Genomic DNA, 240288 nt, shown 5'->3' on the forward strand with positions numbered 1-240288 from the left:
TAGTATGCAAACAAGGACGAGTATTAATTATACCTCAAATATAATTTCCTTATTTTAAAAGGGGTAGAAAATAATTGTATTAAACCGATTTGAATAAAGTTTATCGGATCGATACTTTGGCGGCTCCCGTATAGTCTTGACTTGCCAGAAATAAATAAATGTTTATAAATAAATGTTTATAAAAATGTTTAAAAAAAAAATTGTGGAAATTTAAAAACTAAAAAACAACGAAAAATGCGTGGTCACAGAAATAGCACAATTTCAAAATATCTTTAATTAATCATAAAAAATAAGTTTAAAAGTAATTAATGTAAAGCAAATTTAATATTTGGTTGAGTATCCATGATTTTCGATGACTGCGTTACATCTTCAACCCATACTCTCCACAAGCTTCTGACATCTATCCTTTGGAATGGAGTTCCAGGCTTCTTGGACACCTTTCCACAAATCGTCAAGATTCGAAAATTTTTTTTTGGATATCATAACCTTGACATCATTCCATAGATTTTCTATGGGATTTATGTCAGGGCTTTGAGCCGGCCATTCCAGAACTTGGATGGATTCGTCCTTCAACCACTTTTTAACGACACGAGATGTGTGCTTTGGGTCGTTGTCGTGCTGGAATGTCCATTTCAGAGGCATGTTCTCAAACGTAAATGGTTCCATTTGATTTTTGAGAATGTCCACATACATAAAGCGATCCATTACGCCATTGATCCGGTAAAGCGGAACCACACCACGCCAGGAAAATGCACCCCAGCACATAATGGAACCGGTACCGTGCTTAACAGTCTTGATGGTGTACCTGGGGTTAAGAGCTTGGCCTTTTGGACGACGAACAAATGTTTTCCCATCGTGTCCTATTTTATTGATTTTTGTTTCATCGCTCCAAAGGATGTTTTTCCAAAAACTCAGGTCCTTATCCCGGTGGGCCCGTGCGAAACTTAATCGTTGCGATATGTTGCGTTTGGACAGGAGCGGTTTTTTTCTGCTGATGCGTCCAAAGAGGGAAGCTTCATTTAGTCTTCTTGCCACTAATTTCCTCGATGCATTTGTGCCACATTCTTTATTTATTTCCTCCATAATTTCGCGGGAGGACTTGAAAGGATCCGCCTTGCTCTTCCGTACTATGAGCATATCTGTACGCGGATCAGTTTTTCGTGGCTTTGGTTTGCGTTTTTTTTGATTGGTCAAATATGCTGTGCTTTCCTTCACTACCTTTAGTGCATTATATACCATTTTCCTCGAACATTTCATTATTTCGGCAATTTCAGCAGGTGTATTGCCAGATTTAGTTAGGTTGAATATCATCCTCCTTTCTTCAACTGAACAATGCTTTCCTCGACCCATTTTTTTAACTTTTGTATTAAATTACATAAATTTGTTGACGAAATTTTTTAAATCACGATAAAAAACTAAGGAAAACCACTTTTTACACGGAATTTGCTGTAAGTTCTTTAAAGTGTGCTATTTCTGTGACCACGCTAAATAATCACTCGCGAACGAAAATTAAGCATAAAGCAGAAGAATAAAATGATAATGGTAAATTTTTGGGTTGTACGTCATCTAGAAGAGAGCAATAATCAATTCACATCAAAATTTTTGGAATCGAAAGCCAAATACTTCTGAATTAATCGATCTAAAGTTACTGTTCTGATGTGTGCTATTTATACGTCCACGGCTGTAAGTGTTACTGGAAACTGCTAGTGTAAAGTGTGAACGAGAAATTTTAACATTTTTCTGGCATATCGACCGAAATTGGAATAAAAAAAAATTAACTAAATCGAAATAAAATTTTTAATGGCTGTGTGTGGATGTTAGAGTGGGCGTGGCCAAAATGTTTCCGGCATATCAATATAAATTGGAAAGACAAATGATAAAATGGCAACACATTTTTTTTGTTTGGCTAATTGTTTTGAAAAAGTAATTATATTGTTTTACTTGTATATTTATAACTTAATAATCCAAAGAAATTGTAACAGGCTACTTTCAAAGTCAGTGCTTGGTCATACAATTGTTAGATTTGCAGAATAAAATTTGAAAAGAGAAACAAGCCTAACAAATAATATCAAAGCTACATTTTAAAGTATTTATAATAGCTTTAGTGGAGCTTCTGTATTTGATGTATTGCTATTCAAAAATTAGGGAGTAAATTAAAAGTACGTACAAAATAGGCTTTTTACAAACTAATATCAAAGTTTAGTTATCAACAGTTCAATTCGTGGCCAACGCAAGCTGCATGCGCGTTTCTTTCTCTTTCTCTCAAAATACATAGTTCTTATACACATTTTTTAGGCTTAATGAATTTGAGTTGTTATTATTGTTGTGGTGGCTGGTTGTTTTAAGTTTCATTTGTTTAATTGTTAAATAGATTATTACAAAGCTTTTATGAGTGGATTTATTTCTATTGATCTTCTGCTAACTTACATGCTTTAAATGACTTTGTATGCATTACGCGGTTATCACAATTCAATTTTCTTTTCAATTCTTGCTGTGAGGTTTACTTCACGGTAATTACAATTATCCTAATGTACATTGCATTAGTTTTATTGCTTACAATAAATTGCTTACAATCGCTCTGTCAACTGTTTTAAAATAAATTATGAATTGTAATCAGGCGTTTCAGGTTTTTAGGTAGAAAAATTTAAAATTGGTCTACAATTGTGCAATGATAGTGGTTGAATGCTTGTAACATACTTCAATTTAACAAAAAAAAGTTAAAAATACGATATTAAGCAGGTTTCTGCCAAGATGTCATATCTGGCTGTGCCCCTGTGGTACAGAATCTATATCTGATGGTGCATCAAGCGTAGATTTAGCTACTGGTGACTTGCCAGCGTTTAACTTTGCTTTTACCTTAAGTAACAAAGCTTCGAAAGAGTCTTCGGCTACTTTCGGTGCTGGTGTTTCCTTGAGAAACACATATGAGTTGTAATTATTAATGCCGGCATTATCTATAAGACAAATTAGATAAAAACGTATGTAAAAATGATGCTAAAAGTATTACAACTCACCCAAGTCAGCGTAAGATGCACGACAGAAAGCACGTCTCCCTCCAAAACTAATGTCGTACATGTTTATTTGCGAGTCCCTATGACTCGTGTCAATGGCCGTGAATGCGTCCTGCGCTCTATCGTACGTAACGAACCCGTACTTCATTCTAAAATAAAATGTTTTAAAAGCTAATTTTAAATAATATTGGAAGCTTTCTTTTCCTACCCATTTTCCTTGTAGTGTATTGTTATTTGTTTAATGCTTCCATAGGGTAGAAATTTTCGACGCAGCAATTCCTTTGTGGTTTCTTGCTCAATGCGCCCGACGTAGACGATTCGCCGCTCCTCAACAGCCGGTTGCGACACGTTACGATCTACAAATCCACGCTTATTGTTGTTATAGGGGGAGTTGTTTTTAGGGCAGCGTGTATTAGACTTTGAGCGTGAACGGCACCGCGAGTGGTGCAATTTTCTGTGCGGGCTACGGCTGCGGCTGCGTTCGCGATCGCTTTTCTCGGAGCCCGAGCATGACGAACAAATACTGCCCCGCTTTTGGTTTTTGGATCTACGCTTGTTGTAACTGGTGCGGCGCTGTTTACGCTTGTACTTGCCATTCTCTGAGTAAGATGAAGAGCTTACCGAGCTGCGATGACGTTGAGTGCTACGAGAAGAATAACCGCCGATTCCAATACTGCTTCCCCCACACGTTGCTGCTACATCTAAGTGACGCATCTGTTCAATCGAATCGCATCGTGACCGAGATCTGTATGACATCAAGCTGCTGCAGTCGGAGGAAGAGTCACTCGAAGAAGACGACATATTTGAACCCGAGCCATGCGTCCGTTGCTTGCGGTATTTCCGTCGCGTACGCTCTCGAGACTGTCGCTTTTGGGGCAGTGTCAATAGGGGAAATTCAGGTTGCAGATCAGTTTGTATTGCAATGCTCACAAGAGTTTTGCGCAACCGATCCTTGGGTAAGTGCATGATGACCATGTCCTCGCCATGCTGAACATTTTTATCAGCTGAAGACATATCTTGAGTTGCGTTGGACTGTATCGTTGAGAGAGTAGTGTTACTTGTTTGCCTGACAACCTCGCTTTGAATGCTGGCTATTAGGGAGTTGCTTAGGTCCTTATTGGCATCTTGACCGTTTGAGATGTTGTATAGCAAAACTGATGACTTTAAGAGAGAGCGAGGGGAGGCCTTGCTTAATTGATTGGGCGGTATCGTTATGTCTGTATTACAACTAACTGAAACTATTATAATCTCCTCATATTCCGGGTGAAGTTTGTTGCTGAGTGGCGCTATCTCTGTGCCGGTATCCACAGTTTCCATGCAATAGGTGTCCTTTACAATATCCTTAAGTGGCGGCAGCTTGGTTACGCGTGGCACCTTGGTTGATACTCGGGAATCAATTATTTTTAGCTGTTGGGCACGTTTCATCTCTAACATACGCAGCACCTTGTTCTTGGCCACGGTAATGGGATCCATGGGCAAAGAAGATTGCTTTGCGGTGGGGCATTTAAGGCTGTTTACAATGTTGACTATTTCCGTTTTTTTAGGCGATGGTGTTGGTTTTAAAGGGGAAGGAGCAATGCGTTTGCTAGCAACTTCTACTTTCGCCTGCTTGGGCGGAGTCGGTTTAGGATTTACAGCGCCAACACCGCCACAACGACGCTGTTTGTACTCTTCTAGATTTAGCTTTCGCTTTGCTGGTGGTAGGATTGTGGTCGGAGGGGTTGAGTGTGTTAGAGGTTTTTCCGCGCATTTCGATACTGCGGCGTCCCTCTCCTGCTTTAGAAGCGAAAGGTTTTTTCCACCCAAACCGATACCCGTACATTGAGTATTTTTAACTGGCGGCTGCTTGTTGCTCATAGCCTCGTTCACTTTTTTTGTTGTCGCCTTAGCTGGCTTGAACGAGGAGGAAGTTCCAACCTTACGTTTAAGAAAATCGCACTGCTTTTTATTAGGCACCAGGCAAATATTTGTATGCTTCGGTTTGCTTAACGCTGGGACCGCAGGTTGATATGTTTCCAGTTGTTCGGTTTTATCCTATATTGAGTTACTGTTATAAAAAATTTTAAAACTAGTATTGGTCTTAGGACTCACCTCTTTGATACTAGATGTGACCTTTTTTGTGGACCTCGGACTCCATGAGGGATCGTCTATTACATTGTCTACAAAGCATAAATCATCGGAAGTTTGAGGCACTTTTGCTGGCTTATCTTTTTCCCAGATAGCTTTATTCGTATCGATTACATCTACAGTTTCAACGTCAATAATCGAGTCAGAGTCATAATCGGAATCGCGAGGATTAGAAGAAATGGTCATGCGTTTTGCCATTATTGTGGCAACGGGTGAGGTAAAAACTAGGGGAACTTCTGCTGAAGTCTTAGATTTAGTATATCCCTGTGCTTGCAGAGATTCTTTTATGCGACAGGCGTTTAAATTCTCAGCAAAATCGTCTTTGGTAATGAAGTCAGCCAGGTCAAAGTTATTAACATCAATATTTAGCCCCAAAGCGTCTACTTCGGATATGATAGTGTTAGTACTGAGCGTACGTCCCTTGTTTTCACAAGAGCTCTGCAAGTTGACAATGTTGTTATGGACAGCAAGCAACCTTGGTTTTTTTTCTTCGTTAACAATGTCATATTCATCTTCGTAATCGCTGGAGTGCGATTCATAATCACCAATCGAAGAGCTGTCTGTGCGAGTTCGAAATGTGGACTGGCTTTGGTTGTCCTCCTCCTCTGTAAGCCCGTCGATTTCAATATCTTCTTTGTCAAACTCCATAATAGCGCTGATCTGGCCCTGCTTCTCATAGGACACCTCGACCTCGCTTTCGGCGATGGCCCGATAGACCTGGGCATTGAGCACATTTGCATCATGGTCGCTGAGCTCCTGTTCCACGAAGTCATTGTAGATCAGCTATTCAAAGAATTAATTGAAATAATACTGATCGAGTCTGTGTGTTCACTTTAATGAAACTCGAGCCAACACCTACCAGATTCTTCCTGTTTTGCTGATCCTCCTCCCGGTTATGGTTGAGCAGTGACTCGTCTGTGGGCGCGATGGGTAGGATGCCGCTAAGTGTATCTGTCAGTTGCAGTCTGAAAGGTTTTGCATTAGTTTTTAGTACATTTTTGTAATGACAATCACTTACTCATCATTAGATGACCAGAAATTCGGTTCAGACTCGTATTTGGTATAGTTTCCCTCAAAGGGATCTTCCTGGAATACATTTAGCATTCGTGAATCCATTTTGCGTCAATTGTAAATTAACTGCAAATAAATAAACTCGGATAATAAGGGTGCTCCTAAAAACAAAAGCAAACAACGTTGTCTTTTCGTTATCAATCCACATATGTATGCTTTTAATAGCAAAACGTCAGGTACAATCAAATTTACACCATATAATAAAAAAAAAAAAAGAAATGCCAAAAAAAGTGATCACAAGGCGCCAACGCAAAGCTGCAGAGTTCAGACTAAAGGCCAATGAAAAAGCAAATGAGAATAATGCGCCCAGGATCAAAGGAGACGCTCCGATTTCCTTAATCCCACGTTCGACTGATTCACCTAACATAAAAGTGGCATACCCAAAGAAAAAAGATAAAAGTATCTCCTTGACGACTTTAGATGAAAAGGATGAGAAGCCCAAAACTCCGTCTTCAGAACAACCGTTCGGCGAATCTAAAGAGAGCATTCAGCGCTGCGATGCTCTGCAAAAAATTCGGTTAACTAGTCACAAGACAACTTTTTTGTCGGAGGTAAAAAATAAGGCTTTGAACTCGGAACAATTCCGAAATAGTTCATCCGGATTTACTACACTGCTTCCAAGGATAAACAATAAAGCGACCCATAAAACTCCAAACTCCAGAGTACCGTTGATGTCCAAAATTTGCGAACAAATTAAGACGCATTTGCACTCTGTCTTGCCATTACGAAACCTCGGTTCAAAATCTCGAATTCCGGCGGAAAATGTAGCAGAGCACAGTCCAGATTTGCAGTTTACACGAAAAGTTTTTAATAGCTCGGAGGACATATTTAAAACTGATGGAGACTACGACCGCAAAGTACCATGCTTCAAGTCAACTGAGCCTCCTAGGGATCCAGGACCGCCTATGAAGGTTTTCGAAAACGCAGGCTTCATCGTCCTTACTGGCACCAATGCTCAGTTGGCTTTTCAGCTGGGCGAACTTGCGACCAGAGGCCTTGGTGTACAATCATGTATACATCTGCCGAACGAAGTGATGGACAAGGTGGAGCAACAGCTCGGTAAACTGGAAAAGGACCGCGAAAAAATCCTCAATAAAATGCATAACAAGCATGCAACACTTGCACAACGACTAGCTCAGCGAGAGAAAAAGCAGAGCGATACTATAAAAATGTAAATAAAACATATTACTTAATACTAAAATCTTAATAAAGGGACGATAGAACCAAAGCCTAAAACACGTTTTATCAGTAATTTAAATGTAGCACTTAAACATGATTTCTCCAATACTATTTCATACAATTTTATATTAACGTAATATAAAGACTCATCGATTCACACGCTGCACAATAAGTACCCTTTAATTTACCTATGTACGTGTAAGTCAAATTGTTCTACTCTTATGCACATATTTAAATTTCTTATAAATCAATTAAACCAACACAAAAAACGCTATAGAAAAAGATTATGGTTGGGAAAGGTTGGTATATATTCAGAAGTTGTTTATTTATATTTTTCTGGCTGTTGGTGCTTTACTGAAGTGACGGCATAGTGACAAGCACCGAGAATGTTGTGCGAAAGGGGACTTTATGGGGACGCAAAAAATCTGCTAGGGAAATAGGCGAATTAACGTTTAGAAAATTTGAGCTTCTGGGACGTCTCAAACTGATTAACACTATTGTATCCTAGCTAGATATACTCGTCGAACGACACATTTTTCCGATTAATAGGATCAATTTTTTTTTAAATCTGTAGTTACAACGGTCGTTTTTTTTGCATCTCAGTACATTTTTGGTAACATATTTTTGTCACAAAGTTTGAGCCCAGTATTTTCTTTGTTTAAAAGCCATATTACTCTTATATTACCGTGTTATGAGAATAAAAAGAAAACTCGAAAACCACTTTAATGGGTGCATGCCTAGATTGACAAATTAACAACACACTCTTTACTGTACGAGGTACGGATATAAAAATATGAAATTTTTGCGCCTTGCTGAAAACCTGATTTAGAGCAGTCTTCAGGACTTGACCTGAACTCAAAACAAAATAGTTTCAGCCAAAGACTTCGACAGCCAACAATAACAAACATGCTCACACACCGATGACGCTTGAAAAAAGCAGTAGCAGCACATGTTTGCCCCAACCACGTGTATGTGTATGTGAGCCCGCGATGGGCGAGTGTGCGTGCAAATGCCGCCACGCCATGTGCTTTTGATTTTGCTTCTGGGCGAACAGCAATCGAATTGAATACTTTTCGCAGGTTTTGCATATCACTTTTCACGACTTGGCACTTTTGTTTGGAAAGCCTTTTTTCCCAAAGCTCAGCGGATTCGCTATCAAATTAGCAATGGGCAAACTGTGGAGCGCGCCGAGCAATGCTACCTTTTTAACTTCCTTCGTGGTTCCGGATCTTATTCTCGTAAAGGGCTTTTCCAGCCGAACGCTTGTTCCTATTGTTGCCGTCGTCTGTTTGTCCGCCTGCTTTAACCTCACATGTTGAGCGCCGCGTCTGCGGCACTAACACATGCACAAGTCTGGGCCACAAAAGGACTTTTTAGGCCGGCAGTCCAACTGTGTCTTTCTGTTCCGCCCGAGGTTCACGATCACCCGCCGTTCAAGGTGAGCCAACGTAACTGCACTCCAAAGCACCTCGCAATAACTTTATCTCATGAGCTCGGAATAGCACATTGCCCAAAATTTGTTCACGTGGACCGAGATTCGCGGCAGCGGCGCAGATAGTGTGACCAGGTGCTCGCTCGGCGAAGATCCCACGAGGCAATGGCATTAATGCCAATTTCGAAAGAAAATACTAGTTAAGTGTGTAATTGAAAACGCGTAATCAATTTATATATTTATTTATACAAAAATGTATATATAAATTAAATGAATAAAACAATGTTAAGCCACAATAAAACTTAAAAATAGTTTTTTATTAATATTCTGTTATATGTATAGAAAATTGGTATACCCGTTACTCGTGGAGTAACATAGACAAAGCCGCCCACATTTTTTAAAAATGTTTTGATATCTTTGCACATTTTTGTTAGTCTTGTAAATTTTTTCTCGATTTGCCAAAAATCGTTTTGCCACGCCCACTCTAACGTCCTTCGCACTTCCACTACCTGAGTAACGGATATTTGATAGTCGACTATCTTGTTGTTTTTATAAATTTATAAAAATAATTATAATAAAAAATTATATACAAATAAAATTTAAATATTTTATATTGATACATTTTTGAACAAAAAAATTTTAGTTCACAAAATTTATACATTTTTGCTTAAAGTTTACGACACTCCAATTGTTAAGTTGCACTAGTAAAATTATACTGTCTTGGTTCCTATATTGAATTGCAATAATTAATTAGAAACTTATTTCAAAATAAAATCAAACATTCCATTTAATTTATAGCAAAAACGCATATTTTTGAAGAAGTTGAAAGAATTTCTCAATTTACTCGAATTTATACCCTCTGCAAATATTTATTTCATCTAACGATGAGATTTTTTTTACCCATTTTACAATCATTTCTTAACTTTTTTTTTATTTGTGGGTTGCCTGTTAATGTACAATAATAAATTGTGTTGGTAAAAAGTCGAGGTTCCAAGAAAGAACTAATTATGAAATAACCCGAATTTGTTTAGTTTTCAATCTACATTTTAATGTTTTCTCTGTCGAAATATAACTTAAAAAGGACTCTAAAAAGCAGCTGTTCTTTAATCTATACTAAAAATGTATTGATTTTTGAATTGAACCAATAAGAACCACCGAGATAATTTGTTTTTGATTCTCCAGGTTCTAATTTGAAAAATGTCACGAAGAAAACACAATATAAATTCAATCACACTGCTAGTTTGCCCTATAGGACAAAAACAAATTTTGTGTAATAAAAATTTTCTTTAAAAAATGTATAATTTCAGTATAGTCTTTTTAAAGAAATGGAATTGAGGTTGATATACGTCAATTGGATAGTACACTGGTAAACTAAACCTAAACTGTTCGGAAAAAGAAGTTTGAATTGTTAGAACATTATTTTATTCAAAAGTACTTTAATAAGTATCGGTCCTACAGCCAAGTGAATTCTAACCATCTGGCACAAGCTTTGGATAGACATAATATACCGGACGACTAAGCTCTATACCAATAAAGTACAAGTCGGATAAAATAAAAACTTAGTGGGAATATTATGTTGGGTATATACGACATTGTTGATAATTATTAACGACGCTTTACGCTGGTCCACTCGCCATCATCGGCAGCTTTGTTTTCTGAAAGATATAACGCATTAATAAGAACGTTAATTTGGTTTGAAGTTGATATTACTCACCCTTTTCCTGTGGTTGATCGCGCTTAGCTGCGGGCTTCTCCTCGCGGGTCGCAGGAGTCGTACGCCAATTGCCGCCTGCACCGCTACTGGCTGCTTCTTTAGGAGCAGAGCCGCGCTGATCGCCACGAGTCTCGCGCACATCTCGGTCGCGTCTGTCACCAGCTGTGCGACGGTTTTCCCGATCAGCGTGGCGTGGAGCGTCTCGCCAGTTTCCTCCAGTTTCGCGCTGAGGCTCTTCGGTACGACGTTGACCGTCGTTGCGGCGGAATCCACTACGCTCATCGTCACGATCCCGGCGAGGACCATCGTCACGGTCACGGCGAGGTCCATCATCCCTACCGCGACGAGCCCCATCATTACGGAAGTCGCGGTCACGTTCACCGCCACGCCGCCACTTGTCATCGCGCGATTGTGGAGCGCCACCGTCTTTGGGAGCAGCAGCACGCTGTGAATCTGGCTCTCGTCGCACACGCCATGAGGAGTCCGCTCCCTCGTTGTCCTTGCGGTCACGTTCACCGCCTCGTTCAATGCGTTCTCCACCACGCTCGATTCGGTCTCCTCCGCGCTCAATACGGTCTCCCCCGCGCTCGACGCCACGCTCGTTGCTGGCCGTAGGCGCACCACGTCGCCACTCTCCGGATCCTCCAGAAGGTGCGCTGGGACGGTCACCGCCACGTGGACGCCATGTGTCACGCTCCTTTTCAGTGCGCTCACGTTCTGAAGCTAACTCCCTGGCCAGACGTTCTCGATCTTCTTTAATTTTACGCTCGGCTTCCTCCTCCTTCGCACGCTGCTTTTCGGATTGAGCGCGACGCTTTTCGTCCTCAGCTTCACGTTCCAAACGGCGGGCTTCTGCTGCGGCGCGCTCTTCGGCAGCCTGTGCCAAACGAATTTCCTCCTCCTTGCGAAGACGCTCCTCCTCTTTTTCGCGAAGGAAGGCCTGACGGCGCTCCTCGCGGCGTCGAATAATGCGATCGGCCAAGCGCTTTTTGCGCTCTGCCTCTAGAGCAGCCTCGAACTTTTTGAGCTTTTCGACATAGAGGGAGGCACGTTCTTTTTTAAGGGCGTCAAGAAATTCATCCCGGTCCGGATACATGCGCTTAAGACGCTCCTGCTGGCCGACGGCATCCTTCCGTTCGGCAATGGCATTTTCGATGCGCGTCTTCTCGGTTGCTTCCCAAAACTCCTTGTCCTTAACCTGCTTTTCGGCCAAGTATTTTTCGAAAAGCGGAATCTCCTCCAGGCGCTTGGCGCGCTCAAAGTAGTCGATTTTCTTCTCCTGCGACTTGAGTTTTGATTGCAGTTCCTTGGCCTCGCGCTGAAGTTCCTCGCTTTCTCTCTTGGCGATCTGCTCTGCGTCCAACTTCTTAATGCCTTCCTCATCCAGCTTGGAAAGCATCTTTTTGCCATGAGCAGTCTGCGAGATTTGCTGAACCTTCTCCTTGAGACTCTTCTCCCGGATAGCTTGGATTTCGTTCTGATGGCGCTTGCGTTCCCGTTCTTCTTGCTCCTGCTCGAGGCGCTTCTGTTCGGCCAGTTTGGCCTTGCGCGATTCCTCCTCCTGACGCCGGGCCTCTTCCTCTTCACGGGCATTATTCTGCTTCTCGATGTACTCCTTCCTGTCCTCGATGATTTTTTGACGCTGAAGAATACGCTGGTGCTCGCGATCCTTGATCTCATGGTAGTGGTTCACCATCTGGGCGCGGAGCTTGGCCCGCTGGTCACGTTCACGGTTCGGATAGACGATTGAAACTGCCCGTGTCAGAACAGTAGACATATTCACCAATTGAGAGCGAATTTGTTCCGAGGGCATCGATTGCAAAGCGGGCCCGTCGGGGCGGTATTCACGTTGACTCTCGGTCAAATCAGTGCCAAAATAGATACTGTTTTTCTGGTGGTCGATGCGAATCTGCATGTCATTGTGACGTACGGACTCCACCAGCAGTTTTTCCAATTCAAAAATGTTGCAAAAGCTGGCCAGCTGCATAAGACGCTGGAACTCAATGCTCTCATAAACTTGAGAGATCTGCCGAATCAGACGCATGATAGTCACGTCCTTAAGCGACTGGATGTAAGGAGTGAGCAAGGCGTTTTCGGAGCCGTTCTCAATGAAGTCCACGATAGACTGAATGCGCTTGCACAAATTCAGTGGGTTGAAATCCACCTCCAACCAGTTGTATAGGTTACGAAAGTCCTCAGATACGAGTTGAGGAACATTCAAGCGCACCTGTTTTAATGTTTAAGGATTACTCGTAAGACATTACTATATTGTGTGATTCTTACCACTTCACGAATAAGTGAGACCCGGGTTGGCGGTTGGGGCAGGCCCAGGAGCACGGCCAACTTCTGTGCCTTTTCCAGGGGGCTCTTATCAGCCTCGATGAACCTGTCGAACTCTGGATGGGCCGAAGGCAACGGAATAGAAAGAGTGGCCAGGAGAACGTGTGCAGCCATACGCTGCAAGTCGTCTTTTGTCAGGTTCTTCTTCAGCTCGCGCGTCAGTTGGAAGAGCTTTAGCAGGGCTGCAGCGTGGAACAACTGGTTGCCAGCCTTGCTGAAGACCATAGCTAATTTTTGGTAATAGTTGGCCATAGTTTTCGGTACGGGTGTCTTTTTGGAAAGAGCCATCAGGCCATGGATATCCTCGATTGCCCTGTAGGCCTCTTGCCACAGCTCCATCTGAATGGCCGAGTCAAGAAGGTGCAACCTGGTGTCCAAGCATAGCTGCTGTGTTTCCACCTTGTTGATCGAGACACCGGTGGTCTGGTTGCTGCTCTTGCAGATGTCCTCCAAGTGTTTGCGCAACTTGTCGCACAAGCGGCGAAACTCGCTTTTGCGGTTGTACTTGAGGCAGAAATGGAAGGCCATGCGGGCGATGTCGTGGTACAGCGCCTCGCAATGTGTGTTTACACGCAGCAGCTCTAGACACTGGCAGTAGGACTCCCACAGGAACTTGACCCACGGGAGCAGGATAGTACGGTCGGAGCGGTCCTGAGCGTCCTCGCCGCACACTGCGCTCATCAGAATGCTCTCGGGCGTGGCAATGTTGTCCAGGTCATCCAGCTCCAAGACAGCAACGGCCGCCGAGGACTGGGCTTGGGCGGCCTCCGTGTGCTCTTCAGCCATCTTCAGATAGCCGCGGATCACATTTTCCAGAGAGTTCACGTTCACCAGCTGGAACATGTTCCGGTACTGGAAGAGACCCTCCTTGGCAATGTGCGACTTTTTGAGTTCCACGCAAAGGTACAGGTACTTGAACATGAGTGGTTCGATGACCGTCTCCGAGTAGGCGTAGTTCCATCGCTTGTTCCGGAAAACTTCCTGCAGCGTGTCCAGTGCCCTTAGCGGCTTTCCAACCTCGATGAATTCTGCGACGAAGAGAGTGGCGTTGAGTAAAGAGAACACACGATTCGAGAAGCCAAAAGTTTCTCTTCAGACACCGCATGGAAAAATTTCAGCACACTCACCATTAGCCCTTTTAAGGGCGTTTTCCGGGCGTTGCGTGTAACGGGCCATTTCCGATGACTTTACTTACTTGCGGCAGCACTTCAAGTGGATTTTGGTAGCAGGTCTAGACCTTTCTAAAACCTGGGGTTGCTAAATATTGTAAAAATCTTCGGCTCGCCTACGTGTAGCTGCGAAACTCATGCAAAATGGCCGATTTAACGGCACGCAGGGCTGCACCTGGCTGCGTTATCGATAGTGCAGGTCGATAGTTGCCGATGGTCAGCCCAATACAGTGCAACTCTGCTAGATGAAAGCAATAACACGAGGAGTAATAAAGTCATCCTAAAATATAAATAAAGAATTTTTAAATTAAAATCGCGACATGGCAAACTGGAGGAAGTTTATCTTGTGGTTCGCCCAAGAGCATGTTGACTTTCGAGTGCAGGAATTTGAGTCGCTGGTCAAAATGTTTGGACTTCAAGTCCAGGTTCTCACTGAACAGACCATGGTAAAGTGTTGAACCTTTTAAGATTATAACAATTTTGTATACAACTCCACCAATTGAAAAATAGTTTCAATGTACCTACATATGTCATATGCATGTACATCCAAACTGTGATTTTTACTGATAATTTTGTTTAATATTTTGAACGTAAAAATACTTTTCAACGAAAATAGTATACCTTTTTACTCTACGAGTAACGGGTATAAAAAAAGAGTGTATACTAGATTCCTAAAAGGGTATATAACAGGTAAAAGTTAGCGGTTCTTCATCATGATAAGCCAAGTCCGTCTGTCTGTCCATACTTCCATATGGTCTGCCCATATGATCTTCGAGCTCTCACGATTTGACAGTTTTTAAAAAGAGTGTATCTGAAAGTTTTGGGCGGTTAGTGGGTCTTAGAAGAGGCGTGGCCAACATGTTTTTAGATTACTGAAATGAAATAAGATATTTGCGAAATTTTTTTTTATTTAAAAGGTCCATCGACCTGCAATATGATATGACAACATTCAAATGACGGCTTCGGTTGGTGGCGCGAACAAAAAAGGTAAAATTTTCGATTCTTCTGGCGCACAAATCGGGTTGAATTTGATCGATGGCGTGGCGTATGTTGACTTTGAGGGCATCGGTGGTTTGCGGCTTGTTGGCATAGACCTGCGACTTAAAAAACCCCAAAAGAAAAAGTCCAGCGGGGTCAAATCGCACGTGAGGTGGCCACTTTGAACCTCGTGTGGATTGGTCTCGTCCCAAATACGGCAATTTTGCTTGTTGACATAGCCATTCATGCAAAAACGCGCCTCGTCGCTGGAGATGATTCCTTTGCCAAAATCGGCGTCAACTTCCAACTGCTGTAATGCCCAGTCAGCGAACACACGGCGCTGCCTTTGGTCATTATCCTTAAGGTCCTGCGTCAGCTGGATCTTGTACGGGTGCAGGTCCAAGTCCAGACTGCAAAAAAGGCCGAGTTCTTGTGCGCGACGCGGAATTGACTGCCGCGGGTTTTCGAGGACACTGTCGCGCACAGCGGCGATATTCTCGGCAGATCTCGCGTTACGTTGATGCACAGGCACTGGCTTATTGTTTACTAACCCGGTCGACTAGAATTTGTCCACCAATCGACGAATAGTCGACATAAGACAGGCGAAGTGCGCGCGCGGAACTTAGCTCGAACTGAAGACCCATTTTCATAAAACAATTTTATGATTTGCCATGGTGGTTTGGGAGGACGGAATGAGAATAGCACACTGCATTTGACATCTGTCACTCAAACAACAAGGCCAATGAGCTTTCAAAGTTCGAGCGCCCCTATTGGATACCCCTTTATAATCCCTACTTTATAGTACCGCCATATACTACCATGAATTATAATCTTTACTGTACTAATAACTTCGTTATTACAGAAACCTTTTTGGGTGGTTGAATTTCGGGACACGGATACTGCGTTGCAATACGCATCTAGGTCCATTTCGTTGCGCGCCATGTTTGAGCTTTATGCCCACTCCAACAAATTACCAGAGTTTCACCAGAGGCTCCGGAATCATGTTACCGCGAACTGGAACACGCTTGCGGAATACTTTCGGCTGGAGTCTAGTTTTAAAATCGTTGTGGAGACCTACAACAAGCACTTCAGTCAAAGGGAAAAGGTCGAGAAAATTGAGTCCATGGATTACTTGCCAATAGAGGGTTCGGTCAATCTGAGGAATCCCCAGGTGGAGTGGTGGTACATCGAGTTTTGGGGCCTTAATCCTACGGCTGTGCCAGCTGAGCCTGAGGATATTATGTTTGGTCGTCTGGTGGCCTATGGCCAGCGGCATTTGATCAAGGAGCTCTCGCTGAAGCATCGAAAGTTTATCGGCAACACCAGCATGGACGCCCAGCTGAGCCTGCTAATGGCCAACCAGGCGATGGTACGTAAAGGGGACCTGGTATTTGACCCGTTTGTGGGGACGGGCTCGCTTTTGGTAAGCGCCGCCAAGTGGGGCGGGTATGTCCTGGGAGCTGACATAGACTACATGATGGTGCATGCCCGCTGCCGGCCGAGCCGCATAACGCAAAAAGTGCGTGAGAAGGACGAGAGCATTCGGGCCAACTTGAAGCAGTATGGTTGCGCTGATCGCTACATGGATGTGGTGGTGGCCGACTTTTCCAACCCGGTGTGGGATCCTCGTATCTCGTTTGATAGCATAATTACTGATCGTAGGTTTATTGATTTTTACCCCCTTCTTTATGTTTTCATCTGACCAATTCCTTTGGTTATTTAAGCTCCATACGGAATAAGAGAGGCCACGGAAAAGGTGGAGAAGAAGATTAGCTTAAAGGCCAACACTAGAAGTGACAACATGGTTCATTACCCATCAACGTCGCACTATTCCTTGCAGAGTCTCTATGGGGACCTACTTGTGTTCGCTGCGAAGCACCTAAAACTGGCAGGACGTCTTGTCTGTTGGCTGCCATTTCACAGCGAGGACTACGACCCCAAGATGCTGCCACAGCATCAGAATCTTAACCTGATAGCCAACTCAGAGCAGCAATTGACTGGAAAAACTGCTAGACGGCTACTCACCTATGAAAAGTTTTCCGAGTATAGTCCGACTGAACCCTTATTGGGCAGCACAACACAATTGCCAACGCTCTCGCAGGACTTCAGGGATCGCTACTTTAACAACGCTCTGGAGTCACGGAAGGAGCGTCGTGTGCGAAAGGCAGAGCTGCGGGAACAGGCTCGAGTAGAGATGAATGCACGGGGAAAGATTCCCACGGATGGGCGCTCCAAAAAGTGTGATTTGAATAAGGCTCGATTTGTCTGATCTCCGTAAAAAATCAATTTAGGGCAACTTTATTTGTTGGTTTTGTTTCGCTGAGTTTTCTTTTATAGCATAAAATTTCGAAGATTTTGATTCAGATTTGGATAAAAAAGGATATAGATAATTACGATTGACACTAGTACCTAGGATGTACATATATAGTTCTAAGAATAGTTTATTCAATTTATTTTAAAGATTCCCATTTCTTTAACGTTGTATGGTATAATAGTTAAAATACATAAGGTTAAATAAAATATGTATTGAGGCGTTCCTAATTTATTCGGCGGTGTTTATAATACAATACAATATGTATCAAAAAAATCGTATTAACCGATTTTATCAGGACTAGCTGGATGTGTGGCCTGCTCCTGAAGACGGCATTCGAACACTTTGGCGAAACTTGTGAGGAGTGCGCCACTAGCCTCCTGGACAGGAAAATGTCTGCCCAGCTCCTTGCTGAGCGAGGTGACCCCTTTGCCCTGGATTCCGCAGGGCACAATGTGCTCGAACCACCGCAGATCCGTGCAGCAATTGAGGCCGATTCCATGAGTGGTGACGTAACGCGAGCCGTGGATACCGATGGCACAGATCTTGTTGTCACCCACCCAAATACCGGTGTCTTTGGTCGCCTTGGCACCGCGAATGCCCATCTGGTGGCAGGCCTCGACAACCATTCGCTCTAACGTCGCCACGTACCAGCGGATGCTCGGCATGAACTGTCCCAGGTGCAGAATGGGATAGGCCACTAACTGGCCGGGGCCATGAAAAGTAATCATGCCACCGCGATCTGTACGATGGAAGTCCGCTCCTATCCGGCGCAGTCGGTCCTCATCCTTCACGGTATAGGTCTTTGTTCTCAGTCCGACTGTATACACCGGTTCGTGCTCCTGAAGCACCAGATAGTTTCTGAATTCCGCTGGCGGATTCAGGATCTGGTTGGACTTAGCCAGACGTTGCTGTAGCTGTAGTCCTGCTGAATAGCTATGTCGCCCGGCCCGCACCACGGTTACCAGCGGTCGGACAGAAGACATTTTTTATTGTTTAAAAATCATTTGGCTGCAACGTTCAACACAACAAATATTAACCAGGGCTGCATGATCAGCGGGTTGATCGATACACATATCTGCATAAAGGGCTGATTGGTGGCAATGAAAATGCCATGAAAAAAACGAAAAATGTTTTTTGATTTCTGAAATCTGTGATTAATAATCCAACAGCGATTAGCTTTGCTTAGCTGTATAGTTTACTTTCAGGGTTGGTCGAGTGCACTTGGGAAAATGGAATTCCACCTATCTGGCAACACTACATTTGACGTTTACAATAAAAAGATATAAAACACTTACACACAGACGCTCCGCGAATTATTAGGAGTTTCGAGTGAAAAAGTGGACTAGAACCACAGAAAAGCGACACCCTCTTAGCTGCGATTGCAGCAATTCGGGACAGACTCGCTGGCGGTGAACACATGGATCACGCTTGAAATTCCAATAGAAGAGCGGAACTGGTGCGCATAAAGCATAGACACCATCGCAGGACATGGCGACTCGTCAGGACGACGAGATTGGAGGGGGCGGCTCTGATTCTGCACCCTTTCGCGTCCTGCCGCACACTGACGAAATTGACAACTACCTGGCCCACCAACAGCAACATCAGCATCAAGGCCAAAACTATCTGATCCACCAGCAGCAGCATGGACAAGCACCTGTCCCGCTGATGTGGCCCCCTCCGCCGCACCTAGCCGCCCCTCAATTTGCGCCCCATCTTCAACAACAGCAGCCACAACCGCACATGTACAATGAGTATTTGTTTAATCTGTCCTACTCGGGCCAGTCTGGCCAACCAGAGACCTATTCGGTTCTGCCTGTGGGACACGGAAACTTTCTTAAAGTGTACCATTGCCCGGACAACCAGGTCAGCGAAACCGGCACTCCACTCTTTACGCATATCAACATGGCCTCGATTAATCACCATCAGCTGCAGCACCAACACCAAGCCGCACCGCCGACACCTCCGCAGCCGCCTCCACTGTATGAATTGTTCGCCACGAATCCTTTGACTTTTCCAAAGGCACAGCAGCCAGACGCCCATCATCGACAGCCCCAACAGACACAGACTCAGGTCCCAACAGTGCCCCAAGTCAATCACTCGTCGAGCAGTGCTAACCTGCTCATTAACAACCTGGTAAACAACTGGTCGCCCAATTTGACTGGGGGAAGCTACATTCAATTTGGTGGTGAGGCCAACGAGAACGACATCCAGCATGGCGAGCCATCGGCAGCCCAACAACCGCAGGCTCCTAATCATATCCTGCACCAGCCTGAGCCACTGTCACAATCCGTCAATACACTACCAGCGGCTTCCAAGCAAGCCAAGCCTCTGAAAATGCCTTTGGCCACTGCCACCGTTTCACCTAGTGCCATCAACAAATCAAGCGTCGCCGTGCCTGGCCAATTCGAGGGCAAGAAGCGAATCGTTGCCGAGGTGAAGCCCATGCCAATGTCTTACTCCGATGTGCTCAGCAAAGGCACAAAACCGAGCGCTGCAGGTAACGAAGGGGAGTACAGTACACAACCGCAGAGGCGTCATGAAAAGGAGGATGGATATGGAATTCGCGAGATGCGCACGTCAAAACGTTCGCCGCTGCATGATGCCAAGGAGACGGGTTCGTTTATGGCCGGTGTTGGTCATGCGCATGCCAGCCGAGGCAAGAAGCGAGGTCAAATCAACCAGACTGCGCCGCTCAAGGTGCAACAGTCCCAGTATCTACCACAGTCAACTCTACAGTCGCAAATTAAGTTAAACAAACTGACTAATCACGAAAAGAAGCGGCCACTGCAACCGAAGAACGTGAATACCAACGCCCCCAAGGCTTTGGAGCAAAAGACTACCTCGGCATCGGTACCCGCCAACAGCAGCTTGCAGAACCACAACAATGGTATCAATTTTACTCCGACGACCAATTCTAGCACTTCACGTAAATCAGGCAGTAATAAAATCAACTCAAACGCGATTCACTCGAATCACACTGGCCCAAACACAAATGCAGGAACCAGCAATAACAGTAGCAGCGTTAATTACTCCAGCAACAACAATGTTAGTTCCTCTTCATCCAAGCGGTATTCCTCATCGAATCTTAACCCGAATAACAGTTCCGGCTACTCCTACTCATCGAAGCGCAATCGAAGCAATGCCTACTCGTCGACAAACTCGCCTACCCATGCCAATAGCTTTTCCAGTAACCGCAACTACGAGTTGGCCAAACGTATTCTGCACACCTGGTGGATTTACACCCTGAAACTTTTAACGTGGCTGTTTTATTTGGTATACGATATCGTTGTTCTGGGCTTCAGCATGGGATACGAGCGAATGACGTTGGCCTACATGGCTGTATTGGTTTATGCGCGGCAGCTCCAAAAGGAACTGAAGCAAAACTCTGGCAAGCCAAGCATATGGTGGCGAAGTTATTGGCGCCGATTCGACTCCCGCTTTGCCAAGAACTCGCGCCTGGCCATATGGCGACGTTTCTACAAACGCAAACCGCCAGAACCCACTTTCGAGCAAATTAAAACTGGTCGCCTGCCACAAACGGGAGAAGAAGCAATGTTTTCTCTGCTTAACTGCAAGGGAAAGGATGCATACAGGTGAGCCCTGCTAAACAGCTCAAAGAAGCTGGGTCCGCAAAAATCGAATTTTTGAAAGGTGGAATCGTTTGACCATCGCTTGACCATGTTTGACCACCAATTATTTTTTTTTGACCACGTCCAGTTTTCAAGATATGAAATTTCAAACATTTTCGAACTTCAAAAAGTTGACTTTTTTTTTTTAATCGAAATAACATCGTTTGACCACGTTTGACCACCCTTTAGAATTTTGAAAAAACTTTTAGTTTAGAAAATATAAGCACTTAAGGAATTCAGCATTTTCCATACCTCAAAACTGAATATTTTGAAACAAAATCGTTTGACCATCCTTTAAAAATGCTTTTTATCGTTTGACCACCCTTTAAAAATTGATTTTTTCGTTTGCCCACCCTTAAAAAAAATATTTTCGTTTGCCCACCTCTTAAAACTAAATATTTTCAAAAAAAAAGGTTTGACCATCCTTCAAAAATGCTTTTTATCGTTTGACCACCCTTTAAAAATTGTTTTTTTCGTTTGCCCACCCTTAAAAAAAAATATTTTCGTTTGCCCACCTCTTAAAACTAAATATTTTCAAACAAAATCGTTTGACCACCCTTAAAAAAAAATAATATATTTATATATATAAATAATATAATATATAATATGTACATATGTGTGTTTTATTTATATGCATATGTTGGTTATAGGCAAAGACACCTCCGGTCTTTGATCGTTTCTTGGGAGTAAGAAAGAGAAAGAGAGATTTCCAAAATTAATTATTTTTAAGAAACAATTAATAAATAGAACAATTTTTAGAGGTGGGGAAAAAACAATGTTTAAAGTGTGGTCAAACGATAAAAAGCATTTTTAAAGGATGGTCAAACGATTTTGTTTGAAAATATTTAGTTTTAAGAGGTGGGCAAACGAAAATATTTTTTTTTAAGGGTGGGCAAACGAAAAAATCAATTTTTAAAGGGTGGTCAAACGATAAAAAGCATTTTTGAAGGATGGTCAAACCTTTTTTTTTGAAAATATTTAGTTTTAAGAGGTGGGCAAACGAAAATATTTTTTTTAAGGGTGGGCAAACGAAAAAATCAATTTTTAAAGGGTGGTCAAACGATAAAAAGCATTTTTAAAGGATGGTCAAACGATTTTGTTTCAAAATATTCAGTTTTGAGGTATGGAAAATGCTGAATTCCTTAAGTGCTTATATTTTCTAAACTAAAAGTTTTTTCAAAATTCTAAAGGGTGGTCAAACGTGGTCAAACGATGTTATTTCGATTAAAAAAAAAAAGTTTGAAAATATTTAGTTTTGAGGTATGGAAAATGCCTAATTCCTTAAGTGCTTATATTTTCTAAACTAAAAGTTTTTTCAAAATTCTAAAGGGTGGTCAAACGTGGTCAAACAAAGTTATTGCGATTTAAAAAAAAAAAAAGTCAACTTATTGAAGTTCGAAAATTTTCGAAATTTCATATCTTGAAAACTGGACGTGGTCAAAAAAAAGTAATTGGTGGTCAAACATGGTCAAACGATGGTCAAACGATTTCACCTTTCAAATTTCAAAAATTCGATTTTTGCGGACCCAGCTTCTCTGAGCTCTGCTAAACTATTATTAAACTTGTGCAACAAATTTTTCCGTTATTGTTTTAGCATACTTGGTGTCCCGCCAGATAGCTCACAGGAGCAGATCCGTAAGCACTACAAGAAGATTGCCGTGCTCGTACATCCCGACAAAAACAAACAAGCCGGTGCTGAGGAGGCTTTTAAGGTGCTGCAGCGCGCCTTTGAGTTAATCGGAGAACCGGTAAAGCATTGCCAGTAAAAATCATTATTAGCTATTTTTTTAATGTTTTTTTTTGCAGGAAAATCGTCTCATGTACGACCAAAGCATTGCCGAGACTCTGCACACCGAAAAAGCGTGGACGGAGTTGCACGACCTGCTTTCCCAACTGCAAACTAAAATGGCTGAAGCAGCCAATACCATAAGGTGCGTATGTACCAAATGAGACTCCAAAGAAGGGAATCTCTAAATGTTCTCTTTGGCGTTTGTTTTAAAAAGGTGTAGCACGTGTGCCCAGCGTCATCCTCGCAAGCTTACCGAACGCCCTCACTATGCGGCACGGGAGTGCGCCTCCTGTAAAATACGGCACTCCGCCAAAGATGTAAGGGTGCAGAGATCCACAGTTGAACCTATGTATGTAAAATGTTTTTGTTATCGTGATAGGGTGACATTTGGGCCGAGACAAGCATAATGGGCTTGCGGTGGAAATATTTGGCGCTAATGGACGGCAAGGTCTATGACATAACTGAGTGGGCCAACTGCCAAAAAGGAGCTCTGTCACATTTGGAACCAAACTCGCACATGGTGCAGTACCGCATTGTGCGCGGTGCTCAGCAACAACAACACCAGCAACAACAACACCCCCAGCACCCGCAGCAGCAACATCACGAACGGGGTATGCATCATCCTGGTGGGGGAGTAAGCGGCGTTAGGTAAGGCTTAACTTCCTTGAGCAATATGCAAAACTTCAAATGAAATAATTTTTCAGCGAGGCAACATTGCATGAGTTCTTAGACAATTTGTACAGCGGTCAGCATCCGGGGACGCACAACGTCTTTGCAGGAAATGCCCGTCGGCGAACGCGACGTAACTAAGCATAGCAGGCATAATCTTAAGTGTTTTAAAATACAGTTATAATCTACCCAATGTGTCGCAGTCGACTGATTGGCCTTTACTCACTTCCAAATAAAGCGCGACTGCTGCACCTGGTCACCTACAATTCCTACCATAACGGCAAGGACTCGCAACGCGCCCGAGGGGTAATGCTGCTAAGTTGAAAAGATTCGAAGCTGGTTTGATTACATTTTGATTTTAGGAAGATTTGGACGTTGTTCGACTTGACTGACATATTGAATTGTAAAATTGCCTCCCAATATACTACATATATGTTTTAATATTTTGTTTTTGGCCCTTTTCGACGGTGTGCTTATCACACGTAGTTCTTAGCAAAAGCTGTAATTCTAAGTTCTAAGTTTACTATTTCCGTCAATTTATAAGCAAATGCGACGGCACACATGTATAATTCAAATTAAACCAACAATAATGTTAATAAAATAATATTTAACGCAGCATACGACCTTAGTTAAAACTATTTTTCTGATCTGAAAATGCAGTTTCTGAGAAATCGAAATGGCTTGCTGGATAGATAAATTAAGAATGTAATAACTAATTTTAGTGATTTTATTGAAAAAATGCTCCTCTCCATTTTTACTTAGTTTTCTACATATTTTTGTTTTCTATTTGTATAATATTAATTACATAGGTAATGTTTGCACAAAAATGGCTATTACGCATACAAAACGTATTGCATTTGCAAACCTAGAGTGTGGGACTTAGTCTATTTTGTTTTTTGATTCCAACAATTTAATAATTTTAATGCTCGCTTTGAAGTGGATCGTCCTTATGGTTAGTTCCTTATGGTTAGTTCCTTTTGTGTTTAATCTGTTTTGATATTGTTGCTGTGTGTTTGTTGGGTATACACCGTTGTTATCTCGCGTTTTCGTTTTTAGCTTAGCTGCATAATTTATTCGTAATAAATTAATGAAACTTTTTATGGGTAATTAGATAGGCTGTGATTTCTTAATGGATTCGTACATTATTTTTTATACTGTTAGTTTCACAAAATTGTCGAATATTTGAGTTTGTAGTTCTCTGATTAACGTAAATAGTCTGCTACTTCTGAATGACTTCTTTTAAACAATTATTGTGCCTAATTTTAAATTGCACTTGTTTTTTGCTTTAAACATTTACAAAACTTGCCGTAGACTGCTGCTGTTTTTATTTACTTTAATAATATATGTATATGTATATATACATATATATATATATAAATTAAATTCTATGCTTAAATAGTTGAATTTCTTGCCAATACACAATCTAAGTGCATTTGCATTAGTTTCAGTTTTAAATTGATTTTGCTGGGTTTCTGTTATCGTTTTCGATTAGTTGAAATCTTGATTTGCGATAGTAGATTTTATATTATACAATACGCCAGGATACTTATGATAAATAAGTTTTATACAACTAAAAAAGAAAAAGAAGCAACAAAACGTATTAAAAAAAGTAGGCTAGAGAACGGGTGCATATGCATTCGCAATGCCTATACATCTGCATATGCCTCAATGGGCATACCCATTGGGGAATGCTAGCCACCATTCGCATATTTCTATGTTCAAGTGTATGGATTTGGGTCAGCGGGTCACTAATAGTGTTTTTACGCGCTTACTTAGCATATTTTCCGAGCTGCCCAAGAACGTGAGTCCTGACTTGGAATTGTGTAAGTGGATGGTCTGCGATGAGGAGTAGTGAGCGGAAATGAAGTTGTGTGTGCCTTTGGAAATGACTCTTGGAGCTCCGGCCCTTTCCAGGAAGCTCCTGGCGCTACTGGCTCTTGCCGCGTTCTAAGCTCTGTGCTGCCGCCGCCCCTCCTTGCCCCGATATTATTTTGGCGTCTTTCGCTGTTTCAGCTCCTGAGAAGCGTCGTCCAGCAGCTTAGTGGCATAACCGTTGGTCAGTCCTCCGTTGGCACCCTTGTGCGCGCTGCCGTTCGCCATTTGCTTGTAGACGTTATCCACCCCATTAGAATGCCCATTACTCAGTGAGGTGCTGCTCCCGGTGGCCTTAGATACGGGCGTCGCTGTCGCCTCTGTGGTCTTCGGCATGGCCAGATCGTCATGGGCGTTGATGCTCTTGCAGTAGCCGTTGGGCTTGGCGTGTCCGTTGGCCAGGGCTCCGTTTCTCTTCTGAAAGAAGAACAAATATAGCACATCGATTCGATTACCTATAAATGTATTAAAAAATGTATAAGTAAAATGCAGCTTGATTGCCAAGAACCGCATTTGAACCGCATTCGTTGAATCAATATTTTGGCAATGTTATTACAAGACTCCGACATTACATTATCTTAAAAAGCTTTAGTTCAATTCGCATTGGTTAAATCGTTTGGTCGTATGTAGATTTTCTCTGCTGATGGTTTCAAATCGTCAACGAAGACAAGTGCAGCTGGAGTTCCCCAAGGCCCACACAGTATTTGGCTCGGACATGCCTACTTACACACCAGTGACAGAAGTAGAGGAGAAAATGTGCTCGTAGCCACCTACGCGGACGATACAGCTGTGCTAACGAAAAGCAAAAGTATTTTGGCTGCTTCTTTTGGTCTACACGAATAATTGGATGCAATCCAGCAATGTGTTAGGAACACGAACGTGCGAGTTTACGCTGAGAAGTGTGCCAATGTGACGTTCAGCAACCTGGTTGCTGTTGTGTTGTGTTGTGTTGTGTTGTCCTGGTATCAGTCCCAATGGAAGAACGATCAACCACCATCAGGCCTATTAATAGCTTGGTATAACCCCCCGATAGAAAGCTTTCCATCAGCATACAGATTACAAATATTCAACCAGAGTTCAGGACCAAGATAGCTAAAATGTCACATTGCACCACGCAACAAACTATCGCTTGACTGCAATGTGAATTTTTTCAAGTCCATATTGGCCCCCAGCCTGTTCTACGGTCTGCAGTTATACGACGTTGCTGCAAAGAGTCACCTAAATAAGATCCGAGATCTACAGGCGAAAACCCTAAGAAAGATTTTTGGGGCTCCTTGGTACAAGAGAACCAGGAACCAGCTCAAATACATAGCTGAAAAATACATGGAACTGTTCAATGCACACCCAAACAGCCTGCCTGGCCAGAAAGCTAGCTTCAGCCAATGCTGACCCTCGGGCTACATTCATAAGAATATTTAAACGACTGCACTGCTTGACCTCCCCGATCGGGTTTGACATAGGAGGACTTACTATATATCTATAATAATTCTCCCTAGTTCTACTAAAAAAACTTCGCACTTCCATCAGATAGTCGGGGAACTCAACTATAGCGTTCTCTCCTGTTTTAATAATTTGTTTGATAAAATTTTATCTGTATAACTGATTGCGAGGGCTCTTCTTGATACATGTTTTTGTTATTATATTATATATGCGCCTATAAAGTATATACATATACTCTTGATCAGAATAAGTGAGTGGATCTGGCCATGTCTGTCTGCCCGAATGAATGACGGGATGTAGGGAGCTGTAACAGCAAGAAAACTAAGATTATTTGCCTTGCCGATTTAAATCGATGTGCCGAAAGTATTCTAGTCACGGACTGAAAGCCCCAAAATTAGAAGAACACTAAACACCAAAAATTGTCAGACATACTCCATTACTCTTTCTCCCTTTGGGTAATTCGACTATATCATTCTCTATAGTTTTTCGAGCCCTCAAGCTTAAAACCACTTTAATGACGGCAACGACACACGTATCATTTGAAGGCGTAGGTCTGTAAGTCTGGCATTGTCTTCCTTTCGCTGTCGCTGACTCCGAAGCAGTGGGTATTGCCTTTCCGTTAAACTTTCACTCGTGCGGCGCGTCGCTCAGCAAATGCTGGGTGCCGAAACGATAGCCGGTTAACGATATTTACCAACGCCCAGTGCTGGAGTTGCCAGAGACCTACTTGACGAAATCTCGTTAATGAATTTGGACCACATCATCTTGCGCATTTGTAAACGGCAGGCCGCAAGGTGCAGTGCAGGCATGATGATATAACCACGTTTGCCTCACAGCTACGAATCGCGTCGTTTCTGTTAGGTATTCGTTTTCATTTTCATTAACACAGGCCGGAATCTGGAAACCTCCTCGGCAACGTGGGAATTTCAGATTGATAATAATCGAGCGGCCACTTCGCCGCTACTTGCTGATTTCGGTCAGCGACTAAAGCCTATTTCCGGGGCGAACTTACCATCATGCGGTTCCTGTAGGCTGCCTTGTAGAACTCGTTGAACAGAAAGAAGAACATGACGGCGTGCATGCCTATCCACCAGACGAACGCCTTCGGGTAGTTGCAGTCGATGAAGAGCAGCTGGAAGGCGTGCACCATGATCAAGATGAACTGAACCTGTGGTAGCAGCGGATTAGCCTAGGCACAAAGTAAAGTTCCATGCAGCTTACCATCTGCAGGGTGGTCAGGTACTTCTTCCACCAGAGGTATTTTTGGTACTGCGGACCCATGGCGGAGAACATGTAGTAGGTGTACATCACGATGTGGACGAAAGTGTTGAGCAGCCCGAAGAAGGTGCTGTGACCACCTAGAGAGGTGCAGAGAATTCGGTGGGTCAGAGGAGATGGACTTCATCTTATACTCTCACAGCAACTCACCCGGGGTGAATTTAACGCCGAACCAGACCGACATGGGCATGCAGCCGTGATGGATGACGTGCAGTGTGGTAACCTGACTCGACTTCTTGCGCAACACGAAAAAAATCTGAGGCAAGACGCAACAGGTTGATAAATGAAACAATTACCGAGCGTGGACTCTTTGATCTGTCACTCACCGTATCCATGAATTCTGTGAACTTTGAGAAGTAGTACCACCAGCAGGCATGAACCATCTGATTTAGGGACAAGGGAAAGAGAGGTGTTCATATTAGATCTGTTTTATGTAGCTGTGAGACGTGTTTTTAACACTCGTTTGGACTGAGATTTGCGCATCCCTTTTCAATGCTGTGAATGAGAACAACTGGGTGACAGTTAAATGCAAGAGTTCGAGTATCTCATTCATTACAGATGGAATAGGGAGTGCAGTCATCATTGACTCTTTTATGAGTACTGTTGAAAAATAATAAATTTTTTAAACACATATGCACACTCATTTGAGTTTAAGTTGCGTTAATATGACTTTCCAAGAAGGGTCAACATTCAATTAAAACTAATGTAATTTAGGTGAATTCGGATAGATTTGATTGTTAGGAAACAGATAGTTTTTTATTGAAGTTGGAACTGTGAATTTTAAGTTTAGTGATTGTGAAAAAGAAGACAGTTTTGTGAGCATCCAATATGTTTAGGTGCTTGCAGGACGCAAACAATGACCCCCAACCCACAACATCGTAAATTAGAGTTCGTGTTTTAATGGTCCATCTCCATAGGTACTTTAATGTGTACTGTAATGTGTACTTTAATGTGTATATCTATGAGTAAATGTGCGTATACGGTTATCTATAACTATTCGTGCACTCACACCAAAAGAGAAATAAAACGAAACCAAAATGCTTATCGTTATTCGTTATCTAGATTGTTATCTTACTGCCTGTGGCGGTTAACACATACCCTTAACGTTCTAGGATTATTACTATAGTCGACTGGCTGACATCGGAAGCTATAATGTCCAGTTAGCCAACCGGAAATTCCTATCTGGAAATGTAGAGCACAAAAGGTAACTTATATATCTTTGCTTGGCTCTCAATTTCTCGGATGATTTGTGATAAATATATTGGTACTGGTACTGGTTTGGCATCGTCACCGGATCTTGGCTGAAAGACGTCTCTTTCAGGTCACTTACTCAGCTGTCGGCTATTCTTAGATGTGCATTTTTGGCGGTGTGGGGGTTAGTGTAAGTATACAGCACTTAGATGGTATCAGCATAGGCTTAAACGCGATAATTTCATTAATTGAAGCAAATTATCCACCGGTTTTATCTGAAGCATTGGTGTTTTACTAGCGTTTATATACAAAACAGAGCAGCAGCTGGTCAGAACAGGACAAATGGGTCTTGCACATGAGGTGCGTTAGGGTACTTGGTCGGTATTAGTCAAAGCCGGGCGCACAAAGCTGGCGCAGGTGTCTCTGGTAGTCGGCGTTTTTTTGAGTACAATATGCAGTTAATACAATGAAAATACTACAAGGCGACGCGTGGCTGGTCAGCACTCCAAAAAGCGTTGGCTAGTTCAGTGGCCAGATCAATAACAATGTGCTAGGATTAGATTAAGCAGAAGCCGCGATAGATTTCCTGGACTGCATATACAGAATGTTATGCAAATAAATTCGGTATTAGCTATTTCTCTGAACTGGTTGGGGTTATTTTGGATCAGAACACACTTATAGGTACTCTAGCGCGGGGCCGTTTAGCCAGGGACACTTACTCTCCGGGATGTGGGACTATCTGTGTAGTCCACCGGCTGGCACCGGAAGCTGTACGAGCCCCACCAGCCGCCCATCAAGCACTAGAACAGAGACATTAGCAGCAAGAATAGGTTAAATTTGATTGGAAAACATCCTCCACGGTCCACAGAAGCGTGGACTGGTCCAGCGACGATGCCACGCGATCATAAGTTGCTGGGATGATAGGAAAAGGGCGGTATCTGATGAATGGGACGGGAATACCTACCTCATAAAACAGCCATGCGCTGAAAACAACCTGTATGGCATTGTACATGACTAGAGTATTTTGCAGATTCAGAGGCTTTCGGTTCTCCATTAATCGGGGTCCCAGCACCTGTGGATGGAAGGTGGTATTAACTTTATATAATAGCCGGCAGACGTAAAGGTATTTAACTGTATCCCGTTTTATTATCACGAAGTTGATAAGTTTATTGTGGGAAACACTACAGTCATAAACCGACCTACAATCGATCTAGTCAGACCACCTTCTTATCTTTAAACTACTACTAAGAATCCCAAATTAGGCAACCAATAACTTTCAATTGGATACTCGGTACTCACCTTGACCAGATAGACATATGTGAGGCAAACGGCTAGTGTGGGGAATGGGGACGACATCATGGGCCAGCCCTTTGTCCTCGAGTCTGTACGAAAGGAAACCACATAATTATAGGAGTCGTTGATTCGCGGGTGCTTTTGACCACAGCCATAAACAACTTTCAAAAGATCCACACATTGTCAACATCTTCTAGATGTGTTCCTATCTCCTTCGTACACTGTTATTGACCATGATGCCCACCCCTATACTAAACTTAATTTCGCATTCGAAGTTTTTTCATCAAATTTATATGTTTATTTATATTTATACATAAGATTATACACTGGGTAAAATAAACAAACACGATTGATCAAACCTGACCATATAGGACCGTATACATACATATATAGACAAATAAACAGTGTCGAAACATCATTTTAGCTTGTTAGCATTTTTAAAAACAGTATGTTTGCAGGCGGTGTTACATATAATAAATATAAAAATGAAAAGTATACACTATACATATATATATGTAATTGCTTGGAGATATGCAGGGAATGGCGTTTGTACTCGGTCTCAGCATGTAAATAAAAAATAACAGTTCTCGAACGGAATTAAAGCGAAGAGCTTGGCGATTGGAAAAGCCATTTTACCAATTCTACCAACTTCTCTTGCCAATTAGTGAACTAGTGTCAAAAACTATTTATCCCCGATGTTTCGGAGAGAAACGTGCGGAAGGGCAGCGACATTGAGTTGTTCCCTGTGGTGCGATAGCTGGTTGCAGTCCACCAAAATCAAGGTTAGCCAAATTAGCGAATAATCCGACACCCTAGAAGTCTGGTACTTACCACTATGTGAGTCCACGTATCTGCTTATGCTGTCAATGTATTTCATAATTAAGGCCATTGTGTTCTTGAGTAGTGGTTGGTGTTTGTCGCTGACTGCGGAGTCCTTCTATCCGTTTTTGCTTGTAATTCTTGTTGTTGATTGTACAATTGGTTGGTGGTTTAAGTCTTAGTTTTGAAGAATAACGGTCTGCTTCTGATCTGGTTAATTATAGTGCTTAGGACTCAGTGCATTTAATGCGGTGCTAAGCGGGTTTTGGAACTGCAAGGAAATATAGTTAAACTCAATCTAAAAATTTACTAATATGCATATCTCCGCGTCCACAAGACACACAAATAATAGCAATAGTCTTCCCATATTAGTAGACCCCTAACAGCATCATTCAATACCCTTTCCCTTGATATATGACCCATATGCCCACTTAAAAAAACGGCAGTAGAAATCAGGTCAATAAACTAAATCCAAAAACAACTCGATCAGCAATCATTCGGCACATTTACATCTCGTTTATAATTGAACGTTCTCGTTTTGAGCCCCATCTTCTGTTTTTTTTTATTTTTATTTTATGCACAGCGCGGAATTTGTATAAACACCTTATCTTTTCGGCCAGTTATCGCAAATCGATAAATTAAGCGAGAGCGATAGCCAAAACAGGAATACGTGGCGGAGTACTGTTCGTGGAAATGTTTTGCACAATAAGCTCAATAAAATCTTCCAAAAAGTTCTCCTCTATATTTATGCCAGTAACTGGCAGTGCAAATGGGTTTCAGACATATATTCCGACCGTGAAATGGTTAAAATTTCGGAAACAATGAAAGCTAGTGCAGGTTTTAGTGACGCGGAATGAGTAGTCGAGGAATTGGACTTTTTCTCGTATTCTGTTGACAAATATTTCGCAAATACCTCAAAGAATAAGTTCTCAAAGGTTAATTGTTTAAGCTTAAGATTTGCTGAAAGGGGCTCTTTCTTCAAGCACGCGCACTCACTCCTTTAAAACCAGACAAAGAGTGTTTAGCTTGATGTGCGCATTACTTATATACCGCATAGTACGTTACAAAAGAGTGTCGTAATTGTTTAATAATAACCTTGTTGCATTCGATTTTCGGGAAAACGGGACATTTTCAAGCTTAAAATTTGCCAATTGTTTTTTTTTTAAATTTGTGAGAGCCACTGCATAAGGGTAGTGAAATATGTTGAGAACAACAATTATATTTAACTTGTGACACATGAAATTGAATTCGAAGTCAGAAACTGTTTTATTTTTGGTTATGTACATATATCTGACGTCCGTCTATGAACTTCTAACTTCTATAGGGTGGGATCATCCAAGCAACAAGAGAACCAACCGAAGCAAGCAAACACCTTTGCCAAAAAAAGGCAATAACGGCGAGAAAGTAAAATAAACCACTGTCACCGAAAAGAGACTAAAATTTATACTTATTCAAAATCAAAACAAGGCAATACAACGAGCACACGGTTACCGGTGAAACGCGCTGTCAGCGCAGAAAACAAAAGAAACTGAAACGAGCTAAGTGGGTGGGGTGTGGTGGTAATCCGGTGTGCAAGGCCTACCTTCGCCTAATGTAAAAGGGTTGAGAGTGGTCGCCCTCTGGAAACCTGCTGAAGAAGCGGCAACTGAAAAGCGATGCCGGCAGCAGCAGTGCCGACTTAAAACCATGCCAAATATTGCTGTTTCATTGACCTGGTTTTGTTGTTTCCAGCTACGTCTGCTTGACACAAGCAACACTGCACACATGGGCATTCAAGGCGACACCTAATGCCCACTCCACCCGCCTGAGCTGGCCTATTCAGTAACACACCGCTAAACCGGCGTCAGCCAAGGCGCCACGTTGTTCCAATACCATCACGTGATGCGGCTAGGGTTTCTCTTTTCTCTGGCTTTGCCCTTCGGTCGTGCGCAAAGGTTCGCACCACGTTTCTTGAATGAAAAAGGGGCCACGAGAGCAGGCCACCCGATGACTGGTGGGAGGTTGAAATATTGTCTGGTGTAGTGAGTCACAACTCAACTTCTTGGCCTGGCCAAGATAACCTGTACGCTGGGGCACAAATAAGTTGCCGAAAAAAAGGCGCCTAATGCCCGCAAAGTAAGCAGGTGGTGGGTGGTGCCTACTGGTTGCCACAGTTGTGGACACAATACGTACTTGGAGGGTGGAAGGGATATGTGCGTCACCATATCTACTCTACGAGAGCTGTGAAGGTGTCGCGACGTTCTGAACATCCTCTTTTCCACTCCCATTTATTGAGTATTGATTTTCGAATTTCGGGCACAGTCTCTTGACTTGGCTGAAGAGCTGAAAGGTTTTGTAAATAATAAGCACATAAGTAATTGACCCCAAGCTCTTGACAACAAAATCAAGCATTGACATTTGTTTATCGTACTTTATCAGGCATGTGTGGGGCTGCATTAATGCATAAAGGTCTAGAATGCCCATTTGAATGGCATGGCACTTCGTCAAATCTTCCAAAGACTCATTTGCAGACGTCAGTAACAGCCGCCAAAATTTCTATCGCGTTTAAGATTCAATCACTTAAACGCAAACGAAACAAAATGCTTCGCATAGGTGCATATAATTAAAAACAAATATTATTTATTTGATATATACCTAACTTGTAATTTAAGTGGGCCGTTCAATTCAATCCATTCTATTACAGGCTAATGTATCATTCTAAATAGACAGACCATTATGGGGAATCGATTCGAGAATTTACCTTTTTTTTGCACAGATGGGGAAAATCTCTTTTACCAAGAAGTCTGGGCGAAAACTATAGCGATAGTCGGATAGTTCGGTTTTCTAAATAGGCTGTATAGGCTGGCGCTCAACAATTATTGATCTAATTGTTGTAGACTCGCGCCCACTATTCCACTTATTGGGATTGGCATGCCGTGCCTGAATCACTTGTTAAAAGGAGTCCTTGGAAACACAGTCGTAGATCGGTTTGGACTGGTTTTTGAGACTCCGGTAGTCGAGACTTCGATTAGCGGCGAGAGAGGCGGGAACAGGCGGCGAGCAACACAGAAAACAGCGAACCGTCGACATCGACTAGCGGAGCACGACTAACTGGTTGCCACAGGGACTGACAAACTAAGGCCGCTCTGCAGCGGCCTCAGCCGCAGTCGCAGTCGCTGCCTCAGTCGGAGTTGGAGTTTAAGCCGTAGTCCATTTCCAAGTCGCAGACACCACTCGGCGACCGAAGCTTCCAAGCGGGCAGAGGCGTTGGCGTTGACGATGGTGGGCCATTACGAATTAATTCATATCTCTTAGCATTGATTGCCTTTGTGAACTGGACAGAGGGATGACTCTTGATTATGCTATGTATATATAGACCGTCACTTTATGGGCTGCAGGTGGAATTCGCAGTGCGTTGGAGGCAAACTCCGACTCCCAGTCCAACTCCCAGCGGCACCGTTTCCTTGCAATTGGTTGTGGAATTGGGATTGGGAAAGTCAGCCTTCCCATCGTAAAACAGCCAACAACAGGTGCGCTGTCGCAAGAACGGAGCGGATTTCGATGAGGCAAGGGCCACCGCTTGATCATGATCGATTTCAGTGGCAGGTGATGGCTTGCATACCAAATCAAAGCTCCGCACTTGTCGATCAATTAATTATTACGGCATTTCACACATATTCGCAGCGGGACGGACTGGGTTTTTTATGGCTTTCGGGTTTTCATTTCACGTTTAGCTTTTAGGTTTTAGCTTTTTGTTTTTGGGACTTTTGCGCTCAAAATCGAATTCATGGTCAAACTGTTTATGAATGTGTGTCGCCAAAAAGAAGACACAGCAGCAAGCGGTGGGTAACGAAAGGCGGCGAACAACAACAGGTTGACCTGTTGAAATGGAAATTTAAACTCGTTTTGCGTCTTGACGCAATAATCTATTTCGGCTTTTGTTATTTATTAGGTCATCCAACGGAGAAAAATGTCATTTCGTAATCGAAACCCTCTGCTTTCTAAGGGCAGCCCACACAGCACCCGAAAATATTCAAACAGACAGTGAAACCTCAATAACTAAAAATTTTCCTATTTTCCACCTCCAACAAAAGAAGGTTACCACAGTTATTCCAGCCGTCAGACAAAATACTTATCGTATTCGAAAATTTTTAAACACTCTCGTAAACAATATACAGATGAATGCAATCTATTATGATTAATTGGATTCGACGAGTGAATGTATTATAAAACAAGATAGAACGTTATAGTCGGGTTCCCCGACTATCTGATACCCGTTACTCAGCTGGTAAAAGTGGGAATGGAAATTACAACACTGACCGTTTTTGGCGGTTTGTGGGCGTTAGAGTGGGCGTGGCAAAAACATTTTTGGTATATAGAGTTATATTTACAAGACAAACAACAATGTGAAAAAATTTCACAACATTTTTCAAAAGTATGGGCGTGGCAGTTTTGGGCGGTTTGTGGGCGTTAGGGTGGGCGTGGCAAAAAGTTTTTCTGCAGATCGATAGAAATTTACAATACTAATAAGAAAATGAAAAAATATCAACACATTTTTCAAAAGTGTGGGCGTGGCAGTTTTGGGCGGTTTGTGGGCGTTAGAGTGGGCGTGGCAACATGAATCGAAAAACTTGCGCTGCGTCTATGTCTCTGGAGTCTGTATGCTTATTCTCAACTTTCTAGCTTTTATAGTTCCTGAGATCTCGACGTTCATACGGACGGACAGACAGACGGACAGACAGACGGACGGACAGACGGACATGGTCAGATCGACTCGGCTATTGATCCTGATCAAGAATATATATACTTTATATGGTCGGAAACGCTTCCTTCTGCCTGTTACATACTTTTCAACGAATCTAGTATACCCTTTTACTCTACGAGTAACGGGTATAAAAAACAACTTAGGTAAACACATATGTTATTACATACATACAACACATATATGTTATGTTACATATATTATTATTCCCGTTACTCGTAGAGTAGAAGGGTATACTAGATTCGTTGAAAGTACAGGCAGAAGGAATCGTTTCTGGCCATATCAAATATATATATATTCTTGATCAGGATCAATAGCCGAGTCGATATGGACATGTTTGTGTTTCCGTTCGTCTGTCCGTCCGTATGAACGTCGAGATCTCAGGAATTAGAAAAGCTAGAAAGTTGAGATTTAGCATGGAGACTCGAGAGACATGGACGCAGCGCAAGTTGGTTGCATGTTGCACCGCCCACAAACCTTCCAAATCTGCCACGCCCACACTTTTGAAAAATGTTTTGATAGCTTTTCATTTTTTATTGCCACTGCTGCAACTCCCAAACTTTTTAAAAATATTTTGATATTTTTAAAATTTTTGTATTAGTCTTGAAAATTTCTAACGATTTGCCAAACATTTTTTTTCAACGCCCACAAGCCGCCCAAAACGGACACTTTTGAAAAATATTTTTATATAATTTTTCACATTTGTCTCGATTTGCCAAAAATTTGTTTGCCACTCCCACTCTAACGCCCACAAACCTCCAAATACTTGTCTTCGCACTTCCACAAGCTAAGTAACGGGTATCAGATAGTCGGGCATTCTCTCTTGTTTTTGTAATAATTTTGTCGGACAACAGCAAGGGCAAAAAACTAGCAAAACAAACAATACAAAATATTGCCATAAACATATGTACATATGTATATGTACATACATACATATATAAAATATAAAAAATAATAATTTAGTTCCCGTAAAACCGTGATATCTATGATCCAAAATATTTTTTTTTTACATTCCATTATTTTCTTATAACTATCAATTTTAAAATGATTCGAATCCAGTGGGCGGGTTTAGCTATGTCGGTTGCAACATAGATTGCTGGCACTGCATATGCTCGAGGGCCGCGCTTTTCGTGTGGGAGGTGGGCGGCGATAGCAGTGGGCGGGACGAGTGTTTAACTAATGAATTCGAAGGCGGTTGAACGCCGCGGCGGTGACTTGTTGAGGGGTAACTTTCTCTGCTCCTCTGTGCACTTTTGCAACCGCTCTTTTCCGATTTCTATTCGACTAAGAGAGAGAGGAGTGGGAGAGATTTCTCTTGGATGCGAGTGCGAGCGGAACGTCTCGAAATTATGTCATATCTTTACACACATGCGTTACAACAACGTGACGAACTCAGCGGCTCGGACTTCTCTATGTGGTATCTAATAGTTTTTTCGGTTCTGTCCGGGTGCTTCCTAATCTGGAATGGTCTCTTATCGCGCTTGATTAGTTGATTAGATGGCCGTAACCGCGGAAAATGCAGACTGGTTTGCAGGTAAAGGTAACTGATAACAGGGAGAAGGGACAGCACGTTGGTTTTTTACTCGGCACAGTCTATAACATTCGAAAACCCGGGCGGCGGGGCCTATAGAGAGCATGGAAAGCTGAGTGAGAGGCTTTAACTGATCCGCCACGGCTGATTTATCAAGGCGGATGGAAATAGGCACAGCCTTTCAAGGTGGAAGACGATACTCGGTAACGTTACGTAGTTCCCAAAACGCGAAACCGACGCGACAGGCAAGGACACAGGGAACTAGTCAAACCAAAGATCACTTCACTAAAAAACCAAAGACGGCACTCCAATTCAAATCAGTTCGAATCGCAACTATATCGGAATAACACTTTACTTTTAGTTCGTTTTGCAGTGGTAGTATCTCGGCAGTAGACTAGGAATTTTGTGTGGAAATCGCTCTGGCCTGACCCAAAAAGCGAACCAGACGAGGAGGCACAACCCAAAGCGAAATGCGAACTGAGGCCCGCTGCTCAGGCGAAGAGCGAGAGAACCCCGAAACGACATGGCAGCCGTGTGAAGAGAGCCAATGGGAGGCACTGAGCGATGTGTATCTGTATCTAGTGGATGCGGTGTGGCTGGCAAGCGGCAAGAAGCAGACCGACGGGGAAATGGCAAGACGGGCAAGAAGAAGCATCAGCTGTTTCAGCGGTACTCACGTTCGATGTTGCGTCACGGTCTGTTCGCCATAAGCAAAAAGCACTGTTATTCCGCAACCACTCTCTTTTGGTATGCTGCAGATACATTGAATTTAATTGCTTGGAGTAAAATACCGGCTGGCGCAAGTACACTTTTCTCTTAAACCACTGATAACCGAGGCGCGAGCCTCTCTTCGGCTTTGGCCAGGGTTGCCAGGGCTAGCACCCAAGAGAGTCAGCTGCCACCAAATAAGCAATTGCCGCGAGGAAGGCTCGGCTTCAAAAGAACAACACACGCTGTTTATGTGTGTGGGTGATGGCATTATGTCATCGCGAGCGGGAGAGCTCAACCATCACCCCCCTCGTCAAAAACAACTTTGTTGTCATTGCCTCGGGCTCGTATTTTCTTTTAGTTTTCGAGTTTCACTCGGTCTCGATTTGATTCGAGCCACCCCATAACTACGAAACACATACACAGATAAAGAGAAGCACCAAAACACCTAGAAAACGACGCAAAGGGAACACGAGTCAAGGTGTTCAGTTCTTTTTTCTTTTATGCAAGGAAATGAACCGGAAATGATGTTTTCAGTTCAGTACCACAATCCGTCGAAGAACATGTCCACTGAGTGGTCGACCCAAACTAGTTTTTTGAACTTGACACATCGAGCGACCATATATTATATTATATTTGGGGCGACTTATTACTTGTAGAGGAAAAGCGTATACTAGTTTCGTGAAAATATGAAATGATATTGCCTCATCGCCCACAAACCGCCCAAAGCTGCCACGCCCACACTTTTATAAAATGTTTTAAAGTTTTTTATTATACCCGTTACTCGTAGAGTAAAAGGGTATTCTAGATTCGTTGAAAAGTATGTAACAGGCAGAAGGAAGCGTTTCCGACCATATAAAGTATATATATTCTTGATCAGGATCAATATCGGAGTCGATCTGGCCATGTCCGTCTGTCCGTCCGTATGTCCGTCTGTCCGTCCGTCTGTCTGTCTGTATGAACGTCGAGATCACAGGAACTACAAAGTGTAGAAAGTTGAGATTAAACATACTGACTCCAGAGACATAGACGCAGCGCAAGTTTGTCGATTCATGGCCTACACCCTTGAAACATTTTTATTTTGTCTTCAATTAATTCATTTTGTTTCCTATTTCTATTAGTATGCTGAATAAGGGGTATCTAGTAGTCGGGGAACTCGACTATAGCGTTCTCTCTTGTTCATTTTCTGATCAGTCTTGTAAATTTCTAACGACCCAATACAATAATATTTTTTCATATTCTAGTCCAAAAAGCTTCTCTACGTGATTGGGCTGCTCAAAACGCACGATGGCCATTGAGACCTGCGCCCTTGACTCACTTGTGCTGGCCTGGCCAAAACCATGAGCGGAATACATATGGCTGGTGAGCAGCCAGTGGCCATTAACACTGCGCTTCGGGTTGCATCTCATTGGAGAATTACTCCTCCGTCCACAGATCGCTATTTCAAATCAGCATCTAAAGTGTCATAATCTAGTTTTAAAAGCCGTCTTTGTGCCCCGGATGATGATGATGGTGATGACGATGCTGGAGCAACCGATGGAGTTGTGCAGGTGGCAGAGCAATATCTGGCTTATATTTCGCTGTAGTCTTTACAGTTTCTTGGTTTTGGCAAAGCAGTAGCCACTGCTGGCATTTTATTTACGAAACTTATTAATCTAAGTTTACAAACTAACGGACTCGCCTTAGCGGATCTAAATGTGGAGGATACCTAAACACTCTTATATGACCAATCGATTCGGAGAGGGAACTGGCTGGAAGTCAAATCAAAACCAGATAGAACGCTATAGTCGGGTTCCCCGACTATCTGATACCCGTTACTCAGCTGGTGAAAGCGCGAAGAGAAATTACAACACTGACCGTTTTTGGCGGTTTGTGGGCGTTAGAGTGGGCGTGGCAAAAAGATTTTTGGTATATAGAGTTGAATTTACAAGACGAACCAAAATGTGAAAAAATGTCACAACATTTTTCAAAAGTGTGGGCGTGGCCGTTTTGGGCGGTTTGTGGGCGTTAGAGTGGGCGTGGCAACATGAATTGACAAACTTGCGCTGCGTCTATGCCTCTGGAGTCTGTATGTTTATTCTCAACTTTCTCGCTTTTATAGTTCCTGAGATCTCGGCGTTCATACGGACGAACAGACAGACGGACGGACAGACGGACATGGTCAGATCGACCCGGCTATTGATCCTGATCAAGAATATATATACTTTGTATGGTCGGAAACGCTTCCTTCTGCTTTTACATACTTTTCAACGAATCTAGTATACCCTTTTACTCTACGAGTAACGGGTATAATGAATTTCCACATCCTAACCAAAATTATACACTGCTTAAACTCTTCAGAAAAGCGTTCTTTATACAATGTTTTATATCAGGGAATACTTTGGATAGTTTAGATTGGTATCCCTTCCGTCTAATCCATCCGGTTCTGTTTGATTTTGAAAAAGATAATTGATGTTGTATTCGTTTTCGTATGCAGTCAAACTACAATTAAAGCTGTGAACTGTGAATGCAGGGCAGAGTTTGTTGGAGTGATCATGACACATTTAGTTTTGACATAGCCAAAGCGAAGCCCAAATAATTGTAGCCACTGGTCTGCGATCAAATGAAGTCCATTTAAACGTGGGCGTCATCGGAAACGCTTTTGCGTATGCTTATAGATTCGCCGGTCGGCTGCTTACGAACCTACGATTTTTGAAGCTTTTCTTCTCTGCCATAGGTTGTTTGCTTCCACAAAAGTCGGTTATGGCTTCTTTGTTTATCTACTGGCTATTTTAATAGCGCAATAATGGAATATAAATTGGGGTTGATTTGTTTGGTATGTAGAAGTAGTGTATAACTAGATTCAATGTCGTAATGATAGGTAAATAGTAATGACGGGGGTAAAAGATGTAAATGATGTTACTCGTAGAGTAAAAGGGTATACTAGATTCGTTGAAAAGTATGTAACAGGCAGAAGGAAGCGTTTCCGACCATATAAAGTATATATATTCTTGATCAGGATCAATAGCCGAGTCGATCTGGCCATGTCCGTCCGTCTGTCTGTCCGCATGAACGTCGAGATCTCAGGAACTACTAAAGGTAGAAAGTTGAGACTAAGCATACAGACTCCAGAGACATAGACGCAGCGCAAGTTTGTCGATTCATGTTGCCACGCCCACTCTAACGCCCACAAACCGCCCAAAACTGCCACGCCCACACTTTTAAAAAATGTTTTGATATTTTTCATTTTTGTATCAGCCTTGTTAATTTCTATCGATTTGCCAAAAAACTTTTTGCCACGCCCACTCTAACGCCCACAAACCGCCCAAATCTGCCACGCCCACACGTTTGAAAAATGTTTTGATATTTTTTCATTTTTGTATTAGTCTTCTAAATTTCTATCGATTTGCTAAAAAACTTTTTGCCACGCTCACTCTAACGCCCACAAACCGCCAAAAACTGTCAGTGCTGAAGACTTCGCACTTCCACTAGCTGAGTAACGGGTATCGGATAGTCGGGGAACTCGACTATAGCGTTCTCTCTTGTTTAAATTACACTAATGCTACCCAACGAATTGGCTTGATTACGAAGCCAGGAGACGTCCAATTTAACCGCCAATATAAGGCAAATTATTCATAAGCTTTTCCAAATGATAGTAAAATGTAGAAGTAAAACGTTAGTTTTCCGATCTAACTGAAATCCACTCAGCACTTGAGCTTAATGGCTTATTATAATATGGTGTGCGTGCGAGTTTTCAGTCAAAACAATAATACGTTGCAGTATTAAATAATTAAAAAAGGAGCAGAGTTAATAAAATTAAAAGCTGTGACAAAGTCGAAGACAATGCCAGTGCCAGCTAAAGAAAAATCAAAATCTATTTAAATTGGACTTCAGTTTGGACCGCATTTTTGGGGAATGTTGGCAAGGGGAAGCGTTGGGCACTTTACCCATTTCACAATGGCCACGTCACCGCAATACTCAAAGCACAAAGCCACCTTTCAAATTGAAGGCTTAGTTAGCTAATGTGTGGTAATGATAATGACTATGGTTGGCAAATAACCCAAACGCCAAATATGAATAGCCAACGGCCTCGTCGGATCCCAGACCGAAACGCAGACTCTTGCCTTTGTCATCGCCACCGAAAGTGACAGTTGGAGACGGAGATGACCCAATGAAAACGCATTACAGTGACTTTCTCGACGTTCCACGTCGGTGACAATTCTACGGGCAATAAAATATGCGGGTGCAATAAAAGGTGAGCCATTTATATCATTGCGAGCATTTTGGACCCTGAGAATCCCATGAAATCGAGCTAAAATAGCGTCTACTTAAAATAACCAGCTCATAAAGCTTCTACCGACACCTGTGACCACGCCCACCAAATTGGGGATCGGTAGAGCTGTTTGGTTAATGGCGGATGAGTATAGGCCACTGAGGCAGCTATAATCTGGCTGGAAATAAAACTTAGTCAAGCGTTGCGCTTTCGCAATCGGCGTGCAAACACAAAAGGTGTATGGAAATTGTCCAAATAGTACTGGGAAGACACAGCCAAGTCGGAGGTGGCTTCTTGGCCCTTTTCTCATGTCCATTGCTGCACACACCCAGATAGAAGAATCGTGTGCCTCAACTTGGCTGTTATGATTTTAAGCTATTTGCCCAGATCGGGAGCTGTATATCTGTGCTATCAGAGCTCCCAAGCCCCATTATTTGCCTCGAACACACCCAGCAAAGCCAATAAACAGCGTTTTAAGAGGGAATTCACCACCCGATGTAGATGAAATATTTCTACTTTTGGCCTCTAACTCTGGGGGAGTGTAAGAATGTAATCAAAAGTTGTTTTCGCCTCTGGAAGCCCATAGCGAGCAAGCAAAGTTTATCTTGGGTCGAAGTACTCCAGCTTTCTAAAGAAAATATTGGATCAGGGTCCAACATCCGACTTCGACCGCAAGCCTCCGAAATTCAAATATTCGATGCTCAACGTGGAGGCGGGGCAAAGGGTCTTGCTGAAGTGCACTTTGGCCCCACTGCGATTACGGAAGCGGGGGCTGAACTGTAGATAATCAGCAGTTAAACCTGGGGGCGGGGGCATTAATTATTCGAGTAGCCGTTAAATGCAGTTTCATGATGACACTCACCAGGCAATTAACCGATGATGGGCGTGAATTAGGAAGGAAACGTCTGACACCTGCACTCTGTAGGTATATCATCAACATTCACCAAACGACTTTGTCGGCTACAGAGCTGAGAAGGCTTGCACAGAATGCACTGCTAAGCTACTACTTTAGTGGCAATAAAACGGTTTCACATTCGCAACCTCAAGGTCCCCTCTTGGGATCACATCTAACTTCGTAATTCCAAAGTAGTATTCCGTAGATAATTACCAAGTGCTATTATCGGCAATACTAGGCGGCAATTACCTCATGTCACCTGTAAGACCAAAAACTTCGTCAGCCATAGAACCCCAACAGGTTACCGAAATACATAATACCATCTTTCGATGCTAATCAAAACGCGACTAAACAGTCGCGATCTCAAGGCCTCTTCTTGGGCACATTTCCCAGCTTGTCCACCCCAAGGTAACTCTGCCACAAATCTCTGAACAAACCCACACTAATTGCGGCCTTTATAGCAACTACAACATGTGCTCATCTCGCAGTGCATAAACCGCAAATGAGCGATTACAGGCTCTCTAGATGGGCTGGAATGGAGCAGTCCCTTGACCAAGAAAATGGTCGTTAATAGAAGTAGCGGGATGGTGGTTGGGAGGGGAAATAATTTTGAAACTGCTCGACAGCTTAATCAGTGCTGCTTCGCGGGGTCTTCAACGCCATCGGCGTCTTCATCTTTAATGTCAGAATCCCCAAGTAAAAAGTAAGTGCTTTGTTGACAGATTTATTTCGAGTAAAGTAGCCGCGCCGGCGAGCAAAATGTTCATTAAAAAGAAGCGGCGCAAATGCGTCGTATCTAAGTACAAATGTCTTTTGTTTTAGTCACTTATTTGGGCAGGTCTGATCACTCATATATTCGCCATGTCAATGCAAAGCACGATCTCAATGCTACCCGCTGGATTGGATTTTTCCACCCTATTGGCTTTTTGCTTCCGGGACAACTTGAATTTTGCCTAATTAATGCATTCTAAATTATTAGCATGCAATGCAACTGCAAATCCACGCGGAAAAATTAACATGTAAAGAGCTGTTGACTCTACTAAGGTAGCCACGGAAAAACAGAATTCAATCTAACACTTCTAGCATTAAATGCCTTACCTGTTTGGTAAGTTTAAAAAGGTGTCAGCATTTTCTAAACAAGCACTTGGCTAGTGATCTTGATTAAATTCCTTTACACGAGGTGTATTAACTAACAAAGGTTTTTGTATTAAACCATATTGGCGGAACTTAATTATACGCGTTACTCGTAGAGTAAAAGGGTATACTAGATTCGTTGAAAAGTATGTAACAGGCAGAAGGAAGCGTTTCCGACCATATAAAGTATATATATTCTTGATCAGGATCAATAGCCGAGTCGATCTGGCCATGTCCGTCTGTCCGTCCGTCTGTCTGTCCGTATGAACGTCGAGATCTCAGGAACTACAAAAGGTAGAAAGTTGAGACTTAGCATACAGACTCCAGAGACATAGACGCAGCGCAAGTTTGTCGATTCATGTTGCCACGCCCACTCTAACGCCCACAAACCGACCAAAGCTGCCACGCCCACACTTTTGAAAAATTTTCTGATATTTTTTCATTTTTGTATAAGTCTTGTAAATTTCTATCGATTTTCCAAAAAACTTTTTGCCACGCCCACTCTAATGCCCACAGCCCGCCAAAAACTGTCAGTGCTCAAGACTCTCCTTCGCACTTCCACTAGCGGAGTAACGGGTATCAGATAGTTAGGGAACTCGACTATAGCGTTCTCTCTTGTTTTAATTTATTTCGGTAAACAAACAATGCAAAGCATTTAATATACACAAGAGAAATCACTTTCATCGAGTTCCTACCAGCTACCAGTCACCCAGCATAAGGGAGTACAGACGGACATGACTAGATCAGCTAGGCTAGTAATGCTGGTACGAATATATATACTAAATATACTACAATTTTAAAACGGTTTTACAAACAAAAATGTAAACAATGTTTACAGTATTGGGTGGTTTGTGGACGTTTTATACATAGTTCCAAAAATAACTAAGCTACGAAAAATTTTTGTAACGATTAATTTGTTACATTTTCGAAATATTTTTCTTATTGGGCGTTGCAGCTGCATTCCGTATTGCTGTTCGCGCTTTGGGTTACTAATTACGGCAATTTACTCCAAAGCTTTTAAGTTAATTTTCCGTAAATTCAAATACTGCTACTGTTTCTAAATTAATGTGTACTGAATGTGTAGCATACAGTATTTGATACTCCAGTTACTACCAGTTGATCGAATCACATCGAGAAAGTTGAATCTCAAAACAGAACTAAGATAATGCAGACCGAAATGCAAGTTGGCTGATTTTTCAACCAGTTTCAGTGGCGTGAACAAGTTGTATCTTCGGTCTAAAGTGCGAAGATGCGGCTGATAGTGTTGTTGCTTCTGGAATATTTTTAATGCCGTACACGTCGCAGACATAGGCGGACGAAATTCTGTTAATTGTTTTCATTAATCACTGCAAAACGCTACCTTCCAATTGACATTATAAGAAAGTACGTGTTGTTATCCCAGTCCACGTAGTGACGATGAGCACCGAGAGAGTGGTGCGCTAGAAGATTACTATATTAAGCCGATCTCAGAACCATTTATTCCTTGATCTCAATGCTTTATAAAACCTCTTTCTTGTTTTAAATGATGATTAGTTCATGAGAAAAGGCTGTGAAAGTGTAAAATTATCCATTTTCCAATTTTGATCTATTATGGCGTAGTGCTTAAACTCTCTAACGCTGTTGTATTCTAGCCTAAAGTACGATTCGAAAGCTACCTCGATTGTTTTAATTCGATTCTACGTTCAAAAGACATTAGGAAAAGGTTATAATAACCTTTTCAAAGGAAACTGTGTTACATTTGTTTTTTTGTCTGTCTGCAAAATTTGATACAAAAAAGTGTAACTAACTTTGATTTTAGGAGTTGAAGGTGCCGTCAGTGTAACTAACTTTAATTTTTGCAGTTGAAGGTGCCGTCATCATTTTAATCCCATCTATTTTAGAGGTGTTTTTATTATACATTGTAAAAGTGTTTATTTTTGGAATACGTACTGTACTGTAAGTTTGAAAGAAGTTGTATGTTGGCGATTAGCTGTAACGTTGTCATTGTATCAAAATGTTTATACCTGCGCCAGATATTTTAGTATTTAGGCGGTGACCCATCGATTGGTTAGTTGCTTTTATGTCCGGTAGAATATGACTTTTCATCTTTTCATCTATCGGTAATGGGAGTCAGACAAAACTGTTTGTGATCTATTCAACAGCATCTTTATAAGAAAAAAGCTTCACGTGAATTAATACTATTACGGTTTTTTTTTCCTAACCCTCGGCTTCCGCAAATCACAGTTGTTACGCTATAGCCAATCGAAGAGGAAACGAGATACTGTTCTAGACAAACAGACTGTTGTGTGTAAAATATTTATATAGAGTAAGCGGTGTGAGCCAAGTCCGCGACCAAACCGGCGAGGGTTAAGCGAAATAATGTTTGGGTAAGATTTAGCTGGCAACTTGAGAGGATTCTTAAGAATCGGGCCTCAGATCTCGGATCTGCGATCTAAGGGGACTGGCGTGTAGCCTGTAAATTCGCTTGAAAGACGGATACGTGCGTGGCATTCGAAAAACGGCGTGCACGAAGAAACTAAGATGGTTTGCATATGTAAGTGCGGAAAGCTAAAATCCCAGCTTACGGTTTGAAAGTATTTGTCACCTTAGTGGCATCTGCCGAGAAGCGAGTGAGTGGCTCCAGTCCGTGTCAGAACAATGAGCAAGCCCTTCTCGCATTCCCAGCCCAATTACCGTCAATGCGGAAGCGATCGTCGATCTAAACGCATTCACCATCATTATTCCATTATCAACCAGTCAGTCATGAGACCTCGTAAGTCGGTCCCTGAAGCAGTTTTCGACCACCTCGGTTAACGGGAAAAATATTCAAGGAAACTTTTTGCACCGATCAGGATTCACTGCGACAAGTCCAAGGCCAAAATCCGGTTTTGTGCGAATTGTTTCCGCACTTGTTTCGAATTACTTGTTTTGGATTAATATTAATATTTTTAGCGCAAGAAACACTCTGCTAATTATTCGACAAGAGCGCGCTAATTGCACTTCTGCTACTTTGGACCCAATGTCAACGGTTCACTGGTGAAAAAATTATACGATTCTGGCAAATTCTTATGCATTATTTCGAGGAGTCAGCACGTCAAACAAAACCTATCCTTATATTGGGAACCAACACTCCAGAATCCACAAACAGCTGCTGAAACGGTAGGCAAGTCCCCAGCTGCCCAGGCGTGACTGGGCTGAATTGCCGGAATTACGTCTGGGACCGCATTTGGAGGATTCTACATAGATCATCAGGATCGGATCCTCACTGCGAAACAAATGCCCCCAAACTGAGGTTGTGCAAGCGTCGGCAGGGTTGCCACACTATTGGATTAAACAAATCGATTAACTTGGACGGTCTGTGCCATAAAGCCTGGCATAGCGGGGGGAGGTGTTTCGGCGTGGAGAGCGCCGTCCAGTCCAAAATGGTTATTGTGAACGGACCAAGCGCGCAGTTGCAAAAGAGCGAAAAATTAAAATCACATGTGCGAACAAACTTACAACTTGCCAACAGCTCGAAGTCCGCAACCGAAGGCGGAAAGCAACAGCTTGGTTGGTAAATCGCTGGCAACCGAAATCTGAAATCTAAAAACTGCAAAAACCACAACACACAAATTGCGCGGCCCGAACTATTTCACAAAGTGTTGCCAAAGAACTTTGTAAAATGATTACTTTCGCAATTGCTTTTGGCTCTTGGCTTTCGGCGCTCGCACACGAGTAGCGACTGCGATTAGCGCGCGTTTGACTTCTGAATGAAAACTGAGCCCCGATCGCGCCGCGCGGCTGATTAAACGCGGTTCGCGCGACGCAGAACGGCGACGGCGACACAGCGCAGGCGCAACCACGAGCGCCAGCGCAGGGAAGCACGCATCGGCTGTGGAAACTTTACGGTCAGCGGCAACCAAGTGCAGTGCGAAAACTTTCCGCCGACCGTCAAGTGAAACAAGCAAATAGCCCGATTGACCCACACACCGGGAATGCGACTCGATTCTGATCCGGACCCCAAGAACCAAAATCTGAACCCGAACCTGGTTTTTTTCTGATGTCAGCGGCGTAGGCAAAGTTCAAGTGCAGCAACCCTCGTATATGCAATCGCACTAAGCAAGCGAACAAATATTATATGAAGTAAACTTCCGAAAAGCCCCGGTACCTGGCCTTTTACAACTTTTAATCATCCATGTTAATTACGCCTACGATTCCTGATCGTGTAGATGATCTTGCTTATAAACGTCCATACAGAAATATCGGATATATTCAAAATTCTCTGGTCTAGGGAACTTTTTACAAATAACACTATGACCAACAATTACAAATTCTTACGACCCAGTCGGAAGTGGAATTATTCCCGAACACGTTCCGTCATACTTATTTTTCGAGTGGAGGGTGTTCCATAAGGCTTCTGTAAGCATTACTTCTGGACGCATTCTTTGAAAGGCTTCTGAATAATTTCCAAAACTAGTATTCCAGGATATTTATATTACAATACTTTCGTAAACGTTACTGAGGATTGTTTCTAGATAATTTTTCGAATGAATTATTAGGAAAATGTCTATTGAGTGTATTCTAACTAAAAATAAAGACAGTGTTCCCAAAGAATATAAAATAAAATGAAATGAAACGAAAAGAAAATTTAACGCAACATTGTGTGATACTTGCAAAATACAAGCTTAAATCTGAAAGCCGTCGCTAAATTTCTAAAAAAAAAAACACTGACGATCTTGACGATTCAAAATTGAAAGCGCAACTAAACAGAAACGCAATAAACCAACTAAAATGCGACGCGCTTCTTTGTGCGCTTCTATCGTTTTCGTCATTTGCTTTTCGTAAGTACTGTTCCTTCTGTGTGCCTACTGTCCCTACTGTGCCTTCCCCTCTTACAATGGCGATCATCAGACAATGTGAGAAAACATACAAACGTGGAAAAAAGTATTTTGACAACGCAATGCATGATCAACCACCACTTTTAACTTTTAAATGAGAGGAGTAACGGTAACCAAATTCATTTTGGGAGAGAGACAACAACAAAGGCATTCAGAGAGCGAAAGCTTGTATTGATAACGAAACATATTTATTTTCTATTATTATTTGTACGCCAGCCTTTGATTTTTTGGGTAGACAAAAGTATTTTGACTATTCAAAATTTCTTTAAAAAAATTGTAGAAAAAGTATAAATTTGTGATGTTTACAAACTAATTAATAAACAAGAGAGAACGCTATAGTCGAGTTCCCCGACTATCTGATACCCGTTACTCAGCTATTCGAAGAGCGAAAGAGAGTCTTCAGCACATACAGTTTTTGGCGGTTTTGTGGGCGTTAGAGTGGGCGTGGCAAAAAGTTTTTTGGCAAATCGTTAGAAATTTACAAGACTAATACAAAACTGAAAAAATATCGAAACATTTTTTAAAAGTGTGGACCTGGCAATTTTCGGCGGTTTGTGGGCGTTAGAGTGGCAACATGAATCGACAAACTTGCGCTGCGTCTATGCCCCTGAAGTCTGTATGCTTAATCTTTCTAGCTCTTGTAGTTCCTGAGATCTCGACGTTCATACGGACGGACAGACGGACGGACAGACGGCTACTCGGCTACTGATCCTGATCAAGAATATATATACTTTATATGGTCGGAAACGCTTCCTTCTGCCTGTTACATACTTTTCAACGAATCTAGTATACCCTATTACTCTACGAGTAACGGGTATAAAAACAAACCCTCCTTTGACATCAATGACCTTCTGCAAGCGCCCAGGAATAGATTTGACCAAATTTTGTAATGTTTCCAACGAGATATCCTACCAAAGTCCTTGAACCTCAGTAATCGTCTCTTCTCGCGTTCTTGATAGATCTGGGCTTCGTTTTTTTTTATATAAGCCCACACGTTCTCCATAATATTGAGATTGGGGCTTTCATTGTTGCATCAATTGGTATCAAATCGCCCAAGCCATTGAAGCAAACGCAACCCCAGAACATTACTAATCCCCCACCATGTGGTACGGCTGGCGTTTGCCAAGTCCTATTTAAACAAGCCGCAATCGTTTTGGGAACAAGTGTTATGGACAGATAAAAGCTCTTTCGAATACCACGGATCTAAGAAAAAGATTTACTGCAGGTTGCCAAAGACTGCTCGTAAAAAAATTAGGCCGGTGTGCGAACGGGTACCACATGGTGGTCAGTAATGTTCTGGGGTTGCGTATGCTTCAATGGCTTGGGCGATTTGATACCAATTGATGGAACAATGAATAAGGACAAATATTTACGTGTCTTAAATAACCACGCATTTAGTTCTGGTGACCGGCTCATTGGACAATCATTTGTACTGCAGCAGGACGACGCTCCATGCCACAAGGCCCATATGATTTCTGCATTTTTGAGAAATGTCGAGGTTAATGTGTTAGATTGGCCGCCTCAAAGCCCCGATCTCAATATTATGGAGAACGTGTGGGCTTATATAAAAAAAACGAAGCCCAGATCTATCAAGAACGCGAGAAGAGATGATTACTGAGGTTCAAGGACTTTGGCAGGATATCTCGTTGGAAACATTACAAAATTTGGTAAAATCTATTCCTGGGCGCATGCAGAAGGTCATTGATGTCAAAGGAGGGTTTGCTTTTTATTAGCAAAACTTGTTGAACTTGTCAGCTTAATTAGTTTGTAAACATCACAAATTTATACTTTTTCTAAAATTTTTTTAAGAAACTTTGAATTGTCAAAATACTTTTGTCCACCCAAAAAATTAAAGGCTGGCGTACAAATAATAATAGAAAATAAATATGTTTCGTTATCAATACAAGCTTTCGCTCTCTGAATGCCTTTGTTGTTGTCTCTCTCCCAAAATTAATTTGGTTACCGTTACATTTAAAAGTTTAAAGCGTTGGTTGATCTTGCATTGCGTTGTCAAAATACTTTTGTCCACGTTTGTAAACGTACATACTATTTCTTCTATTCAATAAATGTACATTTATGGTTTTGATTTTTTTTACATATATGTACGATGTATGTGTGGAAATATGTATGTTATATTAATATTATTTATATATTTTTATATAATTTTAAATATAATATAATATAATTGTTAATTTTCATATTAATAATAAGAGGACATTCTAAATAAATATACATATACATAATTGAAGAATAATACAGAAGAATAGAATACATATACATATTAATAATAAGAGGACATTCTAAATAAATATACATATACATAATTGAAGAAGATGCTTGTGATTCAGCAGAAACTGTGTGTAGATAATAATACTTATACTATACTAATACTAGTCTGGAAATTGCTCGTGCTGAACATCCGTCTACTGTGTGGCACGTAGCGCCGTCCTGTTGAAACCACATGTTGTCCAGGACCAAATTCTTGATTTCAGGCCAAAAGAAGTTGGTCATCATCGACCGGTATCGCTCACCATTGGAATTGGCTGTCGCGGGTTTCCGAGGACACTGTCCCGCACAGCAGCGATATTCTCGGCAGATCTCGAGTTACGTTGACACAAGGGAACCGGCCTATTGTTTACTGACCAGGTTGACTCCAATCGACGGATAGTCGACTCGGCAGGACGATCTTCGCGACCGTTACTATTGGATAACGCTTTATTTGTTAGCTTCAAGACTCATTTGCCTGAATTAATAGCTTATTTTGTGTACACATGACTAAATTCGGATAATTGAAAGTAATAATAAAATTGTTCAGTGCTTAAACAAATCAATAGCGCTCGTTTATAGTACAGTCTCCGTCGCATCCCCAAATACGCCGGTTAATTACGATGCATTAAGTTATGTCAACTTGGCGAGCATCGCGCCCTCTCCGACTAATGCGTCAAGGGTCGAGAGCCGACAAGGTCAAAAGGCTTTTAAATATTAGTCTGTACAACAAAGCTGTCGCTAGCGGATTTGTTTGTCTAAAAATAGTATGTTAAGTAATGGCCCATTTCTATGTTAAGTCGGTAGCAACTGCAATGCTATTAGCTTATTTCGATTGTTTGGTTCGCTCCTGCACTTTTGCACAGCCGAGCGGTTAACCAAAAAAATATTACACTATACCTTTTGGGTTTAAAGGTTTTTCTCCGGAGTCCAGTATAAAATAAGGCTTTTTGTACTCGTTACTCGTATAGTAAAAGGGTATACTAGATTCGAATATTTTGTAACAGTATGAATAGTATGTAACAGGCAGAAGGAAGCGTTTCCGCCCATATAAAGTATATATATTCTTAATAAGGATCAATCCGTCAATCAGTCCGTCTGTTCGTCAAATTGACGCATATCAGATAGACGGGCAACTCGACTATAGCGTTCTCTCTTGTTATGTCATAATAAAGTGCAGTTATTGGTGCTTGAATTTCATTCTTAACCAATAAATATCTTAAGAGAAATCAAAAATGCACGTCCGGATTAGGTAAAAAAAATTCTTTCGTAACCTTCACATACAAAAATCGTATATCAGCTATTGTGATGGAAGTTCCACTTACTGTATAAATACCCTATATTAAATTAAATTATACGCTTTATAAAAAAGGTTTCAAATACCCGTTACTTAGCTGGTGGGAGCGCGAATTTTCTATTAAAAAATAATAAAAATGAAAAATAAAAAAAATTAAAAGTGTGGTCATGACTGTTTGTGCGGTTTTTAGGCGTTAGAGTCAGATTGGCAAAATTTTTTGTTGAAAATCGATAGAAATTTACATTCAAAAATTAAAAATATATCAAAAAATTTACATTATTTTTTTCAACATCTTGATGTTTGCGCTACTTTTTGATTATTGTATCACTAGCTAAGATCGGACAAAAGCAGCCGATTTAAATTTCTTCATGTACATATAATAGTCGCTTGCGCACACTCTCCTGATGCGCTTCGTCTCACAGGGATACTCTGAAACTTAATACTTATTTGACTCAAGAATCTGCATGCTTAATACTATTTACGGCTCCCAAAATAACAGCGTTTAAATAGACTTTTTTCCAAAACTACCTTCTTTTCTTGTAGCGTTTTAAGTAATCCGATTATTTCCAGTTGTTTTTAATATAAAGTTTAAAAGGGCTAACAGTTCTTAGATCAACAGCCTTGGTGTATGCCATATACATTAATCGCAATAATTTTTTAATTATTATTGTAAATTGAATATTACAAACGAAATTCTATAACAGTTTGATCATTTTCAGAAACCTGTTAACTAAGATACAGGTATCTGATAGTGAAGACATCACATTCAAGCCTTTATTATATTTTGTAAATCTTCAAGTTACTAAGTTTATCAATTTTCGTGGCTGGCACATCCAGAGGCTCTAAGGCCTCTACGTATGAGTTATAAATGGGACTAAATTAAATGTGATCATTTATTAACAATAAAATTGATAATAAAGTTAAATATGGATTGAGAATTTTTACGACTATGGCCCCAGGGATTGAATACCTGCCATGTAGGTTATACAAACAAAATATGCGTTAATATAATTGAAATATTTTCTTGAACAGTTTAAATATAAATTAAAAAGCTTTATTTCGGTTTACTATAGTTTTTGAACTTGTCAGCTTTAGCAAGATAACCTAAAAATGAAACCATTCGCATGGGTAAACAAGCAGAATTACACTTACAAATAATTTGTCACCAATACTTCTCACTCTTCTGAAATTAACCCGTTTAACTTTAAACCAAAAATGGGAACAAGCGGATATAGAATAGGTAGTTATAAAGTAATATATACGAGCCACACCAAAAAGAGGTTTAATGAAATGTGAATAGTTGAAAACCACCGAATAAACTGATTGTCTCCCCCTCAAGACCTTTTACACTTACAGTATAAATGCGTTATCTCTATGTTCTGTGTCACCCTTTTTTGTCTGACTATTCTGTGTTCTTCAATCCGGTGGTCCGTTTAATAGTCATATTGCCTAGAAAGGCGAAGGGGAGGTCTGGGTCGTGTTGCATTTTGCAATTGGCTAGCTAGCTACAATGTATAAATAAGTTTTACAAAGAATTTTAACGCAGTTTGTTCTCTCCATGTACATAGTAAGCTACAATAGTATAACAGGTTATTTGAGTTTAGGTCATGTATAGCTTTCATATATCATAAGGTCGCAACATCTCAATTCGTTATCAAAAATGTTCATAAAAAATGTGAGTATGTACGTCTTTGTAGGTGTTTCTATGCAGTAAGCTACACTAATATTGGTAATTGGAATATCCAGGTGATTTAAGCAGGCTTTATGGCTCTATAAATATTCTTCAAAAAATAACTTTCCTCTGCGCATCGGATTTACGTTTCAACGGGACGTTCATAGTGGTTCAAAATGGTTTGATTATCTCTCAGTTGGTTTGTGCTTCCGCTTCTCTTCTACTTAGCTTTAGTTGACGGTTCGCGGGGGTCGGCATAGGTGGTGTTTGATTCGTAAGATTCGGCTCATCTGAATGACTTTTGATATAACAGATTTGATGTATTCTACGTATTTAAAATATAAATTATCAAAATCAATCCATAAACCGAGCTCTCATAATTTTGCTTTGCCTTCGTCTCAATCTTCTTCAGCTACTTCTGCCAAGTTTTTTGTTTGTTTTGTTCTTCAATCTGGTTCAGTTACACGCTAATCACTTAACATAAACATAATGAATATCATCGTAGTACACATTATCAGCAGTTATTTGACTTTGCGCTGATGCAGACTAGAACTACTGCTGTCCGGGTTAAAGATGGCATCGTTGTTGGATAACACACCCTCCTTGAAAAAGCCGTCCTTGTAGACACCATTAGATTGCCCGTTGCTTTTTACGTACTCATCCTCCATCACCGGCTGAAAAGAAAACAAAAAATTCTCAATGAGTTCAATGGGTTTAGAGCACTAGACAGTGGCACGTGTGTGCCTGAGCGAATGCTCAATTGTGTGTTTTTCTAATGGGCGGCAGATTGGGACTGGGCTTGGACCATCGCATCCGGCTTCACATGCTAGCGCTAATTGAAACATCCCCCGCTGAGAGTTCGCAAGTGCTGTTTGCTTAACTTAGCTAGTTAGAATTTTAAGTTGATAAACAAAATTATGATGATATAACTGCCCACGCCGGCTCGTCTCTCCAGAACCAGTCCCTCACCTTGGTGAGGTCGGGGCGTTAGGGCCTTGGGTATGTAAAGAAAATATATGTGCTCTATCCCCACTTGTATCACTCAGGCGATGACCTTGTATCCCCCTAATGGGCCACTGATTGGTGGCGGTAAGACCTACCATGCAAGCCCCAGTATTACTGCCGTTTGCAACCAGGGCGTCACCCTCTCCGAGATGCTTGCTGTGTCCATTCGAAGGCAAGGCGTTAGCATAGCCGTTGGCCTTGACCGCCTGCCGGCGACGTCGAGCTGCGTTGAGATATTTCGCTTTGTAAAAGTCGGAGAACAGGAACAGAAACATAACGCCATGCAAACCGATCCAGACCATGAAGCCCTTGGGATAATCGCATTCGCGGAACAGAAGCTGGAACTGGTGGGTGAAAATAGCCACGAATTGAACCTGCAAGTCCGAGGAAAACATATAAAAATCTCGAAAAGAAAGGGAACTTTTTTCACTACCATTTGGAAGGTGGTCAGGTACTTCTTCCACCATATATACTTCTGGTACTTCGGACCCATGGCGGCGATCATGTAGTAGAAATACATTACAATGTGCACGAACGAGTTGAGAAGGGCAAAGAAGGTGCTATGACCGCCTGTGAATGAGAAAATAAATGGGCTGTACATTTTCTATCTATATAAATGCGATTCCTATACGTACCTGGTGCAAACTTGAGACCCATCCAGACGGAGAAAGGCATGCAGCCGTGATGGATGACGTGGAGTGTGGAGACGTGCTCGTTCTTTTTTCGCAGAATGAAGAAGAGTGTATCGAAGAACTCGGTGAACTTGGATATGTAGTACCACCAACAAATGTTGACCATCTAGACGGTGGAATAGAGTTTAAATATACTTTTGCAGGGCTATCCCTAGACGAATTTACCCGCATGGCCAAGCCAGTGGTGCTATAGTCAACTGGCTGACACTTGAAGCTGTAGTGGCCCCACCATCCGCTCATTAAGTACTGCAATGAAGGGAAATACGTATTAGGCTGTGGGCCGGATAAGGGGGCCATGAATGACTTACCTCATAGAAGATCCACGCACTAAATATTGTTTGTATCGCGTTATATACAACTAAAACCGTTCGCAGTTCCATCGGTTTTCGTTTGGCCATCAGCCTGGGTCCCAGGGATTTACTGAAGTAGGCATAGAATATGCACATGCAAAGTGTGGGCAGTGGCGAGGATAGCAGAAAGAAGTCGTTAACGCGGGGATCTGAAATGCAAAGACGCTATCTAAAAATTACCAAAGCATAAGTCCTGCTTCGGACATACCGCTCTTATTGTCCATTAGGTCCCGATACCACTCCTGGGCTTCTTGCAGTATGATTGCCATTTTGTTGTCACTTATGTTTGTGGATCCTGTGATGCTAGTAATGAGATCGGTTCTGTAAATGGTTTAAAAACCGAGCTGCAATGGAGCGGAATAATGTGGTTAACTATAGGGTGTACATATTTTTATAGAATGTAGTGAAATATCAGCCAGAGAAGTATTTAAATCATAGCCAACTTTTAACCTCGCCCGTAACTTTTTAAAGGTTAATAACATTTATATTAACGTAAATCGCCAACGGCAGACTCTGCAAATCGGTTTCCATGTAATTGACAATGCGTTAGAGGCAAAACACATTTAAAAGCAAGATTCATGCAATTAACAATTCTCCCGTGTATCAACACTTTGGATCAGGAAATTATAGTCCCAGTTGAAGCGGTAATGAGGGGCGTGACTTGGCTACTTGCACAATGCGAGCTGCTAACTGGACAAAGACTGCACTTTGTACCCGCCTGGCGTATTCAGGTTCCAGATTCCATCACAGTGGGCTCAGGCCATTCCAATTTTGATCTGATCGCGGGTTAAGAGAGTTCAAGCGATACACCGGAGGGGTTAGTACAGGTTCCCGTCAAACTGTCTTATGAATATCAATTGATTGCTCACGGGACATCGAACGAAATCCAGCGACAGCATATACACTCGCCGTTTCGCTTTTTTCATTCTGAGTCAATCTCATTAATAGGATAAGGATAAGGTTTGTCTTGAAATATGTTCAGTTATTGTTTAGAAATGTGGTAAAAATAAGTAAACACCACACTGGTTGGTAATCAGGAAAAAAAAAACCTAAAATTAAGTATCTTAAATTGTAATTTAAAGGATCATGATTGGTTAAAGAAGTAAGAGAAGCGAATGGTTTTGGGGGCAATGTTGCACATTCCTAAATGTAGGCATTTGACCAATGAGCCCCGATTACCTTAACCCGTGTAGCACTATTAAGTCTTAGCTATGTGACAGGCATCGATTACAGAGACTACTTTCCAGATACTTCCCAGCACTAACCAAAGCCATATGAACAAGTGAGTTACGGCAGTTTAGGTGGCTTTTTGAATGTCATGGGCAATAAACTAGCCATGGCTATGGTGATGGCGGTGACGATGGCGATGCCGATGGACACGTAAGACTTGGCGAAGCTGGCTCAATAAGCGTTGACAAAAATGTGCCGCTGCCATTGCCTCAGCCAGCGTGAAATTCGCTGCTGTCGCAACCGGTGAGTGGCGTTTGTAGTTCGCTGTGTGGGTCAGTGGCACGCTTTCCGCGTTGGCCTCGCCCGGAGGCATAGCATCCGCGAGGTGTGGCGGCGGCGCCGGGCGTTTGACTTGCGATTTCGCTGTTTAATTTGCATAATATATAAAAACACTTGAGACCACGCTTCTGCAGGGGGATGGCCATCAGCCACAACCACTTAGCTCGGAAGAGGAGACGGATCCCACTTATGTAAGCGGCTCGACGGAGCAGAGTGCAGAGAAGAAGATGGAAGATACGGAAAACAAGAAAACGAGGCGGCAACTCGTACTGGAACTCGTGCACATGCTTTGCGGGAGCCATCAGTGGGCCATCAAGAGCCATCTTACGGTCGCAGTATGGACCCAACCACGGTCCTGCTATCAGATTGGGTTCTTAATCGCCTTCGAACCCCTCCGACATGTGGTTTTGGGGGCTAGGTGCCTGCACGCTATTGTTTACACGGTTGAGTTCTGCAGCAGGTTGCATTTTTGAAATCAATTAGAGCGGCTACACCCGCAAGCCAGGGCACATGCACTCCAGCCAGAGCAATACCGAATAGCAAAAACGGCGTAAATAGTTTGATGAGCTTGCTGATTTTATCGCAATCACCCCAGGGGCGGGTGAGTATGTAGATTACACGGCGGTGACCGGATTTTTCGTGGCAATCACTCGCTTAGAAGACCTAATTAAGTGGAAAATCGATGGCAGCGGACCAAGAGCTGCACGGCGGAATCGCGGATGACGCATTCTTGGATGATAAGCGTGTGCTCATGATGATCCATATATTAAGACCGACAAGTGAGTCACGGACTATGAATTTAATCTACAGCAATATGGGCCCCAATTTTTTTTAAATAGGCCCCTTGTGATAGCCAGCAATCAGAGGACTGAGTTGGCCAGCTGTCCCCTCATCAGCGAACCCCATTGGCCGATGGGGCATCAGCTAATTGGATTTGATAAGCCGGCTATCAACCTCTGTCTTTAAACCAGTGGAAGTCCCGTCACGTTTCGGGCGATTATACAATGCGGTTGGCCAAGATCTATGTGCGTTAGGTTGCAGCACGTAACTGCCTATTTTTTGTTCAATATTTAACCGTCTGCTCATATATCTACGTATTTTGATTTTTTATTCAGGTTTTGCCTTTGGGACAGTACTAGCTGTTTGGGTTTCTAATTAGGAGGGGGTTTGTTATCTAATCACAGTCACTCGGCAAGGCCACGCACACACTCGGACACTCACTTGGTCAATCAGCGCGGGTCCCGCCTTCTTAGCCCGTCGGATCGGAATTGAAGTCGAATTTGTAGTCGGCTAATCGGTCATTTGGCAACTAAGGCGGACGATCGGTTGTTCCGTTTTCGCGATGCTCCACCTCGCACGCTTTTAAGCCAACTGACGACTGGTCGGATGTGCGTCTGAACCATATCAGGCAGCGGCGACGAAAACCGTCAACATCGAAACCTCAACCTCGGCGACCCGACGAAGTTGAATTGATCAATGCGCTCACGAGTACAACGATTATACGGCTTAACTGTGAATCACGCCAAGTACCTACTGGGCGGTTATGGTATCTGGTATCGGGTATTGGGTATCGGGTATCCACCATTCACAGGGCTTTTCACAGGCAAAAGTCAAAAGCGGCGCGAGAGTGGTCGAGAGCCCAGAGGCAGACACAAGCCGCTACGTGAACCGTTGTCCAGCGAGTCAGAAATACAACTGACGCAGCGCTCCACTCCGGCGATCAAAGATGGTCAGTCTTCGTACATCGCAAATTATGTATTTATTCACAGCGGCGGTGGAGAAACTAGAGCCACGCTACATCGACTTTTAAAGGCAGAGGGTCTTGATGAAGGAGAATAACGGGTATGGAGACACAGTATGGCTCAATAAAGTAATTGCGAAATAGCTCTGAAGTCTTAAGCCCCTAACTATGACAAAGTCGAAAGTCGGGTCATCGAGGGTTCTTAAACCTTGTATAATCCGAAATCAAAACAAGAGAATGCTATAGTCGTGTTATCAGTATGAGTATCAGATACCCGTTACTCAGGTAGTGGGAGTGCGAACGAAAAATTGTAACAATGTCTGCAGTATCGGTAAAAATTGGGCAAAATTGGTCAGACATGACCAGATTGACTCTGCCATTGATCCTGATCAAGAATATATACCTTATATATGGTCGGAAACGCCTCCTTCTGCCTGTTATATACATTACCCTTTTACTCTACGAGTGACGGGCATAAAAACTATTAAAAGCCCCGAAACAAACTAAACTCGAGTACTACTTCAGAGTACAAATGTATATAAATCGGCATCGTCATGTTTAAATCATGTTGTAATCAAATAATTCAAGCTAAAAAAAATCAGCACGAATTTAAGAAGAAAAACTTACTTGGTTGTTGAAAGCCCCATTATTTTAATTTTCTTAAAGTCTTATAAAACCATAATATTTTAAAGGAATGTTAATGTTAAAGGAATAAAGGAATGCCATAACCTGATTGTAAACATGATAATTTCATTACTATACTGACTGGGAGGATCCAATTATTTTTTATTCCAGTTCACTATAATAGATTATATTTAAGATTCAACAAAACAACCCTATTTGGTATGGCCTGGTTTTTTTGACCGCTGGTGTATGCCAGGGGAGCGAAGTGAGAGATAATCACGCAGGGAGATTAAAGCGGCGCTTTCTGTGTCTGCGTTTCTGCTCTCTGTGGCAAGTCGTCATCTTTTGCGGCACAGTTTCTTTCTGATGTAACAGCGGTTGACGAGACTGCTTGTTGACCAGTTGGCAATTTCCATTTTCATTCATGGCTGCGATTTGGCTAGCTGGGCCACTAGAGCAACGTCGAAATCACTTTCGCTTTCGGAGCCTCTCTATTTTAGCGGTTGCGTCGATGGCTTCGCTAGCCGTGATGGTCACCCTTGTTTACGGGGTGGCAGACGCCTGGCAGACGGATGGTGGCAGACATCTTGCCAACGGGTGCACTTGCCGCTTGCGATAGGGGACCGCATGCAACAAGTGCGCGGAAGCCTCCGGGCAACCGAACGGAAAACAGGAAAAACCCCGATCGATGCAGAGAGACAACGGTTCGGAGTCGATAAACCGTTACCTGTATGCCTAAGGCCTAATTTCTGGACTGACCAGTCGGCTGGTTGCCCCAAAACTTGGCCAACTGGAAATACGATGTTATGTTCTCCGCGTCCGCTACTTTCTTTTCGAATCGATTTTTTCGATATCTGTTCTACACAGCCAGATGCAAATCGACCCTTGTCGGGCATAGTTCCTCATCAGCCCACTTTAAGAGCGTGGTTAAGACGGCGCTGTCAGGTTTTCGCGATACTAGATTTTCGATGGGTTTAATGTACGGTACGTGTAGGGTGAGTGAAGTGTATGAACAGAGCAATGAATAACAAAGTTCGTTAAAAGGGTTATATTTGCATCTCAGTTTGAATCTTTTAAAACTTAAAACAAGAGAGAACGCTATAGTCGAGTTCCCCGACTATCTGATACCCGTTACTCAGCTAGTGGAAGTGCGAAGGAGAGTCTTCAGCACTGACAGTTTTTGGCGATTTGTGGTCGTTAGAGTGGGCGTGGCAAAAAGTTTTTTGGCAAATCGATAGAAATTTAAAGGACTAATACAAAAACGAAAAAATATCAAAACATTTTTGAAAAGTGTGAGCGTGGCAGATTTGGGCGGTTTGTGGGCGTTAGAGTGGGCGTGGCAAAAAGTTATTTGGCAAATCGATAGAAATTTTCAAGACTAATACAAAAATGAAAAAATATCAAAACATTTTTTTAAAAGTGTGGGCGTGGCAGTTTTGGGCGTTAGAGTGGGCGTAGCAACATGAATCGACAAACTTGCGCTGCGTCTATGTCTCTGGAGTCTGTATGCTTAGTCTCAACTTTCTACCTTTTGTAGTTCCTGAGATCTCGACGTTCGTACGGACAGACAGACGGACGGACAGACGGACGGACAGACGGACGGACATGGCCAGATGGACATGGCCAGATCGACTCGGCTATTGATCCTGATCAAGAATATATATACTTTATATGGTCGGAAACGCTTCCTTCTGCCTGTTACATACTTTTCAACGAATCTAGTATACCCTTTTACTCTACGAGTAACGGGTATAATTATATGTTGAAAATACCATAGACATGCTGTATAAACAGCTCCTTTCTTGTAAATAGATTCCTCGAAAGTATGTTTCAGAGAGATGAAAGGGATTACCATCTCTGCCGATCTGGCCATGGCCGACTTTCTGTCTGTGACTATTTTTTTGACAGCGCGAGTTTGGTTCTAACAGCTGTCACCCCTACTACGTGCTTACAAAAATTGTCCGTGGTTAATAAAAGTTTAATATCAGACTTTAAGAAACCCTTTGAAACTTAAATAAATTATCAATAAAAAAAAGAGCGATTTACTTACTACATGCTGCTTGAGCTGTTTAACTCGTGTCAAATAATTGCGGCACTGGACTTATAGCAATCTTTCTTTTAAATTTCTATCCTAGCTGTTTCTTTGTTTAAAGTGCCTCATCGGATCTTTACGAGTGATCGAACTCTCTAGAATGCACAAACATGTAAGCTTAAGCCTGAATATTTCGGCGCGAAAGCTCATATGCAAACATATTACCTACTAATCGGGTCAAAGTCAGATACTGGTATCGAGGGTCTTGAGATTACTTGTATTTGTTACAGCAATCAAAGACAACGCAAATAAACGCGCTTACAAAACTAAAATAGCAACACGTAATCCGAAACGGATTTCATGGTCAAGTTGCGCAGTACCGAAGACCCTCGCTGTGGGTAAATCGGAAGATGCAGTGCAGCTCTATAACGCTGATCTTATAACGATAATCCATGCCCAGAAATACCTTTCACAAGCCTAGTAGGTGGCACGGATGCCTTAAATTCATTCTATATTATAAATTTATGAATAAGTGTTCACACGTCTGTATACTTTCGTATAAGTATATGCATATGAACACACTTGTGCTCTTATATTTTGGCGATATAGTAACGCTTCATGAATTACCCGTGTCACATAACTACTACAAATGTACGTATATGTGTGTTATTACCGAGAAGCGACTAGGACTGCATAATTAATGTAAAAAGAAAGTAGAAATTAATTATTTAACAATTGTAAGCCGTTGCCTTTATTTTAAGTGAATTATGAATATGTAATTGCAATTTGAAATTTGAAATTACACTATTTAAATTCCCTGCAAATACGTGACGATGAAGCGCAGCAGTAGGGTGTTCAGAAAAAATTACAGGACACATTTTTTGGTGTTCGAACAGTTAAATTAAAAGGACAATGACTTATTATTAAAATGGGTTTGAAGAAAAAACGGCAAATGTTTAAAGAAAAATTTAAATAATTCCATATAAAAAATTTTAGATCTACAACTCTTGTGAAGCCCCCTATTTTACATTTGTGAATAGATAAATATCCTCCACTTACATATTTTGAGGCTAGGGACTAGTGCTATGTTTCTCCTTTTGGTTGATTTTTTGAAAACATTTTTTCTTTGTGAAAAATGTATGGCACTTGAAATTCTCTTACATTAAAAAATTAACAAATTTCCGGGAGCAAGCACACACAAGGGTTACTCTATTTGAGCTGAATCGCTGATGCTATGTATTATGACGTTAAAAAGGTATTTCGAAATTCTATTCACTTTTTCTAAATTATTTTTATCAACAATAGGTTTTTTAAACATTTTTAAGGCGCGCATTTGCTCGTTGCAATTCGCAACTGTAGTACTTCTTGTTATAATATTGAAGTACGCCAACATCTTTTTAAAATATACAAGTTTGTCGATTCATGTTGTCACGCCCACAAACCGCCCAAAACTGCCACGCCCACACTTTTGGAAAATGTTTTAATATTTTGTCACATTTTTGTTAGTCTTGTAAATTTTTTCTCGATTTGCCAAACAACGCCCACTCTTACGCCCACAAACCACCAAATACGATCAGTGTTGAAATTTTTCTTCGCATTTCCACTAGCTGAGTAACGGGTATCAAATAGTCTTGGAACTCGATTACAGCGTTCCGTTTTGTATTAATTACTTACGATTTTAACATTTGTCTTGCAAATTTATTAAAAACTAATCCAATTACGGGGATAAAGTCAGAAATGAAGAAGCCAGAAACAGTATGAAACAGGTATGGGGTAAGATTGTCTAGATTGTGCGGGGACAGATTAGGATATCTGTTTAGCCATGCCATTTTTTGTTTTTTTAGATATATGTATGTACATATGCCAGGATTTTGTTGTTTTGAATTTAATATTTTGTAGTATTTGCAACGGTGATGATATCTTTTGTGCTTGTTGTTGAAAAATAAATATTAATTATATTTAAATGACAAAATTTCGACAACGGCGACGATTTTTTTTTACACAAAAGATATTTTGGATTCTGATCTCCTCGAAAGCAAATGAAAACGGCGGCCCTCGATCACTGGCTTGGATATATTGAGACAATAGCGCATGTAAATGGCAGACCGCTTACACCTGACGACTTCAAGTCAGGCGTTCGATTTATGTATGTGCACATGTAATTTGTTTGGCTGCTCGGGAAGGTCAGACCCACGGAAAACTGACCAAGCTGCCGAAACACACGATAAAAGTTTTCATCGCAGGCCTGCACTGCGTTAATGGTATTAAAATGCATATGTAGATAGGTACATATGCACATGGATAGTTCCATATGCATAGGTTACTGGTGTCAGAATTGGATGTTTTTGCTTTTTTGCGACTTTGCTTCGGGCGTTCTAAATCGAGGAGAAACCACAAATACTGAGGGTTCGACTTCCATAACACTGGCGCGATAAGTTTACCAAAAATGCATAAAAACCACTGGATTAGGACAAAAACAATGAATCTAAAACCAAAAGATAGACCAGGGGGAAAATAAAAAAAGGGACAACAGCAGACGACAGAAAACAGCAATACGAGTATTTGAGGGGAAAATGAAGTGAATGTTCGAAATGTATAGGTTCCGTCAACATCGGAAGAAACAGAAAAGAAAGATGGCTTCGACAAGCCGAAGTTTTTGTACCCTACCCAACCAAATCTATCGGTAATATGGGTAATGTTAGTACCTGGTATACATCGTATTATTTAATAAAAATAATTCGTTTTGAGACATCGGAAACCCTTAATTCTTTAATGGGTTATATCTTTCAAAATAAATAATCTAGAAGAAAAAGTTGTAATAGAAAAAAATATACTCTAAAAATAAAATTGTAAATTTATTTTCTTCGATTGATTTATTTTACTATACACAACTTATACGAAATAATTAAAAGAAATATACTGGAAAGTATAACTTCGGTATTCTCTGCTATTAAATTTATAACGTTAAAATTATAATTTCGAAAGTATTAAGTTAATACGGATCTTATTATGAAATATTGAACACTCGAAAGTATAGATTTTATGAGAATTTTCTTTTGGGTGTAAATGTATGTTATGTGTATGTGTATTCGATAAGTATGTATGCAACCGGTAAAATAAAGCGTTTCCGTTTTAGAATTTGTTTTGCCTATTTCTATTAAAATGACAGAATAATTTTAAAATTTCTCGTTCACACTGCCACTAGCTGAGGAACGAGTACCTGATAGTCGAGAAAATGTTCTACAGTTTTCTCTTGTTATTTTAATATTTATCATATGATAACATTATTAGGCGAAAGCATATAACTGTAAAATTACCGAAATTGAGAGACAACGTATTACATGTGGAGCTTAAAAAATTACTTTTAAATTTCTGGGCAGATTCCAAGACATCACAAGAACCTTGCTCTGCGCACCGTTACTCTCCAGTCATTCCTTCTCAATGAGATTTCAATCCTTATATTGACAAATTATGATCAAGATATATGTAGATTTATATAAAAATATAGATTTATATTATATCGACCGATCTATCGTATCTATTGTTACTCCAAGGGTCAAAATAACATTTAAAATTCGAATCTATAACCTTAGACTTCCCTCCTGAACAGACGATAGCTGTATATCAACAGTAGCTCTTTTCGACGAAGAAGCCTCTGGATTCGTATTACCATCATGAATTGGATCTGTTCATCTCACCGCAGATAACGGAAAATTTGTTTTTATAGCACAGCAGCAGGTCGCGAACCTAGTTCTCTTAACTCTGATGATGCTGTCACTGTCCATCTAATGCTTGTGGCCATAATATGGAAACATCAAATGGTACGGAGATCGTGTCCAAGCATCACAGACGAGAGTCTCAGGGGCCAGACAACCCGCACAATATTATTGTTCTCTTCTTTCTCTATAGGACAAACCGGTTAAAAAACTTTCAGCATAATAGCAGTGCTCAAAAGTGCTTATTAAGCATGCGCTGCCAAAACACATATTAGCGAGCATCTACAAACCAGAGGACTAACACATGCGATTTCTATAGCCCAGTTGTCTTGGACTTTAGACGAATTTTTTTGTTGGCTTGAATAATTTGAGAGTGCTTGTGGGTGTAACCCATACAGCCAGCAGATTGTATGTCTCATCTCTGCTGAATTAGCCACAATCTTGTAATCTACCGTGTAAACGCTGGTGAATATTTGGATTTGATTTGTTTTCCGAGCAATCTAACCAGATAATATGTTTACTGAGTTCTAAGCCAGTCGCGCCACCCAAATACCTGACAATTACCTCTACGCAAGGTCCAAGGTGCCAAGCGATCAATTAGCACTTTAGCACTGCATTTTTGCAATCTATTTGCATAGGCGAAAACCTTTGACTCTTTACGAAGCTCTAGGTTCGGTTTTCTATCCACCGACCAGCGTTAATTGATGTCACACCACATTCTCCAGGTGGTACATACACATATCTGATCAAAGTATTTAGCGCACTCGTTGGCTGACCCTAAAAAACCTGAAAAAATGCGAATGCAACCACATTTCTCGACGTTTCCGCATTCGCCGGACAGGTGAAACTTTTTGATTGACTGACATAGGCGACACACCATACTGCACTCCAACAAAGGTACACAGTAGGGGAAAACAAAATAGCGAAATGCGTACGGCAACGGAAACAATAGTATTTAAAGTCAGACCTAGCGCCATTTCTCGAAATAGTGTAAGTATAAATAAACTAGTAGTACATATATAGGAGTAAGCTATTAAAACGAAAACGAGAAAGATCGATAATAAAATACATCTTTTTGAACATACGTTAGAAGTCGTAAAAAAAAAGGTTTCCTATTTAACTATATGGGTTAATAATAATAATATGGGTAATAATAGTATTACTAAAAATAAAGTATCCAATATATTCGAAGTAGCATACAAATTCCTACTTATACCCGCATTCCCGAAATAAAGAGTTTTTTATCTCAAACGGAAAACTATTGTCGAAAATATAATTTATATTTGTTTTAACCAAATTTACTTAACAAAAAAATGAAAAGCGAATTATAGTTATAGCTCAGAGGTTTACTTCTTTAAACATTTCATGGATCCAAATAAGCCAAATAAATACTATTTTATTAATTGAATTACCGTTAATTGGTCATCAAAATCAATTAAAAAAATAGCCTTTCATAATCATTTTGAACTGATTTAATATTAAATAAATTAAACTATTTCCTAATGAGCCATGGGCTTTAGAGTTTTTGATATGCACATATAGAAATAATCTGTGCGGAACATACATAAATTTGTTTTATTTTATGGAATACAAAAAATAAAATTCGAAATAGTAGCCTTCTTCTTATCCTACATATGTATATATTCATCCCTCTCACAAAGGGCGCCCACGTCCCTGGGCGCTCTCTCTTAGCCGCCGACACGTGTGAGCTCTTTTGCTCTCTTAGTTGGCTGTTGCTTCGCGGCGGCTCTCTTCGGCACCGCCTGCTGCCGCTGCCACTTCCATGGCGAATGGGCGCGGCGGGAAGCAGAGCAAGAAACAGTGGACTACCGCCACTTTTTTAATTAAACCATGAACCCACGGCAATGGCTGTGATGACTAATATAGCCCAAATCGGAAGCAAAGGTGGAGCAGCTGGAAAATGCCTCCGCGCCGTGGCGTTACTCACCTGCGAGAGAGGCAAGCGGCAATTGGAATGGAAGAGGAATTCCGAGTGCACACATACGAATGCACTCGTACACGGCCACAAATACGCACTCGCGAAGGAGAACGAACGCAATTGTAGAAGGGCCCGCGCTTTTGGGAATTGAACAATCGACTAGTTTCGGCTTGGGCTTTCTGCCGATACTTTCGATACTGATACTTCGATACCACGGGCTGGGATGCCGATGGCTATGGCGATGGCAACAAACAACAGCAACGCCAACAAAACGCAATATTTTCACTCTAAATTAGCTCGACACACACACGCACCGCATCGGATCTCACCGCACATAAAATATATCCGACAAGAAAACGTAACAGACTTCGCCATGCAGAAAATGCGATCTAACCCAAAAAAAAAACTACATGTGATTCCAAAAAAATATATATTAATATCGAATTACTTCTTAGTCAACTAGCCATATCTTTCGGTGTTTAGGGGAAACGACAACGCGAGTGAAATCGTGCAGCAATAAAGAGCGCGTTTTGTAAGTCGCATAAATATTTTTTTGTAGAAAATGTTCCCACAACTTCGAACATGTTCGATTGGGGTGGCAGAACCTGAACTGGCACGAGTGTTGCCGTTTTAGCATTTTTAAAGCTCAATCTAGTTTATTTGAAAATGGATACGCCCGAAAAATGTGTAAAAGGCATCACATATTAAAGGAGTAATACCTAAAATGACAAGAATAAACTGACTACCAAAATGGAACACTAGTTCTGTCTACTATGTTATTGTCATTTCATATCCTGGAAGAAAAGTACCAAAGATACACCAAAATAAAATGGAACGCCACTACTTTAAGATATCCGTTACTCAGCTAAAGAAAGTGTAATAGCACAAATAGACTGCCTTACCAACCTGTAAAGGGACTGCTCTAGAGATTGCGAGTGGTTTACTTCTTACAGGTCATTACTATTGTATGAATTTTTAATGAACTTTAAATAACTTTCTAGCGGCAGGATTTAAAGTTTTTATTTTTAGGCTAAACTAAATTATTGTTGATCATTTACCAAATACTTTAAGCTGGACTTCTTAAATAAATAGAATGTTAAATATTTTTTTAATTTTGTTTGTAATTAAAAGAAGAGCGAACGCTATAGTCGAATTTCCGGCTTATCTGACAGCCGCTACTCAGCTGGTGAAAGTCGGGGAACTAGCGACTATAGCGTTTCATTCCTGAGACCGATGCATGCATACGGTCATGATAAAGAATATATATATGTACTTTATATGGCCAGAAACGCTTCCTTCTATTTATTACATACTTTTCCGCGAATCTAGTATATTCTTTTACTCTACAAGTAGCGGGTATAAAAATGAAAACCTATTTTAATAATGTGGCTTGATTTTAATAACGTAGCTTTGATAGTTCCTTAGATCAAGTCTTTCATACGGACAGTCGGACAGACGGACGTACAGACGGACATGGGCAATTCAACTCGGCTGTTGATCCTGATCAAGAATTTATATACTTTTCAACGAATCTAGCATACCCTTTACTCAATGAGAAAGCATGCAAACTACATAGACATAGACGCAGCGCAAGTTTGTTGACCCATATTGCCACGCCCACTCTAACGCCCACACACCGCCAAGAAGTGTCAGTGTTGAAATTTCTCCTTCGCACATCCACTAGCTGAGTAACGGGTACAAGATAGTCGGGGAACTCGAATATAGCGCTCTCTTGTTTGATTTACGTTAAGTAAAAGTCAACAATTATATATTTATTTTGTAACAATCAATAAATACACATTTTTGGAAGGAACGTCACTTTCCCATTTAAATTCACCTTAATAATATATTTCATATGGATCCAGAAAACTTAGAGGTGGGACACAATTATGAAGGTTCCCAGGAATCATATGCGAGCAGCACCAGTTCAATTAGCAACAAGGGACAAGATGACACTCAATTTAAGCGTGAGGCTGAAAAAGCTATCTGCATCATGCCGCCCCGACCGGGAACTACTATGATGAACTATCAGGAGCTATATATTCCACGGAATCAGCTCACAGATGTATATTACCCTATTCAGGAGGCGCAACGATGGCTCACTCTAATGGACAAGATGGGAAAGGCACACCGTTTTCCACTGCCTACGATTCTTCCGAAAGTGATCCAGACCCGCTACGTGCCAAAGCGGCATCTTCCAAAAGACGTTGAAGTGGACCGGAGGCGTCGTCAGTACCAGAAGATCAACCTAGTGAAAGAGCTGGCCAAGGCGGGACTCACTGACAACGTCCTCCAGCCCACCGAGGAACAATACAATGTAATGTCCGAATTCGCCTTCCCACACAAGTTTCCCCTGAGCTACTTCGACGACAGCAACTTTGACATAAACTCTCCGGCGGCCTGGTTTGAGCTGGGAGTTGTCGGAGATGCCCACTACCCGCTTCCAGCGAAGGCGTACCTGCCCTATAACCAAAGCCTGCTAAACTGCCAGTGGGGCATGGCAGCTGTTACCGCTCACCACGAGGACTCCGACCTTTGGACACTTTTATCGCTGGAGGACGGATGCACCTACACGGTACCTAAGCTTCAGTTCATGTTCATGGCCGAAGACCCGCACAAGTACATCAAGCGGCTGCAGGCCGCTGTTCACGAGCGGCACAAGGGAGAGCAGCTAATGCTAATGGAGCTGATCGTGGATTGCGTCCTGCACGAGGATATTGAGTCCACCGTGTTCTATAGCTTTAAGCCCATCGAATCGGTCCTGCAGGCGGCTATGGCGTCCGCGCAGTGCAAGAGGCGACTACGCTCCGAGGTAAACTTGGTGTTCGAGCGGCTAATGGCCCTATACGAGTTGGAGCAGTTTATCCTTAAGATGCCCAAAGAATTTCCTCAGTTCCGGAACATTAACCTCAAGGAATTTCTGCCCCGGTCCTTCGCCGTGGACGTTTCCGGGAGGGAGCGCCTTGAACTGCAGGCCCTTGGCATAACCATGCAAGAGAAGCGGTATGACTTCCTAAAGGCTAGTTTGTTTTACTGTGGCGGTGGCATCGAGGCCATGGCCGGAGTGGCTATCGAGTGCCAGTACATCGAAACACTTTCGATCTTCATCTGCAGCTTTAGCAAACCCCTGGCACTAGTGGACTTCCTGCAGGCGCAGGAGTCGCATAGCGACAACGTTGCCACGTTCCTTAAGGTCTATTGGCCGCAACAGCTGACAACGGTCATTACCGTAGTACTCCGAGCCCTGGGAAAGGGCTGGCTGGACATCTCACTCACCACTTGGACGGTCTATCTCATGTGCAAAATCTCTCGGTTTATACTGCAGGTCAAGTTCCGTATGCAGGAGTCAATGGAGGTGCTGCTCGAGACGTCTCTGATAAACTTCTCGCACTTCGTTTGCGACCCTTGCCTGCAATTCCTTGAATTGAAGTCCAACTACAAGTGGACCAACAACTACATAGACACCGAGTTTCCTTTTCAAAAACCTGTATTTGCCATGACCCTCGGCATCAGCGATGATCGCAAGGTATTTTACTCCACTGACCCGGATGAGTTCCAGCCGGGGCTGGTCGAGATCTTTAAGAAGTGCCTGGAGAAATCGGCTGGCGTAAGGTGCATAGATGGTTCTGTCATGAGTTTTTTGAAGTTCGCCCCTAACCTGTATATTCTCACGGTAGAGCTTATTGAGGACAGGTTCCTGAAGGAGAATGAGCTTCTGAAGAACTGCTACGCCAAGGCGGTGCTGCCCCTCAGGGCATACGCCCGACACTACGAAAGGTTTATCGACTTCTATCTTCTTAATATCACAACCTATATGCAGGCATATGCTCAAGCCCACAAGCCATCCTCGGAGGTAAAGCGGGACATTCTCGAAAACAAGCGATTGAAGGAGGAGGTTCGCGAAATCCTGCCTGCCTTTATTACCATTGGACCGTTTTACATAAACGTGGATACAATGAAGCAGTTTATGATAAAGAAACGCATTGAAGTCGTGAGGCGGATTTTCGAGTATTACGTTGACCGAATGTATGAGACGAATGAGGCTCTGCTGGACCGTTGCCTGGAGATGTTCCGCAGAATCGCAGAACGTCCAATTAGCATTGAACACCTGTACGAGATTCGCGACTTTGCACAGACTGTTCCGGATTTAGTGGATGAGCTAAAGGCTGACATTCAGGTTATGTGGCTGGAGTACGACCTGCTGGACAGCTTCTTTTACAACCTGAGTGACCACCAGTTCGCCATGAAGTGGAACGTGTATGCATGGCCGCACCAGATAATGGTGCGACTGTCCACCTTGAAAGACGAGCAGAAGTTGGACATTGAGGAGTTTCTCCGCCTACACGCCAGCGAGTGCCAGGCGTTTGAGGAGCGTCTGGAGTCCCTCAACGACGAGGTACAGGCCTACTCACTGGCGTTTAATACGAACCGCGCCCAGGAGACGTCAGTAGATATTAAAAAGACGTGGGCCTTGATTAAGGAGCTCGAGAAGATCAGCCAAACTCTGCAATTCCGGCAGGAACTATTTGAGCTAGAGCCACTCTCTGTTGAATTCCTGGAGAGCATAATCGCGAGCTTTAATCCCTATAAAAACCTGTGGTACGCCTGCGCAAACTTCCTAAAGCTTGAGGACGCTACCTTGGGCAACCCGATAGCGCAGCTGGACTTGGATGATGTGTGGAATAGTCTAATGAGGCTTCGCGACGAACTCACCGAGTCAATGAAAACATTTCACGAAAAAATCGAGATTATGGAGGTGGCTAAAACGTTCATTGCAAAGATCGACGATTTCGTTCCACTTTACAATAGCATTAAGGATATTCGAAATGAGAACTGGATGTACATTCACTGGCAAGAACTAGGCGGGGTAACCGGGCAAGAGATTAAGTACTCTGTAGCGATGAACTATCAGTACCTTATACGTAAGGGAATCTTGGACTTCCTGCTCGAAGTCCATATCATCTCAGAGAAGGCCAACAACGAGGCGGAAGAAATTCGGTGCGCCATCGAGGAGGAAGAGAGGCGAAAGCAGGCCGAATTGGATGCTCTGCTGTTGCGCAAACAACTCCGCAAGTGTCGCAGGGATATACTATAAAATACTGTAGTTGTTGAAATCGTTTTAATGCATTACAAGATAGTTTCTGGATAGACATCTATCTGCCTGAAACAATGGTTCGACTGGGCTCTGGGATGGTGCTCCTCTTTATACCCGTTACTCGTAAAATAAATGGGTATACAAGATTCTTAGTAAGGCATATATATTCTTGATCAGGATTACTATCCGAGTCGATCTGGATATGTCGGTCTGTCCGTCCGTATGAACGTCAAGATCTCAGGAACTATAAAATATAGAAAGAACATAGACGTAGCGCAAGTTTGTTTCCTGAGAAGAGGACAGCCAAACGGTTTAGGAGAATGTCATTCAGGTAATGACCGCCGAGTGCCGGGAGTATTTTTGTGGTGGATTGGGACCCATTGCGCCAAGCTTCCCGCTACCCGGCGCCTCTGAGGAACCCTTCTTTCACGAGCCTACTACGACTATGAGCCCACACAAGAGTCGCAGAACAATGACAATGCCGGATGGGTACCCAGTGGGACTAAAGAGCTAACTATACTCATATGCAGCAGCCTCCACCGGGCATACCGAATCTGAGATGACTGTGCCACCGCCGCAGATGGGCGGTCCACCACCAAATTTAGCCCCAAATATGAGTGCGCCGCCGCAGATGAAAATGGGTGTAGCACCGCCACAGAGATTGGTCATGGGCAGTAAGTACAAAACTAACATTTTCAAGCTACTCCTACGATTTAATATTGAAATTTTTGTTATTTATTAAGCTTAATGCTGACAATCCTAACGCAATTCTGGGCAGATACATTGAAAGTAAAATGCTTTATGCCCTCTACATTTCAGTTCGTGACGCCTACGACGGTTATCGTGAGCGGAGAAGGCTCTTGAAGGAAATACTTTTATAAAATAATCACGTATGTTTATAAAAGCGATATTTTTGAGATATTATAATACTTTTTTATACAGCTGAGAAAGGCCTTCCTTGAAATGCTGCGGGAGCGCAATGACATCGAGAGGCACACTAGGGGGATCCAAGGTACCGATCACTGGACTCGATCTATCGTGAGGAGTACTTTGAAGACTAGCGATCTCTTGACAAGGATAAAGATAAAGAAAAGGAGAAAGATAAAGAGAAGGACAAAGATATGAAAAAGGACTGGGATAAAGGACAGGAAAGGACAAAGAGAGCTCTCGTCGGGAACGTACTCGACTAACAAGCAAAATCCGTCTAAGCTGTAAAACATAATAATAAAAATAAACTACAAAATACAAACTAAATAATTTCATGTGAATATGTTAATTCGTATTCCCTTGATTTCAGACAGATGTTGCAATGCAGTAGATGAGGTATGTGCGATCATATAGTACGAGTACATACATTCTTGATTAACAACCAAGTCGATAGACCCTTGTCTGTCTAATTGAAACTTTGCCGAGAGTCTTTTTTCTATTTCAGGTAGAATGGGCAGCACCACTATATCATATAGCTGCTATTGAAATAATCGAAAAATAAAAAGAAACAAGATAGAACGCCATAATCGAGTTCCTCAAGAAAAAACGTTAATTGCAAGAAATATATATACCATATATATATATAACCAGGAATATATATATATACTCTATATGGTCGGAAACGCTTCCGTCCACCTGTTACATACCTTTCAACGAATTTAGTACACACTTTTACTCTACAAAAATCGAGTATAATTACACGACGACGCTTCATTCCAAGAGGTGGAACATTTGAGGAGTATCTGAAACGTAAGCCATTTAGCTAAAGTTTTCATATCAATTTCTGATTTTTTAATAAGTAAAATATTTTTGTAAATTTTAAAGTTATTGTACTTTTATTTAAAATTATTGTGTTTTGTATAGAACACAGAAATTGTCCCTAAAAATAATAAACTATGTTACCTGCTATTGCTGTAGCATTAGTTATGAGTCATAACTTATCACTGATCAAAACTTATTTTCAGATTGTAAACAAATGTAAACAAGCCGCGGTGGTCTATCGAGAGTGATCGATAGCTCAAGGAATGTATAAAATTATATTTTTCTTGGACGGCATTTAGTATTTTTTTTCGACCGACTGAATACTACTGTTTAAAGACTTCAACCAAAATTTTGCAACCAAAAATTGTTGCCTTTTTTGTGATATCTTCTTAGATATGCCTGATGCCAGAATACTAGGCATTAATATAGAAATCTAATTAAGTAAAAAATAATATTTTAATTGAAACAGAACCATATTATGATATTTACTGTCAGAGGAAGTGGTATTTATTGGGGTGGTCACACTGGCGCCCTGTGTTTCTTGTAAAATTTTTGTCAATCGCTTTGGAATCTGAGCTGCCGTTTCCGCATTTCTGAGAAACTACAATGGCAGATGACACAAATGAGGACAGCTGGCTATATGGAACCTCGAATCCTGACTCGACGACCGGCGAGCTGGGAAACGGCAGGGATTCTCTGATGGCGGAACATGAGTCGGTGGCTGAGGCTCAGGCATTAGCTGAATTGGTGGCCGGCGAAAAGATGGGCGCTTCGGTAGGCACTGATTCCGCTGACGACTCGCCGCGCTGTCCAAAGGAAGAGGTGCCCGAGTACTCTGAGTTCGACGATCCCGCGCAGGAAATGGAGGAGGACGAGGAAGCTTTACCCAGCAAGGAAAGCCGGAGCAGGAGGGAGCGCGACAGAGAACGGGATCGTGGTCGGTGCGCGGATAGGGCGGACGCCCGATCATCGCCAGACCCAGAGGACGACGAGATGAGCGATGGTCCTGCCGCCAGGAGGGAAAGAAATGGCTCAGGATCCGATGATGACGAAGACGACGACTCAGACGACGATATCAATGTGGTTATCGGGGACATTAAACAGGCCCCCAGCACCTACAACATCAAGCAGCGACCCAACCTTTTGGCTGGAGGCACCGGTGTTGCCGGAGACAAGGCCAAACCGTCTGGTCAGGCGGGAAAGTTCAGTATAGAGGACTTTGAAGGTGCCGGCACCATCAACGGAGTGGCCGTGCACGAGTTCAGTATTGATTCGCTTGAGGAGAAGCCGTGGCGCAAGCCAGGAGCGGATATTACTGACTACTTCAACTACGGATTTAACGAAGAGACGTGGCGCGCTTATTGTGAACGCCAAAAACGCTTCCGCGTGGCGGAGAGCGGTGTCGGACTGGCCAGCCTCACTCAGAATGTAAATCAAAATGCACCTATTGGAATCCTCACAGATGGCGGCATGGGCATGGGCCCTCCTGGAATGCACAGTATCCACTCGATGGTAGGAATGGGAGGAGAAAGCGGAATGCAAATGCCCCCACCGGGAATGCCGCCTATGATGCAACACCAGTCGCGATCCGGAATGGGATTAATGCAGCGTCCGCCAAGACCCATCTCAACCACTGGTGGTGATAGGGGGGGTGATCGGGAGAGAGCCGTTAAGGAGAACGCCATTCAGGTGATGACCGCCGAGTGCCGGGAGTATTCTCGTGGTGGATTGGGACCCATGGCACCTAACTTCCCGCTACCCGGCGCCTCTGAGGAACCCTTCTTTCACGAGCCAGAACCCTTTGACTACGGCTATGAGCCCACACAAGAGTCGCAGTGGAACAATGACAATGCCGGATGGGTACCCAGTGGGATTAAAGAGCTAACTCCAGGTCACGCGCATATGCAAACGCCTCCACTGGGCATACCCCCTCCTGGGATGAGTGTGCCACCGCCGCAGATGGGCGGTCCACCACCTAATTTACGCGGCATTATGCCACCCAACATGCGCATGCCTCCAAATATGAGTGCGTTCAGGATATTTTGATTTAACATGTCCTATGCCCGGCTTATTTATATTTTCTCTTGCAGACATGGGACCGCCACCAGGAATGATGATGGGAGCAAATGCGCCGCCACAGATGAGAATCGGTGTGGCACCGCCACAGAGATTGGTCATGGGCGGTAAGTACAAAACTAAATTTTTAAGCTACTCGTACGATTTAATATTGAAATTATTGTTATTTATTAAGCTAACGCAGTTCTGGACAGATACATTAAAAGTAAAATGCCTTTTGCCATCTTTATTGCAGATCGTGGCGCCTACGACGATGATCGTGAGCGCAGAAGACGCGAGAAGGAAAAACTGTTAAAGAAAGATCAGGTATGTTTATAAATGCGACATTTTGGAGATATTATAATATTTTTTTATACAGCTGAGAAAGGACTTTCTTGACATGCTGCGGGAGCGACATGACATCGAGAGGCACACCAGGTGGTACGATATTAAGAAAAAGTTTGAGGCGGATCCAAGGTACCGAGCACTGGACTCGTCCTATCGTGAGGAATACTTTGAAGACTATTTGCATCTGTTGAAAGAAGAAAAGCGCAAGGTACGTGACCTAAAAGAACGCGAACGACATCGCGAAAAAGAGCGTTCTCGTGACAAAGATAAGGAAAAAGATAAAGAAAAGGAGAAAGATAAAGAAAAGGACAAAGATAAGGAAAAGGACAAGGATAAAGAGAAGGAAAAAGATAAAGAGAGCTCTCGTCGGGAACGTTCACGATCCCGCGAAAAGTCCAGCCGTCGCAAGTCCAAGTCCCGTGAGAAAGATCGAAGCGAACGAAGCAGCAAGAGTAGCACCAGCAACACCGGATCCTCTAGTCGCAGCGAAAAGAAAAAATCATATCGAAAGGACAAAGACGAGGACGAATAGCACTTGATTATGTACTTTTGAGAACAAGAAGAAACCATCTAAGCTGTATAACATAATAATAAAAATAAACAAAAAAATACAAACTAAACAAAAAAACATACTAAACAAAAATAATACTCTCAAAAACGAATGGCGTTTTTAGAGGAGGTAAACAAAAAATTTGGGTTTTAAATAATTTAATGTGAATATGTTAATTCGTATACCCCTGACTCCAGCTAGATGTTGGATGTAGATGAGATATGTGTGATCATATAGTACGAGTATATACATTCATTCAACAACCGAGTCGATAGGGCCTTGTCCGTCTGATTGAAACTTTCCCACAAGTCATTGAAATAACCAAAAAATAAATAAATAATCCAGTTTCTCAACTATCAGATACTCGTTACTCAGGTAGTGTGGGTGAGAACGAGAAATTGAGATTAAGCATGTGGCTTTTAGTAACAGAAGTAGCTAGATTTGTTGAAAAGTATGTAAGAGGTAGAAGGAACCGTTTTCGACCATTTAAAGTATATCTATTCTTGATCAGGACCATTAGCCGAGTCGATCTGACCATGCCCGCCTGTCTGTCCGTCCGTATGAACGTCGATTTCTCAGGAACTATAAAAGCTGACATTAGGTATGTAGATTCCAGAGGGAGACGCAGAGCAAGTTTGTTGACTGACGTTGCCACGCCCAAAACTGTCACGCACAGACTTTGTATAAGTATTGATATTAGTTTAATTTCTTCTATTATTTATTTTTGACACATACGCATAGGATAGGTGAAGATTACAATATAACTAGGCTATGGTAGAGCGGTTAGAAAATATACAATATATATTATGACACGGAACAAGCCCTTAATATTTTTCTACATTTGGTTTTGCTTTAAAGTAACAACGATTGTCTTTAGAAAACTAAATTCACGTAAGCGATTCTTATTTCATAGGTATTTTTAGATTTCCACTATATTTAATAATATTCCCAATTATTATTAAAAATTAATCTAATTTTTTTCTTTATAAAGGAACTTTATGTACCTATATTTATAAGTATATATATTTGAAAATCCACACGGGTGAAACAAAAGTACAGTTAGCATTTGAAGATCAGATATTCAGTATGCGGACATTTTCATTACAATTTTATATGTTTTAGTTGCAGTTCTTGTTGAAAAGTTTATAATAATTCCTTCTTTTGTTACCTGTCTTCTATATACGAAGTTTTAAAATAATTAGTAACCATCAATGTCGTCTGCCATTTAATATGAACCTTTTCGTAAACTAAAATGTATATAAATAAGTAATGTTTATTATAACGGAAGGTTTTTTGCTGTTGAAATTGGGAAGCGAACTATGTTATTAGTCACATCTTGAACTAAATTGTACTACATTTTATTTGCAGCTAGAAGCAAGCTGCCCTAGATCGAGGTACTTTGCTTTTACGTCACAACATTTTTTAATTGATAACATTCACATACTCACACCGCACTTTGGGACTGGGAAGAATCGTTGGGGAAATGTAGTCCGCTGATGATTTTTCGCCAAATTAGGCTAGACTTTCAAATTTTGAATACATATTTAAAAGTTCATTAATTTGAAATAAGTTTTACGAGTTTCTAAGCTAAAAACTATTATTCTTTTGGTAAGTACAATTATAAGGTATCCCTTCCTTAAGGTACCAGATTTTTTATGTTGCCACAATTTCTAACGCTCGGTGAATCATTAAAATTTAGGCGAAGAGCGTAGAAAAAGTAGGCAGTTCGGAAATATGTTCAACTGTATTGTATGAAAATGGTTAGCCTAATGAAAAATTATAAGCTTCAGAAATCGCAGTACTGATTTTTTGATTTGTTCCACTGGCACATTCACCCCTACACGAGGCATACTCATATTTTTAAAGTCATATTTTATGAAAATATATAAGGAGTAGATGTCAGTGGAACATGGTTATAAAACAACATTTCTCCCGCTTGACCTCCCGCCCACTTACACACTCGCACACTCAAACTGGGTTCGGATGAGACCTAAAGCTTTGTTCGACGCCCTGTTTTGGGGGCTTTGATTGTGCTTTATCTGCTCAACAGCTGCTCTACATTAAGGGTCAGCTCCTGGCCGGGATGGGTCCTATTATTGTTGTTGACTGCACCATAGGAACTGGCACTATTGCTGTTTTGGGCATAGATCCCGTTCAAAGATCTGGACGGGGCCGGCGATGTGGGGGCGGAAAGCTGGGGCGAACTCAGAGGCGCCAGCGGCGGCGACTGCGCCTCCAGATTTGAGGGCGGACTGCGGTTCAAATTGCTGTCCAGGCTACTGTGGTGTTGCGAGGAGGCCGGCGACAGCGGGATCTCTTCGATCTTCTCCAGATCCTGAGTGATCGAGGCGGAGTTCTGCTTGTGGGACCGCGTCAGCGTTCCCTTGGGACTGCGATTAGTGTCGTGCAACAGAGGTATGTCCAGCATGGAGCTCTTGACACCCCCACCACAACCGCCCACCAAGCCCGAGTAGGTGGTTGCCTGCAGGGAATACTGGTGGTGCTGCTGGTCTCCCTTCGCCTGCTGGTCGTCGCGATCCAAGCTGAACTGCCGACGCAGAAGGCGACTGGAGCCGGGCTTGCTGTCGAACCGACAGGCTCCTCCCCCACACCCGCTTCCGCTCAAAGCCATCGAGGGGCAATTGCCTCCGCCCCCTTGTCCACCACCCGCTCTGCCCGCCACACTGCCGTAGAGGTATTTCCCGTCGTAGAACTGAGTGAGGTTGCTCTCGCTGGGACTGAGGCATTTATAATGGTTGTATGGCGAACTGAGGTCCATCATCTCCTCGATCTTTTTGTACAGCCGGGAGCTGGATCCTCCCGTGGAGTTCGGTAGCCGGTTGAAGCTGTTCGGGTTGAGTAGATTTTCTGGAGTCAGTTCGGAGAGCTTTCGCGACTGTGGACTGGTACTGCTGGGGGTTGTCTTGCCCGGAAACTCTGGACAAAGGGTGGCGTTGGGGCTAATGGTGTTGGTGGAATTGGAGTCCAGGGAGTACGAGTTGGGGAGATTCGCCCCGTAGGCCAAGTCTGCGTTAGCGGGCGGTGTTATCTCGACCTTCACCTCGACGGTTTCCCCAGCCAGCGAGGAGCTCTGCGAAGAGGAGGGATTTGTGCTCGTCCGAGATTTGTTTGCTTGCCCCTTCAGGGTTATTGAGTTGCGTATAAGGGACTCATCCAATCTGCGAAATACCAATAAGTAGAATTACCAAAAAAGTATAGATAAGAGATTAACATACCCGTGAGATTCTCTAATGGTATTTTAGGAATGCAGAAGTCAGAAGATAAATATGTCATTAATAAAGACTAAATGTCTTAACAGCAAATCGAATTCGGTAGATACTTAATGCTAGACAATGTTATTTCTATGACTATTATAATGTAAGGCCGCAGCATCAACAGCTCTGTGTCGGTTTATTCTATGCAATGCATATCATATCAGCTGGCAGCGGCGGTCCTTTTCGTGCTCTCACTCTTCGTTTTATAATCGCTAAGCATAGTTGTCAGCGAACTTTTTCGCTGAAGATTTGTTCTACACAAAATTTAAAATAAATTAAAAAAATGGTTCCATTTCATATTTTTATATAAATCGATTTGACTGGCACATTTGGATTTATTTTACAAAAATCATTTTGTATAAACAGCAAATGGAAACATATTTATTACTGTGATAATAAATAAAACACGATCAATCGAGAATCGGGAAATTCATAGTATCTATGGGAACCTTCCTTTAAATACCGATTGATTGTCAAACTGCTATCTTCACTTATATTTATTTGTATTGAAATATTCTCACCCAACAGGAGGCGGTGCTGGCAGCGGCTTGTCGAATCCTTTTTTTCCCAGCAGCCAGAAGGTGTTCATCATGCCCTTTCCCTTGATGTCGATGAGACCTCTTGGCTCGATGTCATAGCCACCCCGAGCCTCCAGTCGATCCCGTGTTTCCTGGGACATATGGATGCGCCAGGAGGATCCTTAAAAGCACATATCGTTACTTTAATGTGTGGCGACTTAGAAACGCCAATCTGCAATTACCTGTCGACTCCATTCTCGATGCCGTGTTTACTGTGTCTCCAAATAGGCAGTACCTGGGCATCGTGAGACCTACCACTCCGGCACAACAGGGACCCGTGTGGAGGCCGATTCTCAGTTGGAGTGGAACTCCGGGAAGATGTTTTACATTAAAACGACCACTTTGATGCAGAAGATCTAAGGCCATGGTTGCTATCTGCTCGGCATGGTCGGGTATTTTCACGGGTAGACCGCTAACCACCATATATGCATCGCCGATTGTCTCCACCTGATCAAAGAAGTGGAAAATCAATCAAATAACGATTAATGTCATTCTTATACGTGTAAAGCCAAAGAACAAACTTCAGGTAACTTAGGAGAACGTGAAATTCGGACTACCATGAGTGTGGTATATTCTCATACCCGCGAGATTTACGAATGCAGAAGTCAGAAGATAAATATTTCATTATTCAAGACGGGATGTCTAGAGGGCTGTGGTTGGGAATTTTTGTGAGTTAAAAAAAGTCAGGTCCCCGCAGTCTTATAACGGTAGTGTAAAATGCCTTTATCATGCTTTATCAAATAATTTCGGATTTATAGATTTTTACATTAGCTTTGTTAAGTATGTACCCATATGACCCAATATACATACACACAAAAATAACCAAAACAATTAAAATAGATCACCAAAAAAATCGTTACCTTACCTTATACACATTATAGGCGTTGATTGTGGCATCGAATATCGTATAGAGATCGTTGAGCAAATCCACAACTTGTACTGGACTGCAATGGGCGGCGATTGTTGTAAAACCAACAATGTCACTAAAGTATATGGTTACGTCGGAAAATTCTTCCGGATCGACGGCCAACCCCATCTTCAGTTTTTCAGCAACCGAGCTGTATACAAGGGTTTGATAACATAACATATATAGTTTTGGACCTATTTATTGATTGACAGTGTCTTACCTTGGTAACATGCGATTCAGCAGCTGTTCAGTCTTTTTTCGTTCAATGTCCAGTTGTTCAGTGCGTTCCCGAATCAACTCCTCTAAGTTATTCGAGTACTTCTCGAGCATTTGGAACATCGTGTCCACAAAGTTTACTTTGCGTCCATGGTTCAGTATCTTGAAGCGCTCATAAACCCTAATAGATACAAAAATAAAGAAAGATACATACAAGAAAAAATAAATGATATAAGAAATACTGAAAACAAGATAAGGCTAATATATCCTTGCAATGATAATATATAATCAAGAAATTTATCAAATTTCCTTTTAGTTTGTATACCCGTTACTCGTAGAGTAAAAGGGTATACTAGATTCGTTGACAAGTATGTAACAGAGAGAAGAAAGCGTTTTCGCCAATACAAAGTATATATATTCTTGATCAGAATCAATAGCCGAGTCGATCTGGCCATGTCCGTCTGTCCGTCCCTATGAACGTCGAGATCTCAGGAACTATAATAGCTAGAAAGTTTCAGAGATTCAGCATGCAAACTCCAGAGACATAGAAGCAGCGCTCGATTCATATTGCCACGCCCACTCTAACGCCCACAAACCGCCCAAAACTGCCACGCCCACATTTTTTAAAAATGTTTTGATATTTTTTAATTTTTATATTAGTCTTGTAAATTTCTATCGATTTGCCAAAAAACTTTTTTCCACGCCCACTCTAACGCCCACAAACCGCCAAAAACTGTCAGTGTTACAGACTCTCCTTCGCACTTCAAATAGCTGAGTAGCGGGTATGAGATAGTCGGGGAACTCGACTATAGCGTTCTCTCTTGTTTTGCTGTATTCGCTATATGCGGGGCGACTGAAACGCTAGATCGGCAAGTGATTCTGATCAACAATATATATAATATATAGTGTCAGAAACGCTTCTATCTACCTTTTACCTACTTTTTAGCTTATTTAGTATACTCTTGTTGTGGTTTAAAAAGTGTAATCTTCCAATCTTTTGTGGGTTATACTTACGAGTTAAAATCAGGACGCATGTCAGGCTGTTCGGCCCAGCACTGGCGCATGATATTGATGGCCTCCGGTGGAGCGGCTCCCTTGGAAACGGAGGGCCGTATCAGAGGCGGAGGCTTTTTAATTTTAACTATTATTTCCTCCGGAGAGAGGGAGAGCATGCAGTAGGGCTCTCCTCTGACTACCACCTCCTGCATGATGATTCCGAAGGAATATACGTCTCCAAGTTGGGTTCCCAACTGAAAGCGGCCGTGCTGATTTTGATGGTGGTGCTGATGCTGGTGGTGCTTCGCGTTTCGAAGGAGCTCTGGAGCTGTCCACAACAGCTCCTTGGCACTTCTGGGTCTTGGCGGAAGTCCCTGCGATTCGTAAAAAGAATTCAACCCATAATCGGTGATTTTCAGAACCCATCGGGCATCCACAACGCAGTTTCTCGAGGTCAAGGCCCCATGAACTCTCAAAGGTGAGGAGTGTAGGTATCGCATGCCCCTAACCAGATCCGTAAGTAAGCTCAAGCGAAACGACCAGTCCAGCTTGATCTCATCCATGATAAGCACATCCTGCAGCGATCCTCTGGAGCAGTAATCAAAGACCATAGCCGTACGGTTGGGATCAGATAGCCAACCAATTAGCGGGTTTATATTTTCGTGCCTTAGACCATGGGCCATTACGAGTAGATCCATAGCCTTGGTGCGCAGTTCCGCAGATCCGTTTATATGCACCTCCTTCAGTTGCACGAGATCTCCATTATACCGAGCTCTCATGTCCAGATGGGCAGGATTGTGCCTGGCTAAGCTGCCAGTGCCGGAGGACCCACTTTTCCCGTTCGCCGCGGCTGTGATGGCTCCAGCCGAGCCCGGAGCGGCTGCACCAGGAATAACGAATCCTAGATTCTTTAGGGAGCCAATGGAACCTTTAAGGAGATCCGGCTTGTCTACTTCCGGGCCCCCAAACTCCTGCAGCTGCTGCAGCCAACAGCATAGCATGGCCTCTATGCCCTCATCGACCTGATATCGAAAAATATGGAGGTGTTTTAAAGTGTATCGAATTTGGGATTTTTGGAGCTTACTCTTCGAGAATCCACTGGGAAAACAAAATCGCTGGCTGAAAGGACTATTTTGTTGGGGCCATTAGAGAGACGCTTACGTAAGAAGTAGTTTCTGTGCGGGGTATAAACATTTTGTAATTAAATGACATTTAATCTTTTATGAAATCGTATTTTTCTTTATTTAGGTAGGTAGTTTATTTTCACCCTTAAACTTCAAAGTGGTTTTAATAATAGAAATGTTTCGTATATTACAGGAACTAAATAATGATTCAGTTAAGTTTAATAAAATTTCTTCCAGGTAAATACTAATAATTTAAATATTCCTATCAAAAAGGAACTAATAACAATTTATGGTATCAATCTATACTATTATAACTATTACTGAAACAAACATAGTCCTTGTTATTACACTATTTATACCTGCTACGAGAGACTAATATAGTATATCAGTCCGTTCGTCCATCTGGCCTTTATTCCGTCCGTATCTGGCCTGGATCGTCCTGGTCCAGGTCCAGTACAAAAGAGAAGTCTTTGAAAGTGCAAGTTCAGCCATCAATTGTGTTGGCAGAAGAGATTGCCACGTGGTTGCTGCAAAATAAGGTCGAACCCTTGGCAAGAAAAGCTTTTCGGCACATGTGTGGCGTTTATACCCGTTACTCGTAGAGTAAGAGGGTATACTAGATTCGCTGAAAAGTATGTAACAGGCGGAAGGAAGCGTTTCCGACCATATAAAGTATATATATTCTTGATCAGGATCAATAGCCGAGACGATCTGGCCATGTCCGTCTGTCCGTCCGTATGAACGTCGAGATCTCAGGAACTACAAAAGCTAGAAAGTTCAGATTAAGCACACAGACTCCAGAGACAAGGAAGCAGCGCTCGATTTATATTGCCACGCCCACTCTAACGCCCACAAACCGCCCAAAACTGCCACGCCCGCATTTTTTAAAAATGTTTTGATATTTTTTCATTCTTGTATTAGTCTTGTAAATTTCTATCGCTTTGCCAAAAAACTTTTTGCCACGCCCACTTTTACGCCCACAAATCCGCCCAAAGCTGCCACGCCCACACTTTTGAAAAATGTTTTGATATTTTTGAACTAGTCTTGAAAATTTCTATTGATTTTCCAAAAAACTTTTTACCACGCCCACAAACCGCCAACAACTGTCAGTGTTGAAATTTCTCCTTCGCCCTTCCACTAGCTGAGTAACGGGTATCAGATAGTCGGGGATCTCGACTAGAGCGTTCTCTCTTGTTTTGAACTGGATTTCAAACATTAATATCGAGGATCATAGAAGAAATTTTGCGCAGTTTTAATTTTAGTCATTGATAATAAAAACGTTTTTGTGACAGAAATGTCGTACCACACATCAGTAGTGTTAAATTTTTGTTTGCAAGTTACCTTTGTTTTTTTATTTTAATGCTAGTATAGTAGTTTTTTTTCGATAATATTTATAAGGAGTAGAAAAAATAAACATCTAGATACAGCAATCCAGATCTTTTATATCTTGTAGCTATTATTTATTAAAAAAGATATAACGCTGAAGTCGAGTTCTCCGTCTATCAGATACCCGTTAATCAGCGTGTGGTTGGCGATCGAAAAAGACAAATAATAAATTAATAAACAATGGAAAAAATTCACAAATTTTTGAAAAGTGTCGGCATATTATTTGTGTGGTTAGAGTGTGTGTGGGCGTGGCAAAATGTTTATTGTCAAATCGATAGCTATTTACTAGACTCATAAAAAAAATACCAACGGATGTTTCAAAAGTGGCACATTTTGGCGGCTTGTGGGCGATAGTGTGGGCGTGGCCACATTTAAAAAAGAATCTTACTCTGGAATCTGCATGCTATGTCCCAACTAGCTTTTACAGTTCCTGAGATCGAGGCGATCGTACGGACGGAAGGACGAATAGGCGGACATGGTCAGATTAATTGGGCTAGTGATTTTGACCTTTCTGAAAAATTTTTAAAACGAAAGCAAATGCAAATTTGTTTTTAGTAGTTATTTACAATTCAGAATGGGTACTTTTTGTACATAAGCAAGCACCGTGAGGTATTTGACCCCAAATTTATGATTGGGTCAGCCAAGCACAATTCAAAGGGTTTTAACTTTAAAACAACTGTTTTATGGTATATAATATTTAAATTTGTGTTGTATTTTTTAAAATTGAAACAATTTCTGTTAGCATGTGGGCCACTTTGTACTTGTAGACAACTTCACAAATCTTGCCAAATAATGTAAAATTACATTTTTAAACTTTCTTATATACTCTTTTCTTTATTGAAATAAAAAGTGAGACAGAATGAAGCTGAGGTGTTTCATAAATATAAGAATATGTCATGCGGAATATGTTTTTGCACTTAATACAATTCGGTCCCTCGCGCTATATACATAAATACTGTTGAATAATGTTCTATAAGTCAAAGCTCCTTTTAACAAAAATTCCAATTGCTTTGTAAGCTTAAAAACCTTAACAACCCAATAGATCCCAGCATGTCTGGGTAGTACGATTCGTCAAAGTTCCCTCTTATGATATACAAATTAAAGTTTAATTGGCAGGCAACTTACCTCATGGCGATTCCCCCGGCTACAATGCCAGCGATTATGATGACCAGTAGGCCCACACAGATCGCCGCGATGGTCCAGCAGATGGCACCACACTGCCACAGGAGGACACGGCTGACCAGCAACCACTCGTCGTAAGCGGGGTGTATCGAGTGGGTGATATAAGAGCCACTACCTTCAACATTCAACCCATTTCCTTGGCTTCCTCTGTCGTTCTCAAGAATGAGCAGTGGTCGCCACTTGTAAGTGGCCACCGGGGCGTCCCTCACGATGTCTAGCACCACAAAATCATATTGGGGACTGGTTTCTGAAGTGTCCGATTGGGTAGTGGTTGTTACTATCGTATTAAAGAGCGGGAAGAGATTGCGGTACGGATACAGTTTGTTCAGGCTGGCATTGCGATGTCCGAAGGGTGGTGGATCCTTGTAGTTGTCATTGAGAGGCGTGCGAAAATTCTGCATTTTTGCCATAAGTCCAGCCGCATTCAGAAAGAGTCGATGTCTGTCGTTTAACAGAGTCAGCACCAACAGATTGCTGCTAACAATTTCGGCCGGAGAACCAGTGTTGTGTGCGAAGGCTTTACTCCGTGACCCACCTATTCGAGCCAAATATTTATAGAACCCATGCTGGGTGTCCAATGAGCTGCCCGCCATGTCGATGAGTAGGATTTTTGTGTGCTGCCTTCTGGGCTCTGACCCATAGCCGTCCTTTCTTGCCTGCTCCGTCCACTTTAACTCGATGGTGGACAGCATGAGCGTGGTGCTCGCATCGTTCAGCGGGGCTGTGACAATAATTGCTGAAAAGCGAATGCTATGAGTTTGCAAGACTGTCTGCTATGTTAAAAACTTTATAAAGAACATTTAATTTGAATTTAATTATAAGTAAGTTGATAATTATAGATAAAAGATTTCTTCGCTCAGATAGAAAAACACTTCAGCACCAATTTTAAGAGTTCGTTGTTTGTCAGTGCAGTAGGCCCATTCCTCATCAGAGACGATACTTACCTTTGCCCGGCCTATCCTGCGAATGCAGGTCACGTATTGTCCTGCCAATTTCAATTCGATACGGCACATGCAGGTTGGTGGCAATGGCTAATCCTAGGCCCCAATTGTCGTCTGAAAACCACACAGAGATAGAGATAGGGGTGTGAGACAAATTAGGCAGTGATGTAGAAATTGAATTGCGTTTTTGTGGCTTGTAAAGTACTGGTGTCATGAGTAACCTGGCTATGGCACAATGCACCCTCTTTGAACACCCAAATCCACACTGTTTCTAATAAGCGCTTCCATGGATGCATTGCATGCGGTTATGCACCAATGCAGTGCAATCCACTAGTCACAGAAAGTGACCTCTAATAGGCAATGTATTTGGTAAATAAAGATCATGAATTCCCTATTTGAAAGGAAAAGGCTATCGGGATAGTGCCCACATTTAAGAGGATGTACACTTATAGAAAAAATGTCCTGCATTTTGGAACTCGCCCTAAAAAAAAATACGCCCACCCTAACGCCCACAAACCGCACAAAACTGCCACACCCACACTTTTGAAAAATGTTTTGATATGTTTTCATTTTTTTATTAGTATTGTAAATTTGTATCGATCTGCCACAAAATTGTTTGCCACGCCCACCCTAACGCCCACTAATAGCGCACAATGGCCACGCCCACACTTTTGAAAAATGTTTTGAAATTTTTTTTTACGTTTTTGTTAGTTCTGTAACTTTTTACTCGATTTGCCAAAAATCTCTTGCCGCCTAATCTTAACTTTCTAGCTTTTATATTTCCTCCGATCTCGACGCTCATACGGACAGACAGACGGACGAACGGACAGATCGACTAGGCTATTGATCCTGATCAAGAATATATATACTATATTATATATTATATGGTCGGAAACGCTTCCTTCTGCCTGTTACATACTTTTCAACGAATCCAATATACCCCTTTACTCTACGAGTAACAGGTATAATTATGCTAAATTTTTAGGGTTAATTTTTCGAATGGCTCCCTTTTTAGGGCGTTTTTCTTAATATACAGGCGAAAAGTTTGATTTGTAGGGCGATTTTGATTAGGCTCTTTTATGAGTATATAAAAAACAGTTTGGTAATAGGGCGTATTCTCTAAAAATGTTTCGTCAATGAGTTTAATGCATGAAATGTTGGGACTTGGTTTACAAAGAATGCTGTCTAACCAAGAATTACACAAAAATAGAGCGGTAAAATATAATTATTTAACTCAATTATTTATTGTATAGACTCAAGTCCTAACTTCCAACTTCATTTCAAGTGACTTGTAAAATACTGCCTTCCAAACAAATTAATAGAATTTACAGTGGCAATTCCGAAATTCGGATTTTTGTGGTTTCTGCGCCGAAACGAACGTTGCGGCTTCCACATGGGTCTTGGCTCCCTCAGGAGGTACATCCTGCTTACCCAGTTCAGCCATGAAGCCGCAGTGCTTTTTGGCTTCTCTGGGGCAAGGACATTTGTCCACACTAGCACCGACTACTCTGGCATTAAAATCGTGATCGGTGGCCGGAGGTCTGGGGATGTACTTATTGGGATTACGGGCTATAATCCGCCAGTTTGGATGCGGAGCAAGGTAATCAATGTCATTGTCCAAAATCTCCTTAGCTAATCGTTTGCAGAGGACGGGATTATCGACAGCGGCCATAAGGCGACTATCAAATAGTTTCTCTTCCTCCACCTGGATACGCTTCATCTCTTTGATTTGGGCATCCAAGTCTGCTTTGTGCTGTATCTGGCGGCACACAATCATTTCATGAGTAACCTCTGGATGAACAAAGCGATTCTCCAAAATTTTGTCCTCCCGGAGTTCAGCATCAGACCGGATTCTGCGTTCGAAGTCCTCGCAGATCTGTTTCCGGAGGACCTCGTGGCACTTTTCTGCAGCCGTCCGTTTCAGTCGTATCCTTTCTGTGATGTTGACCTTGGTACACATGTCCAGCTGGTAGAGATCGGCGATGCGCTCGTCCATCATCTTCTCGATTCCCAATTCAAGAGATTGCATGCGGCGAAGGTAGGCAAGGTATTCCAGAGTTGCTCGGTTAAGATCCTTCTTAGACTGAGCAATCTTGGCTAGGCCTTCGGCTTGCAACCGTTGCGTTTCCCGGCAAAAGGCCATGTGGTCTGCCTTCTCCACCTCCCACTCCGCCAGGCGGGCGCATCTTTTTCGCTCGATCTCTTTCAGCAAATCGTTTTGGTAGGCTAGTTGGTCAACTGACGCAGGCTGGTGCTCCTTCTCAAACGCCTCCAAGCGGATCTCCTCCAGAAGAGAATTAAGTAACCGCTCGTCTTCCATCCTTTCTGCCATCGTCGCCTTGCGCTTCTCCTCGTGCTCAGCTACTTGGACAGCCAGGACATGATTTACTTGTTCTTGCATCTGGTGGCGCCTCAGATTTTCCTCCGCTTGGTTGCAGTCGAACTGGGCCCACCGGCGGCGATTCAGCTCCAGCCAATAATTATCTTGCTGGCACTCGCGCCGCTTCTTCCGTTGGTTCTCTAGAATTTGCTCCTCCTGGACTATCTTCGTCTCCACGAGGTCCTGCTGCCGAAGTGCCTCGCGGATCTCGTAGCAGTCGAGCATGACCTGCTGAATGTGCTTTTCCTCGAGAAACTTTTTCTGATGCTTGGCCACCTGTTCCTTGATGGCGTGGAGGTGCTCCTTACGTTCCTTGATGTCCTGGTCGATCCGGGTCTTTACCGTGTTCGAAAACTCCTCCTCGTACCGCTTGTCCTCCTCATCCAGCATGATCTTCAGCCTTCTGCTCCGTTCTTGCAGTTCCGCCGCGGCCACCTGTTTCGCCTTGTTCACCAGCATACCGATTTGGGTGTGCAGACTTTTGCGGTCCGTCCGCGTAATGAAGTTGAAGTGGTCTGCACCACGTCCGGAGGTCTGCATTTTGTCCAATTAAACTAACCAAATATCCAAAAATGTGTACAAGTCGGGTACTGAAAATACTCTAATAATTTGATGTGTGCAGGTTTCGCTTGAAGGGATTTCGTGACGGGAAAGTCAATCGTTGTATTTAAAACAAATAAGTCAAAAAACATAGTCGACAGTATAATGAATATTTATTGTGGATTCATTTGCTAATCAGTAATTTCAACGCATTCAATTTTGTTTTTTGGAAATTCGATTGAAATTTGCGAAAATTATAAAGAATTATCAAATATTATTAAAAGCGCGGAAGTGGCAACATTTGGAAACAAACTTTCACTGCGTGTATGTCTCGGGAATCCGCATGTTTCTCAGCTTCTCAGATCGAGGCGCTCATACGGACAGACGGACATAGCCAGATTGACTTTGCTTGTGATCATGATCAAGAATATATATGTACATACATAAACAAGAGAGAACGCTATAGTCCAGTTCCCCGACTATCTGATACCCGTTACTCATTTAGTGAAAGTGCGAAGAGAAATTTCAAAACTGACCGTTTTTGGGCGTTAGAGTGGGCGTATCAAAACGATTTTTGGTAAATAGAGTTAAATTTACAAGACGAACAAAAATGTGAAAAAAAATTACCTAACATTTTTCAAAAGTATGGACGTGGCAGTTTGTGGGCGTTAGAGTGGGCGTGGCAAAAAGTTTTTCTGCAGATCAATAGAATTAGACAATACTAATAAAAAAAATGAAAAAATATTAAAACATTTTACAAAAGTGTGGGCGTGGCGGCTTTGAGCGGTTTGTAGGCGTTAGAGTGGGCGTAGCAACATTAATCCACAAACTTGCGCTGCGTCTATGTCTCTGGAGTGTGCATGCTTAATCTCAACATTCTAGCTTTTATAGTTCCTGAGATCTCGACGTTCATACGGACAGACGGACATGGCCAGATCGACTTGGCTATTGATCCTGATCAAGAATATATATATTTTACATAGTCGGAAACGCTTCCTTCTGCCTGTTACATACTTTTCAACGAATCTAGTATACCCTTTTACTCTACGAGTAACGGGTGTAACTATATACAGAAAACTAATTAGAAACAAATAACTAAGGTAGATTTAACACAGATTGTTTTTGTCCCTTAGTAGATTAAAATAGGTTATGTGAAAAAGAGTATATGCTAATTTGTATATATAGATTTTGGTTTAGTATATATAATGTACTTCACTTTGTACCTAGTAACTTTAGTGCTGAGATGGGAGTCGGGCGCGGAGGTCTTCACCTGCGATTGGCAAGTTCATCTTTGCCAAAGTGCAAAATTTTGCAATTACGCAGCGCAGAGTTTCTGCTGCGAAGAAAGGACCAAGATAACGATGGTGTTGGAGGCTGAAGCGAGGCTCGGCGTAAGCCTTAGCCATATGAACTTCGGCTGGGATTTTTTTGTCCATTCCGAAAAAGTAATGTGGTTAAATATATACATAGACAATTTGCGTAGTTCTCCTAAAACAATAACAAATGTCATAAGTGCTTGGCCAGTATAACCAATGCGCAAGAGGCAGCGTGATAAGAAGCTGCAGCTGTTCGGTTTTTCAACTTTAAGCCCTAGGAAAAACCGTGTTCCTGATTTGTGTATTTACTCGTAATGTAAATTTACTCGTAATGTACTAGATTCGTTGAAAAGTATGTAATAGGCAAAAGGTAGCGGTTCCGACCATTTAAATTATATATATTCTTGATCAGGATCAATCTGGCCATATCCGTCTGTCCGTCCGTATGAACGTCGAGATCTCAGGAACTATAAAAGCATTTTTGTTAGTCTTGTAAATTTTCCACGCCCACTTTAACGCCCACAAACCGCCAAAAACTGTCAGTGTGGAAATTTCCCTTTGCACTTCCACTAGCTGAGTAACGGCTATCAGATTGTCGGGGAACTGGACTATAGCATTTCTCAAATAGAAAGAGAAACATTATTGTATAAATTCTGAACAGGAAAATGTACTTTAATCATTACATGTAGACACTTAGAAACTCTTGCAATGTAACGGCTTCGGATTTCTATTAATCTAAAATTAATGGCCATCGGTTGATCCCAAAATGCTGCGTTTAATTGCCACGTTTGCTAGTTTGCTAATATTAGAGCAGCCACCTAATTAAATTACATATGCAGATGTGTCAACTTAATGGTGATCTGTTTGCCCTTCCCACCCCCTATTTTCCCTCTTATTCCGTGGATCTCACTATTTTTTGGCGCCTGTCAGCGTTTGGGCAAACACTCAGCGAGCAGCGTTAATCATTATAATGTCGCCAATAATTGCATTGCGTAAAGGCACACGTGTACGTACAGTTTGCTACAAGCTGCCACTTCCCTCATCCCCATTCCCACCTAACTCTATAATTTGGTACTACGTGGGCCGAGCTCCTGCCACAGCCACGACCACCAAGTGCCCACACCCATCGTCCTATGAGCAATCGGCAATGTGTTTATTTAACATATAGGCAACTTGCCTTAGCTGTCAGCCATAATATGGAGTTAGGAACTAATCATCCTTAGTCTAGTATCAGATCTTATGAAATGGGATATAAAGAGGTACTGTAGACAGGTCCTCTGTTCAAATTGGACACGGAACATTATACAATATATAATATATACAGCGGTGGACCCTAATATAGCAAACTATGCCGATTTTCTTTTCTTATTTTTTTAGGTTGTTAAAATAATTAGATCACTAATATTTTATTGTGGGGGTAGGGTACTAAGTAGAAAAGAAGTTCCGATATTTTCGACTCTCTAGCTTTTGTCTTCTTTCATTGCCATTCGTTTTTACCCAGACACTCCCAAAATTGGCTGGACACGAATTTAGCACACTTGAGCACTTTGATCGTTATACGTACAGTTGTTGGAAGCAAGTGAATTTTTTCGATCTTAAATTAATAAATTGTGCTTTATTAGTTCGGTAAATACTAAAAAATTTGGTTTAAAATGGCTAAAGGTAGCTGGTGTACTGAAGCACAGCTAGATGTCATTCAATTATGAAATGGACGGAAAAATCAATTTCACAATAGTAATGCAAAAAGGCAAAAACAAAGTCGCCGATCCCGTAAAACCAAAGCCTGGTAGGACAGTCTCATTCAGAAAGCGTCCAGAGCTGATACCTTCATAATTTCAAGGGCTATTAGAAATGAAATTTCATCAACCCAAGTAGTAAATGTGTCTTCCAGGACAATAAGAAGACGTCTTAACGAAAAAAATCTACGTGGATGTATAGTACAACAAAAGCCATTCGTAAAAAAAAAAAAACAAGAGAGAACGCTATAGTCGAGTTCCCCGACTATCTGATACCCGTTACTCAGCTCTTGGAAGTGCGAAGGAGAGAATTCAACACTGAAAGTTTTTGGCGGCCTGTGGGCGTTAGAGTCAGCGTGGCAAAAAGTTTTTTTGTAAATCGAGAAACAATTACAAGACTAACAAAACTGTGAAAAATATCAAAACATTTTTCAAAAGTGTGGGTGTGGCAGCTTTGGGCGTTAGAGTGGGCGTGGCAACATGGGTCAACAAACTTGCGCTCGACGTTCATACGGACATGGCTAAATCGACTCGGCTATTGATCCTGATCAACAATATATATGGGCAATTCCACGCGAAGGTCAACCATTACTTCCATTTTTTGTCCCGTGCGACAGTGGTAGTTTTTTGCAATTATCTTGAAAATGAAAAGTTGGCCGAACTCAACTTTTTCACCAATAATAGAGCTATGGAAGAGTAATAATTTAAACCTACTCGCCAAAATTTAAAATGCTTTAATTGTGTATTTTTATACCCGTTACTCGTAGAGTAAAAGGGTATACTAGATTCGTTGAAAAGTATGTAACAGGCAGAAGGAAGCGTTTCCGACCATATAAAGTATATATATTCTTGATCAGGATCAGTAGCCGAGTCGATCTGGCCATGTCCGTCTGTCCGTCCGTCTGTCCGTATGAACGTCGAGATCTCAGGAACCACAAAAGCTAGAAAGTTGAGTATAAACATACAGACTCCAGAGACATAGACGCAGCGCAAGTTTGTTGATTCATGTTGCCACGCCCACTCTAACGCCCACAAACCGCATAAAACTGCCACGCCCACACTTTTGAAAAATGTTTTAATATTTTTTAATTTTTGTATTAGTCTTGTAAATTTCTATCGATTTGTCAAAAAAACTTTTTGCCACGCCCACTCTAACGCCCACAAACCGCCAAAAACTGTTAGTGTTGAAGACTCTCCTTCGCACTTACACTAGCTGAGTAACGGGTATCAGATAGTCGGGGACCTCGACTATAGCGTTCTCTCTTGTTTTTTCCTTTAAAAGCGTACAAATGTCCCGTGCGACAGCATGGAATTGCCCATATACTTAATATGGTCGGAAACCCAGTATAACCTTTCCTCTACGAGTAACGGGTATAATGATCATGGTGCGTTTGTCTAGAATTTATGGCACATAGCCTTTTAGGGTGCGTTGCCTGACTTTATGGCATATATTTTTAAAAATAGAAAATCGTCGTTAGTTAAGCGCTTTATTTTTTCTAGGGCAATTTACTAAAATGCAGAATATTTTTTCTGTGAGTGTAGGGGTTTTACGTAAATTCTATCGTAAATTTTGTTTTCCATTTATTTTTCAATTATTCCTACGGTCCAGGACGTTCCGGCCTATATATTACTTGCCATAGAAAAAAGGCTTTTGGATAAGTTTCATGCAGATAGCTTTATAGTAAGACAAAGACACTAGTTTGGGTAAGACTGGACGGGCCGGAACGAAAATTACTTACCGCCAATATAAATATCAACTTGCGAAAAATTCAACTTGGTGGAAATGCTTTGCACAGCTAGGGAAATTGCTTCGAATGATGGAAGAATATTGCTGGATATCTGTAAAAACAAATTAGTTAAATGTAAGACTAAAGATTTTTTGCCAAATCGTATAAATGACCAACTAGGGGGCCAAACCCTGACCCCATTAACATAACTCTTCACCGCCTCCAAATTTCCATCGCTTTTACTCTGTTTCAGGGTCCTTTGCCCTCTCATTATACCCGTTACTCGTGGAGTAAAAGGGTATACTAGATTCGTTGATAAGTATGTAAAAGGCAGAATAAAGCGTTTCCGACCATATAGAGTATATATATTCTTGATCAGGATCAATAGCCGAGTGTAGATCGGCCATGTCCGTCTGTCTGTCCGTATGAACGTCTAGAGACATTGATGCAGCGCAAGTTTGTTGACCCATGTTGCCACGCCCACTTTAACGCCCACAAACCGCCAAAAATGCCACGCCCACACTTTAGGAAAATGTTTATATTTTTTATAGTTTTATTAGTCTTGCAAATTTCTATCGTTTTGCCAAAAAACTTTTTGCCACGCCCACACACCGCGAAAAATTATCAGTGTTGAAAGAGCCTCCTTCGCACTTCCACTAGCTGAGTAACGGGTAACGTTTCCTTGGCAATGACATGCTGAACTCTCAAATGAAGACTGTGCCATTTCGACACCACACTCAGTGTTTATAGGCTTGTGGCAGATCAGCATAACGGACCCTGGCACCCCAAATCTACGCGACTGCGTTCTTGCATTTTTGTCGCGTCGAAGTTCACTGGAATTCAGGCCCGAATCTACTCGAAGCTCGCCACACTTCTTACAGCCATGTCGCGCCTAGGCTACGCAAAACAGAAACAACTGTTAGCCCAGGCATTGAACGGACACAAGACGAATTCTAGAGAAAATAGAGAATTCAGCGAATTGCTTAACATTTCATCATTTATTTATATTAATTAACATTAACATGGTATAATGCTTCAGCATGACATATAATATAAAGCGGCGACACGGCCATCCTGACCAGCACACGTCCTCGTGTGTTACAAAAGATTTTCTTTTCGCTTTTATTATTTAATTTTTTAGTTAGCAGATTATGTAGTACTCCCTGAAAATACCATTTAAAGCAATTCATAAGTATTAGTAAGGTTGTTCGCCTTTATTATTATTTTGATTTAGTTGACCAACTCAATGACAGAAGTGCTGTGGATCGTTTTTTTTTTTTTTTTTACTTCAATTTGTTAGACAATTTTCAACAGCCGGACAGTGAGTTCTCAAAAATTGCAATGTTGCAATGAACTCTGACATTCAGGACACCAGCCAAAACAGCCTTTTGCCACACGTCAATCGGCAGACATCTATTAAGCCAACACAATAACTCGTGTACCTGTTAGCACTGCCAACTCCATAATATGCACTGCCAAAGATATAGTGTCTGAACCAAAAACGTCAATAGCGTCTCTTTCAACACTTCCTCTAACGTCTCTTTCAACGTTTTATCGCCTCTTTCAACGATTTATCGTCTCTTTCAACGATTTGGCGTCTCTTTCAAAACCTCTAGTTCGAATGCACGAACATGTCTGTAACGTTTCAACGTGTTCACTCTCATTGGAATCCACCAATGCCTTCTCATTACACATATCCAACTCTCCTGGAATCTCTTCTGTCGGCATACTTCTCAAGGCTTCATGCGAATACTTACATATATGTTCGCTTATTAACTAAAGATTTCAAGACATAACGGTCTCCATCCAGCACCTCTGCCACAAGGAATGGGCCTTTAAATTTATTGTCTAATTTGGTCTGATGTCTCTCCTCGTTTCTGAGCAAATCATTATCGCCCACTTTAAAATGATTGATTTTAGCTTTATTTTTATCATACCTTTCTTTACAATGCGTTGTTTTGCATATTTTCTTTGGCCATTTTTCTTACAAAATTTATATAAACTTTACTATTTTCTTCACAAATCGGTAGCATGTTTAAAGGGGTTGCCTCTTTCCCAATTAACAATTCAAGAGGACGAGATTTCGTTACAGTACAATTTATGGCTAGTTGAATTTTACCTATGGCATCTTGCCAAGAACGCTGACTACTGTCGACTGCAGTTAACATACGTTTTAAAACGCTCATAACGCGTTCTACCTGGCCATTTGCGCGACTGGCGCCTGTTGCAATTAAGTGTAAATTTATGTTTTGCTTTGAACAGAATTCATTAAAACTTGATTCAGTAAAAGATCTACCCTGATCTGCAATGATTCGCGATGGTACACTAAATATGGATATTGCCGATTTTAAAGCGTCTATACAACTTTCGCTGTTACTATTTACTGTGTAGTACAAATAAACAACCTTAGTAAAAGCATCTATCTGGACAATAATATGCTCCTTTTGATCCCTCTTTCCGCTCAACTTGCCCGTAATATTAATATGTATCGTATGGCATGGAATATCTACTTTGGGTATGGGATGAAGTTCAATCGGCAACTTTCCGGATGGAGGGTTAGTCAATTTGCAAGTTATACAATTTTCCACAAACTTTCGGACGTACTTAGCCATATTTTCGAACAAATAAAATTCCTACATTTTATCCAAAGTTTTCTCCCACCCAAGGCGCACAACCGCTTCATGGACATGGTTTACTATTGACCATCTGAATGGTCTGGGGACTACAGGAAGGCACCGAGTTTTTTCATTTCTCTGGATTTTGCGATTTGTTGCTCGGCAAGAAGCCAGTTGTCTGTTATTTCGGCTAACAAGACATGCCTAACTGATAGCGGATGATTACGCGAAAGAAAATCAACATGATCCATTTTAATACCTGGTCTATACTAGATATCAAAATCAAAAGATGCATATACGCACACCAACGGTGAACTCGTGGCGTAAGATCAATTTTACTGCGTGTCGCTTTTAGCGAATTACAATCAGTAAATACAGTAAAATGCCGAACATGTAATTAATTCCGAAAGTGGTTCATGGAATTGTATACGGCTAGTTTCAAGTTCGTATGAGATTCGGTAGAAGATGTTTGCTTGCTATAATATTCGATAGCATGAGGCTTGTGGTCAATTTTATGAAGCAGAATAGCTCCATAGCCATCCATACTAGCATCAGTGTGCAACTCGATGGGATATTGTGGGTCAAATATAATAAGGACTGGCTCATCCGTCAGTATTTTCATAACCTTGCTGCGGATCTGCTCATGCTCTGATTCATGCTCTCCATTCAAATATTTTACTTTTACAAGTAAGACCATACAACGGTTCCATTAACTCTGAACATTTTGGCACGAGCATTTTGCTAAATTCAATGAAAAACCAACTTTGGATAGAATTCTTAAAACCGTTCTTAATCTTTCATAGGCTTCTTTCTTAGTTTGTGATACTATCATAATGTCATCCATATAAACAATAACATATGAGTATGCTAGTTCACCCAATGCTTTTATTACTGTACGTTGAAATACAGATGGAGCATTTTTTAACCCGAATGGCATGGTTAAAAACTCGTATTGTCCCTCCGGAGTAACGAATGCAGTACGTTCAATAGAATTTGGGTGAATAGGTATCTGGTGAAAACCGCTAGCCATATCTAAACAAGAAAAGTACCTAGCGCCGCGTAGCCTAGATATTTGGTCGCTTATCAGCGGCAAGTGGTAATTTTGGGCAATGGTGTTTGCATTTAATTCACGGTAATCCACGCATAGTCGATCCGAACCGTTTTTCTTTTTAACTAGTAGCACGGAACTGGCAAACGGACAACTGCTGGGACGAATAATTTGATGATAACCATTCATTAATTTTGTTTTTCACAATTTCTTTTTCCTCTATACTAAGTCGATAGGGTCGCCTATGAACAGTTTTGATGGGGTCAATTAGGCGTATCTCTAACTCGCCGGTTGTAACGCGTTTGTTTGGAAATCCGCTAATAAATGAGTCTGCAAATTCATTCAAAATGTCTATTTAATTTGACTTATCCACCCCACACAATTCGGTATCAATGTCAGAAAGATCGGCGCTATTATTCAAAGCAGAAAGGGTGTACACAGACTTAGTCTTAAAAAGTTCATTCTTTTCATTGTAGCTCCAAAATTCTGATTTAAAATCTCACGCCCAATTATTATATTATAATTAATGTAACTATTAAGGACTACATGGAAAAGGACTTCGATCGGGTATCCGCTATTAATGACTTTTGATAGAATTTGTAGTGTGCTAGTTACGGTATTATTTCCAATGCCCCTTAACACTACAATGTTGTTGATGCGTGTGCCCGCCAGTTGTGTAGACGCAGATTCCTTCAGAATCAGCTCCAGAATCGAAATAAAATGGATACGACTCACCGGATGAGATTAGGGTACCAATTGGCTCTGCTACTTGACACAAGTTAACACGCTTCTCTTCGTTCCTGTTGTGAGTTGTTGATAGTTGTCGTGCAGGGCAATTTGGTAAAATGTGCCCAGATTTTGCACACTTGTAACACGAAATTGCTCCATTCTGTCCATCAGACGAACGTCCAGCATTTGGATGAGATGCATTTTAAGGTTTAAAGTTGTTTTTCCGTGAACGACATTCGGCGATTTTGTGGCCTGTTTTTCCGCAAGCGTGTGCAAGCGCGCTTTCTTGCTTGCAGAATTTTCCGGTACAGACTGGTCCCTTCTTCTGGCAAATGAAAACGCCCGCAACTCATTTTGTAGCTCATTGCGTGTCTTAATAGTAGTTGTGAACACCGTGCGTTGAATTCTAGTGTCAACAATTGCCGCATGCGCCAAGACAGTTGATACCGCAATTTCTTCTTTTGTCATGGACTTCCATTTGGCCATAAGTGTAGTTATAAGTCGGTTTCCATACACAGAAATGATTTCGCCGTCACTAGGTCGACCGTTCAAGACATTGAACAATGTTGATGCTGGGGTCTCGTTGCCATCAAAATGCTGCAGAAATAGTTCTTTGAACTCACTCCATGTCATTCCAGAAAAGCATATTTGCGAAAGCCATATATTCTTGATCAGGATCAATAGCCGAGTCGATCTGGCCATGTCCGTCCGTCTGTCTGTCCGTATGAACGTCGAGATCTCAGGAACTACAAAAGAAAGCTAGAAAGTTGAGATTAAGCATACAGACTCCAAAGACATAGACGCAGCGCAAGTTTGTCGATTCATGTTGCCACGCCCACTCTAACGGCCACAAACCGCCCAAAACTGGCACGCCCACACATTTTTGAAAAATGTTTTGAAATTTTTAAATTTTTGTATTAGTCTTGTAAATTTCTAACGATTTGCCAAAAAACTTTTTGCCACGCCCACTCTAACGCTCACAAACCACCCAAAGCTGCTACGCCCACACTTTGGAAAAATGTTTTGATATTTTTTCATTCTTGCATTAGTCTTGTAAATTTCTATCGATTTGCTAAAAAAAAATTTGCGACGCCCACTCTAGCGCCCACAAACCGCCAACAACTGTCAGTGTGGAAATTTCTCCTTCGCACTTTCACTAGCTGAGTAACGGGTATCGATAGTCGGGGAACTCTCTTGTTTCTCTCTCTCTCTTGTTTTTTTTTTTATTTCAAAGATCAATGAAAAACAATGAAAAACACTTTACATTACATATAACTTTTGGCAACAGGGCGGAAAATTTTATTTTCTAGAGCTTTTTTCTTTTCGTATGTATCCTTGATTTATTTTTCCATAGCATTTACTCACAGGTGAATGGTTAGTCTTTAGCCGAAATGTTATGCAATGGAGCCAAGGGCCAAAAAAATAATCAACATTAATCACAGCTCAGCAAATATTTGACATTTGCAGCCTCTTTTGCAGATTTTGAAGCCTGCACCTCTACCTCGCGGATTCTTGGCTTATTTCCATTCAACCCCACCTATTTTGTTGCCGTATTTTGTATTTATACCCGTTACTCGTAGAGTAAAAGGGAATACTAGATTCGATGAAAAGTATGTAACAGGCAGAAGGAAGTCTTTCCGACCATATAAAGTATATATATTCTTGATCAGGATCAGGAGCCGAGTCGATTTGGCCATGTCCGTCTGTCCGTCCGTCTGTCGGTCCGTATGAACGTCGAGATCTCAGGAACTACAAAAGCTAGAAAGTTGAGATTAAGCATACAGACTCCAGGGACATAGACGCAGCGCAAGTTTGTCGATTCATGTTGCCACGCCACAAACCGCCCAAAACTGCCACGTCCACACTTTAGAAAAATGTTTCGATATTTTTTCATTTTTGTATTAGTCTTGTAAATTTCTATCGATTTGCCAAAAAAGTTTTTGCCACGCCCAATCTAACGCCCACAAAACCGCCAAAAACTGTATGTGCTGAAGACTTTCCTTCGCACTTCGAATATCTGAGTAACGGATATCAGATAGTCGGGGAACTTGACTATAGCGTTCTCTCTTGTTTTCATTTAACATCTCTTGCTACTTCAAAACTTTCTAACCAACACAAAGATAAAACGTGTTCACATGTTAATAATTTAGTTAGTTATTATTAGGGGCGTGTGCATATTAATTTGTATTTTATGGTGACCTCTATTTGTGCGTGGCGAGCCTGAAGGTATGTATTTATATGGGCTTAATAAAGGGTTGACAGCGGGATAGCAAGTATAAGAGGACATGAAAAAAGTCTTATACGAGTAAAGTTTTGCATGCCAATAGTTCAAAAACATATACTGGTTTAACCTCTTGTCGCCTAATAACTTTATTAAAAAACAATTTAAAACAAGAGAGAACGCTATAGTCGAGTTCCCCGACTATTTGATACCCGTTACTTAGCTAGTGAAAGTGCGAAGGAGTCTTCAGCACTTACAGTTCTTGGCGGTTTGTGGGCGTGGCAAAAAGTTTTTTGGCAAATCGATAGAAATTTATAAGACTAATACAAAAATGAAAAAATATCAAAACATTTTTCAAAAGTGTGGGCGTAGTAGCTTTGGGCGGTTTGTGGGCGTTAGAGTGGGCGTGGCAAAAAGTTTTATAGCAAATCGTTAGAAATTTATAAGACTAATACAAAAATGAAAAAATATCAAAACATTTTTCAAAAGTGTGGGCGTGGCAGTTTTGGGCGGTTTGTGGGCGTTAGAGTGGGCGTGGCAACATGAATCGACAAACTTGCGCTGCGTCTATGTCTCAGGAGTCAGTATGCTTAATCTCAACTTTCTACCTTTTGTAGTTCCTGAGATCTCGACGTTCATACGGACAGACAGACGGACAGACGGACGGACAGACGGACATGGCCATGGTCTATATGTCTGGAATCAGCTTTCATAATCTGCTTTCTAGCTTTTATAGTTCCTGAGATCTCGACGTTCATACGGACGGACAGATCCAGATTGACTCCGCTTTTGATTCTGATCAAGAAGAAATATACTTTATGTGGTCGAAAACGCTTTCTTCTACCTGTTACATAAATACATTTCAACGAATCTAGTGCACTATTTTGTTTTCTATGAGTAACGGGTATAATATTTTTGGAGCTGTCATTATTATTAAAAAACAGCCCAAACTTTGGATCCGGGCACCTAATTTGCTGACATTTAACCAATGATAAATGGCCAGCACATGCAGTTGACAAACCATTAAGTTTAGGCCTATGTACATTAGAAGCAGAGTTGTTTTCTTATTGGGTGGCAGAGGGGCAACAATCTTGAAGGTGCTAAAAAGTTACACAACCGAACTATCACCAGTCAGAAATTCGGGAACGTGTCGAGAAAAATACGTATTACAGAGTTCTTCTTTTTCCACAGCTCAACGAAAAAATTTTGGAAGCTTGGATACGGCTCTTTTGGATACGTAAGAAAAATAAACAAGGGAGAACGCTATAGTCGAGTTCCCCGACTATCTGATACCCGTTACTCAGCTAGTGGAAGTACAAAGGAGAAATTTCCACACTGACAGTTGTTGGTGGTTTGTGGGCGTTAGAGTGGGCGTGGCAAAAAGTTTTTCTGCAAATCGATAGAAATTTTCAAAAATAATACAAAAATGACAAAATATCAAAACATTTTTCAAAAGTGTGGGCGTGGCAGTTTTAGGCGGTTTGTGGGCGTTAGAGTGGGCGTGGTAACGTGAATCGACATCTATGTCTGCGTGCTGAATTTCAATTTTCTAGCTTTTATAGTTCCTGAGATCTCGACGTTATACGGACAGACAGATGGACGGACAGATCTAAATGGCCAGATCGACTCGGCTATCGATCCTGATCAAGAATATATATACTTTATATGGTCGGAAACGCTTCTACTAGCATCTTTTTCAATTAAAATTCTATATTATTGTAATATAAATATTGTAATATAAATATTCTGAAATACTTGTTTCGGAAAACATTTAGAAGTCGAATGCATCAAAAACCTTTCAGGGAATACATCCTTACAAGCCTTTAACTGAGTGCTTTCAGATGTATGAAAGATAAAGTATGAAGAGAGCCCGGAATACAAATTTTTCTACTTGTGGAACCACTTTACTCGAAACGGAAGTAAGACGGAACGTGTTAGGAAATACTTCCACATCCGAGTGGGTAAGCACACGCCAAATTTCTGCAGTTTGCCAGTTTTGCTCCCTTCAGCGATCTTGGGGTCAATTCAATGGAATTTAAATGACAGATGCCTGATGAATTTGTTTCGTGTAACTTTTGTCTGCATTCGAGGAAAACATCGCAAGAGAACAAATCATTTTAATGCCGGGCAAGTTACCAGGAAAACTTATTTCTATTAGCCATAATCGTCATTTGGAAGACAACATTCGGCGATTATTGTCGATATACCGCAATATGCCAAAAGATTATCTTAAAAAAAATAAAATACATGACAATCAAATAATCCATAATTATTTTATTGCAATTTAAATTTCTATACCGTTTAAAAACCCCTTTACATATAAAGTGATTTGACTGCTTATAAAAAGATTAAATTTATGGTGGTCCTCTGCCCTTGGAGCTCTCTTTGTGACAATTAAGACCTCGTGTCCACGTGGGCCACGTGTGTGCATTACTTTGTTGAATATTTTAGCGGTGCCTAAGTGGCAACCTGTTTGAACCGCCAGCCTTTTTATGAGCAGCTCTTCCAGCGAAATAAAGGCTGAAAATGTCAGAGAAAACGAGTGAAAAACCGAAAGATTTTCTTGCATCTCTGAATTTATTATGACTTTTATGCAAATTTATGCAAAGGCTATGAACGCAATTAATGTGGAAAGAGACGTTTTATGTCCTTGCCACTTACCCTTACGAAGGGCTAACCAGATTATCTGAAAGGTCAGCAGGTTCCCCGATTTCACCCTATATAATTCTGATACAATAACTGCGACCTGTCTTCCAAAAAATAGTCCACAGAAATGATTTAGTCAGCTGCCGATTTAAATCAATTTCAAAATATTAGAGAACGCTATTATCGATTACCCATTACTTAACTAGCGATTCTAATAAAGAATATACATATGCATATATAGCAAGTGCGAACATCCTACAAAATTATGCTCAAAACTGGTTAGCTTGCTTTTCGTATTTGTAATTGTTAAACTGCCGCATTCTGCATCAGAAATAATAATTTTTATACGTTCTGTTCATATGATCTCAGGAACTATAAAAGCTGGAATGTTAGATTAAGAATGATTTGTAAAATACTTTTTTTTTGGTTTAGCAGCTTAAAATGAGAAACCTTAGTTGCTGCATCTCGTAGGCCCAAGGTATAACGAGTCCTAATTTGAAAGTGCATTCGTTTTTAAATAACTAAGTTATGAATTCTGGTCATGTTACTGGTGTATGCCAATATGAAAACTATCATATATTTATACCCGTTACTAGTAGAGTAAAATGAATACAGGATCGATGAATGCTGTGGCGATCTGGCCAAGTCTGTACGTCCGTATGACCGCCTCGATATCAGAAACTATACAAGCTAGAGAGTTGAGATTACGCTTATACTAGATTCGTTGAAAACTTTGCAACAGACAGAAGGAAGCATATAATATATATATTCTTTATCAGGATCAATAGCCGAGGGGATCTGGCCATGTTCGTCTGTCTGTCCGAGACAGGAACTATAAAAGCTAGAAAGTTGAGACTAAGCATGCAGACTCGGGAGGCATAGACACAGCGCAAGTTTGTTGACCCACGCCCACAAACCGCCAAAAACGGTCGGTGTTAAAATTTCTCCTTCGCACTTTCACTAGCTGAGTAACGGGTATCAGATAGTCGGGGAACACGACTATAGCGTTCTATCTTGTTTAATTTGTATAGAATTTTTACGTATAGCTTACCACTTCTCCAAACCACCAGACATAGCTTGAAAACAAGCTATAAAAGATTAAAGCGGCATTTAAATTGAATGGGGTCCTTGGCGGGTGATGGGTTACATCTGAAATCCCAGTGAGACAACTCTAATCGTTAAATGAAACCTTTCTCGGCATCAATGCATTGCCAATCTGGGACGACTACAATTTATCTCAGTCAGTCGATTCATTCATGCACTGATTCACTCATTCAGACCGTAAGCTGGCACTGCATTTTATCAAGGCCAAAGTGTGGATTCCAGCACTCTGAATGCCATGCATCCAAGTCCTATCCTTCTGTTGTCCCACAAAGCATTTGCCTTTCACTCAATCAGCTTGACAACAATAGCAAAGAAAGCTGAAAGCTGCATGACCAGCACATCGGTTCTGACTACCAACGGGATTGACAACATTAAGTGGAAGTATGTATATGATAATGGAAAATAGTTGGGTCAAAGAAAATAAAGAAAGGGAAAACTTTTTTAAAGTATATTAAGTAAGGTTGTAAATGTACCCGTTACTCCTAGACTAAAAAGGTGTACTAGATTTGTTGAATAGTATGTAACAGGAAGAAGGAAGTGTTTCCGACAATATAAAATATATATTCTGGATCTTGGCCATGTATGAACATCGAGATCGCCCTAAGAGTCACACTTTTCGTGGGCGTGGCAAAAAGTTTTTTTGCAAATCGTTAGAAATTTACAAGACTGATACAAAAATGAAAAAATATCGAAACATTTTTCATAAGTGTGGGCGTGGCAGCTTTGGGCGGTTTGTGGGCGTTAGAGTGGGCGTGGCAACATGAATCGACAAACTTGCGCTGCGTCTATGCCCCTGGAGTCTGTATGCTTAATCTCAACTTTCTAGCTTTTGTAGTTCCTGAGATCTCGACGTTCATACGGACGGACAGACGGACAGACAGACGGCCAGACGGACGGACAGACCGACATGGCCAAATCGACTCGGCTACTGATCCTGATCAAGAATATATATACTTTATATGGTCGGAAACGCTTCCTTCTGCCTGTTACATACTTTTCAACGAATCTAGTATACCCTTTTACTCTACGGGTATAAAAACGCCCTAAAAACGGAGTCATTACTAACATGAGCTTAATTTTAGAAAAATTAAGCCTAAAAATTGAGCTTTTGCTTACTTTTACGGTGAGTTAAGTTTTAGTTAAGAAAAATTTTCTTAATTGTATTATGATTGGTCCTAAATATAGGGCGAGTGTTTCTTAATTCTAGGGTCCTTTTTCCTTTGTTATAGGGTAGGTATTCTTTGAACTAGGACAACATTTTCTGAAATGTACGACGATTTTACTTGCATTTTGGGGTGACTTCCACTAAAGTTAGGGTGCCTTTTCTAAAATCAAAGGCAATTTTTGAAAATTTAGAAAAATTGCCTAAGTTTATGGTAATTTGAAAGCCCCGAATATTAAAAAATATTTTCTAAATTATTCCCAAATAAAAGGATGTATTTTTGTTTTTATATTTTTATTAGATTTATTTGTTTTTATTTAAACTGTATAATAATTCTTTTATAAATATATGTATATTACATAAACATATTCAATCATAGGGTTATGTTGTGTTATTGTTGGTGGAAGTTGTGCGAATACGAAAGAAAACTTACAGAATGATATTACTTAAAGTTGTTGCCGTTTCACCAGAATTTCTCATCGTAGCTGTTCCCACTTCAATGAACGACGTACGTACGTATGTACATACATATGTATGTACGTATTAAGACTGAAAGAAAAGAGAAAAAGGGAAAGAATATGTAACCTTAAGTTATTATATGTAACATTCTATTATCTTTACAAAAATAACCTTATTATTGTTTTATTATTTACGTTAAAATTTATTGATATACACAAAATTTAAAGAATACATGTACTTACCAAAAAAAAATGTAAAGAAAGGCTTCGCCCCCATTTCCATCAAAAGACCCTCCATGTCTTTGGTCGTCACAACAATAACTGCACAAATAATATTCCAGAGAGTTCGACGAAAACGGAGAACATATCTATTGCTCTCTCTATGTGCTCTGAGAAAAAAGTGAAGCGCAAAACGAGAACAAGAGAGACTCCTCTCTCTTTAATTTTATACCCGTTGCTCGTAGAGTAACAGGCTATACTAGATTCGTTGAAAAGTATGTAACAGGCAGAACGAAGCGTTTCCGACAATATAAAGTATATATATTCTTGATCAGGATCAATAGCAGAGTCAATCTGGCCATATCCGTCTGTCCGCCCATATGAACGTCGAGATCTCAGTAACTATATTCTTCCTTCTATCTGGAACATACTTTTCAATGAATTTAGTATAGTATAATAACCATATGCTTTCGAATTTAAAGTATCCCCATATTTCTTTGTTGTTACATTTCGCTTATATTGGCATGCTACCCACATGTGGCGAATTACAAGGTGACTTGGCACATCAAACGGAGCAATGACCTTAACATGACAACATCATAATAAAAAAGCTAATTCAGCTTGTCCTCCATCTAGCGAGCGTATAAAGCTGCTGTTGATGATGATGCAGGCAAACAAAGCTCCATTTTCGTTATAATTTACAGCGAAATATTTCGTATACGTCGGGTGGATAATGGAACAGCAGAGCTTTTGGAAAACGGCAAATGAATTGGCAAGTTGCAGGAGGAAGAATTGTTTGGGACATGCTGCAGATGTGTTGCAAACTTTGTTGAACATGAAAACATCAAACAAAGAAAAAGGATACAGGACGGTAAACTTAATTGTGCTTGCGTCTGTTGACTCATGATGTAGTATATGTTCGCAGGATTCTTAAATGGAAAGCGCCACCGTACAAAACAGGGTAACATTTTATCATTTATTTCGAATTTCAAGACATTTCGTTTTCAAAAAATTGGTTGCATAAATATCATTCTGTTAATCCGTGATTCCCCCATGAAAACGCTGGGAAACCGAATTACAACAAGAGAGATCGCTATAGTCGAGTTCCCCGACTATCTGATACCCGTTACTCAGCTATTCGAAGATGCGAAGCAGAGTCTTCAGCACATACAGTTTTTGGCGGTTTTGTGGCCGTTAGAGTGGGCGTGGCAAAAAGTTTTTTGGCAAATCGATAGAAATTTACAAGACTAATACAAAAATGAAAAAATATCAAAACATTTTTCATAAGTGTGGGCGTGGCAGCTTTGGGCGGTTTGTGGGCGTTAGAGAGGGCGTGGCAAAAAGTTTTTTTGCAAATCGTTAGAAATTTACAAGACTAATACAAAAATTAAAAAATATCGAAACATTTTTCATAAGTGTGGGCGTGGCAGCTTTGGGCGGTTTGTGGGCGTTAGAGTGGGCGTGGCAACATGAATCGACAAACTTGCGCTGCGTCTATGCCCCTGGAGTCTGTATGCTTAATCTCAACTTTCTAGCTTTTGTAGTTCCTGAGATCTCGACTTTCATACGGACGGACAGACGGACAGACAGACGGCCAGACGGACGGACAGACCGACATGGCCAAATCGAATCGGCTACTGATCCTGATCAAGAATATATATACTTTATATGGTCGGAAACGCTTTCTTCTTCCTGTTACATACTTTTTAACGAATCTAGTATACCCTTTTACTCTACGAGTAACGGGTATAAAAATTCCACAAGCGAAAGCCCGAGTTACCCAAGTGCCAAAATTCAATTTCAACAGTTCCATCAAGGACGCAGGGGCAAAACATTAATCAAATATCAACATTCACCGACTGAGTGTTTCACGAGCAGAGTCAAAGTATCGAAAGGGGCAAGGGTAACGAAATTAGGTATACAACATGCTTTATAAAATTGTGTAGTAACCCGGTTATGTTAAATTTAAGTCTACCTTTTATATTTATACCCGTTACTCGTAGAGTAAAAGGGTATACTAGATTCGTTGAAAAGTATCTAAAAAGCAGAAGGAAGCGTTTCCGACCATATAAAGTATATATATTCTTGATAAGATTTAATAGCCGAGTCGACGGGGCAATGTCCGAATGAACAATTTCTATCAATATTCCAGCGACCTCTCTTGATATTATTTATGATTGTCCGACGATGTCTCCTCTCGAAGTTACAGGGCGAAAAAGGCCGAGAAGGTTAGTAACAGGTGGTTTGAGTCGGGAACAAAATTTTAGTGTTTAGTTTAGTGGTTTTATTGCCTGTCAGCAGAACCCAGGATGTAGGAAAGGAAAAGGATGAAATCATGACTCTAAAGATGTAAAATACTGAGGCACGTCCATAAGCACCACTCCGCAGATGCCACTTTTTCACTTTAATTAATAACATTGCTGACAATCTCAACAAATTATCAAACTTTCAGAAGCATTTCGCTCAGCACTTGTCAATCAATTGTCAACCAAAATTTAACGCCACGCCGGCGGGTTCATAACAAGTACAACTTTACGTTGCACGATTTGTGTGACAGTTAGCCAAGTAGAGTGCGTGCGTTGCTGGTTGATTAATCCATATACTCTTCAGGGCAGGTGAACACTTGCAAGGGCAACACTTGCCACAAGAAATAATTTATGTCGTCGACATCCATCATGCAATTTCACAGTATATTTTGGATAGTTCCCGCCGCATCGGCGCCCCTAACTCCGAAAAACATATTTCTTAGCTCTTGGCTCGGAATTCTATTTCCTTTTTGCTGCTTCCCCGGGCACACAGCAACGGACTTGACTTGGTGCACTTTTGTGGTGCGAGCTGACTTCCTTTCTCTTTTAAAATTGTTTTCAAACTGCAAATTGCTTTGCAAAATTTGCCTACAATTTTTCATAATTAACACACCACATTTTTCTGGCGGATTAATCTATGTTTGTATGATTTACCTATAAGATAATAATTCATAGGGACTGTAAAGTTTATTAGAATCTTAATTTCCGTTGTATTAATAACGGATAACCATAAACTAATGATACCTTTAGCTATTTATTTTTGATGGCTTCTCCCCTTTAAAGTGCATCCGTTAAAACATCCACGTAGCACCCGTTTCATGACTCCATCAAAGATATTATCAAAGATATGAATCAGCAGTTTTAAACTAAGGAACTACTCACTTTCATTCGAGGACAGGGCCACAGGACAACGGTCTTATTGAAATCGAGGGCAAGTTGCTCAGCCAGCTGATGACAGTGACCCGAGAAGCTCCGGGCGTCGTTCCAATGATTTTTCCCGGTCTCGCCGGATGAATGGGATTCCTGCTCGACCAGTAGAACCTGTTTTGCTGCGGAGTCCTGATAATGATGACGGTGAGGCTCCTGCTCGGAATGCAGCTGTTGTTGCTGACGTGGCTGCCTGGGCGTATCAACGTCCATATTGGTATTTTGTTCCACGTCTACGACGCTGTCTACCTTAATGCCCGCATTTAAAGTCTTTATAACGCTCGTGTACTTGGGTTGCTCGAGTAATTTTATTAAGCCGCTTAAATCTGAGCGCCGTATTCGGAGTCGTTGTTTTCATCATCGGGAAGAAAAAAAAGAAAAACATTTTATGTGGCGTGTAAAAAAGTTCTGCATATTTAAGCTTCTTGCAGTACGCTTTTCTGCCAGTGTATCTGTGTATGTGCTTAGGCAGTGAAGTTACTGTAGCTGTTACAGAGCTCTTAAAATAAAGCCCGTGAAGAGGATAACAATACACATGGCTAACTTAAATTATTGGGGGCAATTTATTTTCATTAAATAAAAACGGAAATATTTATATTAAATATAGTTATTTATTTATTTATCCATTCCGACATCTGCTTTGTAATTGGACAAACATTCAGATGTCATAGAAAATATAGTAAAGTGAAAAAGCCTTCGTTGTTTTTGCTCATTAGGTGTTATAATTCGGTATAAAATAAAAACAGAAATATTTATATTAAATATAGTTATTTATTTATTTATCCATTCCGACATCGGCTTTGTAATTGGACAAACATTCAGATGTCATAGAAAATATAGTAAAGTACAAGTGCCTTCGTTGTTTTTGCTCATTAGGTGTTATAATTCGGTATAAAATAAAAACAGAAATATTTATATTAAATATAATTATTTATTTATTTATCCATTCCGACATCAGCTTTGTAATTGGACAAACATTCTGATGTCATAGAAAATATAGTAAAGTACAAGTGCCTTCGTTGTTTTTGCTCATTAGGTGTTATAATTCAGTATAAAATAAAAACAGAAATATTTATATTAAATATAGTTATTTATTTATTTATCCATTCCGACATCTGCTTTGTAATTGGACAAACATTCAGATGTCATAGAAAATATAGTAAAGTGAAAAAGCCTTCGTTGTTTTTGCTCATTAAGTGTTTTAATTCGGTATACACCAGTTTATTGGCTATATAATAAAGTTGCAGGGGGAAGAATGGTTTGGGACATGCTGCAGATGTGCTGCAAACTTTGTTGAACATGAAAACATCAAACAAAGAAAAAGGATACAGGACGGTAAACTTAATTGTGCTTGCGTCTGTTGACTCACGATGGAGTATATGTTCGCAGGATTATTAAATGGAAAGCGCCACCGTACAAAACAGGGTAACATTTTATCATTTATTTCGAATTTAAAGACATTTCGTTTTCAGTTTATTGGCTATATAATTATGGGTTTAATTTGATCAAAATCGGACGACTTTATAACAGCGGCCATAGTCGGAAATATATAATTGAAAAATGTTAGAAAGTTTTATTTCAAACCACATCACACGTTTTTTAAATGTATAATTACTGCAAGGCTAGTTACAGCACTTTAGTAGTAACTAATAAACTGTGGCGGTTCCAAAACCCATGATATGCTGCTCATAAGCTAAGTTTTTCTAACCGGGCATTGCTATTATTTTCGGCTAGTATAGCTATCTGTGAATTAAGACATTGACTTCTGATACGCAAAAGGAATACTGCACACATTTTTCCCGAATTAGGTTTGCACAAATGATTACCTATGTTGCGTTTTATATTATATTAATGTAGTTTAGTATTTCCTTGGTCGCAAGCTTCTGCAACGATGATTGATTTCATTTCTAAAATTCTTAATTCATTTGGCGAATGTCCTATTGGAGCTATAAAAATCGTAATTATATATAAATACCCAAAAACCTGATGTAAACCAAATTTACACACTCTATGATTTAAAACAAGAAAGAACGCTATAGTCGAGTTCCCCGACTATCTGATACCCGTTACTCAGCTAGTAAAAGTACGAAGGAGTCTTCAGCACAGACAGTTTTTGGCGGTTTATGGGCGTTAGAGTGGGCGTGGCAAAAAGTTTTTTGGCAAATCGTTAGAAATTTACAAGACTAATACAAAAATGAAAAAATATCAAAACATTTTTCAAAAGTGTGGGCGTGGCAGCTTTTGGCGGTTTGTGGGCGTTAGGGTGGGCGTGGCAAATATTTTTTAGGCAAACCGATAGAAATTAAGGAGACTAACACAAAAATGAAAAAATATCGAAACATTTTTCAAAAGTGTGGGCAAAAAGTTTTTTGGCAAATCGATAGAATATTACAAGACTAATACAAAAATGAAAAAATATCAAAACATTTTTCAAAAGTGTGGGCGTGGCAGCTTTGGGCGGTTTGTGGGCGTTAGGGTGGGCGTGGCAAATATTTTTTAGGCAAACCGATAGAAATTAAGGAGACTAACACAAAAATGAAAAAATATCGAAACATTTTTCAAAAGTGTGGGCGTGGCAGTTTTAGGCGGTTTGTGGGCGTTAGAGTGGGCGTGGCAACATGAATCGACAAACTTGCGCTGCTTCTATATCTCTGGAGTCTGCATGCTTAATCTCAACTTTCTAGCTTTTGTAGTTCCTGAGATCTCGACGTTCATACGGACAGACGGACAGACGGCCAGACGGCCAGACGGACAGACTGACGGACAGACGGACATGGCCAGATCGACTCGGCTACTGATCCTGTTCAAGAATATATATACTTTATATGGTCGGAAACGCTTCCTTCTGCCTGTTACATACTTTTCAACGAATCTAGTATACCCTTTTACTCTACGAGTAACGGGTATAATAAACAAGAGAGAACGCTATAGTCGAGTTCCCCGACTATCTGATACCCGTTACTCAGCTAGTGGAAGTGCGAAGGAGAATCTTCAACACTGACAGTTTTTGTCGGTTTGAGGGCGTTAGAGTGGGCGTGGCAAAAAGTTTTTTGGCAAATCGATAGAATATTACAAGACTAATACAAAAATGAAAAAATATCAAAACATTTTTCATAAGTGTGGGCGTGGCAGCTTTGGGCGGTTTGTGGGCGTTACAGTGGGCGTGGCAACATGTTTTTTGGCAAATCGTTAGAAATTTACAAGACTAATACAAAAATGAAAAAATATCGAAACATTTTTCAAAAGTGTGGGCGTGGCAGCTTTTGGGCGGTTTGTGGGCGTTAGAGTGGGCGTGGCAAAAAGTTTTTTGGCAAATCGTTAGAAATTTACAACACTAATACAAAAATTAAAAAATATCGAAACATTTTTCAAAAGTGTGGACGTGGCAGTTTTGGGCGGTTTGTGGGCGTTAGAGTGGGCGTGGCAACATGAATCGACAAACTTGCGCTGCGTCTATGTCCCTGGAGTCCGTATGTTTAATCTCAACTTTCTAGCTTTCGTAGTTCCTGAGATCTCGACGTTCATACGGACAGACAGACGGACGGACAGACGGACATGGCCAGATCGATTCGGCTACTGATCCTGATCAAGAATATATATACTTTATATGGTCGGAAACGCTTCCTTCTGCCTGTTACATACTTTTCAACGAATCTAGTATACCCTTTTACTCTACGAAAAGGGGGTATAACAACGAAGGTAAATGTTGTTCCCTTATTTAGATTATTCCTGTGGCAGCTGAAGTGGTATAGGAATAGGGATATATGGTCCGATCCGTTCCGACTAAATTACTAACAATACAAAGAATTCTTTTGGCACAGTTTAGGTAGTGATGTTTAAATAAATATAGTCTGTACTGCGTTTCGAACTTGCCTTGCCGGTCGGAAAGGAATACCCTTTTCCATTATCACCAAACCTACACCCGTTAAAATGAGTTTGGACAGGAACTATAAAAGCTAGAATATTGATGCATGTTTGTAGACGCCGCGCATGTTTGTCTCCAAATGTGTCATGCCACACCACAATCAAAAACCGGTCAAATCTCAAAAAATGTTTTGATATTTTTTCATTTTTTAAAGGTTTTATAAATTTCTATCAATTTGCCGAAAGGCTGTCACGCCCAACAACCTTTTGAAGCATTAAAAATTTTTTTTTTCAATTTCCAATTCTAGAAAATGTTGAAATTTTTCTATCTTACCTCCATTAGCTGAGTAACGGGTATCTGACAGTCGGAGAACTCGACGGTAGCTTTCTCCCCTTCCTGCACTTCCATTAACCGAAGATTCACAAGTGAATCACAACTCATAAAAAATATAGAGCGCTTAATAACAAGTGATGATTTTAACATTGGCATGTCGAAGGAAATCATCGATATCTCATACGCACCGCCGAAGGAGCGCAAAGTCATCACTTTTAATCACCGCTTTTTTAGCGCAATCTTATTATTTAAATTATGGAAAGAAATCAATTTCATTCTCTTATTCTAATTTTCCTTTTGCTCGTCCCCGTCCCCCTTAGCCACATAATTTGTCTTTGCATGTCACAAATTAAATGTTTATTACGATGCCTATGCGGTCGCCAACTTAGAGCGTCGGCCTCGCATTCGGCAAGAAATGAAATCCGATGATTTTGTTTAAAATATCATCGCTTATTCAATGATATGATTAAGCGCATTAACATCGCTTTTCCATTTCATTAAATTTTTTAGGAAAGAGTCGGGAGAGCGTCGGCTGTGCCGCCGTTGGTTCTGCTGGCGAACCCATGATTTTGTGAGTTTGAATTGTGGAACTGCGGGGAACAGCTGTTTTAGTATTTATTCCTTAAGAGCTATTTAAATTAAGCACGGATGGCTACACATGGCCAACTTTGTTGCCCAAAGGTTTTGCCGTCTGCAGCAATTTTGCTGTTGTTTAGAAGGCGAGCTGACAAAGTTTGATATATTTAATTTTGGTTGCCTTGATGGTATCATAAATAACACGTTAAACTTGTTCGCTCCCACAGCGTTCTAAATTTATTTAAATGCCCGACAACGAATTGCCGTAATTTAACCAGTCTGCTGGCTGCGGTGCAGGTTTTATATATTTTTTGAAAATATTGGAATGGATCCAAGTTGCAATGTCTGCGAGTTTATTTGCTGACCGTCGGTGGCAACAGCACAAATATGTACCTAAGGACAACATGAAAAGGGGTAAAATAGTTGCATAACCTGCCATATTTTATAAATAGTCGAATAAATGTGTGGATTGATTGGTTTCTTCACATGTTGCTGTTGTGCAACGCAAGCGAATTGGCAGACATTGCCATTCGCCATGTCGTCTAGTGCCAGTCACTGGCCAGGGAATAAGGATGCATAATTAAAGATATAGCTTTTTCTTCCGAACAATGCGGGAAAGCTGGATGTCTACGCTCTACCTCCCTAGGTCTCAGGTTGTCAGAGCGCCTCGTCTTTTAAAGATTGTTAATGCTAAGGCATCCCTTAGCCTTCAGGGACTACAATCTAAAGTTTGGACTGAAGTCAGAAAACTTTAAAACCAATTAATGCTCTTGATGTTGACCGTACAAGCAAAGTTTCCTATAACTTCCAATATGTTGGCTACCAGAAAACATTTAGCCCCACCAAACAGACCAATTCATCTTCATAAAGTGCCACCTAAATCCTGCGACTCATGTGGAAATCTTCGAGCAGGAGCGGAAAACAAATGGAAACTTGAGCATCGAGCGCACACAAATCGTCGATAAAACACGATGTCTAAATGCATGTTGGCAAGGATTTTCAGGACTGGGGAGACAAACAAGGATGCTTGGCCTGTTCTGATGGGCTTGTTTTTCCGCTTGTGTGTACTCACCCACATCACGTAGAAAATCGACGGTGACATTAAATAAATTCAGTTGGAAAAAGGCGAGGAAGTTTTGAAAGCCCTGTTGCACATGCGTCAAATCAACGTGCAGCGAAGCGGGTATTAAAACGCCCACTCGTTGAGGGTGATGTTTCCCTCGCTTTTGCTGCTGCTGTCGTCGCTGACGCTGGTGTGCCTGTAGCTGCTGCGGGTGTTGATGTTGCTGCGGGGGATCAAGTCGCTGTTGCTGTTGATGCTGCTGCAGGATTGTGGGCTGTTGCAGCCGACGTTTCTGACGTCCAACTTCACGCGCATTACGCGGACTTTTTGTTTGTATAGCTGTCGGCCGAATTGACTTGCTGAAAAGTGTTGTTGATGCCGCTGTCGCTGGCACAGTCCGCGAAGCCGCAACTGATTTTGTGGAAAAGCCTCTGGCTGGGTCGTCCGCTCGCCGGACGAGTACATCGGAGCGATGGGGTCCTTCTGAGAGGAAGTGGGAGTGGGAAGTGGTCGAGAAGCTGGAGGATAAGGTGGGATTTGAGCCGTAGAATAATAGGGCTGCGATCGGAGAATTGAGGAAGAAAAAGGCTGTCAACAGCGGAAATAATTTAGCAATTTGACAGGTTGTTAACTTCATTTATGTTGCGTATTTCGTTTGGTGTCCTGATGCTGCTGTGATTACGCTTGTTGTCGATTGTTGCGGTTCAGTGGTATCGCGGTTTCCTCTTCTGTTGCCGTTGAACGTTGCCCACTGCCAAACTGAGTAGGCCCTTTTCAGTCCACGCTCTTGCCCAATTACATTTTGTGGGCCCTGCGGAAGCCGTTGTTGCAGCAGCATTTGTTGTTATTACCTCGAAGGTTGATGTTAACGAACTTTGACGCAGCCTTTTTCGAATTTGGCATAGTTGTGTTTCTATTGCTCGTAAGTTGCAGTGGCTGCCTGCAAGAAAAGGGAAACAAAAGAATGTAATTTATTATTTCAAATTTGTAGAGCGAAATTTGCAATCTGCTAAACGTAGTAAAGGCAACCCCCTGAATAGGTAATATAATTCGCCTGGTAGTCACGAAAACATTTTATCAATTTAAAAAAAATCTACATTTTTGGCTTTTTGGGTTACTGATTTGTCAGAAGTTTGCAACAGAGTAAAATAGACATTTGCATCCATTTATAGTGTACATATTCCTGTCTATGCCAAAAAACTGATAAATTCTCCCAACAGGGTAGTAACGGGTATCTGATAGTCTGATAGTTCGAGTATAGCAACAAAAATGCTTGGATTTATTTATTGTTAAATCAATTACAAATTTAATCAAGGAACTGTGTTTTGTTGTACATTTGGACGCTTAGAAACTTTCCAGAAAATGGTAGTAATAAAGTTCATTACCTTATGGGGCTTAATAACTGAACTCCTAAAACGATGATTTTATACAGACAGTCAAAGGTACTTTTAATTCAAAAAGGCCGTTAAACTTTGCACTTTAAAAAAATGTTAGTATTCAGTTCCTAAGTGCATCAAAGTGTCTTTCATAGTTGTTCTGCACGGACGGAACGTAGCAGATTTTAATTTTATGGTTTCACTCTGGGTGCTCATGGTAACTAGGTGGTCTGCCGTCTGAAGTGACAAAGAGGAATCGGAAATGATTGATTTGCCTAAATAAACATTTTGTAGGCTTACATATCGTATTTTTCGTTTTCCCACCCAACTAGGTCTTGATTTATTTTCTTTGATTACTTTATTCGATAGGCACCCACACAACCTCCATCTTTGATCAATTTAAACAAAAAGTTTTGACCATGCTCTATTTATTTGTTCTGGCTCAGCACCCGCCAATTTGATAGTTGATTACCTGCGTGACGCATTTATGCGGCAATATTTCCATTCATCAACATGACATTGTAAACTTTCATTTAAGTATTAAAAGTATGCATCGTGGGCGTCTCCTGTAGGTCCTGTAGGCATTGTCACCCGATTGCCGGAAATTATTTATGCCCCTATCTTCTTGGTTGGTTGCTAGGCGTAATTAAATAATTTACCCAGAAATACGTAAGACTGCATTTCAACTCAAAAATATAAATACATATAAGTAAAATAAATAATAATATAAATAAATTTTAATAATACGATGGGTGTTTGATTATTCCAGTGGAGTTTAATACTTGACCCGATGCACACATTTTGGTCATTGGAAGCTTTTTATTTATGATGGAGCGGACCAAAGTTTTTTGGCCCACTGCGATAGTTCAGTAATAATACAGACAATAGGCCAATAGCCATATATTTGGGGACGTGAATCGATAAGGTGAGCTAGTTTAATTTTAATACCTATTAATTCGTATTGTTGCGCAGAAAAAGAATACAACTCATGATACCATTTTTGGATTTGACATTAAATGTACTTTACATGTAGACAAAGTGTTAAATGCATATTCAGACAAACAAATACTGTGTCTAAGCGCATTAGTACATATCCGACCGCGAAAATTAACACATTTAATCTTAAAAATAAAATAAACCCATTACAATTTAAACTTCAGTACGAGGGATAGATGTGACCACAATGGTGTCTGCTGTGCTTTTCTATGGTATGTAACATTCGTAAAGCTAGAGGAAGATACTGATTATTCCAACGCAACAAACCATGTGCTGCTCATAAAGGGCTTCTAGTTTGGGCTCTTCTCTTAACAGCTATGGGACTTCTTGGGGATCTTGAACGAAGGCTAAAGTACCGTATATTCCATGAATTGGCTGTTCACGCTCATAACAAAACTGTTCACCCAATTTCGGTTTCTCAATTGGCGGAGGCAAAAAGGCGGATTATTGCGGCCGAGAAAGGACCCGACTTAAAGACTATTGATCTCCTTCAAAAAGACCTTTTGGATATCTGCGACATAATCAAAGACGACCCTTGCGATCTCAAGAGGGTCGATACCTGTCCCTCTTGGAGGCCAGGGTGTTATAACCGTCCAACGTCACATTGTCCCCCTTGGATACCGGGATGCAATGTTTCCATCCCGCCAAAAAAGTGTTGGTTCAAGCCAGGCCAGCATTGTCCACAGCCTGTAGGGGCTTATTGCCATGGAAGTGGTTGGTGTAAGCCAGGCAACAAGTGCCCCGGTGACCCATTATTAGAGGTGGAACAAGAATCAACACAAACTGAGAGCGTTTCTACTCTATTTGCAGGGAGCCAAAATACAACTTATCCGATTACAACGTCTCCGAGAATGTCAACAACTTTAACGTCAAGAATTCGAAGCACAACTTCTTATCCGATTACAACGTCTCCCAGAATGTCAACAACTTTAACGTCAAGAATTCAAGGCACAACTTCACAAATAACAACGCCTTCAAAAATATCAACATTTCCAACTTTAATAAGTCTAAGATTAACTTCACAATTAGCAAAAACTTTTATAATTTCAAAAGCTCCATCTTCAATAAGTCAAGCTTCTCCAATCACAAAATCTTCCACGAAGAGGGACATACAAATTCGAAGCACAACTACTACAATAACAACGTCTTCAAGAATATCAGCATTTCCAACTTCAATAAGTCTAAGGACAACTTCACCAATAGCAAAAACTTTTATAATTTCAAAAGCTCCATTTTCAATAGGTCAAAATTCTCCAATCACAAAATCTTCCACGAAAAGGGACATACCAAACACAGCAATGTTAACTCTAAATTCAAATTTTTATTCGCCAAGTTCTTCTTCTGAGCATGGCGTATGCGGAAGGCCAGAGGCTCCTGTTAGACCAAATGGCCCAGGAGGTCCCATGGGTCCAGGTGGACCTGGCGGTCCTGGGGGACCTGGTGCTCCTTGGGGTCCCGAAGGACCTGGAGGACCCGGTGGTCCAAATGGACCTGGAGGCCCTGGTGGTCCAGGAGGACCTGGCGGTCCTGGTGGTCCTGGGGGACCCTGCAGCCCCGGATGTGAAAAGGCGAGAAAGACAACTCGAAAGCGAAAATGCTGCACAAAATCTAAGCATTGGCCTTCAAAACATACACATCAACCGCTTGGAACTCACTTACCAATTGGTCCACCTGAAATAAAACAATTTAGAAGGCGGCCAATAGATAATCAAAATGATCAAATATGGAGATCAGCCCGTAAGAAAATATCGATTAAAAACTCTAGAAGTAATCTCCCAATATTCAGAAGTGAATCGCAAAAAAATTGTATTGTCGCACATATTCTTAACTCTTTCAATAAGGATGAAAATAAAAAGAATGGATAGCATTCTTTTAGGATTCTTAGGACTAGATCTTGGATATCCTCTTTGTTTTGTTAGAAAATAACGTTTTTTATGCTATAACTTTGCAACCTAAAAAAATATTCCATGTTTATATTTTATCCAATACGACAAATTTTCTAATTCTTGATTTAAACAATTATCAATTAACCAATTATAATATTCCGCGCTGGGAAAATTTACTAACATTTTGCTTGCTTTATACCAAAAACCGAATCAAATGATTGTAATCAAACAAAACAGAAAAACAATTAACAAAATTGTGTTATTCAAACATTTTCTTATTTTTCTTGATCGTTAGAATAGACGCACTTTGGCTTTTTAATTTTTATAAGAAAAGTATTTGGATTTCAACTTAAATTATTAGTTGGCATTACTATTTGATTTTTTTTAAATACAAAAAAAATGTTCTTTTTTTGTAATAACATCATAAATCCGATCCTTTATAGACTGGCACCAAGCACGTTTAATAGCTGCAGCTAATGTTTCCTTATCTTCGTATTGCTTTCCTCCTTCGTATACCTTCCGTGTTAGCCAGCCCCAAACATTTCGTTCATTACTTTCTAGAGAATAATTAATTGTTTTTAGACGTTTGAGGTGTTCTGCATAGCTGAAAAGTTGAAAGGCTTGCTTTTACTCCGGCCAATTCCTTGATCATAGAAGCGGAGTTAGTCGAATTCAAAGTAATTCTAACAATTTAGCGCCCTGCTTGTTTAGATAGTCTTTTTTTTCCCTTTCAAATTATTTCCATATGCCTCCGGATCCTTCAAATATCTGTCAACAGTTCTGGTCTGCGAGTTTTTTGTTTGGCATTGTTTCGATTGGACAGTCTTTGCGAGTGAAGAAAGTCAACTTTTTGACGTTCCAATAAAAGCAGCTCAAAAAAGCAGCTTTTCCCATTTTTTTTTAAATGTTGCGGGAAAACACTTTATATGTTTAGTTTTTATATTTTTCAATACAAAAGTTTACACTTGTCCACGCAATACAAAGCTGCGTCTAATTCAATGACCATCCGAAAACACGTGTGATTGCCATATAAATTTCTAGAATATTCAAATGTACAGTTATTTTTTCGCAAATCAACCAGCATGTTTTTTTCGAACAAGATTTAAACTTTACCAAATCATTTTGGACAATTAGAACAAGCATGATAATACATAATCGATTTGGGATAAAAAAAAAAAGATGGTGCGTCTAACCTAAGACCAAAAGTATAAGAACGGAACGGGCTGGTTTGGACCATTATAATATTTAGCTGCCAAATGTATTTTTGAAAAAAAAAAAACGTTTTTTCGTTGTTTTTGATCATAACATTTTCTAATAAGGTTCGATGAAAAGTAACTAACAGGTGGAAAGAAGTGTTCCCGGCCCTATGAAGTATGTATATACGAGTATATTCCTGATCAGGATCACTACCCGAGGCTATGAACGTTGGCACACCCACTCTTTTACCCAACGCTGGCACGCACACACTTTTGAAAAATGTACCCGTTTCTCGTAGAGTTAAAGGGTATAATAGGTTTTTTTGAAAAGTATGTAACAGGCAGAAGGAAGCGTTTCAGATTCAATAGCCGAGTCAAAGTGGCGATGTCCGTCTGTCCGTACGAACGCCTTCATCTCAGGAACTATTAAAGCCAGAAAGTTAAGATTGAGCATGTAGCTTTCCGAGACATAAACGCAGCGCAAGTTTATATCCAAATGTTGCAACGCCCATCGACAAACCGCACAAGACTGCCATGCCCACACTGTTGAAAAATGTTTTGAAATTTTTTTATGTCTTGTACATTTGTATCGATTTGCCACGCCACTCCAACGCCGACAAATTGCAGAAACCTTTAACGCCCATACTTTTGAACAATTTAGGAATACACGCCCAATTTCATAATTTTATTATTTTTCCCAAATTTTTCCTGTTATGAATCTTCTAGTTCGCACATCCTTTATCTGAGTAACGGGTATCTCATAGTCGGGGAGCACTACAATGGCATTCTCTTGTTTTCCTTTTATACCCGTTAAATGTAGGGTAATAGGGTATACTAGATTCGTTGAAAAATATGTAACGGGCAGAAGGATGCGTTTCCGACCATATTTTGTATATATATTGTTCTCTAGCCGAGTCGATTTGACCAGATCTGTCTCAGATCTCAGATCTCATAAAAGCTATAATGTTGAGATTCAGCATGCAGACTCCAGAGACATAGACGCAGCGCAAGTTTGTTGGCCCATGATGCCACCCCCACTTTAACACTTAAAAAAACACTTTAACTTTTAAAAAATGTTTTAATATTTTTAAATTTTTTTTGTTAGGCTTGTAAATTTTATCGATTTACAAAAAAATTTGTTTGCCACGCCTACTCTAACGCCCACAAAAAGCTGCTACGCCCACACTTTTGAAAAATGTTTTGAAATTTTTTTAACAACTGTCAGTGATGAAATTTCTTCTTCGCACTTCCACTAGCTGAGTAAGGGGTATCAGATAGTCGGGTAACTCGACTAACTCTTGTTTATTATTGGTCTTCCCGATTTTTGTCGTTATGCCAACAAAATTTTGGCACTCTCACCAGCTAAGTAACGAGTATCTGATAGTCGAGGAAATCGACTATAGCGTTATTATTGGTATTTACTGTATACGAGTTACTGCTGGAAAAAAACATATATAAACTGATTTTCTTGTTAAATATAAGTTCTAAGGCCGAACTTACAAAATTTTTACACTTGATTTTATTCAATATGGCGTGACTTGCTTAGGTAAACTTCAGCTCGACACCTACATACTTTATTGTTTATTTAAATATTAATATTATTAAATATGAGAACGCTATAGTCGAGTTCCCCGGCTGTCTGATACCCGTTACTCAGCTATTGGAAGTGCGAAGGAGAGTCTTCAACACTGACAGTTTTTGGCGGTTTGTGGGCGTTAGAGTGGGCGTGACAAAAAGTTTTTTGGCAAATCAATAGAAATTTACAAGACTAATACAAAAATGAAAAAGAGTGGGCGTGGAAACATGAATCGACAAACTTGCGCTGCGTCTATGTCTCTGGAGTCTGCATGCTTAATCTAAACTTTCTGGATTTTATAGTTCCTGAGATCTCGATGTTCATACGGACGGACAGACGGACATGGCCAGATCGACTCGGCTATTGATCCTGATCAAGATTATATATACTTTACATCGTCGGAAACGCTTCCTTCTGCCTGTTACATACTTTTAAATGAACCTAGTATACCCTTTTACTCTACGAGTAACGGGTATAACCAGAGTGAGCGCAGAGAGAAATCATTTTTGGCAAATCAATAGAAATGTACAAGACTATTGAATAAATTAAAAAATATCAAAATATTTTTCAAAAGTGTGGGCGTGACAGTTTTGCGCGGTTTGTGGGCGTGGGAACATGGGTCAAGAAACTTGCGCTGTGTCTATGTCTCTGCTTAATCTAAACTTTCTGGATTTTATAGTTCCTGAGATCTCGACGTTCATACGGACAGACGGATATGTTATTTGGCGTCGAAGGTGCAGATACTCAATGTTGTATACTTCCCGCTTATTTACATACAAGTAGACACAGGCCCAACGGCAGTTAGTGCTGAATCTGTGTAGGGCTGCCTGTGTACATTTTTGGAGCATCCTTAATGCGCTTACATATGCATTGGGCCGTGCCTTGAGAACGTAGCGCTGAGCGCTAGAATCGTCGAAGCCGTCTCCGCCAAACTAACAATGTGCGGAGTGTATTGGGGGAGGAAAAATATAGCAGTGGGAGTGGCACTCAGGACTAACGCTCAGAGGAACACACACATTCATCAAAAGGCCCTTGTGTGTGTTTGTCTTATTTATCATATTCTCAGGGCTAACATATGTACATATGAACATATTCTGTTTGGTCTACTCATTGAGAATAGACGAACATTATAGAACCACAGGGTAATTGGAAAGAAATTTATCATTCCACGCTTCCTTTGGCAATCACGTTGTATTTTTTTTAATTTGTTTTAAATTTGTTGGCACGTTGCATGTGTTTTTTAAATTTGGTTTATATAAAATATTAAAATATACGCCGTAATATTTTTATTTATTTAATTTGCTTTAAATATTTCAGTTTAAAACAAGAGAGAATGCTATAGTCGAGTTCCCCGACTATCTGATACCCGTTACTCAGCTAGTGGAAGTGCGAAGGAGAGTCTTCAGCACTGACAGTTTTTGGCGGTTTGTGGGCGCAAGAGTGGGCGTGGCAAAAAGTTTTTTGGCAAATCGTTAGAAATTTACAAGACTAATACAAAAATGAAAAAATATCAAAACATTTTTCAAAAGTGTGGGCGTGGCAGTTTTGGGCGGTTTGTGGGCGTTAGAGTGGGCGTGGCAAAAAGTTGTTTGGCAAATCGATAGAAATGTACAAGACTAATACAAAAAAGAAAAAATATTAAAACTTTTTTCAAAAGTGTGGGCGTGGCAGTTTTTGGCGGTCTGTGGGCGTTAGAGTGGGCGTGGCAAAAAGTTTTTTGGCAAATCGATAGAAATTTACAAGACTAATACAAAACTGAAAAAATATCAAAACCTTTTTCAAAAGTGTGGGCGTGGCAGTTTTTGGCGGTTTGTGGGCGTTAGAGTGGGCGTGGCAACATGAATCGACAAACTTGCGCTGCGTCTATGTCCCTGGAGTCTGTATTCTTAATCTCAACTTTCTACCTTTTGTAGTTCCTGAGATCTCGACGTTCATACGGACAGACGGACAGACGGACGGACAGACGGACATGGCCAGATCGACTCGGCTACTGATCCTGATCAAGAATATATATACTTTATATGGTCGGAAACGCTTCCTTCTGCCTGTTACATACTTTTCAACGAATCTAGTATACCCTTTTACTCTACGAGTAACGGGTATAATAATACAGACTACATATGGGCAATTCTCCAGAGAGTACAACCGCCGCCAAAAAATTCAAAATTTATTAAAGTGGGGATTTTTTACTTATGTATATGTATAAAAAAAAAAGTACATTTAAGTAATATAAGCATTTTTGACATTTAATCGTAACACATTTTGAAATATTTCGATGCAAAGCAGATGAAGTGCAAAAGTTCTGTTTAATACATTTATAGGGTACGTTTTGATTTGATTCTTTTTCTTAAAGAGAGTCACTATGAATCGATATTCCCTTTTTTTACATCTAGGTATATAGTTAAAGAATATAAAAAAAACAAGAGAGAACGCTATAGTCGAGTTCCCCGACTATCTGATACCCGTTACTCAGATAGTGAAATAGCGAAGGAGAGTCTTCAGCACTGACAGTTTTTGGCGGTTTGTGGGCGTTAGAGTGGGCGTGGCAAAAAGTTTTTTGGCAAATCGATAGAAATTTACAAGACTAATACAAAAATGAAAAAATATCAAAACATTTTTTAAAAGTGTGGGCGTGGCAGTTTTGGGCGGTTTGTGGGCGTTAGAGTGGGCGTGGCAACATGAATCGACAAACTTGCGCTGCGTCTATGTCTCTGGAGTCTGTATGCTTACTCTCAACTTTTTACCTTTTGTAGTTCCTGAAATCTCGACGTTCATACGGACGGACAGACAGACGGACAGACAGACGGACGGACATGGCCAGATCGACTCGGCTATTGATCCTGATCAAGAATATATATACTTTATATGGTCGGAAACGCTTCCTTCTGCCTGTTACATACTTTTCAACGAATCTAGTATACCCTTTTACTCTACGAGTAACGGGTATAACAAGAGAGAACACTATAGTCGAGTTCCCCGACTATCTGATACCCGTTACTCAGCTAGTGGAAGTGCGAAAGAGAGTCTTTAACACTGACAGTTTTTGGAGGCTTGTAGGCGTTAAAGTGGGCGTGGCAAAAAGTTTTTAGCAAATCGATAGAAATTTACAAGTCTAATACAAAAATGAAAAAATATCAAAACATTTTTCAAAAGTGTGGGCGTGGCAGTTTTGGGCGGTTTTTGGGCGTTAGAGTGGGCGTGGCAACATGAATCGACAAACTTGCGCTGCGTCTATATCCCTGGAGTCTGTATGCTTAATCTCAACTTTCTAGCTTTTGTAGTTCCTGAGATCTCGACGTTCATACGGACAGACGGACAGACAGACGGACGGACAGACGGACCAGACGGCCAGATCGACTCGGCTACTGATTCTGATCAAGAATATATATATGTCGGAGAATGGAATATTCTTGATCGGAATTTCTTAGTATTAGAGTTTGAGCGTCGGACAACTTCTAATTTCGTAGTATTTGAATTTGCTCGTCTCTCTGTTCCTTCGTTTCGAGGAACCATCGGAGCAAGGCGACGGTGGCGCGTCGCCTGTGTAGCGGTGCAAGAGTTACCACAAATGTGGCGCGACATCGTCGTCGAGTGCGGTTCAAGGAATCATATAAAAAGAGGTAGTAGTTTGAGGACGATGAGTTAGTCTTGATCGATCGTCGCTACCGTAAAGAACGAAACGCGCTGTGCCCCTATGGATCCTGAACGTAATTCGACATATACTTTATATGGTCGGAAACGCTTCCTTCTGCCTGTTACATACTAGTATCTAGTATACCCTTTTACTCTACGAGTAACGAGTATAAATACGAAAGAAACGATGCGATAGCTGATTACGGTAAATTTCCCATGAGCTTATAAGTTTCTATTAATGTCGCTTGCGACATCGAAAGAGAAAATTTGTTATCTGTGCGCCTTAAGTTATAGTCCTTTGATCTTCCAATCTTGTGTCCAAACATATATTTGGACATCAAACTTAAAAAAATATAGTTTTTTAATTATACGCGCATTGTTGTTTTTAAAAATGGATTAAAAGTTAGTCGCATGAGACATGGCAGGTAAAAATATGTTTGCACATATTGATAATATGTCACTGTATAAGTATATACAAAATGAAAGAATGTGCAACGCAAACCTAGTATAAGCCAGATGCATTGGTTTGGTTGCAATGGCCAACAGACGAAAGCTGCTAACAGCAAAGTCAAAAATTGTTTTTGACTTCTTCAACTATATAATTTAAGTTAGGTAATTAAGTTTTTCGTATGTACATTTTTGTAACTTTACTGAAATTAATTTAAAAAATAAAAAAATATTTTAAATATATTTAAAAAAAATTTTAATAGTATTCTATGTTTATCTAATTTACTTAAAAGTATTTAAAAATTTAGAAAATATGATGGAAGAAAATGTCGCGTGCGACAGTGATTAAAATTCAATTAAAAAAAAATACTTCATATTTTTAAGTCAACTCAAATACATTATTAGGATGAATTGATATATAATACATTAAAATTAAGTGCATAAAAATCTTTCATCAAGTTTCGCTAAAATCAGTGCTTGAACTGGTTAGCGAAAAAGTGACTTTTGTCTTTGTCGCGTGCGAATATCTTACAGACGGACATGGCTTAATCCGTTGATTCTGATACATAAATTTTATATACTCTTTATTGTCACAATATCTCCATTACTGCGTCGCAAGATTCTGAAATCAGTATATCCTCTGCCGGGTATAATAAAAGTAAACACCACTTTCTTGCGTTATTGAGAATAATTGCAAAAGTATTTTCTATTGTATTTTGTGCATGTGTTGATCGTCTTTGCACGTTTCCCAGCGGTTTTTGGGCGTTAGAGTGGGCGTGGCAAAAAGATTTTGGGCAAATCGAGAGAATTTACAAGACTAATACAAAAATGGCAAAATATCAGAACATTTTTCAAAAGTGTGGACGTGGCCGCATTGGGCGGTTTGTAGGCGTGCCCAAAAGGTTTTCTGCAAATCGATAGAAATTTACAAGACTAATGTAAAAATGAAAGAATGTCAAAACATTTTTCATAAGTGTGGACGTTTGTAGGCGTGGCAACATGAATCGACAAACTTGCGCTGCGTGTATGTCTCTGGAGTCTACATGCTTAATCTCAACTCTCTATTTTTTATAGTTCCTGAGATCTCGACGTTCATACGGACGGAAAAACGGACGGACAGACGGTCATGGCCAGATCGACTCGACATGGTCGGAAACGCTTCCTTCCTGTTACATACTTTTGAACGAATCTAATATAGCCTTTTACTCTACGAGTAACGGGTATAAATAGTTTCCTGGTGCCAGAATAACTGGCCTACATGGCAAACTCTACAGTTTTGTTATGTTTGTAGGTATTTGATGCTAAGGACTTCCATGCTTAACTAAAACTTAAAATGCGATGTCTCATATAAACATCGTAGGTTTAGTTGAAATGTTCTGATTTTTAAAATTTTTTGATATGCGGCCAGTTATTTGCTGTATGTGTAATGCCATGTTTAATTCACGAATCACATGAAGTTTAAGTTGTAAGGTAAGTTGTGGTTGCCATAAACACCCTGCTTCGTATTCTAATTTAAATTTAAACCCGAAATGTTTCCCTCTTTACTTTGCAGTCGCTGCTCTCAACACATTTGGGCTACGTCCAGCTAAAACTTCAATTCCGGTGCAAGGCATAATCACACGCAATGTGATTTGATGAATTAATTTAAGGGTGACATTGACAAATTGCAGCCGATAAAGCGTGTGTTTATGTGTCATGAGTAAAAAGATTGCAATTGGAAGACAAAATCAGGAGTTTTCCCAGCGGCGGGGTCCAATTTGGCAAATGTTTTCTTTGCGAAAATTAGCACGCTCTTGCATGGCAGCTAGCCAAGTGTGTGACAAGTTTATGAATTTAAGTCTACGGCATCAAAGGCAGGAACTCAGGACTACCCCCTTAATATTCCGCTAATCAACATGACAGCTGTCCAGGCTTTTCAATGAGTTAATTGAACCCGTGTGCGTGACTTTAATTATGTGGTAAATGGTTTATGATTTAGCTATGGTTTCTTTACAAAGACGCTTCGATAAAACATTTAAGCAATGTTGGTAACTAGCTCGGTTATGGATTACCTGTGTGCCAACTGTTGTTTAAACAAGGTGTTCAAAGTGATAAATAAGGAAGAGTGTAGTACTCCTTGTACGTAGTCCTATCGTTTATTCTTATTTTGCAGTTACATAACTCTATTCAGTGATGATCTCGCCTTTCCCATTCGCATCCCACATATTACGTTATGGCCCGCCTAAGCTAACCCGACTAGGAATTCCCTTTTCGTTATTCGCATTCTAGCCTGCTAAGTTTCCTATTTCACCATCTCACTATCGGTTAGCAGGCTTTTTGGGCCTCCCCTTGTCAACCATAACCGAATTTTTGCCAGTTCCAAAGGCGGCGAAAAACAAAACGGAAAAGTGAAGTTGGGGAAGGGCTTAGCTGACGCCTGCGATGTTTGTCTGATTCTAGTTTACGATTTGGGGATATTAAATTGTTTGGCTTCGTTCTTTCCCTGATCCTAGCGCACTCCGTTGTTTCGCTCTCCGAATGACTTACTACTTGCCACTGCAATTTTGATTTGGAAAAAGTTTTCAATTAAAAACTCTTGTTCTCTGACTTGCAAAGTCATTGTCAGCACCAAGTCCTTTTCCACTTCGCCGACTGCTGCGGTGGATAACAAACCTGTCCTTTCCCAGCTATAAACAAATGTAGCCCAGTCATTAGGGAAATTTATGGCCTTACTAAAATCGATTCTAAGCTCTGTCCCTAACATGTATTATTCAAAATTCTGTAAAAGGTTCTAGTTAGGTTAGGTTAGGTTTTAACGGCCGTCGGATGAGACCGACGCACTTAGACCTTAGAAATCCATTTTGATACCGTGTATGTTGTTCCCCTTTGCCCGTCGAGGTTTGTGTGAAGCTAGCAGCTTACCCAGCCAGAGGCGCTGGTGAATTGTTGTATCCGATGTGGATCGGTGTCGGAAAGGTCGGACGTGTCTATCAGGAATCTGCTTCCTAGTTAAGCAAGTCTTTTCGCTTGCAGTGCTGGGCAGTGGCATAGTAGATGCTCTACCGTTTCTTCCACTTCTTCGTCCCTACAGCTACGGCAGAAATCGTTATACGGGGCATTAAGTCTTCTAGCATGGGTGCCAATCAACCAATGCCCTGTGATGACTCTCATAGTAGTGCTGAGGTTTGCTCTGGTCAACCTCAGAAGTTATGACGTATTAGTCTTGTAAATTTTTATCGATTTGCCAAAAAACTTTTTGCCACGCCCACTCTAACGCCCAAAAACGTTCAAAAACTGTCAGTAATGAAGACTCTCCTTCGCACTTCCACTAGATGAGTAACGGGTATCAGATAGTCGGGGAACTCGACTATAGCGTTCTCTCTTGTTATACCCGTTACTCGTAGAGTAAAAGGGTATACTAGATTCGTTGAAAAGTATGTAACAGGCAGAAGGAAGCGTTTGCGACCATATAAAGTATATATATGTAGGGATAATACAAATTAAGTTTATTGTTTTGGGTATTGTTCACAAAGTTTGAAATTAATAATTATAAAAATGAAAAGAACTACGACTCTCGCACTAATAAACGCATCGACTGACTTCGTTAAAAATTCTGCAGCGACTGAATTACTTCAGAGACACCATGGGAGAGAGAGACTGTTGGCAATGCTGTTAGGATCTGGCTGATATAGGAAACAGTGTGTGCACTCCCAAACATCTAGGCTGCATGATAATGCCAACTTACTCCAATCCCACAATCGGCCATCCTGAATATTCATTCGCCCCTGAATGAACTCAATTTTTTTATATATTCGGCTGCAGTCGTTGTTATTTTAGGCCCTTCCTGATTCCCTTCCTTTATTACTTCATAGCGACCGTGGTTTAGTTTTTTTGTAATTTTATACGGACCGAAAAATTTTGGCCGAAGTTTCATTCCTGTTCCATACTGTGTTCTTTTAATGGCTACCAAATCTCCTTCTTCATATTCACTTTTAACCTTTCTTTTCTCATTAAAGTTTTTCCTATTCTCTTGCTGCACTTTTTCTATGTTTTCCTGTGCTTTCTTTCGAATCTCTTCCCTCTCATCGTTCAATTCTTCTAGTTCTAAGTCGTCTATTAGGTCTTTTAAATCATTCAGCTTAAGTCTCATATTCAATCCTGTCAAAATTCTAAATGGACTATACTTAGTGGTTCGAGGTGGAGTATTGTTTATGATTTGTTGAACTCTGTCTACGTGGCGATACCAATTTACTGGGTTTTCTTGACACATTTTGCCGAGCATCGGGATGACAATTTTGTGTATTCGTTCGACTTGTCCATTGCCTCTGGGAATACCTGTCGCAATGTGGAGTAGTTGAATGCTTTCGCGATTGCAATATTCAGTAAAGGATCCTGAAGTGAATGCGGTTCCTCTGTCCGTAACTATTCTGCGAGGGTTTCCAAAAACTGCTGCTTGCTTCTCGAGTTTCTCTATAACCTCATCTGTTCCTGTTGACTTTGTTGGATAAAGCCAAAGAAATTTAGAAAAACCATCCACGACTGCTAATATGTGGTTATACTTCTTTTTTGTATCGGTAAGTGGGCCAACGTGGTCGATGTGGTAGGTTCCGAGTGGTTGTTGAGCCTTGTCGATCGGCGATAGTAATCCCTCCTTTTTTCCGCGCTTAGAGTCAATGATCAGGCACTCTACACATGCTCTAACCACTCTTTCTACTTTAGGCAGAATTCCTGGAATATAATAGGACTTCTCCAAAATGTCTCTGGTTTTTTTAATTCCGAAGTGACCCTCTTTGTGTGCTGTAGCAATGATTTCATCTACCATCGAGTCGGGAACAACTATCAGCTCATTTACTGGATCCTTGCAAAGGATATTATTTTTTATATAAAAATCTTCGTGCTCCTTATTACTTGCCAATATAACTTTGACGGCTTTTATCCAGTTGTCCCTGTTCTGTGCTTCGATCAAGCGTGATTTTGTGGAATCCGCAATAAGAAAGCACGACAAACGGCTGAGTGCATCTACGTGTCTCACCTTCGTTCCGGCTCGGTGCTCCACTTTATACTCGAATTCCTGCAATGACATTGCCCATCTTGCAACTCTAGGAGGCAGATCGTCTTTTTTGATGGTCATTGCAAAAGCGTTGCAGTCTGTGACCACTGTGAACGGCTTTCCCAACAAGTACACTCTCCATTTTTTCAACGCATTCACAATGGCTAAAACCTCGAGCTCATAGGAACTGTATTTCTCCTCACAATTGTTTGTTTTGCGGCTCATAAATTCAATCGGGTGAAATTGCTGATCATCTGGGTCCTTCTGCATCAAAACGCCGCCAAAGCCATATTTACTCGCATCTGTGTGTACTTCTGTAACAGCTAAAGGGTCAAACAGTTTCAGTACTGGTGCTGATACCAATAGTTGTTTTAAGTGGTTGAAGGAAGCGATACCCAACTCAGTCATTACGAGGTTCCTATCGTTCTTCTGATTGCCTTCCTTTCGAAGCATGTCACTCAAAGGCTTTGCTGCTAAGGCATAGTCTTTGATAAAGCGTCGCATGTATGACGTTAAACCCAAGTACCTCTGCAAAGCTTGCCTGCTTTGAGGGATTGGAAAGTTAACAACAGCTTTGATTTTCTCGTTAGTTGGGGATATGGTTCCATTCTCAATCGTATAGCCTAAGAAGTTGATTCTGCTTTTCAAAATCTGTGCTTTCTCCCACTTAATTCGCAAACCTGCCTTCGACGCTGCGCTCAATACGATTTCCAAAGCCTTGATTCCATCGTTCTCGTCCTTGCTTAGTACGATTATATCGTCCATGTATACTACGATTGTCTGATTTTGAATGAGTTCTCGCAAGACTGCTGAAACATAACGACAAAACACAGCTGGGGAATTTGAGATGCCAAATGGAACATGCGTAAATTCATACTGTCCGTTGTGAGTCACGAACGCTGTGAACTTCCTTGAATCTTCGTCGATCGGCACGTGGAAAAATCCGTTCATCATGTCGAGAGTGGTAAAGATTTTCGACCCCTGCAATCTTTCCAGAACATCGTCTATCAGGCTCATTGGAAAGTTGTCCTTCTTGATTTTCTGGTTAAGTTTCCGATAGTCACAACAAAATCTCTTCGATCCATCCTTTTTTGAGACTAGTACCATAGGCGATGCATACTCTGAGCAACTTGGTACGATTATTCCCTCTGAAAGCCAGTCTTGCACTTGCTTGTCTATGAAACATTTGTTCTCGTACGAAGTTCGTCGTGGTCGCTGATAAACGGGTACATCGTCTTCCAATATGATCTTCATATTAACTGGAGACGCCAATGACTTTACTGGTTTATAATCTTTAACTAGATTTTCTACCTTTAGCTTCTGACTCTTTTCCAGGTGAGATAGATCGATTTTGTCGAGCACGGAGGACTCATCGATGATCTCAGTGACACGCATTCCTTTGAATGCCGTAGCGAAATCCTTTTCTTTTTCTTTAAATAAGACCCCCTTCGAACTGAACACGACATCGATACATTGGAGCACATCATTTCCAATAATAGCTGCGTACTCCAATTCATTCTGTTTTACTACGTGAAAAGTTGAGGTAAAGCATACGCCATCTGCCTGAAGGTTAATATCAAAGCATCCTATTGTCCTTAGCTCACCTTTGCCAATGCCTCTCAGATGTTTAAATACAGGCTTCAGCCTTAAATCCTCAAAGCTTCTGAAAATATCCTCCCTCATCAAGCACAAGTCGCATCCCGAATCGATCATCGCTACGAATGTCAAACCATTTGCTACTATCATTTTATATATTGAGCCTTTTTCAACATTGACTTCCAGGACATTCGCTTTCTCATTCTTGACGACAACATTATTTTTCTTTTCCGCGCAGTTCTTGGATATGTGCCCTTGCTGGTTGCAATGATAGCAAACTACGTCGCCCTTACAATCTCTGGCAATGTGGCCTTCACTGTTGCACTTAAAGCATTTTCTCTGGCCATTACTCTGTCCTTGTTTCACTGCCACCTCTTTCTTAACAATTTCCTTATTAATTCCTTTTCCCTTTATCTTTTCGTAAATAGAAATTTCGTCCTTTAGCTCTCTGATAGTTTTTGCGCGATACAGCCCAGCCTTATTTATCCTGCCATCTGGTATGCCGTCTACAACATAAGAAACTAAGCTCTCCTCATCAAGATTTATCGATTTGCTGATCTCCATCATGCTGTACAAAAACTGAATGCATGTCTCTTTTGGTTGTTTTTGCTTTTGCCGCAGAAGCTTATGAATCTCAGCAGAGCATAATTTTTTGCCGAACTCATCTTTTAACGCGCGCTGTAACTCGACCCACCCTCTAATTCGGTTTGTGCTTTTGATATAAAGCTTGGCGGCTCCGGTCAAAAGTTGTTTAGCATAGATAAATCTTTGCAAATTGTCCCAGCCTACGGTTACTGCAACGTCTTCGAACTCAGACAACCAATGATTGACGTCTTCGTGGTCTGAGCCAGAAAATGATGAAATGCTGTCTTGGACATCGCGTAGAGTAAATCTCGAGCCTACGTGGTGACTAACATCTTGATAATTAGATGAACCCGAAACACTTACTGCATCCTCATCCTCACCGCCCGCATCTATGCCATAGTGTTCAAATAATCTGTCCTGCAAAGCGCTCTTTCGCCCATTGGTATCCAGACCCAATTCCGTTAATTTTGCTTTTAAAAAAGGCACGGTCAATTCGAGAATTTGTCTAGCATCCATGTTAGTGCGTGAGCCGTTTACAAATTAATTTAAATGTTAAGCAATGAATTCAAAAATATTAAACAATGTTAAACAAATTTTAAAACCAATTTGTTAAATGCGCCGCCTCTCGCTCACCCAACCAGTTGTTACGACTCTCTTCCGCCGCACTTCTCGTCTCTTCAATGTCGTCGTATTTAAGTTCTTCTGCGTTGCGAAATTCGTCTTTGCCGTAACCTCGCTCCGTATTGCGTTACAGATCACGTCGTCGATTGCTCTTACGTCGCCGTCGCTGCTCCTGCTCTTCGTTATTTCGTCGTTTTGTTCAAAAATATGTACTCATATACTCGTCGCTGTGCAAAACTAGTTGATGCAATATTGCCAGCTCCAAGTCTTGCCTCTATTTGCGTCTCTGCTGCTGTTTTTATTTCTTCGTCGTTCCCGTCGAAATGCACGTATGTATTTTGTTGCACGCTTGATCCTACTCACGCCGTCGATGCTTCTCTTGTTTTTGCGTCGTATGATCTCCTCTACTCGTTTACTGTTTCCTTCTTTATTTGGTTTGTCGTTGTCGTTGTCCTCTCGTTGTCGTTATCCTCTCGTTGTCGTTATCCTCTCGTTGTCGTTATCCTCTCTTTGTCGTTATCCTCTCTTTGTCGTTATCCTCTCGTTGTCGTTCCTTTAAAATTCGTCGTTTCTTTCGCCAGCTCTATCCGCTCTTCGATACGGAATTTCACCACGAAAAATTCTTGTTTCGACACGTCTTCAAAATGCCCAAGAACTTTCATGTGCACGTCGAAAGACTTTCTACTAGTCTCACCGTTGCTCTTGCGTCGTCGTTGCAACCGTCACTTAAATATTCTTTCAAAGGGTCTCTTCTTTGTCGAGAAAAGATCCAGAATTTGCTCCAGTTTTGCTTCGTCGAATTGTCGCACGCCAGTTTCTCTTCTCCTTCGTTCTCTCAAATTCGATAGTGTTAATGCACTTTTATTAATTTTATTCTTTGAACGTTCCCGGACGAGCCCCCAATAATTTGTAGGGATAATACAAATTAAGTTTATTGTTTTGGGTATTGTTCACAAAGTTTGAAATTAATAATTATAAAAATGAAAAGAACTACGACTCTCGCACTAATAAACGCATCGACTGACTTCGTTAAAAATTCTGCAGCGACTGAATTACTTCAGAGACACCATAGGAGAGAGAGACTGTTGGCAATGCTGTTAGGATCTGGCTGATATAGGAAACAGTGTGTGCACTGCCAAACTAGGCTGCATGATAATGCCAACTTACTCCAATCCCACATATATTCTTAATCAGGATCAATAGCCGAGTCGATCTGGCCATGTCCGTCCGTATGAACGTCGAGATCTCAGGAACTACAAAAGCTAGAAAGTTTAGATTAAACATACAGACTCCAGAGACATAGACGCAGCGCAAGTTTATCGAATCATGTTGCCACGCTCACTGCAACGCCCACAAACCGCATAAAACTGCCACGCCCACACTTTTGAAAAATGTTTTAATATTTTTTAATTTTTGTTTTAGTCTTGTACATTTTTATCGATTTGCCAAAAAACTTTTTGCCACGGCCACTCTAACGCCCACAAACTTCCAAAAATTGTCAGTGTTGAAGACTCTCCTTCGCACTTCCACTAGCTGAGTAACGGGTATCAGACAGTCGGGGAGCTCGACTATAGCGTTCTCTCTTGTTTTTTATTAGTCTTGTAATTATACCCGTTACTCGTAGAGAAAAGGGTATACTAGATTCGTTGAAAAGTATGTGACAGGCAGAAGGAAGCGTTTCCGACCATATAAAGTATATATATTCCTGATCAGGATCAGTAGCCGAGTCGATGGCCATGTCCGTCTGTCCGTATGAACGCCGAGATCTCCGGAACTACAAAAGTTGAGATTAAGCATACAGACTCTAGGGACATAGACGCAGCGCAAGTTTGTCGATTCATGCTGGCACGCCCACTCTAACGCCCACAAACTGCCTAAAACTGGCGCGCCCACCATTTGGAAAAAGGTTTTGATATTTTTTCATGTTTGTATTAGACTCGTAAATTTCTATCGATTTGCAAAAAAACTTTTTGCCACGCCCACTCCCACGCCCACAAACCGCATAAAACTGCCACGCCCACTCTAACACACACAAGCCGCCAATAACTGTCAGTGTTAAAGACTCTCCTTCGCACTTCCACTAGCTGAGTAACGGGTATCAGATAGTCGGGGAACTCGACTATAGCGTTCTCTCTTGTTTTTCTATCGATTTTCTAAAAAGTCTTTTGCCACGCCCACTCTAGCGCCCACAGACCGCCAAAAACTGTCAGTGTTGAAATTTCGCCTTTGCACTTGCTTTTTGTATATATCTACTTATGTACAATTAGATGGTAGTTGAATGCCGGGCAGCTGCCAAGACTGAATAATTTACAATCGGGTCTCCATTCCTGGCTTCTACACTAATCTCGCGGAAGGTTGGAAATTGCCCCAGATTCTGGGAAGAGAAAAATACAGGACGCCGCCATGTGGCAATTTGCAGTTATAATAATTATCACTGCTAATTGAATCAAAGCATGGTCACAGCTTATATTCTGGAATTTAGTCGGCTTGTGCATAGTTTATTTAAGCATTGTTCTTATAGATTTTAAAAATGTAAGGAAAATTTATTGATTTGGAATGTTTCCACAAAAAAAATAATGTTTTTTTTAAGAGACCAAATATTTAAGTTCCATTTCCATCAACATAATTATCCAATGCAAGGCCAGGCCCATGCATTTTTAATGAAAGCGGTTTCCAGACAATTAACATATAAATGCATATTTGACTTAATTACGGCAATTGAATTCAGTGAAATTTAAAAGCATAATGAATTAACTTTTCGCTCATCAATTGTGCATACATATGTACATATGTACACATATACGAGTATGCAGTGAGGTATGTATCAACCATATTAACTAAGAACACTATGGGGAGTTTACATATAGCACATACTTATGAGTAAGTACATATGAGTAAAGGGTGTGTTCATCAATTACCAAAAGTAAAAGCCATTTTTCACCTTTACTATCAAGCCGATAAAGCTGCTGTTATGTTTGCAATAAATGGCATTGTTTATCAGTACGCATGAATGATGAATTCGAAATAAATGGGAATATCGCAGGAGGGAGTGGCTGAGTTGCAGCCATAGACGCCATTCTTCTGGCTGATGCTGTGGCAATTTTTCATACTATATAGTTCATTCTAAGGATTTCTGTGTAAGAGGGCGTGCAAGGCATTATATCGTATTTTACATCCTAAATTAGTACTGGCATAAAGGAACATCAGCGAGTTGCGACAAACAAGTTTGCCTCCCGGAACAAAAGCACAAAGATGCAGAGATGTCTTTGTCTTCGAATTTATATGCTTTCTGCTCCTTTTATACATTTACAATTTAAATAGGACTCCATTTGAATTTAAAGCTAATTTTGGTTATTTTTGCTTATTAATTTTATTTTGAAAGATTTTGTCTGCTTTCGCTCCAGTTTATCTTGTTTTCCCAGTTTTCCGATCTTTTACCGCCTTGCCTTCTGCTGATGCTAACACAAACACTATCTCTTTTCCAATTTTCAATCACATAGCATATGTTATTAAAGCAGATTGCAGGAAAAGTCTTGAGCTCGGCAGCAAATAAATATGCCTGGCAATACAATGCGTGCATGCGTATTAGATGCTGTTGCCTGTCGAATATGAAACCGATATGTAGGTCATCAGACCAGCAAACTGTTTGAACTGAATGCCCCCTAAAAGGCAAATGTATTCAAATATGATATTCCAAGGAAATATGCCAAACAATGGATTGGTTTAAAAAAAAAAACAATAAATATCTACATTTATGAACGTGCATATAGGCTAATCAACTGGCTATCAAGGAATTAAGGATCAAGGAATGTTGGTTCATTACGCTCACAAACCTTCAAAAGGTAGCATGCCCACACTTTGGAAAAAAATTCCTTCTTTTTGAATATTATCATTCGATTTGCTAATTTCAATCGATATTCCATATACATTTTGGCCACGCCCACTGTAACACCCACAAGCCACTCAAAACTGTTGCACCCACACTTTTGAAAATTTGTTTAAATATAATACAATTCTAATTGAGCTGCAAAATCGTAAATTAAATGACGTAGTAGCATAATTATACATACTTCACACAAAACAGATAGCAACCGATTGTTGAGTGTAATAGCTCTTTGTGGTTTTTTTCTTTCTTCTACGTGAACAGGAGATTATATTAAACTTTTCGTATTACCTTTGTCCGTGTATTTATTGATAATGTCTATCTTTATGTTTAATAATTACAATAGCGAGATTAAACAAAATTTACCTGCCTTAAATTAAGGGTACAAAAAAGTTTTAGTCCGTATAAATATATTTTGAACTAATTTAGCTATCACAGACTTATACTGTACAATTTTCATAATCGTTTTAAAAATTATCCAAATATGTAAAATTTTGTGTTTCTTTTTTAGTGTAGCAAAATTTTCTCAAAATCTTGTTGCATTCTTTGGGAAGCATATAACAAAATTTGTACTTTAAGTCACTAGACCTCGCACTTGGCTTTTTAACAGCCTCTCGTAAGGCGCTCAAACTTTAGAACCCCCTAGAAATTCCTCAAAACAAACTGTCTCTCTCAACAACTTTTCGTCTTGGATATGCCTTGTGTACATACTTATAGCTAAGTATTTGTGTATATGCTCGAATGTAACTTGCTAAGTTTGGAAACAAGTAGACTGCACGCGGGCGGCATTACATTCAACGGCAGCTTAAGTTTCTCTAAGATATTGGCCGAACTTGAGAAAAGGCAAGTGCTAATTTCAAAGGAGTTATTAAATAGCTAGAAACTATATTAGTTAGTTTATTTCTTATACGCATATGTAAACATAGTTGATGATGTCCTGTCCAGATTTTCATTTAATTTTAGGTCTTTCCTAATTCTATTCACAGGCATCACATTCATTATACCCGTTACTCGTAGAGTAAAAGGGTATATTAGATTGGTTGAAAAGTATGTAACAGGCAGTAGGAAGCACTTCCGACCATATAAAGAATATATATTCTTGATCCGGATCAATAGCCGAATCGATCTGGCCATGTCCGTCTGTCCGTCCGTCCGTCCGTCTGTCGTTCTGTCCGTATGAACGTCGAGATCTCAGGAACTATAAAAGCTAGAAGCTGAGATTAAGCAAACAGATTGTTGACCCATGTTGCCACGCCCACGTCTTCTTGTATTGCGCAACTACATGTGCTGCTAACGTGCCAAACGTGGTAAAAATAAAGTTTCTTATATCGAGACACTAAAATGACGATTTGTTGCAGACAAACAAAACAAACAAAAAATTGTTAATGTCTTGGTGTGCATTTAGTATTGGTAATAACATACGGTTATGATCGGACAAATACAGCAGATTTTTATTTCTTTATGTATACATAGTAGTAGCCATCAGACAAACTTCTGAAGCGTTTTGACCCTACCTGGGCTGTACCATACTACTTAAGTTATGAATCTGGGGAATGTATTCATTAAAAGATAAGAGTCAAATGAGAATCCTTTCTGCGGCGTTCTGGGTAACCTACAGGCCTACAATTTCAAAGCATACTCACCAACATTGCCCAAAGTTCCGGAAGTGCCTATGTTTGGCCTAGACTCCTGACTCGTTTTACTGTAACTGTAAGCCGCTTTGATGACTGTCGACAGCCAAAAGTCTTGTATGGCAGGAGATTTGTTTTGTTTTTTAGTTTCTTAGACCGACTGCGAGAAAAGCGCACTTTGCTCAATTGCACACACGAACTTTAAGAGAGCGGAAAATAACTTCAACCGGAGGCAATTAAAGTCTTTGAGCTGGCTGTTACAAGATTCACTAAAAAATTTAAACAATTTTTCACTTTTCCTGGCAAGTTTATTGAACACCTTCGTTATACCGACCAAAAATTTTCGGCAATTAAGCTCAGCGGGTGGAAAAGCGCTGGTCGGCGCACGGTGCGTATGAGCGATGGCGAGAGAAGGAAATTGATATCGGAATGCCTTCAGAGCTCTCGTATTATAAGCAGGCGGCAGCCGGCTGGCGTATGTCATCTTTAATGGCGGCCATGGCGACGATAAGGTTTAAAAAGCATGGAAAGGTATTTCCCCCTTTTCCGGAGTCTTGTTGCTGACGGAGTTGCGGTTTGTTCTGTGATCAGATCACGTAGGGACACATTTTCAAATAAATATTTCGCTATTGGACCTGGGAAGGTCTTATAATATTTTGTAGTTACTATTGAGCTGCTTTAAACAAGTCTAGCACGTGAGTTAAATACAAACATCTTGTAATAGCTATTGTAAACTAAAAGAAATTCTTTAAATTCCACTAAACTTCCTTATCATTTAAGATTGACGAGGATATTAAAAACTCTCCTATCCCGTGAGCAGTCGTATCAGCGAATTTCTTTAAATTTGTATTCAGTGTGCTAAAACACTTTGAGTGCTTAGCAACTGTATGTAAACTTACTTTACATTCCTTAATTTTATAGTCCTATTCTCCCTAAAGGATGAAGACTGACTGTTATGAACGTATACTAAATAGACCCTACAAGGCGTACATTTCTTGCAACAACTTATGAATTTGTAAGCCGTGAACATTCCATGGAAAATATTAATAAAATGTATTCCATTGAGATAGTAGAGAGGTTAGTCCTCCAAGCTTTTTCATCCGCGTGTATACATATTATATCTGTATTCTCTATGCGTTGCCGAGCAGACACTGTGATGCGTTATTCCTGAAGCGCGCTTTGCATTTATTTCGTTGGGAGTGCTCATTAATTCCAATCGAAGACCATTCTAAGGCCTGGCACGCCCAAACTTCCACACCGTGCACTTATCACCCAAAATTAAAACAACCCGCTTCCGACCGAGCGATTCATTCATAAAAACTTTCACCCCAGCAATTTAAAGCTTTAACACCGATACCCACAACTTGAGTGAGGACTTGCACAGACCACGTTGCCTTTTTTCGGGGCAGTAGCAGCCGTAACACAAATCGAATTCAGCGCGATTTTAGAAGAACTTTCTGTGGCCACACGACCGGACGCATCAAGATTTGCACGGAGACTGAAATCGAATCCGAAACGGAACGAGTCTGATTGGGTCGCAGCAGCCGCCAACTGAAAGAAGCTTAGCAAACTTCCTCGCCAGCGAAAGTGAATCGTAACGCATACGCAGTGCTGACCCGCTTCCCCACATGGCCAGCCAAAAGCTTTAGCCCCCCGCGAGCTTTCAGAGCGAAAGTACGGAGAGCAAGGACACCGAACAGCTGACTTGTGTTATTACATCCGTCGCCTTGCCGGGCGGCCTCCATGGTTGTTGTTGTTATGAGTCCGCCTATTCTATCGCAAAGCAGTTTTGTTTATGCAAAGTTTTGCAGAATGGTTATTCAGTAATTGATTGCATTACAATACTTTTCGCCAGCGATATTTACTGTTGTTGACACCCAAGGTCACGGTAACCCGATTACGCAAATACATAAAAACCTTCCCGGCAGACATTTGATGTCCTATGTGTTCGATAGCATCTTAACTTTTATAAAGTATATATATTCTTGATCAGGATCAATAGCCGAGTCGATCTGCCTCTGTCCGTCCGTCTGTCCGGCCGTATGAATCTTGAGATCTCAGGAACTATAAAAGCTAGAAAGTTGAGATTAAGCATACAGACTTCAGGGACATAGACGCAGCGCAAGTTTGACGGCCACTCTAACGCCCACAAACCGCATAAAACTGACACGCCCACACTTGAAAAAGGTTTTGATATTTTTTCATTATTGTATTAGTCTTGTACATTTCTATCGACTTTTTGCCACGCCCACTCTTTTTATCGATCTGCAGAAAAACTTTTTGCCACGCCCACAAACCGACCAAAACTGCCACGCCTACACTTTTGTTAGTCATGTAAATTTTTCTCGAGCTGCCAAATATCTTTTTGCCACTCCCACTCTAACCCTCACAAACAAAAACGGTCAGTGTTGAAATTTCTCTTCGCACTTCCACTAGTAACGGGTATCAGATGGTCTATATGTTATGACTATATGTCAATATCGCGAATTTCAAGCTGGGATAAAATAAAATTATGTAGTTGTCCTATTATATTAATATTTGAGCTAATCCTCTTTCAAAAAAATCGAAAAGCGCTGAAACGCATTTCGATCAAGATATAAATGAATATAATTGGGCTATCGTATCAGATTTTAAATATACGGCTCTGCCTAGAAATCTCCTTATGTAACACATTTCCGGTGCTCATCATAACTACGCGAACTGCCTTTAACTGTGATTTCTAAAAACTTAAGCTGACTACAAAAGCTTATAAATAGTTATCAAAATTAAAGAGTTTTGTACAGATCAAAAACCACTAACCTTTTGGAGCTATTGTTCTGGTAATGCAGGGCTTCACAAACAATCTTCACACAGATGTCATCTACACTGACTTTAGTAAAGTATTTGACTCTGTTAATCATTCTTTTCTAGTAAGGAATCTGGATTTATTAGGTTTCCCTGCTGATCTTCTAAATTAGATTTTAAGTGATCTGAATGGCAGGACGCAAGGGGTCCTATTTAAAAATTTATCTTTCTTGTATTCTCCGTGTCACATCCGGTATCCTTTTTACCTTTTTTTTTTGTAATAAAACATTCTTGTGTACTCATGTACGCAGACGACGTGAAGATACGTCTCCAGTATAGGGACATTTCTTGTCATTTGGACTTACATCTTTCCGATTACATTCCGATCTAGATTGCTTTTAAATATGGTGCCGTGATAACGTGTCTGTCGTGTCAATCCAAGACACTTAACATACACTCTAAATGGGTGCTCTTTGGACAGAATCTTGGTGTTCTTCTGGACCTTTAACTACAATTTTTAGACCATGTTACGTCTAGTCAATAAGGCGTTACCAAAACCTTATTCATTTGTCTGGTCCGTCCGATGGATCACCTGTTTGGAGTCCAAAATACATAATTCACTCGGATCGCATTGAATCGGTTCAAAAGAACTTCTTACTATTTGCATTACGGCGCCTAAATTAAGATGCAAACCTTATACTACCTCCTTTTTCCAGTAGACCAATGTTAATTAATTTACCTTACCTAGATAACCGTAGAACGATGCTTGGAACAGTTTGTATTTATAAGCTTATTCGTGGTGAAGTTTACAGTCTCGACTTGGTTAGTCGGCCAAACTTCTCTGTTCCAAGCCGATACACTAGAAACTACATACCTCTAATCCTAAATTATTTTAGATCTAACTATGAGTTGCATGACCCCTACAGAGTATTATGTTCTGACTATAATAGACTTTATCCTATTATCTCTAATCTTGACTCTCTGCCGCTCTTAAATCAATCATCTCTATCTTTTCTTACACATATTTAGATCTTACTAATAAAATTACTAATACTTATACATTTTCTGTACTCGTTCCTGCCAATTAATGAATTTATAGCGATATAAACGAAAAAGTTGTACAGTTTTACAGAAGCTTTTTCCATTTTAACCACAATCTCACTATAAACAGCTGTCAAATAGTTATACCCGTTACTTGTAGAGTAAAAGGGTATACTAGATTCGTTGAAAAGTATGTAGCAGGCAGAAGGAAGCGTTTCCAACCATATAAAGTATATATATTCTTGATCAGGCCATGTCCGTCTGTCCGTCCGTATGAACGTCGAGATCTCAGGAACCACAAAAGCTAGAAAGTTCAGATTAAGCATACAGACTCCAGAGACATAGAAGCAGCGCAGGTTTGTCGATTTATGTTGCCCCGCCCACTCTAACGCCCACATTTTTTAAAAATGTTTTGATATCTTTTCATTTTTGTATTAGTCCTGTAAATTTCTATCGATTTGCCAAAAAACTTTTTGGCCCACTCTAACGCCCACAAACCGCCAACAACTGTCAGTGTTGAAATTTCTCCTTCGCACTTCCACTGGGGGGAACTCGACTATAGCGTTCTCTCTTGTTATCGAATAAAGAGGTGATCACCGAAACTGAGGTCTATGTGGACGCATAGGAAAGATGGTAATTAACAAAAATGGTATCAACAAATGGGAGGGTCGCTTTACTCAATATATTACCCTTGAAGGGAACTATGTTAAATAAAAGAAAGTCTGTCAAAAAAAATCTTTTTTACAATGGTAGGCCGGGGACTTTTCAATTGACCAGTTATTATGAATGTATTCTTTCGTGCTTTTAAAGCCTGTGATGTGTAAAAAGAATACCGGGGTATTTGGTTACCCCGGCTAAACAACAAGTAAACAACAGGAGAGAGCTCTATAGTCGAGTTCCCCGACTATCTGATACCCGTTACTCAGCTAGTGGAAGTGCGAAGGAGAGTCTTCAACACTGACAATTTTTGGTGGTTTGTGGGCGTTAGAGTGGGTGTGGCAAAAAGTTTTTTGGCATATCGATAGAAATTTACAAGACCAATACAAAAATATCAGAACATATTTCGAAAGTGTGGCCGTGGCAGTTTTGGGCGGTTTGTAAACATGAATCGACAAACTTGCGCTGCGTCTGATCCTCTATATAATTTTTTTATAAGTGTGGGTGTGGCAGTTTTGTGCGGTTTGTGAGCGTTAGTGTGGGCGTGGCAACATGAATCGACAAACTTGCGCTGCCTCTATGTCACTGGAGTCTGCATGCTAAATCTCAACTTTCTAGCTTTTATAGTACCTGAGTTCTCGACGTTCATACGGACAGACGGACATGGCCAGTTCGACTCTATTCAACCTGTTCAAGAATATATATACTTTATATGGTCGGAAACGCTTCCTTCTGCCTGTTACATACTTTTCAACGAATATAGAATACCCTTTTACTCTAAAAGTAACAGGTATAAACAGGGGCAAAAAAAATTTTAATTCAAATAGATTTTACATTAAACGAAATTCACTATATTTGTCATGCGGGCGACTTTATAAAAGATGATCTACTGGTGTTCCACTCCTACCTAGGGAGCTCACTTAAAATCGTTGATCGCCTATCTTAAGGTACCCGTCTTAGTTTTCGATAATACGGCGTACTGTTTGGAGAATACGAATCGGTGATACTGTCTCGCTAAATTAGAGCACTGCAAAGGTTCGTTTGGAAACCGTTGATAGCAGCGAACTAGCTCCTCCTCGAATTTTCCGATCTCGCCGTCGCAATCCTTGGCCCATTTCACATGTGTACCGAATAATTCTTGAACCAATTTTAAGGATTTTCCAAACTCTTTTTCCTCAACTTCACAAGAACGCTTCTTCCAGGACTTGGCCACCGGAACTGAATGCAAGGCTCGCACATTATGCTGCTTATGCTCCATCGTAGTCCGAATATCAGAACCTGATTCTTTTATTGGTTTCTGCTTACTTGCTTCACAGGCGATACATCCGAGTTCAGTACTTAAGGCGGTGGCCTGATTTATTCTATCCACCACATCCGGAGTTATCTCGAATGCCGTTGGATTTTTAATCTGCACCGTTTGCGGCTTGCTGTTTCTGGCACCCATATCTGAGAATACTTCCTGATTTGTTTTATTTTACTTTGTTCTCCGTTTTGGAGTGACGGATAATTTGACCACAAAAGAAAAGACAGCTAACATAAAAACGTTTTAACTTTTAAGAACCAACGGTCTTATCCCAGGACCATTACGGTCGCCATTTAATAACGATTTGGTCTCATATAGGTAAGAACAAATTTTACTTGAATTAAGAAGAATAATACACTTTTTATACCCGTTACTCGTAGAGTAGAAGGGTATACTAGATTCGTTGAAAAGTATGTAACAGGCAGAAGGAAGCGTTTCCGACCATATAAAGTATATATATTCTTGATCAGGATCAATAGCCGAGTCGATCTGGCCATGTGCGTCTGTCCGTCCGTATGAACGTCGAGATCTCAGGAACTACAAAAGCTAGAAAGTTGAGATTAAACATACAGACTCCAGAGACATAGACGCAGCGCAAGTTTGTTGATTCATGTTGCCACGCCCACTCAAACGCCCACAAACCGCATAAAACTGCCACGCCCACACTTTTGCAAAATGTTTTAATATTTTTTCATTTTTGTATTAGTCTTGTAAATTTCTATCGATTTGCCAAACAACTTTTTGCCACGCCCACTCTAACGCCCACAAACCGCCCAATGCTGCCACTCCCACACTTTTGAAAAATGTTTTGATTTTTTTTCATTTTTGTATTAGACTTGTAAATTTCTATCAATTTGCCAAAAAACCTTTTGCAACGCCCACTCTAATGCCCACAAACCGCCAAAAATTGTCAGTGTTGAAGACTCTCCTTCGCACTTCCACTAGCTGAGTAACGGGTATCAGATAGTCGGGGAACTCGACTATAGCGTTCTCTCTTGTTATACCCGTTACTCGTAGAGTAAAAGGGTATACTAGATTCGTTGAAAAGTATGTAACAAGCATAAGGAAGCATTTCCGACCATATAAAGTATATATATTCTTGATCAGGATCAATAGCCGAGTCGATCTGGCCATGTCCGTCTGTCCGTCCGTCTGTCTGTCCGTATGAACGTCGAGATCTCAGGAACTACAAACGGTAGAAAGTTGAAACTAAGCATACAGACTCCAGAGACATGGACGCAGCGCAAGTTTGTCGATTCATGTTGCCACGCCCACTGTAACGCCCACGAACCGCCCAAAACTGCCACGCCCACACTTTTGAAAAATGTTTTGATATTTTTTCATTTTTGTATTAGTCTTGTAAATTTCTATCGATTTGCCTAAAAACTTTTTGCCACGCCCACTCTAGCGCCCATAAACCGCCAAAAACTGTCAGTGCTGAAGACTCTTTCGCACTTTTACTAGCTAAGTAACGGGTATCAGATAGTCGGGGAACTCGACTATAGCGTTCTTTCTTGTTTTTTTTTTTAAATAGTGTGGTTAGGAATATTGGAAAAAAATGTTTATTAATTATATTTAAATCTAAACTAAATCCAAACTTTCCGTGCCTCTTCTATCCATCTGACGCACCTTGCATGCTTTCATCTATTTTAGGATCACGGCGTTCGTCAAAATCTCGTTTAAGGCAGTTTTTGTGGGCAGCCATCGTACTGGAATACGACTGATTCCGCTTCCTTGAATTTTTATACCTTTTACTCGTATACTCGTATACTAGATTCGTTGAAAAGTATGTAACAGGGAGATGGAAGCGTTTCTGACCATATAAAGTATAAATATTCTTGATCAAGATCAATAGCCAAGTCGATCTGGCCATGTCCGCAGCGCAAGTTTGTCGATTCATGTTGCCACGCCCACTCAAACGCCCACAAACCGCCAAAAACTGTCAGTGTTAAAGACTCTCCTTCGCACTTCAAATAGCTTAGTAACGGGTATGAGATAGTCGGGGAACTCGACTATAGCGTTCTCTCTTGTTTTTCTTGTATTTATGGAAAAGTTTTCCTCCTGCATGTAATTATGTAATGTAATGTAATGTAATAATTATCCTGTGAAAAAAATTAAAAATAAGATACCTATCAAATAAAAAACAAGAAATTCGGTATAATAATATAACATTATATTATAAACATTAAAATATATATAATTATACCCGTTACTCGTAGAGTAAAAGGGTATACTAGATTCGTTGAAAAGTATGTAACAGGCAGAAGGAAGCGTTTCCGACCATATAAAGTATATATATTCTTGATCAGGATCAATAGCCGAATCGATTTGGCCATGTCCGTCTGTCCGTCTGTCCGTCCGTAAGAACGTCGAGATCTCAGGAACTACAAAAGCTAGAAAGTTGAGATTAAGCATACAGACTCCAGAGGCATAGACGCAGCGCAAGTTTGCCGATTCATGTTGCCACGCCCACTCTAACGCCCACAAACCGCCCAAAACTGTCACGTCCACACTTTTGAAGAATGTTTCGATATTTTTTCATTTTTGTATTAGTCTTGTAAATTTCTATCGATTTGCCAAAACACTTTTTGCCACGATCACTTTCATTTCATTTTCATATTTATATTTTCATTTTTCATATTTTCATTTTTCATATTTTCATATTTTCCAACAACTGTCAGTGCTGAAATTTCTCCTTCGCACTTCCACTAGCTGAGTAACGGGTATCAGATAGTCGGGGAACTCGACTATAGCGTTCTCTCTTGTTTTTTGTATTGAAAGTTTAACATGACAAGTACATTTTAATGATTTTAATTATTTAATATGATTTTGCGATATCTTAATATAGTTGGGTGACTATAACTTCTCATTATAAATAGCTATTTCCCGCTAACATTCTGCCAGCACTAGCTCTGGTGTTTCCTTTGCCGCCTTTTAGAGCAAATAAGTAAAAGTGAGATAGCAATATTTAACAGCTTTATGCATATGTGAAGCCAATGCGGAAAAGGGAATTAAGTGCCGCTGTGCTGGCAACGCGCCTTTTTAAAGATTTAATTTTTACAATTATTATTGTAAATGCCAGCTATTTTGCCGTGCCCTTGAAAGAGCAAGCTCACCACATTGACATGCTTATAATAAAAACAAGAGAGAACGCTATAGTCGAGCTCCCCGACTATCTGATACCCGTTACTCAGCTAGTGGAAGTGTGAAGAAGAGTCTTCATCACTGACAGTTTTTGACGGTTTGTGGGCGTTAGAGTGGGCGTGGAAAAAAGTTTTTTGACAAATCAATATACATTTTCATGGCTAATTCAAATATAAAAAAATATCCAAACATTTTTCAAAAGTGTGGGCGTGGCAGTTTTAGGCGGTTTGTGGGCGTTAGGGTGGGCGTGGCAACAAGTTTTTCTGCAGATCGATAAAAAAAAAAGAAAATGAAAAAATATCTAAACATTTTTCAAAAGTGTAGGCGTGGCTGTTTTGGGCGGATTGTGGGCGTTAGAGTGGGCGTGGCAACATGAATCGACAAACTTGCGCTGCGTCTATATCTCTGGAGTCTGTATGCTTTCTCTTAACTTTCTAGCTTCTATAGTTCCTGAGATCTCGACGTTCATACGGACGGACAGACGAACATGGTCAGATCGACTCGGCTATTGATCCTGATCAAGAATATATATACTCTATATGGTCGGAAGCGCTTCCTTCTGCCTGTTACATACTTTTCAACGAATCTAGTATACCCTTTTACTCTACGAGTAACGGGAATAACAATTTTGGGTATTCATTTCATTTTGATAAGCGAATTAACGGTAAGGACCATGAAATTGTTGTTGTTCAACTCAAAGAAGTTTTTCTTGACGAAAGTTTTTCTTGGAACAGTCTTTATTTTTAACCTTACTCGTGGTGAAGTGTACAGTCCCGACTTGGTAAGTCGGCTAAACTTCACTGTTCCAAGCAGATTTACTAGAAATTACGTACCTCTAATTTTAAATCATTGTAGATCTAACTATGAGTTGCATGATCCCTACAGAGTATTATGTTCTGACTATAATAGATTCTATCCTATTATCTCTAATTCTGACTCTCTGCCGTTTGTAAAGCGATCAATACTAACGTACTTAACGAATTCTTAGATCTTACTACTAGTATATATGTATATATTTCCTCGTCCTTTACTGTCTTCTATATCGCGTCTATCTTCCCGCGATTCGAGCCGTACGATACACGGCAGCGCCCCTCGGTCGGTTGGGCGGGAGGTGTGGCCGTGGGACTCGCGCGTACAAAAAAAACAAGAGAGAACGCTATAGTCGAGTTCCCCGACTATCTGATACCCGTTACTCAGCTATTCGAAGTGCGAAGGAGAGTCTTCAGCACAAACAGTTTTTGGCGGTTTTGTGGGCGTTAGAGTGGGCGTGGCAAAAAGTTTTTTGGCAAATCGATAGAAATTTACAAGACTAATACAAAAATGAAAAAATATCAAAACATTTTTCATAAGTGTGGGCGTGGCAGCTTTGGGCGGTTTGTGGGCGTTAGAGAGGGCGTGGCAAAGAGTTTTTTTGCAAATCGTTAGAAATTTATAAGACTAATATAAAAATGAAAAAATATCGAAACATTTTTCAAAAGTGTGGACGTGGCAGTTTTGGGCGGTTTGTGGGCGTTAGAGTGGGCGTGGCAACATGAATCGACAAACTTGCGCTGCGCCTATGCACCTGGAGTCTGTATGCTTAATCTCAACTTTCTAGCTTTTGTAGTTCCTGAGATCTCGACGTTCATACGGACGGACAGACGGACATGGCCAAATCGACTCGGCTACTGATCCTGATCAAGAATATATATACTTTATATGGACGGAAACGCTTCCTTCTGCCTGTTACATACCCTTTTACTCTACGAGTAACGGGTATAAATAGTGAGTACATAAATTGTTTTTGGGAGCCCAAATGATTTATTTGTTTTACATTTTATGTATGCACATACATATTAATTTGACTTTATAATAGCATGCCAATTTTTTGCATTCATTCTGTGTATTCAGTGAAAAAGTTTCATATCAACTGTAAAACTTATATTTTCTTTCTTTTTATTTATTCACTTCTGTTCGTTTGGCGCCTTCTCGAGAGAGTGATCGCACTTCCTCGATCGTGCACAGTCGATAATAATCTATCGAGTGCCATTCTTATCGTGGTTACAGTGTAACCTTATCTTTAATTTATATTATACTTAGAATATGTACATTATTTACAGAACAAAACAAGAGAGAACGCTATAGTCGAGTTCCCCGACTATCTGATACCCGTTACTCAGCTAGTGGAAGTGCGAAGGAGAGTGCGGTTTGTGGGCGTTAGAGTGGGCGTGGCAAAAAGTTTTTTGGCAAATCGATAGAAATTTACAAGACTAATACAAAAATGAAAAAATATCAAAACATTTTTCATAAGTGTGGGCGTGGCAGTTTTGGGCCGTTTGTGGGCGTTATAGTGGGCGTGGCAAAACGTTTTTTGGCCAATTGATAGAAATTTACAAGACTAATACAAAAATGAAAAAATATTAAAACATTTTTCAAAAGTGTGGGTGTGGCAGTTTTTTGCGGTTTGTAGGCGTTAGAGTGGACGTGGCAAATAGTTTTTTGGCAAATCGATAGAAATTTACAAGACTAATACAAAAATTACAAAATATTAAAACATTTTTCAAAAGTGTGGGCGTGGCAGTTTTATGCGGTTTGTGGGCGTTTGAGTGGGCGTGGCAACATGAGTCAACAAACTTGCGCTGCGTCTATGTCTCTGGAGTCTGTATGTTTAATCTCAACTTTCTAGCTTTTGTAGTTCCTGAGATCTCGACGTTCATACGGACGGACAGACGGACATGGCCATATATGTAGTTTGGAATGCAATTAGCTATGCTAATTTACCAATGCGAAACACTACTTACCGGTTTTATATATTTCACGTTGAAAATTTTCCAAACACCACTTGTCACGTTCTACAATTTAAAGCAAACGCAAAAGAAATGGGGTGACGGAAAACGAAACCGAAAATTCTGACAGGCGTTTGCCAGGGTATTTCCGACCATAATGATCCCGTGTAATTAGAATTACATAGAGAAATAATTAAAAACGGACGCATTTGCGTTGCCTATAGCGACAGTTTAATTTCTTACAAAACTTGAAATCCTTAGATCAACAAATATAAATTATATATACACTTAAAACTATATAAATATCCCACCAATTATTAGAAGAATATTCAGAAGCCTATACATTGCGTTTTTTCTCTACTCTGATTTTGTCTCCTCTCATCTCTCACTCTCATTTTCGGTCACTGCTCCGAACTACTTCAAAAAAAACAAGAGAGAACGCTATAGTCGAGTTCCCCGACTATCTGATACCCGTTACTCAGCTAGTGAAAGTGCGAAGGAGTCTTCAGCACTGACAGTTTTTGGCGGTTTGTGGGCGCTAGAGTGGGCGTGGCGAAAAGTTTTTTGGCAAATGGATAGAAATTTAGAAGACTAATACAAAAATGAAAAAATATCAAAACATTTTTCAAAAGTGTGGGCGTAGCAGCTTTGGTCGGTTTGTGGGCGCTAGAGTGGGCGTGGAGAAAAGTTTTTTGGCAAATCGATAGAAATTTATAAGACTAATACTAAAATGAAAAAATATCAAAACATTTTTCAAAAGTGTGGGCGTGGCAGTTTTTCGCGGTTTGTGGGCGTTAGAGTGGGCGTGGCAACATGAATCGACAAACTTGCGCTGCGTCTATGTCTCAGGAGTCAGTATGCTTAATCTCAACTTTCTACCTTTTGTAGTTCCTGAGATCTCGACGTTCATACGGACAGACGGACAGACAGACGGACGGACAGACGGACATGGCCAGATCGACTCGGCTACTGATCCTGATCAAGAATATATATACTTTATATGGTCGGAAACGCTTCCTTCTGCCTTTTACATACTTTTCAACGAATCTAGTATACCCTTTCACTCTACGAGTAATGTCCGTCTGTCCGTATGAATTGATGATATTTTTTCATTTTTGTATTAGACTTGTCAATTTCTATCGATTTGCCAAAAAACTTTTTGCCACGCCCACTTTAACGCCTACAAGCCTCCAAAAACTGTCAGTGTTAAAGACTCTCCTTCGCACTTCCACTAGCTGAGTAACGGGTATCAGATAGTCGGGGAACTCGACTATAGCGTTCTCTCTTGTTTATTAATGAAAAAGTAGATAATTATTTTTGCGTAAAGTATGGAGGTGCTACAGTAATCGGAAAAACCTCACCTCCGGAGTACTACAGTCAAATAAGACATTTACTGATAAAAAATCTCGTGGAAAAACTTTTCTTACCCTACAATAGGGAACTGCATTTCCACGACAAATTTCCTAAACGGAGCCATACAATTTCCCATTATATCTTACACAAAACCGTTTCACATCGCGGAGCGTGTGAAAAGCCTGAAAAACTGACTTCGCAAGTGCCAAGTGCCATTCCTATATTACAGCTAATAAATAGGAAAACAGAAAGAGAGGAAAAACGAATGTATCTTATTAAACAAGTGAAAGTGTTAACGGTATGGCAGCAATAGATGTAATGTTCTATATTTATGCATTACCTGTATAACAGGTAAAGCTTTTATTTAAAATCTGTCCTAGGTGGATGATTAAATGTTTTTTGAAGACTTTAACTTAAGGGGAAAATCACTTGAGGGAGAGTTGTGTGTTTTTATTCAGCCAGCAATGAGTTCGTGTGGGTGTCTTCTTGGTTCCGCCAGTGGTGAGGTCGAGTGGGTGTGTTCTGCACAGGAGTCTGACTGTTAGACTGTTGTCCAGTAGGTTGATTGCCAGGTGGTTAGGGTGGTTTTCCAGCCTGCTTGCGCGCCTTGCGCTGAGCCTTTTAATCTCGTCTAGTACTGGTGGGATGCCTAGTTCGATATGGATAGTGACATTCTTCTGGTACGGGTGTGCGTCAGATGCAATTCTCAAGCATTTGTTCTGGAACCGTTGTATTTTTAGGCGGTTTGAAACACTTGCCGTACCCCACAGCTGTATCCCGTAGGTCCTGATCGTCTTGAGTATTGGCTTGTACACCAGAAGTTGTGTGTTTTGCTTATGCTTTGAACTTCTTCCGATGAGCCAGAGAAGGTGTCTCAGGCGCACATCAGGTTGCGATTAACTATGAGGTGGTGACGCTAAGTCCTTTAGAGACATGTGCTGACGCCTGTAATTAATTAGTTTGCTCGTTGACTTTGAGCAATTGCTGAAACATTCTTATGCCAAACAGCATTTAGAAACTCCCACCCTCTAGTCTCCATATCATTTAATTTGCCGCTGTACAAATTGCTCACGGATAATAAAGTATCAGCAATCAATAAATATTATTCCGTCAGTGCGACCTTTTAGCAACTTCTCATGATGTGTCATCCGCATTGAAGTCAATTTTCTTATTAATTTCCCAATACGATTTTCCGTGCTTCCGCTTGGCCATCTCAAAGTATTTATTTTATTTAAGATATTTTTAGTGTGTTCAGGAAACAATACATTTATAATTTTTGATACCCTATAAAGTACATCAGATTCACTAGCCCAGCCAATCTGGCTGTTTTCGAGTACTTGAGGTATTGGTTCTCTGTTCTTTTAAATATTCGGCTGACACGACTGCTTTGGGAAAACATATCCAGGTGTTTATGTAAATGTTGTTTTAATTAAAATCGATCAATGTTATTAAAATAGAAGTCGATTTATAACACGAGAGAATGCTATAAACTATCACATACCCGTTACTGAGCTAGTGGAAGTGCGAACGAGAAATTTCATCATATTTTGGAAATTGGGAAAAAAAATAATAAAATGAAAGTTTGGGCGTGACAATGTTGGGCGTTCTATTACATACTTTTCAACGAACCTGCGAGTATACGTAGTATCAAAGACATTAGAATAATGAATTATTATGTATTTGGTATAACCGATTCGTGAATGCCAACACTGCGCCGTAGTAGAGAATACGAATTCGAAATTGAAAAATTAGACAATGAAAACTAGTGTGTGGTCGATCCAAATGAAAAGAGTGTTAATACGACAGAACACAAAAATTTTTTTGATGCTAGATTTAAAAAGGCACTTTATGTTTTCAAAAGGTTTGAAGAAGGTACCTTGGTTCTATTACATACTTTTCAACGAACCTGCTAGTATACGTAGTATCAAAGACATTAGAATAATGAATTATTATGTATTTGGTATAACCGATTCGTGAATGCCAACACTACGCCGTAGTAGAGAATACGAATTCGAAATTGAAAAATTAGACAATGAAAATTAGTGTGTGGTCGATCCAAATGAAAAGAGTGTTAATACGACAGAACACAAAAACTTTTTTGATGCTAGATTTAAAAAGGCACTTTATGTTTCCAAAAGGTTTGAAGAAGGTACCTTGGCTTGAACCAAGGTATATAAAGGCAACCAAATGGAGTTGCAGAACGAGCCAATAGAACTAGCATGTTGGTTCATGCTAGAGTAGGTGAGAGTTTTTTGGGAGAGGCTATAATGACAGCGGCATACTTGCGGAACAGATCGGAAACCTCGCAACTGGATAACACAACATTATTTGAAGCCTGGTTCGGAAAGAAATCAAGTGTATCCCATCTACGAGTTTTTGGATGCAAGGCTATCGTGTTAAACAAAACACATAGAAAGAAGTTTCATCCAAAAGGAGAAGAACACATATTGATAGGCGGTTTATAAACTTCTAAAGCTGGTCGTTTACACAATCCGAAAAAGCAAAAAATATCCAGAGACTTTGTATTTATTTAGGATGACAGCATCAATCCTAAAGGAGGTAAATATCGAAGTAGAAGAGTCTGGACACCAAGATGATATTGACACGGATATTCACCATCCAGAAATAGTAGGCGTACACACTTAATGTATAACTTTGATTGCAAATGTATATTTATATTCATGATATCGACTTCATTTCTTATATGCTATAAGAAAATTTATTATTAACTTTTTCGGAAGGCTTTCTAAACTTTAAGTCCTTTACTAATTTAAAAACAAGAGAGAACGCTATAGTCGAGTTCCCCGACTATCTGATACCCGTTACTCAGATGCGGTTTGTGGGCGTTAAAGTGGGCGTGGCAAAAAGTTTTTTGGCAAATCGATAGAATTTTACAAGACTAATACAAAAATGAAAAAATATTAAAACATTTTTGAAAAGTGTGGGCGTGGCAGCTTTTGGCGGTTTGTGGGCGCTAGGGTGGGCGTGGCAAATATTTTTTTGGGAAACCGATAGAAATTAAGGAGATTAACACAAAAATGAAAAAATATCGAAACATTTTTCAAAAGTGTGGGCGTGGCAGTTTTGGGCGGTTTGTGGGCGTTAGAGTGGGCGTGGCAACATGAATCGACAAACTTGCGCTGCTTCTATGTCTCTGGAGTCTGCATGCTGAATCTCAACTTTGTAGCTTTTGTAGTTCCTGAGATCTCGACGTTCATACGGACGGACAGACGGACAGACGGACGGACAGACGGACATGGCCAGATCGACTCGGCTATTGATCCTGATCAAGAATATATATACTTTATATGGTCGGAAACGCTTCCTTCTGCCTGTTACATACTTTTCAACGAATCTAGTATACCCTTTTACTCTACGAGTAACGGGTATAACAATAATTTGTTTATATGACACAAGAAAAAGTATGCGAACATACATAAAACGGTACTTGTAAAAGCTTATTATGCAGTTTTTTGAACCGTTAAATCTTAAATAACGGTGATAAAAGCACAAGAAACTTATTGTTGCTCGTTGTTTCAGTGAATTTTGGCCTTCTAATATCTTTGGTTACACCGAAGCTGAGTATGTAGCGCTTTCAACAGCAGCAAAGGCTGCAGTATACATAAGCAAACACAAACAAATGTGAAAAACAACAGAGAACGCTATAGTCGAGTTCCCCGATTATGGTATATGATACCCGTTAGTAGAAGTGCGAAGGAGAGTCTTCAACACTGGCAGTTTTTGTGGTTTGAGGGCGTTTAAGTGGGCGTGGCAAAAAGTTTTTTCGCAAATCGATAAAATTTTACAAGACTAATACAAAAACAAGAGAGAACGCTATAGTCGAGTTCCCCGACTATCTGATACCCGTTATTCAGCTAGTGGAAGTGCGAAGGAGAAATTTCAGCACTGACAGCGGTTTGTGGGCGTTAGAGTGGGCGTGGCAAAAAGTTTTTTGGCAAATCAATAGAAATTTTCAAGACTAATACAAAAACGAAAAAATATCAACACATTTTTAAAAAATGTGGGCGTGGCAGCTTTGTGCGGTTTGTCGGCGTTAAAGTGGGCGTGGCAAAAAGTTTTTTGGCAAATCGATAGAAATTTACAAGACTAATACAAAAATGAAAAAATATCAACACATTTTTAAAAAATGTGGGCGTGACAGTTTTGGGCGGTTTGTGGGCGTGGCAACATGAATCGACAAACTTGCGCTGCGTCTATGTCCCTGGAGTCTGTATGCTTAATCTCAACTTTCTAGCTTTTGTAGTTCCTGAGATCTCGACGTTCATACGGACGGACAGACGGACATGGCCAGATCGATTCGGCTATTGATCCTGATCAAGAATATATATACTTTATATGGTCGGAAACGCTTCCTTCTGCCTGTTACATACTTTTCAACGAATCTAGTATACCCTTTTACTCTACGAGTAACGGGTATAATAAAAAACAAGAGAGAACGCTATAGTCGAGGTCCCCGACTATCTGATACCCGTTACTCAGCTAGTGTAAGTGCGAAGGAGAGTCTTCAACACTGACAGTTTTTGGCGGTTTGTGGGCGTTAGAGTGGGCGTGGCAAAAAGTTTTTTGGCAAATCGATAGAAATTTACAAGTCTAATACAAAAATGAAAAAATATTAAAACATTTTTCAAAAGTGTGGGCGTGGCAGCTTTATGCGGTTTGTGGGCGTTAGAGTGGGCGTGGCAAAAAGTTTTTTTTGACAAATCGATAGAAATTTACAAGACTAATACAAAAATTAAAAAATATTAAAACATTTTTCAAAAGTGTGGGCATGGCAGTTTTATGCGGTTTGTGGGCGTTAGAGTGGGCGTGGCAACATGAATCGACAAACTTGCGCTGCGTCTATGTCTCAGGAGTCAGTATGTTTAATCTCAACTTTCTAGCTTTTGTAGTTCCTGAGATCTCGACGTTTATACGGACAGACGGACGGACAGACGGACATGGCCAGATCAACTCGGCTACTGATCCTGATCAAGAATATATATACTTTATATGGTCGGAAACGCTTCCTTCTGCCTGTTACATACTTTTCAACGAATCTAGTATACTCCTTTACTCAACGAGTACCGGTATAAATATATTTTGCAAAAAATTACAAATTGCAACTGTTAGAATTGACAGGGTGGAACTGGCAGAGGCAAAGATGGATGAAGCAGTCGACGAAGGAACGCTGTTCCTAACCAACTGCAACGAAACTCATCGCCTAGCTGGGACTTTTGTTGTCCAATAGACAACGTGGACGTAATAGTTGGTGGCTAAAAAAGATGCCTGAGGTGACAGGGGAGTTGTTGGCTTCATTCCTTACGGAGGCAGCATTGGCTCTACTCATCTTTTTGATCTTGTATTTCCTGTGGGGGATGTCGACCACTACCCATGGACTACCGAAGCCCGGCAATATCACCGTGATCTCAGATCTGCCCGTTACCTCCGGGCAGGCCAAGGCTTATTAATCTGCGGGGTGCAGATCTTGAAGAGGGAGGAGTAAACACGCAGAACTTTCTTGCCCCTCCCAACACCGTTTGCTGCCCTCACTGAAGCTGCAGTCATTGTTATGCAAGTGGGGCAATTCCTACCCCACCTCCAACGCCGAAAATGGCATTGTGAGCTAGCGCGTCGTCAGCACCAAACGACAGACTAACCACTCTGGAGCCCTGCAGCGTATCGCTGACGAAATAAAATTCGCTGCGCGTATGGCTGCAGTGGAGTGCGCCAACACCGTGGGATCTGGCTGATGTGCGGCCAGTTAGTCGATTTTCAGCTGTGGAGAGGAGCTACGAGTCAAATCAAAACATACACTCAATACGGAAATAAAGCAAACTAGAGATCGAAGCAATTTGAAGTATTCATTTTTTAATTACCCAAAAATCAAAGCATGCAGGGATTTGTTACAAGGTAGTCATGGTGATTGCCTTAACCTATATACCCAAAAGCATTTCAGCCTACTAGCCGCAATAAGATATCACTCCCTCAACTTGGAACTTGTATTTTTATTTAAGTCATATTTTACTATTTTACTCGCCATTTTCTTTAACCTCAACGCAACAGGATCATAACTAACGTTTGCAATAACGTTTACAATTTAGCTCCGGTAGAACTACATCCCTTACAGAACAGGATTAAGATTTTTGTTGGAATTATTGCATTATAAGCAAAAACTTTAACAAAAACAAATTCGATAATTTACTGGGACAAGGCCGGCGTATCAAGTGCCGGATTAAGGTAAGGTACACGGACTCTATCGGCATAACCGATTATAGCCACAACTGTCCCTTGGAAATCCCTTAAATAGTGAAAAAACTGCAATATAGCAATTTTACAATTACGAGGTACAATTAGGAAACTGTGCGCAGGCAGGAGAAATGCTGGAAAACATTTAAATACCACATGCGTGGGTGGCGCCTGTCCTTTCCCGAATCAAATTTCCCCCGCCACACATCAACACGCTTTTATGCACAAATTACCTGTCACTTGTGATTACGTGGGTATAACTGTGTATGTAACGCGAGTCCACACTATTAAACTCTCTACGCGAGTCTACGACTGTGCCAAGAGCCGGCTCGGAGGACCATGGAACTCAAGGGCTGGATGTGTGAAAGTGGGAGGACCAAGGACAGACTATTATTGTAGCGCTTGCTCGTAAGATAGAAGTTACTTTCTAGCGCCATCTGTTGGTCAGATTAAGTATTAGGAACTGTGTCGCCGCTAAGGTAAAATAGGGTAAGAATGAGGCATAGACGAATTGATACGAGAGAGTAACAGTGGCTAGCGTCAACGGTGTCCATTTCACCTACTTTCTCGTAGAGGCTTACCGCCACTTTTCCGGCGTCATGATCTTCCATTTCCTTTTTGGCAAGCGTGGAGAAAGGTTGATTGTGTCCAAGCCAAACCTTCTGTGTTAGTAAAGTTGAAATTGATTAAGTGCCATCGGGAAGTATTTGGTTTATAATAGTATGGAGCATTGGATCTGGAGGTAAGCGATTTGGAGCGAACGCTCAGGTAGATGGGTACATTTGTCGAATATTATTATAGGGGCAAGCTTGTGGGAACAGCGCAGCCGATCTGCAAGGAGCCATAAATATTTCGGAAGCGAACTGGCTTCCGGCGCGATCGTCGCCAACACCCGCGGCAGCAGCAGGAAACACAATTAAAATCCCTGGAGAAACCCAATTTCGGCCAATTAATCTTCGAAGAAGCAGCCCGGATAGAAGAAAAGATTTTATGCTGGGGACCAACGGAATATAGTTTGCTGAGCCGAGCGATTTAGTTATGAGTTAATCAGTTGTCGCCGCCGCGAACCGCTGCGCTATCTTCCCGCCGGGAATAAACGTTTTAAAAAGCCCAAAAATTAGGCTCAGATTCGTCTAGATGTAAACCACAACGTTGCGAAGAAAGAAAAACTATATAGAACCACAAGAAAGAAAATAGAAGAAATTCCGTAAAATTAAAGTTAGATAAAGCTAAAGAAAAAAAATCCAAGAAAACGATACGAAAATGTAGGGCGGCAAATCCAACGAGGATTAAATGTTCGTTTGGTTGTCTTAAAAAGTGCGAAATGAAAAAAAATAATAGTGTCGTTTAAACAAGTGTAGAGTGCGTGTCATAGTTATCTTCCCAATTTTGGTTGTACCCTTTGCCCATGATCTTTTCTCCCAATTCTAGCACTTCAACGAGGAAAGCGCTTTCGTCGGTGGATGTGGATAGTGCGGTGAGTGCCAAATTTATAATATCACAAGATCTTATATAACAAAAAGAAAAATGTAAATTTTGTCAGAAAAGAAACGAAGAGTAACGATGGTAAAACAGTATGATTAAGCTCATTTTTATCCGAGCTAAAAGCTGCACGAGTAATTGTTGTTGCAAAAAAAAAATATATATAAAAAAATGCCCTTTCAGCGGCAATATTTTCTTCAAATATATATAAAATTTGGCCGATGAATATAAATCCTATTTCGAATTGCCGTCCCCGTCAATTTTATCCAGCATTTGGTTTGTCAAAAAAAATAGTTTCATTAGTTAAAAGAACATTTTAATAATTTTTTTGTATACTCTATTATATTCACACATTCTATCGTATACCACTTATATTTATATTGGTATCATGTGTTTATTGTTTAGTCTAAGTTATTTATTTCCTTTAAGCTCGTAATAAAAATTTTATAATGTTTTGAAGAAATTTTGAAGTGGCCGCAGCTAGCTTTGCTTGATGATGTAGGGTACCACTTGCAAAAGGGGTCGCTCAGGTTATTTAACGCTGGGGGTATGAGCGACCATAGGTAGGGTGGGCAAGAAAAGCGCCTCCATAACATCCGAGGAGGTGAGAGAAGGGTTCAGCCGAAGTGAAAGTATTTGTCTTTTTGCAGCAGTTATCTATTTGTGTGTGAGTATCTCTATCCCGGTTGTAGCTTATTGTCGCACGCAACTATCTTTTATTGAAATTATATATAGGCATTCCGAGATCTGAGCAAGATCATCACCCCCGTCGTCGACGAGCCAAGCCGGACCGTTATCTTGCGTGCGCTCAGATCTCGAGCTAACATCTGGCCTGTTGTATTTTTTATCAGTGTGGCGGTTCGTTACATTTATAAATAATATAATTATTAGTAATCATTTTATAACAAAGATTGGCGCCCTAAAGTGGGGCCACATAAATGTTTTATGTGACTCACACACACACACAAAAATAATTGTTCTATTTTTCTATCAGCCAAGAGGTGGTCTAAGACCAGGGTAACAGGTAGTCGTTTAGCCACGGTTGCTCCAGCTGTTAGAAAATCATCGTTTATTTCCACTCACAGTGGTTCGGAAGCTTAGGAACACGGAAGAAGATGTCTCAGTTTTTGAAGCGCCTAACCGGCCGCAGCCGACAACAGAGGGATAGGAAGTAGACAGACTTGTGTATTCCCTACACAGTGCTGCTCGAGTCAGTGCATATCAAACGCATAGGACTAGCAGGTGCAATTGCTTTTAGAAGCGTGCAGCTGACCACGGATGATAGGCATAGACAAAGGGGCACAACAAATCTCATTGGGACTAATTAATTTTGCTATTATTCGAATAGGATTACTGAGCGTTTATCTTTCAGAAGAGAAACTCAGGCCACGGGTAATAGCGGAAGGCATAGGCCCATCAAAAACGGAAGACAAGAAGCGCCAGCCGCTTGGACTGCAGACAGCGAAGCTTATCTGTCTGACCACGGCAAACGTTTCATGTTGTTGTTATTGCTGATTAGCAATAGACAACGCTCGTCAGTTATTTTCTTTATTTCGCTTTTGTGCTGAAACCTTTTGTTTGCATATAAGTGCATTTTAATTGCAAGCATTGCTATGCTTGCTGGCCAGACTTTAGTCATTGATTTTGATTTATATTTGATTTGCTAAACGAAGTTTTGATTGATTTTATCGACCTATATTTTTTCATATTTATATCATTTTCAACTTATATATTTTTATATTTACATATATAATTATACCCGTTACTCGTAGAGTAAAAGGGTATACTAGATTCGTTGAAAAGTATGTAACAGGCAGAAGGAAGCGTTTCCGACGATATAAAGTATATATATTCTTGATCAGGATCAGTAGCCGAGTCGATCTGGCCATGTCCGTCTGTCCGTCCGTCTGTCCGTCCGTCCGTCCGTATGAACGTCGAGATCTCAGGAACTACAAAAGCTAGACAGTTGAGATTAAGCATACAGACTCCAGGGACATAGACGCAGCGCAAGTTTGTCGATTCATGTTGCCACGCCCACTCTAACGCCCACAAACCGCCTAAAACTGCCACGCCCACACTTTTGAAAAACGTTTTGATATTTTTCCATTTTTGTATTAGTCTTGTAAATTTCTATCGATTTTCCAAAAAACTTTTTGCCACGCCCACTCTAACGCCCACAAACCGCCCAAAACTGCCACGCCCACACTTTTGAAAAATGTTTTGATATTTTTTCATTTTTGTATTAGACTTGTAAATTTCTATCGATTTGTCAAAAACTTTTTGCCACGCCCACTCTAACGCCCTCAAACCGAAAAAAACTGTCAGTGTTGAAGACTCGCCTTCGCACTTTCACTAGCTGAGTAACGGGTATCAGATAGTCGGGGAACTCGACTATAGCGTTCTCTCTTGTTTTCAACATATATTCTTTATATTTATATCATTTTCAATTAATATTATTTTCTACATTTTCAATTCATACATATTTCTTACATATTTATATATTACATATTTACATACTTAAATACATTTCTATAGATTTCTTATTTTTAAAACAAAAACAAGAGAGAACGCTATAGTCGAGTTCCCCGACTATCTGATACCCGTTACCAGCTAGTGGAAGTGTGAAGAAGAGTCTTCATCACTGACAGTTTTTGGCGGTTTGTGGGCGCTAGAGTGGGCGTGGCAAAAAGTTTTTTGGCAAATCGATAGAAATTTATAAGACTAATACAAAAATGAAAAAATATCAAAACATTTTTCAAAAGTGTGGGCGTAGCAGCTTTGGGCGGTTTGTGGGCGTTAGAGTGGGCGTGGCAAAAAGTTTTTTGGCAAATCGTTAGAAATTTATAAGACTAATACAAAAATGAAAAAATATCAAAACATTTTTCAAAAGTGTGGGCGTGGCAGTATTTAGCGGTTTGTGGGCGTTAGAGTGGGCGTGGCAACATGAATCGACAAACTTGCGCTGCGTCTATGTCCCAGGAGTCAGTATGCTTAATCTCAACTTTCTACCTTTTGTAGTTCCTGAGATTACGACGTTCATACGGACAGACAGACGGACAGACGGACGGACGGACAGACGGACAGACGGACATGGCCAGATCGACTCGGCTATTGATCCTGATCAAGAATATATATACTTTATATGGTCAGAAACGCTTCCTTCTGCCTGTTACATACTTTTCAACGAATCTAGTATACCCTTTTACTCTACGAGTAACGGGTATAAAAACCTTTATTGGAAAAAACTTCAGATTTTCAAATCGAAGTCTGAACTTGTTGTAGAACGTGTTAGAACCAAATAGATTCCATAGCGATCTCAGGGTTCGGAACTTGGATAGATACTTTTATCTTAGTATTTTTAGGAACGTTTATCTTAGGTTATAGTTTTTAGGAGTTGTATTTTTTCGGTTTTATTATTATTTATATTTTTTCGTTTATTGTTGAGCGTGCTAGTATTCGTTAATTCGTGGGCTAGAAAAATTTAAAATAGAAATCATGGAGACAGAAGCTTCGGGCTCAACAAAATGCACACTCTGCGACAAGACCTTGCTACCGGATCATGTAAGTCGTGCAAAATGTGGACATGAATTCCACAAGGAATGCATGGACTCTCTGATCAAGTCGAAGGGCAGTTGTCCTGGTTGCAAGCCTAAGGGAGACTCCTCTAAGCAGAAAACCCCAGATTCAGGAAAGCAATCGGTTAGCAACATTGACGCAGAAGCGATCAGCAACAAATAAAGGCGCTGCAGAATGATATGCTAACCAAGCTAACAGAGCAGATGGGGCAAATATTTCAGGCAAATTTCGCAGCACAGCTGCTGGAGCCACCAAGATCAGCCGAATCTGTCTAAAACTTTGGAGGTTTCTCTGAATTAGGGGACATCGAGCTACCGGATAAACCCGTTTCAGCCTTTACAAGCTCAGATTTGAGCAGCCGTCCGGATAAGGTCGGACAGATTATCAGCAGCTGGAAGCTGCGATTCAATAGGGCTCAAGACGGTCTTGGTGTGGATAATTTCTTATACCGAGTGGAAGCGCTAACCCGGCAGACACTCAATTCCCGATTTGATTTGGTCTGCGGAAACACTAGCGTGCTCTTCGATGGGAAGGCACGAGAATTTTATTGGCGTTTTCACAAAGTATCTGATAGTTCAAGGTGGGATTAGCTGACAGAAGCTTTACGCAAGCAGTTTCGCGATACGCGAACATATGTGGACCTAAGAGAGTCAATTAGGGACCGGAAGCAGAAAGAGAGAGAGAGCTTTGACTGTTTATACCCGTTACTCGTAGAGTAAAAGGGTATACTAGATTCGTTGAAAAGTATGTAACAGGCAGAAGGAAGCGTTTCCGACCATATAAAGTATATATATTCTTTATCAGGATCAATAGCCGAGTCGATATGGCCATGTCCGTCTGTCCGTATGAACGTCGAGATCTCAGGAACTACAAAAGGTAGAAAGTTGAGACTAAGCATACAGACTCCAGAGACATAGACGCAGCGCAAGTTTGTCGATTCATGTTGCCACGCCCACTCTAACGCCCACAAACCGCCTAAAACTGTATGAGATTAGTCTACTGCACAGTTTTGGCGGCTGCATGACCCAACATCCTTCCCCCGTTGGAAGCTTGGCTTCCAACAGAGTCCTCAAGGGGAAGCAGACACAGCTTGTTCACTGCCCGCCTTATTACTCCAGACGCGGTCCTCAATTCTGCAACTCGAGCGACGCCGTCTCTGCCAGGAATCAACTGCATGACTCTCGCCAAAGGCCATCTCATTGGGGGTAGATTCTCGTCGTTAACAAGAACGACGTTGTCCACGGCTACGCCAGGCTTTGGGGTGCGCCACTTGGAGCGCTGCTGGAGCAACGTCAAGTACTCTTCCTTCCATCGCGACCAAAAGATTTGCTGAAGAAAGGAGATGCGCTGCCAAGAGTCAAGCCGATTATAGTTTAGGCCCGTTATATCTGGCTCGTCAAATGACGAAGGCGGACCACCATTGAGAAAATGCGCCGGAGTGAGGACGTCCAGATCGGCAGGGTTCTCTGAAATGGGAACTAAAGGTCTGGAGTTAATAACTGCCGAGATGTGGCACACCAGCGTTCTCAGCTCATCGAAGGTCAGAACCGCCGTACCCACAGCGCGGTAGAAATGATTTTGGCCGTTTTCACCGCTGCTTCCCAAAGTCCACCGAAGTGGGGCGACCGTGGAGGGATGAACCGCCAGTCAATCGTCTCCGAAAGGAAAAAATTTTGAACGGAGCCTTGATGCTCGCTGCTGAGAAATAACCTTTGAAGTTCCAGAAGTTCATTCTTGGCGCCGACAAAGTTGGTGGCGTTGTCTGACCAAATTTGCTTCGGCTTCCGCCGGGTGCATATGAACCTCTTGAGTCCGCACAGAAACGCAACTGTCGAGAGATCCTTGATCAGCTCCAGGTGCACTGCCTTGGTTGCAAAGCATATAAATACGCAGACGTAGCATTTAACCGCGGGCTTGTTGCGAGTATCCGACTTGTGAAAGAAGGATCCACAGAAGTCTATGCCAGCAACCTCAAAAGCGTGAGATCCTTCCAAGCGCTCCTTGGAAGGAGCGTTTGAAAAACGTTTTGATATTTTTCCATTTTTGCATTAGTCTTGTAAATTTCTATCGATTTGCAAAAAAACTTTTTGCCACGCCCTCTCTAACGCCCACAAACCGCCCAAAACTGCCACGCCCACACTTTTGAAAAATGTTTTGATATTTTTTCATTTTTGTATTACTCTTGTAAATTTCTATCGATTTGTCAAAAAACTTTTTGCCACGCCCACTCTAACGCCCTCAAACCGAAAAAAACTGTCAGTGTTGAAGACTCGCCTTCGCACTTCCACTAGCTGAGTAACGGGTATCAGATAGTCGGGGAACTCGACTATATCGTTCTCTCTTGTTTTCAACTTATATTCTTTATATTTATATCATTTTCAATTAATATTATTTTCTACATTTTCAATTCATACATATTTCTTACATATTTATATATTACATATTTACATACTTAAATACATTTCTATAGATTTCTTATTTTTAAAACAAAAAAAAACCTTTATTGGAAAAAACTTCAGATTTTCAAATCGAAGTCTGAACTTGTTGTAGAACGTGTTAGAACCAAATAGATTCCATAGCGATCTCAGGGTTCGGAACTTGGATAGATACTTTTATCTTAGTATTTTTAGGAACGTCTATCTTAGGTTATAGTTTTTAGGAGTTGTATTTTTTCGGTTTTAAAGTTTTGGTGAAATCGCTACCATCTTCAAACTTCATGAACGACTCCTTGTCCTCGGCGGGCACACCCTCCAGCACAAGCGAAATGTTAGAGCACCATTTCCTTAGCTTGAGCTTGCCCTTCGCAAGAATGTCAGCCGTCTGCTGCATTATGCTGATAGCATCCTTTACCGTGCCGGAGCCGGAGCCGGAGATAAGATCATCCACGTAAAAATCGCGCGGAAGGATTTCTGATTCAATGGGAAAAGATGCCTGCTCATCGATTGACAACTGCTGCATAGCCCTTACGGACAAGAAGGAGGCTGGTTTGGTGCCGTATGTAACTGTGTCGAGTTTGTATACTTGAAGGTCATCGATTGGGGAGTCCCTCCATACAATGCACTGCAAATAGCTATCTTCTTGCGAGACCCTTACACATCGGTACATTTTACATATGTCTCCTGTAACGGCAACTGGGTGTGAGCGAAATCGAATTAGGATGTGAAATAGCTTGGGCTGGATGACCGGGCCAGCCATTAACACATCGTTAAGCGAGTAACCAGTGGAAGTGGCAGCTGATCCGTCAAAGACAACGCGAAGCTTGGTGGTAGTGCTATCCTCCTTCATGATGCAGTGATGTGGTAAAAAATATCGGCACGAGCTGACCTCGGAGGCAGACACAGGCGACATATGTACCAGATCACGATATTCGTTCATGAACGCCGCATATTTAACCCTCAAGCCAGGGTGCTTTGTAAGCTTCCTCTCCAGCGACAAGAATCTCCGCAAAGCCTGAGGATAAGAATCTCCTAAAGAATCCAAATGGAGTTTTAGCGGCAACCGTACCGAGTAATCGCCATCTGGCAATCGCGAGTAATTTTTAACAAAGTGGGCCTCGCAATCTAGCTCCTCCTTAGTGGCTTGAACTACTGGGCCGGGACAATTTTCTACCTCCCAAAAGCGCTGCAGAAGTGAATCAAGTTCAACATCAATGCTGTTTTCCTTGCTGGCTGAAGAAGGAACGCGTGAAGCAATTAAGGCGCTACCACAAGAGCGCGCGCAGCCTCCAGACACAACCCAGCCCAGACGAGTTTTTTGAAGCAGTGGCAGTCCAGGCAACAACTTTATCTGACCTACGCACAGCAGCTCATAAAACAGGCTAGCTCCTATTAACAGGTCAACACGCTGAGCATTATGAAATTCCGGGTCGGCAAGCTGCAGGTTTTCTGGAATCTTCCAGTCCCCAATGTCCAGATTAAAACTTGGCTGGCGAACCGTGATATTGGGAGCGATAACAGCTGACAGACCGCATCGCAATTCCTACCGAGAATCAATCAGTCGCGAAATTGGAATCCCCGATTCCAGTGACGGAGCCGAACGACCTCGACCTCTTAAGTTGTAGTTGATTTGCAAACCGAGAGGTGACCAAGTGCAGTTGAGAGCCAGAATCTAACAAGGCCCTGCAGGGAACGAACAGTCCCGACCGATTCTGCACTAGAACGGTTGCAGTGGCTAGCAGCACAAGGTCACTACAGAGATCCTGTGCAATTAGAGTAGAAGAAGTCGAAAGCGGGGCAGAAGGCTCAGTGCGGGAGCTTGAAGACAACGGAACATGTGGCTGCGAGGAAGGCGGACCATCTAGATGGAGCAGCATATGATGCCTGATTCCACAGGTGCGGCAGCGGCTCAAAGTGCACTGGCGTAGCTGATGACCTGCCTTTAGGCAATTTAGGCAAAGTGCTAGTCTCTTTGCCTCGCGCAGACGATCTACTGGCGCTAAGTCTCCAAATTGCGGGCAATAATGTATGGCATGCTCTGAACTATGGCAAAGCATGCAACCAAGAGAATTTTGGGTGGTAGCAACTAGCGTCGAACGATTTCTGCCCACCTGAACGCCTGGCGCATAGGTTGCCATGGCGCAATCCACGGCCTCCAAGTCCTACATCGATTCCCACGACGGAATAAGGTTGACAGAGACCGGATCCTCCAAGCGCTCCTCCCACTTAGCTTGGCTCGCCGCATCCAGCTTTTGCAGCAGCACTTGCACTATGATGCAGCCAGCGATTTGCTCAATGGTGCCCAAACCCTTCAACGCACGAATGTGAGCGTTAAACTTGTCCGACAATTCCCGAAGCGATGCCACTGAACCATTTCGTACTACCTTTAAGCCCAGAATCTCGGTGATGTGCGCCTGAAAAACGAGACGCCGATTATCAAACCTTTTTTGAAGCAACTCTAAAGCCGCTTCGTAATTGCCGTTTGAGATCTCCCTTGATCGGATAGTTTCCAGCGCCGAATCCCTCAAACATGACCGCAGATGTTGCAATTTTTCAATGTTGGAGAGGTCCGGATGGCTGTCGATTATGCTCGTGAACACGGAGTAAAAATCCGCCCAGTTTGCGAAGCCTCCGTCAAACGTTTGTAGCTGCACAGGCGGCAACGGCATTGGCCTCAGCCGCGGCTGCGTCTGATGACCACTACACTGGTGGGGCACAACACCTTCCGCAAGCGTTGAGTGCGGCGCGAAATGCACATTGCGTTTGGCTATTTTCGCGCGCACACTAGCCTTGAATTCAACGATGAATTCATCGAAACTCTCGCTCATTTCACTGCCAATTTCGTCGAAATCCAATTCCTCCAGTTCTGTATGCAGAACATTGAAGGCACTTTGCAGCTCATCAATCTGCTCCAGCCTCACCGTAAGAGTGGGTTCGTCGTATCCGCTTAGCGTCTCATTAGACAGCGACGTTTGTAGCCTCTGCAACCTGCTGAAGCGGAGTCAATGCACGTAACGATATATGTAGCAATGTATTGTGGGAGTCGAGCCAAAATGCCAACCTTATATGTGCTATCGCACTAATTTGGTAACGAACCATTATGGCCAAGTTCAAATCCTGGCAAAATTGAATATTGCCCTATAAAATAACACAAAAAGCCCGAGTAGGATTGTGGCAAGCTACGGTCACACTTGATTTTCATACTTCCGTTCTCTTTCCTGGAAGGCGTGATCGAAGGCAGTTTAACTTTGTGCAAAGTCCCTGGTTATAAATCCACGAGCGTCGTGTAGACCGGTTAAGAGTTTTTTTTCAAGGCAAATACTGCCAAGTGATAGTGACAAATCGTGAGCTAATTTGAACTGGTAAGATTTCGAGTGCGTTCGATCTCCAGTATCTAAAAATTGATTTCCCAAATAGCGTCTGCTGCCTGTCCCACATTTGAAGGCAGAAGTCTTATTGGCCGCGTCGCCAAGGCGGCTTGCATTGTTTTTCGCCCTCAACAGAAATATTCACAACTGCTTGCTTCAGGAGCACCCGTCGCGTGCAGCGGAAAGCTGGGCTTGTCCTTTTCTGCTGCCAACCAAGCGCAGATCGCAGGACACCCCGAGTTGGCGTTCTTTTTCTACTCTTCATCGCCGCAAGCGAGGAGCAGATCGCCGTGCACCCATTTTATGCACACATCGGCTTGGTGTGCATCTTTTCTTCGTTTTCATCGCACACATTGAATTGCGGTGCCGTCCTTGTCGCACACATCGGATCAGCGTCTCTTCTTCTTCATCCGTGCGCATTTCGAGAATTTGCGCACAACACGAGCCCCAGGCTGCTGGTTTTGCCGCTGCGTATGCTTGGAACCTGAAGCAGCCACAACACGAATAATCGTGTCCAGTCTTGAGTATCTTTAGAATAGTTTTTCATATATGTATGTGTTAATTTTGCCTAAAAATATTTACTTATAAACCTCTACGATTCTAATTTAGCTTAACTTGTGGGAGATCTGACAAATATATAGTGACATATCCATAAGTCCCTAAGACTTAAGCACATGCCTACACAACACACATACAACATGTACACCCAAACACACCCTACACTACTCTGGATGTACTCAACAGATACCAGATAAGAATAAGTTTGTCATATGATCCTCATGAGTGGAAAAACCCAAACTCCTGATAAGTTACCCACTGGTAGACTAAACATCCGTTGCCTAGTTTAAACATTCCTTGCTTAAGCCCTTGCACCATCGTCACGTTCCCACGTTCAAAGCTCGGACTCGCAATCCCGAAAAACAGAAGTATTAGATTGCAATAAACAAAATTATAAGAATCTAAGAGCACTTGTATCCAAGAGCAAATGCACTTGAATCCAAGAGAAATGCAAAGACAATTAAAGTCAGCAACTCAAAAGCTCTCTCTTCATTTGATCAGATCCCTAAAGTCTAAAGTCCATATTAGAAAAGCTCGACACCGAGGCTTGAACGTCAATCAAATCAGAGTAATTATCAGAGTTCAGTTTGAGGCCTAATTCAAATCGGTCGGTGTTCTTCTCATAAAATAATATTGTAATTATTCAGTGAAAATAAATTTATATTTTTTTTACTTATGAATATTGCGAGTATTTAATTGGCGCAGCCGGTAGGATCTGTTAAATAAAGAGTCCTTTTAGTACGGTACTGATCCATTGAAGGATACGCTATACAACTAGCTATCCAGGATCGGCGAATTAAAAACAGTGATTCTAAAATTATTTTGAGATCCGCAAAAGAATCTACGTGAAAGTAGTATTCAAGAAAAATCCCGTGTGGTCAGTAACATCTGCAAAACAATTTAAAAGAAAATCCCGTGCGGTCGGAAACAAAATTAATTACAAATTTTTAATTCCGTAACTTAAAACCAAATTTAAAATAAACCCCGTGTATCACGAAACCTATACAAATACACCATGGCAGTTCCACAACTGTCGGAAACCCACCTAAATCAATTACTGAATCAAATTAAAGAACTGAACTACTACGATGGCACACCTGGCAAACTGTCTGTGTTTGTTAACCAGGTCGAGCAGCTACTTAACCTATACCCTACCCAAGATGCCAGGCAGGCACATGTTATCTACGGAGCAGTGAAACGCTTACTAGTGGATGCAGCATTGGAGGTCGTGACCCAAGAAAGAGTAAATACATGGCTGGATACAAAGACGGCCCTGGCGATGGCATTCAAGGACCACAGGCCCTACATAACACTTATAAGACAACTGGAGGATACATCATACCCCGGAAACATCTGTAAGTTCATCGAGAAGCTCGAATCACAATATTGGATTATGTTTGATAAGCTAGAATTAGAAAGCGACCCTGTCGATAAATCAAATTACACTGAAATGTTAAAAAGAACTGTTAAATCCGTAATAGATCAAAAATTGCCGGATAGAATTTATATGTCATTGGCACGCAAAGATATCGATACTATTTATAAATTAAAACAAGCTTCAATGGAGCTTGGTCTCTATGACGCCAGTCCAGAGAATCAGCGTTCTAATAGATCAGAAGGGAACAGACGCAGGAACAGGGGAAATCATAGTCAAAGCAATAATCAAAGATATTACAATAATAGAAATCACAATTACAGCAATTATTATCCTGGAATGAATCAGAATAATAATACGCAACCTCGAAATTCGAATCAACCTACGACAAATCAAAATCAGTATTCCACCCATCTAATACCGGTTAGTCAAAGGGGAAATTATAATACGTTTAGAAGGGAGTTAACACAAGCCCAACAAAACAATCCATTTAACAATTCCCTTAATTTCCAAGCTTCAACCTCAAATAATACTAACAGTCAGCGGCCGATAAAAAGGCAACGCGAGAGTCAAAGTGGCCAAAGCAGAATGGATGTAAATTTTCATCAAACTGCCTCGGACACTCAAGCAACACAGGAGGACGTAGCAGTCCCCATGTGCGAATAAGTTATCATAACAAAATTTACAAGGGAATGATCGACACAGGCTCATCAATCAATATCATAAGAGAAAATTTTGAAAATTTAGAAGAACAAAAAGAAGATTTAACAGTGTATACCATTAAAGGGGCAATAAAATTAAAGAAAAGCATAATAATGAAGCCCACTTCAGTATGTCCGTCTGTTCAGAAATTCTATATCCACAAATTTTCCGACAATTATGATTTCCTGTTAGGTCGAAAATATCTAGAAGATACGAAAGCTAAGATCGATTATGATAACGAGACGGTAACTCTAGGTTCAAGAACTTTTAAGTTTTTGTATGGAGAAAAGAAGGGCGAGACCGCATCTAAATGCCTCGACCCACAGCAAAAGGATGATTCTGCTCCAGTGGAGAAAATCAATCCAAAAATGCAAAAGGTTAAGACCACACCTAAGTGCCTTAAACCAAAGCATCAACAACAGAAGAAGGAGACCGCATTACCAAAATGCCTCATTTCAAAAGTTGTTATTGACACAGTGGACAATGATGCAACACATCTCGATCCCATGTCCGTTGACAACGATATAGTCAACTTCGCGATCAACAATGAGTTACGCGAATGTAACGAGTATAGACTCGAGCATCTAAATGTGGAGGAAATTGAATGTTTAAAGAAGGTTCTATACGAATTTAGAGACATTCAGTACAAGGAAGGCGAAAATTTGACCTTCACAAGTACAATTAAACATGTCATCCAGACTCAGCATGAGGACCCAGTATACCGTAAACCTTATAAGTACCCCCAAAGTGTTGACCAAGAAGTCAACAAACAAATCAAAGAAATGATAGAACAAGGAATCGTTCGCAAATCGAAGTCCCCTTATTGTTCTCCTATTTGGGTGGTCCCCAAGAAGGCAGACGCCTCTGGGAAACAAAAATTTAGGTTGGTAGTTGATTACAGGAATCTCAACGAGATAACTGTTAATGACAAATTTCCCATTCCTCGAATGGATGAGATATTGGATAAATTGGGTAGATGCCAATATTTTACGACCATTGATTTAGCTAAGGGTTTTCACCAAATCCAGATGGATGAAAATTCTATTGCAAAAACTGCTTTTTCAACTAAGCATGGGCATTATGAGTATACACGTATGCCTTTTGGACTAAAAAATGCTCCAGCTACTTTTCAGAGATGTATGAATAATCTTTTGGAAGATTTGATCTACAAAGATTGTTTAGTCTATTTGGACGATATTATTATTTACTCCACTTCATTGGAGGAACATATTTTATCTCTAAAGAAAGTCTTTGAGAAACTGAGAGACGCCAACTTGAAGTTACAGCTAGACAAATGTGAATTCATGAAAAAAGAAACTGAATTCCTGGGACATATAGTCACAACAAATGGCATTAAACCAAACCCAAACAAAACTAATGCAATCACAAATTTTCCGTTACCTAAGACACCTAAACAGATAAAATCATTTTTGGGATTATGTGGATTCTATCGCAAGTTCATTCCTAACTTTGCCAAGATAGTTAAACCCATGACCCTGAAACTAAAGAAAGGTTCTGTAATAGATATCAAATGTAAAGACTACATCGAATCATTCGAAAGACTAAAGGTTTTGATAACTTCAGATCCGATATTAATCTACCCTGATTTTTCAAAGCCCTTTTCTCTAACAACTGACGCGAGTAATGTAGCTATTGGTGCAGTGCTATCACAGAACCATAAGCCCGTTTGTTATGCCAGCAGAACGCTGAACGAACACGAAATCAACTATGCTACTATTGAAAAAGAATTGTTAGCTATAGTTTGGGCGACAAAATATTTCAGGTCATATCTATTCGGCAGGCCATTTGAAATAATGAGTGATCACAAGCCATTGGTATGGCTCAATAATATCAAAGAGCCGAACATGAAATTACAAAGGTGGAAAATCAAACTTAATGAATTCGATTATAAAATAAAATATCTTCCAGGCAAAGAAAATTATGTCGCGGATGCTCTTTCCCGCACAAAGATAGAAGAAGTCATGGTTGGCGAAGTCGCAAACAGCGCAGACGCAACTATACATAGTGCTAATGAAGATAATTTAAATTATATATCCATAACGGAGAGACCAATCAATTTCTTCTCTAGACAAATAGAGATAGAAAAAGGCGACAGTGATACAACAAGTGTAAGCCACTTCTTTCAAAAACTAAAGGTTAAAATAATCTATAAAGAAATGACACTTGAACTCGCCAAAACTCTCATTAAGGAATATGTGTGCACCAAGAAAAGCGCAATTTACTTCCCTAATGATAAGGATTTTCTGATCTTCCAGAGGGCATTTACCGAAATCATAAGCCCTAACAATTTCACAAAACTATTGAGATGTGCCACGAAGCTAATTGATATATTAACTTATGCGGAATTTAAGGATTTAATCTTAAAGAAACATAAGGAAGTTTTACATCCAGGTATAGAAAAAACCATTAATTGGTTTAAAGAAAAATACTATTACCCGGATAGTCAAAAGCTAATTCAAAATATTATCAATGAATGTGAAATCTGCAATCTGGCAAAAACAGAACATCGAGACACAAAATTGACATATGAAACAACACCAGAAATATTTAACACAAGGGAAAAATACGTGATAGATTTTTATCTCACGGGAAACCAGATCTTCCTATCTTGTATTGATATTTATTCAAAATTTGCCTCACTAGTTGAAGTAAAAAGTAGAGATTGGCTAGAAGCGAAAAGAGCCATTACTAAAATATTCAATGATATGGGAAAGCCTCAGGAAATTAAAGCGGACAAAGATTCAGCTTTTATGTGCATAGCTTTGCAAAACTGGATAAGATCCGAAGGCGTACAAATTTCTGTAACAACCAGCAAAAATGGTGTATCTGATATAGAAAGATTTCACAAGACCGTAAATGAAAAGCTGAGAATCATCGGTAGTGAACAAAATATTGAAGATAGGTATACGAGATTCGAAACAATCTTATACGTCTATAATCATAAAACTAAACATAATAGTACCAAACGATCTCCGGCAGACATTTTTCTGTATGCAGGCAGTCCAGACTTTAATGTTCAACAAAACAAAATCGATAAGATCGATTATCTCAATAAGAATAGGCATGATTTTGAAGTTGATATAAAATATAGACAGGCTCCACTCGTAAAGAGTAAAATCACCAATCCATTTAAAAAGACAGGAACAATTGAACAAGTGGACAGTAAACATTTTGAGGAAACAAACCGCGGCAGGAAAATCGTTCATTATAAATCTAAATTTAAGAAACAAAAAAAGATTAATAAGAGCAAATACGATAATTCCAGACCAAGTACACAACATATTTCTAATAATGCTTAGTTGCATTTTACCACTCATCACCATGGTCAAATGCAGCAATATCGAGGTAAACCCAATAAGTGCGAAGAATGGATATCTTATATTCCAAACCGGAGCGATGGAAATTCCAACCAGCTACGAATACCACTATTTGAGTATAAACATAACAAAGACAATGCTTATTTTCGAAAATCTAGTAACCGAAGCAAACGACTATCCCAATGTACCTCAGATACCATATTTAGTAGATAAACTAAAACGGGAAATAAATGGATTAAGAATTATTAGCCGAAACAAAAGAGGTCTTTTGAATGTAGTAGGGAAGGCATATAAATACTTATTTGGTACATTAGATGAGGACGACAGGGAAGAGCTAGAGGAAAAAATTAATAACATGTCAGAAGACTCCGTGAAAACCCATGATCTAAACATGGTTATCGATGTAATCAACAGCGGTATAGACATAATTAATAAGCTAAAGGTGGAGAAAGAACAGAACCAACAAATTGCGATACTGATATTTAACCTACAGCAGTTTACAGAATACATAGAAGATATCGAGTTAGGTATGCAATTAACCAGATTAGGAATCTTTAACCCAAAATTACTAAAACATGATTATTTGAAACACGTAAATTCGGAGAAAATGCTAAAGATAAAAACATCAACTTGGCTCAAGACAGACACGAACGAAATTTTGATTATATCCCACGTTCCTAGCGAGGTCACTAAAGTTCCGATATTTCAAATAGTTCCGTACCCAGATGAACATAATTATATTCTAACCGAGCAAATATTTGATAAATTCTATATATTCAATAACCAAGTATTTCATAAAGATACGGATAAATTAATATTCGACAAATGTATTGTTGGACTTATCAAACAAGAGCAAACTCAGTGCAAATACATTAAAACCCATAGAAATTTCCAAATAAATTATATAGAGCCAAATATACTTTTAACATGGAATATTCCTGAAACAATTGTCTATCAAGATTGTACAAACAACAAAATATTAATATCAGGAAACAACATCATTAAAATTAAAAATTGTACCATGCAAATAGATGAATTCCTAATTTCTAATAATCTAGCAGATTTTACACAAACGATTTATATCACCAACAATGTAACACGTTTAGAACCAATAGATCACTTACAAACAAGAGAAATGATAAAATTCCATGTAAAACATTACAGCTTTTTCCAAATTATATGCATTACAACTTTTGTCATCATGATAATTAGTTTGACTTTGTATTTAGCATATAAGTTTAAAAATATACCTAAGAAAATCATTGTTAAATATTGTAAACAAAAAGAAGAACATCCGCACCTTGAAACTAATGTGAAGGAAATAATTCAACCAGAAAACAATATTACGATATACCCAAATTTAACGACCTGAGGACAGGCCAAATTCAATGATTGGGGGAGTGACATATCCATAAGTCCCTAAGACTTAAGCACATGCCTACACAACACACATACAACATGTACACCCAAACACACCCTACACTACTCTGGATGTACTCAACAGATACCAGATAAGAATAAGTTTGTCATATGATCCTCATGAGTGGAAAAACCCAAACTCCTGATAAGTCACCCACTGGTAGACTAAACATCCGTTGCCTAGTTTAAACATTCCTTGCTTAAGCCCTTGCACCATCGTCACGTTCCCACGTTCAAAGCTCGGACTCGCAATCCCGAAAAACAGAAGTATTAGATTGCAATAAACAAAATTATAAGAATCTAAGAGCACTTGTATCCAAGAGCAAATGCACTTGAATCCAAGAGAAATGCAAAGACAATTAAAGTCAGCAACTCAAAAGCTCTCTCTTCATTTGATCAGATCCCTAAAGTCTAAAGTCCATATTAGAAAAGCTCGACACCGAGGCTTGAACGTCAATCAAATCAGAGTAATTATCAGAGTTCAGTTTGAGGCCTAATTCAAATCGGTCGGTGTTCTTCTCATAAAATAATATTGTAATTATTCAGTGAAAATAAATTTATATTTTTTTTACTTATGAATATTGCGAGTATTTAATTATATATATATGTGATTTTCCCAATTTATATTAATACATACAACAAATCATCAACAGTCATCAGGCCTGCTGACATCGATGGAAAGTGCGAACAAACAAAAGTAATAAAAACACACATGCATATATAAAGCCAGATATTCCTAAATAGAGTGCTAAAAATACCTTGCCTTAATTAATCGTATATCTAAACTACTTAATTTAAAGAAGTTTAAAGTTTAAATATCAATTAATCATACATAATTCTAATGTGAAGTAAGCCAAACAAACAAAAGTATTAGCGTAAACTTAAATACCAATATTTTCATTCCTATCTTAATTATTTTTCCTTTCTTTTGTCGAAAATAAGCAAAATTACTCAATAAGAGATTTCATTAACGTAAATAACGTAATTTTTAGTTTAAGGATTAGGTTTAGGAAAATGTATCGAAATATTATCTTTATCTTCAATTATATGGGGTCGAAAATGAACTAATCTGATGTCTTGTTGGGCACCAAAGGGTATGTAAAGCAGCGGTTGTAAAAGGGTGGAGTCCGAATGGATTTCACAGGTAGGGTGGGTATAGAATGAGGCCAATAACATCTGGGCCTCATCTTCAATAGGTACACTTTCTTGTCTGGTTCTTAACCGTTTGGGTATCGTTTTGCATCTATCGTATCTCTGTCTACAGTATTATAGCTGTGACACTCTTGTTCATCTTAACACAAAACCCACGCCCATTTTCCCTGAGCATGCCGGTCAAAATAGTAGACAGAGTGTGTTGAGGTGGACAACGCTTTATGAGTGTGCTCGTTACAGTTATAATTGGCGCCCAACGTAAGGGCCAGCCCGATGCCTGTCGTTTGACAGCCGAGCTTCCCGTCAATAAACAATCCATCCACTTTTAGTTTCAGTTAGGTATTTCAGATTCCGTCCTGGAATTTATGGTCTCTGGAGAGTTTCGGAGCCATACCGGAGGAAATGTTATGCTTCTATATGTTTTTTTTTCAGTTCGGTAATAATCGAACATTATAGTTAAAAAAACATTCTAATTTGAGTAATTGATTCTTAGGAATTATAGTTCTGATTTAAAGTCGGTTCTATACCAGGATTTCACTATTCAAAAATTACCTTCTTATCATTTAGGATCGAGATTTTTCTAGCTGGATAGATTCGCCTAGTTACTCTTCTAATTGGTAAGAGTTCATAAATAAATTAATGACATTTATTTTACAACTCTGTATTCACACCCCGTTAGCTTTCCGTACCTTTTGAATTATACAACCTACTGCTTTACTACTCAGGGTAAGACCCGCATTTATCTTTTTGTCGCTTAGCGTTGATCGTTGGATTTTAGCGCTTACTCATTATCTTTTTTCGCTTGCCTTTGATCGTTGGATCTTACCGTTTTTGCCTACTATTGATCGTTTGATCTTATCGCTTATCTTTCTTGTTCTAACGAGAGGAATTGTTAGACTTTATATATTGACCAGTTTGTATTCTAAAAGCTTCGGAAATGATGATGCGAAGTAATGAAAATTTAGTTGACTTAGAGACTGATGCTTCGGTGACATGCACCATCTGCAACGGGCCAGTACGTAATCTGGATTTGGTTGAAACCCGTTGTAAACATTCTTTTCACAAACATTGCCTTGACAATTACCTTAAGAACCATGACAAATGTCCCATATGTGGCCAGCCATGTTCTCAATCCGAGTTAAGATCTCATTTGCCTCTATCAACTAAATCTCAAGGGAACAAGATGATGACCCGTTCAGGTTCTCGGAATACAGCCAAACAGAATGAGAAGTCTGATCCAAATTCCCAACAGGAAATTTGTAGCGGGGATAGTTCAGATTCCAGAGTTGTGACAGAAGACCGTGTTGAGCAAATAGTTCAAAGTTCAATGCAGGCCTTTCAAGCAAGCATGCTACAATCAGGGACAGAACAAATCACTATGGCGTTCACTCAACTGAATAGATCCACATTGGTAAATAATGGACAGAGTGAGCGGCAGCAAGACATACAAAATAATTTCGGTCGAGACGTTCCCGAAATAAACTCAGAAAGAAATAACAATTCACATGTTAGGACTTCACCAGACTTTCGTAGCGATCGAAGTGATCTTTCTTTGGATAGACCTGATAGGACTTCCAACATTATATCAAATTGGCGTATTAAATTCAGCGGATCAGCCAACGACATTGCCATTAAGGATTTTATTTACCGCGTAAATTGTCTCACTTCGCAAAGCCTGAACGGAAACTTCGAACTTCTTTCCCAATTCGCTAATTTACTGTTTGCAGGACCGGCCTTAGCATTTTATTGGCGTGTTCATAGATCGGTGGATAACATGAATTGGAACGTGTTATGCAGGCGTTTAAGGGAAAGATATCAAGATCAGAGATCTGATCGTGAAATTAAAATTGCTATGCGTCGCCGCAAACAGGGTAGCACAAAAAATTTTGATGACTTTTTGGATGCAATGCTTTCCATTGCAGATTCCCTTCGTGAACCAATGCAGGACAGTGAGATTACCGTAGAAGTTCGTCATAATCTCAAACCGGAGATCAAGCACGAATTACTGCACATAGACACCCCAAACTTAGCAACATTGCGTAAGGAATGTCATCGTCACGAAGATTTCTTTCGTAGCACCCGGACAAAGCCAATCCAACGTCCGAACACAAGCAAGCGTTTTGTTAACGCAATTCTGCATGAAGATCAGTCTGAGGAAGAACAGGATGTAGAGGACGAGATTTGTGTCGTTAGGACTTCTGAGAAAATTAAGTGCTGGAACTGCGATGAATCAGGTCACGGTTACCAGAATTGCCTTAAAACACGTCGTATTTTTTGTTATGGTTGCGGAACACCGGAGGTGTATAAGCCCAACTGCGCAAAATGTAAATCGGCATCGGAAAACTCCCAGCAGGGCATTCGTTGTGCGAACAAAACGGATGTCCGCCGTTAGCCTCGAAAATACAAACCGAACCAGATTCTGTGGCAAATGATGTTCATTCCATTCTGCCTTCAACTCAACCTGACGTAACATTAACCCAAACTTTTAATCCATATCATTTGCGATTGCTGGAGTATGCAAATCGTAAATTTCAAAAATTTAGGGGCAATTTACTTCATCATCGAAAACATCGATCATCACGGCGAATTCGCAAATTTTGGATTCGTAAACGATCATTCAACCGTTTTACGATTTCATCAATCGTTCACAATAAGAACGATATTCGACCTTTCACAAACATTGACATATTTGGTCAATCGCATTTAGCTCTCCTAGACAGTGGCGCCAACAAAAGTGTTATAGGTGGTGAGCTAGCACAACAATTAATATCAGCTAAGCCATTTAATAAATTTAAATCGGTTGTACGAACTGCTGATGGCCAAACGCAAAATGTTGCAGGCACTATACAAATTCCCTTGACTTACAACTCAGTTGATAATAACTTCGAATTCATAATAGTTCCTTCCATAAAGCAAAGCGTAATATGCGGAATGGATTTCTGGTAAATCAACTTTAAACCCGAAGAAGACTCTACTCGCGTACGATTGTCTGATTCACAAAAATCAAAATTGCAGAAAGTAATAGACTTTTTCCCATCGTTCGAGAACGAGGGCTTAGGATTGACTAACCTGATAGAGCACAACATCGATACATCCAATGCGAAACCAATCAAACAACGATTTTATCCACTTTCGCCTGCTAAAGAAAAACTCTTGTGTATAGAAATCGATCGCATGATTAAGATGGATGTCATTGAAGAGGCACCTTCATCGCCTTGGTCATCTCCAGTTACCTTGCATATCAAACCAGGCAAGGTGCGATTTTGTCTCGATGCAAGAAAATTAAATGCAGTCAGAGTAAAGGACGCATACCCAATCCCAATTATGGATGGACTGCTATGTCGTCTTCCACCGGTACATTGCATTTCCAAAATTGACCTCAAAGATGCCTTTTGGCAGATCTGTTTAGATCAAGAATCCCGTGCCAAGACTGCTTTTACCGTTCCAAATAGGCCCCTTTATCAGTTCAAGAGAATGCCTTTTGGATTGTCAAACGCTCCACAAACCATGTGCCGTTTGATGGACCTCGTTATACCCTATCAATTAAAATCGCATGTATTAGTCTACCTCGACGATTTGCTTGTTTTGTCAAACAATTTCGAAGACCATCTTTTGCATTTGTCCGAAGTAGCCACCCAATTGCGTAAAGCTGGATTGACAATTAATGTCCAAAAAAGTCAGTTCTGCCTGAAAACAGTAGACTATCTCTGTTACCTGGTTGGCGAAGGCACACTACAAGTAAATCCAAACAAAATCGCTGCTGTGAGCGAATTTCCGGTTCCAAAGACCCAAAAACAACTAAGATTATTTCTGGGTATGACTGGTTGGTACCAGCGATTCATATCTAATTATTCCACAGTCATTTTCAATCTTACAGAACTGTTGCGTGGCAAATCCTTCAGTTGGAACGATCATGCTCAAGAAGCTTTTGACAATATCAAAGACAAGTTAGGCTGCAAACATAGTGCGCGCTGAGACGAAGATGAAGACGAATTGCTTGCGTTGCGAGTAAGCTAATAGGTTGCATAGTGCAAGATGAATTGGATGCGCTTTTGTTGTGTTAGTCGCAATGGATTTCTCATCGGATGATGATCTGCTAATTGAGCAGAGTTTATTATACCCGTTACTCGTAGAGTAAAAGGGTATACTAGATTCGTTGAAAAGTATGTAACAGGCAGAAGGAAGCGTTTCCGACCATATAAAGTATATATATTCTTGATAAGGATCAATAGCCGAGTCGATCTGGCCATGTCCGTCTGTCCGTCCGTCTGTCTGTCCGTCCGTATGAACGTCGAGATCTCAGGAACTATAGAAGCTAGAAAGTTGAGAGTAAGCATACAGCCTCCAGAGACATAGACGCAACGCAAGTTTGTCGATTCATGTTGCCACGCCCACAAACCGCCCAAAACTGCCACGTCCACACTTTTGAAAAATGTTTCGAAATTTTTTCATTTTTGTATTAGTCTTGTAAATTTCTAACGATTTTCAAAAAAACTTTTTGCCACGCCCTCTCTAACGCCCACAAACCGCCCAAAGCTGCCACGTCCACACTTTTGAAAAATGTTTTGATATTTTTTCATTTTTGTATTAGTCTTGTAAATTTCTATCGATTTGCCAAAAAACTTTTTGCCACGCCCAATCTAACGCCCACAAAACCGCCAAAAACTGTATGTGCTGAAGACTTTCCTTCAGGAACGGAAAAACTAGCCACAAAAAGGCGGAATGTCGCTCAAAAACAGTGACAGCTCATACCCAGCAACCCGGCAAACAACACTCTGGTTACATGGGAGAAAAAGACTGTTCTACTGTGACCTGCTACAAGTGCGGAAAAGATCGACATGTTTCTACAGTGTGTCCTGATCGTCAGGAGCGTTCGTCATTTAACAAAACCAACATTGTAAAAGAAGTCAACATTTGTACTGTCCTTGAGCCCGTTGGAACTTTATTGCAATCTGGTGAGTCGTTCTAATTTTGTTTCGATTCCGGAGCTGAATGCTCACTCATCAAGGAAGCCGCCTCGCAGAGACTATGTGGAACTAGGATAAGCAGCGTAGTCATTTTAAAGGGTAACGGTAGTAATACTGTTTGTAGCACATTACAGATATTGGCAGATATTGTGATTTGTGAACGTTCAATTGAAATATTGTTTCATGTAGTGTAGTGTCATACATCAGGTATGACGCTCTGATTGGTAGAGATATTTTGAGCCAGGGAATCGGCGTGACAATTACATCAAAGACTCTTACTATGTTTAACGAAAAATCTATATTACCTATTGAAGTTTCTTAATGCAATCCTGATCTGGCTAATGTTGACACCGACGTGCATGTATCTGATAGAGACCAATTGTTATCAATATTGCAAGAGTATGCGAGTTCATTTATTAGTGGCATACCACAAAGCCCTGTGACTACATGACAGCTAGAAATTCGCTTGATCGACCAAAATAAGACGGTTCTAAGGCGCCCGTATAGGTTGACTGTAGAGGAAAAAGAAAAAGTTCGGCATCTAATTCAACAGCTCTTAGAATCATTATAAGACCTAGTTACTCCCCCTTTGCTAGCCCTATGTTGCTTGTTCGAAAAAAAATTGGTACAGACCGCCTCTGTGTGTATTATAGGGAGCTTAATGCAAATACAGTCTCTGAGAAATAGCCATTGCCGCTTTTTTGAGATCAGATTGCTAGGCTGATTGGTGCCAGGTTTTTCAGTTGTATAGACATGGCAAGCGGGTTTCACCAGATCCCAATTCACCCGAATTCAATTGAGCGCACGGCGTTCGTTACCCCAGAAGACCAATTTGAATATTTGACTATGCCATTCGGACTTAAAAATGCCCCTGCTGTGTTCCAAAGAGCCATTAATCGTGCCTTAGGTGATCTTACCCATTCATACGCCATTGTCTACATGGACGACGTAATGATAGTCGCACATACAAAGGAAGAGGCTCTTGACAGGCTACGAGTAGTATTGCAAACACTTACCCAAGCAGGATTTTCTTTAAATGTTGCAAAATGCTCATTTCTCAAGTCTTGTGTAGAGTATTTGGGTTTTGAAGTTAGAGAAGGTGAGATTCGACCAAACCCTAGAAAAATTCAAGCCCTTGTTAATTTGTCACTCCCGCGGTCCGTCACTCAATTGAGACAATTTATTGGACTTGCCTCGTATTTTCGCCAATTTGTACCAAAGTTTTCAAAGCCCTAACTTCAAAAAGCAAATCATTTGTTAGGGAATTGGAGCATGAGCAAATACGGCAACAAGTAATATCGATTTTGACTAATGAACCTGTTCTCACTATATTCGACCCACAATTTGCTTTCAAGCTTCACACTGATGCTAGTGCCGATGGCTAAGGCGCTATTTTGTTGCACCGAATTGAAAAGAAGCCCCGAGTTATCGAATATTTTAGCAAGACAACATCATCAGCAGAATCGCGTTACCATTCATACATACTGGAGACTAATGCCGTATACAAAAAAACCTTTCCGTCGTTACTTGCATGGCCGTCATTTCGTTGTGTTCACCGACTGCAATTCGCTTAAAGCCTCACGTACAAAAATAGAGTTAACTCCCAGGGTCCATAGGTGGTGGTCGTATCCCAAAGCCATTTAGGTGGTCCGCTGTGAACAATGTCCACGAGTCAATCGTGCACCTTGGATGGAAGAAAACTCTTGAGAAGATGTACGAGTTTTATTGGTTTGTCCAAATATCCAAATATGTTCGCAAATTCGTGGACAATTGCATTACTTGCAGGTTATCAAAGCCTCCGTCTGGCAAAATAAAAGCCGAACTGCATCCCATTCCTAAGATTGACATCCCGTGTCATACAGTTCATGTCGACATTACGGGAAAGCTTAGCGGCAAGAATGATCAGAAGGAATATATAATTGTGCTAATAGACGCTTTTACCAAATTTGTCTATTTATCCCATACTGTAAAGCTAGACACTATAAATTGCATTGAGGCAGTAAGGTCTTTAATATCTTTATTTGGTGTTCCTTCTCGATTGATCGCTGATCAAGGTCGTAGTTTTGCTAGTACAGCATTTCGTGATTTCTGCTCAGCACAGAAAATAGAGTTGCATTTAATCGCCACCGGAGCTAGTCGTGCCAATGGCCAAATAGAGCGAGTCATGACTACTTTCAAGTCCATACTAACTGCGGTTGAAACTGGCCAGGGATCTTAACAGGATTCTTTATGTGAAATTCAACTGGCTCTTAATAGCACGCGACTAAACTTTGCCCATTAGAAATACTTATTGGCAAAGAAGCGAGACCGTTTGGTCTTACACCTATCGTAGACAATGAAAATACTGTCGATATTGAAAAGGCTAGGGAAAAAGCTAAATGGAACATGGAAAAAATGGCAAAATTGATAAAGAACAAGATAGAACGCTATAGTCGGGTTCCCCCGACTATACTGATGCCCCTTACTCAGCTGGTGAAGGTGCGAAGAGAATTTACAACACTGACCGTTTTTTGCGGTTTGTGGGCGTTAGAGTGGGTGTGGAAAAAAGATTTTTGGTATATAGAGTTCAATTTACAAGACGAACAAAAATGTGAAAAAATTTCACAAAATTTTTCAAAAGTATGGGCGTGGCATTTTTGGGCGGTTTGTGGGCGTTAGGGTGGGCGTGGCAAAAAGTTTTTCAGCAGATCGATAGAAATTTACAATACTAATAAGAAAATGAAAAAATATCAAAACATTTTTCAAAAGTGTGGGCGTGGCAGTTTTCGGCGGTTTGTGGGCGTTAGAGGGGGCGTGGCAACATGAATCGACAAACTTGCGCTGCGTCTATGTCTCTGGAGTCTGTATGCTTATTCTCAACTTTCTAGCTTTTAGTTCCTGAGATCTCGACGTTCATACGCACGGACAGACAGACGGACGGACATGGTCAGATCGACTCGGCTATTGATCCTGATCAAAAATATATATACTTTATATGGTCGGAATCGCTTCCTTCTGCCTGTTACATACTTTTCAACGAATCTAGTATACCCTTTTACTCTACGAGTAACGGGTATAAAGATTCGACAAGAACAAAGCTACTGTTGTGAGACACAAGGTTGGTGACCATGTTCTACTTAAAAATGAAGGACGGCACCAGACCAAACTAGATCCCAAGTTTTAAGGTCCCTTTTTGGCGTCCGAAGTACTACCAGGAGATAGATATAAGCTCAAAGCATTGAACAATAATCGAACTTATAAATATTCTCATGAATTTTTGCGACAAATGCCTGAGAAGGAGATTACCACAGTATTAGAAGATGAAGGCGCAGAAAAGAACGCTATGGATCAAGCCAGTGAGGGCTGTGATCTTGAAATTGATTAAGATTTTGTAAACCTTCGGATCGGTTCGGGAAACGACTTTCTCTTCAGATGGGTTATGTGGTTCGCCATTTGGTTGCAGATAAGTTCGAATTCCGGATACGATTGCTGGTGATGCCGGCTTATAGATTGCGTCAACTGTGTGCCGTGTATGTATGTTGGCCGGTTTGTCGAATTGTAAGCTGTGTGCTATGCTAATAATAATATGGACTGGCCGGTTTGATAAACTGAGCGCTAGTGGAAGAAATTAATGTATTGGATTAAGGATGTAAACGCTTTCAGAAAAAGCAATATGATTATGGTATGTCTTGAATAAAACTTGGTGGATTACCATCTCATGGCTTAAAATTCAATGATAAACTATGAAACGAAACTTGAAAGAAATGTATCAATTTGCTTTTATATTGAATAGATAAAATAATACTAAGGTTAATGAATTAAGGAAAGAAAACGTGGTATGAATTGTAAACACACGAGGACGTGCGCAAGGTCAAGAAGGCTGACCTTGCAGATTTATTTCTAATTTAAAATATAACGACATTTTCTGTTACTTTGTACTTGCTTATTTCGTGTTGCATATTCTTTGAATACGCATTCGCTACTTCTTGGAAGCGTGGCAGATAACTGTTAAAGTTTCTGTCGAACGTAGTCTGGCCGCGGTTGGGAGCGAGAGAAAGATATATATTCCCGTTAAGAATGGGACTAACCAGGAATTGGGAAAAATTCCATTATGTGTGTTGGTATTGATGTGTGTGGAGTAAAATAAGTCTCCAAGGTGCGTTGGTATTGCGGGTAGACTTAGGTTCTACGCATTATTGCAACTCCGGTACTGGTCACTGAGATTTTGATCGCAAAGGAAGATAGACATGCCTCGCTCCCGTGCCAGAAAAGGTTGCGCCGACTCAGTAGAAAGTGACGTAGACCATAATGCTGATCCGATTCCGACATGTAAATAAAAGTTCGAATTGTAGTAATTGTAATTTCTACGCAACTCGTTTGAATTAATAAAATTATCAATTAGAATAACATCTTTCGGTTTGTGAGCGTTAGAGTGGGCGTTACATAAAGTTTTGTTGTAAATCGATAGAAAATATCAAATCACTTTTTCAAAAGTGTGGGCGTGGCAGTTTTGGGCGTTAGAGTGGGCGTGGCAACATGGGACAACAAACTCACACTGCGTCTATGTCTCTAGAGTCTGCATGCCTATTCTCAAATTTCTCTGTCGAACTAAAAATTTTTAATACAACCGTTCTTTAAATAAGTACTAGTTGTACTCGATTTCACCTTTTAAAAGCGAAATTATTGATACTCATGGAAATCAAAGGTTTATCTTTTCTCCTTGATCATATAATAAGACCATTGCATTGGTTTCGAAATGGGAAATAGGAAGATAAAAAACCATCTCAGCAGGCAACAGCTTACTGAAGCAACGTCGCCAATAAATAAAGGTAATTTAACTGATAACAAAATTTCTATTTACTTGTAATATTTGTCTTTCTTCGTTTTTTGTAGATGCCCAGGACCTTTTATTTGTTATTTTGCCAAATGCCGTGCTGCCACCGACAGCGCGTTTCGTTAATAAAAAAGAAAGGAAAACTAAGAAGGTTAATATAGCAGAAGCGGAGAATACTATGGTGATGCGATAAGATTGTCTAAACGACTATAAGCGACAAATTGATAAGCTGGTGTCTCTTCATTACTCCGAGGGATCAACTCTTTAACCTTCATCATCGTTCACGGTTCTTCAGATACGGATCTAGTCGGCTTGTACGCATATTTTAAATTTGACTCGTTTCTTCAAAGACTTGATACGTGCTTTAAAATTTTCAACTTTTACATCTTAAAATATCCAAATACCCTAACGTCTATACGGCTATATCCTATAAATAATAATAAAAAACCTTGTTCGCATTAAATATGTATAGCTGTAAAAACTTTCAGAAAAGTGTAACAACCAAATTGTTTTCTTAATAATTAAATTATGAATGTTTGTATGTATATACTATATAGAATAATACCGAAATTATTAATTTCAAAATAAAATTGTTGTTCTTCATATAAAGAACGTGTTGATTTTGAATTTAACAATAAATATTTTTCAAATAGGAACAATTGGTTCTTAAAATAAAAGTGTTTGCTCTGAAAATAATATCTCGTTCATTAAATAGGAACTTTTATTACTTAAAGTACACGTTATTCATACTTCAGTTGTCAGTTTGTACAAGTTAGTACTTGGATCCAAAACGTTCGTTCTCAAATTCTTAATTTCGGTCTCCAATAATTAGTTCTTGAATTTAAATTTTTAATTTTGTCGTCAATGTCTTCTTGGGATCCTGTTTGCCATGTGTATACGTATGTACACACATATGCTTAAATTTTAAGGTTAAGCTCCATCAGAAGTTTAGCAAGCTTCTCCAGAATCATGAGCAACGTTATGTCCCTAACATGGTTAGTTTTTTACTTTTCGAATATAAATATTTTAGTGTCAGCAGTAATGTATTTTCATTTGGGTTTTTTTCTTTTTTTATAAGCGTTACTCGTAGAGTAACGACCGAGGGTTTAATAAAATAAAGAACACAGTTGGTGTTTTATGTATTATTAAACGTTTTTATTAATTTTAATAAAGGAAGAACTAGAGCCTTTGGAGAGAGGAGCTCCCAAAAAGTTGGACAAATTGGAGAATCCTGAGACAATTGCGTGGGCGGAAGTTTTTCTTATTTTAGTTGGCTCGCAAGTAATCGAATATTTAGGGGGACGTTCGCTCGCCACAGAGTCTAGGTTAATCGAAGGGCTCTCGATCTTTGATTTCATTTTGTACTTAGACATTATTGTGTGTGTGTGAGTTTTTACCATAGTGTAGTGTGGTTGGAAAGTTGTGGGTGTAGAATGTATAAGTTAATACATATATATTTTTGATCAGCATCAATAACTGGGCCGATCTGGTCATGTCCGTCTGCCCGTCTATCTATCCGTATGAACGTCGAGATCTCAGGAACTATAAAAGCTGGAAAGTAGAGATTAAGCATACAGACTCCAGAGACATACCCGCAGCGAAAGTTTGTCGATTCATATTGCCACGCCCACTCTAACGCCCAACACTGCCACGCCCACACTTTCGAAAAATGTTTTGATATTTTTTCATTTTTGTAGTCTTATAAATTTCTATCGATTTGCCAAAAAACTTTTTGCCACGCCCACTCTAGCGCCCACAAACCGCCAAAAACGGTCAGTGCTGAAGACTCCTTCGCACTTTCACTAGCTGAGTAACGGGTATCAGATAGTCGGGGAACTCGACTATAGCGTTCTCTCTTGTTTTTCGATAATTCTGCGATTAAATCATATTGCCAATTTAGGCAAAAAGTCGACAGCGGCGCAGCAGATCGGCTCAACTGAAATTGCTCCACGAAAAAAACTCAAACGGCGACGGTACATTGAGCTTTTTCTCTTGTCGTTTTTGGAACTTCGTCCCGTTGCAGCTAAAATCTCCATTCCAATTCCGTAAATGCTTAATTTTTGAACTTTTTATCAATCGCCGAGACAAACTTGCGCTCCATCTATGTCGCTGGAGTCTGCATGCTTAATATCAACTTTCTAGCTTTTCCGACGTTCATACGGACGGAAAGATGGACATGGCCAGATCGACTCGGCTATTGATCCTGATCAAGAATATATACACTTTATATGGTCGGAAACGCTTCCTTCTGCCTGTTAAATACTTTTCAACAAATCTAGTATACCCTTTTACTCTACAAGTACGGGTATAATTACCAAGATTTTAAATTTAATCCAGAGCATCAAGTTATGATTCTCGTGGAAAAGATATGTTTGACCCTAAAAAGTAAACCAAAGGTAGAAGAAAAAGTAAAAAAAAGGGAAGGAACTTTATACGATAATGTTACCATTTCTTTACGTCACACCAAAATCGTATGTCTAAGTCAATATTAACTTTTCACATAATTATTTCATAAAATTTTAAAGGCGCCGCCACGGAGGTAGAATACTGTTAAATATTTGTTATCTCATGTCAAATTTTATTCCATTTTACTATTAATATCCTACATGTTTAGTTAGGTTATATGTTCCGATATATACTCCATGTTTTTAGCCAGTAATAAAAGCCTTATAATGTTTTAAGTTACCAGTCTTGCCGCAGCTAGGAGGATTCCACGATATGGTAGCTTAGACGAGCATGGGGTCGTTCTGACAATAAGGGTCTTGGGGGACCGAACGACCATTGGATGGGTGGGCTTGTGAATCCTCCAGGTCATCGATGGAGGTTAACGTTAATTTTACATTTGGATCTACAACCTGCAATCCCGTGCGTCAGAAACCATAACCACCGAATACTCGCCAGGCCTGCCATTCACGGACTGCTGCGTGGAACCTCCCAAAAGTCACCCAATTAGGCTAACCAATCTATAGGATCGTACTAATAACATAATTTACATCATCGACTTTTATGAAGTCTCTGTATACACAATGAAAAGATAAGACTGTCAGAATACAACTTAGTTAATTTGCACTTTGATAGGAGATTGTAAGACTAGATTTAGTTTTTTGAAGATCTTGCGATATAGGAATCCAGCTCTAATTTTTTAAGTTCTTATTACCTCTGTCTCCATGTCTTCGCTATTTAAAAGGCCAATGATTTTTAATATGTCATTATCACTTTGCTGTTCTCGTTCAAATATTCGTTATTTCTGCTAGATCTACACGAACCTCGGGTTTCGCGATAAAAAGTCACACATGAGCCATTTGACTACCCTTTCTATACTCAACACTAAATGCCTGTAAGTACGCCCACTAATTATGCACACTTGGGATCAACAACAAATTCCCTATATTGTTGATAATGTCTGTAGTGTTTCACTGCATTATAAACCCCTAAAGTTTCTAGCTCATACGAGAGATATTTTGGTTCTGATGCTGTTGTACTCTTGCTAAAATATTCAATTATTCAGTTCGATTTGGAGTGCAGGGTCAAAAATTATCCGCACGGGATCATTCGTCAATAGTTTATATTTTTTTTGTGAAATTTGCTTACGCTCCTCCTTACGCTCCAAACAAATATCTTAAATGGGACAAACTGTCTGAAATATGATGCCAAACCTGCGTCACAGATGTTGGTGATGACAAAATAGAAAGAGCCTTTATCTTACTAGGATTCGGTTTAGTTTTTTTTCTTAACATTAAATGTAAAACCTGCTTGCTCTACCAGTAACGGGTATAAAAACAAGAGCCCTTAGAGCGTCCTTTGGAGTCGTGAAAAGTCAACAACTTTTGTTGACAATACATTGCCCGATTGTTTTACGATCAAGCGACAGCGACATATCGGTTTGCGTTGCGTGCTCCTTTTTTCACACTCTCGGGGTTTGCTGCTCCTTATCTGCGGAGCTTCACGCAGTATGCACCTTTGGCTGTTTGGGCTGGTCTCGCTTACTGCTCTCTTGGGGGTATGGGTGTCCCCGTACTCCTGGTTCTTATGTGGCTCCGAAGTGCAACCCGGGTTGAGGATAGAAGACCTTGTGGCTTGTCGCTGTATCGTCAGTGGCGGCCAAGTCAGCCACCGTCACTTTCTTGTTTGCTGGAACGTTTCTTAGGGCCTCCAGAATCCTTTCCCTGACCGCGGGATCATCCGCGGGTGGATTTCCATTAATGAGGCTGCTACATGTAGTAGACATTCGAAGACATTCCTTTTTATTTGCATTTCGGCCGAATGCGGAGGCTGCATTTTATACCTTCTGCCAGGTTGGTAGTACTGCCGACCATTGTGGTACAGACACAGACCAGGCAGCCGCTTACTATGGGTCAGACGCAGCTTGGATTTTTAACTCGGGTGCAGTTTTTGCTGCTACGCGTGGTGCCCTCCGCCCACTAAAGGGTAGGTGTGGGTAGCTAAGCAGTGAGAGGTCCATTGGTGGCCAGGGGTTTCCCCGTGACAGCAAGTGGGAGTTATACCGCTAGAGCCCCGAGATTCTGGTGCGCCGCAGAGCGGTGGGGATGGCTATTGGTCAGCTCTTTGACTTGGGCACCTTTTTTTCCCCCTTGCAAGCCATGGGTGTGACATTCACCCAGATTCCGGCACCTCCTGCCAAGAATTTAGGGCAGCAGCGCTGAGATTTATGCTAAGTCCTGCTCACTGCGATCGCATATAAAGCTTATAGCTGTTAGCTTTGTCAGCTGCGCGCAGTAAAAGGGTATACTAGATTCGTTGAAAAGGATGTAAAAGGCAGAAGGAAGCGTTTCCGACCATATAAAGTATATATATTCTGGATTAGGATCAATAGCCAAGTCGAATTGGCAATGTCTGTCCGCAGCGCAAGTTTGATTCCAAAAGTTGCCACGCCTACCCTAACGCCCACAGACCGTCCAAAACTGTGAGGCATACATTTTTTAAAAAGGTTTTGAAATTTTTTCACATTTATGTTAGTCTTTTAAATTTCTATCAATTTGCCAAAAAACTCTTTGCCACGCCTACTCAAACGCCCACAAGCCGCCAGAAACTGTCAGTGTTAAAATTTCTGCTTCGCACTGCCACTAGCTGAGTAACGGGTATCTGATATTCGGGGAACTCGACTATAGCGCAAAAGCATAGGCTCAAAGCTCAAATACTTATTATCATTTAGGTAGGCAAATTGGTTTATCATCCTAAAGTATAAAGGTTCCTGACTTAACGACAAGTCACGTAGCAAATGCTCAAGTGAGAAAACCTAGAAAAAAATAAAATGTAGGGGGAAAACAAAAGCTTTTCCACGACGAATTTAAAATACAAAGGCAGGAAAATTTCCCACTATTTTGCACAAGAGAGCATGTTACAACTCGTGGCGTGAAACTCAGAGAGAACTGTGTGATGCCGACTACGAAGTAGCTGCTGCTGTTTTCCACTTACTTCTCTGACTGAATGGACCAGTTTGGAAAATCCCCCAATCAGTTTGTTATAAACATTCGCCGCGATGCGTTCGCTTTCGACTGTCTCGACTCTTCCAAAAAAATAAAACACGATAAATACTCTCAAAAATAAAAAATTTCGGAAAATAGATTCGAAATTAATAAATTAAAAATATTACCTTAAACTAAAAAGGGACGCAAAAAGTATTGGTTGAATAATGTTAAATACGCAAGAGCAGTTGTCAGGTGCAATAAAAGTGTAAAGCAAGAAACAATAAAGTGAAAAAAGAAAACAATTAAATGTACAAATAATTAAAATATATATACATATGTGCCGTTACTAAACGACTGCAAAATGCGGGCATAGAATAAAGTATTTTCAGTGAAATTGCATATTTACGAAGTTAAAACTCATTATAATTTCAAAACGTTTATAAATAAAAAACAAAGCAAATAAACGAAAAATAAGAAAGGAAGCTAATTACGCTTGGTACAAACAGTAAGTAACACAAGCCACTGACTTTAGTTTTACCTAAACCTTGTTGGATTAAATAAAAAACGCGCACATAATATACATAGGTAAACATTTTAAAAATCCAATAGAACATTTTAAGCACTTAGAATTAAAAGTAAAGGCTAAGGGTCAAATTCTAAAAATTTAAAGTGCACCAGTGTGTTTCCGTTGCCTTTGCTAATGAGGCCCGTCGGGAAAAATCAAACGGAAACCAAAGAAATGTAAAACTTTAGGAAACTGAAAATTAATTGCACAATTGTAATGTTTTTTTGTAGCTAGATTCGTTAAAAAGTATGTAACAGGCAGAAGGAAGCGTTTCCGACCATATAAAGATAATATATTCTTGATTAGGATCAATACCCAAGTCGATCTGGCCATGTCCGTCTGTCCGTCCGTATAAACGTCGAGATCCCAGGAACTACAAAAGCTAGAAAGTTGAGATTAAGCATACAGACTCCAGAGACATAGACGCAGCGCAAGTTTGTAGATTAATGTTGCCACGCCCACACTAACGCCCAAAAACTGCCACGACCACATTTTTGAAAAATGTTTCGATATTTTTTCACATTTTTGTTAGTCTTGTAATTATACCCGTTACTCGTAGAGTAAAAGGGTATACTAGATTCGTTGGAAAGTATGTAACAGGCAGAAGGAAGCGTTTCCGACCATATAAAGTATATATATTCTTGATCAGGATCAGTAGCCGAGTTGATCTGGCCATGTCCGTCTGTCCGTCCGTCCGTCCGTCTGTCTGTCTGTCTGTCCGTCCGTATGAACGTCGAGATCTCAGGAACTACAAAAGCTAGAAAGTTGAGATTAAGGATACAGACTCCAGGGACATAGACGCAGCGCAAGTTTGTCGATTCATGTTGCCACGCCCACTCTAACGCCCACAAACCGCCTAAAACTGCCACGCCAACACTTTTGAAAAATGTTTTGATATTTTTTCATTTTTGTATTAGTCTTGTAAATTTTTATCGATTTCCCAAAAAACTTTTTGCCACGCCCACTCTACCGCCCACAAACCGCCAAAAACTCTCCTTTGCACTTCCACTAGCTGAGTAACGGGTATCAGATAGTCGGGGAACTCGACTATAGCGTTCTCTCTTGTTTTAATATAGTTTATAGAATCTTGTTTTTTCAAAAAAAAAACAGAAACATCTGTAAAGCCTTTAATATTGATGGATTACTCTGACTATAGAAATTGATCAGCATCTATATACATTAAAATACTCAATCATCACAATCTATATTTTGTTCGGGCACCAAATAGCTTTAATATTTTGACCTCTCGATCATTGACTAAGCGTGCGCAAGCAATAAAAAACAACACAAAAAGGTTAAGCATTTCCTTGAGGGCCCAATACTAGTCTCGATTTATGTGCTTTTCAAGGTTTATAGAAATTTCCTCATGCACGCAACAATTGAGATTCAACCTTGAAATTCAAATATTATTCTAACGAAAGAATAGTGAATAAGGAAAGATATTACTCATAGATATGGCACGAAGGTGGTAACAAGCTACGCATTTTTAAGTAAAAAAAAGAGCCAAGATATCGAATACGAAAAGAGCTCCAAACTTGGCCCCCTTTAAAACTGTCACATCTTAAAAATGGTTCAAAGTAAATAATTTGTTTAGCAGCGATTCCGAAAACAATAACTTTACTGGGCCTCATTCATCTACTCGATCGATGTGCTGACGCCTATAATTAATTTGTTTGCTCGTTGACTTTGAGCAATTGCTGAAACATTTTTATGCTAAACAGCATTTGCAAACTCCCTCCCTCCAATCTCCATATCATTTAATTGGCCGCTGAGTAATCAAGTAACGAGTAATCAAATATCAGCAATCAATAAATATTATTCCGTTAGTGCGACCTCTTAGCAACTTCGCATGGTGTGTCATCCGCATTAAGCTCAATTTGCTTATTCATTTCCCATTACGATTTTCCGTGCTTCCGCTTGGCCACCTCAAATTATTTATTTTATTTTATTTAAAATATTTTTAGTGTGTAATGCAAAATAATTAACAGTAGCAATCAATGTTAAAGTCGAAGGGGAAACTGGAATGGGCACGTGCCTGCAGCTGCAGCCTTATATGATTGCTAAAGTAACATAAAGCATGGGGCAGATTTAGCAAATATGTAAATGGTGTTGTTTATAAAGTATTTATTAAATATTTCAACACGCCTACCTACCATTTTAAACAATTTCTAATTACCATTTCTCGTAGCGTAAAAGGAAAATGGTATTTCCGTATCTATAAGGTGTAAATATTCTTCATCAGTTTCACTGTTGATGTTGATTTAGCCGTGTCCGTCTTTGTATCCGCATAAACGTTGAGATTTTAGAAACTATAAGGGTAGAAGGGTAGAATACTACGGTGCCCCGGTGATAGTTCTGAGGATCTTTGATTGAGCTCGTTGGACGATATCCTATTGCTATTACAGGTATTGCCCCACAGCTAAGAGCCATAGGTCCAAATTGGTTTTAGTACAGTTGTAGAGTAGTTCCTTGTGGTCCAGGATTAGCGGGGAATGTGCGTTGATCAGCCAGTGCAGGGTGTGGGCTTTGAGTTTTGAGTGGGTTTTGTTGGCTTCAATGTGCTTGCGCCAAGTGAGACGTCTGTCAAGGTAGGCTGATGACCAGAAAACAAAAGTCGTCAAGCAAATGAATGACAACTTGTATAACACGAAAGCCAGCAAGTAAAACACGAATAAATAAAAAACCAACACGCTTCAAATGTTTTTCTATCCTGCACGTGCTCATCCTCCTCGATTTTTGTTCGAGGATAAATAAGTCTCTGCACAACGTGACTTATGCGCTATGCGTTTCTTGCTGTATTACACATTTGCCTGGCCTGCCTTCTATTATGAAGGCATAGCAGGTAAAAATACTTTGCGAAGTGAATAGCAAGGGTGTGTTTGAAATTCACGGTGGTTTTGGGCTTGTAAATCTTTAAGGGTTGAGAAAACCAGCACAACACTTACAAGGTTTCACGACTGCCTTAGACTACTTCGCACCGCAATGCCTATCATTAGTGGAAAAATGTGCATTAGTGGAACTTATACTTGCGACCGAAAATGTCGCGGTTAAGAGAACATGAACATTATCGTTTTTAGGTGTTGCACCCACACGCCAAGAAAAATGATTACTTTGACTGAGAGATATTTCTAAACGGAAAAGTTGTAAAATTATTGGAAAACATTAGAAACCAAGAGAGAACGGTATAGTCGAGATCCCCGATTATCTGATACCCGTTACTCAGCTATTGGAAGTGAGAAGGAGACTCTTCAACACTGACAAACTTTTGCGGTTTGTGGGCGTTAAAGTGGGCATGACAAAAAAAATTGTAGATAATCGATATAAATTTACAGAAGTAATAAAAAAAAAGAAAAAAAAAATTTTCAAAAGTGGGGGCGTGGCAGTTTTGGGTGGTTTGTTGGCGATAGAGTGCTCGTGGCAACATAGTTAAAAACAAGAGAGAACGCTATAGTCGAGTTCCCCGACTATCTGATACCCGTTACTCAGCTAGTGAAAATGCGAAGGAGTCTTCAGCACTGACAGTTTTTTCGGTTTGTGGGCGTTAGAGTGGGCGTGGCAAAAAGTTTTTTGGCAAATCGTTAGAAATTTGTAAGACTAATACAAAAATGAAAAAATATCAAAACATTTTGTGGGCGTTAGAGTGGGCGTGGCAACATGAATCGACAAACTTGCGCTGCGTTTATGTCTCAGGAGTCAGTATGCTTAATCTCAACTTTCTACCTTTTGTAGTTCCTGAGATCTCGACGTTCATACGGACAGACAGACGGACGGACAGACGGACATGGCCAGATCGACTCGGCTATTGATCCTGATCAAGAATTTATATGGTCGGAAACGCTTCCTTTTGCCTGTTACATACTTTTCAACGAATCTAGTATACCCTTTTACTCTACGAGTAACGGGTATAAAAACAAGAGAGAACGCTATAGTCGAGATCCCCGATTATCTGATACCCGTTACTCAGCTATTTAAAGTGCAAAGGAGAGTCTTTGACACTGGCAGGTTTTGGCGGTTTGTGGGCGTTAGAGTGGGCGTGGCAACACTAACCGACAAACTTGCGCTGCTTCTATGTCTCTGCAGTATGCATGCTGAATCTCAACATTCTAGCTTTTATAGTTCCTGAGATCTCGACGCTCATACGGACAGACAGACGGACATGGCCAGATCGATCTAGAATATATATACTTTATATGGTCGCAAATAAATATAAATATATATATCTATATAAATAAATACATACATATAATTATATTATATATATAATTATATATATATATACATATATATATATATACTTATAAATATATATATGTATATACATATGTACATATGTTTACCGGGTGGGCCATCTACATGTGACCCGTGTGATTCGTAAATAAAATTGTTAAGGAAAAGACAATTTGTTATTTTTTGGCTCGGGCATTTATTTTAATTCAAGGAGATTAATATTATTAACATTAAAAATATTATTTGGCTCAAGTGCTCGCCTTTTTCCCTGATGACAAAATCTTCTCTTTTTTCGGCATTTTTCATTACTTTTTCTAGCGTAGCTTTAGGTATCGCCGCTATTTCACGTTCGATGTTCGCCTTGAGTTGAGTCAAAGTCGAAGTCCTTGACTTGTTGATGTACACTCTAGATTTCAAAAATCCCCACAAATAAAAGTCGGGTGGCGCACAGTGGCGCATTAGATACAAATGCTAAATTTAATTAAAATTTTTGATGACAGCTGATCGTTGCGTGGATATCGCATTCGACAGGTAATAGTTCAAAAGGGTTGAATACAAAAAATAATTCAAATCGGTTCAGTATTTCAGAAGTTACACGTGTTCAAAGTTGAACCTATTTTGTATTAAATGTATTGTATTGTATTTTTTGTAGCAAATTCTGACTTTGCGGTCGTTTTTTAGGTAAAATATGTAATCGGCCGGCTTGGTTATGGTCTCTATGGAAAGGGTCATCAAATCTCGGTAAAACCAAGGTAGAATAAATGTATAATATTCTTTGCCGAAGTACTAATTTTCACATATTTTTCAACTTTGATGGATTATATAAATCGATTCCCTACCATTCCCTGGGTTTGGAGTATGAGGTGTTGTTCTTGAATATGTTCTTTATCAGAATCAAAAGATCGGGTCCCCCCACGTCCCACCTCGAATTTCCCAGGCAAAAGATACTTTTAACTCAGCGTAAAAAACGCGCGGCTTAGTGCAAATTCTGCTACAAGCGCAGTTGCTTCGCAGTACGAAATTGTATGGCGGGCATACATTTTTTCCTGTATTGGCCGCTTGTTTTTCAATCCCTGACTTTGTAATGATTTTAAATAAATGTATAATGATTAACTATTCTTCAAAAGTATTAAATGAATGTAAAATGTAAAATGGAATGATTATTTCGAACAAAAAGTGCAAAAAAGTGTCAAAAAAAGTAAAAATTGATGAAAAATTGACAAAACAAAATATACAAATTATAAATTTTGTTTTTCTTTGAAATTTATTTTTTTTTGTTTTTAAAACATTAAATATGTACCATACTAGCATTTTCAGAGAAAACAAATGAAAAGTATTTGTCGAAATTGGATACAAATTTAGAAAACTGCCTCCAAAAACATTAATTATCGTGTATAAAATCTACTATTTATCGCACCATATTGTATAACTACGTAATCGAAAGGTACTAAAATTACCTTTCATTAAAAAAAAAAAAATTATGAAAATATCTCAACTGGTTCAAGAGTTATGATTTTTGTACACCTAAAGTATCTAAGGCGCCACTGTGTGGGGTCAGATCGGGCAATCTTGTTGGAACCAGAAGTTACGCATTCGCTTTCTAGTAGTTCTGGAGTGTTGTTATCCATGGTTAATGACTACTTAAAATTAAGAATCAGATATGGACGTTTGTCGATTTGACAATGTATGTAAGGTTGTTGATAATATATCAAAATATCAATATATCGACATTTTTCGTGAAAATGATATATTTATATCGTGCTATTTTTTTTTTGAACAAATATCGATATTGCGACATTTTTTTTTGATATTTTCTCTTCGTTCACTCTGATTTGCGATACCGAGTAAAAGTGCACGTATTAAAATGAACATAAAATCCAATTACACTGATAAAAAAAACGGGACTGCAAAGTGCAAACTTTGCGACCGAATTATTAATACAACTGAAAACTCTACAAACACATATAACACAACGAGTCTTCCTAAAATCACTTAATTCTAAGTACTGGTAGCATTATAATATGAAATTTATATAAACACAAGGTATTATTATCTGCATTATAAATAGAAAATCCATGAATTTAAATAAGAACAAGAGAGAACGCTATAGTGGGCGTGGCAACACTAATCGACATAGACTGCGTCTATGTCTCTGGAGTCTGTATGCTTAATCTCAACTTTCTAGCTTTTGTAGTTCCAGAGATCTCGACGTTCATACGGACCTGGTAAAGAATATATATACTTTATATGGTCGGAAACACTTCCTTCTGCCTGTTACATACTTTTCAACGAATCTAGTATACCCTTTTACTCTACGAGCAACGGGTATAAAAATAAAGTTAATAAGACACTTTAATTTTATTTATTGTGGGAAAAAAAAATTCTATTTGGAAAAAAAAAATCAAATATGTCGATATTTTTTGTGATATTTTAAATATTATCATCATTTTGTTTTGATACAAAAAATATCAACGATACGATATTTTATTAATATCACGACATCCATAAATGTATGTCAAAGTTATTAAGAGTTTATTACTTCTATTTTTACACATATATGTATATGTATATATATATTACACATATATTATATATATATAGTTTTATACCCGTTACTCGTAGAGTAGAAGGGTATACTAGATTCGTAGAAAAGTATGTAATAGGCAAAAGGAAGCGTTTCCGACCATGCAGATTCCAGAGACATAGACGCATCGCAAGTTTGGACATGACAGTTTTTCGCGGTTTGTGTTCGTTAGATTGGGCGTGGCAACATCAGGCCAGGAAGAAACTTCCTTTAGAGAAAAAATAATTTTTTTTACGAGGATCTTGTTAGTCATATCGCCGCCGACATCATAATTTGTGTAAGTGACAATTTTAGTCTAAAGTCTACAATCCGAACATTTTTTTACAAGAGATGTTTTTTTTGTTGGCAATAAACAGAAATTCAAAAATTAACCCTAACTTAAAAAAGTTTTGTTTTTAAAATCTTTAGTCCATATAAAACAATTTTTAATACTCTTTAAAATGAATGCTAGATGATTAAAATCCGTTCAGTAGTCTTTCTGATATCACCTACAAATTTGAAAACATTTCGAGAAAATTGCGTTTGCGGTCATGGAAAGATTGGTTTGGCGCCAGTAACATCCGGAAGTCATCCCTTTCACAATTTTTAGAATTATCTTATTTTATATAGTCCTTTACGGCTTGTTTCAACAGTGATGCTCTTGTAAATAATATTCAAGGATCTCATTGTGCGGGGTATAAGGTTATCAATTATAAACACAAAGTTAAATTGAAACTTATACGACACGGTTGCATGAAAATTCCAGGCCAAGTTCGAGAACAACTGGTGTAATACGCATCACATGTTAGCAAATTGCCAGAGGTATGGAAACTCGCAAAATGAATCGCATCGCTTATAATCAATTGTACATTGAACCGCAAATTAAGCCACACCCGAGTGAAGACAGCAGCGACCACATAAACTGACACTGGAGAAATAAAAACATTGTTAACACAGTTGGTTAGTTCAGAGAAATAAATAAGATAGATAAGTCGCTGGTTACAGATCAATTGAAAAAGTTGTATTTCACTTTGATTGTACTCGCTCGGCTGATGGGACTCATAAGCCAAGTATTGAGTTTCATAGAAATAATATATTTCGTGCTTTGTGTCTCGTGTTTCTTTTATGCAATTATACCCAACATAGGAAGATGTTTTAATCTTTTTACAAACATTACTAACTAAAAATAAGAAAACTTTATAAGAAAACATTTGCGCTCCCGATTTAGTAGCTGATACTCAGAAAAGGAAAATAGGAAAGAAAAAGAATTAAATGAAAAAAAATTAAAAACTTTTTTAAGAGTGTGGGCGTGCTACTTTTGTGCGGCTTGTGAGCGTTAGAGTGGTCGTCAGTGTTGATGAGTCTCCTTCGCACTTCCACTAGCCACGGGTATCAGATAGTCGTGGAACTCGATTATAGCGTTCTCTCTTTTTTTTCGTATTACTATTTGTCTTTCCATTTTCTGTCGGTATACCAAAAAACAATTTTTTAACGCCCACTTTAACGCCATGTCCGTATGAGATCTCGGGATCCAAAAGAATTAGAAGATTGATATTAAACACGCAGACTGTAGAGTCGTCGAATTTGTGCATTCGAGCTTCGGAACCACGCTCTAATAACTACAAATTTCAAAACCGTGCTCCACAAGTAGTAAATTTATAAAATATAAAGACGTACCAATACTATTGGCAGGAACGTTACTAATAAATGTAACTCGTTCTGAATAAATGTATATCCTTTAGCCTTCCATAGCACTCGCATCGAAACAAAGGCGAATGATTCAAGTGAGTCCCCTTCAGGCCTTGACTTTAAATTGCAGCCGCATCCAGCCTCTCGTTTCGAGGACATATGTACATATATGTGGATTTTGTAGGCACGTCGCCACTAAAATTAAGTTAGCAAAGTGCACTGTCAACGCGCTTTTCATATGCATAAGGGGGCCCTTCCTTTTTCCGCCCATCACCTTGCCGTGTTTATTATAGTCCAAGTCCTGTGTAACCACACAGCCTGCTTCTGGAAACTAGTGAGGTTTGCTCTACCCAGGCAACCTATATTTTGGTCGCACACAACAATATTCCAGCTTTAGAATACAACATTTAATACAAATTCCAAATCTCAAACTTCCCAAGCATTTAATCTGTTTTTACCCGTTACCCGTAGAGAAGAAGGGTATACGTGATTCGTTGAAAAGTATGTACAGGCAGAAGGAAGCAAAGTATACATATTCTTGATCAGGATCAATAGCGGAGTCATGGCCATGTCTGTCTTGATATTTTATGAAATTTTTGTTAGTCATGTAAATTTTTTCCCGATTTTCCAAAAATCTTTTAACCACGCCCACCCTAACGCCCATAAACCACCAAAAACTGTCAGTTTTAAAATTTCTCCTTCACTAGCTGAGTAACGAGTTTTATTTGGGAAACTCGATTGTAGCATTCTCTCTTGTTATACACGTTACTTGTAGAGTAAGAGGGTATACTAGATTCGTTGAAAAGTATGTAACAGGTAGAAGAAGGCGTTTCCACCCATATAAAGTATATATACATATTCTTTATCAGGATTAATGGCCGAGTCGATCTGACAATGTCCGTCTGTCCGTTCGTATGAACGTCGAGATCTCAGGAACTACAAAAGCTATAAGATTGAGATTAGACATACATAAGTGTCGTAGATGTCCCACATCGTGTATGTTTTTCCCACACTTGTAAGCGTTTTTCCTCTCCCACAGGAACTTCCCGAAACCCGTGAAATATCCCACATTTCCGAAAGTCCACCTTCAATACTCGTATGTGAAAAACTATTGCACGGTTGACAAAATAGATCAATGGAATGCTGACAAAGTGTCGACTCCGAATCGTTGGGTTGTCTGAGGAGTATTGTGAATTCAAGGAATTCGCCCTGTGCTTGCCCCCGACATCTGCATTTGTTGAGCGGGTTTTTTTTAAAATGACCAACACTTGGACAGCCGAAAAATCCACATTGAAAGTGGACACTTTAAAAGCAATTATAATGGTGAAATGTAATTTCCCTTTGTCGTGCATCGAATTCCATAAATTTCTGCAATATAAACCGGAGCTATTGCGCCAAATTGCTGCCAATGATAAGTACAACGTCAACCCAAATAGCCGGCAATAGCAAAAACAATGATTCGGATAGTAATATGGACACAGATTAAATTCACACGAAATTCTGTTTATAATCCATCATATGCTCTAAATATTCGTTTAAATTCAAAATAAATAAAAAAAACATACTTCCCACATTTGATACCACATTTACATTTCCAAATCCCACAAAATTTTCCATTTCACTGGAAATTTTCCCACATTTCAGTCGACAGAATCTACGACGCTTGGGCATACAGGTTCTAGAGACATAGACGCAGCGTAAGGTTGTTGCCACGCCCACTCTAAAGCCCACAAACCGCCCAATACTGCCAAGCCCACACTTTGGAAATTTTTTTTGATATTTTTTCACATTTTTGTTAATCTTGTAAATTTTCTCTGGATTTTTCAAGTCTTTTTGCTACGCCCACAAAACGCCAAAAACTGTCAGTGTTAAAATTTCTCCTCCTTTCTTTATAATTGATATCATATCTGTTATGAGTTTAATATTGGCAATATTCCCAACATCAATTTGGGCAAAAATAGTTTTCAGTTTGCTAAGAATATTTTCACCTGTCGGTTTTTCAAAGTCCATCGACTTTAAACCCAGAATAATATCACTCATTTTAAAGCCTTTTAAATAATTCAGAGTGACACCCAAAAAAATTCTGAGCTGTCCACATATCAATCGTTGCCGATAACCCAGCAGTATCCACAGCTTCCTTGATATCCTTGGAGATCATTATCCGCTTTTCTTGTGCATCTGTTTCAGCATTTTGGCTTAATGTTGTTGCGTTCGGCAGTATGTCATCAGTATCTACGTTCGCTCCATAATCACCATTAATTTTTAAAAAGAATCGCACCAGATTGCGAAATCCAGACAGACAACATTTGGGTCTTGATAAATTTGAAGTTGGTTGACAACAAATTTGTGCACTTTTCTTCATGTATTGCAAAGGACATTTGGTCTTCATTTATGATTTCACATAATATTGTCCAAATTACACTTTTGCCCTTGTGAGTTGGTGCTACGGTGTATTCGCCACTTTCTATTTTATTTGTAATTACTTTCGCCATTATGCGTGCCCCTCCGCATACAAACTTACAAACTCTGAAATGGATTTCAAATCTTGTAGGGTTCTTGGAGGGTTCACATAAACATGGAATTTCAAAAAACCGCATAGAAAAAAATCGCAAGGGGACGGACCGATCGCCTCTAATTGAGATAAGGCGCTCTGGAAAGTGTTCCCTCAAAACAGCTATCGATGTTCTTGAAGTGTGTGCTTTTGCACCGTCTTGTTGGAAACAAGTGTCTCCCAAATCCAACTCTTGAAGCCGTGGGAAAAAAAGTTCGTTAGCATTTTTACATACCGGTCCGAAATGCACACTGTGTTGTAATAACCGAAGATCCGCTTGAAAAGTAGGCCTCAAAGGCAAAGGAACGCTCCTCACTATTCCAACGCATGATGGCGACTGAACCGTGTCGGGACAAAACTTTGCAGTAGCCCCTTTGCTCCGCTATGACATCAACTAAATGGCGCGCATTTTAAAAAAGGAAGTTATGCTGCCGCACCCTGTATTACAAACGAAGAGTTCTGCGGACTTTAGGCCGATCATTCATTTATTATATTTGACTATGTGCCTCTCGCTCATATGCAGCGGCATAATAAAAAAAAGCACGCGACAAAAGAAGGAAGGAGAAAAACCGTTCATCGATTTCTAGAAAATTCGCTGGCAACAAGATTTTTTCCGCGTGCCATTCGTTTTAGTGTCCGTTAGCGAGACATTTATACGAATCCCAGGTTTCGTCCGTTCTAGCGTCCGCTTTCGTGTCATGTTTCGATAATTAGGCAAACCTCTTGCGATAAGTCCGCTATTCGCCCGCCCACTGTACTTTTTTTTGAGGGAAGCCACAATTTCGGGTTTTGTCCGTTTTAGCGTCCGTTTTTGAGCATTCAACGAACCTAGTGCGGAAACTCCGATACGTCCGTATTTAACATCTAGCGGACATTTTTCGGATCCATCCGCATTACGTACGCTCTTTATCTGCTGGGTACCTCTATTGGTTGCGCCTTTACTTTTTTCTTACTTGTTCTTATTCCTACATTCGTTTTGAGTGGAAATGCGACCGGCACGCTTTTCTAAAAAATGAATACGTGCAAAAACAAAAAAGTAACGGCAACTTGTGAGAGCGAAATGTTGCCGGCACTCATTGCACACACAAAATGTTTGATAAGTGTGTGGCTTTGCTTTGCTCGCCCGGGTGAAAACTTAAAAACTTCTTGGTACTGCTTGTCTTCAACCAAGTTCTGATTCTATAGACCCGCGCTGTGTGAGACTCCGCGTCCTCCAGACATCGTCACCTCGCCTTTTCCAGTACCCGCCTCACGCTCCTGACTTGTTCCGCTCGCCTCTGTCTGCCGTTGCTCCTTCTGCAAATCAGCCTTTAAAATTTTCCAGTTCACCGTGACTTCATTGATTTAAGACTGAGGATCTATGCACTGCCTCAGCTCTTCCTCAAACGATTCCCTTGCTCTTTTTTAGGGTAGTCTCCATTACTAGCATTTGCCAAATTCTGTTTTTTTTTAATCTCTTTTTAGGGTAAGTTTAAACATAAAGTGTTTTTTTCCCCGCTTACAAAGTTATTTTTAATCAATTTTTCTCTTGTTCAAGTACCTAGTAATTTGCTTGGCATTTTAAATGATGATCTGACCATAGGCTGCCATATGTAACTTAAAATGCGAGTTTGCCGCGAAGAAATACCCGCCTTCTACCTGTTACATAACTTTTAAACGAATTTAGATAAAAAGTTGTATTGCAAATTGATAGAAATTTACAAGATTAACATAAAAATTGACTGAATTTCGACTTTCAAGGGACAGACGATTTTACGTCGTTATACACGGAAGACGCACTAACAGAAAGAAGGAAAAAATTTTGTTTTTGTTTATTTTATGGTTGCCATGTTCGTAATATGTTTAAACATAAAAAAATTAATTTTTTAATCAAACGAAAAATTTAATAAATTTTATTAAGTAAAATGGTTTTTCATAAGAAAAAAGCAGAAAAAACTAGAAATATAACGGGACATCTCATGGAATATAGGCATGAGGTTTGCACACGCACGCTGTAAACATTTTTGTGACGTCGATCACTGATAGTTACATTCATTTCTAACAGAGTCGTTAGATTCTTAAATTTGTTGGCATTATTTTGCGGTATTTTTTTTGGCACGTCGCAATATCGGTTGAATTATGAAAAATCGCGTCGGTATAAGCGGTTTGTCGCTCAAAGCGGAGACGTGCTAACCGGAGGTCCTTTCATATAACTTTGTATGGGGACCAACAAAGCCATCGAGTTTCCATCGCAATAACCGGACTGACGCTATAAGCGGAGTCGTTATAACCGGATTCTACTGTATATAAATTTTTCAAAAGTGTGGTCGTTACTTTTTTGGGCGGTTTGTGGGCTTATGTTTATGGAATCTGAATGTTTAATCTCAACTTTCTAGCTTTTATTCCTGGGATCTCCGCGTTAATACGCATAGAATTTCTACGAGTAACAGGTATAGTAAGAGTAAATTTGGTCCATCAGGGAGTTTAGGAACCAAATATATATCTACGAGAAGATGAAGCGCAAAGAACCTTTTAAAGATAATGTAATCAAAGAATCGACCAGAAATTTTTTTTAAGAAATTCCACAAATGCAACAAGGAAGGCCATAAGGACTGTAAAGGCGAAGTAGTGTAACAAGAAAGAAGACTGCGATAAAAACAAAGCAAAACCTTCCGTTAGGAGGGAGACTGAAACGGTTAAATTTGCGAAGGGACTGATTTAGAAAAGGGAAGGGAATGAAGTTCATAGAACTGAACTATTAACGGTCACTCTCTTGGCGAGAGATGACATTTACCCTTACCGCATCGTTACTTATAGAGAAACCGATTTTACATCAGGACTTTGTGAGGAGTTTTAAAACTCCCCACAAATCCGGGTCAGGAGACGGCTGGAATGCGAGAGGAGTCAAGGGCGGCCAGGTCAAACGGTAAATAATGGACCTTGGGCCCTCAAAGCGGAGAAACCAACTAACGGTACCGCGCTGGACCTTGGCACAGAGGTCGAACAATAGAGGTATCGCGGAGCGATACCCGGAACAAGTGAACGACAAGTGAGTATCGAAGCGGGCATCCAAGGAGGAACCCTACAAGCGAAGGACACGTGATCACAAGGACCTGACGTGGTCAGAAAGGGAAGGTGGTCATTGGTCGGCAAAGGTGGTTTGGGGAAGATCGCTAGCTTAACTTCATAAGAGCGACGCGGGACCCGCGTGAGAAGGTCGACGAAGGAGCGACGACGCGCATCCGAAGGCGAGGGTCGCAGGATTCCCTTTGTCAAGCGCCACTAAATAAAGGCTATTCTAATAAGGAACTCTGTCTTCTCTTTGGTCGGGCAATCACACAAATCATATATTTGGTGGGACGAACAAACAAACTCTCTGAGTTAGCCGTTGCAATCTGTAGCGAGCAGAAACTAAGAAATCAGTTCGTTACAACTTTTAAAGGAAAACTCTATTCGCGAAGGAATTCAGCATCTTCATATCACTACATGCGTTTTTAGAGGCAATGGTCAAGTGTAACGAATCAAACCGATTATTATTTTGAAAATTCTACCGAAAGCTTTTGATTGGTGTATTACTTCTAATCGGGCACCCACAGCAAATTTTTATTTCGTCGTGTACATTGTGTCGCCTTTGCACTTAACACTCTCCTGGTGCACTACTATGCATGCCGTCCACAGCGATACATGTTGTTTGCTGTGGATTTATTTATTTCGGTACGTTTTGGAACTACATAATTATGAGCGGCAAAATAATGTTGGACGGTAGGTTTGTTTACGGAGGAAAACTATGCTGCATACAATAGCGGATTTCAGTCTAGGTCTTGCTAAAACTCAAAGTGAGCTTTGAAGATCTTTGCAGACGCGTGGCCGTTGATATATCGAAAAATTTAATTCATAAAGTATTGCGTTTCCCTTGAAGGTAATATCAGGTATCGAGACGGACATAGATCTTTAGGCCTATGGGAATTGTTACCGATTTAAATACGAGACGATCCAGTTGCGCGAAAGATGTAATGATTCTGCTTACAATGTAATGCGATTTTACAAAATTAAATATTCTTTGTAATCCCTGAAAAATTTAAAAAAATATTGTTGGAAATGCATTGCTTGACTCTTAAGCCCTAAATCAAAGGAATTATTTAAATGGGTGGTAAATAAATACTAAATGTTTGCTTTTTTCAGCAAGCTACATTGTACTGCTCTGTACAACGGACACTTCTGCGAGAAGGAAGCCCCACAGCTTGAGAATGAAATGGAGATGCAAAGCTACTCTGGTCATAGACCATCGACAGGCATATCAGAAACAGCAACAGCAGCAGTGGCATGTGCACCAGACACAGCAGCAACATTCACACAGCGACACTTCAATTGTCGGCTGGAAGAGGCTGATTGGCCTGGGGTTTTCCTGCCGTTTATTGACTGCAAAAGCAGCCACACCAACAGAACATCCTACATCTCCAGCAGCAACAAAAACCACTTTCTGCCCACCAGCAACATCCTTATTGACGGACGCAACAACACATTCCAGTGTGCACGGCAAGCTTTCGACGAAGCGGAACACAGCGCATTCTATAGCTGCAGTGCGGAAAGACCATTGTCTGAAAACTCCACATTAAGGATGAAGTGGAGACTGTTGCGATGGCCGCACGAGGCGTACGAGCACTTTCGACTGGCAATCAACGGGACCCTTCGTGATTATGCGAGTGATACATTTAGTGATAACGATGAGGGATTCATGGTATTGCAGTGTGAGCTAGGCGAAGCCCAGGAACTATTGCTTTGTAATTTGCAGCAACGCGAGAGGGAGCCACATCAGGAGCTTGAAAGCGTGGAGGAAAGCTTTTCAAACGAGCTAAGCCCCCAACGCGATGAATTCTGGTCCTTCCTTAACCTAAGTGAGCTAATGAAGCCCGACTACGACTCTCTGGGCATCATAAATGTCACCAGCACCAGCTTAGACATGATTTTGCCGAACTTTACAGCCCTGAACACGACCACTGCTGACACGGCTGCCGACCTCGCGGTAACAAAGAGCTTTTTGGACCTAAGTCCCCATGGCTACGACTGGCTATTCCTGTTCGTGGTGTTTTTTATCTTTGCGGGTGGCTTGGGTAATATGCTTGTATGCGTAGCCGTGGCCTTGGACCGGAAGCTGCAGAATGTCACTAACTATTTCCTGTTTTCCCTGGCTCTAGCCGATCTCCTGGTTAGTTTGTTTGTGATGCCCATGGGTGCGATACCAGCATTTTTGGGTAAGTGCTCAAAGGACATTTAAATACAAGATAGCAACTTAAATTTATAGTTCATAAAACATTTTATAATATATGCGTGCCATTTAAAAATCCATTAAAGCAAACTTTGTATCCTTCACAAGTGCTAATAAATTATTCCGTCGCCACTTTCGCCTAACCCATTATCATGGATAACCTTGTTAGCCTTCTTGGTTAAATGCAGCGGAGTTTCACTAAGAAAAATATATTTAAGCATAAATTATATTAGTAAAAGAAAAGATGTTCGTAAAATTTTGATTTTCCATAAAATTCCTTTGTGTGAATTTCTGCAACCCTGCAGAGGACTTACTTCCATAGAAGCATTAAAAAAAGAAACAAAATATTGTTTTCAAACATAAATGGTTTACCATTTTCACAATTGATTTTTAAATTGGTTAAATTTGTTAAATTGGTTATTGACGTTAGTTCTTGTCAGTCTCTCAATTTTAAGTCATCGATATGTATAGATGTTATGTTAGGCTAAAAGTATATGTAGGAGTTACTCGAAGAGTAAAAAGCTATACTTGATTCGTTGAAAAGTATGTAACAGACAGAAGGAAACGTTTGCGACCATATAAAGTATAGATAATATTCAGCATGCAGACTGTGACAGACAGTGACATAGACGCAGCGCTAGTCTGTCGATTCATGTTGCTACGCCCACCCTACCGCCCAATACTACCACGCCCACACTTTTAAATTTAAAATTGTGTATTAGTCTTGTAAATTTCTATCGATTTGCCAAAAAACTTTTTGCCACGCCCACTCTAACGCTCACAAACCGCCAAAACGGTCAGTGTTGAAATGTTCCTCGCACTTCCATCAGGTGAGTAACGGGTATCAGATAGTCGGGGAACTCGACTATAACGTTCTCTCTTGTTTTTTTTTTACTGCGCGAGTTATACGGCCACACCTGCCGCCCAACCGACCGAGGGGCGCTACTGTGTATCATACGGCTCTTGTAAATTTCTGTCAATTGGACAAAACTATTATTTTATTATTTTGTCTCCCTATTTCTACCGATATTTCAGAAAATGTAAAAATGTCCACTAGCTGAGTAACGGGTATCTGATAGTTAGAAGGAAGTGTTTCTGACTATATAAAGTATATATTCTTGATCTCGATGAATAGCGAAGTCGATCTGGCCAAGTCTGCCACGCCCACAGTTTTCAAAAATGTCATGACATTTTTTGTACTCAGTTTTGTACATTTTTATCGATTTTCCAAAATGTTTGCCACGCCCAGTCGAACGCCTAAGAACGTATACCTCTAACAAATACTTTGATATTTTTTTATACCCGTTACTCGTAGAGTAAAAGAGTATACTAGATTCGTTGAAAAGTATGTAACAGGCAGAAGGAAGCGTTTCCGACCATATAAAGTATATATATTCTTGATCAGGATCGATAGCCGAGTCGATCTGGCCATGTCCGTCTGTCCGTCCGTCTTTCTGTCTGTCCGTCCGTATGAACGTCGAGATCTCAGGAACTACAAAGGGTAGAAAGTTGAGACTAAGCATACAGACTCCAGAGACAGACGCTGCGCAAGTTTGTCGATTAATGTTGCCACGCCCACTCTAACGCCCACAAACCGCCCAAAACTGCCACGCCCACACTTTTAAAAAATGTTTTGATATTTTTTCATTTTTGTATTAGTCTTGTAAATTTCTATCGATTTGCCAAAAAACTTTTTGCCACGCCCACTCTAACGCCCACAAACCGCCAAAAACTGTCAGTGCTGAAGACTCTCCTTCGCTATTCCACTAGCTGAGTAACGGGTATCAGATAGTCGGGGAACTCGACTATAGCGTTCTCTCTTGTTCACGTTTTTACTAACCTTGTAAATTTCTACAGATTTGCCAGACAACTTTTGTTCGCGCTTCCACTAGCTAAATAACGGGTATCTGATAGCCGGGGAACTCGACTAAAGCGTTCTCTCTTGTTATACCCGTTACTCGTAGAGTAAAAGGAAATAGTAGATTCGTTGAAACAGGCAGAAGGAAGCGTTTCGGACCATATAAAGTACACATATTCTTGATCAGGATACATACCCGAGTCGATATGGTCATGTCCGTCTGTCTGTATAAACGTGGATATCTCAGGAACTATAAAAGGGGATTTCGACTATAGCGTTCCCTCTTGTTTTAGTTAAAATTTGATAAAAATTGGACTTATCATATAGCAGCTTTTGGAACATTTGGAAAAATATTTAAAAATAATACACAAGAAATAATTGTTTCCTTGATTGGTATGCAACATTTTTTGAAATATGTAATGTACAGAATAAAAAATCTACACAAATGCAGGTGTCAACTGCGGGAGGATGTGTTTGCCTGTTGCCAGTTACGCAACAAATAAGCGCGTAGTAGCTTTGATACAGACAAACGGTCAACCCATGGACTTTGTACCTGGAGACGTCAAAGAAAAACGGGCAAAAAAAAGACTTGTTATACCCGTTACTCGTAAAGTAAAAGGGTAATTTGGATTCGTTTAAAAGTGTGTAACAGAGAGAAGGAAGCGTTTCCGACCATATAAAGTATATATATTCTTGATCAATACTTTACTTTACTTTCAATACTTTACTTTCAATAGCCGAGTCGATCTGACCATGTCCGTTCGTCCGTATGAGCGTCGAAGATCTTGAGAAGTTTAGAACCGAGTTAAGTGTTGAACCCCAAACCGCTCAAAACTGCCACGCCCACACTTTTGAAAAATGCGTTAATATTTTTCAAATTTTTATTAGTCTTGTAAATTTCTAACGATTTGCCAAAAAACTCTTTGCCACGCCCTGGTGGCTCCGCTCAAGCCACTTTATATGTATATCCCGCATGGAACAACTCACCTCACTAGTCGGCACACGCCTAGGTTAAAGGGTTAGCGAAACGCGAAATATGAAAACCAATCAACACACTTATTGGACTGATACAATGACGGTCCTCTCCTGGCTGTCATTGAACCCCCGTAACTTTTACTCCGACCATATAAAGTATATATATTCTTGATCAGGATCAATAGCCAAGTCGATCTGACCATGTCCGTCTGTCCGTCCGTCTGTCTGTCCGTCCGTATGAACGTCGAGATCTCAGGAACTATAAGTGCTAGAAAGTTGAGAATAAGCATACAGACTTCAGAGACATAGACGCAGCGCAAGTTTGTCGATTCATGTTGCCACGCCCACTCTAACGCCCACAAACCGCACAAAACTGCCACGCCTACACTTTTAAAATATGTTTTAAAATTGTTTCATTTTTGTATGTCTTGTAAATTTTTATCGATTTGCTAAAAAACTTTTTGCCACGCCCACTCTAACGCCCACAAACCGTCAAAAACTGTCAGTGATGAAGACTCTTCTTCACACTTCCACTAGCTGAGTAACGGGTATCAGATAGTCGGGGAACTCGACTATAGCGTTCTCTCTTGTTTAACTTGTATAAAGGAGAAAAACGTAACGTTGCAAACACAACGTTTTTTTTGTACTCGCAACAGCTGATATTAACAGGTGATTTCTTTGTTCTGGCGATATCACAAGTTTGTTTTTCTGGAATCACGTGGGACGTATTTAAGGAATTGTTTTCGCAACAATTCGAAGGAAAAGAAACACCAGCAGATATTGCCTTTATTGGTAGCCACAAAAACAAATGGTTATACAACTAAGATCAGGAAACCTAACGAATTGAAAAATGAGTTGCGGGCATTTGCTTTTGCTAAGAAGAAAGAGCATATTTTGAAAAACAACTCTACGGCCAAAAGACAACGTGCTCATACACCCATTAAATGCCATTTCTGCAAAAGAATGGATCACAAATTAGTGGACTGCCGTTTGAAGAGTAATGCTGCTAAGCTGCAAGAAGGATCCAACCCAAATTCGGCACCCAAGGACCAAAACAATTACTTGCTACGAGCCCCAACCACTATTTATTTGAACAGCATGTGTTTTTTTGCAGTGTGCAATGTTCAAGGATCTTCAATCCTACTACAAATAACGTATGCCAATGTATTTGGCCTGTGTTACAAATTTATTGCTGGTTGGGGCTCGTACAAGTGTGGAGCTCCTGAACATATTGCTTCGGCTTGTACTTAGAAAAAGGAATCAGCCTCAATCAACAATCAACTCAAAATAAATTCGATGAGAGTCGTGCCTGGTGGCCAACTCAATTGGTAATTCGACTTTGGAGCCGAATGCTCGCTGATAAAACAATTTGTGTCTGATAGACTTTCGGGCACACGAATAAATAATGTCGCTGTTTTAAAGGGAACAGGAAGCTGTTCAGTAATAAATACTATGCAAATATTGTCTAATGTTATAATCAATGGTTACACTTGAAGTACTTTTCATGTACACTGACGAGCAAAACTGTAACACGAGTTGCATATTCTAACTTCAACGGTCAGTATCTTCTCTCCTATTTTATGTACGATAATAATCCTAGTCTTGTTTTGTTGCTACTATATTTGACTATATGAAAAGATTTGATCAATTGGGAGAAATATGCGAAAGCAAAATGTGAAAAGGTTATATTACAGTTTTGCACCCTAAATGCCCAAGCTTTTTATTTTAGTTCTGAAACTTTATTTTTACCGTTAAAGTTTATTTTTTTTCCTTTAATTTGATGAGCTTTGATTATTTGAAGTTAAATTGTCAATGCAACAATTATGAAGAGCGACTTGGTGACAGCAATCGCTACATCTCAACAGTCACATAAATGATAACATTATAATCGGGCATAACATTTTTGGCTCCGAATTTTGGTGTAAAGATAACAATAGACACTTTCAAATTATTTAAGACAAAATCTGTGTACACCCTATCTGCTTTAAATAATTGTGTCAGACTTACAAACATCGATACCGAGCTATGTGGTGTAGATAAGTCAATTAAAAATTTTAAATGCATTTTTAACCGCAGTTATAGATGGGTTTCCGAAAAGCCGACTTACAACTGGTTAGTTAGAAATACGATTGATTGATCCTAACAAGATTGTGCAAAGGCGGCCAAATCGGCTTAGCATCGAGGAAAAAAGAATTTTAAGATTAATTTTCCGCCCTTTTGCAAGTTCAATGCTTTTAGTTAAAAAGAAAAATGGCTCGGATAGATTTTCCATAGATTATAGTTAAATGCCAATACTGTGTCTGAAAAATATTCCATCCCACTAATTAAAGACAAAGTCTCTAGCTTACGTGGGGCAAGGTTATTTTCGTGTCTAGATATAGCTAGCGGTTTCCACCAGATTTCTATACACCCAAATTCAATCGAACGAACGGCATTTGTCACTTCTGAGGGCCAATTCAAATTTTTAATTATGCCTTTCGGCTTGGAGAAACGTGCGAAAGCGTTAAGTGACCTTGCCCATTCTTATGCTATCTTTACATGGAAGATATTTTGATTACTGCTCAAACAAAAGAACAATCTATTGTGAGATTGCAAATCTTATCACAGACTGGCATTTCATTTAATGTGACTAAATGTACCTTCTTAAAATCAAGTGTTGAGTATCTTGAGTTTTTTATTATGGATTGCAAAATTCGTCCCAATCCACGGAAAATACGAGCACTGTGTAATTTACCTCCTCCGCTGTCCGTTACCCAAGCGAGGCAGTTCATAGGCTTGGCACTAGGAGATGACCCTCAGTATCCAATCGAACTGCATACTCATGCCAGTATGGATTCTTATGGAGCTATTCTCCTTCCCAAATTGATAACAATCCCCGTGTCATCGAGTATTTTAGTAAACAAGCATGGTCTACTGAATCTCACTACCATTTTTACAAAGCTCGAAAGCCGTTCTTAAATCAATGAAATATGTCCGACATTATTAGCATGGCGGAACCAAGAGTTCCCAAAGTCAATATCAAGATTTGGTGTTCCTGCGCGATTCCAAGAAGCCTAAGGCAAAATACAAATAGCTATTAATTGTACCATTAATCGCATAACCAACTCTAGCCCTTTAGTTGAAAAAGAAACAAGGGCTTTTAAAAAAGTTACCTAGGGTTGAAGAAAAAAATAATTACATTAGTTTTATAAGAAAACTGGCGAAATAAAATATGACAAGGAATACTTTATATGAAAAACAAGAGAGAACGCTATAGTCGAGTTCCCCGACTATCTGATACCCGTTACTCAGCTAGTGGAATAGCGAAGGAGAGTCTTCAGCACTGACAGTTTTTGGCGGTTTGTGGGCGTTAGAGTGGGCGTGGAAAAAGTTTTTTGGCAAATCGATAGAAATTTACAAGACTAATACAAAAATAAAAAAATATCAAAACATTTTTTAAAAGTGTGGGCGTGGCAGTTTTGGGCGGTTTGTGGGCGTGGCAACATTAATCGACAAACTTGCGCAGCGTCTGTCTCTGGAGTCTGTATGCTTAGTCTCAACTTTCTACCTTTTGTAGTTCCTGAGATCTCGACGTTCATACGGACGGACAGACAGACGGACGGACATGGCCAGATCGACTCGGCTATTGATCCTGATCAAGAATATATATACTTTATATGGTCGGAAACGCTTCCTTCTGCCTGTTACATACTTTTCAACGAATCTAGTATACCCTTTTACTCTACGAGTAACGTGTATAATAAGGATTTGAAAATAACAAAGCTTAAATAAGTCTATTTAAAGTTGGAGATTGTTTTGCTTAGAAACGAGAAATGACATCAAACGAGGTTGGATCAAAAGTTCAAGGGTCAATTTCTGGTAACACGGATACTAGGACATCGATATGTTTTGAAATCCTTAGCAAATAAACAAACATATTCAATTGATTACAAAAAAGGGAATCCATTTAGATATGACATAGTCGGATTATTTTAACGATGTGATAGTCCGGATTCACGTGCGGTGCAAAATAGTCATTACACTCAATAAATTGCTTATCCAAAATCTCCCTTAAATTCACAATTTTGGCCACAGCCACGCCCACACTTTTGAAAAATATTTTGATATTAATTCACATTTTTGTTCTCTCTTGTTTCTTTCTTGTTTTAAGGTAGGTTGTTTTTGAAATAGGACACAATTTACTGAAATTTACGGCAATTTTTCTTGCATTTCCACTAAACTTAGGGTGCACTTTTCTAAAATCAAAGGCAAATAAAAAGATGTAAATTTGCTTATATATTTTTTGAGATGTATTTTTTCTTCATAATAATAATAATATTAATAATAAAACTTCGGCTTAATATATAATATATTATCTAATATCTGTATTATTGTTGTATGTACCTATGTCGAAAAAAGATGTATAGACATCGTTGCAAGAATCTTCTTTTGTTTCCTCCACGAAACGCTTCCTGGCCCGCGGCATGTCTGTAACTTTTGATTTCATCTTAAAGAATTCCCAAACCACGCGTTCTCTTTCCTTATTCTCCTTCCTACACCACTACACAGACACATACTTTTGGCAGACTCTATCCGTCCCCTTCATGTTCATGCCAGACTGCGTTGACAGAAACTATTTCTGCCTTGCTTTATGATTACAGAAGAAATTTCCAAACGAAACAATAAGACCAGCCTTTAGTAAATATAATATGTACGTTATAATTTGAAATTGAAAAGAAATGCACATCTGTTACGCAAGTTGCGCGAATACATTATTATTGTTTTATTATATACGTATTGATATTCAACAAATTTAAAGAATACATGTACTTACCAGAAAAAATGTTAAGGAAGGTTTCGCCTCATTTTCATCAATAGATCCTCCATGACTGTTGTAATGTAATTGTCGTCCCACTAAACGGTCCTCCACCCAAATACCAGATGCATTTCCATTGCCACGGTTATCCCAGAAGAGGTATCTGAGGGAGTTGAGGACGACCTCTAATACCTTGAACCTGGAACTAGCTTACTTCGCTAACGCGAAGTACTGTGAGAGAGCTACGACCAAGAATTTGAAGAAAAGAATCCGGAACAGGAGTCGACTCCTGTCTACGCTTTAGGTGTTCATTTTTTAGATTAAATGGGTCATCTCTGCCATACTTCCAATATATCACGGATGTTGGAACCAAACTTAATTTCCTTATAGAAACTGAATCAAACCAAAATTACATACAACCAAATCTGGTTTTGTATCCTACAAAAGAACAAAGAGAAATTTGCACGATCCTCGCTCGGTTCAAAAAGAGAAATAGAGCCATCAAATTGTTTATTTTGCCCACATTGAAGACCTTTCACGTCATCCAAGGAAACGACACGTTGAACGACTAAACGCAGTAGTTAACGTGAAAAATAACACTAGACTGAAACAAATGACACAATCAGTAAATAACAGATAAGCAGAATCGCTTAAATTCGCTTAAAACACATAAACATTCGATCCTTTTTGCGGACCCAGGCGAAATACTAACATACACGACCAGAGTGAAATAAGGGAAAATATTCGCAACGGCGAATAGTAAACACTACCCGTTTCCACCCTCTCTAAGGTTCTCTTGAAGTAAAAGAACAGATGGGACAGTTGCTGCAAGACGGCATAATACGATGCAACCTGTATAACCTGTATGGGGACTCCCAAGACAAGCGACGCACGCGGAGAAAAAAAGTAACAGATAGTAACATGCAAAAGAAAGTTCGAATTCACCCGATTACCTTTTGGTTTAAAGACTCAACGTCTTTTTTTTAGAGTGCCCTTTCTATTCTAAGGGAACACGTAGGGAAAATCTGCTATGTGTACATTGATGATATTGCCGTCTTTAGTCGGTCCAAAATCGAATATGCCATATACCTATACTGGACTTTTGCCACACTAACAAAGGAGAATACGAAAGTGCAGATCGACAAATGCCAGTTCTTCAAAGAAATTTCCTAGAATTCACTCATCTCACAAAAGGGCGTAAATACAAGCGCTGAAGAAGTAAAAGCAATATAACAATTTCCGGTCCCCAGAACATTAAAGGAACTCCGATCTTTTCTGGGTTTGGCTAGTTATTATAGGCGGTTTATTCGCGTTTATGACAAGCTTGCAAAACCACTAACAAAAAATATTCCTTACAAAACAAAGATAGTCCTAAACAATGAGGCTATAACCAGGAAATGAGAATGCTAGAAATAGTACGGTACCGCCAAGGTGATAATAAACTCAGACCACCAACCCATTCACTTTTGCTCTCAGTTCAAACAATTATAATGTGAAATAATGCTACTTAGGGAAATACGAGTATGAGCTAAGATAAAATGTGGTAGACGACAATCTTTCCAGAAGCCCAGTAAATCCCCAGAATGGCAAGATACCGATCGAAAAAAACCAACTATTTGTATTAATATCAGACGAGGATGGTGATTCGTTCCAGGTCCCTTTCCCAGATTTCAAAGACACATAATAAAAATGAAATCATACTCTGAGGCAGATTTTTTTTTGCCAGAAAAATATTAAAAAAATCTTGTTTGTACTTTAAGAAGCTGGGTAACGGGTATCTAATAGTCGGGGAATTCGACTATAACGTTCTCTCTTGATTTACATATAAAATTCCGAAGTCATGGACGTCTTGTTGTTCTACGGAATTAGGGCAAGCTTCTCTTCAGTTGAGTTGGAATATGGGTCCAAATGTACGATTAACCCTTCAGTACAAAATTAGTAGTTGTAATTTTTAACTCTTTCTGTGACTTGGGATCGTCTATGTTTACGTGTTGTTGCCGAAAACGAGTTAGTACCAGGGTAGTATAAGGGAACTGTTGTAGGCGTTAGCCATATGTGCCATAGGTATACGATAAACAAGTACGCAATAGTCTAAAGTTGTTGTATTCTGTGGTTTTATAATTATCTGGTATGTTGAGATTATTAATTTCAAACCTTATTTCCAATTCCTTATTTGAGTGCATCCAACAACTTAGTTTGAACAGAAGTCAACTTAAATTTTCTTTCCGCAAAATACTTTTTGTAGTTGCGGATAAAATTTGAGATCTTTTTACCTCTTGTTGTGTTTATAATGTATACGAAAATGTATTAAAATGTTTTAATGTTAACTCTTGTGAGTTGTACTTGTTGTTGCTAATAAAATTTGTCCATTACATAGAGTAATAAATGAACTAAATTGGAAAATACTTACCATTTTTTAAAAAACTGGCACTCAACTAAAATCCGAATCGCAAGAGTCCGGGAAAAAGGGTGTGAGTTACCGAATCTGCTATACAATTCTGCACCACCCGCCAAGCCGCCATGAAGTTCATAGCCCACACGAGTCTAACCCTGCTGACGCCACTTTGTTGTATTACTGACCTCATATTTAGACAGGATGTCAATTGCGACCGTTCTCGTAAAAGAAAACAGAACTGCCGCACCAGCACTTTCGTAGATACATGTCGCCAACAGAATCTTTGTATACATTTAGCTTAAGTTTAACAAATAGAGTTGAGTTCAGTTCGTTTTGAGAACAACCAAAGAACAGTCGTATTTCATTTAAATGACCAAAATGCCTAGAAACCAACATAAAGGAATATTCAACACACCTGCCGAGCCAGGATAAATCAACCAAGGTACACTCACAAAAACGCAAGTGTTAAGCCTAGCACTGGTAACTGGCGCAGTCGTTTACTAACATTCTACAAACCCAAGGATGAACACCGCTCTAATGATAGTATTGTGAGTAATGGCAAAATGCAAAGTTAGTTTGAAAATATTGTGAAACCGTGCAACAGGTTCGATGCGGTCTTCTGGCCTCAAAAACGTGTTCGGTGTGACTTGCGAACAACGATAGGGCAAACGGTTGGGACACAACCAACCGTATGGCTAAGTGACAATCACGGGTTGCGTCGTGCTCGGGATACGACAATTCGTTCTCTGTTAAACAGGTCACTAAGGCAAGTCGACACGCTGGAGGCAACACGAATGGGTTCGAATAGGTCCCTGAAGTATACAATACAACAATCACGGAAGTGATTGTACAATTGCACAATGGCGCCAAAGATAAAGATACGATACAACGGATCGCTGCATGGGATATTGCATTCGACAGGTAATAGTGCAAAACGGTTGAATCCCAAAAATTATTCAAATCGGTTCAGTATTTTAACACGTGTTCAAAGTTGAACCTTTTTTGGGCTGCCAAAGAAACAGGTGTTTTTATAGAAAATTCGGACTTTGCGGTCGATTTTTAGGTAAAATATGTAACCAACTGGCGTGGTGATGGTCTCTATTGAAAGGGTCATGAAATCTCTGTAAAACGAAGGTAGAATAAATGTATAATATTCTTCACACGTGCAGGCATACCTGTTTACCCGAGGTACTAAATTTCACATATTTTGCACCGCTTAGTGCAAATTCTGCTACAAGCGCAGTTTCTGCGCAATACGAAATTGTATGGGGGGCATACATTTTTTCCTGTATTGGCGGCTTGTTTTTCAATCTCTGACTTTGTAATGATTTTAAATTACTTTATATTGATTAACTATTCTTGAAAAATATTAAATGATGTATAATTGAATGATTATTTTGAACAAAAAGTGCATACATAGGTAACTTTAGATAAAAAATTGACAAATTAAAATATGAAAATTTTTTGTTTAAACATTGTTGTTTTTTGTTTTTAAACATTAAATATGTACCATATAAGCATTTTCAGAGAAAACAAATGAAAAGTATTTGTCGAAATTGGAAAAAAATTGAGAAAACTGCCTCCAAAAACATTAATTTTCGAGTATACAATCTCCTATTTATCACAGCATATTGTATGACAACTTAATCGAAAGAAACTAAAGTTACCTTTCATTTGCAACCCAAAAGTATCTAAGGTGCCACTGTGCGACGGTTGTATGCACAAGTTCGTTCGAACTTATACAGTGCTGGACACTAATTTAGCACAATATCCATGGTCGATTTTCTTTTCTTATTTTTTCAGTTGTTAAAATAGTTAGATCACTAATATTTTATTTTGAGGGTACATTACTAAGTAGAGAAGATGTACCGTTATTTTCGCCTCTCTAGCTTTTGTCTTCTTTCTTTGTCATTCGTTTTTATTCAGACACTCCCAAAATTGGCTGGATACTAATTTAGCACACCTGAGCACTTTGATCGTTATAGGTACAGTTGTTGGATGCAAGTGAATTTTTTCGATCTTAAATTAATAAATTCTGCTTTATTAGTTCGGTAAATAAAAAAAAACTTCGGTTTAAAATGGCTAAATGTAGCTGGTGTACTGAAGCACAGCGAGATGTCATCCAAATTATGAAATCGACGGGAAAATCAATTTCATCCATTTCAAAGGATTTTGGCTGCTCTCGAAAAATGGTTTATAACGCTTTGAAACATATTGAAAACAATGGTAATGCAAAAAGGCAAAAACAAAGACGCCGATCCCGTAAAACCAAAGCCTGGCAGGACAGTCTCATTCAGAAAGCGTCCAGAGCTAATCCCTTCATAAGTTCAAGGGCGATTAGAAATGAAATTTCATCAACCCAAGGAGTAAATGTGTCTTCCAGGACAATAAGAAGACGTCTTAACGAAAAAAATCTACGTGGATGTATAGTACAACAAAAGCCATTCGTTTCAAAAAAAAAAAAAACAAGAGAGAACGCTATAGTCGAGTTCCCCGACTATCTGATAACCGTTACTCAGCTATTTAATGTGCGAAGGAGAGTCTTTAACACTGACAGGTTTTGGCGGTTTGTGGGCGTTAGAATGGGCGTGGCAAAAGGTTTTTTTTGGCAAGTTGATAGAAAATTACAAAACTAATACAAAAATGAAAAAATATCAAAACATTTTTCAAAAGTGTGGGCGTGGCAACATGGCTCTCTGATGCTATGATCCCCTATGCGGATGATAATTTACCGTTACGGTGGCGTTTTATGCACTTAGGCGATGTACTTATCAACCCCTTACCAAATCAAAAATTGTTGTTGTCGACGGCAACATTTTGTTTGTGAAATCTATGGTGGGGTCAGAAATACATTTTTTTATAAAATAACTAAGTGGCAGAATGATCTTGTGGTGACCAATGAGTAAACTATTTGTTTCCCTTATTAAATAAGATCTGATTTGATATAAAAAAACGCATTTACTTTTTATTTCGGCTAGACAAAAGTACCCGTTTTACAAATTTAAAATTCTTACGAATTCGAAAACCGGAGCATGCCTGAATAAAAGAAATTCGGAAAGTAATAATCCCTAAACTTAATGCTTGTTAGCTAGTTTATAGCTTAAAGACAGCTATAGCTACAAGACAGAAGGCTATAGTCGAGTTCCCCGACTATCTGATACCCGTTACTCAGCTAGTGGAAATGCGAAGGAGAAATTTCAACACTGACAGTTGTTGGCGGTTTGTGGGCGTTAGAGTGCGCGTGGCAAAAATGTTGTTGGATAATCAATATACATTTTCAAGACTAATTCAAAAATGAAAAAATATCAAAACAAATTTTTAAAAGTGTGGGCGTGGCAGCTTTGGGCGGTATTTGGGCGTTAAAGTGGGCGTGGCAAAAAGTTTTTTGGCAAATCGATAGAAATTTACGAGACTAATACAAAAATGAAAAAAATATCAAAACATTTTTCAAAAATGTGGGTGTGGCAGTTTTGGGCGGTTTGCGGGCGTGGCAACATGAATCGACAAACTTGCGCTACTTTTATGTCTCTGGAGTCTGTATGCTTAATCTGAACTTTCTAGCTTTTGTAGTTTCTGAGATCTCGACGTTCATACGGACGGACAGACGGACATGGCCACATCGTCTCGGCTATTGATCCTGATCAAGAATATATATACTTTATATGGTCGGAAACGCTTCCTTCTGCCTGTTACATACTTTTCAACGAATCTAGTATACCCTTTTACTCTACGAGTAACGGGTATAATTAATAGGGGTTATCCTTTCATCTCCAGGGAGCATATTCCTTTTTCCAGTGCCACGATGACACTGGAAACTATCATGGCCTTCGAAAGTAGGGTCTATCAAGCTGGTCCTAACCCTAAACCCATTTGCCGCTCAGCCTGCAACCCAACCACATCGACATCTCCAATTGGATCAACAGAAAAAGAGAACAAGTAGCTATTATATTTTTAAAAGTGTATACTAGATTCGGTGAAAAGTAAGGAAGAAAAAGTAAAGTAGAAGGAAACGTTTCCGACCATATAAATGCAGTGTCCTCTTTACAATATAGTTGTAACACCGGCTTTATGATATTTGTTTATTGTTTATTACTCGGTTTTATTATTTGGTTTCAGTTGTCGCATAATTTACAAAGTATAGTTTGCTTTTATTCATCGGAAATACACGTCTGATCGAGTCGAGATTCTGGCGGCGAACACCGCCGAGGAGTTGTCACATTTCAGGCTGCAATCGATTACCCGATACGAGGGTCGTTTGATAAGTCCGTGACTTTTTGTATTTGCCGCGCACCTGCTCTAAATACAACACTGCTCCTGTCAGCAGTTATCGATTAACAGCTGACTGTAAAATTTTGAGAAAGCTGCGTTTTTTGGTTTGCGTTTTATAGGCATTGAAAGCAGACGATCTCGTGAATTTTAACGAAAATGGAAAAAAGTGAATTTCGTGTGCTAATTAAGCATTATTTTTTGCGTAAAAAATCCATCACCGAAACCAAGGAAAGACTTGATAAATATTATGGGGACTCTGCACCATCAATTTCAATGGTTAAGAAATGGTTTACTGAGTTCCGTTGTGGTCGTACCAGTACAAGTGATGCCGAACGTTCAGGTCGCCCAAAAGAGGTCGTCATGCCAGAAATCGTCGACAAAATCCATGGAATGATATTGGATGATCGGAGAATGAAAGTGCGTGAGGTAGCTGAGGCTGTAGGCATCTCAACTGAACGGGTACATCACATTTTACATGAATATTTGGACATGAAAAAGCTTTCCGCGCGATGGGTGCCGCGATTGCTCACACACGACCATAAGCGCAACCGTGTGACCATTTCAAAGGAGTGTTTGGCGATGTTCAACCGCAATCCAAACGAATTTTTGCGCCGTTTCGTTACCGTAGACGAAACATGGATCCACCACACCACACCAGAGACCAAAGAACAATCAAGACAGTGGGTTTCTCCGGGTGAACGTGCACCAAAGAAGGCCAAGGTGGGTCTGTCGGCCAACAAGGTCATGGCCACAGTTTTTTGGGATGCACAAGGTATCATTCACATCGATTACCTTGAAAAGGGTAAAACGATCACCGGCGAATATTATTCAGAGCTATTGGACAGATTCGATATTGATTTGAAGCAGAAACGACCGCATTTGGCGAAAAAAAAGTGCTTTTCCATCAGGACAATGCACGGGTGCACACGTGTGTAGTCAGCATGGCAAAATTTCATAAATTGGGCTACGAACTGCTACCCCATCCAGCATATTCTCCAGATTTAGCCCCCTGTGACTATTTTTTGTTTCCAAACATGAAGAAATGGCTCGGCGGTAAGAGATTCGGGTCAAATGAAGAGGTCATCACAGAAACAAACGACTATTTTGAGGGCCTTGAGAAAACCTATTATTTGGAAGGAATAAAAAAATTGGAAAAACGCTGGACTAAATGTATAGAGCTAAAAGGAGATTATGTTGAGAAATAAAACGCTTCTTTGACGAAAAAAATATATTTTATTCAAAAAGTCACGGACTTATCAAACGACCCTCGTATTTCAGTATGTTTTGTAGAGAGTAGTCAGAGACTAATAGGCAAGGCCACTTCGAGTAACTCTGGCCACTCGACCAACATTACCGGATCCCACATAAAGTATATATATTCTTGAAAAATGTTTTGATCTTTTTTCACATTTTTGTTAGTCTTGTAAATATCTCTCGATTTGCCAAAAAACTTTTTGCCACAAACCGGCAAAAACGATCTGTGTTGAAATTTCTCCTTCGTACTTCCACAAGCTGAGTAACGGGTATCAGATAGTCGGGAAACTCGACTATAGCGTTCTCTCTTGCTTTTTTTTTTAATTTACTGATGTTTCTAATGTAGGAGAATATAATAATATGTGACAGAATGGTGTTGTGAATTATGAGGTGATTTAAATTAAAACACAAAAAAAAAAACAAAAGAAAAAGAACAGAGAGATAACAATAACACCGCCCTATTATTTTTACGAAATATGCATTTGAAACCTACTTTTGCCTTTGGCTAATGATTTCCTTTTATACTTATTTTTTTTATATAGAAGCTATTCTATCTATATATATATATATATATTATCTAACCCACAGCACCATTCTTACGATATTTCTCACCATGTCAACAAGGAACTAAACTTATTTTAAAAATAGGATTTAGGTTAGGACACTAAAGTTGGTCAAAGTAAATAGCAATTTATGATGGAATGTTACTATTATAAATAAAGTGTATGAATTAAAGATGAATTGCTAAATTATTGCCGTGGGGTCATAATTAACAGAAATCTGTTAGGGTATTGAAATGCGAGCTTGGACTTGGTCAAAGCTGGGCGGGCTACTACTAAGAGCCCAAACCACTATTAATTCGAACAGTATGTGTTTTTGGCAGTGTGCAATGTTCAACATACGATATTTTCAATACTATTACAGATAACTTATGCCAATGTATTTTGTCTAGAAGAGAATTTTGTTCTCTTTACGATGACAACAACAAAATTTCTTGTACTTCCAACAACAACAACAACAACATGAATAATTCATTCAAACGGTAGACTTAAGAGATAAGAAAAAAATGACCACTATTAATTCGAACGCTGCGTAATATAAAAAATTAATTAATAATAGAATTGTGTAACATCGCCCCTGGCCTTTATTACACATTTAACACGTTTTGGCATTGATTTTAATAAATTTTCGCAATGTTCTCGAGAAATCGAGTCACACATCTCTTGCTTACTTAATTTTAAGGTCAGAAATGCTCCTTTGTAGCTCATTTCGCAGCTTGACTTCATTAGCTACCAAATATTTTCTATGGGGCTTAGATCTGGACTATTTGATGGCCAATCTAAAACCTCCATTTGCTTATATTGCAGCCAATTTTTGGTTATTTTGTGCGATGATGCTCCGTCCTGCTGAAAAGTGAATTCACCACAATCTGCCAGTTTTGGTATTGATGGCAGCAAACTTTCTTCCAAAATATTAATATATTTTCCAGCATTAACCGTCCCTTTAATAAAATGCAGCTTCCCTAATCCTTTGGCAGACATACATCCCCATACTATAGTGCTTGCCGGAAACTTTACAGTCCTCTTAAGGCAGTCTTTATGGTATGTTTCTGTCTTTGTACGGATGATGCTTTTCCTCATATCGCCGACACTAACATCAAATTTAGCTTCATCGCTAAATATTGCCGTTGAGTCCAAGACATCCTTTCCCGAGCCCATTGCAAACACTTTTTTTTTTTAAAGAAGCGAAAGCAAGGGTTTTTCCTTGGCCTACAAGTCAGATAAGATATTTGGTATGATACATAAATAAAAACAAAACATACTTTATAGAAACCATATCCAATATTTATACCCGTTCCTCGTAGAGTAAAAGGGTATACTAGATTCGTTGAAAAGTATGTAACAGGCAAAAGGAAGCGTTTCCGACCATATAAAGTATATATATTCTTATATATATATATAATATATAATATATATATATATATATATTGATCAGGATCAATAGCCGAGTCGATCTGGCCATGTCAGTCTGTCCGTCCGTCTGTCCGTCTGTCTGTCTGTCCGTATGAACGTCGAGATCTCAGGAACTACAAAAGGTAGAAAGTTGAGACTAAGCATACAGACTCCAGAGACATAGACGCAGCGCAAGTTTGTCGATTCATGTTGTCACGCCCACTCTAACGCCCACAAACCGCCCAAAACTGCCACGCCCACTCTTTTAAAAAATGTTTTGATATTTTTTCATTTTTGTATTAGTCTAGTAAATTTATAAAAAACTTCTTGCCACGCCCACATACCGCCCAAAGCTGCCACGCCCACACATTTAAAAAATGTTTTGATATTTTTTCATTTTTGCATTAGTATTGTAAAGTTCTATCGATTTGCCAAAAACTTTTTGCCACGCCCACTTTAACGCCCACAAACAGCAAAAACTGTCAGTGTTGAAGACTCTCCTGCGCACCAACTGAGTAACGGGTATCAGATAGTCGGGGATATTGACTATAGCGACTTATTTGGATTTGAGTGCGTTTTTTTTTAAGTTTTCTATAGCATGCGAATTTTAATAATATTTTTGCACACGTCGCCAGCAAAACGAGTGTTACACTTAAAGAAACCCACTGATCGTCCCGATCCTGAGCAGAGCCGGAAGCAACGCGTGCTGTATTACCTCGTACGTCCATCAGTTGGTCCCAGCCGATACTCTAGTATTATTAACCCGTCATATGCTACATAGGGCGAAATATTTTCCAGCTTTAGACTTAGCTAGTGTGTACCATCAAGTAGAAATGGACCCCAAGAATATTAACAAAACAGGAGGTAAAATTCACGAGAATTGTGGTAAAATAGCGATCACTCTTGCAGAGGGGCATACAGATGCGCTCGTGGGTGTAAGATTATGCGTGCAAACGAGTGTGGTTGTGCGTACGTAGGAAGGAAAACAGTAAAAGTTTTCGGAGAGGAGCGATCATTTTTGGAGAAAATGATCAAAATAGCGGAGCTCAAGGCAGACCGGAGTTGTTTGTATAATTCGCAAATCTATTGCGGACGAGATCGACAGGAGTGTTTTATTGTGGGCATATTCTGATGCTCACGTATCCCTACCGATGCTATGGTAGTGGATATCTAAATCGCTAGAAAAATGGTTACAGCCAAAGATTACATGCGATGCCGGATTGGAAGGCATAGGCAAGACAAACGTCGTCCAGGCACAAATTGCTGTTGAGAGTGTATGTAGTTTCCCAAGCGCCATATCTAGTCTCCGAGACGAAGTAGGAAGTGGTTGCCGAGATGGTTGACGAACTATTAGATCGAGACATTACATTATTACTCCATCCACGTCAGAATACGCCAGCCCTGTGGTGCTCATCAAGAAGCCGAACGGTAGTGATAGCAGAAACTGATAGTTTGTAATCGATAGCTAAGCGGTATCGTATAGATACAGATAGAGGAAGAGGAGATTGAAAAGGCACGCGCAAAGAAGCACACGCGAAGTTTTGTAAAAGCGATTGTTAGTTTAGTTTAGTTTCATAAAGTCACCCTCTTAGCCAACAACAAACACTCCACCAATCGAGAAGCCAGCCATCCTTTCATTTGACACAAAGCTGAAAGTATTAACTAAATTAAACATAATACCCACATTCATTGTGTCTGAAAAAGAAATTCAATCCATAAACGAATTTATACCGAACCAAAATGTAACTTTAGAATCCGACGTACACTTAAACAGATAGCTTACTTTAGAAACTTATTTTAATAATTTCTGTATAACGTTCCACGTTAAAATACCTATATTTTACAAACAAATGTATAAACTCGCACACATTATTCCCTTGCCCCTACTTCAAACTTAATTTCTAGTTGTACCCAACTATATTCTATACGATTAAAACGATCAAATTTTTTGTATTTCGATGAAAAATGTCCGAAAATACACCATATATATATTTGCAAGTAGGGTTGTTGATAATATATCAAAATATCAATATATCGATATTTTTTCCTGAAAATGAAATATTTATATCGTGATATTTTTTGTTGAACAAATATCGATATTGCGATTTTTTTTTTGAATATTTTCCCTTTGTTCACTCTGATTTCCAAAGCGATACCGAGTAAAAGTGCACGTGTTAAAATGAACATAAAATCCAATTACACTGATAAAAAAAAAACGGGACTGCAAAGTGCAAACTCTGCGACCGAATTATTAATACTCTTCAAAGTTGTCTTTGCACCTTAAGAAGCCGACACACATATAACACAACTAGTCTTCCTAAAATCACTTAATTCTAAGTACTGGTAGCATTATAATATGAAATTTATATAAACACAACGTATTATTATCTGCATTATAAATTGAATATCCATGAATTTTATTTAAAAATAATTTATCAAATATGTCGTTATTTTTTTGTGATATTTTAAATATTATTAACATTTTGTTTTGATAAAAAAATATCATCGATACGATATTTTTTTAATATCACGACATCCGTATTTGCGAGAGTGCTCGACTCAAACCAATCTAGTAAACATCCATTATCTATTCTCCAAACAGCAATTTGCGAAAACAAAGACGTTGGCAAGAAATCATCAAAGAAATCGAACAACGCCACATTTTCATTTTTAACACCATAAATTCCAATGTCACATTTTTATGCCAGAAGCTCTTCGTAATCAATGGGTCACCAATATAAATCTGCACAAACTTTACCTTCAGTTGTTATCTAGCCAAGGCGACATAATTGTCATGAAGACTTCAGCGACACATTTTATATACTATTTGTGTTATTGACCATATGCACTTGAAGAGAAGAAGCATCACGATCACCCTGGCGAAAATTCCATTAAATTACGTGAATTCAATTAAATTTCGCAGATACATGTCGCCAACAGAATTGTTGTATACATTTAGCTTAGCGTAAGTTTAACAAATAATGTTCAGTTCGTTTTTAGAACAACCAAAGAACAGTAGTATTTTATTTAAAAGATCAAAAAGCCTAGAACCCAAGATATTGGAATATACAACTCAACCCAAGTGCGAAGCCAAGCACTGGTAACTGTGGTGCCTTTCGGAAGAGGAATACGTTAATCTATTTTGTTCGTTGCGTTACAGTGAGCGATGCAAAAAGTTTTTGTGCAAATCGATAGCAAAGTACAAGACTAATAAAAAAATATCAAAACATTCTTCAAATGTGTGGGCGTGGCAGTTTGGGCGGTTTGTTGCCGTTAGAGTTGGCGTGGCAAAATGGGTCAACAAACTTGCGCTGCGTCTGTCTCTGGAGTCTGCATGCTAAATGTCCACTTTCTAGCTTTTATAGTTCGTGAAGTCGAGCCTTCATATGGACATGGCCAGATCGACTCGGGTATTGATCCTGATCAAGAATATATATTCTTTATGTGGTCGGTAACGCTTCCCTCTGCCTGTTACATACTTTTCAACGAATCTAGTATACCCTTTCACTCTACGATTATCTGGTACTTTTTTTTTTGCGTATATATTTTCAAATAAACTGGTCTTACCCTGAACTTTTATTGCCATATTGTTTTTGGACGTCTTTGTATCTCAATATTATTTATTTTAATTTTTTATTGTACTTTTCAGGCTATTGGCCACTTGGCTTCACCTGGTGCAACATTTATGTAACGTGTGATGTACTGGCCTGCTCATCCAGCATATTGCACATGTGCTTCATTAGTTTGGGACGCTATATGGGAATAAGAAATCCATTGGGCACAAGACATCGATCTACAAAACGATTGACTGGTATAAAGATAGCCATTGTCTGGGTGATGGCCATGATGGTATCCAGCTCAATAACAGTGCTTGGTAAGATAGAGGGAGGAGGGATTGAAACGTACCTACAAAAGTATTTTTTTTGTGCATTTAGGTCTGGTCAATGAGAAGAACATAATGCCGGAGCCTAATATATGCGTGATCAACAATCGCGCCTTTTTCGTGTTTGGATCTCTGGTAGCTTTTTATATTCCCATGCTGATGATGGTTACCACATACGCTTTAACTATTCCCCTCCTCCGGAAGAAAGCGCGATTTGCCGCCGAACACCCGGAAAGTGAACTTTTTCGCAGGTATGTAGGTATATAATGTCATCATAGTTTTTATAACTGTTACTCGTAGAGTAAAAGGGTATAATAAATTCGTTGAAAAGTATGTAAAGCGGAAGCGTTTCCGACTATGTCCGCCGGTCTGTCTGACCGTATGAACGTCGAGATCTTAGGAACTATAAAAGATAGAAAGTTGAGATTAAGCATGCTCCAGAGACATAGACGCATGTTGATTTTGCCACGCCCACCATCGTTCTGTGGATTACTACTAAACTTTCGGTTACGACTTCTGACCCTTAATTATCTTTCGCAGCCTCTTTTAAATCTAGCACTTTGTACCATTGATTAACCAAACGAAACTCGACCAAGTGAACAAATTAACCCTAACCCAATTAAGCATTATAATATCCCGCCATTTCTCTTGCTCTAACAATCGAAACACTAAAGAAAGTCACCTAAAAGCGTCCATAGCTTAGCAAATTTGTTTTTTGAAGATAAAATATTATTTTCTGAGTGCATCCTTGATGCTTACACATTCATGTTTTCTAGGTTGGGTGGACGCTTTACCCTAAGGCCACAGCAGAGCCAGCAGATGTTCAGATGTTCAGATGGTTCTGGCGGCAAGAACAAATTCCTTTCATTGAGCGACAGCAATCGCAGCTTTATCACTACAGGAGAGGTTGAGGGTAGAACTCCTACCAGAGGGAGAGGCGTAGAGCCAGTGGAACGACCTTTGATGCTACAGCGATCGGAGAGTAGCGGGAGCATGGGCACGGTTAGTTGTCGTAATGTCGTCAATGTGAGTAGCGGAACTGGAGGAAGTAAACACAGGGCGACAGGCACTGCCCGCATTAGCTTCCAGTTCTCTGGCGACGGCATCCTGCGGCACTCGTCGTCTCCCGCCTCGAGCTGCCAGTCCACGTGCATGTGGCGCAAACACGGCGGCTATCCGAACCTAATGGCCAGGTAATTGGAAAACACTTGAAAACATAATTGTGTAGTGGCGACTCACTGCAAATGCTTATTGGAATATTCTTAAGGTGAAAGTTTATAGTGGCACTGATGCTGTCAACACATCAAAGCAAAAAGATCTTTGGACTTTTGCAATATCTATACCAACAGGAAATTATAATTCTAAATGGAATTTATTAATAATTTATTAAAGTCGGAAATCGGATTATAAATTCTAAAATAACGGTTTAAGGGGTCATGACCTTTATATATACTTTATATGACCGGAAACGCTTCATTCAACCTGTTACATACTTTTCAACAAATCTGTATAGACTTTTACTCTACGAGTAACGGTTATAATTACTCGACCTAAGGCAAGGACAAGAAGAAATGAACGAATGATCTCTTCGCTTTTTGACATTTTTGAAAAGTATGTAACAGGCAGAAAGAGGCTTTTTTTTTAAATAATTTGATATTTTTTCACATTATTTTTAGTCCTGTAAATTTCTCTCGATTTGCCAAAAATCTTTTTGCCACGCCCACAAGCCGCCAAAAACTGCCAGTGTTGAAATTTCTCCTTCGCACTTCCACTAGCTGAGTAACGGGTATCAGATAGTCGTGAAACCCGACTATAACGTTCTCTCTTGTTATACCCGTTACTCGTAGAGTAAAAGGGTATACTAGATTCGTTGAAAAGTATGTAACAGGCAGAAGGAAGTGTTTCCGACCATATAAAGTATATATATTCTTGATCAGGATCAGTAGCCGAGTCGATCTGGCCATGTCCGTCTGTCCGTCCGTCTGTCCGTATGAACGTCGAGATCTCAGGAACTACAAAAGCTAGAAAGTTGAGATTAAGCATACAGACTCCAGGGACATAGACGCAGCGCAAGTTTGTCGATTCATGTTGCCACGCCCACTCTAACGCCCACAAACCGCCTAAAACTGCCATGTCCACACTTTTGAAAAATGTTTTGATATTTTTTCATTTTTGTATTAGTCTTGTAAATTTCTATCGATTTGCCAAAAAAAATTTTGCCACGCCCACTCTAACGCCCACAAAACCGCCAAAAACTGTATATGCTGAAGACTCTCCTTCGCACTTCGAATAGCTGAGTAACGGGTATCAGATAGTCGGGGAACTCGACTATAGCGTTCTCTCTTGTTTTTATAGTGGAAAGTTATAGAGGCAATAATAATGTAGTAGTGAATACTCGCCAGATATTTAAATATTCATTCGAAAATAGGTCTTTCTGAGTTTAGTAAATTACAATATCAATACAATGCATTCTGCCTATATATTTAGGACTTTTTTTGGTATCACCCAACAGCCAACAAAGTCGACAGGCCTCTGTGTGTGTCAGCATCTCCCAACCACAATTGGGTCGCCCAACAAATATAGGTGAAAATGGGAGTGGAGCTGTTGAAGCGATGGAGGTGGAGGGTGATGGCAATGGCTCATCAGTTGAAAGAACGAGCAACTTATCTCCAGGAGGCCCGGGTTTGATGGAAATCGCAACCAACCAGGAATCGACTCTGAACCAAAGTCAGGCAGCTGGAGGCAATCAGGTGAAGACGAAGGCTTTAAAATCGAAAGAACGCCAGTGCAACAAAATGCGGCCCTTTAAATTTTCCTTAAACCGCGTTCCCACGCCCACCCTAAACTTACGGTAAGTCATGATGGCGACTACATTCTACTTCCTAATATGTTTTTAGTCTAACCGTAACTAAACTTGAACCGTAAACTAACTTAGTGTTTAATCATAGTAGTTATAAGCAAGACTCGGCTTGGGAAGGTTTAAATTGTTTCCGCCGACATGATGGAACGAGGTTTCGGGTATCCAACAAAGACTTTACAAACAATTTTTAGGGGGTTTACTCGTAGAGAAAAAGGGTATACTAAATTCGTTAAACAGTATGCAACAGACATAAGTAAGCGGTTCCGACCGTATAAAGTTTATATATTCTTGATCAGGATCAATAGCCGAGTCGATATGACCATGTCCGTCTGTCCGTCTGTCAGTCCGTCCGTATGAACGCTGAGATCTCAGGAACTACAAAAGCTAGAAAGTTGAGACTAAGCATACAGACTCCAGAGACATAGAAGCAGCGCAATTTTGTCGATTCATGTTGCCACGCCCACTCAAACGCCCATAAACCGCCCAAAACTGCCACGCCCACACTTTTGAAAAATGTTTTGATATTTTTTCATTTTTGTATTAGTCAAAGACAACCTGTGAAACAAGAATCTCTTTGTCCTGCTTTAATTTTTGTGGTTAATACGACCAATATTCTTTTTCCTTACAGTTTTCTAAACAATCGCAGTAAACGAAACAGCTTGTCGGCAAATGCCGTTGCCACGGAGCAGAAGGCCACCAAGGTGCTCGGATTGGTGTTCTTTACCTTCGTTCTGTGCTGGTCCCCTTTCTTTATCTTGAACATTATATTTGCCGTCTGCCCTGAGTGCCAAGTGCCGGAGCGCGTAGTGAATACCTGTCTTTGGCTTGGTTATGTCTCCTCGACAATCAATCCCATCATCTACACCATATTCAATCGAACGTTCCGGGCGGCCTTTATCCGCCTGCTTAAGTGCAATTGCGAACGGTGAGTAGAACACGCAAGTTTCGGAAAGTGAAGCCCTACGCGATTCCAGTGGGGTTAAATAAAAAAAAAAGCTGCCGAAAAATGATATTTCCTACCGAAAAAAGGCTCATCTGAAATCTGGCACGTGACGTCTCTTCTATTTATTGCTCTAGGAGTGCATTTTTCTGAAAATCAAATCCCTAATTTGTTTTACCAGAGGAATCTAGGCAATAAGCGACAGCGATAAGAAATCTAACGCTCTAAAAATATATTTCAGGACAACTGAAGAGAAGATACCAAGTTCGATACTTCAATTTTGAATTCGCGAATAAATAGAAAACGTTGTAAAGTTACTTTTATCTATTTAAAAGACTTTCCATTCCTTGTTAGACAGCAATTTCGTAGACCTTAGAAACAAATTATTCCGTATGCCAAAGTTATTTAAGACTGTGTTCGAATAAAAAAGTATTCACAACCGGACATTTACCATGACGAGAGTAGTTTTCTGCCACTGACTTCTAACTGAAATCTAATTAACTCGAAATTGCTTAATATAGCACAGCCCATAACGTAGTAATTGCCATCCAATTGCAGTTCCGGCCGCCCGTTGCGCTTTCGCTCAGTGACAGAAGGACGAGGCGCTCTCAGCCTGTGCGCCCCTTCGGCCTTGCCGCTGGCCATATCCTTCCAGGGGGTGCCACTCGTGATACCATCCACGGCAAATGCGACGCCGTTGAGCGAGTTCCGCGGCAGCTGCCGCACGGCCACAGACGACTATACTGAGCCATGAGGAGCACCATCATGCACATAGCTGGGATAAAATATAAGAATTTATAACGGTAACGGCAAAGACCAAGCGGAGTCTACTGTAATAAGCAGCTTTCCCTAGATAACTTCAGGGAGATTCATGCCTTTCTTTTAAATCACAATCAATTTAAGGCATTTTTTCAGATTCTGTATAAAAAGTACTAAACTTTGTAGTCATTGCATATCATTAAAGGAGAAACAGAAAGGATGATTAGGGCAAAATAAAAAAAAAAGTAGGTAAAAGTATTCGTTGGCATATCCACTCTCATCGCCTTTTTATTATATATGTTTATATAATATATGTATATAAGTAATCGTCTGTTTAATAATTTATAAACAATTACGGGCCCAAACCACCGTTAATTCGAACAGCATGATTTTTTTGCAGTGCGCAATGTTCAACACACGATATTTTCAATAGTACATATAACAGATAAGGAATACCAATATACTTTTTATACCCGTTACTCGTAGAGTAAAAGGGTATACTAGATTCGTTGAAAAGTATGTAACAGGCAGAAGGAAGCGTTTCCGACCATATAAAGTATATATATTCATGATCAGGATCAATAGCCGAGTCGATCTGGCCATGTCCGTCTGTCCGTCCGTATGAACGTCGAGATCTCAGGAACTACTAAAGGTAGAAAGTTTGGCGGTTTGTAGGCGTTAGAGTGGGCGTGGCAGAAAGTTTTTTGGCAAATCGATAGAAATTTAGAAGACTAATACAAAAATGAAAAAATAACAAAACATTTTTCAAAAGTGTGGGCGTAGCAGCTTTGAGCGGTTTGTGGGCGTTAGAGTGGGCGTGTCAAAAAGTTTTTTGGAAAATCGATCGAAATTTACAAGACTAATACAAAAATGAAAAAATATCAAAACATTTTTCAAAAGAGTGGGCGTGGCAGTTTTGGGCGGTTTATGGGCGTTCGAGTGGGCGCGGCAACATGAATCGACAAACTTGCGCTGCTTCTATGTCTCTGGAGTCTGTATGCTTAGTCTCAGCTTTCTAGCTTTTGTAGTTCCTGAGATCTCAGCGTTCATACGGACGGACGGGCAGACGGACATGGTCATATCGACTCGGCTATTGATCCTGATCAAGAATATATAAACTTTATATGGTCGGAAACGCTTCCTTCTGACTGTTACTTACTTTTCAACGAATCTAGTATACCCTTTTACTCTACAAGTAACGGGTATAATGACCGCTTTTAAATCGAACATAATATGATTTACTATTATACTTAAAATAAACAATTATTGAATATTAGAATTTTGTAACGTCGCCTCTGGCTCGTAACACGCATTTAATCCGTGTTGGCATTGGCAATTTTTGGCAGTGTTCTCGAGAAATGGAGTCCCACATCTCTTGCAGTTTAATTTTAGGGTCCAAAATGTTCCTTTGAGGCTCATTTCAAAGCATATTTTTCATTAGCCACCAAATATTTTCTATGGGGCTTAGATCTGGGCTATTTGATGGCCGATCTAAAACC

The 240288-nt window shown here is 40.2% G+C and overlaps 14 protein-coding genes and 2 long non-coding RNA genes across 25 annotated transcripts; 7 read left to right on the forward strand and 9 right to left on the reverse strand.

Moving 5' to 3' along the window:
* Positions 1 to 2079: 2079 nt before the first annotated feature.
* LOC122620593 (peroxisome proliferator-activated receptor gamma coactivator 1-alpha) lies at positions 2080 to 8961 on the reverse strand. Its single transcript, XM_043798130.1, has 7 exons — positions 8590 to 8961; positions 6157 to 6275; positions 5998 to 6103; positions 5103 to 5921; positions 3220 to 5045; positions 3015 to 3160; positions 2080 to 2954 (listed from the first exon to the last, which is right to left on the reverse strand). The coding sequence occupies exons 2-7, from the start codon at positions 6252 to 6254 to the stop codon at positions 2755 to 2757; spliced, it is 3195 nt and encodes a 1064-aa protein (XP_043654065.1). The 5' UTR covers positions 6255 to 6275; positions 8590 to 8961; the 3' UTR covers positions 2080 to 2754.
* LOC122620594 lies at positions 6345 to 7445 on the forward strand. Its single transcript, XM_043798131.1, has one exon. It carries the CDS (start codon positions 6362 to 6364, stop codon positions 7382 to 7384), a length of 1023 nt encoding a protein of 340 aa, XP_043654066.1. The 5' UTR covers positions 6345 to 6361; the 3' UTR covers positions 7385 to 7445.
* A 1264-nt stretch (positions 8962 to 10225) lies between the features above and the next one.
* On the reverse strand, positions 10226 to 14202 carry LOC122621008 (eukaryotic translation initiation factor 3 subunit A). Its single transcript, XM_043798722.1, has 4 exons — positions 14002 to 14202; positions 12818 to 13902; positions 10535 to 12761; positions 10226 to 10475 (listed from the first exon to the last, which is right to left on the reverse strand). Exons 1-4 carry the CDS (start codon positions 14048 to 14050, stop codon positions 10426 to 10428), a joined length of 3411 nt encoding a protein of 1136 aa, XP_043654657.1. The 5' UTR covers positions 14051 to 14202; the 3' UTR covers positions 10226 to 10425.
* A 63-nt stretch (positions 14203 to 14265) lies between these two features.
* LOC122621012 (tRNA (guanine(10)-N2)-methyltransferase homolog) lies at positions 14266 to 17566 on the forward strand. Its single transcript, XM_043798730.1, has 3 exons — positions 14266 to 14489; positions 15884 to 16679; positions 16746 to 17566. Exons 1-3 carry the CDS (start codon positions 14364 to 14366, stop codon positions 17288 to 17290), a joined length of 1467 nt encoding a protein of 488 aa, XP_043654665.1. The 5' UTR covers positions 14266 to 14363; the 3' UTR covers positions 17291 to 17566.
* Positions 17532 to 18530, reverse strand: LOC122621015 (putative lipoyltransferase 2, mitochondrial). The gene has a single exon (XM_043798737.1). The coding sequence runs from the start codon at positions 18316 to 18318 to the stop codon at positions 17614 to 17616; it is 705 nt and encodes a 234-aa protein (XP_043654672.1). The 5' UTR covers positions 18319 to 18530; the 3' UTR covers positions 17532 to 17613.
* Positions 18531 to 18588: 58 nt separating this feature from the next.
* Positions 18589 to 24042, forward strand: LOC122621010 (transcription factor mef2A). The gene is made up of 6 exons (XM_043798728.1): positions 18589 to 20928; positions 22559 to 22712; positions 22771 to 22895; positions 22968 to 23070; positions 23133 to 23401; positions 23458 to 24042. The coding sequence occupies exons 1-6, from the start codon at positions 18824 to 18826 to the stop codon at positions 23561 to 23563; spliced, it is 2862 nt and encodes a 953-aa protein (XP_043654663.1). The 5' UTR covers positions 18589 to 18823; the 3' UTR covers positions 23564 to 24042.
* Positions 24043 to 24135: 93 nt separating this feature from the next.
* Positions 24136 to 48300, reverse strand: LOC122621013 (elongation of very long chain fatty acids protein AAEL008004). Of its 5 annotated transcripts, XR_006326173.1 has the most exons (12): positions 48054 to 48300; positions 31328 to 31586; positions 30503 to 30585; positions 30168 to 30275; positions 29923 to 30003; positions 29111 to 29194; positions 28339 to 28395; positions 28163 to 28268; positions 27956 to 28092; positions 27747 to 27902; positions 25195 to 25711; positions 24136 to 24992 (listed from the first exon to the last, which is right to left on the reverse strand). XR_006326173.1 is itself a non-coding variant. In XM_043798731.1 (11 exons), exons 2-11 carry the CDS (start codon positions 31383 to 31385, stop codon positions 25409 to 25411), a joined length of 1173 nt encoding a protein of 390 aa, XP_043654666.1. In that variant the 5' UTR covers positions 31386 to 31586; positions 48054 to 48300; the 3' UTR covers positions 24136 to 25408. The 5 variants fall into 5 exon arrangements, 4 of the variants coding, with proteins under 4 accessions (XP_043654666.1, XP_043654668.1, XP_043654669.1 ...); XM_043798731.1 differs by having other exon boundaries at positions 24136 to 25711; XM_043798733.1 differs by lacking the exon at positions 48054 to 48300 and adding an exon at positions 37943 to 38251 and having other exon boundaries at positions 24136 to 25711.
* A 270-nt stretch (positions 48301 to 48570) lies between these two features.
* On the forward strand, positions 48571 to 53153 carry LOC122621017. The gene is made up of 2 exons (XR_006326175.1): positions 48571 to 49375; positions 51827 to 53153. It is a non-coding gene; the product is annotated as an uncharacterized LOC122621017 (long non-coding RNA).
* Positions 53154 to 54026: 873 nt separating this feature from the next.
* LOC122621014 (elongation of very long chain fatty acids protein) lies at positions 54027 to 59882 on the reverse strand. The gene is made up of 8 exons (XM_043798736.1): positions 59444 to 59882; positions 56922 to 57057; positions 56672 to 56862; positions 56529 to 56609; positions 56307 to 56469; positions 56105 to 56241; positions 55767 to 56045; positions 54027 to 55340 (listed from the first exon to the last, which is right to left on the reverse strand). Exons 2-8 carry the CDS (start codon positions 56980 to 56982, stop codon positions 55188 to 55190), a joined length of 1065 nt encoding a protein of 354 aa, XP_043654671.1. The 5' UTR covers positions 56983 to 57057; positions 59444 to 59882; the 3' UTR covers positions 54027 to 55187.
* An 8402-nt stretch (positions 59883 to 68284) lies between these two features.
* LOC122621009 (dynein axonemal heavy chain 1) lies at positions 68285 to 74449 on the forward strand. Of its 4 annotated transcripts, XM_043798726.1 has the most exons (4): positions 68285 to 68806; positions 70140 to 74043; positions 74189 to 74259; positions 74312 to 74449. In XM_043798726.1, exon 2 carries the CDS (start codon positions 70268 to 70270, stop codon positions 73367 to 73369), a length of 3102 nt encoding a protein of 1033 aa, XP_043654661.1. In that variant the 5' UTR covers positions 68285 to 68806; positions 70140 to 70267; the 3' UTR covers positions 73370 to 74043; positions 74189 to 74259; positions 74312 to 74449. The 4 variants fall into 4 exon arrangements, with proteins under 4 accessions (XP_043654661.1, XP_043654662.1, XP_043654660.1 ...); XM_043798725.1 differs by lacking the exon at positions 68285 to 68806 and having other exon boundaries at positions 70042 to 74043; positions 74113 to 74259; XM_043798724.1 differs by lacking the exon at positions 68285 to 68806 and having other exon boundaries at positions 70042 to 74043.
* Positions 74134 to 75441, reverse strand: LOC122621016. Its single transcript, XR_006326174.1, has 4 exons — positions 75260 to 75441; positions 75004 to 75099; positions 74300 to 74578; positions 74134 to 74241 (listed from the first exon to the last, which is right to left on the reverse strand). It is a non-coding gene; the product is annotated as an uncharacterized LOC122621016 (long non-coding RNA).
* A 145-nt stretch (positions 75442 to 75586) lies between these two features.
* On the forward strand, positions 75587 to 78113 carry LOC122621011 (pre-mRNA 3'-end-processing factor FIP1). Its single transcript, XM_043798729.1, has 4 exons — positions 75587 to 77144; positions 77209 to 77301; positions 77430 to 77500; positions 77553 to 78113. The coding sequence occupies exons 1-4, from the start codon at positions 75725 to 75727 to the stop codon at positions 78051 to 78053; spliced, it is 2085 nt and encodes a 694-aa protein (XP_043654664.1). The 5' UTR covers positions 75587 to 75724; the 3' UTR covers positions 78054 to 78113.
* Positions 78114 to 78971: 858 nt separating this feature from the next.
* On the reverse strand, positions 78972 to 142236 carry LOC122620104. Of its 2 annotated transcripts, XM_043797408.1 has the most exons (14): positions 142115 to 142236; positions 117657 to 118583; positions 111766 to 112136; positions 96388 to 96487; positions 88680 to 88790; positions 87679 to 88471; positions 85128 to 85218; positions 84062 to 85065; positions 83052 to 83228; positions 82790 to 82982; positions 82107 to 82371; positions 81868 to 82045; positions 81308 to 81319; positions 78972 to 81250 (listed from the first exon to the last, which is right to left on the reverse strand). In XM_043797408.1, exons 2-14 carry the CDS (start codon positions 118282 to 118284, stop codon positions 80107 to 80109), a joined length of 5067 nt encoding a protein of 1688 aa, XP_043653343.1. In that variant the 5' UTR covers positions 118285 to 118583; positions 142115 to 142236; the 3' UTR covers positions 78972 to 80106. The 2 variants fall into 2 exon arrangements, with proteins under 2 accessions (XP_043653343.1, XP_043653344.1); XM_043797409.1 differs by lacking the exons at positions 111766 to 112136; positions 117657 to 118583; positions 142115 to 142236 and adding an exon at positions 106686 to 106722.
* On the reverse strand, positions 89905 to 91718 carry LOC122620105 (trichohyalin). Its single transcript, XM_043797411.1, has one exon. It carries the CDS (start codon positions 91594 to 91596, stop codon positions 89992 to 89994), a length of 1605 nt encoding a protein of 534 aa, XP_043653346.1. The 5' UTR covers positions 91597 to 91718; the 3' UTR covers positions 89905 to 89991.
* A 5152-nt stretch (positions 142237 to 147388) lies between the features above and the next one.
* On the reverse strand, positions 147389 to 148114 carry LOC122621547. Its single transcript, XM_043799452.1, has one exon. It carries the CDS (start codon positions 148026 to 148028, stop codon positions 147522 to 147524), a length of 507 nt encoding a protein of 168 aa, XP_043655387.1. The 5' UTR covers positions 148029 to 148114; the 3' UTR covers positions 147389 to 147521.
* A 47957-nt stretch (positions 148115 to 196071) lies between these two features.
* Positions 196072 to 239184, forward strand: LOC122622193 (D(2) dopamine receptor A). Of its 2 annotated transcripts, XM_043800443.1 has the most exons (8): positions 196072 to 196514; positions 211766 to 212835; positions 233997 to 234221; positions 234283 to 234481; positions 235007 to 235423; positions 236743 to 237081; positions 237719 to 238015; positions 238589 to 239184. In XM_043800443.1, the coding sequence occupies exons 2-8, from the start codon at positions 211836 to 211838 to the stop codon at positions 238782 to 238784; spliced, it is 2673 nt and encodes an 890-aa protein (XP_043656378.1). In that variant the 5' UTR covers positions 196072 to 196514; positions 211766 to 211835; the 3' UTR covers positions 238785 to 239184. The 2 variants fall into 2 exon arrangements, with proteins under 2 accessions (XP_043656378.1, XP_043656379.1); XM_043800444.1 differs by lacking the exon at positions 235007 to 235423 and having other exon boundaries at positions 238589 to 239034.
* The last annotated feature ends 1104 nt before the right edge of the window (positions 239185 to 240288 follow it).

This window comes from Drosophila teissieri, chromosome 3R (assembly GCF_016746235.2).
Source record: "Drosophila teissieri strain GT53w chromosome 3R, Prin_Dtei_1.1, whole genome shotgun sequence".
Taxonomy (NCBI): Eukaryota; Metazoa; Arthropoda; class Insecta; order Diptera; family Drosophilidae; genus Drosophila; species Drosophila teissieri.

What these genes read in the sequence shown, in the direction of transcription:
- LOC122621015 (XM_043798737.1), bottom strand. Translation starts at nt 18,318, where the DNA reads ATGTCTTCTGTCCGACCGCTGGTAACCGTGGTGCGGGCCGGGCGACAT.
- LOC122621011 (XM_043798729.1), top strand. Translation starts at nt 75,725, where the DNA reads ATGGCAGATGACACAAATGAGGACAGCTGGCTATATGGAACCTCGAAT. An exon ending in GCGCATGCCTCCAAATATGA is followed by an intron (nt 77,145 to 77,208) that starts GTGCGTTCAGGA and finishes TTTCTCTTGCAG; the next exon opens with ACATGGGACCGCCACCAGGA. An exon ending in AACTGTTAAAGAAAGATCAG is followed by an intron (nt 77,501 to 77,552) that starts GTATGTTTATAA and finishes TTTTTTATACAG; the next exon opens with CTGAGAAAGGACTTTCTTGA.
- LOC122621010 (XM_043798728.1), top strand. Translation starts at nt 18,824, where the DNA reads ATGGCGACTCGTCAGGACGACGAGATTGGAGGGGGCGGCTCTGATTCT. An exon ending in TACGGCACTCCGCCAAAGAT is followed by an intron (nt 23,071 to 23,132) that starts GTAAGGGTGCAG and finishes TTATCGTGATAG; the next exon opens with GGTGACATTTGGGCCGAGAC. An exon ending in GGGGGAGTAAGCGGCGTTAG is followed by an intron (nt 23,402 to 23,457) that starts GTAAGGCTTAAC and finishes ATAATTTTTCAG; the next exon opens with CGAGGCAACATTGCATGAGT.
- LOC122621008 (XM_043798722.1), bottom strand. Translation starts at nt 14,050, where the DNA reads ATGGCCCGTTACACGCAACGCCCGGAAAACGCCCTTAAAAGGGCTAAT. An exon ending in TCTCACTTATTCGTGAAGTG is followed by an intron (nt 12,762 to 12,817) that starts GTAAGAATCACA and finishes ACATTAAAACAG; the next exon opens with GTGCGCTTGAATGTTCCTCA. An exon ending in CGATCAACCACAGGAAAAGG is followed by an intron (nt 10,476 to 10,534) that starts GTGAGTAATATC and finishes TATATCTTTCAG; the next exon opens with AAAACAAAGCTGCCGATGAT.
- LOC122621012 (XM_043798730.1), top strand. Translation starts at nt 14,364, where the DNA reads ATGGCAAACTGGAGGAAGTTTATCTTGTGGTTCGCCCAAGAGCATGTT. An exon ending in TTCTCACTGAACAGACCATG is followed by an intron (nt 14,490 to 15,883) that starts GTAAAGTGTTGA and finishes TCGTTATTACAG; the next exon opens with AAACCTTTTTGGGTGGTTGA. An exon ending in TGATAGCATAATTACTGATC is followed by an intron (nt 16,680 to 16,745) that starts GTAGGTTTATTG and finishes TGGTTATTTAAG; the next exon opens with CTCCATACGGAATAAGAGAG.
- LOC122622193 (XM_043800443.1), top strand. Translation starts at nt 211,836, where the DNA reads ATGGAGATGCAAAGCTACTCTGGTCATAGACCATCGACAGGCATATCA. An exon ending in ACGCCCACCCTAAACTTACG is followed by an intron (nt 237,082 to 237,718) that starts GTAAGTCATGAT and finishes TTTTCCTTACAG; the next exon opens with TTTTCTAAACAATCGCAGTA. An exon ending in CTTAAGTGCAATTGCGAACG is followed by an intron (nt 238,016 to 238,588) that starts GTGAGTAGAACA and finishes ATCCAATTGCAG; the next exon opens with TTCCGGCCGCCCGTTGCGCT.
- LOC122621547 (XM_043799452.1), bottom strand. Translation starts at nt 148,028, where the DNA reads ATGGGTGCCAGAAACAGCAAGCCGCAAACGGTGCAGATTAAAAATCCA.
- LOC122621009 (XM_043798725.1), top strand. Translation starts at nt 70,130, where the DNA reads ATGGATCCAGAAAACTTAGAGGTGGGACACAATTATGAAGGTTCCCAG.
- LOC122620105 (XM_043797411.1), bottom strand. Translation starts at nt 91,596, where the DNA reads ATGCAGACCTCCGGACGTGGTGCAGACCACTTCAACTTCATTACGCGG.
- LOC122620594 (XM_043798131.1), top strand. Translation starts at nt 6,362, where the DNA reads ATGCTTTTAATAGCAAAACGTCAGGTACAATCAAATTTACACCATATA.
- LOC122621014 (XM_043798736.1), bottom strand. Translation starts at nt 56,982, where the DNA reads ATGGCAATCATACTGCAAGAAGCCCAGGAGTGGTATCGGGACCTAATG. An exon ending in GTGCGTGGATCTTCTATGAG is followed by an intron (nt 56,610 to 56,671) that starts GTAAGTCATTCA and finishes CCTTCATTGCAG; the next exon opens with TACTTAATGAGCGGATGGTG. An exon ending in ACCTGACCACCTTCCAAATG is followed by an intron (nt 56,046 to 56,104) that starts GTAGTGAAAAAA and finishes TCGGACTTGCAG; the next exon opens with GTTCAATTCGTGGCTATTTT.
- LOC122620593 (XM_043798130.1), bottom strand. Translation starts at nt 6,254, where the DNA reads ATGGATTCACGAATGCTAAATGTATTCCAGGAAGATCCCTTTGAGGGA. An exon ending in TCACATCTAGTATCAAAGAG is followed by an intron (nt 5,046 to 5,102) that starts GTGAGTCCTAAG and finishes AACTCAATATAG; the next exon opens with GATAAAACCGAACAACTGGA. An exon ending in ATACACTACAAGGAAAATGG is followed by an intron (nt 3,161 to 3,219) that starts GTAGGAAAAGAA and finishes ATTTTATTTTAG; the next exon opens with AATGAAGTACGGGTTCGTTA.
- LOC122620104 (XM_043797408.1), bottom strand. Translation starts at nt 118,284, where the DNA reads ATGAAGTTAACAACCTGTCAAATTGCTAAATTATTTCCGCTGTTGACA. An exon ending in TCCCAGTGGATTCTCGAAGA is followed by an intron (nt 85,066 to 85,127) that starts GTAAGCTCCAAA and finishes TTTCGATATCAG; the next exon opens with GTCGATGAGGGCATAGAGGC. An exon ending in ACGCCTATAATGTGTATAAG is followed by an intron (nt 82,372 to 82,789) that starts GTAAGGTAACGA and finishes TTCTTTGATCAG; the next exon opens with GTGGAGACAATCGGCGATGC.
- LOC122621013 (XM_043798731.1), bottom strand. Translation starts at nt 31,385, where the DNA reads ATGGCCTTAATTATGAAATACATTGACAGCATAAGCAGATACGTGGAC. An exon ending in ATAATCCTAGAACGTTAAGG is followed by an intron (nt 28,396 to 29,110) that starts GTATGTGTTAAC and finishes TCCCTAAATCAG; the next exon opens with ATGGTTCATGCCTGCTGGTG. An exon ending in ACCTGACCACCCTGCAGATG is followed by an intron (nt 27,903 to 27,955) that starts GTAAGCTGCATG and finishes CTGCTACCACAG; the next exon opens with GTTCAGTTCATCTTGATCAT.